The following is a 288,358-nucleotide window of genomic DNA, read 5'->3' as shown; positions in this document are numbered from 1 at the left end:
CTCAATGACTTCCGGTGACGACTGGTACTTATATTTGAATAGAATTGTGGTCAAAAAATAACAAAAATGAAGTCTTTTAAACTTTTTATGGGCAACGGTCGATGAGTGCTTGGTGTTGCCAAGACGCAAATCTGAAGGAATAAAATAATGAGGTGAAGTTGTTCCCAATAACTTGCCCAGCTCTAAATATCATCGCTTCGGCTATGAAATAATCAAAGGTACCAGATATATTCTTTAAGCTAACATTTTATCTTCACCACCTCATTTTTCAACAATGAAATTATAACCTGCATGCATGCTGTATGACAAAAGCTAAACCGGGAAAGATATCCAAGAGTAGAAATAGAGGACATAAAAACTTGAAATGAGAGTGACTAACTACAAGTATAACCAAATTCTAACCATCTTCATTTTCATAAACTAAAAATAGTAGGCTTTTAGGCCGATAACCAATTGGAAACCAAAGAAGAAGTTTAGTGAGAGAAATAATTTAAAGTTTTTAATCTCACCGGTTATAACATAAGACTACTTGAGTAACCAAAGACAAGCTATAAAATTTAGTTTCTAATAAGTTCACGATATCATTTTCTTTACTTTTGAAAAAGTGGAGTTGTCCTCGGACCAAGTGGCTATGCGACTTGCTAAGTATTATCAAAGCAGCCATTTTTCAGCCTGTAATACCAATTACCGTATGAATTTGCATAGCCATTTTTACACACATTGTAGTTGTGCTCTTTCAAAATGAGTGAATTTAATAGTATGCAGCTACTGCAGTTGCTTGTTAGCAGATGCCAACAAATTGAACTTTCTGGCAACATTCCCACTCTTAAATGAATGCAGCAACAGCAACTACCAGGCCATAAAAAGTGTCCACCCAAATGAGGATTGATGGCTTGCATTTCATGGGAAGCTGAACACGAGCAGCTGAAGCAGAGTCAGAAGCCTAAGCGACGATCCGGCGATGCAAGTCACAAACACATTCCAGCGCTATTCAAATGAAATGTTCAATTAATTTGAATAAACCGCCACAAATCCTTCAATGCATCACATCACTCCTCAAACAGCTGAAGACATAGCTGCTACTTGACGATCGTTAGCGGTTTACCTACCCGCGCTAAGTGGTATTCGCTACGAAGCGGGCGGTTGATAGTGCATATCTGGTTGTTGTTGTGCTGGCCAGTTTTTATGGCCGAAATGCATAGAAGGAAGCGAATGCGTGGCTGTGCATAACTGCGCACAGTATTCAATAAATTCGCACAAAACCGCTAACAAACAAGCCGCGACGAATGTGGTGGCAGGCAGCGGTGGCAGTGTACGATCGCACATTGACCGCGCGAAATGCACCGGCCGAAAAATTCTTATCATACCGCTTGCGGTTGCGTAGTGACGACTGGTGCCTTCTTGGTGCACCCCTTCGTCTTGCGACCCAGCGACCAGTCAGCGGTTAGCGAGGTTGCTTGGCTGCATGACTGACTGCCCGAATGACTGGTTGGCTAGCTGGTTTGTCGGTTTATTTGTTGCTTGGTTTGTTTGACTTGGCTGACTGTGTCTAGCGGATGCGCTCACCTGACTGGCGTTTTTCGGGTCTTTTGAAGTGTCGCCGACAGTCGCACTCATCAAAGCGAAATGGTCGCAACTGAACTGAACTGAATTGAACTGCGTCGATTGTGCATAGCGACTGTGACGGCAACTTCGATAGCACCGTTGGAAGGTGGCAGTTGGAAGTTGCTTCGACGACAACATTCTCCCGCGCCATTGCAATTGCGTTTTTCAGGCAGCAAGCATGACTTTGTGAGCTTACACTGTTGGACGGTTGATTGTGGTAGAATACTGTCACCAAAATGACTCTGTTGATGGCTTCCTTTCCTCGGCGCTGCAGATGGTGGTGACCGTACCGCGTCCCCACAATGGCCGCTATACATAGATAGAGACGTACTTACATGGGTGAGTGTAAGCAGCGGCGTTACCGCTGATGCCGGCGGTATGAATGTTACGAAAAACTTTGCATTCCTCAACTAGCAAATGCAACGCCGCAACGACGCACGAACAAATAGCGCAGCACAGCGAACACAGCGGATTAACGAAAAGGAAATTCCCACAATTCCCCACGGTCGGTGTCAGGCAATGTTGCCGCGTAAACGCTAACATTCGGATCGTATGTCAGGCGGACGCACCACATCTGTATGTATGTACATACGCTTATGGCTGCCATGTCGGTCGGAGCTTTGAAGACGTGTTCACAACACACAACTGCACGTGATCTCCTTCAATCCAGCTACCGCCGAATGCAGCGCAGTTTAGAAGCCAAGTGATCGTGTCCCCGTGTTTGATTGCCTTCACTCCAAAAGATGGATGGTTGTTGGTTGAACGAATGCATGTGACTATAAACAATTGATGGTTGCCTCAGTTCGGCACACCAGTAGCTGGCTAAGTTGCGCACAGTAAGCTTTTTGAATGAAGCGTCGACTATTAAATAACTTTGGACATTCGTGAGTACACGACGCTGCTGACGGCGTTATTTCTATACGTTACTCGTATTGTTGTGCTTGCGGTGAACGTAACCGTGATCGTTGTTTGTCCAATGGACATTTCGTTGGTTTTCGTTGTTGCGCTTTTTCTGATGTGCGGCAGTTGGCAACTCAACTAACCAAATTATTTCTGCAATCGTTCGCTCACGCAGCGAAGTTCATTTTATTGGTTGCGATCGTCTAGCTGTCTGTCATGCTCATCGCTTAGCTTGGAATTTGTAAAGCAGCATGTCCCATTCGATCCTTAGCTTTTTAGCCTTGACATAACCAGAGCCAAAGCCTTTGCCTTAGTTCTTAGCAAATTTTGCATTCTTCAAACTCCACTCACGTCTACTTCTTCTGCTTCCCTAGAGCTGTAGTGTACATCTACATTACACGCTGATAGAATTTATTCGAATGCCACGTCGCAACCGCGCTATTAAACTATGTTACGTGACTGTAAATTCATTGAACTGCTCGACGTGGCAAGGCGAGCTGAATCATTCACGCATTTCAAGCGTTGGCCTCTATGAGTATGAGATCGTAGTACTTTCATGCTTCACTCGTAAATATTTGCGTTCGTTGTGCGAAGTTATGCGTGTGAAAACTTTCAACCGGCATTTGCAAGACGTATTTGATTGGTCTGTGTCAGGCAGTTTTTATAATGTGTTATTTTAGAGAAAAGCACATTTTTATCGCGAAATTCGATCTTACTATCTTTCTTTCATAAACTATATGAAAGTCACTGTTGATGAGTTTTGCTTTTCAAGTTAGCCAATGGAATTTTATCCATGCGCTCCGCGAAATATAGATGCAATCCAGTTGGATAATTTTTAAATTAGGCTCCGGTGTAAAATGATGTAGCCGTGTTTCATGTACTGACGCACATTAACACAAAATGTCGAAAATCGTTGTTATGTTTGGTTCATTGGGAGCTCTAGCGGCTCCCACTTTACACAAGCTTTCACATTCCTAAAGTCTGACGAAGGATATATCCAACACCTTCCACTGATACTGTTAGAGTGTCAGTACTCTCAGAACAATTAATTTCACTGTCGTCCGAAATTCGTCAATAGTTTTTATGTTTTCATTTGCAAGAGCCTCTTCTGAACATCTACTTCATTCATCGTCTTCACTGCTCTTAAGACTTCGTTTTTGGATCGATGTTATTAGATTAGACCAAACTGAGTAGGTTTGCCATGTCATAATGAACAGACTTATAATGTTTGCAAATCGTGCAAATTTATTAACAAAATAGTGGTTCGCGAGACGCATCGTGCGCTGCGTCCAATATTCGATCGACGTAATCACCCAACAGAGTCGATAATTCGAGCAACTGGAGCTGTGCCCATCTACTTTATGGAAAATTTTGCGGTAGAATCTTGGTTTGCGAGCTTACAAAATCCCACTCGTGCAAGAAAAGAAGACGCGCGACCTTCAAGCGAGTCGTAGGCATGTTCGGTGAAAGAGCCCAAAACAAGATGGCCACCGAACCCGATTTTTACAAGAAAATTTTGTTCAGCGATGAAGTCCACTTTTGGATGGATTGTAGGAGTGATGATAATCCACAAGCGCTACATCCTCAAAAAGTCGCTGTTTGGCGTGGGCTATGGGCAGAGGGAATCATTGGTCCACATTTCTTTAAAAATGAAGCCAACCATAATGTTACAGTCAATGAGGAACGCTAAAGAGTCATGATTAATGACCTTCTCGTGTCTGAATTGAAGGATGTTGAAGTGGACGACCTTTCGTTCCAACACGACGGCGCTACATGCCATACAGTGCATTATCTCACGTCGTGGGTATGTGACGTGGCCTCTACTATAGGGTGATTTAACACCGATGAGCTATTTTTTGTGGAGTTATGTGAAGTCGCTTATCTAGGCAAGTCCAAGACGATTGACGCCTTGAAAGGGAATCTTTGACGCGTTACCGCTGACATACAGGCATAATTATTGCGCCTCTCGTTTGGAATTTATTCGAGCCAGCCGTGGCGGTCACTTGTCCGAAATCGCTTTATAATAGCAAATCCTTATCTTTATAATAAAGCTAAATTCTTGGTCATAACACTAAATTATATGCATTTTATTTCTCCCGGAAAACCACATGTCTACCTATAAACCACTAAATACTTCCACTTTTAGAATTATATCATTTGAAGATTTCCGAGTACCGTCTTAGTCAAAATCAAAAATATTGATAATAAATATTTGCATACTATACACGAGTATATGGTATACATGTATTCCAAGTATAAAATTCCAAAAACAAAGCGAGCATATCCAAATTAACCATCAACTAATACTCTACAGCCAGTATTCCGTTAATTACCTTATCAATTGTGCTCACTCAAAGTAGATAACACAAAGGTGATTCGCGACAAGTGCAGATACATACATACATATACTTTTTATATATAATATGTAAAATATTTGTACTTGAGAAAATTGCGAATTCATATAATGACGGTGCAAAAGCAGCAGCGCGACAGCAAACACTGGAAAATTGCGCGCAAATTAATTACCGCTAAAGGCATTTGTGTATACGATTTAATTAAAGTGTAAACAAACTGATTCTGACATCTAAATTATAGTTGACAGTTTGACCGTTAAGTCAAGTGCAAAATAGAACTGAAATTAAGTCATTTATATAGTTTGAAAAATTTTGTAATATTTGTTAATCGCATAAATTAGTTAAAAAGCTTTATATATAGTGGTTTGGTGACCCGTTTGATAGGTGTGAGAAAATAATACTAGAGAACATACTATTGTATATTTTACATTATCTGATACTTGGTCAGCCGTCTAAACGAAAATTTTTTGCTGCTGGCGCCATCTAGCGGTTGAGAGCAAAGCCTCTCAAAGGATGTCTGCTGGTAAAGCAGTGCGCTCGTTTGAAGTGGAACTGGCGCGACAGATAGAATACGAATATGCAATTACGTATTGTTATTTCAAAATATATTTATTTATTATTATTTTTAATATTTTATTCATATGTAAATATATAGTGTATATATTATAGAGAGCGCTAAATTCTTGCAGACAACGCTCGACAAGTTTTGTTTATCTAATGGTTTTTGTAACATAGATAGCATAGATAATAGTGTTATAGGTATTTCTGAAGATAACTATTTCATAGATCTGATTTTTGCCCGTCCGAGCAATTAAAAGTCTGCTTAGATGATTTTAGGGGGGTATTCTAGTCTAGAAGCATGCATTCCAAGTAATTTTTGAAGTATCGTAAAAAAGGCAATTAATATTTTAACTATCAATTTTTTTAGATGTTATTTATTAACATTACAAAAATACAGGAAAAAATCAGAAAATAAAAAAGTTAAAGATTTCAAAAATTAGCAGCTGATAAAGTGGGGGGTCTCAAAAAATTGACACGTGACCATAGCCATAATTTCCACCCTCCTAGCAATCTAAAACCAAAAATTAAAAAAACATTATTAATCTAGAATAATGTCGCAATGTCTGGAACTACGGAAAGGTTTGAAAAACATTTTTAGACAAAATTACGGCTGCTTGGAAAATAAACAATTTTTGTACCACGTTTTTTGACTATTTCTACTTTTAAAAAATTGTAAAAATTTCAATATATACAAGTCTATAAGGAAGACTCTTTAAAAATTTCGGGTGAATCGGTCCAGTAGAACCTGAGAAATCGTGGGTATCGTTTTTAAAAGGACAGTTTCGAGAAAAACGTGTTTAAAGTTGTACGAACTGGTCGAACTAGTTTGGATACCGGGGCAGCGCAATATCTATGTCTCTGTAAATATATATATATTTTTGAATAGTTAAGTTTTGAAAAAATACAAAGAAAAAAATCAATTTTTGTTTTTATTTCTAAACTAGAATACCCCCTTAACGATAACTAGCCGATCTTCAGGTGGAGCTGCAAAAAACCGTGTCGGCGGGTGGAATATTTTTATGTTTATTATCTAAAATCCAAAAACCAAAACAAAAAATTATAATTAATATACGAGTAGAAGAAGCACAGGCCATGATCGAGAGACTAAACAAAATTTTGATTTTTGAAAAAATACCGGCTTCCGAAAACAAAGTCGTTTTCGTGCAAAAATTTTCATTTCAGAATGTAATGAAACTATTGTCAAAATCTTAATCCTTTGATCATTACTCTGACATATACATATGTATATCTTAGAAAATCGTGTAAAAAATTCAAGCCGATCGGTCCAGTCGTTTCCGAAATTTTTTTTCTCACCGACACTATTTGACGACCAGCTCTGTTGTCACTTTTTCATACCATATCTAAAATAGACTCTGTCTGACCCATCGGCCCATATTGGACCGTTTTCTTCTGCACATATTTTGGGAACACAAGATAATCACTTAGGCAAAATTTGATGATGTATGTATGTTTAGACTTTTTTAACTCACACTCGAATGATGACAAACTTTGGCATCAAGCGTCAGGGTTTCAGTTCTGTTTTCTGTAGATTGTTTAAAAGTAAATAGTCTGGTCGATCATGCAATGAATGGAGGGGCATAACAACTCATGTAATCAAATAACAGACCCCGCGGTCGCAACTTGGTTTCCACTTTGCATTCCGCAACATTTCATCCAGTCGTTGGTCTCAAGGTGCACTACTTCTAATATAATATTATTTACAGTGGAAAAACACTGCTGATGCAAAATAATGCCTTGATAAGATTTACAGCAAACCTGCCACAAACGACGCGCACCGTTCAGGACGGCAACAAGAGGCAGTAATGTTAAAAAACATTGCTGAAATTTTGTTGAGTGACCTTTGTGCATAATGAATGATGTGTTGCTCTCTCGCCAAGACAACGCTCCGGCTCATTCAGCTTGTGATATGACCAATAAACTTGTTCCTCATTAACCGTATTGCCCAAATTAGGCCGCTAGCGATTATTCTCGCTTTCGCAAACTAAAAAAGTGGCTCGCTGGAAAAGGTTTACACTCAAATTAACAGGTCAAAATAGAGACAAAAGCATACTTCGAAATCCCCGATTAAATTTATTACCCTAGATGGATAAAAGCTATATTTCATTAAAAGAAAACTAAAGCAAAAAAAGTTCTTTCATTTTTACGTTACATACTAAGAAAATTGATATTGAGAAACACATTGAACTGTCAATTACAAACATAGTAACCTAATAGGTCTAGTTAGAAAAAAATCCATTTCATTTAGAATTGTTAGTATGTTTCGATTAAGGTCAAATAAGCTTCGAGAACTTATTGCCATTTTGAAATTAATTTCATAATGCCATTCTCCAGAAACTCTCGTTGCTATTCGTAAAACACTAGAACAGTCGATTTTCACAAGCTTCTCTTAAAGCGAATTTGTAGAAGCATCCAAATACAACCTTACTTAAATATTAAGTAAATATTTGCAGGCATTAAGTTCTTCAAATAAGCCATCAGAATAATGCGAAATTCAAATAAAACCGTTTTTGCAAATTTTAATATTGGTTAATGCGTTATTGCTGTCAAAATACCCACAAGGCGCACAACAGCTGCAAGTACATAGGTATAAACAACTGTATAAAAACCATTACCTGTCAAGTGTGCTGAGCTGGACAACAGAGCTGGTCCTCCAATTGTAACCGGCACTGCGAGTATGCCATCATACTGGACAAGTGTACGACAAATATCAAGCTAACAGACTTGTGTGGCATTTCTCAGTCACGTGACAAGTAATTGTAGGAAGAAGGCAGGCAAAAATAGCATACAACAAACACATGTTATGTAATTCTAAAAGGTGAACAGAAATTATGAAAATATCGAGACACATTACAATAAAAATGAGACGAAGGGAAGACGCCTCAATCACTAACCAACAACAATAAGCAATGGATATTCCTCATACGCAGTGCTGTGCTGCATGCGTGATACTGACGCCAGCACAGGCGCGGTGACAAATGAAATGCAACGGTGAACGGACTAATAACTGGTGGCGGATGTGTCCACCATTTGTTTACGTCAAAAATATGACAATGCAACGCTGTTGCAATCCACTTCAATTATTTAAAATTCACTTTAAACCGCAAAGGACAGTAGAAATAATATGTGAAAATGCGGGGACATAATGTGGAAAAGAATATTTCACAAACGAAAAATTTATAAAAAATGACACATTGCTTAGGCATATAAACTTTGGAGTGATGGTAACTAGTTGAGGACTAGTTCAGAGGTGTTTATTGTTATTGTTATAGAGGTAAAAAGTATTCCCCAAATAGTTTTGTGTAGAGTTAATTTCTGAGCATATGAACTTTACGGTAATGGTAACTAGTTAAGGTCTAGTTCAGAAGGGCACAATAGTGCTAAATTCGCACCAGTTCGAAAAAAGTGTTTATTATTGTTATTGTAGAGGTGCATAGGTAAAAACTATTCCTAAATAGTTTTGTATACAGTTAGTTTCTAAGCATATGAACTTTGGGGCAATGGTAATTATTTGAGTACTAGTTCAGAAGTGGTCCAATATTACTAAATACGTTTTCCAGTTCAAAAATAAATTTTTATTATTATTGTTTTAGAGGTGTAGTGGCATAAAATATTTCACAAATATTGTAGATTTGTGAAACACTACTAAGTTAACAGACTTTGGGCTGATATAAATCGGAGAACGTCGCAACAATAGCATCGATTTGCTTGGAGGCAAGATATAGAATAAGAAGAAGAATTCATACATACCTGGACCTCATATCTATATTCATCACTTATTTAATGCGAAAAAGAATTTAAGTTCGAACTATTACAGATAGTTGTTTGACCACAATAGATGGATTAGATTAGAGGTATGCCGCGCGACCTATGTTCTATTGTGCCCTTCCCTAAGTTGTTTTACCATAAATGGACCACTCCGCTACTAGTTTTTTTCCTACACTGTATTTATGGGTAAATACCAAATTTACAATTTTTCTAATTTCTCATCAATCAGACTTTTTTTCAGCCGCGCCCCTACTTTTGAAATGTTTCCAACGCACATCACGCATGCGACCCAGTTCTCTGGCATTTGTGTCCTTCCCACTAATGCATTATATATGCCGTGTAGCATGTGTGTATGACAATCAGTCAGTCAGTGTTGAAATTACTTGTATGATTGCTGAATGAACGAATATGCACACAAATTCGTATAAATATGAATCGAAAGGATTAATTGGTGTTCCAAGGAATTGAGCGCTTTCTTTTCTACGCAATATTTATTTATTATTTAAATGATTGAGAATTGATTGTATCCGGCCGTAAGTGGAGCTCACACCACTCCGCAGCCTATGGTATTAAGTACACTTTGCGTTCGTTGCTTTGTCAACGCTTCTTGCCCACTTTCTGTTGGCATTCACAATTTGTCATTATTGCCTTGACAAATATTGACGCACAATTACCGTAATTTGTGTAAGTAACTAAAGCCTATTATTAATTTATAAACAGAACTCGAAAGAAGAATGAATTTGGGTATGTGCTAGGGGTATATGTTAGGGTAACATTAGACAGCTTTCCTACATTTACTTATGTATTTGATAGAAAATATCTAGTTAAAACTGTTAAGAATGCTGTAAATTAAAAATGACTAATAAGAGCTTACAAGGTTTCTCAAATCGACAGTTTTTAAAAACTAAAACTCGACAGTCTGAGTTTCGATTACAAATAAAACAATAAAACGTAACTCTTCAGATCGTAAAAAATTATGATGAAACTAAGTTTTAAGCATGACTTGTTGGACCACTGCTCTCTTAAGAAAGAGCCACTAGCCGGGGTAAATTTTATAGTGATGTAAACAAAGTTTCAAATAAAGTTATACGGATCGATGATGTTCAATCAAATTACGAACTTAATTTATGCCAGTTTTAGACTACCAGACGAGACCACAGCATCATCCTAGTCGAAATAGAAGCAATTAACGAAAATGTGCTCGCCAAATTATGTATTTTTTTTACAAAAATAACTGTTCTGATAGCCGAAACTCACTTAAATGAATAGCTTTAATGAAAGTAATTTTGAAATTTCAACCAAAGTTGATTGGAGAGCCTTACATACTAGAGAAAAGAAACTCCTTTTTTAGAAGAGATCATATTAGGAGTATTATAGCTATGTTTTTTTACTCCTTAGGAAATATTTATTGAAGTAATATAACTTTCGAAATTAATTAACGAACCGCTAGGGGTAATTGTATATACATATGTATAGAGGACAACGGCGTAGAATATAGAAGAATAGATCTTCAAAAACTTACCACTCAATGATTTTTTGTTCTTGAAAAAACTGAAGGCGAGTGGGTAAATGAAGAACCCAGAACCTGTTATAAAGGACATCTCTAGAGAAATCCAACATCTTACTCACAATGTTTCTGCATTCACAGCTAGCATTTTTAGTGCTGGAATTTAACTTGCTGAATACTATAAAGTTAAGAAAGGGGTCGAAGAGCAACAATATTCTCAGTAAGCTAAGTAGCATGGGCAGTAAGCGACGAAAATGTAACAGATCATATACAAGTATATTTCATATGAGGATAGAGCATAGAGGATAATAAGGCTGACGAAACATATAGATGCTGAAAAACTCGTGAAGCAGTTTTAGAAAGCTTCACGCTCGGAAGAGTATGGTTTGTTTACAATTTAAAAGCGAAGCTGGAACCAGATGAAATGCTCTCAAAACAATGAAACCAATAATAAAACCATTAAACCATTAAAAACCATTAAAATTTATAAAAAGTCCGTCGATCCTCTGAGCATGTAATGTTTCTGTAAAATTAAAGGGGCGACCGCAAGTTGTCGGCGAATATTTTAACGTGAGAATTTTCGAATGAAACTTAGCGTACTTTTCCCATATTAAGACCAAATAAGGTGGACAAATTTATATTGTAAGTAAAAACAAAAAATACAGTGTGTTCAGCGTATAAAAAGTTAATTCACACCAAATTTCTTTAAAAAATAAAAAACATAATACTCAAACACAAAACAACTCATCGTTCCGATATGTGGAAAAAAATACTCGAGTTCAAAGGTCAAAGGCGCTTTGGTGGAGTAATTTCGCGATTTTCAACAAAACTGTAAGTTATATCACAAAATTACTTCGTTTTTTTCCATAGGACCGGTAGTCTTGGCGGAAAGCTTCAACCACTCTTCCACTTCCCAAGCTCAGATTGCTCTTCCTTAATGTAATGATAAAAAAGAAGGTGTTATGGTTTTCAAAAGTGTTTGAATATGTAAAGAGTTTATCAAATATAACTAGGTCGCATTGCAAGGGGATTAACATTCCTAATAAAAATATATCTACTATTGTAAATTATTGAAGTTTTGCGTTCTATCAATCCTGTGCAGTTTCCACATGAGGAAGTCCCACTTTCCGTAAAAACAACTTTGGCTTCCTACTACTTACACTATAGTCTAATAGTATTATAAGGAAGTGGAAAATACAGGAAAAATGTATCTGAGGATATTGAACAACACTAGTAACATCTCTTTTGAAGTGAGTCAAAAAAATTTCAAACAATTATGTATATTGAAAAAAAAAGAATAGCACAATTTTGTTTTAAATATTTTAACAAGCATTCTTTTGACGCTCGCTTACAAGAAAAGTGGATTACGGTATTTAATACCTTTAATATTGGTTTCCTATGCATTATAGTAGTTTCTTAACATAATACTCAGGAATATCTCATAAAATAAAGAATAGATAATTAATTGGCTACTTTTTTGGAAAGAATCACGTGAGCACACGCAATGCATGGCCAAACAAAACTTTGAAAAAAAAAACTACAAAAATACATACAAAATATAATAAAACGAAAAATAGCATTGCATGCGCTTGCATTGTTGTTGGTAATGACAATCATTTACCAAATTATGTAATTAAGTTGTTAGTTGGTGCGATGTTGTTCAACGTGTACGTTACGTAGCACATATCCGAGCCGGCCCATTGATTTACGAGTGCCTATAAACACGAGTTGGTGCAAGTCGGTGTAAGCGTTGGTGAATTTTTTACAATTTTATACCCTTTTATACTGTCGGAGACCCTATAAAGTAAATATCACATCAGTGTGACGAGCTGAAGCAATTTGGACTTGTACATCTGTCTGTCTGTATATATTTTTCAGTATATCAATCCAAAATTCTGCATACGTTCTTTTCTCCCTAAAAAGTTACTCATTTGCTGGAACCTCCGATATCGGAGAACTATAGCATTAAGCTGTCATACAAACTGATCAATCAAAATCAAGTTCTCGTATGGAAATTTTTGTAGTTATCTTCAGGAAATTTGGCACGGATTATTCTTCAAGACAACACCAAAATCTCCGAACAAATTGTTCCGATCGGACCACTATAGCACATTGCTACAATAAAAACTGAACGATCAAAACCAAGTTCTTGTAAAGAAAACTTTTTTAATTGAGGATATATCATCATGAAATTTGGCATAGATTATTGCCAAAGGCAACGATACCAACTGCTAACAATTTCTTCAGATCGGACAACTATAGCATAAAGCTGCCCTACAAACTGAATGGTCGGAATCAAGTTCTTGTAAGGAACCTTTTTCTTTGTGAAGGGTATTAAAGCTTCAGTGCAACCGAAGTTAACGTTTATTATGTTTTTTTTTTCCTGCTTTTAGACTCTTAGTGGTAATTTGAAATTACCAGTAGGCGCTTTGGTGGAATGCAACAACCACACAGTAAATAAAATAAAATAAAACCTGCAAAGTTAAAGTGGAAATCGAATGATGACAGCGTCGGCGGTGGCTGCTTGGAGCTTAAAGCCAAAAGCGGTTAGCTGATGATAATGATGATTCTTTAACTATATTACAATGTAATCGTGATGCCAATAGCGAGACAATTGCAATTGTTGCTGGTGTACAGCGCCGCTACTGATTAGAGTCACATATGCGCAGTTGAGGCATGAAATTGGCATGACAATCGCGGCAGGCGAACGGTGATAGTAGCATTTGCCAGCAGCAAATATGAAAATTGCATATTCATGCTTCGCGCACACTCACACTCATACACACACAAACGCATGCGCACGCACACAGGTGCTTACTAGCTGGCAAGGGGATGCGTGTAAGTGTGCCACCTAATGCTGTTTTGTATGCGTTTCTAGTGCCACCACTTAAATGTAATCACTTCTCGTGTAAGCCACAACAACAACAACTTAAACCAACAACAACGCTAATCACAGCAACACAGCCTAAACAATAACTAGAGTGCGGTGCTTTATGCCACCACCATTCTCATCGACATTATTCCATGCCACATTCCGGCATGCCACCGTGGTGCAAGCGCTGGTGGCAGCACACATACACATACATACAAAAATGCGGGGGGCGAGTCAACCAACAGATCATGTGCTTCGACACATCGTCAACAGTCGGCCTGGGCATATTTCAACCGCAGCAATTGGCTCATCATTGCTATCATTATACGCATGATTATTGTTGTTATCGACCGTTGTAAGAGCGACAACAACACACTTACACATGTAGATATTACCTACAAAAGAGTTGTCCATATCAACAGCATACTTCAATTGTTATTGTTTTATTGTTGTTGCTATTGTTGTTGGTAATGAAAATTACACCGATCCGGCGGAGTTGAAGTCATCATCGGTTTTATTTACGCTAGCACTCGCCAAGAGTAGCGGTGTTAACAACAACAATCATAATAATCATAACAACAACAACAACAACAACAATGTCAATATGTGCATTAAGAAAAAGCAAAAGTCACTTAAATAAAAACACTGTGGTGGAGAGTTAACAAGCAGAGCAGCAAGCTAAAATTGGTTACTTTAAATGGATTACTTTCATGGTACCTCATAAAGCAACAGAAAATGCGACAAAAACCCTCGATATATAATAAATGTAGCCAACTTGTCAAGGAACATTGAAATTTGTTGTCGACTTCACTAAGCTTGTTTGACTTTTTGGGAGCTTAGGTCTCACAATATAATTTAACAAAGATTGTGGTCTTTGGAACCGAAACATATGACACAAACTCGAAGCTTTTAGCTCAGTTGAGTAGAGTCTCCAATCTTTTACTTATAACCGTTAAAGAAAAAGACTTCTAGATGAAAAAAAAAACTTAATTCTATGGTTTAGCGATCGCTAGTCTAACATAAGATCCTTGAATTCAAGAGAAAATAGGATTATGTACACTACAGCCTTAAAAACAATAAACGAGAGAGCGGAGGAGTTTGGGGACAATTCTTTTCGGACCCGGAATTCTAAGGAGGGGTTTGTGCTCTGCAACAATTTTTTAGTTATTTTTTCTCCAACAATTCACTGCAATCATCCCCGGGCCCCGGTTTTCTATCTACGACCCTGATTAAAATTCCTGTATATACATTAAAAATCCTCTGAATGTTGTCATGATTAATAATACCTCGACTTTACTAATAAATACACAAACCAGCTGCATCTCTCTAGGCGCTAAAATTATGAATAGAGATGTTCTTCGAAAACATAACTGCACTCTCTGCACTTTCTTAACCAGATAATTTTCTTAAGTAGTCATAGCTTAACCGAGTATACCATCTGATCAAACCGGTCTGACAAAAACCAGTATATTCACGTATTTTAATACAAATCTTCATTATAGCCTTCAAAACAGGCTATTTTTGAGCATGCTTGCCAACGCTTAAACCAATTTTTCATTCACATGTTATAAGCCTTGGCTAGGATGGACAACAGAGCCTTCAGCGAATTTTGATGTTTTAGATTTTGAATAATTTTTGGTTTTGAATAAAATCGGTAGATTTACAAACCCTCGTTTCATCATCAGCAATGATGCGTTTTAGAAATATACAGTCATCAGCTACGTTGTCAAGCAGCATCTCTTTTGCGACCTATACTCGACGTTGTTTTTGCATAAATAAAGAACGATATTGATACACTTCATACCCAAAAGCATTAACCAAAATATGTTGAGTCGATCCATAAGATATGTAGAGATCTTCTGCTATCTCTCTAATGCCAATTCCGCGATTTTCAATCACTGGTTCTTTAACTTTTTCGATGTTATCGTCATTAACAGAGGTAGATAGATGACTCGCATGCGGCAAGTTTTCGATGACTTTACGACCTTCACTGAATGTTCTACGGCGCTCAAATACTAGTGTTCGTGATAAAGTGAATTGCCCAAAATAATTCTGCAACATTTTCAACGATTCCGTAGACGTGAAACACAAAATTTTAATCAAACTTCTTGCTCAATTTTTTTCCATAAAAATTGGTTTTAATCATTTAAGTTTAAAAAGCTTCTTCTAAAGGTAAAGATATAACTGTTCAAAAAAATATGGAAAACTGCCTCAAGCAAAATATTATTAAAAACATCCTGTTTTACAAAAACATCAGCACTTCAATACACGAATAACCTTGGGAGTCATTTGCAAAAAAGATTCAGAATACTAAGATTATTATTAAAAGATTATTCTAAACATGCTAAGGACTGAAATTCCAATTAGGAAGTTATCTAATTATAGCACTCGTCATTTACATTTATAAAAAATTTTAATGAAGAACCTTTTAGGATGACTATTGAGATTTTTTTTGGACAGACGTTCTAATCAAAGCTCAAAAGTTCTATTCAGAGCATGACTGCAAATTGTTTGCAACTTAACACAATATAAAAAAGACAAGAACTTTTATGTTCTTGAAATATTTTCATTATTGAAGTTTAAAGCTCTGCAAAATATAATGCATAAATATCCATTCGATTTCTGAATACATAATCATATCTATTTATTTCTCCATAACAAATGCCAGAAAAATATACTTTGAAAAAGTATAATAACCTTGCATAATCATCTACGAGTTAAGAACTTTTGCCAATATCAAAAGTTTTCAGTTTATTGAGTGGAGCTTTAAGAGAACAAATATAGAGTTTCCAACTTAAGCTCTGTTCTTCAATCTAAATCTATATTTTGCCATCTTGTCTGATTGGTTAGCATCAATAACCTCCTCTTGTTACACAAACTATAAAGAGCAAAAACCACTAAAATTAGTAATTGCGCTTTATGTATGTAAAAAAAATAGAAACAACAAACAAATTCAAATAAAACCCTCTGAAATTATAGACACAAAAGTGGTGGCAACCAGAAAACTACATTCGACATTTATTCAAGCGCTCAAAAGCGACAATAAGCCAAGCAAAGCAAAACATAAATAAAAAAAATTAACTGTAGCATAACGACATTTAAATTGCCCCCGCACCGCATAGCAATTTTGGTCAAAAGTGAGTGTTGGTTGTTGTTGCTGTTGTTGGTCAACGACGACGAGACGGCCACTCAAAGCGACGAACAATCAAAATATAACAACAAAACTATGGAGAAAAAGTTTACATTACAAAAAATTAATATGCATAAGGCAAAAGCGCCTAAAAGCCCAACAACAACAGCAACTACAGCAACCGACACCGAAATGTGTGAAGTTTTCACTTTCATTTCAATTGCTATCAATTTGCTGGCCTTTCGTTTATTGCTATAATTTTAAGCCATTCTATACCCTTACATTAATGTGTTTATTTGTTGTTGTTTTTTTTTAAATTTTTTTTTTTTCAACAACACCAAAACTTTTCTCGTGGCTTTAAGTGCTTGACATTGTAATTTACTGTGGGCTTTTCTTCACTTTTCTGTTTTTATTGTCACTTTTACTTTTCATTCGCAGACGTCGAAGTAATCTCTATTTTTCAAGTTGACCATAATTGAGCCATAAAACGGGTCATTTGCGCTAGCACTTTCAGACGAAATAATAGCACGAGCGCATGCTCACATAATTATTTGTGTCGGCTTGTCGATTGTTGAAGTTTGTTGAGTGTTTACTTATTGTTTATAAATATTTAAGTAGATGGATAATGTGTTATTTGATTATTACTATTCATAGACTAATGAGCAGATATTTACTGATAATATATATAGGTATATATATATATATATATATAACCGGGACAACATTAGATAGTCTTATTATAGTTGGTACTGAATTTAATTAAATATAATATAATCAGCACTCAATTACTTTATTAGTATTAATTTACTCACCATAAAAGAAAATCTTACTCGACATATCCAATATAATGTTAACCAAATGATGGAAATATGTCAATTAAGGATATGGAAGCAAGGTGAAGGTATGAATTCATGCCATACATTTTTTACTCAGTTCACTTCATGTCAAGTATACAAAAATATTAAATTATGTGATGCGTAGGCTTTTATATTATATACTATATAGAGTTGCCCGAAATAGCTTGAACCTTTAAGTTCGATATTTTAGACCTAGTAATTTCGACCGATTTTGCCTGTATATGGTAACAACTACTGTTATGTCACCAGGTCGGGCTATCCTAACATGATACTATCACCTAATTCCATCAAAAACTTTCACCTATGCTCGTGTAGTGTTAGGTAATAAGTCGAAGCGATAAAACTAGACCACCTATACTACTATCTCACACAGATATTTGATGAGATATTGGTTGGTTGGCTGAAAAGTGAGCGCAAAGCCGCAGGTGGCCGTTGTTACTAAACCCATTGTGCTACCAAATGACAACAAGATAATAAAAATATATCAAAAAATATTAAAATTAAGCCTTATCCTGCAACTCAGTAAATTTAATAAAAAAAAAAACTGATTTCCACCCCAGCTGTCTCAACCGGCTGAAGACTGGACATTCCCAAATGAATGTCTCAGCGCCTCATCATCCTCTGCATTTTGACGACTCTACTTAGTTCCCGCTTGTTTAAAAGTAGAAGTCCACCATCAATACTAACCTAAACTTCTCTTGTGGTGTGTACTATGTTGTTCGTGTTCGAAGACTTGAAGAGTTCCTCTGGAGTCCATTGCTTTAAGCAAACCTGAAGAATATGAATGTTCTATATATATACAAGTAGTCTCGTAATCTATAAAAAAGCGGAAATATTTTTCTCCTATCAGAACAATTAACCAAGATCACAATGTCCAAAACTCCATGGAAGTTCTCATAGGCGATCAGGCAAACAGACATGACTAATTATATCTGAATGATAAATTTTTTAATAAATTGTTAGCTTAATATAGGTTCTTGTCAACATCAAAAGTTTAACAAAATCAAATCGTGTATACCAAACTACTATTTCCGAGAAAACTTATAAGGCGACTATTCAACTTGCGACGAAGAAGATCGATTGTGCTCAGAGGTTACCTGATGAAAGCATTTATTACTATAAATGCAATCAGTGGATTGAAGGGTCATATGACCTGGATTAAACTTCAGAAAATTGATTCCCAAAAAGCAAAATCGTCTATATCGAACAATTCATTCTCAAATGACTGGCATATAACAGAGGATAAATTTTGCTTTAGACATTATTTAAGTAGTAGTATAAATAAATAGCGAAGAAAATGTATTGAAAATAGTTCTACTTAACCGTGGCTTCCGTTTCTCCTTTCTTTATTAATGTAGTAATAGAGACCTCGTTTTGTTGTTTCCACGCATAATTCTGGCACCACTAGATCTAAAACATTCAAACTGGGTTATTTTAATAAACCGATTCTGCCAACTCTATAAATCTCGTAGCCTGAAACCAAACAGTACAACAAGTTTCATGGAAGAGATAAAGTCAATGGGCACAAAGAAACTGAGATTTCACTATATAAAAGAGCTTTTATGCAATATTCCACCTCTCCAGGTTTTTTTTTTTTTACCCATATGATTTGAAGTGCCTGAGTACAAATTCACATTAAGATATCAAAAATTCAAATTGGCGCATCTAATATGGTGGGCTGAAAACAGATCTAATAAAAATTGGCTTGAAAAGCATTCGTAATTGCTAATTAAGACGATATAGCGTCTCTTTGTCTTCATATTATTTGTATTTCACTTTCTCCAATTTGATCCATTATAGTAACTTTTTATTTATATTACCAATGGTAACTCGAAACTTCAAAACTGAGCAAAACTTATGCATGTTAATTATTTCAAAGTTTTCCTTGCAAACAAAGCAAAACCTTTTGCAAAGAGGCCTAATTGCAGTCACTTTTTGTCTAGCTACTTTGATGTCTTTATAAAACACATCAAATCCTTCCAATTAACTTATAATGGTCAAATATAAAAGCATACATGCGCACCAATAAAAGTTATCCAAATAACGCTTACAAGCATGGAATGATAATAACAGTTTAGCCTCAGTAAATCAACACCTCATCAATTGATCAAAAGCACTAGCTAACGAAGTGACCAACCAACCGGCCAGACCGACCAGGCCGACCAGCCGACCAATTGAATATCGAACGGCTGACGACTGACGGTTGACGGCTAAACGCTCACAAATGGCACATTAGTAAACTAACAACCCCACAAATCAACCTAACAACCGAGTAGGCCGACAGCGCAAGCGGCGACCAAGTTAAGCTGCCGAGGCAATCGCAGGCGGCAAATGATTCCACATCAATTTCTCACGCACTTTAAGTGCGCCACTTAACGCGCATCAAAAATCAATAATCGATTAAATAATTAGAAAATTGTGAAAATTACAGTAATTTTGAAATCAATTCAACAATTTGAGCGCAAGAAGAAGAAAAACGAAAACAAGCCAACTGAGTGAGGGCGAATAATCAACGGCGGTTGAACACCGTCAGCATACATTATTTTATTGCGCATATGCATATGCCTACTCACTTGCATCCCATGGAGTATGTGGAGACATAAGTAGGTTCTTGCAACATTTGACCAGCGTACGTTGCAATGTTGCTTTTGCTGCTGCTGCGGCCGGTCGGCTGTTGGTGTTGTCGTTGAAGATGGCGATGTTGTTCATGTCCATCGGTGGTGTTTGTCTCGACACAGCGACTGTTGTCAGCTTCACTGTTTGTTGTTGTTGTTGCTGCAAAATTCCATGCAACTTATAAATAATCACATTATAATAAAATAATAAACCATAATTCAACGGGCGAAACCAGCTTCAAATGAACTTTTTTTGCATATTATGAATATGTAAAGTGGTGAGAGTCAGCAGCATCGACTTGGTTGTCGCGGTACGAATTGCCGTTAATATTGGAAAATTTTGCTATAATATGATATGACAGACAATGTACCTATATTAGTGCCCACGCCTATATTCATATAACAGTACTCTTCAGAACAGCAAAAAAATAGTTGCTAAAAAATTTAAAGGCAAACATCTTTATTAAGAGTAAAAAATTTGACGCTTAAAATTTATGCGTTGGGCCAGGAAGCGACCAGTTTTTCTTAAAATTTACTGTGTAGCAATTACTAAACAAATCCTTCACGCTCACTTTACACCCTCGAGTAACTTCTTCTTTTAAATAACAGCTTAAGCATCCACAATTAGCTGAATACCAATGAACGCTGGATTATCCCTTTTTACTGCCAGCTGCTATAACACTCAAAAACATCGACATAGCTATACATTTCTTATGAAAACTATCTTAGAACCTTTCTCTCGAATAACTCAAAATCTCACTCAACGAATACTGAACAATTAACTTTCTTATTTCTTTTTTTACCAAAGATTTGAACGAACATGATAAGGGACTAATAACGTGTTAAAGTAATGGACACATTGTTTATTTGGTTACGTAAGATATTATGTCTCGCCCTTGTTCTGAACCAGACCTTTACCTCTTACTGAGTTGAAGGCAAAAACAACATCCTTTTACAAATTTTTTATTTAAGAAACTAAATAATTATATCACCGGCACTGCTGTCGAGAAAAATGTATTGTTTCCTATAAATGGAAGACAGAACGACCTACTGACCGTATAAGACTACAGAAATGCTATTGACCTACCGCTGGTTCAAAAAACTAAATCCTCTCCTCGAACCCATGAAATCAAGCTACTGAGGCGAAAATTACTTTTAGGAGTAATTAAATGCGAAGAGCTTAATATCTGAGAATTAAAGTCACCATGTCATTGCAGATTCAAACAAAATATATTAGTTACTCGCGAAGAAAAAGAGTAAAAAATAAAGCTATTTGTATAAGGAAGTCAGAGACTTTGTTTTTCAATTTAACCAGATGGTTTCTCGTCTAGAGATGTATCGAAAAAGCTACATTTGCTCAGAAATTTGAAGAGCGGAACTCATAGGCATCTCTGGTACACTACACTATCAACAATAGTACTTAATGCCATTTTACACATAGCACCCGGGAACATTGCTGGCCTTGCTGCGAAGTGCGCTTTCGGGGTCAGGAATGCTAGGAATTTGAAGGGGTCCGAACAAGAAGACGTCAACTTCGTTTCGGAAAACTTGGATCACTGCGTCGCAACGGCTACTCGTGGCGGATTTTCTCTGCTTACAAACCGACGAGGGATATGTGGATGGGGAGGAGTCGCTGGAGAAGAAGCACAGTGAGCTTTTCATAGTTGGAGACTATTTAAATTTTGGCTACCGGTCTAGAGTAGAACGCAAGAGATCTGCTGAACTAAGTTTGCCCTTGGCATAGTTCACCTTGCCTTAAGAGTAAGGGTTCTTACTGGACATTGCCCAATTGGCATTCATGCAGTAAGGCTAAAAATCTTAACGGACGTAAGTTTTCAAAGTTGCATGGATGAGGGTGAGGTGGGTGGTGTCTAGCCGGTGCAAGATTGAGAATGTAACATACCGACAGTCTTAACTTCAACGAACCGGAAGGCATACCCGAAACTGACATTGGCCGTTTTAATAAATTTCTGATAAGCTCAAAGCGCTTTGTCGTTTTGAAAGTGCAGTTTGATCTTTTATATAGGAGTTTTAGTTGACACAACGGACCGGTGTTATAAGCTGCCCAAGTGAGATCCCTGTTAGGATCAGCCTCTTAACCTAATATAACCTAACTTAACCAGTTGGTAGGTTTTTAATTGTTTTCCACACTATATCCAAGTGAAGGAAGTAGCTTTCCCAAAATTTGTATAATGCCCGCAAACTGACAAGTAGCGCCCACTAACAACACTTGACTCAATTTAAATGGTAAATACTTTTTTGTAAGCGCAAACACTTTTAACCATACGCGTGTGTGCCTACTTCATACAATAAATAAAATATAACAACAAAATATACTAAGGACGAAACCAGCACTACTAATTAATATTCAACAAAGTTGCCACGATCACCTCCAGCTGATAAAAAGCGACTCATATATTTTGTTATAAATTTAGCAAACGTCAGACAGCTGTGCCACAAGCAACCAAGGTACGAACCAAGCTAACATACCAGCCTCCATCTTTGGAGCTAGCGCTGACATAGCACAACAGACGCTCATCAGTTTACCACGCGTCCAGACAAACCGATAGGCCGATAGGCCGACAGCCCGACACCATTCATCAAATTTTGGTTTCATGAAATTCATGAAGCGTGTGGACTTTGGCAAACACTCGATTAAAATCAACTTCAATTTGTAATAAATCAAAAGCATATCAAAACCTGTGGAAGGTAGCCAGCGAACGCGGCGCAGCGACCCTTACGCAATGAGGTGGCGAAGCGTTGGCGGTGCGAAAGCCTAAATAGCTGCACGAAGCTGGATAGTCATGGCATATTTAATGCTGTTGTTGTTATTGTTGATGGATTTTTTGACTTTGTTGACGATCGATGAAAAAATTTCGCGCGTAGGCTGTACGAGTCTACTCAGCCCTCTCTCTAGCTGCGCATCAGTTGATCCCTTCCATTTCGACTTAGAGACTTCCTGCCAACGCGCTGATATATGACACCATTATTTTGATTTCATGTGAAATTTTGAGAGCCACAAAAGGCGATGTCTACGTAAATCATATAAATGTGAAATTTACTCTGGATTTATAGTTATTTGTTGCGCGTGGAAGTGGAAAATTTGCATGCTAAATAAAAAAATGTATAAAGAAATGTAAATATTTTAAACACTTTTAAGTGAAAAATCATATATATAAAATTCTCTTTTTCGCAAAACTTCATAAGTGGAGGTTTAATGTCTTACAAGCCTCAAGCGAGTAAAAAGCTCACAGAAAGCTTATAAAAGCTCATTGGATAAAAATCGACAATAAAGATATATAAAGAAATTTATTTTGGACAGTACCTTTTTTTTCAACACCAAAAACCTTTAAAAATAAGGTTATGTTGAGTCAAAAAAAAATTATATGAATAGATCTAAAATCTGAATGTTCCGACATATTTTGAGAATAGCTTTAAACGAGATAGGCTTGAAATCTCCGATTTAAAAATCCCCGAAACAAATTCGCCAAATTCAAAACAAACACTTTATATACATATGAAATATATGTTATATATTATTTAATAAATAGATAATTAATAAATAGATAAATAATTAATTCGCGTCGAACGCCTTTCTGCCTGGTCGGTCCAACACCGGGATGACCATAGGTCTTTTTTATCGAACTCCTTTCTGCACGGTTACTTTTTGAGTTTGGTGAATTTTTATTAAATTGGAAATTTTGTGATTGAAGATTGTATGTTGGAAGGTTGCGAGCCTCTCCCTCTTTAGACATGCGGTTTTCGAAAATACGAGTAATTACACCCAACGAAACTCTTCTTACTTCATACCACAGATCAATTTCCGGTCGAAGTAAATCTCGAAAAGTTATTTCAGTCAAAGTTTCGATTGTATTGCTATTATTGTTTAGTCGTTTGAAGGAAGCTTAAAATTTGTAAGAGATGGCGGTACAATAAAGAACTATCTAAAGCAAAAGAAGAATGGAACCCCTTTTGAATATTTTTTTAAGGAGTTAGAGGAGAGTATAAAAATCAAATCTAAGAGTATTTATATGGTTAAGAGAAGAAAACAATAGTAATTATCGTTTTTATATCCCAAACAGTTTGCCACGAATTTTGTACCCCCTTTGTAAAAAGGTAACGCCGACCGTATAAAATATATATGCACATATATGCAAATGATCAGCGTGACGAGCTGAGTCTACTTAGAAATGTCCCTCTGTCTCTAAATACGTGAACTAGTCCCTGTTTTTGAGATTTTGATCTAAACATTTTCGCACGTCCTTTTCAAACCAAAAAGTTGCTCATTGGAAAAATCCTGAAGGCAACTTCTTCTCGTTTTTAGGTTTCGCTAAATAGAAAACCGTGAGCGTTAAATCTGCGATGAATAGCGATAGATAAGTTTCAAGTTTTGATCGAAAATATCCAACACATTCTTTTCTTTGAGTAATTTCGCATATATACAGTCAAACTTCCGTCCATGGAAAGTGAGTTGAACTATTAGGACCGTGTAGTGCTTAAAACTACTGACTAGATGAGAAATACCAAAAAGAACTTCTGAAACTTTTTTATTTTCGCTCAATAGGGCTAAGAGCAATGCAGGGAATTGGCAACGCAATGCCATAGTAAACTAGTCATTCAACAATACCATGCCAAAAAGATTTTGATTTGTATTTAAAAGTACTGACAGAGATATATAAGAAAGATTTTATTTATACATATAATTCCTTAAACGGATATCTGTCAAACCAGCTTCACATAAGGCGCTTACTGAAATTAACGTACTCATCAGTAATTAGGCAGGTTTCTGTTTTTCCTAAAGATACTCTCCAGACTCCCTAGCATCCAGGAAAAGTTACTGTGTATGTTGTTTTGCAAACCTCAGGCCTTGATAGCAAGTGTGATCAAGATAGAGTTAAGTTCATCAACTTCAAATGACTCACATCTTCTTTCGTATGTCTATAACAAGTTGGTAAGTTATAAATGATTACAGCAGAATGGTGGAACAAACCATAATGTAAAACTATAAATTTGTTGGAACGAACCTTTAGTGGCCGAGTCATATCAAGAAATGGCGCTGTCAAGTGGTTCCGAGGACATGCCATTCGACTGCTTTTTATAGCGCAATAATATGTCTATGCTGAAAATAGTGCTGCAAAATAAAAATGCTCAGCTACAAAAACAAAAATTTCAAAAGCTAAAATTTAAAATTACGTTATAATAAGATAAATAAAATGTCCGAAAATTAGTAGTAATATTATAATATATGCGGCGGAAATATTCGTTTGGTTCATAATTCCATATACAAGATTTAAACAGTGATGGTCGATGGTACACTGCCTCGAAAAGCGTTCCGGTATATTATGCATTTAGAAGTTTCACTAAGAATATTATGTCATGCATTTCCTGTGACGAAAAAAATATGGTAATTTCTCAACGGTCTTTACTTATCATAATGAATTTGGTAACTAGAGTTCTATACCACAGAGCCATATTCCAATATAGACCAAACCGCAGTGGTAAAAAGAAGGTCTTTAGACCAACGTTTAACAAAACGAAGAGCAACTTTAGCTTGCAAAAGTCAACAAAGTTAAATATGGTACTTTCTCTAAATTATAGTTTTTTATTGCACAGGAAGAGGAAGGAAGTCAAAATATTGGTATTTGCTTTACTTTTTGTGTGAATTATGGGATAAATATTTGTGGAACTTTTTAAAAAATTATTACAATTTTCAAAGTTGACCTCGAGTTAGTAAGTGTAAAACCTGAAAACTATAAAATTTAGCAAAAAATAAATCGTTATAAAAAAAAATAAAATTCTTTGGAACGAAACCGATTTTCAGCTTTCGCCTTGAAACTTGACACATTGGTAGAATTACGCTGCTTGCTGATCGAGCGTGACAGTTGAATGCTGCAGAATTTGCATGTCCAATGCAAAGTCTAACACAAAACAGGTTGCAAATCTACAAATAAGCATGTCGCGTGAATTTATTGAATTTATATAGGAATATATATATATATATATTAGGGTGGGTAAAAATAAAAGATTTTTTTTTCGCTTCGTACTGTAAAAATCTGGTTGATAGACGCCTTTAAGAAAGGCTCCCTAAGTATGAGTTCTTAAATGTAACGGGAAGGTTCTCCGCAGAAAATTTCCTACAAAACTAGAAGCTTTGTAATTTAAACAAATTTATTTTTGATTGAGTAGTCATTTTTCAAACGTTAATATCTTTTAAAGGGTTAGGATTACGAAAAAATCATGCAGGACCCTTTTTGAAGAGCGTTCAATATCCTACAAAATCCATTAAACGAAATATTTTTTCAGTTGACAGGAAGCGAGATATAAATTTATCTATCCGATAAGAAAAAAATAGAAAACCGTTAGGCGAAGGAACTTCCCGTTACAATCAAGATCTCCTATTTAGAGAGTATTTCTTGAGGTGTCTACCCACCAATTTTTCAGAGTACCAAGCGAAAAAAGAACACATTCGGATTTTTTTTTGATCCACCCTAATATACACATATGTATATTCTCATATATTCATATATTCTCATTTACATATGTGTAAGTGCAAATATTCACAGATATTTTCACATACGAATATGTAATTATATACTTTTTATCGATCTGTGCAGTTGTTGTCTGTGTGTGCATTTGGTCATCCCCATAAAATTATTTCCTATAAAAAGTCTAACTCATGGTTTTTATTTTGTAGAAAATATTCCACTCATGCTGTTAGATTGAGGTCAGTAGTCAGTTTATTGGCAAATCACTGGCTCTTTTTTGTGGAGTCGCTAACAACAAAAACAACTAATAAAATTGAATTTAAATATGTGCCTAGACATATGGTACATATATATATAATTTTGTACATATGTACTTGTATGTATAAATTTTTTATCTCAACTTTATAAAACAACAAGTCAGTATATAGCAACAACAACAATAAGAACCAATGCTATTGCTATCTGTCGAGTATCAGCAGAACCAATCGCATCGCCGATAATTACATAGTCAGCTTTGGCTGTCCAATTGTTAGAAGCGGAACACAATGACACGAAGCATACTCATACACACACACACACGATTGATGGTTGCAATTCAGCTTTGCCAATGGTGATGGCGATGTCGATATTGCTGTTGATGCTGAACGTTTACTGACGAGATGCACGAACAGATTTTGCACGCTGTCGCTGACTAATACACGCCGGCGATAGACCCTGCCAGATATGGCGTCAATTGCATGCGATACGAACGTGCGGCTACTTGCTGGACAGCGATTTCGTCAGGTTTCGCTTGAAGTTCAAGCGTCCTCTGGCTTTTCTATCAGTTATTTCGAGTTATTAAGAAAAATGTTTTTTACTACAATATAAACACCTTTGGTCAAGCGGTGTTTTTTTATTAAATTCTTAAAATTTCATATAAGTCATTAGTTGTTAAAGAGCTTATGAGAAAATTGAAAACAAATTGTTTAGAAAATATTTAGTCAATATAAATATGAAAATTACTTTGCTATGACAGTTTCCGTGAATAAGTTTAAGGTCAGGAACGGTAGGCTGGAAGCCTCATATGTAGATTGAGAACGATTTAACTTAATTTGCAATATTCCCATCCAATATTATTTTGATACCTACATACCTATCACTCAAAAGGATAAATTACGTACGATATAAGGGTCATTCCATGTCAAATCGACAAATAGTTGGACCCCCACCGATTTGGATGAATTTTGGCAGAGAGTTTTGTCTCATCATAAAACGAAGTTCTGCCAAAGGAAAAATTTTCCTAAGAGTTATTCAAAATTGAAATTTTCACTGTTTTTCCGATTTGCTGAGCTTATTTATTCAATATTTCAGAAACTATTGCATATTATGAAAAAACGGTGGTGCGTTCATAGAGGACACTAAGAGGTATAAGAAAAAAAAAGTTTTTAAAATTACCAAAATTAAAAAATTTTCAATTTTTCAAAATTGTAAAAAATACCTGTCGCGGAAAAATTTTGGCCTTTAAATTTTGTATATTATACCTTTAACATATCTAAAGAAATTCTGAAATTTTCAGAGCTGTGTTCTTTTTTGTTTCAAAGATATAAATTTTTGAATTTCGGCGAAATAATTTTTTTTCTATTTTTTTCTATTTTTTCTACATTTAAAAATTCTCTGCCATAATTCATCCAAATCGGTGGGGGTCGCGTCCAACTATTTGTCGAGGGACGGATCTTATTTGAAATAAGAGCTAGGCAAATATGTGAACTGATTTCGAGCATATCAACATAATATATAGTATAATATAACTTAAATTTTATTTTTAAACCTCATAAATAATGTCGAATATAATGTGGGTGTTGTTGTAAAAAAGTTTTGCAAAGATTCAAGCAGTGTCTTTTAAACAAATGTGACAGCAAGATATTAAATGGCAAAATTCCGTTCCCATGACAGTAGAAATCCCAACAAACCGCAAGGACCTATATTTCGATCCAGTTGGGAAATTTTTACTGTCATTAAAATAATAGCAACGACACATGGTATCCTGCGATCATCCCACCAAGTAAATTGTTGTAGCATACTGCACTACATACTTTAACTTTTCTCCAATGCTATACGACATAGTGAGTGGCGATTCTGAATACAAGCTTGACTACCGCTCAGTTGGTCGTGGGTTCGGATATTGTCCAAGGCACACGATCTTATATCCGAATCTATGTATATCTGAGAAAGTTTCTCAGAACCGCTATCAACCATTAGAAGGTACAATTTTTGTGTTTGGGATTGCAAAGTTTTAGATATATTGTACGGATATTGCCTGGGTTAACGATAGGTCAAAATATTTTGATTTTTTTTCTTTGTGATTTTATATCTAAAATTTATTTTTAAATGTAAAAAAGAAGAATAACTCGAACTCACAAAAAGATATGCCTGTTTACAACCGATTTCAATTTTTTTTTTTATTTCACATGTAAAACTGTTTCATTCAGTTCAAAGGTTACAAATTTATTAAACCAATTTTAACTTTTTTAAAAATTGTTCATCAATGCCTACCACATTAATGACCAATTTGCCAAAATTTAGTTTCTAGCAGCATAGTAAAACCCTCAATATCTTTTTTGGCAGAAATAATAGTTAATTATACCCTGAACGCCTTACATCCCGAAGAAAACGTCTGAAATCCTATAAAGTATAATGTATGTATATAAATTATCAGCGGAACGAACTGCGTCGATTTAGCCATGGCCGCCCGTCTGTTTGTATATACTCAAATTAGCCCCTTAGTTTTTGAGATATCGATCTGAAATTTTGCATACGCCCTTTTCTTCTGAAGAAACTGATCATTTGTCGAAACCACCGATATCGGACCTTTATATGTAGCATATAGCTGCCATACAAGCTGAACGATCAAAGTCAAGGCCTTGTATGGAAAACTTATTTATTTGAGAAGTTATCTTCACGAAATTTTACAGGAGTTATTATCCATGGCAACGCTTTAATATCGGAATAAAGTTTTCAGTTGGGACCACTATAGCATATGGCTGCCTTTCAAACTGATCGATCAAAATTGAGATAAAGATCTTTTCATACCCTTTTATGCTATAAGAAAGGCAGCTGTGTAGGGTGTAATAGCTTCGGTGCAAACGAAGTTAACGTTTTTCTTCTGGTTTTTTAAATACAAGTGGGGCATTTTTAAAACACACAGCTTTTAAAAGCGTTTACAATTAAGTTTTTTTATAACTATTCGTGTCCCTAAAATTGTATAGATTTTTTTTAATATAAAAACATGCATGCATCTCAAAATGTTTTTCGAAAACTTTATTTCAAAAAAAATATTGCAAAAATTTTCTTACGCAGTAGCAACAACAACTCTTTTAAAAATCGGAAATCTTAATATATTATATACATATTTATACACGCACATACCTACATATGTCTATAAAGACATATGTGTATGAATGTAGGCATCTATAAACATATGAAAACAAGCAGTTTCATTACATAAAACCACTTTTTCCGTGCAACAAAAATGCGAAGAGAAAATTCCCAAGCAATTGCAGCGCCAGTGACTTCCTCACCGCTGAAGCGAACCCAACGAATAAGTTTTTTTTTAGTAAAGAGGGTCTGTCAGACTACTTTTTAAGCGCACTTGAGCATAAACATACAAACATACATATATGTATATATTTGTGTGGGTCAGTATGTTTGCACATTTGTAGCGCTGTCTAACTGAAACGGAAAACCTCAAGCTGTCCATCAAATTGCGGTTTAACGTTTGCCAGTGCAATCATGCATCACGGCACCGACATAGCAAAAACGAAAACATCAACAACAACAACAGCACCATGGCAATGCGCAAATTCGCCCGAGGTTGTGGCACGCCAAAAACGCTTGCAAAACAACACATACTTGCTACATATATACATGGGTACTACGGCATTTTGTATATGCTTCAAGAACCTCTCTCCACCCATGCATTGGTTGCACCCACAGTCAGCAGTCGAAAATAACAGCGACCACAAAATATCTATAAGTCTAAACATTTGCACTCTAACTTACTATGTTCCCAGTTTCGTTTTTTCTTTTTGCGAATTGCATGTTGCATGTGGCATGTTGCACTCTTTAGCAAAATACTACCGCTTATTTTCGGTTTTATTTATTTCTCGTTTGCTTTGCGAGGGTAGAAAACCCCTAATAAAATTGTCACGCCATGACAAACAACATGGCAGACATGCGGTCTTGACTTTTTTCGCAAACTATTAATTCGCTGTATAGAATGTAAAATCCTGCCGGGGACTGTGTAATTCATTAACCTATTTAAATTTTTTTTTTCTTTTGAAAATCAAACAGAATTTATAGTTTTTTGTGAATATTTTTCAAAATTTTCCAGTTATAACGAAGTGTTACTTTATAGAACGCTAAAAAATGATTTATATACCATCATATCACGCATATCCCGTGACATTTAGGTTATGATTCCGATACTAAGTGGTAATTATTTTAATAAAATCGATAATAAAGCTAAAAACTAGATTTGAAACTAAAACTCAGGGCTTCATATAATTACGTACTGCAATATTTTGTTGAACCTTGAAAATTAAATTATATAGTCTATAGTCATATATCGTGGAATGGTAATTACAGACAAATAGTTAAACTATGAACCATCGCTAAACCAGTTTATAGAAGTCCTTTATCATATGATCTTCTTAAACTAATTCAGCTTTAATTACAAATAAAATGATTAAGACCGTTCAGAATTGGTTTCAGCTTTTAAACTGCCTTTAATAAAGTTTGCTGCCCATTTTTGGAACGAAAATCTGATGACATTCACATCTATGTAAAATTTGGGAATTTTTTGCAATCTGGCTTCGATACAGCCCAATAATTTGGCATAGTCGACCTCTGTTACCGTTTATCCTTTATCCAGATAGTCGATGTACCTTGTAAATAAAAAAAAACGGTGGGCATCTCTTTTTCGATCGTAATCGTCTTCTTCGGAACAGGTTTGATGAGTCTAGTCTACAGTTTCGACTGTTCCTTGATCTATGGTATGTACGAATGGATCAGTGTTTCGTCACACTGCTGATAAGTGGTCTTACTGGTAAGCTTGTTAACCGGAATGAGCAAACATGTCGCCAGCTTATTCTTGCCCAATACTTTACCCAGTGTGAGGTGCGACCACGTTAAAGCACAATCAACTCGTTTCGATTAGCCAACTTACTCGCGAGAACTTTATGTTCCAGAAATTAAAATATTAGCTGCCTAACAGATTCGTATATATATAAGATCTGGTAAAAAGAAATATATTACATTTCAAATAGATAACTTTCGTAATATGTATCTCGCCTTTTGGAAGTGTGATCATATCAGGCTATATGAGGTTAGAGAGAAAATATTTCGTACTAAAAAACTTCTTAGCCAGTTTATGATCACTAGACTCAGTACTGTTTAAGCATACACCATATTTTACAGATTTTCGTCGATAAAGGCGAAAACGCGAGCCAGACAGCTACAAAAGTGAATAGTGTTTAAGCTCTTGATACTGTAAATGCCAATCATGTGCGATTTTGGTTTCGTTGGAACCGTTGGGTAATTTGGCTGTCAAAGATGCAACACGCTATGGAAGGCCAATTTTCGAAATTATCGATAACATAATGAAAAGCATCGAGTCCGACCATCCTGTAAGTGTCCGACCGTAGAAACAAAACATTGCACAAAAAACCGTTTGGAACTATTTAACTAAGCATAATACAAAAAGAAGCTCCTTGTATAAAGTCCACATGATTTAACGCAGAAAATACTTAAGCCCGAATTTGCATCTGCAAATGGATCCATTTTTGAAACGTATTATTACTGGTGATGAAATCGCGGTTATTTGACGCTAACAGTGGCCAAACTAGGATAGACTGTTAGAAAGGTTTTGCTATGTTATTGGTGGGATTGCCAGGAAATCATCTAATAGCATATGAGGTCTTTACCTTCAGCCATAACTCGAAACTGTACTATCAACGATTGGACCATCTGAAAGAAGTTATAGCCCAGAAAAGGCCAGCTTTTGCCAATAGAAGAGACATTGACTCGCCAGAAGCTCCGAGAGCTTGGTTGGCAGATACTTATGAATCCGCCTAATAGTTCGAACCTGGAACCAAGTGATTATGGGTCCTGTCTAAAGCGAATGATTTGATATTATTTAGCTATAGGGAGCAAATTTGACCTAAAGCAGATCAATCTAACTGAGCTACTTAAAACCTTCAATTCAATGCAAAAATATTGGATTTATTTTACTTGACTATTATATTATAAGTATTCCATTATAAATAAATAATTCAGCACTGTTGTGTGAAAATATTAAGAGGTTTAGTCCTTATTTGTTTAGAGAATTATTGTGAAAGTGAAAATTTCGGCCCTAAAATTGACGGGTAATATAATTTAACGAAATGCATGTATATAAATGCATTTAATTCTGAGGCCTCTGTCACTTACTCGATACCAGCGCTCCTCAAAACCAGCCAACACGCCCGCAGACGTCAAGTACAAATAAGATAATGCAACATTGCAATAAACAAATGTGTCAGAAAAATGAACGAATACAAATGGGAGGCATGAAATAAGCGGACAAGACGAAAAGACATACAGACAGACTGACTTGAGAAGCCAAAGGATAGGCAGAACGACAGACAAAAAAAGTGTAAAAAAATATGGCGAAGTTGCACGAGTGAGGGCACAATAACAGAAAAGTGCCATGACACGGACACATTCAACCAACGCCATTGGTAAAATTTATATGCCAAACCATTGGCGAACAGCAACAATGCCACAAGCGGCAAGCAACAACAAGCTCCCACGCCTTCAAATAAGCGGGCAACAATAAATAAAATCAGAGGAGAGACGATAAATAAAATAAGAATGAAGATAAATGAATGCAGGCAAGAAAATAAAAAAAATGAAACAGATAAATAAATGGATGTGCTTACATAACTATATATGTATATTCCAAGATATAGGTATGCATACACATACACATATAGCACATATACAAAAGTGTATAAAGACAACTGACAGACAGTCCGACAGACAGCAAGCCGAATCAAAGCAGGGAACGTGAAGTGCATTGCGGCCATTTGCTGTTGCAGCAACAGCCACAGCAATAACAACACGAAGAGTTAAAGCAACGCCAACACTAGCAACAAAAACAACAACAATATCGAAAGCCTTTGCAAAGGTTGGGCAGTCATCGAGATATGCGAAAACAGCTCAAGGGCCAAATGCAAGACAATGCGAAAACAACAAAAACAACACAACAGAAACACTGAAAAAAGTTGGCAAAAAAGCAAAAGCGAAAAGTTTTTCAAGAAAACAAATGGAAAAAAATAATCAGAATTAACAACTCCACAAACGTGCTAAGATTTGCAGCAACGATAGTGCACCAACGCCGCCAACAGCAATGCGGCACAAACAACAGCAACAACAATGACAAGCAGCAAGCAACGCAACAACAACAATGACAGCAATTTTGAGCATACAGCGACAGCAGGGCAAAGCTAAAACACGAAACCTTGTGGTCGATCAATCGCTGCAGCATCCACGATCCACGGCAGCGGGAAGCAGCATCCGCCGCCAGTCGCCATAGCGCACGACGGCCATTTTTCGCAGCTAACTAAAATAAAGTACGACGTGGAAGTAAACTTGAAAAAGCTTGGGTTGCACTGAAGCTATTATACCCTTTACAAATAAAAAAGTTTTCTATACAAGAACTTGATTTTGATCGGTTCGGTCAGTTTATATGACAGCTATATGCTATAGTGGTCCGATACCGGCCGTTCCGACAAATGAGCAGCTTTTTGGGGAGTAAAGAACTTGCGCAAAATTTCAGAGTGATATCACAAAACCTGAGAGACCAGTCCACGTATATACAGACGGACAGACAGACGGCCACGGCTAAATCGATCCGCTCGACATGCTGATAATTTACATATATAACTGTAAGTATATATATTATAGGGTCTCTAGCATTTTCATCTGAGTATTACAAATTTAATATACCCTGTTCAGGGTATAAAACTGAAGCGAAGTAGAAATTTCGTAGAAAATGAAAATAATAAAACTTAAAAAATATTATTTGTGCAACCTACTTGTATGTAGCGCGTTGCAAATTCTCGAATTTTTCTACCATTTTTTTTATGTTGCATATTTAGCCACTAAGCAACCCTGCATTCTTTTGTTTATGGTTTTAGGCGATATTGAGCGATCGATCACAACAACACGCAGCATTTAAAGCACACTTCGAAGCTGAGAAGCTCAAAAAACATTGGTAACAACAGTAAAAGAAATAAAAAACAATAACAACAACAATACACAAGAAAAACAAAAATAACAACACCGGTAACATTTCCTGCCATTGCAAGCAGCGATTTTTCATTTTGAATGTCGAATTGTCCGGGGGAGGCCTTCAGCGCTGCGCATTTGATCTTGCGGTTTTGTACATTCGTTTCATGTCTACTTCGTTTTTTCATACTTTTTCTGCAGAATTCGCTTTTTACGTTGCAACTTCTTTGGCCTCACGCTTTGTCTTCCATGTCTGCATGACATGCAACAGTGCAACATGGCAACAGTTGGCAGGCGGTTGCCTGATGCCTGCCAGAGATATGTTGTTGTAGAGGTTCATTGGTACGCGTGTGTTCGTGCCTTTGCTGCGAGATGCGAGATGTGTTTGACCAACCAACCAAACGCCGTCTGTCGTTGCCTGCGATCTGTCTACCGCTCGACAATCGCTTGTCAGGATTCGCAAAATGTCTAAATGCCGCACTAGCTCAACTTACCATCCATCGCGCTTGCAATAGTGATATGATCGTTGATGGCTAAGGCATAAGTTATGGGGTGATCAAAGATGCCTTTCAAGGGAAAAACTTTAATTAAGAGCATTGGAGTAATCAAATTGAAGGCTTCAAAACATTAACATTTTTGGTGCATCGGTTCCAAATGCGAAGTATTATGATCCAAGTTTCCCAAATGTTAGCCTCAAACTTGTTAATAATAAATAACTTTCAGATAAATATATTCAAAAAATAACGGTTTAAGATGATCCCACCAAACTTATTCGTGACAACTTCGAGCTTTGCTCACTTATATGAAACAAGGAATCCGCTTATCCAATCATTGGTTCGTGCTTATAGATATTGGGGAGCTCTGGCCAGATCAGTTGATAAAGCAACGACGAGTTCAGCGATGTAAATCTTTTATAGAATGCTTGTGATGCACATTCCTCCTTATAACAACGTATATATCTGCAGTACCAATACTGGATTTGTCTGAAAAAATTATATCAATATGTCAAATCCAGATTTTTAGCCAAAATCTCCGGTACTCCCATAAAAAATACGTACCATACGGTTTAAACTTTTGATTAAGTATAGGCTACAAATGTACGAATAAACACCGAAGTATGTTTTTTGGACCATCGACGTAGTAATATTCATGGGTTTCTTATATTCATTTCACTACCTTGTAACATTTTTTCTACACCGCTCTCCATCTAGCTTTAGAGCCGAAACGAGTTACACTTACTCTTAAAACTTTTGAAGATCCAACAAACTGCCTGTGTCTTGAAACCATGTTGAAAACGGATCGTTCACGAACAACCGGTGTCGCTATTCGATTTTAAATTCGAAAAAATATGCTTTTGGGACAACTGATAGCAGCAACAATTGGAAAGTGTATCAATATTAACGGTGCACCCTTTATTGTTACCTTATATCGAACCACATTTAATGCAAAAAGGATTCGCCGACACAATTTAAATTCAACTTAGCATCACTGCCATATTGTTACAATGCGAGATTTTTTTCCGCAAGTCTTTCTCAAACTTTTGTATTTCTTTGTTTTTTGACATATCGTTGTTCAGCTTTCGTTCGCCTATCTGTCGTTTTTCTGACAAATGTTACTTGTCTGTGCTGACTGGATGTTTGTGTTTTGTTTTTGCCATGTTTTTTGTCGTATTTTTTTCTTTAAGCCTCCAACGGCCATCATGATTATTATATTCGGTTGCATTTCGGTTTTGATAAACGACTTTTAGATTTTTCGCAAACTTTTTTTGCATGAGCAAAAACAATCATTTTAAGCCATATCTTATTTATGGGCTTTGACTTGTCGGAAGTTTGAAATTTATGTGCTTGAGAAAGAGAATATAAGGGTTTCAAAAGAAGACATGCTACATATTTATTTATTTATGTGTGTACTTCAGCGAAGCGTTATTGGCATGTTAGATATATTAGTAGTTTCATAGATAGTTTTGAGGTTAATTTTATTGGATTCTAAAAATGCAAAACGAGCGGTCTAATAGCAATGGGAAATACAAAGTCGAATTAATATGAAAAATGTTGCTATAAAAAATGTATTTTTTTTATATCCTTGTAGGAGAGATCCTGAGAATATCATCATGTGGAGTACATTAAAGTTTCATGAAAGTATAATTCATGCAATATTTTCACTGATCAAGGCGATTGTTCTAATTGAAATAGCCGTACTTCTTCTTCAAATGCGGCCGGTTTTGCAGGGTTCAGTCTCTTAAACGTTCCAATAACGCTATATAATAGTCGCTGTTGCTAGTTTTTATCTTTTTAAGATAGTTGGTGATAGTTTTTGCTAGTGGATCCCAAAATATAGATGCCATAACTTTAAAGCTTGTAGTTGTAACTTTCCACGTTTTGCATTCAATTCATCGATTGGAGTCGTTATTTGACTGTCTATTTAACTTCGTAGCGAACCATTTTTCATTCATTGTCACAAATCTGGACGTGAACTTGTCACTCAGTCTTTGAGATATCAATCTGAAATTTTGACACGTCCTTTTCGCCTCAAGGAACTGTTCCTTTGTGGGAAACGGCGACATCGGACAGGTATAGCATATAGCGGCCATACAAACTGAACGACCAAAATGATGTTCTTGTATGTATGTATCAATATATGGAGGCTATCATAGCTTCGGTGCAACCGCAGTTAACTTTTTTTCTTGTTTCTTAATGCAGGAAAGTGCTTTGTTAACAATTTCAAGGAATTGTCAGACAACTGTGAAATTTATATACGCTTTTTTTGAATGTAAATAGAAATTTTAACAAACATAAAGCTTGCTGACATTTTAAAAAAATCTGATATTTTTACGTAAAAATTTTTGTTTGAAAATTTGGATTTTTTTCGATTTAAAGTTAAAATAAAGTTTAATCCTTAATATTATATTTCTAATGAAAAGTGTGTTAAGCGAAGTGTGTTAGGAACATAAGAAGATAAGTTCTTGTATAGAAAACTTTTTTTGTACCAAATAAAAACTAAAAACCCAAAAACTGGAATATTTGAATTTTTCAAATAAATTTTGAGATTATGTAAAAAAAGTGTTAAGGCAAAAGTTGTAGATCTTTTCATTATCTATAACTTTGCAATACAACTTTTTTCTATAAGACGCGTAGTTTTGTCGGAAATCGAGATAAACCGTTTCTAACCCTTAAAAATTCAAACACGCCGCTCTCGTTTCTCTACACGACCACAGATCGCACGCCAATTATGTGTGCTTTCATTTTTGTTATTTTATCTTTCGTTTTCAATGGGTTTCAAACTGCTATGAATTTCTTTCACTTTTTAACATTTTCAAAGGCATTCTGCACCGGTCTATAAATGATACAAACTTTCAAGCCTGCTTGTTATAACTATATACTATGTATGTACATATATGGTGACTTTCATTAATAATAGTACATGCTTTTATTACGCTCATTTTCCGTTCAATTATACGAATGCCGCCAACTTTGTATTCGATGATTCAATAAATATTTAATAACACTTTTCAACATATCAAACGATTTCGTAACGCATCCTTTGCGTCAATTTGTTGCAAATTACACATAAGCGACCACTTGAAGCAGCTTGGCGCGCTTTTCTTTTCTTAATTCATATTTGTAGAAAAATTGTAGTGCAAAGTGGCATTGCCAGTTTTTCCTTTTCGTGTCAATTAAGGCACAAACATACAGACATATGTATGTGATTAAATCTCACTTTTGTCACAGTTATCTGGTGTATGTGCATATATCATATATGTATATGATATATATGTATGTTTGTATATGTATGAATAGTTGCACTGCTTATGTAACTCACGTTGCATTGACAATTCACTTCTCTTTGGTTTTTCTTCGGTCGCTGACGACTGACCGACCGGCCGACCATGCGCTTTCGGAAACTAAGTTTCAACGCTGATATATCAATTTATTTGCAAACGTGTCAATTTGTGTGCGCCGAACGACAGTGCAAATTACAGAATAGCGGCATCTAATGGCCGGTCGGTCGATAGGTCGGACGGTGGCTCGGTGCAAAACTAGTTACTCGTTTTCCAATTAAATTTGCATTTTATTATTGTTGCTAGCTGAATTTCAACTAACTACCGACGTGTGTACGCGCATGTGTGTGTGTAACTTTATTTGATTTGACTTGGCTTGACTTTTATTAAATTTCCACATAAAACAAAGCGCCTTGTTTTGTTTTTTTCCACATTTACTTGCAGCTAAATAATATATGTAATATTTGTGGAGGGCAGGAAAAAAACTTGATTGACTGTCGGCGTTAAAAGTTTTTGCAACGGTCAACTCTACATCGCCTCAATGCCGCATTACATAAGCAGGCTTATTCACTCACACACATATGAAAAGCCCTCATACTCAGGTTTTTTGTGAGTTTTCTTTGATTGATAGGTATTATTGAGTACTAAAGGAAATTGAAATTAGCTGGCCGATTGAATTTAATAACTTTATTATTTAAAGTTTTTTCTTTGCAATTAATTTTATAATAAATATTAGGTAATGTTAAGGATAAATTAATCATAACCACACCAAGCCATGAAGGGAAATTAATGGCGCTTCCGAAAACATTTTTTTACAACAGCAATTTTAATTACTTTATTACATAGATTATGAAATTTAAATATTTAACAAATTGTTATCTAATTTTTAAAAAATAATTTCCGGCGACGCAAGCATACACAAACCGCTAAAGGAAATTATTAGTACTAAGAGGGTGAGAATTATATATTGTATTTTGGATACATGGGAATATTTGAAAAAACAAACGATATGTATATACATATAGCAAGTAAGGAAAATTAAGATTATGTCGAACCGAATATAAGATCTAATTTCCAATTCCAATTTGTTGAAATATAGAGGCTATCTAGTCGTTGCCGTCCTAATTTTTAACAAACGAACAAAAAGTCGAAATTCCGAAGTTGTGACCAGATTATATATATTTTTGGTACTAATTCTAATTATTTTAAGTTTAATACATCTCCTTTTTCTGATAAGAATATATCACTTTTAGTCCGTGATATCAATTTTAAAGTCAATCAGACAGACGGAAGTCTTTATATTCCTTTTTTCAATAATAATACCCATTTCAGCTATATTTATTATAAAGCTATAATACACTAACAATATTTGTCAAAATTTAAGGTAAAATTCTATACGACATCTCAATTACTGCTTGAAAAGCACTAAAAAATCAAAAACACTTTCGGGTATCATTAAATTCGGTCTATGGGGACTAGTAGGACAAAGATTATTGAGAAGCAAAGAAACTACAAAAAATTAATTTAAACTGAAATACTCTTCACAAATAAACAAGTTTCCATACAAGAACTTAATTTTTTTTTTCAGTTTGTATGACAGCTATATGCTATAATAGTCTGATATCCGCGATTCTGACAAATGACCATATTCTTGGGGAGAAATGGATATGTGCAACATTTCAGAGCAATATTTCAAAAACTTAGGGACTAGTTCGCATAACTCGACACGCTGATCATTTACACATGTACTTGTATATACATATATATTATAGGGTCTTCGACGTTTCCTCCTAGGTCTTACAAACTTCGTGGCAAACTTAATATACGCTGGTCGGGGTATAAATAGTGTTATGTTGCTATATTCAATTTAATTTCACGCCAAAGCAAAAGCAGTATTTTGCAATCAAGTTTTCGCGCAAGAGTAAACAAGAAAAGAATATTCTGCGTGACTCTCGAAAAATGCTGTCTTTACGACGAGATCTAAGATCCCACATAAGAAAAAGGTCGAAGCGCTTTTTGGTAGTGCCTATTCCAAGAACGCAACTTCGACTATAAGTATCATCTCGTCGACTGTGTAAATTTTAAAGCTAGATTCCAGCAGCACTAGAAAACTCAGGGTCGAGCAACAGAAATCGCGACCAAAAACCAGAGTAGTCTACAATTTTCCTATAATTCAGAAATGAAAGCTTCGTGAGAAACGGCTTTGAGGCTTTGAGTACCTTCAAACTGATTGTCTCGCATTACTGCGATTTTTTTAATCCAATGTTGAAGTAAGCGGCAAAGAAATAACAAGGGCTCCTTCGTGGACTCAGGTATATATATATTACGATTAACCGCCAAGTTCCGGAAAATCTCTTGGCAACGAAGGTTTACAAATTCCGTTAATGAAACGTCTGACGGGAGTTATATTTTTGGGTGCTGTATTTAATGAGAACTTGTGTATTTAAAAAATAATATTCGGTTTTTAGCTCCTACTATAATATTTTTCAGATCCTTAGAGAGAACTCGTTAATGTAATATTTCAACATATTATCGAAACACCAACAACTTAAATATATCTATACTACTCGTATATAGGAGTACGGTGCCAAAAGGAAACTGTCTAGCTGCAATCTAACCAACCAACTAACTTCTAGTACGTTTTTATTTTTATAAAAAAGACTCGTCTATTTTTACTTTGTCCAAACAGTTAGTGGCGAAAATGGTTGGCCACCCACAAACACCTATGAGTAATATTTTTGCCGTTAAGTATGACTTACTACGAGTATTTGGGTGAATTTTGTGCAAGTGGCCGGAAATACAAATTTTCTATGCTTCCTAAGCTAACACAACGTTGGCAGACACTTGATTTAGCGTCTAGAATACTAAAAATCCAGACAAATGTGGTTGCAACACACAACTGTACGTGCATCTAGAGGCATGTGTGTACCGTTACATTGTGCCATATGGACAAGTTAAATGAGAAACTGGCAGCGTTGAAAAAGTTTCCTACAATTGGCTGCAATTTATGCTACAAATGTGAGAAAGCAATTTCGGCACTGGCAAGATGAGCACCAAGCACGCAAGCAGCCAGTCGGCTCACCCAAACACCAACAGTCTAAGGCACCAAATCACTTCCTAAGCCAACATTTGCAAGTATTCGAGAAAAAGTGGAAATAAAAAATTGTTCGACGGTTGCTTTGGCAGTTTGTTGCATGTGAAATGTGTGTGGCAAACATACATACATACCTACATAATTACTAATGCAACCGCCTCGGGGTGCAAACATCGGTTTTATGCTGAAAATGCTGATATCAAAGGATATATTCGTACCGAAATCCTGGCAATTAAACTCTCGCAATTGTAGCCAAAACTACAGCAAACAAAATAAAAGTCGAAAAACATAGACAGAAATTGAGGAACCTAAAATTAAAAGTAAAACTTCGTAGAGCCAAATCGTAAATTTTCCAAGTGCCACCAATGCACCAACGTAGTAGAACATAGCTAGTCGTAACGATTTTTAGTTTTGATGCATTTTTTTTCACGTCAAGATAAAGCTACAATAATAACAACCACAAGAGCAACAGCAGCTAGTAATTCGAGAAATCCCAGGCGCAACACGCGCGTACCCACACCTATCATTAGCCGTCAGCCCTATGACAGTGGACGATTGATGGCTGCGTACGTGACGGTGATGTTCGAAAGGCCGCAGTCAGAACCGTTTGGCCAGCGTACCGACTGCGCTGTAGCTAACTGCCTGACTGGCCAACGCATCCGCGCCAGGCACAATGCCGCCATTCCCAAAGTTCAACTGCATCAATAACATACGCTCCATCTCGCTCGCGCTGCCGCTCTTTGCTTTTCGCCACTTCCTCCACTAAAATGTGTTTATTTTTTTTCTAGTTTTTAGTTCTTTATTTTATTCACTACCCATTGATTAAGCTCCGCGATCATGCCGCAATGAATGCGCCAACAAGTATCCATGGGCGCAAAGCGCGGAATCTGTAGCCGTGTCTGCGATGGCACAGGAAATCAGCTTGCCATATATCACAAATCGAATTCCGTCACGTATCAATCTGTAAATTGTGAAAAATGCGTGCGTGCCCGCCGCATTTGCTACGTTACTGCACAGACACCCACTGGCTTGCTCCGTGTTTTGCCAGCCGACGATCGCCATATTGTTACCCTTACTGCCCCCATGTTGGTGCTTGCCTTGTTTTGTTTTTCTTTTTATTTTTTTTTTCTGATTTTTGACTTTTTGCGAGACTGTCAGTGATTTTTTATGGCCGATTCGTGGCATAAATCAAAGTATATTTTGGTTACGCGGCCCGTCGGACGAAGTGCCCGCGGTCACATTGCATATGTCGTGTGAGCAGTTGAGGTTTCGAGAATACACACTGAGATATGTACATTTACATTTATCTTACCGGCATGCACATACACCCAAATATAATTTATTTCCTTTCTCAATCAATCGATATTGTATGTTCCCTGAAAGTGAGTGAAGCATTAGTCATGAGTCATGCCACTCCGAAAAAAAAAAACTTTTAAGAAGGTATAAGAACTTATTTTAATGTTTCTCAAATTGTAGGACAGCTTCAACAGACTAATATATTGTTGTTGTGGCTGTCAGAACTTCAACTTAGATATCCTTCATATTACTTTTTCGGACTTGAAATCACCAGCTGAAATCTACCCCTTTAGCTTTTGATTGGTACATGGCGGAGATATTTGTTCATTTCCTGTACCGGGTTAATAATACCCCTAAACCTTTCTAACAATACGTAAGTTACATAAGAGTTTTCATTGAAGTCGTTTTGATCCACAATCCTCTATTTATATTTCCTTTAAAGCGTCGAAAAAATTAAAAATAAATTTTAACTACTTTATATCTGAGGAATATGAGGAAAATGCTCCAAGTGCGCATTACGTTTTACACTTTATAAATAAGCTTATTACTAAAACCCTTAAGCACCTTTAGAGAGTAAAAATATATATTTTTTATTCCTAGAATTATGTAAGTTTTTAAAAATACGATCATACTTCCCTTCTATATATGTTATACTAATAGCTCACTCATCTTCTGTACTCAAAAATTTCTATCTATATATTGGCCCTTTGGTCTTCCGAATACCAAAAATAGGTTTCCTTTAGTGTAAGATGGACAAAACATAAAAAACGTAAAATTGAGTTGCACCGGAGCTATAATACTCTTCACAAATACAAAAAAGTGATTTTGACTTTGATCGTTCAGTTTATATGATAGATATATACTATAGTGGTCCGATAAAACAGAGGGACTACTTTGCAGACAGACGGATAGGGCTAAATCGCTATAGTTCGTCACGCTGATCTTTTATATATTATACATATATATGCATATATTTTATCGGGTCTCTGCCGTTTCCTTCAGGCAGTTACATACTTGAAAATACTTAATTATCCCACAGGCCTTTAGACTACCGACAGATTGTGTGGTTTCAATAAAGTTGATTCCAGCCAAATGTAGCGCTACGAAAATGATGCATTGAATTATTTGGCAGTCGGAGTTTTCTAAATCGTAATGATTTCAACCATCGTTCTTTTACTAAATTTCCTTGGGCACCGCAGCATTTGGCCGCGCTTCAAAAAATAACCCTGGTCGGTTCAACACCGAGATATCCTTATTTCTTTCTCGTGGAATTCCTTTCTGATTTTTGCTGCGATGGCGATAATAAGTAAGAACCGTTCTTTCTTAATAACTTCATATGAGATAATAGATTGGATTGAAACCAACCTAAATTGCTTGTAAATTTGCTTGATGAATCATTAATATAATGACAAATAATGCAAAAATCAATTATCAGGTGACAAAAAAAGCCTCCACCAAAACTGGACGAATCACATACAAACATATTCGATTATTTGCTATAACAGAGGCAGCACTTTTTAACTAACCTCTAAGCTAAGTTATCATCAAATTCGATAAATATGCGCTACAAAGAGCAACGACTTCTGACATATCGAGTGAATAATGCAGCTGCAAGCGAAGTGCCGAAGTTACACTAAAAAACCGTTCATTCAAGAATTGTACTAATGTTTAACCGTTGGTTTTTGTGTCAAGCTAACAGTCAGTCTACTTTTACCAGCAATAATTAATTAATAGCCGACTCAAAATAAGTGGTTAACAGTTTACTAAAAGAGACAACAAAGATGGAGCAGGAGTTAGACTAAAAAGTTTAGAATGTTTAAGTTAGCAGAAAAATGCGCTAATGAACTGTCAAAGGTGCGACAGCCGAACAGGCGATTAAACGAGAGACTAGTATTATATTTTGCCAGTCATTTGCGCACAAACTTTGTGCAAAATACAGGAATATTAATTAATCATATTTTTTCCGTGTATTTTTTCTTTTTTTTTTTAGTCTATCGATTTTAAACAGTTCCGCTCTGTGCTTCTTGCAACATATGTATGTACATAGTGCAAACATCTACGTATACTACGTAAAAAATTGGCCAGCAGACGCAGTTCATTAAGAATTTTCGGGTTTACTAAAACACTGTTAGTCTACAAAACTACTATAAAACAAAAAACCGGCAAAGCCAGAACAGACGCATACAAGGGCATACATATGTATGATCCATTTACGCTGGAAGGTATTGTATGATTATACTTTTATACTAAGTATAGGGTGGACTATAATTTGTTCTTTTTTTGGTTTTTTTTTGAAAGCTTAAACTCTATTTTTCATTTAAGCACATTTTGGTGGTATCGACAAGCATTAACAAGCAAAAAAGCTTATACATCCGCTGAGGTTTCATGACTTCTCTCTGAAAATATAGCTGAAACAACAAATTTTAGAGATCTTAAAGCGCTACAGGACCCAATTTTTGTTATTAGAAGTCGAACTATGAAGTTGTACGATCTTTAATACGATCATCAACCCCATCCGTTAGCCCTTATTGTGGTGCATTTTAGGAAAGTATTGAGTGGATCGCCAGAAAGATCCTTAAGGTTTCACGTCCATGTCCATGAAAGCTACGAAAACAGAGAACGTTACTACGAACCTAACCGAGGCAGACACATGATAAAATCGTTTGCCGTAAGTAATCGGAAAGTGTTCAACTGAACCAATAATAGATTAGGTTAGATTAGGTTATACTGGCCGGCTGTCACACCAAACATAGACCTACTGGTCCGTAGTAATGCCAGACGGAGTTTCAGTTTAATTTGAGCTGAAATATTCGTCATACAGGGCATCAACACTTTTTGCGATCTTTAAGATATCAAGTCATCTAATTTTGATACTTCATCTAGCCACTTGAACTGCGAAGCTCCTAAATATTTTAAACGAGTTATAGATAAGGCTGGACAAAAGCAAAGGAGGTATTCCAGCATTTCTCTCATGACTTCTTCCGTACACGTTCTGGCATTCCATCTCACGCTGATGCGTCTAACAACCATTTCGGAAATTTGATTGTGTATCGATTTTAGCGACTTATGTATTTCCTATACTTGCTCGATAGACAGACGGGTGGCTCTTTCGACAATCTCATCAGCTACGTCGTTGACGTAATGCGATTTGAGTTTATTGCCTTAATTGTTGCCCGGCTATCGACGTATGTGCATATACCTATATTGATCTTTTCTATGTTGTTTCCTGTGTTGTTATCTATCTCAGCCGTTTTCCCGATTGCAAATACTTCTGCCTGGAAGATACTGCCGTATTCCGGAAGGCTGAAGGTTAGCCTAAGATCCAACTCCTAGCAATAGCTTACTGCGCCCATGCCATAAGCCATTTTGAATCCGTCTGTGTAGATGTTGTAAGTTCCTCTAGCGAGTCACTTACTCATGCGTCAAACAAATCATATGTATAGCCATAATTATTTCTTGAAATTACAAGGAGAATCTTTATATGAACCACCCTGTATTTACATGTATACATGTATTTCCTTATATATATAACGCTCGGAGTGCCTTATATTAACAAATGATTATAAGTGGTAATAGCGATATTAATTAATGTTTAGCGGTTGAGATCATTCATTTGTCAAACGAGCGCGCCAAACAAACGAACTATGAGTAAGTGAGAAAAAGTATGAATGCCAAGCACAAAAACAAACTATCAAAATAAAGTTTTGTTATTGTAATTTTTAGTTACTGGAACTAAAGTTCATTGAAAATTTCAACCTGTGTTCAGACAATTTTTTTGCAATTATTTTTGTCATCTCCAAACAGTTGGTAACTTCGCCAGTTCCTTGGGCAACGCTCGTCCGTTGGCGTCAATGACCGCACTATCAACCGCTGTGTGATAAAAATCAGCCAATGACTATCGCAATACTACAAAGAATGGCAATTTATTTTGCTTTTCTACTCATTGATAAATTGTTTTTAGCCTAAAACGAAAATTCGGATTTCTTCGGAATTTCATTAATGAATTTTTTTGTGCGACTAGACATGGTTTTATACTCAAAAAATTTCCATGCGAACATACATACATATTTACATATATTTAACAGTACTCCAAGCGTTTGAGTTCTTTTATATCGACCTCGCAGCAACTTTTTTCACAAATTATGGGTTCATACTAGTCTGTATTTACAATATGTCGGTTTTGGTCTGGCGGTGAAAGTCAAATTATAATGATTTTGATTGCCACGTATTCGCTAATAACTCGCTTATTCTTTGCGAATCTCAAATGTGTTAAAAGCTTTAATTTTTTCTAAGCAAATTCCATAATTAAACGAGTATATAATTTAAGAAGTGTTGATTGTAGGGCTAAAATTAGCATTGTGCGCCTAATTTGTAGTTTCTGTAATAGTTTCGGCTGCCTTCGTTTGTTAGTCTATAATTTTTTAAAGTTTTTTTATATAATTTCTTGTTAATAATTTTAAGCTATTCTGAAATGAAACTCTGTTTATTTGGTGCAGAAATTTTTAAAGTTTTTAAAAAATATTAGTTATAACTAGTTGTCTTGAAGAAGACACGCGACCGACATTTAATTATGTATAATTTTAAATAGGTAGTCAGTGGTGACTATAAAATTAGTTAGTGATGGTAATCAGGGTTGCAAATAATGCATTAAAAACATAATTGAACTAACATTTGAATTAAAATTTTTGTATTTTTTTATACCAAATACGGGTTTAAAAAAAAAATGTTAATCCCGCATACCAGATCAAAAAAAAAATGTTAATCCCATATTCCGGATTAAAAAATAACAAATAAAAAATATATTAATCTCAACTGCCGGATTGAAAAATAAAAAAAATAAAAATTAAGCATATAAATAAGAATTAAAAATGGAATTTTAGAATTAACATTCAAATCAAAAAGTAATATTTTCAATTTTTATTACTGAACATCTTGAATTATAAAATGAAAATTTAATTTTTAATCGCAACATTAAAATCAAATTTTTAATCCCCCATACCGGATTAAAAAATAAATAACTAATTTTTAATCCCAATATCGGAATTAAAAATTATATTTTAAATTTTTATTTTTTAATCCTAAATTTTTGAATTACAAAATTCGCAACCCTGACGGTATTTTATATTTATATCCTTGAAGTTTTAAATATGTAATTTAATTTTTAAATAAGAAAATCAATAACTTCTATTTTCCAACTCTGTACTATTGAAAATTTTTAGAAGTAATTTTTATACTCTTGCAACATGTTGTTACAGAGGGTTGTAGGTTTGTTCACCTAAAGGTTGTTTATATCACCCAAAACTACTGAATCACATTAGGAAGAGGCGTGGTTTTTTAGGTGGGCGCGGTCCAGCCCTCTAATAGGTTTAATGTGCATATCCCCTACAGCGCTAAATCTATATTAACCAAAGTCAGTCAGGACTAATATTTTCATATCAACAGCGTGAAAATAGGTGAAATCGGGTACCTGCCCAATCCCCATATTACGGTTTTGATTAAAATTACTAAAAGTGCGTTAACTCATTAAATAAACTAGTCAAAAACGTTGAAAATTACGCATAGGAGAACAATTAGGCTTTATAGGAGCCAAAATAAAAATTGGACAAAGGGCGTGGCACCGCCCACCTTTAGAGGAAAAGCCATATCTCGAGACCTGCTTGAGCGATTTCAAGCTGATTTGGTATATAACGTTCTTCTAATATTCCTATGTTACAGTGTAAAAGTGGACGAAATCGGACTACAACCACGCCTACTTTCCATATAACACAATTTTAAATTCCATCTGATTATCTCACTTTCTAGTATCAAATCAAGCAAAAATGGATGTGTCGGAATAAAACTTTACACGAATAATGCCTTTTGAGTATACCACCTTATGACCAAAAATTATCTAAATTTAACCAAAACTGTTCAAGCCCCTAGGTACTGAATATGTGGACCCCAGTGCCTATAGTTACTGAAAATATCGGTCAACATAGAACAAGGCGGCAAGATCCACAAAGAAATCTAAAACGAGTATACCATTTGACTTTGTAAATTTTTTCAAATCGTTTTGTTTTGTTAAAAGCGGGTAAATAATTTGTATCATTTATCCATACATATATATTATTTAAAACAACTAAAAAATAATAATTGTATTTTCTAACCGGCAGCAGGACGAACATAAAGGATGTTTTAATCTGGGATCGAGAATGACTTTCACATTGCTTTCTATTGTTCTATTAAAAAAGATTATTAATAAGCCTACATTTTAAATAAATAATATTATATTATTTTAAGGCATAATGATCTAAGCTAACATTTTATTGGCATTAAGAGCTTCACTAGGTTATTTTAAGACCTATAGGTTCATTTTTCTCAACCTTTATTCTATATACTGAACCGGTTGTTCATAGTAGAGAGAGTGTACATTTTTAGTGGGTATTAGAGTTACTGAAGCTCAATGCATGCTAACTAATAATTTTTGGATTAATCGAAAACAGGACATGAGACATTTGATAATAAAAAAACCTCTCACTACCCAGTCTCTAATTCTCCTGAATCAATACTTTCACTATTTATGAAAATGAAGAAATGTATAAGACTGTAAAACATCTGCCTTTAGGTAGAAAAATAATGCTTCAACCAACAACCATCGGCGAAGAGGTGAGATATACTCGAAGGGGAAAAGTCAAAAGAGCATATTCTTTGAGAACCTGTCGGAGAGCGTCGTAATAACTAAATCTGATTGGGGAGAGGTTAAAATGGTTTTGGCCAATAAACTTCCCTACGTCAAATATAATTGGGTAAGAAGAAATAGGATATGATAAGGTATCATCTATATTTATAGAAAAATAGACTTCCAGATTTGTGAAAAATGACATGTGGCAGAGCACCGGATAACTGATCAGAATTCTTCTGATTTAAAAAATGCTTACTTGTACAAATCCACCAGTTACCGTGTGTATGGTGTGGGAAAGGGATGATCATCATCTCAGCAAAAACTAGCTAAACGCCACGTTAATGAGACATCCGAGCTTCATCCATAAATTGTATCGAATTCTTAAACTAAATTTTACAATGAGTTTATGCTTATATGATTCCACGAATTGATATCAAAACTGGCACAGGGTGTCAATATAGCTTTTAGAAGTTAGTGAAAACTGTGCATCTCTCGGGATTGCTTTTTTTGAAATTTCAAATATGTAAATCCTGGAACACAAAGCTTGTTCGATTCACCATCCACTACAATCGTTTTCTGTTACATTGTGAAAGAAACTTCAATAGTTGGAAGGTATCGTGCTAAATTTGACAATTGGACTTTTAGGATTTAATTTGTGGTAGGTAAATCGGAAGTTTATCACATATCGCCTTGTTAGGGAATAAGTAATTTATTATTCCAAAATCTATTTCGTATCTTAAATTGTCTGCATAGAAAATTAAACTTACCTAAATCAATTCTCTCAATTTTGTGCCACAATACCTTACATTTCAAAACTACAACCACTCCTGATCTGTTGTTTTAGTGCTGAGCGGCAGCAATAGGAATAAAACGCTCAAAACTCGCAAAAACTTAAACCCCTAATTAGTTTTCCTTGTATTTTATATTGAACCGTTATTCGGGCAGCGCTACAAATTCCTTGGAAATAGGAGCTGTCGGCGTGTAAACAAATGAAACTTAAAAATAAAACAAAATGCAAGAATAAAATTCTAACGTGTTTAACACACTTTTGAGGAGGGCTTGCTCGCACTACTTTTGCGGAGCTGAGCCATTTGAAACGCCTCCAGGCAACAGTTAAACTACACACAATGTATGGCAAGCTGTTTAAAGCAGAGAAAGGAATTAGATTGAAATACACAACAAAAAACAAATTTAACAGGCCAAAGCTACTAGGCAGCCAGGGAGGCCTGCGGGCTCTTTCTTACTTCTTACTCGTTTGCCAAATCCGAACTAAGGCGGACACTAGCGCAACGTTAATTTGGATATCACTGAGGCCACAAAATTTCGAAAAACGTATGTTGCAATAAGAAAGGGAGAACATAAAGGGTTTCTATAACTTCGAATTATTAGAAGAGGGTAACTAAAGCTTCAGAGAGGAGCTAGTTCATACATCTATACAAATATATAATTAATATTTAGCTAAAAATTATGTTTAATATCAAACTATTGTTCAAAACTGAGCGTAAAAATCTACAGCAAAACCCATTTGCACCAACAACAAAAACCTCTAAACCTTTTAATTGCCACATACGAGCCAAAAACATTCCCATTCGCGCCAAAACGCACCAGTCTGCGCTAGAGTAGCCTACACCACGGTAATTACGCGCAACGCAACACAGCATCCTCTACATCTTCACTATTAAAGTGGCAAAAGTGCTTTTCTGTCTCGCCGCCGCCACAAAACACTTTGATTGCACAGCGGCAATTCATCATCGAGGCAATCATGGCGTTATGATTACGCCGACAATATTTGGTACATACGAGCAGGTAGCACATTCATATTCGCGAAATACAATAAGTTCAGCGTTAAGCCGACCAAAGACTACAAAAAAAAGGATTAAAGATGTCCGGCTAAAGAGCGTAAGCTAAGCACACCAACGCGACAGCAGTTGCAAGGGGAGTTGACAGTTTGCGTATAAGTATAAAGTCTGCGCAGACGCGTTGCTGCAATGTGTGGTACGTGCGCAGCACGAGCCTAAGTGCCCATCTTGTGGGTATACCGTTGTGTTATGATTTGAACCTTTTCGGGTTTCTGATGCTTGATTGACAGGTAGTGGACACAGACATGTGTTAAGTCTAAGCGGACGAACGATTTTTGGCTCATCAAATGGTAGCACGACATCAATCAATCGGCTTTCCGCCGGCAAGTGATTTATTGACATTTAAGTGAAATGTAATCAATATACCCGCGCATGTGGGCAAATATGACGCGTTCGGTGAGCAAGCTTTTAATTAATATTAAAATTGAGAATATATTACATATTACTAGAAATAATTATTATTCAAATAAGGTCAACGGATTAGTGTTAACATTATTAATGGCACTGGATCAATAATTGTATTTCAAGCCAAGTCTCGAACCAATGTTAGTAGATTATATAAATCGCGCGAAAAATTCTACAATAACAAATGGAATGGAATATACTCCCATACTGCATTTTGAAACTAAGTGTTTCCGCCAGTAGCCAGCAAAACTCGCTATTAGAAGAAGAGGAATATGGTAGTTCTTGCAAACAAACAATACCTTCGATAATGTGCAGAAATAAAGTATAAAAGAAAACGTTTTACTAGTCCTTTTCAGCTATAATCACAACTTTAACAAGAAACAAGAAAAAACATTAACTTCAGTTGCACCGAAGCTATAATACCCTTCAAAAATACAGAATATTTATTACAAGAACTTGATTTTGATCGTTCAGTTTGTATGTAAGCTATATGACGAGTGCAAAATTTCAGACCGATATCTCAAAAGCTATACTTTATAGGGTCCCGACGTTTCCTTTAGGGTGCTACAAAGATCGTGGCAAACTTAATATATCTTATTCAGGGTATAAAAATAAACTCGATAAATGTCCACCAAAGATCCTATTTTGGATTAAACTGAAAATTTAAACCGGGTTTTTGAAATGACCTGGTAATAATTGGATATCCGAATAATTAGACAAACGAAAATTAACCATACATATGTAATTATATATATATATATTTATTTATATATATACTATTCAGTTTTTAGCCACAGTGCAACTCTTTGTCTATATGAATACCTCCATTTTCGGTCGCAGCCCTAATTTTGAACTAAATGGGATCTAAGACACTATATTCCTTAAGCAGAATTTTCTTTAGAAGTTGTTTGCACTACAAACGATCTTTGAACGTAAAAATAAAAGTCTGTAATCAGTTCAAAAGTCATTATTTAAGAAAAGAGAAGTATTAAATAAAGTATAAATTGACAGCAGAAATTGTAGCTCCGTTAGCCAGTGGCCGCCAAACAAATGAGATTGTAGCGTATTGTCACGCTCTTGGTGACCCTACAAGTAGGAAGGCTATTGCTGTTGATAATGAAAGCACATAGAATATCTAATCGTCCGAATCGAAAATAAACTACAAAAACGATTTATAACAATTTTATTGAGTTCATAATATGTTTACCAATACCAAAAAATTAGCGCTTGCCGAAACCCGGGATTGAACCGGGGACCTTTAGATCTTCAGTCTAACGCTCTCCCAACTGAGCTATTTCGGCACATATTTAACACATATGTATAAAGCATACATTTTATTTTGAAATTTTTAATAAAAGTTATTAAAACTGATAAAAATTGAAAAATAAAAACTATTTGGTGCAAAAATCTTCAAACCATTGTCTCTTATCAATACAACCTTGATTTTTTAATAAGTAAGATGATTAAATTGCCCCCCTGCACGCTGCACGCAATTTTTTATCAAAAGTGGAACATTATAAAGTCGTCGTCGCGACGTTCGCCAACAACAACACAAAGCCACTAAAAGCAACAAAAGAAAAGGTCGCAAACTATGAAGTATGAGCAGCATTTCGCCGGAATGCCACGCCCAAAAGCGACATTGAAACCGGCGCGAATTCGCATTTCAGCGGGTACAAACGAAGAAAAAAGCAACGTCAGGGACAGTTAAACTAGCCGAAAAAAGTAAAAGCGTCAAAACAACACAAAGAAATACAACTTACCAAGTTGTTGCTTTATTTATGTTTTTATTATTAAAACCGATTTGGTTAAAGTTTTTGCCACTATTTGTGTTGTTGGCCGAATCAGAATCAGTTGGCGCGACTGCAAACCCATAATTATGAAATTATTACCGAGCGCCAAGTTAAAAGGTACTAAAAACGTAAGAACTTGAAGCATAATTAAAACAAAGCAAAAAACAACTACAATCGTCGCGAGTCTCTGAACAAATACAACAACAAGCGCACGCAGTCAACTTTTCCTGCCATCGTTCATCACCGTCGGTCAGCGCTGGTGCTTAGTGATCATCAATGGCCAGCGACAACGCGCAGCGGCGGCAACTGTCTTCGCGGCATCCGTACCGCCGCCGATCAGCCCGAACGGCCTTTGCATGCCACAAGCGACCGACCAGGCAGCCAACCTTGCGTTCAGCGTACACCCTGCGGGCAGACAGGAAGTTGTGCTATGTTGAAGAAATTTTCGAAACTTTTTAATTTTTTATTCGTTGATTTCCTTGCTTTAAATGTCTATTTTTCTGCTTTCTGCTTCTTACTTTGCTACTCGTTTCGCGCCGAATGTCTCTCTTAATTCTTTGTCTTAAGATTTTTTAGTTTTCGTTATTAATTTTATTCATCAGACCGCGTATTGCGTGCTTTGCGTGCGGTTTTGCTTGTGGTCGACATGAAAATGTGTAGAAAAAATTACAAAAAACATGCGCCGGCGGTTTGCTTTTGCTGCTACAGAAGCCAGCAGGCGCATGCTGCACGCAACCAATCCAAAAAGAATTTGATTTATACCATGATTTTGTTGTTGAAAATCTTCCTATTAGCCATCTAATGGATCTGGTATGTCATCAATATGGATTATAGTTGCTTACACTAGTTAGAAGAAATATTTGAAATAATTGAAAGAAATATATGTATATGTCTGCTCGATATTCTAAACATATGTATATATTTAGACAAAGAACAAGATTTTCAATAAGAGTCTTGTAATGTGCTATATGTCTATATAAGCAATATATGTACATACACATAAGCAAATCCATCTGCTTCACATTTAACATCCCACTTTTTATGGCAGCCGACGGCATGAATATAACTACCATTGCACTTTATATTTCAATTAAAGCTTTTATTGCTGAGAATTTTAATTAGAGCATACTTTGTACATTTATTTATATCTGTACTAAGAAATAATTATAAAACAAACTGAAATATGATATACACTTACATATAGTTTCGATTTCTTAAAAATGATGTATAGAAAACAGAAGCACTGGTTGCGAACCTTCAAATTAGGAAATACAGAAAAAAGATTTAGGAATATTCAAATTTACGCGTACAGGGATACTGGGAGAGACAACTGATCTACGCAAGAGCACTAGAAAATATGCTAGATCAGCTGTTCTACTATTTATGAGCTATAGAACATTCTTAAATGGAGGATTAAAGTGAATAACTTCGTTCGTATGAGGGAATGAGTTCGGTAAAATCCAAAGTAAAATACTAATACTAACAATATATAATTATAGTATATTATCCAAGTGAAGGACACGCACCCCAACATAGATCTTACATAAAGTCGAAATAATCACCTGAACTCTTGACTCCGGTCAAATTCAAGAAATATGGTGTGTGGTGGCATATTTTTGAAGACAAAATAATTTTTTTTTTTTGGATCGTACGCATATAAAAATATTTTGATGAAAAGAAGCTCAAGTGAATAACCTTAAGATTTTCCAAAGCTTCAAAAGGCAGCAGTTAAAATGTCATGACATTCTATTCAATAGTTTCCGAGTTATTGTGCTAAGATTGACGCTACTTTTGTTACTTTAAAAACAATAGATGATAAACAATTTTGTGATTTAATTTTCCACTGCTTCTTGATGGGAAAAAATACCGTTCAAACGAAGCAATGGCTCAAAAAGTATTATGAGGACTCCGCGCCATCAGAAACCACAATAAACTTCAAACGTTGTCGTAGAGATGCCAATGATGCAAAACACAGTGGGCGTCCAAATGAGGCTGTAACAACAGAAAACATAAAAAAAAATCCACAAAATCGTTTTGAATGATCGATAGTGAAATTGCATGATATAGCTGATATCGTAAGGATTTCAAAAAAACGTGTTATCTTTATATTGTATGAGCATTTGTCCATAAAAAAGCTCTGTTCAAAGTTGGTGCCGCGTTTACTGACTAAAGCAACGTGTTGATGATTATGAACAGTGTTTGGCCATGTTTAAACGTAACAAACCGAAAATTTTGGAATTTAAAAGGTGTAATATTCATCGACTATCTTGAGAAAAGAAAAACCATCAATAGTGACTATTATCTAGTGTTATTGGAACGTTTGAAGTTCGAAATTGTAAAAAAGCGACCGTTGTTTCATCAAGAGAACAAGTCAATCAAAACAATGACAAAAATGCATAAATTGCACTTTGAATTAATGCCGCGTCCGCGAATGAAGAGGTTATCACTGAAACTAAGGCTTATTTTGAGGCAAAGGACAAATCGTTCTCTAAAAGTGGTATTGAAATGTAAGAGCGGCGCTGGATTAATTGTGTTGCTCTTAATGGAAATTATACTGATGAACAAAGTAAATTTTGAACGAAAAAGAAGTGGTTTTCTTTGTTAGGCCCGGGACTTTTCTGCCCATGTGTTAATTGAAATTGTCAAAAGTTGGATCCCAATAAAGCATTTTTCATAGGCAATAACAACCTAGAAGCTTGTACTGCATACCAATTACATCAAGGTACGTCAATTCTTAAGCAAACATACTAAAATCATCTCTTATTTCTGAACAATACCATTAAAAATTCAGATTACCTTTCAAATATGTAATGTTGTTTGCCAGACGGCGACAGGTATTGTGTATGAGAAAAGTATCTATATATTTTTGAAGCTTTCTAATGTTAGGATATCACGCTTGATAAAACTTTTTTTCTACACTTTCTTCTGTTTACCCGCAATTAAATTAAGGACTAGTTAAACTAAAAACTCAATATTTCCAAATTAATTTATTCTAGTTAAATATCAGGTATAAATCTCTTCGAATTACAATTGAATTCTGATGGAGTTAAAATTTAAAGATTCAAAAGAGAACTTTTATCAAAAGCTGTCCCAATAACTTAGAAAATAGGTATTAAAATCTCAACAGATCTTTAAAACTGATTAACTGTTCGAAGTAAGCTTAAAATTTGTGGGGTAAAAACAAGTTCTCAAACAATTGACTATATGTATCCGAAATATAAGTCAAAAGCTCTGATTTCATGTAATCTTTCCTCACATATTATCAAAATTTTAACATTTTTTTTTTATATTTTAAAAACTATCTCGAAATTAAAAACAACATGCCGAAATAGCTCAGTTGGGAGAGCGTTAGACTGAAGATCTAAAGGTCCCCGGTTCAATCCCGGGTTTCGGCATAGAGTTATATTTTAGTAAAATTTCTTACTAATTTGAGTATGAGGCTTTGAAAACTTTTAATTTTCATGAATTATATACCATAACTTTATAGAACATTGTATACCATATACGATATATGTACATATATTAGCTATCATTTTGATAATATGTAAAACTTTGTGGGGAAATTTTTATAATTGTTTATTTAACAATTAGTTGGATGTTTTGACATTTTTGTAGAATTCTTCCAAATTTTTAAAAGATTTAATTAGAGAATAATTTCATAGTCATTTTACTGGCCGAAATAGCTCAGTTGGGAGAGCGTTAGACTGAAGATCTAAAGGTCCCCGGTTCAATCCCGGGTTTCGGCAAATTTATATTATATTTTTACTATCACTTATATTATGGAAAAACACTTTCGATTAAAATGTTTGCAATAAGAATATTATTAGATGTAATACATATAATTTATAAATTATACCATATTAATACTCTTTTTAAGCTTAATTTCATACATTATTTTGTAGTTTAGTTTTTGTTATTACTAGAATCGTATAATAAAATAATGTGGGATTTCCAAAGCATACTTATAAAGTATTCGCTTAACGGTAAACTGCTGTAATAACCGTTTGATCGTTTAACGGTTTAATATAGCCGAAATAGCTCAGTTGGGAGAGCGTTAGACTGAAGATCTAAAGGTCCCCGGTTCAATCCCGGGTTTCGGCATTAGACTTTTTAATAAAACAAGAAGATGGAAATTAATTAGTATGAAAAAATATTAAAACTTCGTATATTAGGACGAGAAGGACAAATAATAGTATTTAAAAAGCGAGAGAAGTTTTTCAGAAAAATCTAAAAGGCAAAATAATAAATAGTAGTTGCTTCTTCCTTACTCCTTTATATAGGTAGCGCTTATAAAATATAACAAATAAAAACAAAACATATAAAAAGAATTGTAAAAATTTGTTATTCATAAAAATAGGTATCTTCCAATCGTAAGTACTGCTACACATCATATACATATGTTTTTATTATATTATTTAATTTTTATTATTTTTGTACCACTTTTATAAACACTTTACTGATCGCTTGAACAAATAAAATAACAAAAATATACAAACATATTTAGGGACATACGAAAAAATTAATGTACACGTGACTACACCTTTTAACTTCTACGTATCTGTTACCCGCCTCCTCAACGATCTAGTTTGTTTAATTTCTTATCTACCTTGGAATCTTTGTTTGTTATGTACAAATTTAGATATTCTACTTAATTTAGGTATATAAATGATATAAGTGTATGTGGTACTGAGTCACACTCGTATATTTTTACCTACGTACCGTAAAAGTGCCAATCGCTGCAGGCGAAAAAACGTCAGCAGCAAAACAAATGTTTGAACTTTACACAGTAGCCGACAGTTGTTGTAGTGCTTGTGGTCTGTGTCTACAGGATGCACCTTGTTCGTGCATATTTTATGCAACATTTACGAAGAAAAGGACGTACAAAAAGCGAATAAAAGCAAACTACTTTTGAATATTTATGGAATATGTGCTAAATTTTAATGTATGCAAAAGAGTAATAAACAAAAAAAACCGACGAACCCTTTGTGGATATTTGTAGGTAAAACGATAAACAAACCGTTATGAATTATATCGACTTACAGTAATAACTCATTTTTGGTACAGCTGAGTAGACCTGAAGCAAGCAAAATAGAAAAATTAATTCTCTTACATGTACGTATGTATATATTTTTAAAGCAACATATTAAATTTTTGGCGTGATAAAAAAATATTTAAAAAATAAAATTAACAAAATAATTTCTTATGCCGAAACCCGGGATTGAACCGGGGACCTTTAGATCTTCAGTCTAACGCTCTCCCAACTGAGCTATTTCGGCGCACATCAATAATTTCGCTCGTCGAGCAGCCGATTACGCACCGACATACACGCACATACACTCTCACAAATTTAGTTCATTGAAAATGCGTATCATATTGTATAAATTTGTATAGATTAAGGTATTGTTAGATGTAAATTATATAAACAAGCTGAACAAAAATAAAATATAGTTCGGATATGCTCAGGTGATTAACGAAAATATTCTCCTTATCATTTCTATATTTAGAACCTGTTCAACAAGCGTGTTGTTGGAGTGCACATACAAACGAAATTGGACTGGTTTGTTGTTGTTAATTTTTTTTCTTATCATAAAATCTTTCTTTTTCGGTTAAATATACTCGGAAGCTAATAAAAATATCACAAATTCACAGTTTTTACTATGGAAAAAATGCAATTATTAGAAAACTGCGAATTATGGAAATTGTAAAGGATGTTCCAAAATTAAGGCAACATTCGAATTAAATAGAAGATACAGTTTTTAGTCTTTCGATTTATGGAATAACACAACGGGTAGATGACATCCACGGTTTTCCATACATTTATATATGTGCACTTGTTTGGCTGATTTTCATTAATGCAACGTTGAATCTGCTCCTTTAAAGTACGCGTGGTTGTGGGCTTGTTGCAATGGTCCTGTAATTTTAAAAAACCCCATAAAAAGAAATCTTATGATGCTAAATCACACGTTTTAGGAGGACACTTGTGATCATCAAAACGAAAGAGTACACGACCTGGAAATGTTTCATGGAGTAATTAAAGTGTTTCACAGGCTGTATGACCGCCTTGTTGAAACCACATAATGACCGCATTAAAATCATCCAATTTCGGCAAAGATAACTGGGTTATCATGTCGCGATTTCGAGCACCAGTGACAGTCACTGCTTGACCAGCCTCGTTTTCAAAAAAGTATGGTCCAATTATGGCTCCGCACCAAACAGTGACCCCTTGTGAATGCATATGTTTTTCGACAGTCACATGTGGGTACTCAGAACCGAAAAAGCAATTAACAAACCCATCAAGGTGAAAACGTGCTTCATCGCTTAAGATGATTTTGCTCGAAAAATCAGTATCCAATTGTTTCATTAATTTTGAAATATTGCTCAATAATGAAAACACATTGTTCTATGGCGTAACGCTCCATTTTTAATAAGCCTAAACTGTCAGCTGTCGATTTGTTTTTTGGGTTGCCAACACTTTATGGCAGCTAATTTAAAACTTACGTTAATTTTGGAACACCTTTATAGGAATTTTTAATCGAAGATTGAGCGACATAAAACTCACATAATAGTTTAAAATAAATTAATAAATAAGACTCCGTAAAGTAGGTATTTTCTAGCCGAAGCCGACAGTACCACTACTTAATTAGCAAACTACCAAATAGTTATGTCTGTAAAATGGAGGCGGTAAGTTAAAATCTCGAAATCTCAAAATCTGTTAGGAGTAATATTATATAATTTTAACTTTTTTTAAAACATTGAAATGGGCTCACAATATATCAATATTATTCCACAAATATTTCAAAAGTTATCAAAATATATCTAGAATAAGTGATAATAGGTGTACCGGTATAAAGTGAGCGTTAAGATACAAACAAACATTTTTTGTGAACGAGGCTTAATTTTTTTTCTGTTTGCTTGGTATGACATCTGTCTGACCTTACAGTCATTGAACAAACAAAATCATAATTTATCATTGTGTTGAAAACGTCAAATTTTGTACCGGAAAGTGATGATTTAAGGAAAGCATTAATTTTTTGTTTCTATTTGAATGAAAGACAAAAGGAAAACCAAAAAAGACATGTAAAATTTTGTTTCAAAGACACGAAAGAAAATCAGTTTTGCATCGAATTATCACTGGCGATAAAAAATAGAATTATGGTATTTCAAGAATTCCAAACGTTGATCCTACAAAACCATCAACATCGACAGCAAAAACACATCGCTGCAATAAGAAGACAATGCTCTGTGTTTAGTGGGATCAAAAGGGTGTGGTATATCATGAGCTTCTCAAACCTGGTGAAACTGTTAGTACTAATCGCTACAGACAACGAATGAGCAATTTGAACCATGCATTGATCGAAAAACGACCAGAATGAGCCAGAAGACACGGCAAAATACTTTTGTTACACCACAATGCACCTGCAAACAAAGCAAAATCGGTTCAGGATACAATCAAAGTACTTAGCTGGGAGCTGCTACCCCACCCGGCGTATTCACTAGACTTGATCCCTTCTGATTACTACAAGTATTTGTTTTCATCGATGGCACACGCATTGGCTGAGCAGCACTTCCGATTCCTACGCAGACGACCAACATTGGGTGTTTGATTGGTTTACTTCAAAAGACGAACATTACTATTGGCATGGTATCTACACATTAACAGAAAGGTGGTCAAAATGTGTAAAAAGCAATGGTCAATTAATTGAATAATTTTTTTTTACTTTCTCAATCAAAATTAGTATTTCATTTTCACAAAAAAACCGATACACCTGATAGATAACTTTTTTGGAGATACATCAAACCAATGATCTCGTAGATCGATGTTTTATTGCTAATTAATTTACAAGATAATGTTGGAAAATTTGTTACTGGTAACTGGAGATAGCATTTACACTTTGATAAGAAGAAATCCGGACTGACTGAAGACCTGACTTGAAGACTGAAAAGTTCGTATTATTTCAAAGAATGACAAAACCATAGGTGATACACCGATGATAGTGAGCATCCAAAATTTTAATTTTTGCAGTACGATTTGCCTGTTGCTTCAAATTAGGTCTGGCGATTACCTTTTCAGTGTTGCTTAGTATATTTCCAGCAAGCATTCTCTTGAGCTCTGAGAACTCTGAGACCTGGGGGAATTGTCTCCGATCTCCTTCTCACTCTCCTTCACTGGTAATGGGCAAAACGCTGACCCGCGTCCCGTGCTACTATATTGATCCAGGCCTCTAATTGGGTTTACTACATCCAATGTATCATTTTGTTGCCGGTTTTTGAATATTAAGTTACCGAGTTTTTTCCTTGTTTATAGAATATAAAAAAATAACTCTTTGTCTAAACTTGTTGTTGTTACATAATTACACAAGAAAAAGGATATGGCACTAGCTGTATGTGTATGTGATATCATATATTTTAACACACACGTGCGACTTTTAAACCAAACATTGTGGTTTATGCCTTTATAATGACTTCTTTAAGAGTTAAAACACTACAAAAAATTGCATACATTAAGGGCAACTGAAAATTATCACCTTCACACCATAGCGAAATCAGCTCAACCAAATAAGGAGTGTAGGCCAATCAAATTTTTAAAGCATACAACAGACAAAATGGACGCTTACAAGCATTGGAGGTGGGCAAATATATAGATACACATATGTATATACTTAAGTATTTACGAAAGCGCGCGCGTACCGATTACAAGCGAGAAGGAGTATGAAGTCAGAATTCTATATGTTAAAGCTGATATTTTATGTTTATTTTTGCTGTCGTTGATCTTTAAACTCTGCGCAGCATTTTTTTTTTTTTTTTTGCATACATGTATGTAATCGCTGTGAATATGTATGTGTTCCATGCGCCCGTAACGCCTTAAACTCCGTCAGACATTTGAAGAATTTTTCATCTTTAATGACAGCAATCAATTATTGTAAATTGTAGAGCAGCATTGTACAGCCAGCAACATATTGTCTAAAGAAGCGTTGCCAGCCCAGTACGCAAATGAAACAACAAATACACTGTAAGCGAAAGCCGAAACCAGCAACGTTTCGATTAAAGCTTCGCAAAAGCCAAAGCCTTCCGCTGGCAGCGCGAATGCAAGTGATTAGCGCGCCGCTTTTATTCTTGCAAGGTTGTGCAATGAAATCTCCTTTATATACCGATATATAGGTATGTTAAAATATATTTGTAATATATACTCTTATGTAAGTTAAGTCGAGCACACACACAACAGCGCTTAATAGCTGCACATGCGCAAAGTTCAAATATCACAATTTTCATGCAAAAAGTCAAGCGGAAACTCAAGGTTTTATGCCGTTTCAGTGATTTACGCTGGACTTCATTGATTTGCTGATCAGTTTGTAGCTATATAAAGCACTATTTATACTTATGTCTGTACAAATTTGTCTTCACCTTTACCTGCATTGTAAGTAAGATAAGTCTTTATGCTCGTGTTGCACGAATTTATTCGCGTTGATTTGTTGATTGCGTTGACCCAAAAATTTTCTGACATGCATTTCCGTAGTGTCCGCATAAGCGTGTTGTCGATTATTTGTGCGCGATCAATGAACTAATTTTGATACTTTGCCTCACACATTTGTCGGATGATAAAGTCGCGATCAAAGAGCTATATATGTTCTTTTTGTAATACAACATACTGAGAAAAGCGGTTGAGAATTTTTTTTTTGAAATATCTCTAGAATATTGTTCTAAATGCTTAATTTAATCTGAGTAATTGTTTTGGAGAGTCCACGGTCTTGAAAAGTTGCGCGCTCGAGACGACTACGAGTATAAAGTCACTTAAAACTTTAAAGTCAACGCGGAGGCACCCTTTTTCCGCGGGTCTGCCGGAAGTGAAGTCATAATGGCCGAGTTTTGAATATTTTTCTTTGAAAATTTCACAAAATCTTTGTAAAAAATTTTTAAAAGTTATAATAGAAAGATTGAGTAAAATACTTCATTTTTTATAAAAGAAATGATTGCAAATAGGCTGTTTTCTGCTCGAGGAAACCCATGTAATACTTTAGTTTTAGTAAACTTGATATTTACTTTAATTTTACATATCTCACAAACTAACAAACTATGGCAACAAAGGCAAATGGATAATGGATTAAAAAGCTTTCAAGATAAAGCATAAAACAAACGTAATATCGTATTGCAACAATAAATTTAGTTTTTTATTAGATAATTGAAATATTGCAATCAAACTCCTTGAAACATATAACATTCCTGATATAGAATATCACTCCTAAACGGCCGCAACCAGCCCATATCCATACTCATAAAACTCGTGTTATGACAATAATGCTCTGATTAGTTTATAATATATTTTTCTATTAATTAGACAATTATCTTGAATAAAACACAGAGGAAGTTAGTACCAAATATTGGTAAAACTCAGCGGAATATCCCTAAAAATTTAAGAGATATCAGCCGCAAGAATGATATTATCTTACTGCTGGTACGAGCTAAACAGTTTCTTCTAGTATCTTGGATACTATAATTTCTATATACCAGTCAGTCTAAAAAAGGATACTGTTTCTATAAGTTGGTGTCACTTGAATTAAATGTATATGTTCTGTATTTCTACCTAACCTTGAAAAAATAAAAATAATGTAGTAAATATTTCACATATCCGAATACTCTCTATAAAATGCGCGCGGCGACAGCTTATTAGGCTCATCTCAAAATTCAATGAAAACGATGGCTAAGTTGTTTAAATTGTGTTTTGAAATACTTTTACGTCCACCATAAGCAACGAGTCTGGTCCAGTGATTTTTATTTTCTGCTCTCACACTTCAAGAGTATAGTTGCTGAAAGGAAATTACCGAAACTACTTCCTATTTTTAAGCATAAGGCTACAAAATGGCATATAAAAGTTGGAAGATTACTATAACTGAACGCTATATCAACCCTATATTGAAATGTTAAAATGCAATTTGCCAAAAAATTATTTTCTTTAAAACAATAACCTGCCTTTCATATTAATCTAAATGTTAAAATCATTAGTAAGTGTTGCGAACCTAACAAAAGGGGTCATAAAAAATTTAAGCTATTGCAAACATGATAATTGTAAACTTTTACTCTGAACGTAAAGAGGAATATAAATTTGCACATCAGACTGCCATCGGTATAAAAACTTTGTGCGTTCTACGTTGAGACAAACGCTTTTCATAGGTTACTTTTTTTTAAATTAATTTATTTGTTTTATACTAAACCATTGTCGCTCTTCAAAAAAGTACGAAATCCGTTAGAGCTCTTAGTTAAGTAAAGAAGAGTATACTTAAAAACAATTTATCGAATTTTGACGCCAAGCTATGAAATATGCATCTTATCAAGAAATGATCAAATACTTGTCAATATATAAACCAGGGCCGTCCCGAGACAATTTACCGTCCTAGGCAAATGCCAAATTCTCCGTCCCTTCAAAGCCTGTTTTGCCTTAACAACAAAATTTAACCTATAATTAAGTTATATTATAAATAAAGTAACTTTGTTAATTATTTTATATATTATTTAAATTAAAGTAAATAAATCAGGGCTGGCACTGATAAAAACTCAAAGTTATTATTATCACTATTACTTTAAATTTAATTATTAGAGCCTGAACATAAATAATTAGCTTGACGAACTAAGTCGATTTAGCCATGTCCATCTGTCTGCTCGTCTATTTATCTGTATATATACGAACACACCAAAAGTGATTCGGTACTACAACTATACGGTATTTTCTCCGAAACTTTTTTTTTTAAATAAGCGCTATATGCACAAAGCATAAGAGACAACAAAAAAGTAACGAATTTTCAAAACTTTTAAAACCCCATAATTTTAGGCAAATTAAACTCTTACTGCCTTATTCTCTTAAAGTTATAATAATGTTGCAAATTAAAAGGAAACACGCAATCCTGCAGATATCAAAACAATGTACAATCAAAAATTAAAAAAAAACAAAAAACAGCTTTAAAAAAAACCGCGTGAGCACGCACGCAATTTTCTAACATAACTTTCTCACACGCTGTGGGTCAAGTTCAGTTACGCAGTTCATAAATAAATATAAAAGAACAAGATAACAAATACAAAATGAACAACATTTGCAAAAAAAAATTATAATAATACAAGAGCGCAAGAGTAAAAGTGATGCGTAATTATGTAGCTGCTTGAGCAAGCCAGACGCAGTGCAAATCGGAGCGACAGCATCCCAACTGACAGACAGACAATTCGGGGGGCCACGAGACGCGGATAAATCGTCTATGCACAAAGGTGGATACAATGCCGCTGCATTTGCTTTTGATTGGAGAAAAAAAATTTGCGGCCAACGTTCTTTTTTTTAAATATATAACGAAACTTGAAAAAAAGACGCGTAATTATATGTAATTTTGAATAACATGAATTTCTCAGGACGCCAAAAAACCTCTGTATTTTGTTAGTAGGCTTTGGACAATTCCAGTCACTATGTATTATTTTTATATAATTTTTTTTTTTTATGTATTGAAAATCAAGCTGTGCTTAGTTTTATGTGAAAGATGTTGGTGCATATATGTATATGTTTCAGGAGCCTAGAATACGAAATAAAAATCCGATTTAACGATAGTACAATATAACAATACAAAAATATCTTTTCCTGGAACATTTCTTATAGCGACTATAAGCATAACCAAATCTGACGGCTAAACGGTTGGCATCCCAATGAAAACGTTTTCCTAGCTCTTTCTAGCCACGTTGTTTGATATAAACAACCCTCAAATCGAATTTAAGTTAAGTTACTTAGTAAGAAAATAATATCTTTTAGGATAATCTTTATCTTGATATTTATCGGCAAGTTTGTATGGCGGTTATATGCTATGGTGATCCTATCGGAATAATCTAAAATAAAAAAGTTTCCCATACGAGAACTTTTCGATTGATCAGTTTATATAGCAGCTATATGCTACAGTTGTTCGATATCGACGGTTCCGACAAATGAGCAGCTGCTTGGGGAGAGGAGAACATGTGCAAAATTTCATATCGATATCTCAAAAACTGCTAATCCCTCAGTCGCATATATACAAACGAGCATGGGTAAACTAACTCAGGTCGTCACACTGATAATTCACATGCACTTAATAAGTTCATCTACGTTTTTTTAACTTAAAATACCCTTTTCAGTGTATAATAAACAAATTCAAATGACTTAAAAAATAAATTTTAACTGTAAATGCATTGTTTTTTATATAAATAAACATGTGTTCGCATTATTAATATGACTTATTCTTATGCATAAAATTATTATATATGGATATGTTAATACAGAACCGAGTAGGAGCCGTGAGCAAAGTAATCAGCAGCCACACTCCAGAACATAGCATATGCTCGTATAATATCAGCGATGCATAAAATTCGCATTAAGACACAATTTAGAATTTCCACAATGTTATGAAGTTATTTTGTGTGAAAAATGTAAACTTAGTCTAATAACTGCAATTTTTCTTCCTCGTCTACGAGTCCAAGTGCTAAGGTTACCCACAAGTCGTAGGTAGGTATGTATATTTGTATGTGTGTATGCACACTGGCATACGTAAATAATTAATTTCACTTTTCAGCAGTCGCGATGGTATAATTATTTTCCTAATCAGGCGCGGACGTCGTCGTTCCCTATGCTGAAGTGTCATGTGGATAGTGACGGAATGGATAATGAGATACAAAGGTTTTGATATGAACGAGTAAAAATATATATACATACATATGTACATATACATATATGTATTAATTTTTGTGTATGCTTTTTAAGTAAGTGTTAAATGGGGTTTCGCGCCTATCTACGCGTTGTAGGACTAATGTGAATTTAGTTGATAATATATTATATTATGACATTTACAGTATATACTATACATACATATGATGACTATATATATATATACTACACCAAAACACTAAATATTTATTAAAAAAGTGCAAAAGAAAAGAGTACACGCGTTTAGAAGTAAAAAATTCCAATAGACCAGGGTAGATAATTTTCGAAAACAAAAAAAGCATAGTGGGATGAAACCTATCGGAAACGAGAAATGAAATAACAAACCTTAAAGAAAAAATAATTTTTTTCGATTTCTTTTTTTTTATCATATTCAGAGTCTTCTGCACTACAAAGTCAAAACAAATTGTAAAGTTTAGTCATTTTATTGAGATGATATTTTTTATTTAGAAAACATTAATATATAGAAAATATAAAAATGTAAACACCTAATTTCTAGACAAATCAAAAAGCAAAAAAACTGCTTTACCAAAATACACTGCCATACCGGCGAAAAATTATGGCGAGTCAATCAGTAAGTTTATAGCAATTGCTATAATATGTTTAGTATAAAATCATTAGCAAAAATTATATTGAGCATATATAAACATTATCCACAAAAATTTCCCTCTTGCCATTCAAATGTTACTTTTTTTTAATAAATTTTTCCTTTATATATGTATAAAATACAAGTTAATGCAAGTTTTTCGTAGTAAGGTAATTTATTTTTTCTAATCACTCACCTATTCGTATTCTGGTTCCATCAAAATCTGCAACATAGCCCTTTCGTCGGTTTTCACTGCATACTTCTTATCCATTTCTTCATTTCACATTACACTACAATTGCTGATGCTAGAAACTCTGAACGAACACTAAAACATGCTTAACTAAAACCTCATAGCTTTCTACATCACACGCGCACTACATATTAAAAAGAGCGAATATGACATTATATACACATAAATATAATAATAGCTTTCACTTAAACACTTGGAAAATGTTCATATTTATTATTATTTTTTTACACACATTGACTAATAACTCCAAAAAATTTTTAAAATCAAATAAACCAAAAGTTGTCTTTCGTATATATTTTGACAAAGTATCGGTATCGAAAATATCATGCAGCGACATCTGTTGATGATTTTCAATATTCACCATCAGTAAAGGAATTTGGAACTATTTATGTTGTTTTTCTGTAATATTAATTTTTGAAGAGCATGACATTTGCAAATTTTTAATTTCTATGTCTACAGCTCATACTTTCATCCATTAATACTTATAATTTCATAGTTACATTAATTAAGTTAATAATATTGTGCATTGAATCGCCGGTCATAGGATGGTTGATAACGCAGGTTTTACGTGTTTCCTTTCGATAAATAAATTTTTTTTTGTTATTAACCGGTTTCCGGACAAAGTTGATCATACCGAATTTTGTAATAATGATGAGTTTGTACAGCGGCATCTGCATTTCTGATATTTACAATAAGCACAAAGAATTTTTTATCTAGTCCCGATTGTTATTTTTTTCACTTGTGGATCCATTTCCTGCATTAAAGTTGCATTGCATAATAAAACTGGTGCTAACAACGTTATTTAATGATAAATGCTGTTTTTAGCACTGTAACCGCTATATTTATTCTTCAATACATTTTAAACTGAATACCATAAACCACACATTTCTTTGCTTGAAATAATAAGTTTTCACAAAAGCGTACAGATAACTGTGGTAGGACAAAATATTTTCCGAATAACTTTACAAGAGCAACTTAGCAGTTGTGACGTACTAACAAAATCCCATATAGCGACATCTGTTAATGATTGTTTGCAAAATCCCATGAATTTTTGGTTATGATGCACTTATTCTGATTTTGTTTTTGCACACTTGTGGAGCCCTAGCGTTCCGCTATCCAATTTAGTCTACAGTTCATACTTTCGAAATTGTTAATACTTTTTGAATTCAATTTGACGCCTAATCAAAGTTGACACGGACATTTTTAGAAAGGAAACGGATATTTGTCTAAAAGACCAGATATTTCCAGTTTTCTCCACCGAACTTGCACCGCGCAATAAAGATGCAACTGGAAGTTTTATTTAATCACAAACACATGTATTACCAACAATGTTAACATTCTATCAACGTTTTTACACATTTTTGTTGAGTAAACCGATTAAATTACATTTTTTCCTCCGCGAAACTAAATTCGCACTGAACTTGACGAATAACTGTTTCCGGACAAAATGGTGTACGCCAACGCAACTTTGCAGTTGTTGTTTATAGCGGTAACGCTGTACAGCGACACCTGTAAGTGATTTCTACCATTCACAATAATTCACATTTTTGAAACAGAACGAAAAATACAATTGTTTGGCAATATAAAATATATTAGTACTATAAATATCTTTATATTCATTAAAAATCTCTAAATATTCTTACTAATAAATTATTATTATTCTACTTTAAATGCAGCAACCGTGAATGGCCTATCAAACATCTGATGTGAAGCAAAGAACGTATGATGATATACGTTCTCTGGAAGCAGCCCCAACGTGACATGACAGTTCATCTTCACATCATTCATATTGAACCAGCTAGAAAACAAAGCAAGTCAGCTTAATAGCTTTCAGCGCGCTTTCAATTTTATTGAACATTTTTACTAAATAATTATCTTATAAATAAATAGTTAATAGCAAATAAAATGGATGCTTTTAAAAACTCGCATGAAATACAATTGCAAGTGCGCAATAATGCAGAGGAGATGCGAAATACACTCAATGATCTCTACAGTTGGGAACAGGAAATGAAGGCCAAAGAAAAGGAGTTACATCGATGTCCAACTAACGTTGAAAAAGAAGAGGCAAATTGAAATTATTCAAAATTAATATTATAAGTAAACTAACAATATTTCTCTTTCAAATGAACAGCAAGTAAATTTGCCAATACGAAGTCATATTCTTGCAGAGAAACAACCTGCGCAGAATAACAAACAGCAAAAACAACAACAGCCAAGTTCTAGAACAAACTCCGTTGCCAAGGATAATGATAATTCACCATCGAGTTCTAGCGGTAGTAAGCATAACATTTACTTATAAATTGTACATTTAATTTATTTTTATATTATATGCATGTAATAACTAGCTACAACACCCACGGAAAAATTAGAGAAGCCGCTTGATGCCAACGAGGAAAAACGTAAACAAGCTAATGAAATAAAGGATAGGGGCAATAAGAATGTTAAGCTGGGAGAATATGAAAAAGCTATTAATGAATACTCCACGGCAATTGATATATTTCCAGAGGATCCAGTATATTTTTGCAATCGCGCGTTGTGTTACTTAAAGTTGGAAAGGTTAGACACAAATAAGCAAAGAAATGCTTAAAAACTTACATTGAACTTTTTTTTAGATATAATGAATGCATTGAAGATTGTGAACAAGCCATAGAAATCGACAGTTTATCCGTTAAGGCATACTATCGGCGCATGCAAGCGAATGAGTGTTTGGGCAACGATATGGATGCACTTAAAGATTGTACGACTGTGCTCATGATCGAACCTAAAAATAAAGAAGCAAATAAAAGTTTAGAGCGCATCAATGAAAGGTTACGAAAAAATGGTGAGTACAACGCTATTTTATAAAGACACAAATGCGTAAGCCAAATAATACTAATATTAGTCGCTCTATTTATAGAATTATATTTTAAAAATATTTTTACGACAAATAAGCCGCTGGCTACTTAAAATTTCTGTTATTATATTACTTATGCTTTTCTTTTTTCAGTAAAAAGCGCCAAGGGTCCAAACTTTTGCATGCCACGTGCTGACATGATTGACATACTACCAATCGACAAGCCGCCATATAAACGCTCAAGCAAACCGCTGCGACGTATTCCCATTGCTGATGTGATTGGCCCAAAAGATACGAAAAATTGTGAAAATACTAATTTGAAAATCTCCGATGAAGATATAGATAAATTGTTTAATAGTAATTGTGGTCCATTTGTGGAAGTCAAGAAGTCGAATAATGCTGCCGCTGACAAAACGCCCGTCAAACCTGCTGCAGCTTTGAGTAAAGTATCCACAGTTACGAATAAATTTAATGAAAATCAAAATGCCAAAGATGATCAAAAAACCTCAGTGATCGAAGTAAATAAATCTTGCGCGACGGCTGGCACGGATGTGCAATTACTGAGTGGAAACGTAAGCGCATTTTTTTCCTTTTTCTCCGCGTTAATCGCTATATTTATACGATTTTTTGACGCCATTAAACAGAGTAGCCAAAATTTGTTTAAACGCAGACTGAGGAAATAAGTCAATTATGAATTTATTACTATTTATTTTTCAACTTGTTAGCAAATATTATATGTTGCATTCTATGTGGGAAATCTTATTTATGGTTAATTGTTTAATTTATGGGTAATTGTCATTGAATAATGGTGCCAAATAGCAAAAGTAGCTTATTAGAAATTTAAAATATTTTAGTGCCAATCTATTGAAATGCCAAAAAAAAATTTGCAAGCACAAATTTTATTATATGTTAACAATTTTACAGCCTTATTATTAAAAATTTAAACAAAATATCAAAAAAAAATATAGATTTTTAAAAATCAAAAACAAATTGGTTATAAAAATATTTGTTATAAGTAGTATTATTAAATTAGTTTGTTTACTGGTGATTTGTTTTGTGTTTATATAGTGGCTATAAACTTAATAAATTGTCTCAAAATAAAATATGTGTTTAAATTTAACAAATGCGCATTGTATGTTTGTATGTCACGTTGTTGATTTCAATTGATTTATATTAATAGTTTGATTGAAGATCATGTACTGTTATAATATTTTGTTGTATATTAATTTAATATTATTTTATTATTATTATTATTTTTTCACCTTTTTATTTTATTACATTTTTTATTAATTTTTATATTTAATTACTTTTTTGCATTTAAATTATATATTAACTTCGTTTTAATCACAATTTTTTAATATATTTATTGAAGCAAAATAATTTATCTTTTATTTTAGCGCCCCCTACCACCACCACCCACATCTACAGCGCAATTTTACTCGAATTGGAAAGAATTAACGCCTGCGCAAAAGTACAAGTACTTAAAGGTATGCCAATTGCTGTTTTATTATTTAATTATTTTGCAAATACAATTTTTTCCTGCAAATACTAAATTTTTTGTTATGAACAACTTTTTATGCTAATTACTATGTATATATGCTTTTATTACATTTACAGAGCATTGATGTGTCACATTTACGTAAAGTACTCGGCGCTGGTTTCGATTCGGACACGCTAACGGACCTACTACACACACTGCGCGACTTTTACTTAGTGCAGAAGGATGAAGCCATCGCTAGCACACTATTGGAAATCAGTAAAAATAATCAAGTTGGAATATTATCACTGCTCATGTCAGCTAATGAACGAAAAAGTTAGTGAATAAATATACCAATATTTAGTGTTAAGTATAGCAGCATTTTAGAACTTTTATAATGAAACTTCTAAGTATGGTTCCTTTGAGATTATGTAGACCACTATGTTTTCACTAAAATATTTTTATTTTTTGTATAAACATACATGCGTATATATTTTTATTTTTTTCTACTTCTTCCAGTCATTACCGATATCGTCAGCGCTATCAAGGAGAGCAAAGAAAGTGGCAGCTTAGCTGAGCAAATTCTCAAAAATTTCAACTTACCTTAAACTTAATTTCGTATTATGTATTTGATAATAATATGTGTGCACGAGTATTCATGTTTTAATTAGCACACATATTGTTTAAGAAAATGTTTGTGTCTGCAGTGCAAATGTAAACATCACTACAATAGTTATCCTTACAATAAAATAATTATGGAAATTCACTCTGGAAATTTATTTAATTATCATTGCATTAAAATGAAAAAATTTTAATAGACCAGAAAAGATAATTTTCGAAAGCAAACAAAATTCATAGTAAAAGGTAATCCATTGGAAAAGAAAGATAAAATAACAAAAATGGAAGGAAAAATAGTTTACGGGCGATCAGTGGTGGTGAATAGGTAGGGAAAAGGGGATGTTAAATTTTGAAGGGTTAACAACGTCTTATCTCGATTTGTGGCAAAACTGCGGGTCCTATGGAAACAAGTTATATGGCAAAGTTATAGATAATAAAAAAATCTATAACCTTTGCATTAAAAACTTTTTCACATAATCTCAAAGTTAATGTGAAAAATTCAAAAAAGCAAGTTATTTATTTTTTATTTTCATCTTTTATGAAAATTTTTTTTTAAATAAATTTTAGGTAAAATAACCTTTTTATTACCAAACACACTGTAATTTTTTTTATTTAAAATATTGATTTCTTTTTTTACACTTTATATGTGCTAAGTAATTAATTCTGGAAGCGAAAAAAATACGTTCTGGATTATCTAATATAACTTCAACAGATAGCTATCGGTTAAGCTAGATCTACCGGCAGGTAAACTGTTTCGAGTTATAGAACAAGCATCTCAAATTTTCAATTTAATGAAACGAACTTTTGATGACCATAATTAGATCAAGAAATGTACTTGTCTAAGTTGTTGTTGTAATATGTATCCAGAAACTCTTTAAAAGGCACTAAAAACTAATTATCATCGAATCATTCAACGGAAAACGAGTTATCTCGATGGAGTCGCACCATGGGATGAGGTGGTGAGTTAAATATTAAATACCGTTAGACTACAGTTCCCGAAATTTTCTGCTCTAAAATCCCTGAGGTACGAGGGCTGCTATATATATTTCTGGCCTAATAATGAAAATACGAACATTTATCAACGAAAATGTTTTTTTTTTTCGGTCGATTGCTGTTTTGTTTCAAGCTCATACGCATAGATCCATGATTCGACGATCTTATAAACGTCTTTTGAAGCACCGCGATCGTATTTTTTCAGCATTTCTTTACACCAATCCACACGAGCCTTTTTTTGAGCGATTGTCAAATTGTGCGGGATCTAACGAGGTCCGGCCAGGTGTTCATGCAATATCGAATGTATGCTGGTGGGAGAAATGCATAGGCATGCCTCTATCTGAAGGTATGTTACATGACGGTCTTGCATTATCAGTTCACGTACGGCATAGATGTTTTCTGGCACAACGGCTGTTTTTGGAGGACCTTCACGGAATTCGTCTTTGAGCGAGCGTCGGCCACGATTGAATTCGTTGTACCAGTTTTTCACAGTGCTATAGGATGGTGCTTCATAGCCATACAAAGATTTTAGTTCATCGATGCACTCTTGTCGTGATAATCCACGTCGAAAATTGTGAAAAATGATCGCACGAAAATATTCACGAGTTAATTCCATTTTTTAGCCGAGATGAATTTTTTAATTCCCTGTAAATAAAACAATTCACGATTAAATGACAAAATGTTCTGAGTGATGTTATGCTAAAAAATGTCAAAATTTCCAATGGAAATGTCAGATTGCACCTGGCAACACTTAGTGTTGCCTAGGCCAGCCAGCTATATAGCAGCCCTCGTAATATGAATGCCGTTCCGGTTACATAGAAAACATCCCTTAAGTAATTTCTAGGAATGCTGCCGAGTTGACAGTACTTGGCCGGAAAAAATCCGGTTCCGTTCCGGCTACGTAGACCCGACTGGCATGGGAACGAGAGCCGTATTTATATCCGGTTATGTTAACGTGTTCGGAAGCATTCCATAAAATTATCATGCTTCAACAACAACAACTTCATCAGAATATTTTTTGACTGAACGATCAAAATCAAGTTCTTGAAAACTTATTTAGAGATACTTTCACGAAAATCTGGCATTGATTGTTGTCCAAGTTAGTTTTACAATCTCCGAACAAACTGTACTGATTAGACAACTATAGCATATAACTGCATACAAACTGAACGATCAAACTCAAGAAAATGATCTTTTAACATTCATTTATGCTATAAAATTGCAACTATGAAGGATATTATAGCTTCGGTACAACCGAAGTTAACGGTTTTTCTTGCTTTTCTGTAACCTCAGTTAATTAAAGGTCTATTTCTCTAAAATACCACCTATATACATAAATATTCATATATAAAAACGTTATATATGTAAAACTTTGTCACTCAAACTTCAAAACAACAAACCGGCGCTTACAGCTTCAATCCGAGCTCGTCTCCTAAATTCAATTAAATGCCTGTAAACTCTGTGAAACGAGCACAAAACCTTCTCATGCTGCAATTTCATACAAGTATAAAGATCAAGTCACACGCATGTGTAGACAAATTGTAGACATGGAAAGCAGTTATGTTTGGTGACAGTGTGCGCCACCGCGCTTACAACAACTTCAATGAAGCGATAATCAGTTAAATTATTTATCAGATTAATTTCAACATTTTCATAATGGGGGTGGATATGCTGGGCATATGTATGTATGTAGTGATAGCTGCAGTAGTAGTATGGCTGGTTGACCCAACTATTGTGTAAAGCTGCTGTCAGCAGCAAGTCGGCAAATACAGCACGAGCACGCAAAGCAGCCATGTGTAAACCGAATCGTTCGCCTGAACTTCAATTAAATGCAAATAAACTACTTAAACGAAATACGATTGCGGTACGAAGATCACACAGACGCGAATTACAAGCATTTCAGAGAAGAATATTATGGAGAGAGTGAGAGAGCACTTGTGAAAGCAAATGGTCTAAGCTGAGCATATAGGAATAGTACCCTAAATCTTGTGGATGCCATTGATGACGTTGTTGTTTACGTTGACTCTGTTGACCACTAGCGGGTGGTGTACACTACAGGTTCACTCTTCGCGCTCACCGGAGTGCCAATTACAGCCGTGCATTGAAGTTTACGCCAAGCTCTGTCTCTGGTAGAGCCAGCAAGACCGAACCGTTCTTAATATCGTCACTATTTTACACATGTAGGTATATATATTCATATATTTAGGAGCTGATATGTATGCAGGAAGTCGATCAGCACTTGTTTATCTCAACGCAGCTCAAACTGCGTATGGCGCACAGTCACACTTGCCGCTCCATTGCGCTCGCCACACACTCGTCAACCACGTCGCTGCGTCCAGCTTCAGCGTCAACCTTAGCTCCAAGCTTTGCTTCAACATCAACCACAGCTTCAGCGTCAACCTCAGCTTCAACTCTAACCTCAGCTGCTGCTCCAATCTTAGCTTCTGCTCAAACCTCATCATCAGATGTGTGTGTTATTCCATACAGACAAGACCACTCACTGGCTTAATAGTAGTAGCTTATGCCACCAACTCGACTTTCAGCTGAACGTCAATTGCACAGTTACTGACAGTACGCTGACCGATTTGGATATACACGCAGCATTCGGCTCGGTACTACGTCTATAAGCTCGTCTAGCAACGCTGTTCACAAACGTCGTAGCGCTCGTACATAGCTATAACGCTCAGCGGTTAAGCACAGCAAAATTTCAATCGCAGTCAGAGCGAAGCGTTTATAACGAACAATAGTAGTCGCGTAAATCGAATTTATATTGGAATTTATTTTTGTTGTGTTATTTTTTGCGGATTTCTTTCTTCTGAGCTCCATCATATCCGCCGTCTCGAGCAACGCCGTGCCGTGTTGTGCCGTCCCACACCGCGTCGTTCTGATTGTGCGGCTGTTTTTGTTGTTGTTCATAATTGTTATTAGTTTTGTGTTATTGTTGTTGTTGCATTGTGTAGTAATTGCAGCGTCGAGTGTGTTGTTCCCATGATTTCATACTTGTACTAAAGTCAGCTGAAAAGCGCTGTGAATACGCGCTGGCATATGAAATAGATAACTGCAAAGGCAAAGCGAAAAATTTGCGTATCGCCGCAGTTCGATTGTGCCTAAAAATGTTTTGACGAATTTCAAGCATTTTTTGTTTTAAATTTTGATTACAATTTTATTAAAATTTTTTTTTTTGCTACATATTCCCATCGGTCTGGTATTGTGCGCAAGCGTTCGTTATACCGCCCACACCGCGCAAATAACTTCCACGAGCGCCTTTGTGTTGCTTATATACTAATATCTATATATTTACTAGTGTTCTACAAATATATGTTAACGCCCAGACGTCTGTGATAAGAAAAATTGCGCGTAAAATCCAAATAGTTGCAAATACTGTGAAAATTGTTCAATAAAAATGTTCGAAAGCTGCGTAGTTTGATAAAAGTTTCAACAAAACAAAAAAATGTGTTTATCGGCTGCTGAATTTCATAGTGGATACGTGTAATTTCTGATGCGGATCGGCATGGAAATTCCATAGAAAAGGTGATTAATAAGCGAAAAGCTTTAATTGGTGCTTAATATTTACTTATGTACATACATATGTGCATAGGTATATGCATGGATATATACTTACATATACGTATGTACTTAATCCTGCCATAAATTCTGTTACTGTTCTGTTCTGCCTGTGGTAAAAAAGAAACTATAATAATATTTTTAATAAAGTTAATTTAAGTGATGTACAAACTTTTATTCGAACTGGTCACCTTTCCCATTCACACAAACCCTCAAACGATTCGACCATTGTGCTACTGTTGATCACGCACAGTTCCTATTGGTTTATACGACGCTGCTCTAACCAAAGACTTTTTTGAGACTCTATTTAGTCCAATGGATTGAAATCTTACCTACCAGATGGTCAACCATCTGCAGCGATGAAACCGGCAATATTGCTTTTAAGCCACTGCTGGGTGGTTTTTGCCTTGTGTGTTGGAGCAAAATCATGGTGGCAGATCCAATGATCATTCATCGAAGAGAGTATTGCTTAACTGCTTAACCAAGGCTTCTAAAACATCCTGCTGATACACTTTAACCCATTTTTCGCAGAAGTGAAGCGGTGTGCCGGCTTTACAGGGGACTCCGCACCAATTCATTTACGTAATCGTAAAAAATCGAAATATTTTAAATAATAAGCAGTTTTTGTTTGTTTACAGCCCACTGTGCATGATATTTATGCAGACAGGCAGATATTTGTGGAATTTTCTTTTAAGATTATTTTTCTTGTTGTGTTGCTCTTAATAAGTAATGCTCGTCATAAATATGTTTTGTGGCGGTTCAATTTTATTATTTATCAATCGCAACTATGTGCAGTTCAGTGATACAGCCAGACAAGTTATTGGAACAGTATCGTATCGAGTTTCTGGATATTTTTTTTTGGAATGCATTTTTTTTCAATCTCCGTGTCACTCTAGTGACGTGATGTTGACTGCGGTTTTTGTTTGAATATATTATTTTCCACGCACAGTTTGAAGGAATTACAGAACTTCTGCTGTTGTGACAGCCTTCGTACTATATTAATCCGGATCCACACGTTTTATGTACACTTACCTATCATGAAATCCGTGAAACCGGCTGTTGTGGGAATAGAACGCACGCTTTGTTTGCTATGAGAGCACCTTATGAGGGCTTGAAACTGAATTATAGAAAAAATCTGCAGTAATCACAATATTTACCCTTTATTTATGCCTATACTTTGTTCAAGTTTCCATAGGCCCCTGAGATAACCTTCTGTGTCTTTAGCGCATTTTGATTTTTTCGGTTTCGAACAATTTTTGCAGCGCCATTCACTAGATTGTCGAACAGTTTGGACGCCAGATTCATAAACCCACGTCTCGTCATCAGTTATGATGCTTTGGGTTCTCATCTATGTTCTCAAGCATCTCTTTTACGACCTCAACTCGACGTCATGTTTGCAAAAGTTTCAGGGGTTTTGGTACGAGTCTGGCATTAACACGCTTCATACCGAAAAATATTAACCAAAATGTGTTGAGTGGATCCATAAGAGATGTTGAGATCTTCGGCTATTTCTCTGATGCCAACACGACGACTGAGACTTTACGAACTTCACTCAATACTTTATGCGTCTCAAATACTTGTGTTCGTGATAAAGTAGACTCTCCAAAACACTTCTGCAACATTTTCAACGATTCCGATAACAGTCAGTGAATTCAGGGCCTTCATTTGTATTTTGCAATGCAGAGAACACTTCGCTTGATGTTGTTGCTGTTATTGTATCGAGGATATTTCTAATGGTATTGGCCAAATACAAATCATAGTCCATTCCAGTTACGTAGATCCAACTGTTGTTGGAACGCTCCCCTTCATCTGCTACTAAAGACAAGTAAGATGTGGAATGCCTATAGATTCAATACTCCTTCGGTGAATCTTTGATCAACCCATTAAGAGCTGCCTCATCGAATCTTAACGTTGCCGGCGCTTTAAAGACACATATCAGGTCATATTGACCGACTAAGCAATAACTCTCCTAAACAGAATGTAATCCGAAGTTATTTCCAAGCAAAGAAGGCTAACGGCATTTGCAAACTCCTTTCAAATCCTGACTTAGCTGAGCTATTCTTATCATTTTACATTTGGGCAAACTAAGTTTATAATATAGAGTCATAGAGCTCTTTCTTTTCGTGTCTTCGTAGGCCAAAAAATATATAAAAGAATCTTAAGTTTTAGCAAAACTCGGAAGACAATAACACAGAATACTGTGCTGATAAGGAAACAATATATATAAAAGTACCTAAGCTTTCGGAGGCTGTTAAAAACCGTAAGGTTTTGATCTAGAGTCTCTTTCTGCAGTTACCAAACAAATGGAAGGCTTTGTAGGATTCGAGATGACAAGAAATACCGTACGGTAGGTAGTTCTCTCAATGCAATTGAAAAACGGAAGATCGAAAGATTATTGCTCAGTTATTAACAGTAAAGAAATTATACTTTTCATATACCTATAATATCACCATAGAATCGTACACAGAGATATGTTTAACGAATACTTTATACGATAAATACTTATACACTTCATTTAAATGGCAGATGCTCCACATTATATGTATTGCTTTCCAAAAAAAAAAATAACCATGTATTAAAATAAATTCACGGAATTTTAAACATTCTATTGAAAAACTATAAAATAGTACCTCCACACATACATTTTTATACAATATTAGAGATAAATACTTGCCAACAACAACATTCGATAAGCGTATAGCTGAATATCACGGTTAGTTGTCCACTTTTTTTTTGTCGCCAACACTTACCCACACAGCAACAAACAGTTGGATATGAAAAACACACCGCCATTGTTGCTGGCTGTCCGTCCACTTGTTGGTACTATTGTTGTCTATAATTTAGCTACAGATACATATATCGATAGATGTTATTTACAAGCGCATAATGTTATATTGTAATCGAAATTCTCGTCATTATCATTATTATTATATATTCGTATTGTAGTCAATTGCTGTAGCAGGCGAATAAGTTCGTGTGTGTAGCTGTTCGTTAGGCTGTTCAGACAGAGTTCGCGAACTCGAAATACTTTATTTTGAGTTGAAGTATTTGCCGATGAAAACATCTTGACTTTCGGTATTGGTATGAGGTATGAGCGAGATGAGACATTTAGCGCGAATGTTTTTGACCCTAAAAATTACACTGGAGATCTTGACTATGGAATTACAGTTACGGAAATTTTGAAAATGTTCGTAAAATTAATTTTTGGGAACTACTTTACGCGGTAGACAGATTTTTGAGTAATTTAAGACGTTCGGAAGTGATCTTAAGAGCATGGAACATTTCTGTTAGGAGTGTTTTCCATCTGCGCCGACATCGCATGATCGAAAATTATTTTTATGCTCGCCATGCTATAGTTTAGCATAGGTAGGAATCATCCAAGAACTCTTAGAGTTAGACGAAACGACACATTTTGGTTTCGTAAGCGCGTGCAAAAATTCCCGAAATTTTTGCGAGAACGCCATTCCTCAACAAATTAGTTTTCCAGATTTTGTTTGTTATGAGTTTTTCGGTACGCGAAACATCAAATGTCTGTTCCAAAAATTGCGCCATGTATCGAATGAGACTGCAGTAACGAATGGATAACCCTTCCGGAACCTAAAACTAGTGTATAGAACAAAGACTTATTTTTTGTCATATATTATATTTATGCCCTCAACTGTGTATATATGCAATTCGCCAGGAAGATTGTAACACCCAGAAGGAATCGTCGGAGACACTATAAAATATATTTACATATAATAACAGTGTGACGAGTAGAGTGGATTTAGCTACGTCCGTCTGTCTGCCTGTATATCAGTCTGTCAGTCTTTGAGATATTGATCTAATATTTAACAACAATATGGAACACTATAGAATATAGCTGCTATACAAACTGACCGATCAGAATAAAGTTCTTGCATGGAAAGCATTTTTATTTGCAGGGATTACTATTCTACAATACTATTTAGAACGGACCACCATGACATACCTATTGTAGGTGCCTACACTCTGACCTAACAAACTCAAGTTCTTCTTCACACGACAATATATCTTTCCGAAATTTGGCGTAAATTATTGTCCAAGTGAACAGTACAATCCTAAAAATTTAATTTTTGAGATCGGACCACTACCGACCGGCTGATCAAAATCAAGTTTTTGTATGGAAAATGTTTTTACATGTGAAGGATATTCTAGCTTTGGTGTTACCGAAGTTAACGTTTTTTCTTGTTTGACTTAAAATTAAGTTATTTTAAAAGCAATGTAAAATAGTTTATTCAAGAACCGTGTTAAATTTGGTGTGTTGCTCTAGTTCTATAAAAAATGATGTACTACTACTCCTTCACAACAACACAGAGCAGAAATTTGCCGTCAAACCATAAATTTTAGTTATATATGATGTTGTTATCGTTGCCATAAAATCACTATAGACGTGCTACGGCTAACTCACAATCACCAACTCGATCTCTGATTATTTTATTATATTTATTTATCTTATTATTTTCTTTCTCTGCTTTAATCTACTCATAGTGTTGGCTTTTATTCGCATACAATATAAGTTTTCCGCCATATTTGCTGTTATTGTAAATTAATATTGTTATCGTGTTTATTCTTGTTGCTTCTTCATTTCAATATATCATTGTTTTTGTTTTTTGTTTTCTGTTTTTTTTTTTTATCTAAAAATCTCTGATATTTCTTCTATTTAATTGTTGTGCACAAAAAAAAGCAACAAACATTTTAAAGAGAAAATTTAAAAACAACAAAAATATGCTAAGTCACCGATCACTTGACAAAGTTGCCGACCTACCTACCCAGAGTATCGCCCCTACAACCCACCGACCCGGAACACCCGCGCCGCTGTGTGCCGTGAAGTGATGCTCCAATACAACTCGAACGTGGATTATCTACGTAAACACCAATATATTCATACAAACATATATCGTATATATATACTTGTATAAATATATGTAATTGTTGTTGTACACTTGTAGTCTTCAACATCTTCAACAACTTTGAACGCTAGGTGGCCACTTGGCATCGCAAGAAAAACTTAATAGTACCGTCTTGTACTACACCACCACACACACACACATATACATGTGTATATAAATTTTGCGCATACAAATGGACAAACAAACAAGCAGACAAGCAGCCCTATATTTATGCACACAAATATATTGTATAAATATGTAAAAGCGATCGCATATATGCATGTATGTAGTTGAACAGGTGGATTGTATCGAAAGAGGGACGAGCGTGCTCACCGATTAACTGACTGACTGGCAAGCGGCCCAGTCTGGTTAGCTGCTTGTTGCACGGATTACAAACGTGTCACCAACGCACCAAAACGAATAGCAATGACAGGGTTAGTTACAGGCGAGGAACTTATTTCGGCAGCCTACGTCGTTTGGTCGTTAGAAAGCAGCTGTCAGAAAGTCACTGTAACAAATTGAACAAAATCTTATAACTATCTTTAAAATAATTGTAGAAAGTTGTCAAGCATTTGACTGAGATTTTGAACTTCTTAAAGTTTCCGAAGCACTTATGAATTACTTATATAGTCGTAGCTGAAAAATTTGGAAACTAGTGAGCATCTACTTTTCTTTAATGCGGTATCGATAATTCTCTAAATCTACCTTTGAAGGTCTTAAAAAATTTAACAAATATCTGCTTCTCGTTACCGTTTAAGCTCAGGTTCTACCTCAGACTAAATAAAGTTAATTTTTCTTCCTGTATCTTCGGCATAATCTTGTTCTCCAATATCCTGTGCCAATCCGTTTGGCAGTTGTTATTTATTCTGCTAAGACTTCTGTTAAGAATTGTATGCTTTCAAGAAATGGATTATTTGAATGGATTGGACAATAAGAAAATTACTGTCAGACATATTTTTTGTCAGAGCTTTCAAAGAGATTTTTTGCCATACGGGATATGTGGTATGCTGGTACTGTATGGACGAGTAAGAGTTCAATTTGTTTTATTATCCAAAACGCAATTGTGCAATGATTGATTCCTGGAACAATATTTACGAAAAGCATAGTAATGAAGTTGATTGATTCTCTATGAATGATATGAGAGCTATCGGGTTCCTTTTAACGTTATTAGGGTACAGTCGTGGATCAATCAAGTGCCGGTTCCTTTGTGGCCACCTAGTTCAAAATGGCAATTGTTAGCAACAATAATTTTGTTTCCGAATTTCAATTCGATATTATAACGGTTCATATGTAATGTGGTTATCAACATCATTGAACACCCGACACGCCCTCGTAAATGTAGAAATTTCATTAAAAATAAATTGTAGTAACAGCAGAAATAAAACATTACGAACAAGTAACCGGTTGGATAACTTCGCAGAAGCAACATCTCACAACAACAGCAGCAACAGCAACAGCAATCCAGATATCGGCTAGCAGTCAAGCAACATAAAAGTCCCCATCAGTAGCCTTTAATAAAGGCAGTCAGCCAAAACCGAAGCCACATCTCACAAAATAACTGCAATAACAACAACTACTAACTGTTGCAAAAACAATTAAAACAATACTAATTAAATAGATAGCTAACAACAAATCCAGGTGGCACTGAGAAAAAATCTAAGATCTTCCATTCGAGTTGTTCAACACGAGAGCGCCGCATGCGCGTATTCAATGCGGCTGAGCGACAAAAGCAAAAACAAAAATAACTAAATAAAAAACATAAATAACTAAATATAAAAACAAATTGAAAAAGTCGCCATATATAAAGTATAAAGTGAAATATCTCCAAACAACAAGTTCCAAAATAGTCCGAGAATTCCGCCGGCAAAAACACAAGCACGTACGTAAGTCGCTCTTTAACGCGCCGTGAACGACGAATAGACACGGATATGGTTAGGCTATAACTTTTTGACGTTTGTTTGTAGTGAAGATCGAAAGAAACACGTTCAATTTATGCATATTTATGGTATTTTAATATACATATTTACATACATAACTTCACATACGAACATATACATATGTATGTATGACTGTATTGAGGTGTGTGGGTAAAAATAATACGTGGGTTTGGAATTTCAGCAGTTCGGTCAAGTTCTAAACTCATATAATAATTTTTCAGGTAACTCAAATGACAGCTTCGTTTTAGTTGGTTTGATGAGCAGATATTCTTCAGATTTTATTCAAAAAGGCAAGAGAGTAGATATCCAAAAATGGTCGCAGTTCTTGACACAAACATTCTTAATAGGCTTACGATAATACATAAGCACGTACATATGTACATATGGAAATCTTAAATTTTTTTACGATTCTTAAAGAAATGTTGCAAAACTACTTTTTCTTTTTTTGATAATAGAAACTTTTTTAGCACAGATTTTCAATAATTCCTCTACATGTACCATAGTCTCATACCCTGCTTGGATCGTCCTCATAAACGTACGATATACTTGTAGTCGTTAACTGCAGAGGAAGTACCATATGCTATTTAAACCCTCTAAGGAGAGACATATCATAAATCATAAACGCATATAATTTATTGATATGGCCAAGAATTTAGCTTTATTCTAAAGATACGGGTTTGCCATTATGTTTTAAAAATGAAATCGGGCAAGTGATTGTCACGACTGACTCGAATAAATTCCAACGGAGAAGCCCATTGTTCGACCACTTTTTACAGCAATTGGAGCCGTATGTGCCTTCCAAGGCGTCAATCGTCACAGGCTTTTTTGCGTAGACAAGTAACTTCACATAAACCCACAAAGAATAGTCCAGAGTAATTTATCATGGCTCTATAGTGTTCTCCATTGAAAGCCACATGTCTATTTTAGAGCGGTGAAAGTTATATTTGTATTAGGGTGGAGCGAAAAAAAATATTTTTTTTGCGTAGCCTGAGGGTAAAATTTGTAGATTATAAAAAAAGAAAATTTTTTTAACACCCAGAGGCGGCCCACTCAGTTCTAAAGTAAATTTTCTCGATGAGATTATTGTCCTCTCTCTATCTCTCTTCCTTATCCTAATGAATTGTGGTTCCCTAACCTCTAGTAAATTTGAGCTGTTGCCTTGCACTTTGCTTTGACCTAGATTCTGCACCGTTTGATGCATTCCTTTTCTATAAAGTTTAAATAGTTGGTTAAGTAAAAGAATTTCAAGATAATAACTGTTAATCGCAAGTCCTTCTAGTCATGCTAGCAGCTTTCAATAAGCACCTGTTTAACATGGGTTGAGCCTCTTGTGCAAACTGTCGATTTTGCAATATGGTGCCGGAAACTCCTGAGCACCTGATTCTAGACTGTACAGCAATCTGTAGACGCAGGTTCAAGGCCCTTGGATCAATAACTCCAAGCAGGTTCCTGGAATACATCAGAGTGCAGTGATTATGTGTGATAGATGGGAGAGCACAATAGACCCTAGATCGCAGTACAAGCCGCAATTCATTTCTATTGTATTCTGTATTCTTGTAGCTTCAACGAAAACTTTCAATGGCTATGTTCTTCTTGCCAAGTATTCAAAGAGGAAGCAGACTCAGATTCAGTCTTCTGGCATGCATCCACTAAGTTAAATTTCTTAGGGGTTCTGTCATAGAGAGTGGGTTTCAAAGTTAATGAACCCTCTACTTATCGGCTAAAATCTAAAGGCACAACAAAAACTGAAACGCATAGGCGAGCAAAACCTAATAAAGACGTTGACAATAAATTAATATTACTATTATGATCACAAAAGAAATGCACATGACAAGGTGTATAATTAGGTTTAACACCATTATGTTAAACAGAGTTCAACACAAATTGTACAAACACAACAAAAGCCAACGCGGTAGCCAGTGCAAGACTTTAATATCAAATGGATCATAGAAATAATATTCTTCTTTTTTTCATACACACACTTACAACATTTGATATTTATTACACTTGTAATTTTATACGCCCATTTTGATGTCTGTTTTATAGCTTAAGAATTTTCGAAAGCAAAGCCTTTCGACTTTTTTATGATTTGTTTTGGTGCGATCCCCACCAGCCACCATTAATCACTCTCACCAATATTACATACGTTACAAACGGCTTTTAACCACGAACAGCGCTCTCCTAGACACACATACACAGCAACACATGAGGCGTAAGTTAACAGCGTATAGTTTTTGTAAGAGTGACCAGATCACCAATAGACGCAGGAGAGAGCCAAACAGGAGTATAACTAGTATTTTTTGCAGAAGCTTAATGCTGCAAAGGCACTTGGCAAATACTCGTAGATCAACAATTGCCGTTGTGTGGATGTGAGAGATCACTGATCGCTACACACAAAACGCGGCTCGAAGACAAACGGTTTGCTAGTAGTGGTTCAGTATAGAGCTAGACTTACAAGCTTGAGCGCGACGCGAAGCGAATTTGCAAAACAAGTTACTTTTCTATGAAATTATTGGCGACAACTTGCATTAGCAGCCGAAGTAACATACGCGCAATGATAATGTATTGTAAATAGACCGCAAGCGAGTATATGAAAGAATACGAATATAGTACGAGTATTGGCGGCGAGTACTGATGTCACTAGTTATTTGACATTTTTGACCAGCGTCAAACGCACAGCGACGCGGTAAATATAATGTGCCTGATAGCTGACAAATGTAGCCAATAAATGTGACAAAAGGATAAATAAATTAATAGATAAACAAGTTTGTGTATAAATAGCGCACAATTAACGAGATACATACGCGCTTTAGACGAGAATGTACGAGTGAATTTCGAGGGAAAATGCGTTGCTAAAATGTAGAAAAAGTCAATTCAAGTTTTTAATTATTTGTAAACGGGTTTGGAACGCTCAAAAGTATTGAAATTCAAAAATATTTAAAAACCATTTGGTGTGAAGAAATGTGAAGCGAAATCAAATAAGGTAAATAATTCAAAAAGAGGTGGCAACCACGCAACATTTTTTTTTTTTTTGGAAAAATGTAATGCATTTACAACCACAAGTATGTGTTACAAGTGTAGTCCATATTTTCCAGCAGTATATATATCTGTAACAACCAATCAAACAACTATGCAACAGGTTTTGAAAGCAGATGAAAATATTAATTCCAATGCGATTGCTGGCAAAAAAAAAACTAATGTGATTGGATTTGAAATTTTTATAGGCGACTGTTGACACAGAAAATGTTACGCTAACAGTATTAGTAAGTGTTTCAATAAAGCAGAAAGCAAAAAATAAATAAAATTATAAAAAAATTAAATTAAATAAAAAGATAGAGAAAGAGAATGAACAAAAAAATACAGAAAATAAAATAAAATAGAGAAAAAACAAAAACAAAAAAAAAACAGACAACAAAATAAAATTTGAAAGCTACAGAAAAGGTAAATATTGAAATAAATTGCCACTTTAAGACAACAAGCAAAAATATTTCAACTCCATCCATAGCTTTAACGCTGTATTTACCAACACTAACTCTGACTTTTATGACAGATTGAATTAAATCGTGTTGTAATCTAGGACTATTAACTTACTTGCACGAATTAATTTAAATTACAACAAAATGCGCGCTCACACATACACACATATTTATACACATACTCAAAAAATCTCCAAGTGGTCATGCCCCCATATTTACCCGCATTTTCGTACAACAGCAATATAAACTCACTTAAATATATACACACACATTCACTGGTATATATGTACGTATAAGGATGTATGTTTATTATCTAAGCGCTAATTCAATTATAGGCCGAATCGCATATTCTTAGCGACAATGCTCAACAACTCAGACATAGCGTATACGAGGAAGCTGCTTCAAATTGGTCTCACATTGCAGAGACATCGTACGACAACGATGCCAACAATTGTTGTTGACTTAGCGCAGATCGACGATGAAGATTGCTACAAAGCTTCTGTTGTAGTGAGGGAAAATCAGCGCTAAATCACAGTGCGACATAAACATTGCACAGTGGATATGACTTGTGAAAAAATATAAAGCAGAAAATTTCGATTACTAGATGCCAAGAGCTGGTCCGAAACGTAGCTTTTATGCAACTCAGATGCATTGGGCACAATAAAAATCTTTATCCAAGTCAGGTTAGGTCTCTTATTTTTTGACATATAACCCTTGACCTTAACCTTAAGTTGAAAAAACCCTTTTGAATAGGTTCTAGATCAAGCTTTTGGGAATCTTCGAACTTCTGGTAGAATTGTCGGAAGCTAGAAGGTGCCAATAGTTCTTATACCTTTGTTAATTGCTTGTACAAGATTTTCCTCTTCTCTGTGATGACAACCTTAATATGTTTCGATAAATTGGTGGACCTACAACATTTACACCGCTTCTGAACAGAAGTTAGATTTTATAAGCAGCTTTTGTGATGGGTATAAGCACAATGATTTGTCCTTTTTGAATCGAGAAATTTTTGGTCGGAGGCTAAATACCGTACCCAGGTGCTACGAACAGATACTTCGTAATTGTAACTATAATCCAATGGTGGCCACTCTGTAGTTTTAGATTGCCCGATGATAGCTACACACTTTTGAAAAAATGTCGACTCTCTTCAGCATTTTCCAATAAATTTAGAAAAGTATCCCACACCGAAGATGAGCTCTACTTCTACTATATACCTTGCGATATCAGCACATATTTAAAGTTCACGTTATTTCTCCAGTTTTTCTCGCTCCCACTTGCAACTCTACAACACTTTTCATATACAAACAAAATTATACATATATAAATATACTATATATTGTATTTAAATACATTACAAGTTTTTGCGATCGCATTCACTTTCGAGTCTATCTTTTACTTAACATTCGTGTACACGCTGCTCAGCTCAACCATCGCTCATCACATTCTTTCACTTGTCATCAATCAAAAAGTCTTCTGAACATATTTTTACTTACTTGGTTTGATATTCTTTGGTGGATTTGTGTTTAACTTAATATGTAGAATATGAGGGTAGTTCCAAAGTTGCCCCTTTCAATAACTTTTTCAGGATAGTATGGTTTGATGTTCTTTGTTCAAAAATATTCACTGATCGGGGGATCATACCTAATTTGTCGCAGTTTCAAAAAACTGAAAAGGATACGTTAACAAGAGATTGAAGGAGAAGCTGTCTGAAATAACAATACGAACATTAATGTAAAAATTTGTTTAACGGAATATTCTCACAATAACATACAGATTACCCTTTACAAAATATTTGGTCCATAGAAGATCAATTTAGGTATATCCCAAGATATCAATTGAACTTAAGCATTTCAGGTGAAAGAATATTAAAACAAACTCATTTTTTTACAGAGCTTTTCTATCCCCAAAAAATTACTGAGATCACACCTTTGGTGAATCATATCATTTTATAACCCAGTTAGGATCTTATAAGGACAACCCTCATATCAATATCTTAGAGTTGAATTAATGTAAAACTGTGCATTAATTTTCATTAAGTCATTTGTGGTTAGAGACGCACAGTAACTATGTTTCTTAGCCCCTGTACGATGATGGGGGTGTGGCAATCACTAAGATGTCTTAACGTGCGAGCGACCTCACCTCACCTGGAACCACTTTCTCTTATAAAAAAAAAATTTTAGCTGTTGATTTATTAAAAACATTTAAAATTGCTAATATGCGGTTTAGGGTGGATGGTGTCGGATTGAAACACTCCTTGAGTTTATATACGATATAATCATTTTTGGTCACATTTTTCATATGACTGTATTTTATAGTTGTGTTAAAAGAAGGTAGTTTGGTTGTGAAGGTGTTATGTTCTAGGCAACAACATAGTTTTCATCTGTTTAATGATTTTAAAATTTTAGATTTTGCTTCATAAACCTCTATATAATCTAAAATATGTATATAATATCCAATTATTTAAAGCATGCACGTAACTCGAACATTCAATTCTTTTCTGAATTTCAGGGTTGTTCTCATCCTGGCAGTAGATGTTTTTACCATATACATTAGGGTGGAGCGAAAAAAAATTTTTTTTTGCTTAGCCTGAGGGTAAAATTTGTAGATTATAAAATAGAAAATTTTTGGAAAAAAATTGTCATTTGTGGTTAGATGTGTTACCTATCTAAACTCCATGAAGAATAATCGGTTGCGGGTCTGAGATAAATGAATATACTCTCTTTTGTATACTTTTTATTGTGTAATTTATATATAATATATCGAGGCCTTATGTTCCACCCAGTTACTATAGGGAAAAAATATATAATATTGCGTTGTGTGCTGATCGGATGTTGCATAAAATAAATAAAATCTTTGATGATTAAATTTAAATTTGGTTTACTGTACCTTATCGCTAAGTATTGACATTGCTCCTGACTTAGACAGACCTTCTCAAAAGCACATCAACAAACATATTTTTTCACTTTCAACATTTTCGCTTGTTTGTTTAATATTTATTGAAAAACAATTACGACTCGAAAGGGCAAATTGAATTCCAGTATTATTTAAGAGTAAGTGGGTGTTTATTTCTACTATGTATATATGCATGTACGGAATTTTCACATAATTTCCTGATAAGCAATCATTAATTGTTTACAAGTATTCCTATTTTTCGCTAGTTTTTCGCGTGGCAGTAGTTCTAGGAAATGTTGTTTGATTGTTGATGATAAACAAGTGAATGAATGATTCATTCTCATGGTATAAATTATACCATACAGTAGTATTATACATATATGTAACTGTGAGATGTTCGAATTTTATTTTAAAATAATTTTCAGTTGAAAATCACATACTGAGCAATGTATACGAGTTGGGATCCAGAGAAGAGACAGAAGTCATAATAAAATTCTGTGCATAAAGGCTACAGAAGACATGGACCAAACGATGTAGGAAAGCCTAAACTATTTATTACTTTGTATATATAAAATTGGTCAAGTTTGAATCGTGACAATTTACCTTACATGAGGATGCTATAAATTATAATTTTCCTCTGAAAATTTTTATTGTAGGTGTTATTCACCTTAGCAAATAAGGGCATCAATCTGCCAAGCAAATTTTGTGGATAGATTAAATCTTAGAACATCTCTAGTAATTTTTGGTACTAAAAAGGACTTGTGAGAAGTGCCCAAGTGTATCCATCTCGAGTACCAACACCTAACTTGCTTGACAAAATTATAAACTTTTTTGTATACTTGCGTTTTATGGGCGTGACGGTTTCAGCTAATTCACAATATTATCGTTCTTTTGATATCTATAACTTAATATTGAACGAATACGACTTAAGTTATTGCAAACAATCATGATTATGATCTGTGACATAATCCGCGAACAGATAATAACTTTGTTAATAGTGTTTGTAAACGTTTCGTATAAAATCCAATTTAATTTCTAGGTAAACCAATTTAAAGCAATGTTTTAACCACTCCCATATTTTTAAATGTGTTTTTCAGTATTTTTTGTACAACGCAGAAGACAGAAGGATGCTTCAAAGGCAACACAAAACACCCCTACGACGATTCTATGGACATGGACTTTCTTTCTGATCCAATTTTTTCGGATCTAGGTAAGTGTGCGATGATTCCATACCTACATATATACATATTTGAGCACGTATTTCGGTATGTCAATAGTAATATTTTCTAATAATAAATACAGTATTTATTATATAGGATAGAGTAAATATTAAATCAAATGACAAAGGGAGTTCCATCACAAAAGCAACTAATTTAACTATATTACAATATTATTAAATAAAATAGGTGTGCCTTTAATATTAATAATATAAAGATACTCATATAGAGTGAAATGTTTGTATATAAAAGGCGTTTTCAAAACTACATACACCCAACTATTAAAAAATCAGGTAAATAGTGAATTAATATTCACGTGAAAATCTATACGAATCATATTTACAAAAGTACATACATACATATTTAAATGTGTGTTTGAAACTAATATACACTATTTAGAAACACTGTGCGACAAAGAATTTTCTTATTTGTAATTCTAATAATTATCTTGGTACAATGCGTACTATGTACAAATCGTTGCCGACAATGGCAAACAAAAAATTGAGTATAAACGGAGATGGCAATTTCAACTAAGCACACTTTTTCTTTGGAAATGGTTGAAATAAAGAAATTACTAAAAATCTGTATTTAACTAACTTGACCAACTTACAACAACACCTACTTTCCATAGCACGCCTATTTGGTTTCCAACGGTTTATTTGACTTTAGTATAAATAATTGAAACTTAGGTAAGATGTCGCAATCTAATATAATATAAATTGGTCATTGCTTTAGATCTGTTCCCATAGCCATATATCGAACATGTTGACTTTCGGCCGTGCTGTTGACTTTAAAATAAATGTTACATGGATATCCCATATATGCGTAGAAATATGAATATTTTTGGAAATTTATTCTAAATAAATCATAAGCATTCCACAACAAAGCTTAGTTCCTTATTCAGTTTCCTTTGATACCCATCATCAATGTTAACTGTAGAGTATTTATAACGAAACCTATTAATGTCTGTTCTACCTTACTTAACATTTCCTATAGATATTACAAATGAAGAAAATGATAAACGGTTATACAACCTAAATTTTTATCGACCAAATATAAATATATACTTTTTTAATAACTGCTTTTTTTTAGCAATTACTGAAGGAACTAAATAACTATTTTAATTATATAACTATTCCTTAGTTATTTTTGTAGCGTCAAAAATTATCTCCATAATTTTAAGAACTGCTGATAACTTGACAGTGCTTAAATCTATCAGTAAAAATCTATGTAGATTCGTTCCACTTTCGTAAATCCGACTGCGAAGGAAACGGGATATTTTCCAGGCGAAAGCTTCGTACTCGTTACGAGACTTATGAGGCCAATCAGTGATTGTGGATATATTTGAAAAAAAAAAATATATTTAAATATTTAAAATTAAAAAAAAAGCTGTTCTTATCTCTCATTTGACACCTAGTATATTAGAATTCTCGTGCAGAACTAAACTTTTTTCGATTGGACCAAATTTAGTTAGAAACGCCATTATTATGTAGTTTTTCATGAGTTACAAGTATTATATAATATTATTTCTCTGCCGTTAGAGAGTAGAGAGTGGGACTAGCAGTACTTACAACTTTCTTGCTGGAATAATATTGGAGACAGTCCACATTCATATAATATGATTGGCTTATTTTAGATTCCTTTTTATCTATTAATTATATAATCACTATTTATTAAATAACTAACATTTCAAGGTTATATAATTATAGCCTAAAGCGATCGAAAAAGTTATAAAAATTTTAAGCAGAAAATTAATGTTTCGTATTACAAAACGAATTCCAAGAGAAGTATTTGCTGAAATTATTCTACAATTTACCATACTTTTGACGCACAGTGTATCCCGCTGAAAAATTTTGATTTACTTAAAATTATAGGTCTCATCATAAAGCTCACTTACTACCTTTCTAGCAATTTTGTAAATATTAACACACTAGTAGTAATATATATATATATATATATGATTACTAATATATTTTAAAAAATGATATTAGACCAAAAAAATATTACATACTTACATATATCTATTTGTATAGCTGAATGTACATATGAGTTTATACAGCTATTTCTATCTATAACAATCTTGTGCCTACCATAAAAGCCTTTCTTTATTTTATTGTTTGTAAGTCAGCCGAAAAGCTGTTTGATCAATATTTGTGCACCGCAAGCGTTTAAGAAATAGCATGGCTTAGCGACTATAATTTTCTGCATACAAATTCAGTAGTTGACACAACGTGTTAATGGTAGTGCCATTGGGCATGCGATAGGGTTACAAGAAGTCAGTGCTGTGACGCACAAGTTAAAAGAAAAAAAGTAAAAAAAAACAAACACGCCCGCAATTCATTTTATGCAAAACTATTTTAATAAAATAGCCATAACGGTATAAACAAAAAATTATAAATTAAAAAATGTATATATTTTTGTAGCTATATGGAGCTTGAAGCCGTTACAAACACAGTTAAAATAACAGAAACTTTTGTAAAACTGTTTTTTTGTGCGAAATTACACAATTGCTAAAACAATAATAACAAATGCGTTGACTGTTAATTAAATAATGCGCTAGCAAATAGAAAAATATGTAACAATAAACCAAAGTCAATACTTCGAAAGTATTAAAAACATATTACAAATGTGCTGAAACAATTAAAATACAAATAAAAAACAAAAAGTATTAACATTAATTGCATAGCTGAGTGATTGGTCAGCGCTGCACAAACCAGTAACTATTATATAACTATAAAGTATAAATATAATCTTAAAAACATATATATATTAAAAATATATAAATATATATATTAAAAATATATAAATATATATATTAAAAATATAAAAATATATATATATATATATATATAAATACATATGTTATTCGGAATCGCAAATCATACATGACCTTCCATTCAGCTTGCCACTGCCGTGCCAGCGCTCTATCCATAGCGGAATCGGCTTGTAATCGGAACTTGTTGTTTTACCCAGCGTTCAAAAGAATTCCCATTCACGCCTGCAAGTGTATTATGCTTTTCTAATGACTCCATTTGTAATGCCTGGCGCGACCAGTGAACGTGAACCAGCATTTCGCGTATCGACAGTGAATTGCAACGAATCGGGTTGCAGTTTGGCAAATTAGATTTCGAATTTTCAGTTTCATTTTTGATTCTGTGTATTTATGCGTTTACATATGCACATATGGCATCATTCGTTTTATTCTGATAGTTCTACTTGTCTAATACAGTGTGTGTGTAGGTGAGAATATTGTATTTGTTATGGCGTAAAATTTCACTTCCGAAAAAGCGTTAGGTGTCGCTTTTAAATTCGCACGAGAAACATACATACATACATATGTGCTCATCGATCAAATAGTTTACCAAGAATACCGGTACCGTTAGTTCCTTTAGTTTAACATACCGTAAGGGGACCGTGCTACCAAACCACTATTCTGTGAATCCAACTTGCTTACTTGAAAAATCACTTAGAACACCAGCCGATCGTAGTTTTGACTATGTAGAACTACAAATTTGAGGTCTTGAGGAGTTTTTGTCTGTCCAGGAAGACGGCTATCGGAAGAAACTTTTTTGATGTGACGAGAAAAAACTTTTCAAAATATCCGTACGAGGCAAGTAACAGATTTTGGAAATCCGGAGGATAAATTTGTTGCGTATTATTACATCAAAATCACATTGTGTAGGAAAACTAATAATTCATAATAGGTTGTGACTCTGGAACTATATACAGAAACAATTTTGTTTCAAAGAACTTATGAATCACTTAATTCTGGATATTTTGATACAAGATGAAGGAAATCAAGATCATCGATCTGATGCGAACATTTATCGACCGATCTGAGATGGAAGAGAGATAAGATTCAACGATTGAATGACCAAAAAGTAGAAACTGTATTTCAATGAGCCATTGAGCTCTGTTCTTTGCACCGCGGTCATAAGAGTAGTATATTACTGGACGTATAGCTCAAGCATATTCAAATAGGTTATCAAAACCTTAAACTCCGCGATAAAATACGTACGTTTGCATAACACATAGCAAGATTTGAAAAGAGAGAGATAGAGAGAGTATGATTTATGGAACTTTTTTAGATTTTCACAAATGAAACTTTTAGACTATTTTTGAAGCTTATCTTTTCATCGGAGGATTTTTGTTTATAATTGGTAAAGTAAGTGGTCTTCTTATATAGATAGATAGATATTATATAGACAGATTTACAATTTTGTGCGGAAGCATTTAAAAAGTCTAGTCGGGAAAATGTTCGCAATTCCTTCACCACTTCACCTAACACCTTTCCGATGTTCAATGTACGACGAAAGGAATTCCAAGAATAATTGTAATACTTTTTACGAGCTTTATTTACAAATTATGGGTGGTTATACCCTAAACAGGGTATATTAAGTTTGCCACGATGATTGTAATACCCAGAAGGAAACGTCAAAGACCCTATAATACATATATATACATATATACTTGTATATACATATATATATATAATATTTAAATAATCGGCGTGATGAGCTGAGTCTATTTCCAACGACGACAAACAACTCTACAATCTCTGACGAAATTGTGCAGATCGGACCACTACAGCATATATGTACATAACTGTCACTCAAACTGATCGATAAAAATCAAGATAAAAATCTTCCGTTTATGTTATGGTGCAGCTTCGGCGCAGCTGAAGTTAACGTTTTTTCTTGTTTTTTATTTTCATAAAACAATACATGTAAATAAAAATTTAAGGTTAGATTAGTTTAAAATAGCGAATATTATTTGTCTTAAAAAACTCGGACCACCCACGAACACCCTGTATAAACAAAAATACACCCGCCTCACATTGGCAGTGACCATGACCATGATGTGGCACGTACGTATGTATGTATAAGTCGCATGTGTAGCAAGCACTCAAGAGTGACGTATGACGAATGGGTTGAGCGCATTAACCGAAAGAAGTGCAACATTTTTCTATGATACGTTTTTTGTTTTTGCTTTTTTGCCACCTGCCAGCCATTGATAACTTTAACGCAACAGTAATTATGTGTGCTGTAATGCAGTTGCATGTACCAACATACCTACATATGCATATACTTATACTCACATACATATATACAGATTTACATATGTACATATGTGTGTGTGTGCATGTGTGTCTGTCGCTTTGGCAATCAGTTTCGCATGAGCATTTCATCAGCATTGGCGTTAAATCATTTACTTCTTTACTACAGAAAGCAACAACAACCAATGCATTGTGAACGAAAGCGAAAAACTCAACTAAAACATAGAAGCAAAAAAGAATTGCAAACTATGTAATATAACAGCGCTTTTAATTTTTTTTTAAATATTTTTTTTATTTTCATTTTTTTTTTTGTTGCTCCAACAATAATTACACGCCGGCACGATAATGGCAAATGCAGCTGCTGATGTGTACGCTTACAAATCTACGCTTCATAAAATATAATCTGGTGTTGTTGTTGTTGTTGCACTTGATAGTTTTGCTAGGTGCTTGACGTATGCTGTGATGCGCAGCTTATACTTATTTATGTTTGTTTGTTGATTTGTAAAGTGCCATGCACATGTTTTGTATGTTAGTACGTATGTATGTGTTTATGTGTGTGTGTGTGAGTATGTCTGTTCATCGCTCGTAGTTTTCACTGATGCTCAACGATTTGTGAAGTGCATCAACCGCAGCTCAGCCTAGCGCCACCCAAACCCGCCCCCTGCGGCCTGACACACACGCACACTCATATACAAACATACACACATATATACAGACGCAGAGGTTACACACATGCATACATACAATACATACACGCGTGCGCATACTCTGTGCTGGCGTAAAAGTTTACATTTCTATTTCGCCGCTAATAAGCAAGCGTTTTGCTGCGCTTACAACACATTAGATAATTATTGTATCCAACAGATGCAATTGTGATGCTGTCGCTGCCACTCTTCAATGCATTCTCTTGCGTTTGCTTACACGCTTTATTAATATTTTGCTCATGCGATTTGATTTTATTTGTAAACTTCCATGCAAACACACACACATATCCATATACATACATATGTATGTATGTATATATACAAATACACTTAAAAGCTTGACGAATTACTTTTATTAATTTTTCTTTAATTTTTTTTTTTTCAAAATTTTATCTTCTTTCTGAAGTCATCATTACCGTTGACTCTGAAGCGTTGCCGCCAGGCGCAAGGCACTGCAGCTTTTGCTAAACATCAAATCTCAAATGCCAGTTGAATGGCGAGTGTTAGCATTTAACGGTTGTTTGTGCAAAGCGTTTGCCCTGTGTTACTCATATAATATAAATTGTTCGTATAAGAAACGATGCAAGCCTGTTATAGGCAGAATAACATATTTTAGTAACTAATATTTAATAATAACACCGAAGGCAATATTTTAACAAGTGTTCGAAGACGGTATTGTTGTTGCAAATGTTTGTGCTAAACTATTCAAATAAAATAACAGAAAAGTAAAAAGAAAACAACCGTAATTGTATCTACACAGCAGCACAGTGAGTCCGTTGGCAACATGGAATATCCCAAGAATATGAATGGTAAAATACTGAAAAAATAATATTTTAATTGTTTATTGTGCCTATATGTGTATGTATTTAGTGAGGCCTGTTTTTCGTATTGATTATGTTTGCATATTTCTTTCGAACAGAAATTCAACAAAGTAAGTTTTCCAAATAAAGAGCTATTTCCCAAAATATTACAGAAATGCAATTGAAATGGAAGTCGTCCAAGGATTTTGTTCACCAATAAATTTAATATGAACTACTCATTGAAAATCTTCCAACTAAAAACAAACTCTTCAAAATAGTTTTTGTATAAAGAAAATAACTCGGTAAAATGTACTTAGACCGCAGGTGGCCGCACTTAACCGAGTGGTAACCAATTAAGCCTTATCCAGCAACTCTGTGCATTTACCAAATATCTTTTAAGTTAGAATATTGGGTGGTGCGGAAGATAACCCGTCTTAACTGGCTGAAGGTTCGGCATTCGCAAAATTCCAGCGATTTTGCATACTCCGCGCATGCTCTGCATTTCGCTGAATCCACTTTACCAATATTTCAGATGGCATCTACCACTAACCCAGTGATGACCCCATTCAATGTTACTTAGTTCCTAAAAGTAGAAGCTTTTTGATCTGTCCACCAGCAAAATTACCCCAAAATACATTTAGTTACGCGCTGTGTTGCTAGTATCCCAAAACCTGAGGTGTTCCGCTGGGGTCTATTGCTTCATGCAACCCTTGAAGGAGTTGAATGGGCAGCACACACGAATTGTTATACAAGTATGTTATAGGAGTATTGTATGTACAAACAAATATGTATGGACTAAAAACTATATTTTATGTCAGATTTGCGTACAAAGTTGTTTCATGAAATCGGTTGTGAAACCATAATGCATTAAAGATTAGCTAGACTCCACTACAGAATGACATTTTCAAACTTTTAAAAAATGTGCAATATAAGAAACATTTTAGTGTCAAAACCGGATTAGAGTTCATATGGACGCAATATTAGGTTCCACTAGAAAAGATCTAACAAATTATTTTAAAATTTTTCTAAAGTTAAACATACTTAGAAATGGTAACACATAGGTTAAAGATTAATCGAATTTTACTCCGACTGACCGGCCTTCAAAATAGGCTTCTAAACGAACACAAGCATGCCAATTTTCAGACACTTTAGCGAATTTTGATTTCTCGGTTTGCGCTCATTTTTTGAACGCCATTGACTCGTTTTTGCAAAAAATTCAGGACTTTTGTTACGAGTCTAGCATTAATATGCTTCATACCCGAAGGTAGGTAGGTATGTAGAGTGGCTGTCTGACGACGCACCTAGGCCTATAGGACGCCCATTGTGATACCACCGGGACTAATGTTCCTTCACTCTATTGGCTCCTCTCTGAACCAACCCGTGCTTCTGATGAAGTTCATCAGTATAAATAGTTGTTATGTGAGCAACTTCTGAGACGTCGTCCAGGAACCCTCGACCGATAGTTGCGATTCTTTTCAGTTTTAAGCCTTTTTATACCCGATACATTAACCAAAATGTGTTGAATCGATCCACAAGAGATTTTGAGACCCTCTGCAATCTCTCTAATGCCAACTTTGCTGATTCAAGCTGATTCTTTAATTTTTTCTATTGATGGACTTTTCGATAACTTCCCGACCTTTCTTGAATGCTTTGTGCCTTTCAAATACTTGTGTTCATACTAAAATAGGCTCCCCAAAAACATTCTGCAAATTTTCAACGATTCAGTAATCATGATTCCATTGGAAACACAAACTTTCAAGCAAACTCGTTGTTAAATTTTTTTTTTATAAAAAAACTCACCAGGCAACATTTTTCGCGAACTTCACACGAACATAAAACCACACCAGTTAAATGGACCAGTCCGGGTCAAATTTGATTAGATGGTATTACATGTTTGTTACAATTGGATGTTACTTTTTAATAACTGGTATTTAGATTTGTATATGTACATATTTAGAATATTAAATTATTTTATTTAATAATTTTATTAAATTTTAAAATGTGTCTTACTAAACTTTATTACGTGCAGTAAGTTCAAACACAAGGATTCGTATCTTACCTCTCTTTTTTCGAACAAGGTTACTCATACGCAAGGGTGGTTCGCTGTAACTACATATGTATTTCCAAATCACAAAAATATGTTATATATTCGAACACACATTTTAACTGTGACTATATAAAATGTATAGTACATTTCCAAATATAGATATATGTATGTATGTACTTATATACATAATATTTGTATTGACTCAAACACATACATATACATACATACATATTATTTGCATTTTTTAACTTTTAACTGGAATATATTTTATTTGAGGAGTTTTTAATAGACACCCTATTATATTAATACAATTTTCAACTTAGTTAAGCAACCCTAACCTCACTTCACAACCCTTTAATTTGCTCTTCTAGTCATGGAGAATGTATAACTGTACTGAATTGCGCTAGCCGCTTTATTAAGTTGTTGTTGTACGGGCATAAGATTTATTGATCAAACACAATTATTTTATTTTATTTGCAAATGAATTCCGCAAATCAATTTTCACATTTCAACTAATATAATATGTGACTTACACAAGAAGCCACCCCAATATACTTATATACATTCTAATATACATATGTATGTGCGTGTGTCTAAGAATATGCAAATTTATCAGCATGTTTGTTGTTACTAATTTACATATGATGTTTTTAGCATTGTTTGTGTACATAATAATCTGATATGACAATGAACGCATTTGAATATAATTGACGAATGCAATTTACTTTAGAGTTCAAAAGTCTTTAATATAATTTTGATTATTTCTAATGTTTTCTTTCCTTCTTTACGCAAAAAAATTTAAATATGTCACAATAAAGAAGCAGTTTGGCAATAAGCGCTCATTGTGGCCAAAGTTTTATTTTAAAATCAATGTAATTTCATTCCCAGATCAAAAATAACCACAGATTTTACATCATTAAATTTTGTATTGTATTATATTATTTATATATTGTACAATAGGTCGCATTCAAAATTTCATATTGCTACTCTCACAGAAATTCTCGTCTCTATTAAGACAAATGATTTTCACAATTTTTCTTGTGGTGAATTTTTTTCCAGCAAAATCATTACCTACAGGCAAGAAGAGGTAGTGGTTGCTTAAGAACCCAACCTAATTTATGGAGCTCCTGGCGGAACAATTGGCCAAAGCTGATCGCTTCTGAATAATTTCTTCCTTCAGACGAGCAAGCACTTCCTTACCGTAAATACATGGCATTCGACCACGACCACAAAAAAATTTTCGCATGATATTGTCTTAAGTGACCTTTTAATTGGCAGTAAACATCCACTTCAAAAAGGATCGATTTTGTTGCGATTCACCAGCGATTCGCAGATGGAAATTCGGTTCATGAGGTTTTTTTTTGCATTAGCTCGTGGGTCATCGATTTATGGATGACTTCATTTTGTTTCCAGCCTTATTTGAATGGTTCCAAACGGTTTTTTGTGCAATATTATATTAAACTCCTAGGTAATCGAAACAGTGCTTGAGGGTTGACACTACGACTTCCAATATTTTATCGTTGTATATAATACTTTTGACATCAAAATTAGCGGAACGGAATCGACCAAACCAAGAATCCGCATGCCACATTATCAGGATCATAAACATTTTCAGCCGCCCGGCTTGCGTTTTCGACTTTGTCATAGAAAAACTGTAAATTGTGGCATATTTTTTCTTTGCTGGTGTCCATCTTTGACACGCGCTCAAGTAATACTGAGCCAAGCAATCACAAAACTGTATAAGGACATATGTAGTATGAAACCTTATCTTTCTCACGCTATATTGAAAGCCAATCCCGATTGTACAACGCGAGATACAGATTACCAAAGCCATCTATTGAAAAAAAAATGGATTTTTATACTCTTGCAACATGTTGCTACAGAGTATAATAGTTTTTTCACCTAACGGTTGTTTGCATAACCCAAAACTAATCGAGTTAGATATAGGGTTTCATATATAAAAATGATCAGGATGAAGAGAGCAGTTGATATCCGGGTGATTGTCTATTCCTCCGTCCGTCTGTCTGTGCAATCTGTAACTTGAGTAAAAATGTAAATATATGATGAAACTTGGTACACATGTTCCTTGACAAAAACCTAAGGACGAGATCGTAGATGGTCGTAATCGGACCACTGCCATACCCACAAAATGCTATTAATCGAAAGCGTATAAAGTGCTATAACTAAGTCGTACATTAAAATACAGAACTCAAATTTGGCACAATGAATATATTGGGTTGACAACTAAGTAATTGCGGATTTTTTTTTTTAAATCAAAGACAATTTTTTCTTGGAACTAAATAACTTTATTCTGTAATGTATTGTCCATTTTGATCAATGACCTTTTGCCATCTTTCAAGCAGCATCATAATCCCACATTCATAAAACTTCTGGTTTTTATTAACAAAAAACTGAATCAGGTACGGTTTGACATTATCAACATCATTACTGAAATTTTTACCATTCAAGGAGTTTTGTAAAGATCGAAACAAAAAGTAATCCGATGGTGCAAGGTCAGGACTATATGGTGGATGTGGCAAAACATCCCAACCAAGCTCCATTAATTTTTGCCGAGTGACCAAAGATATGTGTGGCCTTGCATTGTCATGATGGAATACAACACCTTTTCGATTTATCAATTCGGGCCGCTTTTCTTCAACTGCATTGTTTAATTTCGTTAGTTGTTCAATGTAGACAACAGAATTGATCGTTCGGTTGGGTGGTAAGAGTTCAAAGTAGACAGTTCCTTTATAATCCCACCAAACTGATAACCAAACCTTCTTTTGATGAATACCAGCTTTTGATGTTGTTTGAGCTGGTTCCCCTGGCCTGCTCCACGATCTTTTCCACTCGTTATTGTTGTAAACAAACCCATTTTTCATCGCCAGTTATCATTCGTTTTAAAAATGGATAATTTTCATTACGTTTCTTTAGCAAATCGCAGCTGTTAATGCGTTGCGTTAAATGCGTTTCTTTCAATTCGTGAGGAACCCATGTATCGAGTTTTTGAACATAGCCAAGTTGTTTTGAGTGATTTTTAATGCATGTATGTGATACCTGAAACTTCTCTGCAATCTCACGTGTTGTACTGTGACAATCCGAATCGCTTATTGCTTCGATTAGGTCGTCATCAACTTCAACTGGACGACCAGAGCGTTTTTCATCTTTGAGTGAAAAATCACCAGAACGAAATTTGGCAAACCAATTTTGACACTGCCGTTCTTTTACGGCTTCGTCGCCATAAACAACACATAACTTTTTGTGAGCTTGCGATGCGTTTTTGCCTTTGCGAAAATAAAAAAGCAAAATATGACGAAAATGTTCCTTTTGATCTTCCATTTTTCAACGAACGGCAGATGAAAACTACGCAGCCGATCAAAAAACTTTTTTTACTGATTGACAGCTGAATTGCCAACTATCAAATCACAAAATTTGTTTTACATTTGGACTACGCCAGCAAACCTAAAAATTCAACTGAAGCCATCTATGAGTGAGTTAGTTGCCAGCACAATAATTAATTAATTGCTTTGAAAATCTTGAAAAAGTGTGCGCGGCCCCGCCTCCTAATAATTTTAATGTATATATCTCCCAAAAAGCTAAAGCTACATAAATCACCCAAATTTGCGCACAACAATTATTTTCAACCCTTTTTACGATAGTGTGAAAATAGGTGAAATCGAGACAGGCTCGACCGATTTCAACCAAATTCTTTACATAACGTTCTTACAATTTAAGAAAGATTTTCGAACTACCGGCTGACTTTATATCGCATATATCGGCAAATAAGTAAGATACCTTAGCAAAATTTACTGAACGTGCTTGTATAATATTCGATATACTATAGTATTTATATAGTATATATATATACATATATGTATAGCTGAAAATATGTGAAATTGATTCACAAATTACCCAAACTACCTATACTACATAGGTATAATGATTTTCGTTGTTCTAACAAACCTTATGCAAGTATTTCCTTATGAAGGTATTTCCCTGGCTTTGATTCTGGCAAGTTGCAAGAGTATGAAATATTCGGTTACACCGGAACTTAGCTCTTTCTTACTTGTTTATGATTCTTTTAGAATAATATGATAACAAGTTATTACGATATTTTCTCAGTGTTCGCTTACGACTCTGCGACGTGAGTTAAATCGTAACTGAATAGCTCGTACCGTCGGCTATCCACCTGTTTCTAGAAGTGTTCACATTTTTTGTTGAAACGCTTATAATTCCATATTTGTCATAACATATTGTCATAACATTAAACACTAAACGTATAATCTTCACTACTTTTTATCACCCACAGATCGATCCGATTTCATTGGAGGCATCGACAATGAGGCAATCGATTTCGGTAATCTGGAACAGTTCATGCAGGTTGAAGCCGCTGTTGGACAACTAGAAGCGCAAAATAGCTGCATAAATGGAAATAATACGCGCGAAAACACATTGTGTTGCAGCTCTAAGGCCGATGTCAACCAACACCAACAACAGCACCAACAGCAGCAACAGAATCCTCATCACCAACAAATTAACACGCTCGATACAAATTTATCATTAGTGAGCGTGTCGGCGCGTGTAAGCTTAACATCCACACCTATAGCGACACCCATACCGACAACGGTTAGTCACGGCACACCGCATATGCCTGATAGTCCGCCGGATTCCGGTTCCGAGCCACCCTACAGTCCGCTGCAAGATGCACATGGTCTCACACTCACCTCGCGCGATGTCTACAATGGTCTATCCTCTATGCAGCCGGACATGCATCTGCAACCGCAATTTACACCACCGCATCAGACGCAAGCATCAACGACACATCACCATCATCAACAACAACAGCAGCAACAGCAACAGCTGCAGCACAACAACCACCATAGCAATAGCAACGCCACCCAACTCCATTATAATCACAATCATTCGCCAACAGCGCCACCAAATGACACAATGAGCGGCGTGCGAGTGAAACATGAAGCCGGTCTTATCATAGATCCTGCTACACTCACGCACACGCATGCGAACTCTATCGGCACACACACGCATAGCGAACACAATGCCAGTCATGGTCACATGAATTTACCGCCACCACATCAGTTGATGTTCTCGAATCCAAATACCAACAACAATCAACATAATGCAAACAACAGTCACTTGCTGTCTTACGAAAATCTACAAGGTGGCAACTTTCCCTCGGTGAATTATCCCAATGTGACTATCGTAAATGGTCTGGATGTAATGCAAACGCATGCCACATCCTGTGCGCTCACTTCACCGTTGAACGAGGTGCCACGCGTTCAGTTGGTTGGCACGAGCCAAGCGTTACCACCGCAACACAGTCGTTCGTCATTGCCCACAACACCAGTGCATTTGTCTTTATCCCGCAAACGTAAACTCTCCACACAGCTAGATTGTCCGGACTTTGCTAGCATTAAACCTGATCCGGGTTTGCGCATGAGTCCCACGCATGGATTGGCTACAGCAGCTGCGGAGCAACAGCAAAAACTCAGCGCCTCATCACCAATTACCATCACATTACCTGCACATGCGACTGCGAGCGATATGACGAGCACGCCCGCACACTCAGCTGCCTCACTATCGCCCGCGCTGTCAACTATTAACTCGAATGCCGATAACAGTCTGGATGGCAATAATACAGCGGGAAGTGGTAGCGGCGAAAGTGGCGGTGACGGTAATGCTCTAACGCCGTGCATACGTTTTAGCCCATTTCAGCCACAAAATTGGCATAAGCTCTGCGACCAAAGTTTACAGGAGATCGCAGTGGTTTATTATCGCGTCGACGCAGATAAGGGTTTCAATTTCTCGGTATCCGACGATGCGTTCGTTTGCCAGAAGAAGAATCACTTTCAAATAACTTGCCACGCACGTCTGCAAGGCGATGCGAAGTTTGTAAAAACACCGTCCGGTCTAGAAAAGATCAACTCCTTTCATTTGCACTTTTACGGTGTCAAATTGGAAGCGCCAAATCAGACGATACGTGTTGAGCAAAGCCAATCTGATCGTTCGAAGAAACCGTTCTATCCAGTGCCGTAAGTAATATCACACGCTTTCAAATACAATAATAATTTCAACCAAGCTTCTCTTTTAGTATCGATCTGCAGAGTCACATTGTCAGCAAAGTCACAGTCGGTCGTTTGCATTTCTCAGAAACTACTAACAACAACATGCGCAAAAAGGGACGTCCCAATCCAGAGCAGCGTTACTTTCAACTAGTGGTGGGCTTGCATGTCCATACCATATCGGGAAACTTTCCTATCATCAGTCAAGGTAGTGAACGCATTATTGTACGCGCCTCTAATCCCGGTCAATTTGAGTCCGATGTCGATCTTTGCTGGCAACGTGGCATCACGCAAGACTCGATTTTCCATGCCGGACGTGTGGGCATCAATACAGATCGGCCGGATGAGAGTTTGGTCGTACATGGCAACTTGAAGGTATCCGGTCATATAGTGCAGCCCAGTGATAGTCGCGCTAAGCATGAAATCGGCGAGTTGGACACATCGGTGCAACTGCGTAACTTACAAAAAATACGTATTGTACGCTATCGTTATGCGCCCGAATTTGCCGTGCATTCAGGTCTGAAGCGTTCGTGTGAAAGCGACAGCGAAGAGATCGTGGACACGGGCGTGATTGCGCAGGAGGTGCGCGAAGTTATACCAGATGCGGTACAAGAGGCTGGCAGTATCGTGCTGCCGAACGGCAATGTAATCGAGAATTTTCTGCTCGTCAATAAGGTAGAAACTATTAATATTATATTTAGTTTGAAAGATACATAATATATTTTTAAATGCAGGATCGAATTTTAATGGAAAATATTGGTGCGGTGAAAGAGCTGTGCAAAGTCACAGGTTCGCTGGAGACGCGCATTGAAGATTTGGAGCGAAATAATCGTCTAAGCAGACAGAGCGAATTTGAGCAGCGTAGCAAACAATACCGTTTGACGAAAAGCTGTGGTCCACGCGGCGGCTATGAAATCTGTTCGAACAAGTCCCTGCAGATTGTTATATTCTTATTAGTAATCGTTATGGCAGCCTGGTAAGTTAAACGGAACGGAAGTCCCAACATAAAAGGGGGGAAATTTTCAAATCTAACATTTTCTCTTCTCAAATTAAAGTCTGGCAGCCGTATCGACTCTCTATTTCGTCGAGCACAACAAACAGCGTTACAACTACAAGCAACTAGACCGTCTGCAGTTCCACAGCAATGGTCATCTTTTAGGTCATGACTCAGTTTTCATAAATGAACAGGAAGGTTATATCGTACAGGTGCATAACATGCTCAACCGTAATAAATCCGTACAGCATGGTGGCACGTCACGTCCGCCGGGTTATCGAAACTATACACGTCCACGTGGCGAAATAATCTATGATGAAAGCAGTGATCCATACTCACAAAACGGGCGCAACGATGAACTTACGGTCGTTATGGAAAAACCACTTGTAAGCCTACAGCCACTACATCCACGTAAGGATACGTTTAAAGTGACGACAACGGCACCGCTGTTGCGACTCAACAAGACTATCAGCAGTAAAAACAAGTCTAAGTGGCCGCAGGCACAAGTTGTGCCCAAAATAATAGCGTCCTTCCAAAATACACGTGCCACAAGTAGCACACAAACCGAAAATAGCGCAAATCTAACGTTGCACCAAAAACGTCCGGGTACGTTGGGTGCTAATGAGACCTCTTCGGAGAAAGTGGCCGACACTGTGTTGTTGACACACGATTTCGATAACAATTCCATCGATATCGATGCGCAACATTTAACAAAAAAGGCGACGGCGATCAGAGAGTCAGCGGCGCGTTCGATCACTTCACGTGAGGAAACACTGTCGGAAAATGGTGAAGCTATTGCTGACGCCATCGGCGCCATTGTGAGCACATCGAGTAGCAATGTGAATGGCAAAAACAATGTCAACCACAGCGACAACCTAAAGAATACCAACTTGAATGCTAACAACAATGTGCCCGATACCACTGCCCCAGCGTATAGTCATCGTTCACGCAATGTCTACAAAGCGGTTTCGCCGCCATCGGCACTTTTGCCACTTACAACCAACAAGGTGACAATTGAAGGCATACCGGGTAATTACTCGCTAGACGTAGTGCCCGCTTATGCAAACAAGAGTCAAGCAGTACTGGAGAACAAATTGGATAGCACGGATTTATTGGACTTACAGAGCTTGAACAACAATAGTGAGTCGGTGGATAATCCGATAACCGCATTGTTTGGCTTCGATTTTGGCTTGGGACGCGAATCAGTGCTGGGGCGCCGGTCAACTTCTCAGCGTAGTGTCGGGCGAATACAGTGTAAATTTGTGCAAGTGGAAATGTTCGGTGCGCCACCGCAATGCATACAAAAGCCAACCAATGACGAGGTGTCCAACTGTCAGGTGGGTGGTTTCGTTATACATTAGCTTTTTTAATAAATATAAATATGCTAATATTTTCAATGGTCCATTCAAAAGCTCACCACTGAATAATACCCATTCTATTTTATAATTCTATTTTCACCCAGAACTGGAGTTGTAACTCTATTCCGATCAATATCAAACATTATTTTTGAATAGTTTATAACACTGCACAGTTAAGAAACGGGAAAGGTCGAAATTGAAGTCGTACGAAGACATCAAATACAGACATCTGAAAAAAAGTCGGAATTCAGTTCTACCTCGAAAATCCTCGCATAAATGGTGGAATCGAAACGCATTCCCCAAATAAGTTTTGTTCAGATAGAAAAGCGTGTCCATGCCGGTTACGTAGACCCGACTGCTCATATAGTTCGTGATACACCTTTTTAAAGCTTGTGAGACAATTTGATTTTCCTGATCCCAAACTTTGTTGTGATTTCATTCGACGAATATATGTATATAGAGGCTTTGTCCTACCGACGACAATTTGAATACTGAACCTGTGGTACACTTGATAGGTTTCCCCCATATTATCTTCATATTCAACTATTCCCAACTAAATTAGTGTTTTGAGATTAAAATTTTTATTTTTTCTCTATCACTTCAGTCATTTTGCTTCGAGGAAACCAATCAATTGCCGGTAATTCAAGACACCCTAGCAGGCATCACACGTGTGAACGAAAATCCAGCGGTTCCAGCGAAACAGCTAAGCAACGAAAATTTGCCATTATCCGAATCGAATGCAGACAGCGCCGATATCGACACAGATCCAGACACACAACCACGATCACTGGCCACACCCATACTCTCTACCAACGCCACTTTTATTGGAACGGACAAAAAAACACAAGTTGTAGAAGTTTCAAGCGAACAACGTTCAGATCTTTCGGACTCCTCAAAAGACATATCCGGTTCCGATGAACGTCTCGATATTGATGTAAAGATCGCAGCAGATGAAACAGTGGGCGCACCAACAGGTAGTGCAACATCCTCTGAGCTGCAAAGAGCAGCCGCAGCAGCAGCAGCAGCAGCAGCAGCGGCAGCACAAATAGATTGTTGGCAAATCGATAGCTGTTTAATAGCTGAGACAAACAATGAGACATTTGGTATGGAGCATCACTGTCCGCATAGTGGCAAATCGCTGAATATGACTTATATTATACCGTTATCGAGGTTTTTCAAGGAATCAAGCATACAACTGCAATTAAGGTGAGCTTAAGGAAGGAGGAAATGAAATTCAAAATAATTAATTTTATATTATTTTGCTTTCCAGCTCCTCCGTGCCACTATTATGGACCATTTGTAGTAATCGCGAGCTGACTAAACATCAGGGCGCACATTTATTACAATCATCTGCGCATCAACTTAGCGCCAACATCGTACAACGTCAGCCAAATGTGTCGGTTATATACTTTAATATACCGAGTCGAGGTTACTTCATACGAAGTTTGGCGTTACGCGCAACGACGGTGGACTCGAAAAAGGTAACTTTATAAAATTGTATTAACGAGTTTGCTATGAAGTTAGTTTGTAACACCCAAAAGGAAACTTGGGTATATATATTAGGGTGGAGCGAAAAAAAAGATAAAATTTTTTTTTGGTTTAAACTCTTTACAATTACATAAAAATTACCGAATTTGACGGTTTTTGACTCAAAATTTATTTTAACGCTTAAAGAATGCTTGTTGTCGTTTAAGATTTTTTTTAAAACTCCAATAATGACCACAAAAATTTTATTTGAAGCTATTGAAGTATTAATTTAACGCTTTTTCTTATTTTTATTATTATTTACTATTATTTTTTTCAGCAAAATATTTGCCAGGAGACAGCACACGAAGCAAACACTTTACTGCAGTACAACTTTAGCATCGTAAGAGATTGTGATTAGCGATAAAAGAAAGGAATTACTGAACAAATAGCAACAAAAATACATATGCACAACAACAATAATTTGAGCAAATTGAAAAGCCAACTACCAACAAAAACAACCTACTCGTACATTTTACATACATACGCCCAAATATAAGTACATATACAAGTACAAGTATATTGGATTTAAAAATGAACAAATATAATTAAAATTTAATTATTGGCCAAGTGTTTGGGGTAGATTAAAAAAAAATTATAATATTAAATACATGCTTAGTTTAGAATTACTTTACATACTCGTATATATATATATTATATATAAAATGTTAGAAAAATGATAATAAATCGAATTGTAATGTATATATAAATAAAAGGCTTATGTAACAATATAAATACAAAAAACACACAGCGTCTTGAGAAGAAAGCTGCTGAATCAATATTTTATCCACTGCTAAATTAATTAAAAAAGAAATATTTAAATAAAAACTTAAAATATAGAATTACGATATTTTATATGATATTTGGAATTCCAGGTAAGATATACTATATATAGATCGCTATTATACTCAAAATTATAAAATCTCGCAGACCCATGTACAAATGTATGTATGGTAAATATGGCAAGATGCATACACATAACAACTATTAGTTCCTACGACAGTCAGGCCTATAAGGACTGTCAACAACAACAATAAAATAAAAACAATTTTTTTTTAAACAATAAAATTATGATTACTTCGTTTCTATTAGACTCTATTATAGTATTACAAAGGATCCAATATTAAAAAAAAAAACACTCGCATTCTATTTTACTCGTTATTTTTGGACCGTTTTTGTCCAAAGATATCACTTCTTCACATTTTTTTATTATAACTGCACAATTTTCCATTAAAATTATTTTAAGGTTTATTTTATTTTAAATTAAATACACAATCTTTGTTTTTTAATCTTTAATATAGATCATAAAATATATTTTTTCGTAGTTGCAATTATCTTTATTAACAGTTATTTTAAAAATTAATCTAGTAGATCTTTATATGAAACTTTGGGTTTTCGAAGCAACAATTTCAAATTTATTTTCGTTATTGAGCGCAAAAACTTTAACTTTAACATTTACATCCAAATAAATTTTTTACAACATTAGAGAATTTTCAAATTGCAAACAAAACACGATTATTTTTCAATAGAAACAGCTTTATTGACCTTTTTGTATAGAGAATAAGTATTAAATTTAAACTAACAACAAAACTTTATACTACACAGCAAATGGATTATCCTTGCCATCTTCATGGTATTTAATATACGTTTCGCCATGTGTATAATCTCTGGTACCCTCCAGACGTCCGCGCTTCGGTGCTTTCTCATAATCGAACGCTTTTTCGGATTTGCCATACAAACGGTTTGCTTCTTCAATTTCATCGCGGTATTTGCCCACCACAACTTTTTTGCCGGTTATTGGGTCTGTTATGTCACCTAATGGATAAACAATTTTCTCCACAGCATGGGAAATTAAGCGTGTCAAACGTTGTGGCAATTCTCGTATCAACACAATGTCGCCCGTTTTACAAACTTTCTCAGGATCATGAGCAAAGAAGTATTCATCCTTTTTGAAATACTACAAAAGAAATAAAATGATTTAGATTTTTCTTCTGCATAAAACATCATGTTGCTTACCATGTTAAGATTCTTATCCAACTCCATGTGTCGTATGCGTATCTTCGACGCATTTTTCTTAATGCATGGCATGCATTGCCCTAATAATATTGCACCACGTGAAGCCATTCTTTCTTAAATGCAATAATAAAAGTTTTATTTCAAAGTTACCAATAAATTTAAACAAAATAATTAACGAAACACTCCTCACTAACACATGTTATAAAATATGTCAAGGTGGAAACAGCTGTTCACGTACTAAACAACTGTCAGCCGGGGGTTCCAATTGCAAAGTTCTTTCTGATTAGATTTGAAGTAAATTGGATTTAAAAACAATACAAGACGTCATTTTTGACACTTCGAAGTGTCAGCTGTTTTGGTGATTTAAATGCAGTGGTTTTGTTTAAGCATCTAAAAATTGCACAAAAAAGCATCCAAATACAAATTGCGTATGAAAATAAACAAACGTAATATCAATTCACATTAAAGTGCAAGCGATAAGTATATCTAATTAATCAGCTATTGAATGCACTTACAGAGGTAGAGCGTTTTGTTGGAAAACGCAATCAGTAGCGCAACGAAGTCATGGTAAGTGAAATATAAGCTTTATAATAGTTGAAGCCAAATAACTGCGAATATTATTGTTTTTTGTTTTCGCTAACAAAGAGCTACGAGGACGACGAATATCATGTGGACACGTTTCCAAAAGACTTTGGTTACGGTTCATTCGATCAGGATGGCTTGGATGAGCCTGGTATGGGCGGTGGCGAATCTAAACCACGCATACTACTTATGGGTTTACGACGTTCGGGAAAAAGTTCCATACAAAAAGTCGTCTTCCACAAAATGTCACCGAATGAAACACTGTTCCTAGAGTCAACAAGCAAAATTGTTAAGGATGACATTAACAATTCCAGCTTCGTGCAGTTTCAGATTTGGGACTTTCCCGGACAAATCGACTTTATAGATCCCACATTCGATTCAGATATGATATTCGGCGGTTGCGGTGCTTTAGTATTCGTAATCGATGCAAAGGATGATTACAATGAGGCATTGACAAAGTTCAAAAATACCGTTATAAAAGCATATAAAGTAAACCCACGCATAAAGTTCGAAGTCTTCATACACAAGGTATGTAAAATATGTGTAAGAGTTGAATGTGTGCGTAGTGGGTGTTGTCTTTGTGTTATCAGTTTTATTTGTGAGAAAGTACCAGTTGTTCAGAGTATATAATGTAAAAACATGGAAAAGTACAAGCATGTGCCAAATGTTTATTGGATTTAAAAATTAACCCTTTTATAATTTATTATATGGTTTTGCAATTGCGTATTATTTACATACCAAAGTTTATTGTTGTATTGTAGCCCTAGAACTTTTAATTATAATATTTGCTTTTGTGTTTGTGCGATAGGTTGACGGTATTAGTGACGACTCAAAAATGGAATCACAACGGGATATACATCAACGCGCCTCTGACGATCTTAGCGATGCCGGTCTTAACCAGATACATTTGAGTTTTCATTTAACTTCCATATATGATCATTCGATATTCGAAGCTTTCTCCAAAGTAGTGCAAAAATTAATACCGCAATTGCCAACATTGGAGAATCTGCTTAATATTTTTATATCGGTAATTAGACTATATTTTTATTAACTTACTAAATTTAATTGTGCTAATTTACTTTACTGAAGCATTCGGGTATCGAGAAAGCGTTCCTTTTTGATGTTGTTTCAAAGATCTACATCGCCACCGATTGTTCGCCTGTAGATATGCAAAGCTATGAACTTTGTTGTGACATGATCGATGTGGTCATCGATCTCTCGAGCATTTACAGGTAAGAACAAAAATGCATTGTGTTGAATTATTGTATTATATTCCCGACATTTATTTTGCAGCTCGGAGGAAATGGCCTTCGACCATGAAAGCTCTAGTCTCATTAAGCTGAACAACAATACGATTTTGTATTTACGAGAAGTAAACAAATTTCTTGCGCTTGTATGCATATTACGGGAGGAGAATTTCAATCGGCAAGGTGTTATCGACTATAACTTTTTATGCTTCCGCAAAGCTATCAGCGAAGTTTTTGAATTGCGCTTGAAAAGCCAAAAACTAGAAACATTAGACGAACAAATTGAACCAGACGATGATGTTGTGGACGAGGATGAGGATGAGCTTGTTGCACGCGTTAATGAGAATCATTTGAATTAATTTGATCTGTTAATGCGGTTTTTTTTTATATATAAATTTATACGTATGCAAGATGATTTAACGAACAACCATAGTAAGCAGGACGAAACAGTGTACAAGTTGTTTATATTTTGTGTTAGGCAATTATATACGATTTAAACCGCAATGTCACGAAAATAATTTTTTATAACGTGCATATGTATGTGTAATTTACAATCGTTACGGCGCACTTATTAGCTATACATTTTGTCATATAAGTACAGCTTTATAATTTCTTCTTTTTCAAATCACTGTTTTTATATGTTATTGTGCCTTTATTCTAATTCATATTATTTTAATGCTTAACTCTACAACAATTAATTACAAACTAAAAATTATGAGTCGAAACCGCTTTTCAAAATAAGTAAAAAAAAATATATACATATATAATTCAGCTTCAAATCACCGTTACTAGTGCAAACAAAAAATACAAATTGATAAATGCAATAAGTTGAAATGTTCACACTTTTATACTAGCTTAAAATGAATGTACAGCACATGAAAAATGCGGCGAATTAAGTGAAATTTGTAACTGTCTTACTTTTGTTATTCATTGATAAATAAAAATAAAAAACTTTAATTGCAAAAAGACTTTATATAAAAGAAATAAACTCGAGCGAACTTCCATTATTATACTTTACAAATATCGCAAATTATAAATTAAACTACGCCTGGCTTAACTTTTCTTATGTTTGCGATTAATAATTCGTTCAATTTCATAACAAAAACGCGAAAAATAACAACTTATTTTCTTCATCTTTAAGAATTAAGTAAATGTAAATTCATTATTGATTAAGAGTATTATTGCAATGTAGAAAACTTAAAAACAAAAAGAAAATATTTGAACTCCTACACAAAAAACAAACGGAACTGTAACATACTTATTACGTGTGTTTACAGCAGTCACAACCGCGCTCATTGATCTTAACCGAATTGCGTTGTAATGTGTCTAGGCGCGCTTCAAACAAGATATCATCAATTGCCTTTTTGGCAAAAATTTTTTGCGTTTGACTTAAACTACGGTATTGATATGCCCAACTTATGCCTAAAATATCAGCTTCATCATTATATTGTTTAAATTTCTTAAATGGCATGCCTGCCGCTTCATTATGCGCTCTTTCGTTGTGGTTCGGTGAAGGTGAAAGCGAATACTGCCGTTTTGTACTCTCTTTAGTTGTCAGAAACTAAATTGTTTTATAAAACAAACAAACTTACAATAACCATAATTAAGCAAAGCAAGACAAACTTACCTGCACAACTAGATCATGCTCGTCAACATCAAAATCATCATCTTGTAAATTATTATCAGACGTATTATCGTGCATTGAACTATATTCGTTAATTTCACAATCATTCCAATCATCCTCATCCTCGTCTAGTGGATCATTTTGTTCATTTAAGAACGAAAGATAATTAAAGTAAATCAATTGGTACGCCGGTTTCCCAACTAAACGTTCTCCTTTCCGCGTTTTATATAATAATTTTCTATAGATAGAGCGGAGAGTGTTGATTTTTCTTTTAACCATACCAACATTAGCATTTGGATAAATCTCACGCATTTTCTTTACCATCTCTAAATAAGCAGACCGCTTAGCTCTAGCATCATTATAAAGATCGCTGTCACATTTCCATAGTTCGGGCTTTGATCTGTATAGCTTAATGAATTCTATCCAGAATTTTTGTTTTTTTGTTGCATTTAGACTTACGTCGTCAGGCCCGTTACTTTGGTGATTTATCTGATGCGATACAGTTATTTTTTCATGCAACGTTATTTCCGGGCTGGATGGTTGCGAATTATTTTCTGTATTTGTGGAGTTCTTAGATGGATTAAACTATAGGAGAAATGTATTATTTTAATACACATATTTATTATTTTGCAAGCTAACTAACTTACACCCACAACTGCATCTATTTCTTCATCGATAGCAGCGAAATCAGTGTTTTCTATATGATCAGCTGTGTTATAAAGCGGGCCATAATCATCATTATCTTCATCAGCATCGTTCGTAGTATTATCCTCCTCTAAGGGATCTTTAGACTCATGTAGAAAGGAAAAATGATCAAAATATAACCAATTATTTACAGGCTTTCTGCCCAGTCTTATGGCTCGTTTCATTTTGTGCAATTCCTTTCTATAAGACGTCCGCAGAATATTGATTTTTGCTCTCACCATATCAGCTGTAGGATTAGGATGCACTTCACGCAGTTTTGCAACAAGTTCTTTGTAAGCCTGCTTCTTTGCTTTACGATTTTTATACACATCACTATTAACTTTCCATAGTTCGGGTTTTGATCTATATAGTTTAATAAATTCTATCCAAAACGTTTGGTTTTCCTTAGTATTTAGGGTGATATTAAAACATGTATTATTGATATGTTTTGATTGATTAAACGTTTCATCCAGTGAATTGTTTAGCGATCTTGAGGAACTGGTAGAATTCCTATGATATCTGCGACTTGTGCTGCTTTTATGCGGAATATACTGAAAAAAGTAGAATTATATGTACATGTTTGTTATCAGGCACATAATTAACTCCATACTTCCACAACTTCATCTTCGTTCTCCTCGTCATTGTTTTGTTCTGAGTCCTGATCTTCTGTTAACGGATCATAGATTTCGCGTAAAAACTTGAAATGTTTGAAATACACCCATTTAATTTCCGGCTGTTCACCAAGTTTAATTTGTTCCTGGGCATTAAAGCATAGGCGCCTATAGCATGCGCGCAAACTGTTGATTTTCTTCTTTACCATATCAACATCAGGATTTGGTTCAATCTCGCGCATTTTCTCCACCAAATCCCTATAAGCATGCTTCTTTCCTATCCGGTCTTTATACACTTCACTGCCATATTTCCAAAGCACTGGTCGCGATCTGTACAACTTTATGAATTCAATCCAGAATTCTTGTTGTGCTGTTTTTGAATTGTCCATAATAAAAAATTTGTTGGAGCAAACAAAACTTGGCCGATATTTTTCGACAAACAATTTGAATAATTTTTGTACAATCTAAAAATTTGTACAAATTTGTTTTGTGTTGCAAACAATGATTGCCAACATTCTATTATTAACTAATCACATATATGTACGAGTTTTATGATGAAAAAATTTGATATTACTAAAGAATTTAAAGAATATTATTAATTAATAGATGGTTATAAAATATTTTTTTCTTTTCAGTTTTTGCGCTTTGCTTTATGACAATATCATACAAACAATACGAGCTTCAAACATTTTTCAATGTGGCAAGACAGGTGATCCTCAGCTGTTTGTAACAATTGCCAGAGAACGTATATTATAGAGAACGTTCATGGTGTGCCGATTGTCAAAATATACGTTCTCTGCTATTTCATTCGCACAATTTTTCACAATCATTTTGACATTTCTCTTCGACTTTTGACATTTCGGCGGCGAATTTCCGTATCAGCAGCTCTAATGAGAGAACGTCTGTGCTCCATTACTCCAACCAACAACAATGCGTTGCACTTTCACAAAAACAAAACAAAACAACTGTGATAAACTGTGATAAAAGTTCAGCAAAAAACGTGTAAGCAAATAAAAGTCTAAAAAGTGGTAGCAAACTGGATACGTCAATTGATTTAGTTGCTTTCAGAGCGAAGTTGAAGCGAGTCGAGCGAAAGTTTAACTGGTCTGTTGAGTGCATTTTCATTTCTGTATCAAATTTTGCAGTGCTTTTCAGGTGTTCATTATACGGTTTGTGTGTGTTTGGTGTGAAAAAGATTTTACAGAAATAAAATAAGTGAATTAAACAATATTAAAATATCTGACTGACAAGTTGGTGAAAAAGTTGAAGGATTACATAAAAATACTCAATAGGTAATAAAGTGTACAAAGTGCATGATTGTGTCGCAGAAAACCTGTCGTCCAGCAGATTATATTCTATCCAGACTGTGTAGCTGGAATTGTGCATCCAATTATTGGTATTTGTATGTAGATACATACTTTCATATGTGTACATAATAAAGGTTAAATTCGTATGTACTGCACGTATTCGAAGTGCCGTTTGTTCGTAATATCCCACAAAGTGTTTAAGTGTATATTGCTGCTGATGCACATAAAATCCGCTAATCGCCTGCAAACCGGCAGACATATTTGATACATACGCACATACATACATACGTGCCGACGTACATATTGCATACGCGCAAAAGTTTGTACATATTATAAACGGCAAGTGTTTTAATTTGTAGTAAAATTCGTCTAGTGATTCTCAAAAATACAAAAAACGCACAATTATTGGTCGTAAAAGTATTGTTTGTTGAAAGTGTGCAAGTAAAAGGATTTAAATTTGTTGCATTTCCAATTGAACTAAACTCAACTTGAATATTTGTGTTTTCCAACTTGACCTGCGGTAAGTCAAATTTTTCATTACCTACGCCATCTTCCGTAGTTCATCATTTTGTATATATGTATGTATGTTGGCATTTCCTTTTCCTGATTGGCTTTCTCTTGCACAAACAAAGCACATTTCTCACACTATACTGTAAAAATATTGATGTACATACATTCCTTTGTGGTATATTTCTAATTAATACCATTCAGTGGAAATATTCATAAGTAATTTAGTTTTATTTTAGCTGGGAAAAAAGTAATTTTTTATTTGTACAATAGATATATATAATTAAAGTTTTGGAAATCCTATTTATATACATACTAAAACTTTATTTAATAAAAAATTTTATATTACTTATACCGCATAAAGCATATCTCTAGCTTCTGTTAATTTATGTAGGTCTATATATTTATTTGCAGTTTTTGACAGCTTTTTGTTACAATTTTTGCAACAATAAAAAGATATTGGTGATTGTGCAACGCCCGACAACAATAGTACAAATACATCTGTATAAATATATATATAATGGAAACATAGGAATTATCAACACGTTGTAACCGTAAGGGATGTTTCCTTTGATGACAGTGAACATACATTACATTTCTACATATTGTGTGCCTCTCCCGTCTTTTTGCAACTTTTTTGCAAATTTTTACTATTTTATAGGTATGAAGGCATTGCTTTCGTTTGTTATTCCTACCTAGCAGTTGTTAGAAGCGGTTCTATGCGTCAGTCATTTACCTATATTGTTTAAAAGATCACGAGTTTTTCGTTTGTCTTTCTACATTGATTTTTCCTAAAATGGCAAACTTTTTGCATTACCTCTTCACGTTGTAGTTCAAGGCATGACTCATTGTTCAGCAGAAGTATCGACCGCGGTGGTCAACAGTGTATAAAACTTATGTATATAGTATTGCCGGTTCAGTGATTATGTTTCAAAAAGAAAAAAAAAATAGTATTTGGTTCCATTTTTGGGATAATTGGGAATTTCACTTTTTTGGTAAGATTGTTATATTCTAAATAGGAATATACATATGTAGAATGTACACATATTTTTGTCATTGAACTGCTCTTCACATTCTTCTGGGAGGGTCAATAGTTACGTATGTACAACTGTATGTATGTATACTATGAGTATCTAAATTATGAGGATGAACATCAACTGCACTAAAATTCTTTTAGAGAATAACGTCTTAGACTTGGGCCAAAAGCAGTGAAGATTGCATTCAGAAATTGAGCTTTGGCTGTTATATGCTATAATTTGTTCGGAGATTGTATCGTTGCCTTGGACAATAGTCTAAGCGGAATTTCGTGAAGATATTTTGTCAAATAAACAAGTTTTCTGTACAAGGACTTGAGTTTGATCGTTTAGTTAGTATGGCAGCTATATGCTGTAGTGGTCCGATATCGGCGGTTCCGACAAATGAGCAAATTTTTAGGAAGAAAAAGATGTGAGTAAGATTTCAAAATTTCGCGTATATACATAGCTAAATCGACTCAGCTCGTCACCCAAATCATTTATATACGCACATACATACATACAAGGTGCGTTCCAAAGTAAACAGGATTTAAAAAAAAAAAAGACAACAAATGGTTTTATCTCCAAAATCAATTAATTTTATTCAAAATAGTCTCCTTCTGCTTTAATACAGGTGAATACGGGGAGTGGTTGATTGTTAAAATGTGATTTTTGGTCAAATAATCGGTCACAAGCGTCGATCGATGAGACGGCGCATTATCGTGCAACAAACGCCAACTTCCATCTTCGCAATATTCAGGCCGAACACTTCGAATACGGCGCACCAAAGGCTTCAAAACTCCAAGGTAGAATACCGCATTAACGTTTTGGCTGGGTGGAACAAATTCTTTGTGGACAATACTCTTGGAATCATAAAAACAAAACAGCATTGTCTTCACTTTTGACTTCTTCAGGCGCGATGTTTTGGGTTTCGGCTCATTTCTCATTTATGTCCTCACGACCACTTTGAAAACGTTAAAACCACTCGTGCACTCTGCTACGGGATAGGCAATCATCGCCATAAACTTGTTTCATCAATTGAAACGTTTCGGTAAAAGTTTTACCAATTTTAAAACAAAATATAATGTTGGCTATTTGTTCGAAGCTCATTTTCGCACGGATGACAAAACATACTGACACTTAAAACGCAATAACTTCACTTATCCAATAGATGAAATGTCATGAAATCTTTACTGGGAGTAGATGGCGCCACTAGAGTTTACTTTGTTACTTTTTTACTGTTTACTTTGGAACGCACCTTGTATACATGTATATACTTTACAGGGTCGCCGCCGTCTTCTACAGATTGTTACAAACCTGTTTATGGTATAAAAATTTACATTAAAAAATTATGAAATATTATTATATTCATATTCGTCAGCAGAGGAAAGCTTCAAAGGTGATCTTTTGATATCAAGTGATGAAGTTTCTATCAAAATATGTACCTATTTACCTACCGAAATCCCTACTACATATGAACATTCTATAATATTTTCTACTGAATTAAATTACCTGAAGAGAAAGGTGTTAACTAGTTTGCAAAATATACAACTAATTAGCATATTTTTTCATAATTTCTATATGAACTTATACACATACATATGTACCCATGCAGATATGAACTCCACCTAAGAGGAACAGCCTCTAATCTGTATAAACTGCCGTAATCTGAATTTGAATACGCAGAAAATTATTGTATTTTACACACTTTCTTGCACGCTAACCGAAAGTGCTAACAGTGGATACTCAATTAACTAGAATTTGTACAATACATTTTGCTTTTTCTGCTTGTGATACTTCCATCAAACAATAAAAACCGACAGAGCACAAATAGATTTGCCGCTACTTTTTCTTTTCGCTAAAATACACAAATAAAACTGACATGAAAACAAAGTGGTAGCTTTTACCGCCTCTTGTGTCCAACTCTTTGTCTATTTTTCTGCTTTTCATAGAAAATTTATCGCTTGCACGTGTTAAAATATATACCATACATAAGTATGTATGTGCATGCATTCGTAGATATAAATTTTTCAGTCACTGTCTGAATGAAAAATACCTAGCAACAGCAATAATAACAATAAAATTTACATATGTGTACGAATGTATGTATATTTTTATACAGCCAGCTCCAATCTGCGCTCACAATAATTGGGCCATAGACGTGCGCTGTCAATGCTAACATCTTTCTAAACAGAAATAGCCCTAATGTAAATACGAGATATTACCACCAATTTCAACCTAATTTTAACATGCGCGCACATTGCGACTGAAAGTGAGCTGTACACTATTAACAATTAGTATACCTTTGCACAGTAACTCAAAAAATTAATCGAAGACTGTTTGTTGACTATTTTTTTTTCGACTATAGTTATGCTAAAAATGCCATTCCAATTAGAAATCATAATCAAAACAAGATTTTTCATGCATTTGCAGTATTTTCAAGAGCGCTATCCGGTTCAAAAATACTAAAATTTTTGAAAATACTCCAAATACGCAATTTATGAAAAACTTTTTAAACGGAAATTTCAATGCAATCGTTTTACATCGTTCGTCATTTAGTCCTCGCAATATTTCTAATTGGTTGCCATTCCTTCTACCCAAGCCCACTGACACTCGGAACAAATTTGTGATGAATGTCTATATTATTATCTTTAATTTTTTCTCCAGAATCCTCTGGGTCAAAAGGGGTTTTGGTACCTTGTCCCCTACATTCACTTTCAGTTAGTACGTTTCGATTAGTTTAATCGTAGATATTTATGCTTTTTTATCTATACAATTTAATGTATTTAAAAAATCGGCGATTGGTTTTGAAAAATTTTGAATTATCTTGTTCCTGTAGTAGATCTCCAAAAAAAAGTCTCTGGTGAGCGGTGAGGAAGATTTTTAACCTAAAATAAGCTGAAATTCAAAAACCAAAAACAGTTATTATTATTATAGTTGAATAAATGCACTGATCGAAGGAAATGACGTTTTCCCAAAAAAGTAGGTTTTTTTGGAAAAAATTTGCATTTCAGTGTGGAAATCGAAATTATTATCCAAAATCTTATTTTTTCGATTATTACCTGACAAATATATATAATATAACTTAGAACGTCGTCTGAATATCAAGCCGATCGGTTCTGGCGTTTCGGAGAAATTTTTGTCACTGATTCTGAAAACAGCGTTTCGAGAAAAAAACGTTTTATGTTTCGAATTTACTTTCGAACGTCGTACAAATACGTTTTTATATCCAAAACTATTTGCCGGATCCACTTCAAATTTTCGGTAAATGTATGTACATTCAAAATATCCAAAACATGAAAACAGATTTTTTTTTAAATTAACAAGTGGATATAACCCCTTAAGAACTTTTTTATAGCAAAATCAACACTAACTTCAAAGTTAATTAAAAATGTAAAGCGCATTCGATTGTTTTTCTGAGACACTGTATGTGTGTAAATAGTGATGTACACTTAGTGTTACAAAATTTCCATTTTTTCTTTCTTTCAAATTGTTTCATGGCTATTGGCGTGCGTTTTCGAGAGTAAGTGCGAATGTTAATGCCAATACATAATTTACAAGTACATTAAAAAAGCAACGCGCCGTGAAGTCAACGGATTTTATTGTTAAATTTTCGTTTTTGGTTTTTTCATCACGAATTCTTAATTTATTCACCCAGATTATTTCAACATTAAATGATAAAACTCCTAGGAAACTCTCTGAAAAAATATGCATAGACAGCTATTGTTTGTTAGTTGTTATTGTATTTAGTGGCATGAAATTCGAGTCAACAGTTAATGCTTTTTTTCTATTTAGAGATTACTATGTCTAAAGAGAAAAAAATATGTACATATGTATGTATGTGAGCATAAAAAACTAAGCTCTTTACAGCATATCCTCAAGCAATCTAGGGTTTGCCGCATTTCAAAAAGCATACATAGTTCTCTAAAATTTATTTTTCAGTAACGCCACATCTACATATATTACTTTTAAAAAATAAAAAAAAAACGCCTACACCGAAGTTATAAATACCATCTCACATAAAAGAGTTTTACATACAAGAACTTGAGTTTGATCATTCAGTTGTATGACAGCTATATGCTGTAGTAGTCCGATATCGGCAGTTCCGACATATGGCTTCTTGTTGAAAAAAGCACGTGCACAAAATTTCAGACCGATATCTCAAAAACTGAGAGACTAGTTCACGTATCTACAGACAGACGGGCATGGCTAAATCGACTCAGTTCGTCACGCTCATCATTTATGGTATATATAGACTTTATAGTCCTAACACGTTTCATTTCGGATGTTACAAACATCATGAAATACCCTGTTCAGGGTATAATAAAAGATGTCGTTGTTATTATAACTAAAGAGCAATAGCAAAGAAAATAAAAAAATAAAAAATTTTTGTAGGTTCTATGCTTTTAGTAGTCTTCAAACATCTTTCGATATTTTAAAATAAATAACTTTTTTTCGTCAGAGTTTTCCTACATTTATTTATTTTGATAAAAAAAACAAATACCTGGCATCTCTAGTGCATATTAAATCTATAGCTCATAATTTTATGACCACATATGTAAATATAGTATATAAATTCAATATATCTACATATATTTAAATTCATACATACACAGTTATTTATAAATATATGAGCGCATACATACATACTACATGGGCAATAAGCGCCTCATATTACCACTTATTGTGACAGCAATTCTGTTTTCCACTCCATATTCTGTACAAGTGCTTAACAACATATATTTTTTGCCGGACTTAACGGAAGTCATACAATTATTTTAATGCTACCTAGCGTGACAACAACTCACACAGCTGACAAGTGACCACGACAGAGTGACATTAACAGCTCCAGCCTGAAATATAGAAATTATGTTGCATTTTAAATGACTCCGACCTGCATTCTATACATAAAAAACACACAAATATGTGTACGTGAACCTACAATATAAACAGTGATGTGCAAAATAAATGCAACGGTTAGCGGTGTGTGTTGAATATTGTTAAAACTGAATACTAAATGTAGAAAAATTTTCTAAAACAAATATAAAAGTGGAAAATAACCTTCTAAAATCCCTTAACAGTTCAAAGATAGTTTAAAACGAATATTACAAATAGAAGGATAATGCTGAAAAGTCTTTGGTCTGACCGCGAAATGACTACAAGCATACATAATACCGTCAAAGTTTCATGATATTTTATTCGATCGTTCTCAAGTTCTTGGTCTCAAAGACTTCGCTGGAAAAAAATTTTAATTCTTTTTTTGTAGAGGCATTTTATTTAATAAATAAATAAGAAAAATTACATTTACAGATTTTATAGTACATTAATAATCGACGATTCATTTTGAAAAATTTGATTTTGGATTTCTTTGTTTGTTGTGAAAAATTTTACACCACAGAGTTGCTTAAAAAAACGAAATTATTATCAAAAATGTTATTTCTTCTATCAGTATCCAAAAAATACCGGTCGGTCGGAGAAACGCTTCGAGAAAAATGCGTTTAAAGTTTTAGGAGCTGATTACATGGTTGCTAAGTTGAAAAATTCTTACAAACACGCCCATATCTCCGGTAATATTTGTCGGGTAATCTTCAAATTTTCAGTGAATAATTTCAAATATATGTACATTCTATATACTATTTATGTACTTATGGCATACATATGTATTTGAAAAACAAAAACGATTTTGTGAAATTTACAAGATGACCCTTTAAATTAACAAAATTTAAAACATCTTCGTAGACCTAATATACAATATAATGTAACACCTCTATAGGTGCATACTTTGTTTGTTATATATACTTTGTATCCTGGAATAAATAAATAAATAAATAATTAATTTGTAGCAAAAACATATTATAGGTTTGCCATTACAAGAATTTTTTGTTGTTGAAAACTTGGATCCCCTTGTTGTTGATGTTGTTGTCGTTGTAGCGGCACACAACTTTATTCATCTTTTTGAGGAATGGTGCCAAGTTGACAGTTCTTGGCCTTGGTCGAAACTAAAACCGAATCCGTTCCATTTTCGTAGACCCGACAGTGGCGGGAACAGCTTGGATTCGGTCCTGTGTAGTAATTCAACTCTCCTTCTATTTATAACCTGAACAGGATAAATTAAGTTTGTCACGAAGTTTGTAACACCCAGAAGGAGACGTCGTCGACCTTAAAATATATATATTTATTTATATATATATATACTTATATAAAAATGATAAGCGTGACGAGTCGAGTCGATTTAGCCATGTCCGTCTGTCTACACGAATTAGTCTATCCATATTTGAGATATCGCCTTTTCACCCCAATAAGCTGCTCATTTGTCGGAACCGCCCATATCGGACTGCTATAGCATATAACTGCAATACAAACGAACGATCAAAATCAAGTTCTTATATAAAAAACTTTTTTATTTAACGGGATATCTGCACGTAAATTGGCATGAATTATTGTTAAAGTTAACGATACAATCTCTGAATATATTGTTCATATTTATACGGCCCACTATAGCATATAGTTGCCATACAAACCGACCGATCAAAATCAAGTTCTTGTATGTAAACTTTTTTAGTTTTACTTGTTATTATTATCAGCTATTTTTCTGCGCACAGCTGTATGTATACTTAAATTCTTACATATGAGTATGTATGCAACATAACTATATATTTATAATTTAAAATGCAACGTCATGAATTTCAAAATAGGAGCATGTGCTCATATGTACCCCTATGTATACATTTATTATTTTATTTAAAAAGCGCTAATTTCAGCAGGTATTTTTTTGTTATTATTGAAAATAAAAAATATTGAACGAAAGTCAAACTAAGTCCATCAAAATATCTTGATAAAAAAGTTTAATTCACAATAAGCTCTTTTAATTGGGTTAAAAATTTCCAAACACAAATACGAGTATGTACACACCGGTGAGATATTTATTTCCACTTTTTCTCATCAATGCTTACATCTGGTAACACATAAACGGATTTTTCCTTAATAATTCGTTAATTGGCATTTATAAAAAATTCTCCACTGCATTTTTCTATTCCTCTTTCTATGTTATTATGCTTTATATGCACTTCTTTATTGGATTATCGCTCATTAGACGGTTCAAAGTGTTTTGCTGCAATAATAAATAACCAGTTTTTTCTTACCAAATTTCGCTTTTGTTTTGCCAGTTATAGTGATTTCTTTTTAAACACCATTTACAGGGTGTTTCGCCACGTGCGTCCCACGCCCGCTTGTCTATTAAATGTCATTCGCCGTGATGCACAAATCTCATTACACACAAGCACATCCATTCATATATACACACACACACATATACCTATGTACGGCCAATCGCTCACGTTAGGTTCGTTGAACGAAAACGTGAAATCCATTCAGCGGCTACATCGGCATCTGCACCAGCGTTGGCACCAGTTCCACGGCACGGCAAACATGCCGTGTTTGCGCAGCAAGAATGTGTTGTTGTCATCTGTGTTGTGGTCGGTGGCTTTGCCCGCCACCATCGTCGCAAACGCCATCTAAGCGTACACTATCCGCTTTTTTCACTTTGATGTTGTGTATTTGTGTTGTTGTTGTTGTTGTATTTAAATCACGTTTCGCCATTGCGAATCATTTACCGCGTCATGTAAAAGCTACTCGAACCATCAGCCTATCCAATTACTGTTGTTACTTGCACACATACATACAACATTCATACATACAATTATATATATATGTAATGATATGGTCTTATTGCACGCCGTCCAACTATGCAACCAGCCCGCTTGACGATCTGTTGTAATCATAAATAAATGCGAGTATCAGCAATTGTTGTTTGTGCCTCTGCTTATTATTTGCGAAAATGTGATGCTGCTTACTTTGAATATCACCTTCTATCGGTACTTCTTACTCATTTTCCAATATATAGTACATATTTGCATCCATACATAAATATGTATTAATGTATTTATTATGCTCTTGCAACATGTTGCACGGTGAGTATAATAGTTTTGTACACTTAAAAGTTGTTAATTAAAGCTTTACAAACGAAATACATTTGGGGCCCCATATACTATCATAAATTGCAAAAGAACGCTGCAACTCGGTTAACATATTGTTACAGTTATTTAAGGGGTTCCACGACTCTTGAGCGTAATTTCAGTTATAAAAGTATATATGTATATAAATGATCAGCGTGATGAATTAAGACGATTTAAGCATGTCCGTCCTTCTGTATATATACGAACTAGTCCCTCAGTTTTTGAGGTAATGCTCTGACATTCGGCATCCGTCCTTTTCTCATCAACAAGTTGCTCATGCAAACTGAACGATCGGAATAAAGTGCTTGTATGGAAAACGTTTTCATTTAAAGAGATATCTTTGAGTAATTTGGTATGGATTTGCTTAAGGCAATGGTGCAATCTCCAAAGAAATGATTCACATCGGATCACTATAGCATATAGCTACCATATAAACTGACCAATCAAAGTCCTTTAAGGATTTTTTTGTATTTGTGAAGGTTATTTTAGTTTCGGTGCAACCAAAGTTAACGTTTTTTCTTGTTTTTTTTTTTAATGTTCCACCTTATAAATTCTGATGCATTTTTATATCTTGAACATAGTATCTTAGTTTGTTACTATACAATATTTGTTTGAAACACCCAAAAGTAAACGTCGGAGACCACTTAAAGGGTATATTTAAAAGACGTTTATAAGCGAACTAGTCCCTCAGCTTTTGAGATATTGCTCGGAAAAATTTCACACGTCCTTTTCCACCAAGAAGCTGCTCATTTGTCGGAACCGGCGATATCGTAGAACTATAGCATAATGTTGCTATTCACATTAACCGATACAACTCAACTCCTTGTATGGAAAACTTTTTTATTTGATAAGGTATTTTCCCAATTACTACTTTCCTAAAATTATTTGCAGCTCATTAAACAAATTTTTAAAGGTCGTCATCGAAGAAAAAGTGTCGCTTATGTACATACATATGTACAAGTATATAACATCCAAGCGCGTTTAATACCGCATTCGCTTTAAAAAAAGGGATACGAATTATCGACCGATATTACATTTTTTCAAAATTTCTCAAACCCGCAGATACACCCACTTCGATAGGGGGTCAAAACAAATTTACGGCTCTAAATTTTGACGGTAGTCGGCTACGACACGACAGTAAAGTTCTCTTGTTGCGATAGTGGCGCCATCAGGCGTTGAGGCTAACTACAGATTGTCACTTTAGGCACACGAGGCTCGAGTAAAAATTGAGTAATTTCAACTAAATTTCATAAACATGTTCCTCTAGGGGTCGTATTCTCAGTTTAGACTATCGACGTACATAGCAAGCAGATATAATTTACATATAAACCACGAAATTTGTAATACCCAGTAAGAAACGTCGGAGACTATAAAATTTATACATAAATGATCAGCATGATGAGCTGAGTTGATTTAGCCATGTCCGTCCGTCTGTATACACGCGAACTAGACCGTCAGTTTTTAAGCTATTGATCTGTAATTTTGCATTCGTTCTTTTCTCCCCAAGATGCTGCACATTTATCAGAACGGCCAATACCAGACCACTTTAGCATATAGCTGCCATACAAACTGAACAATCGGAATCAAGTACTGGTATGAGATGCAATCTCCGAAGGAATTGTTCAGATCATATCACTATTTAGCTACCTTACAAATTGAATGATCCGAATCAAGTTCTGTGAAGGGTATTATAGCTTCGGTGCAACCGAAGTTAACGTTTTTTCTTTTTATGTTATAAGAAATGCCCCAATGAAGAATGTTATAGCTTTTGTTCATTAGAAGCTAACGTGTTTTCTTGTTTTAAAACGGTTTGCACGGCTACCTTAAGGTCAGATCCATCCGAACTTATCTTCCCCTTAGCTGTTTTACTTTTCTTTTTCCAATATGAGTCGATTTCGCTACATGTGGACCGCTTTTGTTGTAATATGTACATACTTACTGCTTTAAATATTGCTATATTTCATGAATGTACATACATATGTATGTATGTATATGTTTGTGCAACAATGTATGAATAACCAATATTATTTGTTTATTTTGTCTGCACTGTAGCGTCTTTTCGATTTGCATTGTTCACCAAAGACTTTTAGCTGCAATGATGACTAATAAGCTGCGCATAAAATAACTGTAGATTAACAAAGGCAATACTGGGGTGCCCATAAGGTTATTCGAAAGCTGGTAAATGGAAAAGTTATGTACGAGCGTGTGTAGATTTAAGTTATACCTGTTTTTAATCGTTTCTTCTTTAAAGTGACCAAACAAGAATTTATTAACTAACTGTAATTAAGCATATAGCATATTCAGGTTTATATTTTCAATTGCCAGGTCGCTTACAGGCGTGACTGGCGCACTGTTGATGGAAAGCTCAGAACCCAGCTGTAAAAAATCCGATATGATTGGTTTTGTTTTGCTTTGACTGCATTTAAACAGGCTATTCACTTTCTTTCTGTCGAATGGTCGCAGAACTTTCAGTCTGTCTAAAAAGACGCGAAGCCAAGTGATTATATGATTAGGTCTTTTCAATCCTCTCCATCATTTCCAATGTAATTTTTCTTAAGATCCATTTACTGAATTTATAAAAGATTACATCAGAACCCTTGCTAAAATCTTACTCGAAGGTGGTCTTCACCTTTTGATTTGGTTTTTTTGTCAATTCCTGGCCACAGTACTCCTTAAGTCTAATATGTTTGTGACTTTGACTGATTACTCTATCCAACCGAATTATTTCTGGTCCATCAACGATGTTTATCGCGAAATTGCGGGATCTTCAATGAGCGATATGGTCTGAAAGAAGTTTGATTACTGCGAAGAGCAAGCCGTCCGAAACTTTGTTTTAAAGCTAAGCTTTCGAATATTAAAATTTTGAATATTAAAATTTTGATTACATACAATTTGGGTAACTTAGTTACCCCCGTACTATTACAATAAATTAGAGTGTTTGTCCTTACGAATACTTATTCTAAAGATTATATATTATTTTATGTTATGCTAGCAAGATTCGTGTATAGTTTTTTCCAAGCAAAGTAAAAAAATTGATTAAATTATTGCTAAAATTTCGATTTCGTTTCGAATTTTTGTTGAAAATCGACAATATTAGCATATAAAGAATTCTTTCAAGGAAAAATAAGTTGGAAATGTCAGAGTTTTAATATTGTTCAAATATTTTTTTCACGTCTATTCTAATTTGGAAAACAATTTGAGCAATTTCATAGTCCTCCTAGTTAATAATAGAATAATTATTATGTTATCAAATTTAACCCAGACTTACAAAAATAAACTAAAGTTTCACGTATTTGAGGCAATACAAACATGCCATCCAATTTTCAAACAGCTGCCACGAATTGATATATGGCGAAAAATTTTTACACGAACTTAAAAAACACGTTATATCAACTTTGTAGAAACTAGAATTTTTTTTAAAACGATTCGGTTTGCGCGCTCATTTTAAATGGATCAGTCCGGATCAAATTTGATCAGATACAGATACCCTGAAGAATAATATGTATGACAATATTTGATTCTATTTGATTATATCAAATATTAGAGAGTGGCAAATAGAATCAGCAAGTGGTATAAACTGGCATAATCAAATTGAGATAGAGATAATAGTTGCTTACACATCAGATTTTTGACAAGAGAGCAGAGCAATTCAATTCTGATATCATTTATATTGAAATAATTACTCATGGCTTACCTTTTTATATTATTTTTTTCTAAACTTAATTAATTAGTAATATTTATCTCTGCTACGGAATGAACGAATGTATGTACATTCATAGGTTTATTTATTTTCTCTGTGGTCACTAATTCCAGCAAAGTCTCATACTTTATAGTCTGATTCGGATATCAGATGATAATATCACCCGTCATTGTGGTCGGCAAAGCCATAACAGCTGATATGCGATATCGAAAGGCATAAATTCGGTCGAATAAACATAAATACATATGTATGACAGACCGCTAAAGAGGAAATGTACACACAAATATGTATATATAAAGTTTCCATATATGGTAACTACTTATGTATGTAATTGTATATTATGGAGCCGGCATCATACGATCGACCACACAAATGCTACAAAATAATCAACAAATGCCAAAGCTTATTCGTATCTGGATCTTGTGTATTTGTGAGAGAGCTTTTTTCAATGTATAATATAAACAAATCCACAAATTGATCTACTCAAACAAAGTTTAAACTATTTCAATATATAATTTGCAAAAGCTTTGCTCTCTTTACAAAATTACAAGAGCACCGAAAGCTTTGGAGGAACTCTTTACTTTAAAACTACTCTGTATATAATTGTTCAAAGAGTAGTAGATTATCTAAGAGAGTTTTTGACATTTACAAAATAAATAAATAAATATGAAATAAACAAGTTGATGTATACATATTTAAATACAAATATATAGGCCTAAACATTTCTGGCTGCCATAATTACGGCCAGGTACAAGTGCTAGTTGGAAAATAGTTTGATTGTTCGAAAACATAATTTTTACCTACGGCTTTGAATATGACTAATACTGCAAATTTGGAAAAGCGACACAACTCAACACAGCCCAATTTAATATTTTAACTATTTATAGTTTTGGCAATATTGTACTTGTATGTAGGTATTTGGCGATAATTTCATTGGTTTATATAACTTTTAAAATAAAAAAAATACACTAAAGCTTTTGCGGACTCTGCTACCAGGAAATTGAGAAATATTTAAATTAACAAAAAATCGGTAATAAAAAATATGTCAGCAATTAAAACTATTTTTTATTCGGGATAGTTGAAAATATTAACCTAGTTCGATTCGTCTCTGTACTGCTGGCTTTTTTGAGCTCTGCTTTCTTGTCAAGAAATGTTAGATGTATGGTAAAAGCAACAACAAAGTCTTCCATTTGAATTCAATATAAAGGTGTTTATGGATTAAATTGGTATAAAATTAAGTTGATATAACCACTTACTAAATTTGATTATTACCGTTTTATACCAGTTGTTTGTTCCATTATCCAGACTCTAGCAAATGTTAACCAGCTTCTATTTCATTATGCTATTTTATTTCATTTATACCAGTTGGTTCTATTCGGTACTCTCCGCATTCTTTTAGCGCATTCAAAACAATTATTACGATATCGATAACTGTACCATTGTCTGCCACAGGTACTTTTGCTAATATTTTGATTAGTTTACGCATTTCATAAACAAAGCAATAAACTTCTTGCTATCTAGCCCACATCGAAGCACAAATAGTAAATAACTTTAAAACCACAAACAACTCAATATTTTTGTTTTCCTCTATCGATACAAATTTATCAACAACAATAATGTTCATAAACACTAGTGAAAAACAAAAACAAAAAAAAAATTATTTTGCAATGTTATAACATAAGAATGTTTGTATTTATTGTTCTTTTTTGTCAGCTGTCCGGCGACGCAGTTGCAATTACAAATGCACTTTAAGTATTTCATACACATATACATACTTACATACATACATTTGAATGAGTGTACACGCTTGTAATTTAATGATAAAATGCAATTAAAGCGAGATGTTTTTGTTTACGAAAAGCTGTTCAATAGCAAAACAAGAGGCTCACAAATGATAAAAACAAAACAATTTTAACTGGCAAAGTGGAACTTTGATCGGGTGAAATTTTCTATTACATAATCGGCAAGGATTGGATTATAGCGCGTGTTTAGCTTTTAATAAAAACATGTTACGTTTTAATATATAATATGTACATATGTCAGATAGACGATAACAAGTCGATGAAAAATATCGAGTTTGGTAAATTGATCTCGTAAAATGAACTAAATTTCTTTTGACAAAAACGAGTGTAGTTTTATTGAGGTATTTGTTTTGTAAACGAATACTTGGTAAAATAGAACGTGTATTTTTATTGAAATCAACATGAGAACAATGCCTTGGAGAAAAAAAAAAACAAAAGTTAACATAACTTTAAATATTTTTATACCCTGAATAGGATATATTAAGTTTGTCACGAAGTTTGTAATACCCAGAAGAAAACGTCAGAGACCATATACAATTTATACATAAATTATTAGCCTGATTATTAGCATCGACTCAGCCCAATGTCGCCATGTCAGCCTGTCAGTCCGTCCATCTACACGAACTAGTCCCTCAACTTTCGAGATATCGATCTGAAATTGTAAAGCGTCCTTATCTCATCAATAAGTTGCTCATTTGTCGGAACGGCTGATATCCGATATAGCCGCCATTCAATCTTAACGATCAAAACCAAGTGCTTGTATGGAAAACTTTTTTATTTAACAAAATATCTTCACGAAATTCGGCACAGAATATTGCCCAAGGTAATTTTTTTAGCGTAACGATACAAAAATCAAATAGAGAACTCAAAAAATCGAGAGATATCGATTCAGAGAGTTTGGATTAATTGATTTTTGATTTAAGTGATACTGATCCTTAGGAAAAATTATTAACTTGGTTATAGACAGACATCTATAAATCCACTTATCCTCAAATCGATTAACAACCCTCAAGTGAATAACTGCGCACATTGTGATCGGGTATAAATACGTGTTGGATTATAAATTGTGCATATTATATAGTATAGTTCTATAAGTATGTCTATGGTATCTGTGATGTGTATACGACGTGCATTGCAAAGAAAAACAAAACCAGTAGTGACAACGGTCACAACGAAGCAGATGACAAGTACATACATACATATATAGGAAGATATTTACATATATGCATTTTAATTGTTTACGCTAAAGTATATACTTAATTTTTATAGCAAATTTTGTTTACTACTTAAACGTATTGTTAATTATGCAATACGAGCCCAATTGCATACAGACAACTACGTACTTAGTATATCTAAAATGTATAGTACAGGAAAGCTACACGGACAGAAAAGCTTTGAATAGCATAAGAAATTATTATATTTTTTTACTTATCGAATTATTTAAATTTTTTTTTTTTTTTGGTATAATAATATGCTTTTAAGGTTTTTGACCCTAAAGCCATTCGATAAACGAAACTTTTAGTAGATTTAAGTCGCCATTGAACAACTTGAAGAGTTATAAACGTTTCGAAACCGCTTCCGCACAAATTTTCAGTTAATGTACTGTTCGACTTTTTTAAGGTCTCAACTGGCTAGTCTTAATATTAACAATAAAAACGACTTAAAAGAGCAGATTGCTTAAAAACTAGAGGAAGATAGATACTAATAAAGCTTCTTAAGTTGAATGGTTGTTTGCACCTTCTGCCATATACATAATACTACAATCGAATACAAATTGGTATAAATCACATAAATTGGTATAATGGTATATCAAACGTTTATACCACTTTAATTAAGTATGATGCTCTCTCTCTCATCACATGTAAATTGTTTGACATGGGACCAGAGCTCTAACACGAGTATATTTTGAATGTAAGAATTTTTCATATGACAAGTTTCGACAAATTGAATCAGTATTCTCGGCGATCTCACAATACCAATGCGTAGTTACCAGCGGCGCTAATTTATTATATGTATACTCAAAAAACTTTGGTCCAAAACATTTTTTATTTTTATCTTTCTAATTATAATCATATTTTACTCAGTGTATGTACTCGCTCATATGTTCATAATGCTGCTGTGGCGTTCAGCGGCAGCCGGCTGTTGACCACAAGTGTGCCCCTCAGTCAATGCCCCCGCTGTTCGCTGCCCAAGTCAGTGGCGTCAACAACATAGACAGCGAACCCAAAACCAGACGCTGACGGGCCTCCATTGTTTGTAGCCAATAGCGGCGTTCAACGCGGAAATGCCAAAGCGTAATATGTACATAAGAACACATACTTGTACATACAAATTTATACATAAGTAAATAAATTCTTCTGCTACATACATACATATGTACATGCATTAGTGGCAAGTATGTGCCAATGTGAGATTATTGACTTGTTTTAATTGCATTAGCAACGCTTTGTAAACAATATTTTGTTCTGGCACCCACATGCAAACACTTCCATTGGAAGTTGTTTACTTCTTCGATTTGGTCTAGTAAACGAATGCGTACAAGGGGAGTTCAATAAATTTACTTTTATTTTTAAACATACATACATATGTATACAAACAGTTTGTTTATATGGTATATTAATACATAAATTAGTCAGTGGAATTTATGAATGTAAAATAAGTTGAAAGAGAGATTGGAAGACTAATTGATCGACCCTCGTAAGCGCGTGCTTTATCCGTACGCCATGCATGTCACGTTTTTTAAAACAAAGTAAGCCAAATATGTTTTTTTTTGTAACATCAAATAAATATATTTATTATTTTGATATATAATGGGTGGGTATCTTCCGATACAAAACAAAAAAACATTAAATTATTTCGAAGACACCGAAAATCTTAGCTGTCTGAGAATGAAGGACGAATTCAATTTTAGAAGCTCATTTGCAATTATAATCGGTAATTTGATATCGATAAAACAATAAATTTAGTTAGTGCCAATTCACACACGGACTCTTTTGTCGCCCAAACCGGTTTACTGTGGGCGAAGGAACGTCGAGAAAAGACGTGCCGCTCGTGCTCGGTTAGCACGTTTTGTGTTCTTGTTCGTAACGGCTCGCTGCTACCCATTCCTGCTTTCCTTTTCATTTTGAAATTATTTTCATGGTTGCAAGAGCGCTCGGTTTCAAATGAATATACATATACGATTCGTTCAGAAATTTGAATTTTTTTTATAATTTTTTGTATGGATTCTAATATAGAAATATGCATAGAATAATAGAAATATTTTGGTGGTGAAAATGGTGAATAAAGATAAGAAACTCAAAAATATTTAATTGAAATATTTAATAACATATAGCAGTATTAAACGCAATAATATATAATATATATATAAATGAATTTTAATAAGAGTAGAATACTTTTACTTTTTTACATTTACCTTAATATGGTATATCAAGATGTGTTCCTATTTATTTCTTTTAAACGCAACGGAATGAAAATTCGAATATAATTTTATTTAAAACAAGAAATTTTTGTAAAAAAAAGAAAAAATATGGCTTTAAAAAATTACGGGTATATACTTCCCGTCATAAGTTTTTCCTTGAAAATATGAATAGCGGCTATTCTAAATATTGTTCTATCACATTCATGGTAATTCCTTGTAAGCAAAATGTCAAACCACTATCTTGACATAAGGAATAAAAGAAACACTCTACTGGACTCTTTTAGCTCTTGTGAACGACAAAAAAAGGGACAAACAAATGGATTTTTTTTTTCAAAAGCTCATAATTCATCTTTTCTTTTACGTTTTAGATGTTATTTAAGGATGCTAGGACTTCCACTATGTGGACAAGTCGACGTCGCTCTGCCGCCATCATTCTGTACCCTCCCCCATTACTAGGATCACCAAAAAAATTTGTAAAACTTTTCACGACAACTGTGCGAAAATTTCATCTTTTTATCCATTATACGTTCCGCGAAAAAAATTCCAAAAAAAAGCAGCAGATTTTCAGACTATTAAGGTTGAAATCCCGTTTAAAAAAAGTAGGGTACAAAAAAGTTTTAATTTTGAATACTAAATTATACGCTCAATAAGGTACAATATATAAAGTTTGTCATGAAGTTTGTAACACTCAGAAGGAAACGTCGAAGACCCTATAAAATATTATATGTATGGTATACATATAATATGTACATATTTAAATGCTCAGCGTGACGAACTGGGTCAATTTAGCCATATCCGTTCAAGTCTGATGTCGATTGGAAATTTTACACACATCCTTTTCTCCCCAAGAACGCGCCCTTTTTTCGAAATCGCCGATATCGGGCCACTATATAACGTAGGTGCTATACAAATTGATCGATCAAACTCAAATCCCTGTATGGAAAACTTTCTCATTTGAAAATATATCTTCATGAAATTTGTCATGAGTTTTTGTCTAAACCAACGCTACAATCTCCGAACAGATCGGACCATATACATATGTAGCTTATAGCTGCCATATAAACTAACCGAGCAAAATCAAGATAAAGGTCTTTTTAAACCCTTTTATGCTTTAATAAATTCATCTTTTAAGGGTATTATTGTTTCGGTGCAGCCGAAGTTAACGTAGTTTCTTGTTTTATATTCATAATAGTATAAATAATATAGCCCCTACACAACCGATTTGTACTTCTCAAGTTTAGCCTGTTCCAAAGCTTTTCACTTTGTTTCATATTATGTAGAAATACGTACAACGGATTGTGTATCACCCTGCTATGATTTTGATTTTGATTTTTCCATAACACATAATTCCACAATTTATTACGTAATTTTCGAACTCAAGCTGTTCACTGGTTTACGTTTAAATGACGTAACATTTAAATGTCACATACTCTTACATACTTAAGTATAAGTAGATTTGATAGATAAGTTGCTCGTGATTATTCCAATTGCACACATAAATATTCATACGTCATTAGCGATCACGCGATACTGAAAGCTTAACAATTTCTTCAAGAAAATCGGCTTCGAATGAAAAATAAAGCCTTGCTTAGAATTAACATAAAGCGTTCGATTAGACATTTTGATTAAGCGTTCAGTCCGATATTTGATTAAACATTGCCTTTGAATACCTTTTCAATCCCTAATTATAATAATATTTAGGCGCAAACAATGGCTTTCGAATCCAAAATCGGAAGTTGTTATTGAAGCCGTCACAAAAATAATATCCCTTTTTTTATGCAAACCGAAAAAATTTTCACTTAAAAAATTCAAAACGAATGGAATTGTGTTTATAATTCTAAAAAACAAATAAATAACACTAACAAGTCTCGTGAATTGTTATCTCCTCAAAATTGTCATCTCGCTCACAATCCTTAGTACGTTTTTTGTTTTTTCTAAAAAATTTTTTTTTTTTGATATCTCACCACAAACGCATGGAACTCATTAACATGAGTTATAAAATAAAAAAGTCAATTGCTATTTTACATATATATTTGTACTGTAACTATTCAATTCATTCAAAGCACTTTAGTTGACACATTTAGCTCAATTGAGCGCTAAATTAGTCAATTTAAAGCAAATTTTAATACATTAATAGATAGTAAGAATGACGGTTAGTGAGTGGGTTGCGTGTGCCACTACCTTTCGATTAGTCGTGGATTGGAGATACAAAGCTTAGAGAAAGTAGAGAATACAAAGAAGCATTATTAGTCTGAATCTGAATTGACAGGTGTCTCGGAAAATGTCTACCATTAAACTCGCAAACGTCACTTTAATTTCTTAAGATAAAGTCGTTTTTAAGGAGCTTATTCCAAATTCTGCAAAGCACAGAATGGTCTGTGCCAAAGTTTCGATGTTGTCTCCTCACTGAAAAGCATTTGACCCGATCAAGATATCGCGCCCAAACATTCTCAAGTTCTATAAAAAAACGCTTCAACTCTTTCGGCTTGTGATACAACCGATCAACTGAAGAATTGCGCTGTTAAGTAGTCCCCCACCAATCATATTCATCAAATTTGTCCCCTAGCAACATTTTCTATTAATCAGACTCAAAAAGGGGCTCGTTGTAAAAAATTTCACCCAAATGGCAAAGATGAAAAAACTATTTTGAGGGTTTGGAACCTTTACTCGTACCGATATCGAAACTTATAAAATCCTGTTACAACAAATGCATTACGCTGAATGGATACTCTGTCGGGAAATAAAGTCATACTTTTGCAGCCTATGTAGTATGCTTCCTATTTTGTTTTTTGCCGACCTGTTTAGGGGTCTTTGACTATGCAATAAGTGCGTCGATTAAATTGTTTATTTTTTCAACACAGTTATGCAAATACTAGAAAAAGTTTAAAAACATATGAACAATGTTGTTGTTTTTTAATACAAGTCGATACTTCCGCATAACATTGAGCATAGTTGAAAAACCTTTGCTTGCGCAATGCCTAGGTGCCTAATGCAAGTGTTGCTGACGTTCTATAAGCCTGCGCTTTTTATAACATCTACGTATAAACAAATTTACATACATACAAAAGTTATAACGATTTCATTTTAATGAAATTCTACTTCTATTTTCTTGTATTGTGTCGTGCGATGTTTTTTATTATCAAAGGCTACAAAGTAGTTGTATTAATCTAATTTACACACATACACATATACATATACTTATATATATATTTTTGTATATTGCATAATTTATTTACGTTTCTGCTACAATTCGCACCAGTTTTTTTTTCTTTGTTGTTGTTGAACCTTGCGTCAATGTTGTTAATCTTTCAGTAAGTGACCTTGAGGATCTATTTGCTCCAACGCGTGGCTTTAATATTGTTTTTGGTGCGCGGAGGTGTGTGTCAAATATATACATATGTACATATGTATACCTTTGTGTATACGTGTGTATTTATGTACGTTTTATATTTATATGTATTTGTTTTGATCTCGATTGTGGTTTTGTTGTCATAAGCTCATAAAAAAGAGGCTCGTTCTTTTTGAATATATAAATGATATATGCATACACATTCTTACATACATATCTAGATTTTATAATTTATTGCTGCGACAGGTTATGGAATTTTTAAGATATTTATGCTTTTGTTAATTCAATATATTTAGGCACGTACGCCTTAGTTTTTGGCGTAATTAAGAGTAATTAAAATATTTAAACATAAGCAATAATAAACACTAAAATTTTCTCACCATAATATTATATATACAAGTGAAACAAATATACTGGTGAGGAATCATGGGATTATTGTTAAGACGTCGAAACCAAAGCTCAATCATCCCAATGGAAGCTGCCGCATGAGCTAAGACCGAAAAAAGCACGTCAAGTTCGCTCGAATGTGAAGGTTTTGCTCACAATTTCCTTCGATTGCAGAGCGTCTTGGATCATAAGTTCTTCCAAAGAGTCGTACGGTCAACAGAGAATATTATCTGATGCGCCGCAGCCACCGTATTCCCCAGACTTGGCTTCCTATTGACTTATTTTTCTCAAAGTTAAAGAGGACGACGCTGCGCTACGATTGAGGAGATAAAAACTGCATCGAAGAAGGAGCTGAACAAGATCACAAAAAATTACTTTCTTAAGTGCTTTGAGGGTTGGAAAAAAAGTCTCTTTACCGACACATCTTGTCTGGTTTGTAGAATTTGTCTCATGAATTCAGAGTTGATAAAAAATTCTTTAAAATCTCCATGCGTTGTTTCTTAAGAGCCTTCTGTTTCTGGATACACTTTTATCCACGGCGATATTGCAAAGAAAAGAACGTGTCATTTGAGACAAAAGTTTACCTGGAAGTCACAACAACCTCAAATTATGCGTTGAAAAAAATCGTCAAGAGGTTTATAAATTCAACTGACGGAATATCCAGAAGTTATGTAGCTACTCTAAGGAGGTACTTTATAGTTATGTTATGAGAGGTTAGGTTAAAGTTCTGCCGATTCTGTTACAATCGCCAACACGAATCTCACTTGGACAGCCTGAAATGCTGATATATTTCTTATATAATAATCGCAAAGACCCTCATAACCAACCAAACGCTTTGAGTCTCACGCACGCCTTCATTTCCTGATTCGACTTATATCAGTTTCGGCTATCTCTGCTGGTTCGCAGAAAGTATGACTGCGGAGATTTAAACAAAACCTGAACAATGAAGGAGTAAGTGTGTAAGTGTAAGCCTTACCGCATGAATGCCTATTAGTCAAAGTCCAGTAAAAGCTCATACAAAATGAAAAACTGGAGGATTAACTAAGTTTGTTCCAAAAAATTAGTCCCGTTGTATAAAAACAATGACTACTCTTTCTTCATGTTTCGCTTTTTGTGTCTATTCTTATATAATAACAGGGATTAGAATAAAATAAATACAATTTTTTATTGTAATGGATGCTGCGAGAGATCGACCTTCTTCCACGTCGGATCGATTTTGGCATATTCTTCTTGAAAAGTACTAGCAAAAATGAAATCATAATTTGATATTAACTACCATTTTGGGTAGAAAAATCACTTCAATTACTTGAATATTAGTATTTATCATAGAACGATGAAAAGAGAATACCTCTCGATAAACTTACTATAATATATTTAAGTGCTGTTTTCTCTATAAGTTTTCTCAATTTTTCTTTTCATATTTTTACGATTTTGTAATAGCAGTGTTATAATATATTGTATATGTTTCAAAGTGTTTCTTTTATACTACATTACAATTCCTTATCAATTGAATTCGTGATTATATTTTTTATTATGCTAGTACAAGTATGAGTAATCAAAATGATGGCAACTTACCGTTTCTGTCATAATTGTCATAACTGCCACATAAACTCTACATAACAATCTTTATCAAACAATGCGTAATTAATCAATTTCTATGTAAAAACAAATGAGAAAAATAAAAAAAAATGTCAAGTTAGTTGTGAATTTTTTTATTATTGTATGACAATTAAAATTTTTTGTGTTTAAAAAATTAATAAGAAAATAAAAATTAGTTGAAGTATTCACCAAAATATTTATAAGGATTTGTGACGAGCATCTCAAGGATATATAGTACTAAGGTTAACTCATACTCGTGTGTATGCATTTCTTAAAAAAGGTCTTCTATATTGAAAAAAAAGTGTTCTACAAAAATTGTGAAGCAATAGTGAGAAATTGCTGAATATTTGTGATACTAAAAACTGTTATATGTTATAATCAATTGAACTGCTATGCTATTTCTTTGGTTATTCAAATGTTGAATTCTTCTCTGATCACAGCGATAGATTTCGGAATCGTTGGCCTACTATAATACTTTGGAATATCTATATTCGGTGATACAGAAAATTTATTCTAATATCCAACGGGTTGAATAAGAATTCAAGTTTTTGTAGTTGTCATAGCTGTCCACCTATCTCAAATTTCAATTTGTTGTGATAAACATAACCTATCAATGTAATGCTTAGATGTTCCTTGACTATATATGAGCTATAAAATAATGGAAACGGTCTAAAATTTTCATCAGCATAATTCCCAAAAAGTATTCCAGAAACTTTTTACACACATGATTAAAAAATATAAATAATAACTTAAAGTTCTATTGATTTTTCGTAAAGAAATTTTATGATAAGACTCATATCCATGACAAAAATGTATGAGTTTGTTTTACCAAAAGAAATAGAGCGAAAGTAGACGACTTAACAGGCTGAAACTAGCCGAACAAACTTCGTTATTCTTTAAAGTATTTTTAACTTATTTGCTCCACACTTCAGTTCTAAAATAAACCTAAACTGGAAAGTGCAGCGATAATACTATTTTCTACTCATTATTGTTTCTGTTATCGTGATATCACTCTTCAAGTGGGCTCTCTTTCAATTGCTACTCTCAAATTTGGGGTTACCATAAACAATGCTACTACTACCAAAAAATACTAACATATTTGCAGTCTGGTAGTATACCATATATGTATATTAGGGTGGACCAAAACCCAAATGTTTTTTTCTTCGCTTCGTGATTTTAAATTGCAAACCTCTAAGTCTTGAAGGAAATTTTCTATTCTACAAAAATGATATATATATAATTTTTCGATTAAGTTAAGCGTTTACGAGATATTCATCGTCAAACATTAATGCCTACCAAAGGAAAACACAAAAAACAAACATAAAGAAAGACAAAAAAGAGGCAATTTTTGGTAGAGCAGTAAATTTCCTGCAAGACTATGAGCTTTGTAATTTAAAAATAATCTTTTTCTTTGAGTTATAAAATTCAAAAAAAAAAATTTATATTCAATATTCAACCGTTAATATCTTTTAAACGGTTAGGTTTACGAGACCATTTTGAGCATTCAAATTCCTATAAAATCTAAGAAACGAAATATTTTTCAAGTAGTTGGAAGCCAGATATGAATTTTTCTGATAATAAGAAAATTTTATATTAGGCAGCTGACCTTTCCGTTACAATAAAGAGCTCATACTTGGAGAGCCTTTCTTAGAGGTGTATATCAACCAATTTTTTAGAGTATAAAGTGAACAAAACATTCGTTTTTTTTTACCCACCCTAATATTCATATTAATGTTCACATATACATTAATGTATGTACATACTTATATTCGGTACCCCAATGTACACTCCCGGCCGCTGGAAAGGCGTGAGTGTGCTGCATGTCTTGCCGCTTATCTATCACATTGTTCCTTATTGCGCCCGTTCTCTAAGAAGTCTTATCGTCTTTTCACGCAATTCTCGATAAGACATTCATGAAATGCTGGCAAAGCGACGTAGCATTTTCTGTCGTCTCTAAATGCCAGAAGTGCCGTTTTTAGCGAGCCGTACGTATATCTGTCCTCAAATTGTGTATTTAAATTGAATTAATTATATTTAATGCCTAAATTAGATAAAAGAGAAAGTGTGATCAGTGCGTGTTCAAATTAAATTAGTAATTTCTCATTATTAAAATTCAAAGAATTTATGGTGTTTGTATTACATTTAAAACAAGAATTTACACTTGTATTTGTTATAATGAATCATATGTAGCTACTGAGTGATATGATTTAACCTCACTTATTATCATATTATCGCACACGTAGTTATGGTGAAAAAGAAAATGAAAATAAATAAAACAAGAAGTGGCATTATGCGAAAACTAATCATCACCGAGCATATGTTGCAACATTTGTATATATACATGCATACCTACCAATAACATTTACTATGGTTATGGTTTTAACTAATAAAAAGTGATTTAAGATATATTTAACTAAAATATATGGTTTTGGGTAGTTTTATAACTAGTGGCTAATATACAAGAGTGGTTTGTGAACTTATGGAGAGTACTTTGACCAAATGAAATGATCAAACTCTGAATGAATCAGTAGGAGCCTAAGATGTTAATTTATCTCAGAACATTACTACAGCTTGCGCCATATTTAATATCGATTGTAAACAATGTATTAACTCAAATCATCGTATATCGTCGAACATATTGTGAAATTAGTTTGTATTGACTGACCAGCTATATCTCCACAAGAGAAGTTCAACTTGATTCTGATGGTTCTTTGTTATGGAGTTATTAGGAAAGCAAGGTGTATGCTAGCAACCATAGTAACCGGACTATATCGCCCCAGATCCTCATAAAAAGTTATGAAAAATTAGAAAAATAGCTCATTTCAGAAAATACAGAAAATATTATAAATAAATTATAAAAGGTCAAATCAAATAAAAATATTTAAATTATAAAAGGCAAAATTATTAAATTTTTTTATTTACTGGCATAAAAGATATCTTCTGTTTACTGATATATTTTAATGTATGATTATACTATTCTAGACAACTCTGAGTAAGCTGAGTTAAAACTACGAGAACTGAAATATTTCTGAAATAACTTGATTTCTATCAAAATATGAATTATGCTAAATCAATTTCAATTAAGAATTACTCGCTTTGCTTGAGCACAAATTTTCATGTAAGCACTCTAACATTAGGTAGCACGTCATACTTTCATACCTTTGTTTGCGATGATCGGAGATAAACTACAATTCTTATCAGGGCTACAAATTACCACGAGCCACTCCATTAAAGCATAATAGTAATAACTAGAAACTACAATAAAATATCGGTTTCAAAGGAAATTTCCAAGGCGAAAGAATCAAAGTGTGACTCCTTAATTGGCAGGTTCAAAAGAACACACCCGAAATTTTTTATACCCTAAACAGAGAATATTAAGTTTGGCCTAATATCTCTAATACTCAGAAGGAAACCTAATATGTACAAGTATTTATATATAAAGTATATATATAAATTATCAGCGGGACGAACTTAGTCGATTTAGCCATGTCTGTGTCTTTCCGAGTTCACCCTATAGAATATAGCTGCCATACAAACTGATCGATCCAAATCAAGTTTTCCTTATATAGAAAACTTTTTTATTTGAAACGGTTAACGTTTTTTTTTGCACAGCTTAGTTTTGTGTGAAAAAAAAATAAATGGACAAGCCGCGAGTCCACTGTTCGGGATCTTATATTCAAAGATAATTTAAGATCAAATAAGGAAGAAACTAAGGCTTATATATTTCAAGATCGAACCCCAAACTGAACGTGGCGTCTTTGAACTGTCTTTAAATTCGCTTAGGTAAAAATTTAGAAAAATAATATATTATACATATATAATTCGCAAAATTCAGTATAATTTTTACTCTCCATACGTGCAAACCACTATTTTAACAAAAAATACAAGAGTTAACAAAGAAAATTACTAAATCCTAATATATAAAACACATACCCAACACAGGTGATGTTATTAACTAAACTAACCTAACACTAGCAATAAAATACGAAGCAAACTTTTTGTTAAAAACCTCACTTCTCTCCACAAACAGATACAAAAGCCAATCCGTCACAGAGAGAGATAGGGGGAGAAGGAGAGAGAGTAAACTAAGTTCAACATTTTCGGGAACATTTCGCTATGCCGCTGTTTTCAAAAAAGGGTCCAAAATTCGGTAGAACAGATTCCGATCCATCTACAAATGCCGCTTCTACTGCCACGGGAGGCAACACATACAACGACAACAATAACACAACGGCCAATGGTAAAGCCACCACCATGAATGGTAGCAGTAATGCGAATAACCGCAACGACCCATACATTCCCAAACCACAACTAATATTCCACTGTCAACTGGCGCATGGCAGTCCAACTGGTTTGATAACCGGCTTCGCAAGTGTACGAGAGCTCTATAAAAAGATCGCCGAGTGCTACGACATACCTGTCGAGGAGATACTTTTCTGCACTTTGAATTCACACAAAGTAGACATGACAAAACTGCTGGGCGGTCAAATCGGACTGGATGATTTTATATTCGCGCATCGAAAGGGGCGACCGAAAGAGATTGAGATCGTAAAATCGGAGGATGCGCTCGGCTTAACCATAACAGATAATGGCGCGGGTTATGCATTCATTAAGCGCATTAAAGAGGGTTCGGTCATCGATCGCATTGAACACATTAGCGTCGGTGATCATATTGAAAAGTTGAATGATATCACTATGGTGGGTAAGCGACATTACGAAGTCGCACGTCTGCTAAAGGATATACCTACCGGCACCACATTCACGTTACGATTGGTGGAACCGATGAAGAGCGGTTTCCAGGGAATCGGTCCGCGTACACAATCGAGAGCGCCCTCGGGACGTGGCTATGGCAGTGGCAAGGAGACATTACGATTTAAGGCGAACGGTAATGTAGAGATCGAGGACAAATTCGACGAGTCAACGCAATCGGGCATTGAAGCGATCAATAATTTGTTAGAATCGTTTATGGGCATAAATGACACCGAATTGGCGACACAAATTTGGGATTTGGGTGCGAACAAATCGAATTCCATGGACTTTGCGGAGGCTATCGACAATTCCGATTTGGAGTCGTTTGGCTTTACCGATGACTTCATTATCGAACTATGGGGTGCTGTAACGGATGCCAGACGCCGGAAAACGGCGAAGAACTAAAAGTGTGCCTACAATTTTGAAATAATTATATACTAGAGGCCTCTCAGTAGACGAATTAAGTTAGTGACCTTGAAGAGTGTAGACAGGAAAGAGCGAGAGAGTAATGTTAAAAGAATATGCAAATTTAAAGAGTATAGTTTAAAAAAAATTACGGTATTTTTTACTATTTTGAAAGTCGGGTGGCATATCAATGTATTTATTTTAAAGTATTTATAATAAATGCGCATTTTGTTTGTTATACCAATCCATGCTATTATTGATATTTTCTTAATATTAATGATAAATAAAATATGTATTTGAAAGGATAATTGAAAAAAATAAATAAATTTGTACGTAAGCTGTTTTTGCCAATTTATATATATTTACATATATATATACATATGTACGTATGTAAATATATGTATTTATCATATTATATATTCGTTTAAATATACCAGCTAATTAATATATTATATGTATGTAGTTTATAAAAGCGCATATTTCAAACAAGAATTGTCGAAGCAAAAAAAATCTGTTCAAGCGGAGTGTGTAAAAATACAAATAAAACAACAAAAGCAATATTTACATATATTAATTTGCCTACATCTTTTTATTTTTGCACAAATTTATTTGCAAATTTGTGGATATTTATTTGTTTTCACGATTAAGTTGTGCTGGTAAGTTTCTGTTTTTCCTTTCGTTCGTATACCACGTGCTAATCGCACTTTAAACCCACATACTATACTTTATTCATTTTTGCTTAATTTTCAAAGTTTTGTTGTTCTTACATTTGCATAGAGACGGCAAATTGCCTTGTTTTTTGGCTCTTATCCAAATTTTCCGCAAAATTTTCACTCGTAGGCGTTGACATGGCCGGGCATTTCCTCACCAAGTTCAGTTCATTGATGCTCACAAATGTGCAATGTTTTCGCGTGACTAATTTATGTACGTTAAATTTGTGCGATGAATGGAAGAAATACAAACTTTTTTCATTTAGCAGACAAATGTGTACTGTAGAAAAATTCTTTTACAAAGCGTAATGCGAATTCTATATGATTTTGCGCTAGACAAAAGTTAATAAAAAAAATACCCACAAGGTTATTTATTGATGTTTCGAGAACTAATATTTATTTTCTATAAACTTAAATTTCTTCAATATACATATGTAAGTATGTATGATTAAGTAATGTATGGTAAAAGTCCTAGCTGTTGGTAAAGTAATATGTCAAAGTCGAGTTTTGAAAAATTCTATCACTTGATAGATCATGGGCATAAATTACGACTAAAGATTTTGAGCTGTCTAAAAAATCGTATAATAAACAAAAAAAAATATAATTCACAGGGGCATTTCTTATATCATAAAAGGGCATAAAAAGATCTTTATCTTGATTTTGATCGATCAGTTTGTATGGCGGCTATATGCTTCACTGACCCGATCTGAACAATTTGTTCCGAGATTGTAGCGCTGCCTTGGACTATAATCTATGCCAAATTTCGTAAATGATATTTTGGCAAATAAATCAGTTTTCCAATAGAGTCTTGATTTTAAGCGATCAGTTTGTACGGCAGCTACATATGTATATGCTGTATTGGTCCAATCTGAACCGGTTATTCCGAGATTGTATCGCTGCCTTGGACAATAATCCATGCCAAAATTCGTGAATATAATGTATCAAATAATACAGTTTTACATACAAGAACTTGATTTTGATCGGTCAGTTTATATGGCAGATATATGCTATAGTGGTCCGATATTGGCGGTTCCGACAAATGCGCCGCTTCTTGGGGAGAATAGAACGCATGCAAAATTTCAAATTGATATCTAACAGACAAACGGACATAGCTTAATCGACTCAGCTCGTCACGCTGATCATTTATATACCATACTTACATACTTTATTGGATCTCCGACGTGTGTTGCAAACTTCGTGGCAAACTTTCTATACCCTGTTCAGGATATAAAAATCAGAGGACAGATATACATATATTCGTTATGTGGACAATATTGGGGACTCTTCTTCTTGGACACGCTATCGATTGTCGCTTGTTTTCACCCGATTCCGAGCAGCTTGATTTGCTAGAGGGAGGTATTTTGGAGTTTGCTCATTCAGTATCCACTTGTACTTTAGCCTTGTTTGTTATAGAGTATTTAGTGGATACTGACTTCTCTATCGAGAGGACGTCGAGAATGCGGAATTTTGAAGAAAAAAAGAAGAAATCGTTTGTATAAGAGATACCAAAATCCCTTATATATATAAGCCATATCTGCTGTATGGCTATATAACAATTCTGCGCAACAAGGTACACGGATTTATATTAAATTTAGGGTTGGATATTTGTCTAATGTTGAGACCTTCTATAATGGTTAAATGACATTAATTTTTAACCCTTATAAAATAATACTTAGACTTTATGCATTTATACCAAGTACTTGAACCAGGAGTAGTCCACTGTTTCGACTGTTCCTTGGTGTCTGGTATCTACCAGTAAAGAAACTCTCTCGGATTGTGACTGATTCAAACACTGCTGTAAAGTGGTCTCACGGTTGCACTTGTTTTCCGGAGTTTACAAATGTGGCAGCAACATGCAGGTTATAACGCACATGGCCTTTTAAGATACCCACTGTCTCATCACGCGCACCCTCAATCGGCGGTTTCTCAATCGCAGACTGTTGTCACGTTATTCTCCATGGTAGCTGTTATCGGTACGACTGAGCATGTTTCATTAAAAACCGACAAGCGTTCTGGTGAAGATCAATTTTTTTGGCGGTGGTCAGCTAAGGAGAAGAAACACCGTATGCAACCTTAAAGCAATTTTTAATTTCAGTTCCAAAACAAAACTCGAATCACCGAGAGATAATGTTCTTCTTAATTTCCGATTATGTTGAAATTATGACAGTAACCCTTTACAAGATGACAAAAGAAATTTCTTCCAGCACTTCCACTGAGAAATTGGGATGTTAGAATATATTCTAACATGAGTTGCCACGTCGTACATTTGCTCGATTCATGGTCGGTATACAATAATTAGAAAGGGGGTTAACAATTATTTTTTGCGATATTTCTATTTCTAATCATCATTAGTGTTCATGTTGGACCCTTATCTTTCCAACCTTTCTTTTAGATGCATATTGACGTACTCGTAAGCGTTTAGAGAATCAACGCACATAGTTGTTTTTTTTTTATTCTCTATTACGTATTTCGCTGTGACATCAAAATGTAGGGAATATAAAAATGTGGAACTTATAATAAGAGAAAATGGTTTTTCAAAACTCTTTAAAATTTACTGAGTATTTAGCGTACGTCGATCCTCAGAGCATGAAGTGCTCAATAGCAAAAGCTTTGGAACCTTCACTCTTAAAGTTCTCATTTTCACACTAAATATTGCAATAGTTTTTACTTCTGCTGATACCCTTCCAAGTGGTTTGTCTTTCATTTTTTGTGACCATTTGTTTCCCCCCTCCGAATCAAGCCACCACGCAGAAACAAACGCATACCATAACTTAAGCGTTCTCAAAAGCGCTCTCACATGACAGATAAGTAGTTATGTATGCATGGGTTAATTTGATTATCGTTCTCCCTGCTGAGGTGGTGTGCTTGGTTGGCTAGCTGTCAGCGGTTTCGCTCGTTGGCTGCCAGATTATATGACTCGACGCTACTAGACGCAAGCTTCAGTCTACAAATCGCACTTGTCGGAGCAACTACAAAAAAAGAAAGGCCTACAAGGCGGAAAATATAAAAGTTATTGAAAAAAGTATACATAAGAAAACAATAACATTTAAGTAACTTAGTAGAACGGAAATCATGAAATTGTGAAATCAATGTTTCAACAAAGCAACGAAAATATTTAAAGAATCTTTGTAGTGAAATAACTAAAGGCAAAGGTCTAAAGTGTAAAGTAAAAGCAAAATATAAGTAAATTTGTATGTGTATGGAAGACAAGCCAGCCAGCCATACTTGCTAAAGTTGTCTAAATTAATTATTGCTCTGGTGCAATAAGAATATCTAAATGTGAACTAAATGAAATAAGACAAAGTGAAAGAAAGTAAAAGATACAAAGGAACAAAAAGCGAAAGTCAAATTTCCAACCATAAAAAAGGTAAACCACCGTTAATAGATAAAATTGTGTTAAGAAACCATATCCATATTGCATAGACTCTATTAAGAACAAAGGAAGTTTAGTTGGATACAGAAATCGCCAGCCAAAATAAAAATGAAAAGAAATCGCCTTCAAAAGCATATTGGCAAGCAATTTTGTGGAGGCGTTCGAGACATCTCCCGGTAGAAGTGACCAAAAGAGACTGTGCTGGGCATTCGAAGAATCGCCTATCCTCTGACACAATGTTCGGTTCTCGTGCTGTTTTATTAGCGTTGTATTATTATTACTTTTATTATTTTTTTTGCTGCTCGTGTCTTGTGTCTTTTTCTTGGTCTGGCATACGACTCAGCGCCAAATGGACTTTGATACTGCTTGAACGGCTTGCTAGATGGTCGTTAGTGTTGTTTAGTAATATTCATTATTTGTTTATTTGTGCTGGCAAATTGAAGGTTCGTTTGGTACAAACTGCCATAGAAACATATTACCATATAAACATATTTGTTTTCTCTCTCTCTCTCTCATCTCTCCTGTATTCACCTTTGGCTACCAAAAGCAGCGGGAACTATGCATGTCTAATCTAAAAATCCCGGATCACCTTCGAGGGTCATTCATTTAAGTAAAGAAGCAATAAACATAACGTGCTGGTAGTTACTTTTGATAGTGTGTGTAGTTTTTCGTTAGTTCTGTTTGTCGCCACTCTCAATATCTCAATATGATTCGTTGTCATTTTGAGTTTTTGTTTGGCGACTTGTTGGCGCGGCTTTTGTGGGGGAAGAAGCTTAGCTTGTGTGCTGAGGCATACTCACATAACAGAGACTCGTATGTTTGTATGCAACTGTGCCTGCTTGAGCAAACCTTAGCAACAACAATGTTACAATTTTCTTTTTATAGGCTTTGACTCTCTGTGTATTGTTCATTAGCGGCATTTTGTACGTTACGAAACAGATGATTCGGCGGGAAGCAATAAAATTTGTGTGCACACACTTGGATGCAGAAATACATTCACATTTATTATATGTTTATATAACGTTCGTTTTTGAAAATGAAATTAAAAAAAAAAAATTAACAAAACATAAATAAAAAAATTCCCATACAAGAACTTTATATTGTTCGGTCAGTTTGTACGGCAGCTATATGCTATAGTGGTGGTTCCGACAAATGAGCAGCTTCTTGGTAAGAAGAATTAATCACAAATCGGATCAATATCTCAAAAACTGGCGGGACTAGTTCGCGTATATACAGACAGACAGATAGCAGACGGGCATGGCTAAATCAAATCATCTCATCACGCTGATCATCTATATACATACATACATATATATTTTATCGGTCTCTGACGCTTGCTTTTGGGTGTCACAAACTTAATGGCATATACTCTATTTAGGGTATAAAAATGAAAGTTTTTAATGAAAAAAAATGTATAAAATTCGTTAAACAAAATTTTTTAATTAAAGTAAAACAGAAACTAAAATTTTTATTGGGAACAAATAAAAAAAACAATGTTTATGTATTAAAAGTTAAAGTTTTTAATAAAGAACAATATTTCAAATTCATAAAAAAAATTCAAAATTAAATTAAAACAAAACTAAAATTTTTATTGAGAAGAAATGAAAAAAAAAAAGAACTTTTGAAGTAAAAGATAAAAAATTCACTGTTTTAATTTTTTTAATTTAGAAACGTATCTGTTAAAAATCATTCAAATAAGTTTGGGTAGCTTTTAATTAAAATATTTGACCAATAGCGCTGTTTTGTAATAAAATTATTTAAAACGAGTAATCTATAAACATGGTTCTAGCAATTTTTTCTTATATCATTTCTTTTTTGGACATAAAAAATAAGGTCACATTTTAGTTTGCTAATTTTTTTTGCGAATTATTTTATTTTGTTACGTTATTCATTGAAAAGCATAGCAACTAACCATTTTTTTTTTAGAAAAATGGTAATTTTTGCAAATTTAAATTTTTATACGGATTATTTGTCTTTGAAAAATATTCAACTTTTGTAAGAAAGAAAACATAAAGATAAAACCAACCATATTCTAATTAGCTTATCTAAGATTCTACTCAAATGTACGAAATATAATTAATTTTAAATTAACCGAAATTAGCAATTTCACAATAACATAACTGTATATTTTTCACACTATTTAATAACAAATATTATGAATTATTAATTTTAAAGTGTATTCGTAGGCATTTGTCTTTCCATGCCGCAGGCGGAATTCGCGAAACAAAATAACAAAAAACGTTCATAATTATGCCTAGGCACATGCTTATACCTATATACAAATCTTCACACACATTAATACATATTTATTTAGATGTGCTCTTTTTCATTTAATTCGACATGCGAAATAATTCCGCATTCAATTTTGCCGGTTTTAGCTGTCGGTGGAGCGGTGAAAGTTGCCCAAACCGCTACAGATGGCGTGATTTTCTCATGTGCCATACAAACAGAGAGACCGAAATCACACCATAAAGTCTTGTAGTACAAACGAAAAGAGGGCGACGTGATGGGTTAACTCAATTACAAACAGTGCATAACACACTACACGCATCGTGCGATTTAAGCCATGTTCGGTGTTTACATTACAAGCGTGTGGTACCTTACTGCGGTTAATGAAATCGAGCTTGTCGAAAGACAAAGGTTGGACAAAACAAAGAAGTTGTGAATGCCATTAAGAAAATGTTTAACCGAAATTCAGTGGTTGAAATGTTGTCTGTAAAGAAGGTTCAGAGAAAATCGTCTAAAGAGTACGGAAAATAAAAATAATTATGTTTTTATAGGGTGCTTAATTTTAGAGATACTAAATTTTCATTTCAAATAAAAGACAGAAACAATTATGAAAAATAAATTATTTGATTTTATTGGCTCGAAAATTGTATAGCATCTAAGGTTTGAATAGAAAAGGTATTCAAAATAGTTCGAAAAATCTATATTATGTATGTATATGGTGCTTTTTTAGAGATGCAGGACTTTTCATTCAAATAAAACACAGAAATTTATATAAAATAGACAATTTTTTGATTGTGTAACTTGTATGATTTGAATAGAATTGATCTGTGAGTCCGATTTTGCATTACGTTTTTAAGCAAGTTTTTTTTTTGGCTTTATGACAATAATGCGCCGAACTTAGCTTACAGCAACAGAGCATTCGTAGCCCGGTTTATGAAAATGGAACATTGACTTGACATATCCATGCCAAAAACTAGACTAACCGAGTGAAATAATATGACCTAGGTAAGCAATTAACAGGCTCATTTATTGATATACACAATTCGGCTACCAAAAGTTGGTCCCAATAAAGGTTTCATGCGATCTGTGGGTTGTTACAACCTCCGGCTTGAACTGTTCAGCTCTTAAATAATTGATATTGATACAGGGAACAAAAAGTCATGGATCCTTTGTCTCTACCGCTCGTAAATGTCAAAAACATGTGCTTCCTTCGACAGCTGGTTTGACAGCCATATTGCTATTTTCAGAATCTAAAATAAGACCCTGTTTTTGTTAACTGTATTTTTTCAACGCTTACAAAACATCATGACATAACACAAAACAGGCAGAAGAAACTTTCAGTATAATTACCTCTAACCATACTACTCATTAATAGTTATATTTGAGCAAAAAATTTATAAATTTGTACATTGAACTTTTTCGGTAATACGTTCAACAAATACACGCCTGCAAAAATATATGTACATATCTACATCAATTAAGTTACATAACTATCGTATAGCGCTACAAACAAAGATATGAGTATGTGGATAGTAAAAAAAAACCGTTAAATTCCGAACGATAAATCAAATTGAAAACAATTAAACGGTCAAAGATTTGTGGCTGGTAGTTTATGATCTCAATTTCAGAGTTCGAAGTGCCTGAAAGTGTCATTGATGGCCAGTTACATATATAATATATATTAGCAGTTACGAAGAAGAAGTAGGAATGCTAATGCTAAGTTAACATTCAAACGATGTTATTATAGTTTAATCTTCTTTAAATAATAATTAATAAGCATTTTAATCGATTACAAAATATAAAAAAATTACATGAACTAATAAAAATTTATTTTCATTTAACTTTTTAATTTTATATTAAACAAAATTGCATATGACTCAAATATCACAAAAAGGGTTAAACTTAACTACCGAATAGTCGATCATGCCATTTAGTCATACGTTGTTAGTTTTCGCAGTAAAGAAGAAAATATTGCAAGGTTAGTTATAAACGTAAATAAGTATGTACTTATTCATATGAGTATTTGTATTTTTATAACGATATTTGATTACATATGTACATAGGTATATGGTAGGTATGGTGTGTAATGAGTTTTATAACTATAGCTAATTTGCTATTGAAATTTTATTAGGAAATTATATCATGCTTGTACAATTCTGTATACATATTTATCTCGATATATAATATAATTTTTCTTTTACACTCTATAAATACTTTAATTTGCACTTTGAAATTATTTTACAGCTTTGCACAAAAACTCTTCAAATATACTGTATAATGGACTTTAATACTACTTTATTGTATAAGATGCAATTGAATGTAACGAAGCGTATTATAACATTTCACAAGAATTTGCACCTATACATAAACATATGTACGTATGTGTGTTTGTAGGTAGTTTAATAGCTCCTGGTTGAGTAATTTGTCACTTTTTGTCATAAATGTATACACACAGACATGAAAATGAGTCAGCATAATTGGCAAGCTAGTATATGATATTTCTTTGCAGAATGGCTAATAAAATTGGTAACTGCAAAATATTTTTAAGTTAAATGATCGACGTGGATTATTGCATTTTGCTTAATTGCATCATTAAAATGTGTTCAAAATTAATATATGAGGTCTGTTGAACAAATAAGGTGAATTTTCAAATTTCGCGGGCTACCTACATTCGATTATCGATTTTTTTTTTGTTCTGTTGGTACACTCGTCAAAATTTCAGCTACAAAGCATATTTATTTTGTTTGTGTTCAGCATAAAATTTAGATGTGTTGTGCGTGTTCGGCGATATTCTGCTGTCGAAAAAAATAGATCAAAGAATTTGCATTCAATTTTGTGTGAAAAATGGAATTAAGTGCTCAAAAATACTTGAAATGTTGACAGTGGCATACGGTGAATGTACTTTGAGTCAAAAAAAAAATGTTTACAAGTGGTACAAGCTTTTCAAAGAAAGTTGAGAAGATGTGTATGACAACGCTCACCTTGAACGCCCCAGCACATGAACAACCGATGAAAATGTTGAGAAAATGAAGAAAATTCATATGGAGCATCGTCGAATCACTATTAGCGAAGTTGCTGAAGATGTCGGCATATCGATTGAACCATGCCATGTAATTTTTTCGGAAATTTTGGGCATAAAGCGTGTGGCAGCGAAGTTCGTTCCAAAACTGCTGAATTTTGACCAAAAAACCGTCGCAAAAGCATCGCTCAGGTGAATGACGTCAACGGCGATCCAGATTTGCTTATGATACTGAAACCAAAGTCCAATCGTCTCAATGGAAGAGCCCAGGAGTCCTAAGGTTAAAAAAAAATCGAGAAGAAAGATCAAGAGCATACCAAAAAGTGCATATCAGAACTGGTTCGATAATTGGAAAAAACGTTGGCACAAATGTATTATATCTGAAGGAGACAAAATAGATATTGATGAATTAATAAATAAATATTTCTTCAGAAAAATAAAAATTCAAATTATATTTGAACAGACCTCGTACTTTGAATTCTTTTTTAATTTACTCGGCTTAAATAGATTTGGAACTTCAATATGTTGAAATCGGGTTTTCTAATAGGCTCATTTAAAAAGTTGTAAGCTTGTTTCGGACTGTTAATTTTGCAGATACACACTTGTTTATTATTTGATTACACATCTGTTATTACTTCTATAATATTTCCCATAATTAGGTCGCAAATTTTATTATGCCGAATATCCAATTTATCACTGAAATGCTGTTGACATATATGACTACATCTGTATCTGTTGACATTACGCAACCATTTACATACTTAAAAAAGCAAAGCAATTTTCTCTTTAAATACATTTAAATCGATCCATTTTAAACAATATTGTAAATCGATATTTTAGGACTTGATCCTTTCAACAACAGTTTTGCCTAGTTAATTAGTTGAAAATTGCATAAGAAAAAAAAAAACTGCTGTATGATTTGTTTTAAAATTTAAAGGGTATATTTATACATATTTTAAGAATACACAGTAAAAACACAGTAAAGTTTTTTTCGTTAAAAATTGAATATTTTTCGAGTTACACGCGATCTCCAATGACGCTAAAAAATAGGTTCTGCACTGCTTCCGTGATTTCGGTATTCTTTGTGCATGAAAGCAAAAAAAAAAAAATTCTTCTTCTTAATTACCTCAAAAAAATTCTAAAATTTACGAAATGGCAGTGTTTTTATAAAAAGTTAAATTTCATCTCAACACTTTTCACGGTTTTGGCAAAACTCGATTTTGAACAAAGATCAAACAAATAGGTCATTATATAGAAGTATAAACAGAACATGCAGAAAATAGATTTTTTTAATTTCACATTACAAGTAGGTATACCTCTAAACAGTTTGAGATAATAAAACAACCATATGAAGATAGTTTGTTTTATTCAATTTCCGAAATTTCAGCAGGCGACTATTTAGTTTTACCTATTACTCAGTTTCATTTATTCTTTCTTTTTTAATACAATTTTTTTGAAACTTTTTAACAACTTACACAAATATTGACTAAAATGTTCTAACTTTTTCGAATAATCGCTATATGTATATTCTACAAATATACTTATGCATCCATAGACAAATGTTTGCACAATTTTAATATTTACAAATCTTTCGATTTCCAACTAAAAATAATTTGTCGATAATTCTGACATCAACAGGGAATATAGTAGCAACGCTGTACCTATGGAAAATTAGCATTCTAAATAAATATTTATGTATAAACATATCCATACATACATATGTATGTATGACCATAGCAGTTAATTTAAAGGAGAAAGCACGCAATAACAGTATTTTCTATGAATTACAGAAAACACGAGGGTTTGCAAATACAATTGGATTCTTCATTTACATACATTCATACTTATATCACATATTTATCAAGTATATACTTGTATATTTACTTACCGCTAACTCGAACTTATCATCAGTAGTATTTTATTAACGGCAAAGTGTTATAATTTGATAACATTAAATCTTTAATAGCTTTTATATTTACTACAGACCTAAACAATCCATTCACACACACACACTAATACACACGTGAGCGCAATTGATCAAAACAAGAAATGGAAAACAAATAGAAATTCAAATAGTTTCAGCTTAATTAATGCCATAGTTTAAATTATCAAATAACAAATGGAAGGCAAGAAATTGCAAGTGGAAAATAGTATATTTCATTTACGAAGTTAACGGTTTTTATCTTTATCCGCGTGTTTTTGTTATTGCTGCCAAACAACAGCTGACTTTTATTTACCAACTTGTCTTATTCCCAAGTTGTTAGAAACATGAATCATCGACATCTTTTATATGCAACGTTATACACTTAAAGGCCTTGTGGGTTCATTTAAACACTCATACACATACCTGTAAGCATATAAACGTACTATAATAACTTGACTATTGTGTAATAGTGCTGTGTGACGTGTTTATTTGCTTAGTAACTGGTAAGTTTACCGACCCAAAATGCAATCTAAGCCATATCACCTGTTTGGCTTGTTTGTTTGCGAGCGTTGAAAAATGAGCCAAAGCTTCTGTGAATTTGCAGGTGCACATATGTACATATATACTGTATGTGAATTTATAAAACAACTACGCTACCTTGGTTACACATTGAGGTTGTTTAACTTCTTTTTATTGAGCCACAACAACAACCATTTATTTTTAAACATGTTTGGTGTATATTTAACCGCTGAATCGGCAATGCCTTGGGAGTGTTTCAAGCAACTGTGACAAAGTGACAAAGAACCTATTTTACCATGCGTGCTTTGCTTTTACTGAGTTATACATGTCTAGGTATATTATTTTTCATAGAAATATGTTTTACTAATTAGGGAAAACCTTGAAATTTAATGTGATATTAGTTTAAATAAAAAAAAAATGGCAGCTAGTTCCATAGAAGTACAGTGTATTCACCAATATTAGCTTAGAGCGGCCAATAGGTTACGATTAACTCTAATTAAATCGCAAAAATATTTGTGAGTTGCAATTCATTAAGAATGTTCTAAATTTTTGAGGTATAGATAAACCTTTGATTTGGTCAAAAGTGTGAAAGTTTAAGTGGAGTTTCTATATTTGCGGAAAAATTTAAAAAAGAAATAGTTTGAAATACGAAGCCGCCGGGATCAGAAATAAACCTTAGTAGCACTATGATTATTTGCTACTTTTATTTCAACATGATATATTCTCGGATACACACACCACAAAGACGTGTTGTAAGGCTATACCTGAATCCCAAGAGTATAAAATATAGAAGAGAAGAGTAATTGCTACAAATATTTCAAAATAATTAGAATTACGTCTATGAAAATCTGTAACCGTTAACAGGTCAACTGACTATCTTTCTTTAATGGATGGGATTTTTAAGAACAATTTTCTTGCTTTAACTTCTGCCAGAAAGTCTTAAAAAAATATTTTCTACTTTGACAGTACAATTTCTCTCCAATATTTTGTGTATAGAAATATCATATTTTTAGACCTGATTCTGAAACCTTACATTCGATCAGAGTGATATACATACATATGTACATGTTTAGGCGAAATATGTAAGTATATCTCATTTAATTTTCGATTGCAAAATTCGATTTGAAAGTTGTTTAAAAAAATCAAAAATATGCCTTTACTATATAAATAGAAATCGAGCTTTTAGCATGATTATTAACTTTATTTCTAAGTAAGACTAAACACCAATAATTTGAAAACTTTGCACAACTAATAGATATACATACATATATGTATATTGTACAGTTACCTGCATACACCTATTTCAGCGTATATAAAACTAAAATACCGGATCTTTCTTCTTTCAATAAAGCTTCAACAACTTTGAACTCGAGGTCAACTTCTTTTATAAAACGTGCAATAATTGTTTATTTTTAATTCGAGCTTAAAAATATGCCGTTAATTTTTTGTTAAAAATTTTATAGCCGTTAAATTTCCTCGTTAAACTCACTACTTATTGCTAATAACTTATTAAAATGTATAATTTTCTTTACAAACACGCACACATATGCAAAGAATTAACGAAAATTAAATGCCAAATCAGCAAGAGGTGTGGCAGTTGGAGCTAATTTTAAAAAATATAGAAAATATTTTTATTTATGGTGATAATAAATCAAAAGTCTTTGTTAAATCAGCTGATTTCTACCGAGTGCAAGCACAGGTTCTTATCGTAAAAAAACACACACACATGTATTTATATAAATCGTGTATTTTAAGTTATTTTAATGAAAAATTATATATGCGCACATGTTCCGCCGCACTGTGTGTGTATCACGCGTGCCCTTATCATTATAGTATAGTTATTGTATATGCCTGTACATATGTGATGTGATACATTTATTTATACTGTATTAAATAGTAAATAATGATAGATTAAAAATTAGTAGTTTACAAAAATTTCCATTAAAGCTATTTTTGAGAGGCTCCAAATTAGTTTTATTATTGATATAAGATGGGTCATCTGGTAAATCATCGCCCATACTACCAAGCTGTTAAGTGATAATATTTTGTTTATGAAAATGAATGTAAATAATTTCTTAATATAAATATTTAATAATATTTATCTGCTTATGTTATTGAAATAGTCTTCTTGATATTTTTTGTGTTGCCTCTGAAGCACTGTTAACTTTCAATTAGAAATATTATATTTTTAAAAATAAATATATATTAACTTTTCTTGCGGTAACTGTTAAGTAAAATTCTTCCTCGTTACCAAATTTTAACTTTATATCCAGCCTTTCTAACTTCTACATCCAATTCCCTTCGCTGTTTGCCGAGTTTTAGTTTCTGTACAAATTAGTAGCATGCGATTTTTTTTTTTCTAAAAAAACTGCGGAATTCGCCAGTGCACGTTTTCTTAAAAGAAAGGGTTATATGCACATTAATATACTCTGAGCACTGGATTTTTGCTTAAATTCGCAAACATGTTAATAATAACATTATAATATATAATATTATATAACAATAATAACGTTGACTTTTATTTGTTACTTCGAAATTGTCTCTATGTTTACACAATAGGTCAATATTGCTGTAAAAGCAAGGAGTTACGTATACGCAATGTACGCATATAAATAACAAAATAAGATAAAATGCTGCAAAGCTAATTAAATGTTTTTGAAGACAACATTTTTAGAACAAATAAAAATTTTTAATATTTTTATTAATTTTTTAGCAATAAATTTTTTTTTAATTTACTTATTTAGCTTTTAGATGCGTTAGTTCGATTGATAATCATATCAAGGCATACAAAATATTTTATATAAAGATTTTTTATATTGTTAAAGAAAAAAAATTAAAAATAAAGGTTTTTTATATTGTTATAGAAAAAAATATTAAGAATCATGTTTTAATAATTATAATATTTTATTTTATTATATAATATTAATAAATACTTATATGGCTGTTTTGAATAAGTGACAATTAAAGGATTTAACGGATATAGACACTTATTTATAGCTGTTAGCACTCATAAATGCATGTATATAAAAATATACACGTGGTATTATATACATACATATGTATATATGTATTGTTTATCTGTATTTTTGATATTTTATTTTTTCGTTTACAAATTACCAGCTGTGAAATAGGTTTAGCAACCACAGGTGACTTTGTCAGTTTTGGGACAATGCTTGAACTTGCAAATGCACATACTCACACACCTTTAGATACATACATACATCCATACATATGTACATTTTTATTCACAGATGCTTAAAGAGGGACAAACATGAGTATATAATAGCCACACGTTGGCAATACGCCCGAATTTTCAACTGACCGATAAATACAAATGTATGTACAAGTATGTATGTACTTGTATGTATGAATAACAGTATGCGCAAATAAATGTACATTGTACCTTCAATAAACATTTAAGAGGGACTAACGTTCTTCCTTAGCTTTGACGTCAATTAAAAGACGTGTTTTTAATTGTACTTACGTTTTAATTACAATTACGCAAGAGGACGCAGGTGATTACAAGCATTTTCAAGTAATGTAAAAAACAAACCATTACATACATACATGCATACCTAATCAATACATTTACATGCGTCTTCAAGGTAACTTTCTTAAGTTTTACGGATGTACATACAATAAATATGTAAATATCATACAACAATTTCATAAAAATTGGAATTCGGTCGCATTTGTTAGGCAAAAGTTCTGAAAACACAGACCAAATACATATTTTGTCTACTTTGTACTTTTGCCCGCTCTATCCTATGTCTATGTATATGTATGAATAGTATATGCAAATATCAAGTTCAGGTTAAAAAAAAAAATTATTTAGATTGTTTGCTCTTTTGTGGCCGAAAATTTTCCACTGTTTTTTCTAAATTTTGCAAATGTTATTCTATTCTGATTTTGTTGGATATTTATCAACTTTTTTTTATTTTTCGGACACATAAACGACATAAATACATACATACTCCTATATTTAAATGACTAAGTACTAGACTAATTTTAGTGGCCTTGCCTAATTGCGATTTTAGTCAGCGAAATTCGTCAAGACGATATTTTTTCTTTTTTCAAAGAGCTTGTTAAGCCTCAAGAACATAAATGAGCACATGATATATAATATGTAAAAATTTAGTATATACATACCATCCATGTATATCATGTATAGTATACTAATATTCATGCAGATTTTTTTGTATTTTTATTTTTTGTTTTATAAAAATATGAATAATTAAGTAGACTATTTCGCCTATTACAAAGTTCGTACAACATTATGTGTAAAAATGTGCAAGAAGCAAGCTGGTATGGTAGCTATATATCTATAGTTTGCTTTTCATCTTTGTGAATAAAATATCTATGCATTATTTATAGTCATATCCCAAGTATAATGTGAAAGATTAAAGAACGTGGTTTTTAACTCAAAAGCCACTTTCAGTATTAACTTTTCAACTCTCTAAATAATTACCAGAATAGTCTACTTAATTTAATATGCCGATCGTGGGTTTTCTTAAAGTGGGTTCCAGCATTCTTTAAAAAGTTTATATGTACTACTTGTAGCTTAATTAATGATGAGCTCGAAATACGACGATTCAGGGAACTAATGGCGAAATGATCGGTCTCACGAAAATCTTCGAGACTGGAGCGACAGCACTGAACCTAAAATCATTTTTCCCAATAAAATAGACGACATTAATTTTCATATTACTACCTTGAGGCGCACAATTCTGCGACTCATTGTAATCGATCCGTGATATTGAGATGAAATCTTATCACGATTCAGACACGTTTTTGTTCAAAAATTCGTATGTCTAACTGAACCTTGAAATGTTTTTTTTTTATTTATCACAAACTTAATGCAATAACGATTATATTTATTTGCCGTATAATTACACTAAATTTTATTGTTTTTTTTTTCTTTTTTCCACAGATAACGGTATAACGGCTAGAACTGTATAGCCCAACCAAAACATGGCCGAAAAATAAGTATGTGGATATACTAAAAATCAAATGGTCAATCTGTAAATGTGTGTACCTACTAAGTACAATACAAAGTCTAATAAATAACTGACGATTATAAAAGAATACTACGACGAGCGAAAGCAAAGCAGAAGCCAGTTCCACCGTCTACTTTTAGTACGGGGCGTTGCTACCAAGAAAGCAGACGTCTACGCGCAGAAAACTCAACAACTTTTAAACTTAATTACTAACTAACTAACTAGAAGCAGCCGCAACGGCCACAAAATGAATAGCCTAGTAAAGGTGTTCAGTAACTTCAGAGAGTTCTACAATGAAATCAATGGTGCTACACTCACCGGTGCCATCGATGTGATCGTGGTTGAGCAGCCGGATGGTGAATTTCAATGTTCACCCTTCCATGTGCGCTTTGGTAAATTGGGTGTGTTACGGAGTCGCGAGAAAGTGGTGCGTAATAGATGACATAACCAGAAAAAAATTAAAAAAAAAAAAATGAATTGTTAAAATATGAAAATTCAATGTTAAGCATTTTACTAATTAATTGCGCTTTCAGGTTGACATCGAGATCAATGGCGAGCCCGTCGACATACATATGAAGCTGGGCGACTCCGGTGAGGCATTCTTTGTGGAGGAGTGTCCCGAAGAGGATGTGGAAGCATTGCCAGAGAATATGGCTACATCGCCAATACCGAGCAGCTATTTCCCAAACAAATATGACAATGATACATTAATGGGCGATACACTCGAGAGCAAAACAATGTAAGTTTTTGCAATATATTTTGTTACATTTTACGCTAGTTTCGAAATTTTGTTGTTGTAGCATGCACAAATGTTTGTTTTTGGGCGATTTTGTAGTGGATATTTCGAATATATTTGTATATATATTTGCATTCTAATGTTGCATTTGCATATTCTATAAATTCCATTACGCATATGTTTGTGTGTTTGTATATTGACCTTGTTGCATACATTCACATATATTAATTTCATATTATTATATTTTATTTATTTTCCACTTTTAATTTATTTTTAATTATTTATTTTTCATTACTCTATATAGAATTGCTAGCGATGACATACAACTGCCGCTGCCATTGCCGCGTCGTAATTCCATTGACTTTTCAAAAGAGACCGAAAAGGAAGATCAAGTGCCGAAATTTGAGAATCAAGTCTCAGATTTTAGTCACAGAAGGTAGTGTTGTGTTTTGTTTTCTGTTTTAGTTTATAGAAAATTAATGTACCGTTAACATTTTACATTATGTATTATTTTTGAAACCAACAACAGTTATTCAGTGTCATAAAAAATTTTTATATATGAACTTAGGTGTATGTAGACATGCATACAAACATATACTATAGATGTACTATGTATGCGAATTAAATATCGAATTTTCATAAAACTTAGTTATATATAAAATATAGATCTATGATATAACAAAAAATTATATTAGTGCTTTGAAAATCCACAAACAACTTACAAGACGAGTCTTTACTTCATTGCAGACACACCGACAATACATTGGAGCGACGCAATCTTAGTGAAAAACTACAAGAGTACACTACGCAAAAGCTGCGACAAGAGTGGGCCGAACATGAGGAGATTTTTCAATTTGAAGCCGTTGAAAGAGAGAAGGTTAGCAGCAAAATGGCAAATTATTTAAAATTCCCTTTACCAAAAAGCTTATTTTCCAAACAGGAATGGATTAACAGCACACAAACTGAAAGCAAAATTCAACAGAAATCCAACACAGACGTCGCACCCACACCAACGATCAGCGTGCAGCCAGCTTCCAAAGATGAGCTTCCCGCGAAACTGAATAACACGAACAATACAAATAATATAAACAGCAACATCAACACACCCACTACTACAACCGAAGCTATCTCCAACAATACTAGTCCAAAGGATGAATCCAAAGGTGGCAAGAAGAAACGCCGCAAGAAGTCACAAATGAAGAAGAAGAATGCACAACGCAAGTCTTCGTCGAGCAGTTCAATTGGCAGCACCACACCCATGGAGGGCGCCAACGGTAATAACACGAATGCCGATGAGGGTGACGGCATTTCCATTTCGAATAACACCAACTCATCGTCGAATGAGGAGATTGCCACAGCAAAATCAAATAACGATCAACAGTCGGCACCGCTCGTCTCCGCCACGGCTGGTGATGAGAGTCCCATTAGCGAAACATGCCAAACATCACCGATTACGCCTAGCACACGTATACCAGATCTTGATATACACTTTTTCAGCGATACCGAGATAACACCATCGGGTGGTGCTAGCAGTTGTGTGGGACGCGGTTCTGGACGTCCCTCCACACCCATACAAAGCGATAGCGAATTGGAGATTTCGTTGCGTGAGAAAGATGTCGATGCTGAATTGATATCGAATACCGCTTCATGGAAATGGGGTCAATTGCCTACACCCGATGCGAGCGAGAAGGTGGACGGCAGCGGTGACCAGTCGGCACAAACGCAAGCACAACGCAACTCAATGCTGAGTGGCATGTTTAATTTCATGAAGAAAACCAATAAAATGCGTAAACAGGCCACCGATGGTGGTGTATACTTGTCCGATTTGGATGCCGAAGGTATGGATCCAGAAATGGCTGCATTATATTTCCCACAGCCGCGGCTGTCGAAGTCGACAAATAATGCCAGCGCTGATGCTGGCACAACTACCAGCACACTGTTACAATCCGGCGATGATGATCGTGAAAGTGGCAATGGCACCAGTTTGCCGCATTCGCCTAGTTCAATGGAGGGTCAGAAGAGCGTGGACTCGGACTACGATGATGGCAAGCCACAAGATGCAAAGTAAGTAGCTAGTAAAATACTCGTAGTACTCTGTTGCAAAAATAATTTATTTAATATTTATATTGTTATTGTTAATATCCGTAGATACCTCGACTTTGTGGCGATGTCATTGTGTGGTGTCGGTGACAAAGGCGAGCCATCAGATGAAGAGTTCGATCAACACATGATTAAATATTCTGATGTAAGTTAATTGTTTGTTGATTATGCAGCTAAATGCAGTGAGATTTTTAAGGCATTTATTTTCGAAATTAATCCCGCTTCTAGTTATGCTTTGTTTAGTTATAACATAACAAATCTTTTTTTATATACATAATAAACTTTTTGTATGCTAATTATTATTTCATGAGATATTACTTTTTAATACAACTTACATTATGTTGCATATTTTTTTACTAACGTTTTAATAGTACAACTTTAATTTTGAGTTTAAAAATTCACATGAATGAAATTTTACTTATATTTTATTAAAATTAAATTAAATTACAAAATTAACCAAGAGCAACACTTTGCTAGCTACAAAAATATATTAGATTGCCTCTTAGTAGTTATTACACAGAAGCCATTGGTTACTGTAAATAAAAATTATATAAACACCAAAAAAAAATAATGATTACTAATTGCATTACACACCAAAATACCCAGGTTTGCGAAAATCCCAGTTTGTTCTCATCGCCAAATCTAGTTGTACGCCTGAATGGCAAATACTACACCTGGGCAGCTGCATGTCCAATTGTCATGACCATAATAACATTCCAGAAACCACTGACTAACGTAAGTTCGCCAGCACGCCTACTAATGGCATACAAATGCAACGCAAAAATTATGCATATTTAAAAAAAAAAAAAAAAAAAACTATTTAAATTACACCAAATACGATACTAACCACATTTAATTAACTTTTCGAAATATAGGATGCCATTGAACAGCTGATGAGCAATGCCAAACCCGATGAAGCGGTGAACAAGAGCGAACCAGATGGCACCACAGCTGGCGCTGGCGCTCAATCAAAACGTTCCTGGTGGAATTGGAGGCGTTCACAAGTTGGCGCCGTACCAAATTCTAATAAGATTGCCAAACCAGATGATAAGGATGATGAGCGAGGTGAGTAAATAAATAAAGAGTGCTTAAAATAGGATTTTTTTTTTTTTATTTGTGAGTCAAATTTATATAATATTTTACTTGCTGAGCTTGAAAAATTTTTGGAAGTTTTATTTTCAAATGAAGGTATTAGTATCTATAAACACTAGAACAAGACGATCATTTCATAACGTTCTGCGTTTTTTTGTGTTTTGGTAGAATATATTAATTTTTGAATTTAGTTTCAAATTATATTCAACTAAAATTTGATTTAAAAAATCAAATTTCCACGGTAAGAAAGATTTCTTTTTCTAATAGTATGTCTATTTTTTTTTTTTTTGGAGGTTATGCTATGCGAAGAAAGTATTATACAAGCTCGTTTTTCGTCAAATTGAAAATAATTGTTGTTATTAGTGTTTCCTTTTTCTGTTTTTTTTTTTTTTTTTTTTATAAAATTGTTGCCGAAAAACGAAAATTTTCATAATAAATGTACTACATCTCCAGTTTTCCAATATCATTATCATACAGATGCCGACCAAGCTGCCGTGGCCACACAAACAACACGCCCCAACTCCCCAGATATTAGTGAGAATACACTAAGCAAAACCGACTCGACGCTCAATGCTGAAAACACATCAGCGCAAGTTGAAAATCTCGAGGACTTATCGCAAGCCTCCTCGAAAGGTGAAGCAACCAGTAGTAACGGTAACAAAAATGAACGTTACAAGAAGAGCTTGCGCCTTAGTTCGGAAGCAATTGTAAGTAAAAAAAAAATTATATATTTTTTATCTGAAGTAACACTTATTATTTCATTACTTTTCTTATTGTAGAAACAATTGAACTTGAAGGATGGCATGAACGAAATTGAGTTCAGCGTCACCACCGCCTATCAGGGTACCACACGCTGCAAATGCTATCTCTTCCGTTGGAAGCACAACGACAAGGTTGTCATTTCCGATATCGATGGCACGATCACCAAATCGGATGTGCTCGGTCACATTTTGCCAATGGTCGGCAAAGATTGGGCCCAATTGGGTGTGGCACAATTGTTTTCGAAAATCGAACAAAATGGCTATAAGTTATTGTATTTATCCGCACGTGCCATAGGGCAATCACGTGCCACACGTGAATACTTACGTTCCATACGTCAGGGCGATGTTAAGTTACCCGATGGGCCATTGTTGCTCAATCCTACATCACTTATTTCGGCATTCCATCGTGAGGTGATCGAACGCAAGCCGGAACAATTTAAAATCGCTTGCCTCTCCGACATACGCGAGCTCTTCCCCGACAAGGATCCCTTCTATGCCGGCTATGGCAATCGCATCAATGTATGTTCCTGCAATTTGATGCATTTTCGTGTGGGTGTTTCGTATTTATTAATTTTTGTGCTTTACCTCATTATTTTAGGATGTATGGGCCTATCGCGCTGTTGGTATACCAATTATGCGCATTTTCACCATTAACACTAAGGGCGAATTGAAGCATGAGCTAACACAAACATTCCAGTCATCGTAAGTACCCAAAAAATATCCCGTTATTTTTAAATATATATTTATATATATAGTCACATAAATCAACCAAATCGATTTGTAGTAGTGAACAATTAACCATTAAAAACTGTATACAATCGTTTTAAATTGGTGGTGTAAAGCTAAATGTGGTGAATGTCACTAAGTGGTGAATATTGCATACGTATATGTACATACCTATATATATATATGTACGTACCTGCCATGGAATGCGCTTGAGTCTCATAAGCACAAAATAACCACATATAAGTATATATACACAAAATATATCTTCATGGTGGGTGTCGGAAATTAGTATGATTTTGTTGTATGCCAAGTTTCAACATGCTTTAATGAGTCGAGTTTAAGAAGTTTGAAAATCGGTGCGGTGACTTTATGACGTTGGAACATATTATTATAATAGTATATAGCCTTTAGTTGGGAGTAATTAGGCTTCAAAGAAACATGAAGCATTGAACCGATATCCAGGTCAGTATGACAGGAACGGTATATTCTTAATGAATCTACAAACCCAGCAGCATTCAATAAAACTACGTAAAGAACAAATTTTGCTGCTCCAACAAAAAACTGTCACAACAAGACAGTTAAAATGTCCATTTTAGGCAAATAAAGCTTAAAGAAAATTTTTGAAGATAATTTTAAACAGTTTGGAAGAGAATAACATCTATATAGTATGAGCTTGCATTCATTATAGATAAAATTTTGTATTTATAAACGGTTAATGACATTAGTAGAACTATATCGCGTCATATGATATACATATATTATATATAGATATGAATAGAAATTTATTATAATTCGATACTTTTATTTTCGAGGCACTCATAAAAAATAACACTCTAAAATATGTACAATAATTGTTAAGTGTATGCTATATGATCATAAATAAAACATATTCATGTTAATAACAAACCATTATGTAAAATGTAAAATTTCGAAATCTTTATTATATTCTTAAAACTCAAACTCAAAATCATTGCAATTCATGTACCTATAACATAACTGTAAAAAAGAGAAAAAAGAACGCTTAACAGTACAATATTAAAAGCTATCACTCACACTACGGCAAAAGTGTCCACATACGCCCATGCACTTGTATGAACTAAAAAAAAGCATTATGTATTTAAGATTTGTGCATTCATTTGTATAAGTAAAACAAACGACCGATAAAAAAACTTATAACCAATTCGAAAAAGGCACAATTTGCTAAAGTCTATATTTTCCAAACGCTTTGCAAACATTTTTATAGCGGTTACATCAATCAGTCGCTCGAAGTCGATGAGTACTTCCCGCTGTTAGATGTCAACATGTATGAGTATCGCACCGACACCTTTGACGATGACGAGGAGGAGGACGAATTGAAATTCAGTGAATCGGATGACGGCATTGAACTCGATGCCGATGACGTGTATCTCAATGATGATGACAATGAAAAAGCTGGTATTACAGTAGATGCCAAAGAACGTGGTATGCTGATGATGAGACTAGATAATGGCAGAATAACGCAAACGAAAAGTAAATTTGCGCAGGCGCGCAACAATATAGTCACAGGCGTCTCTGCTGTTGGAGCAAGTCACTAAGCTGGGTAACTGCATTATTATCGGTGACTTCTGTATAGACCGTTGAGTCTGCCAACAACATGCGTGCAACTAATTGGGGGATTATAAAATATATTTATTGGTGTAGAAAAAAATATATATTTCACCAACATAAATAGCGTGAAGACGTAAAAGCTGAGCAATCCGTGCTCAAATTGATTTTAATGTGATAATTGTGATCTAGTTTTGCACATACTATGTATGTATGTATGTAAGTGATTCTGCTCACAGTTTTTGACTGCAGAGCTTTTGTGCCTCACAAAACTTTCACAACGCGAACAGTTTTCGTAAGAACTTAATACATAAGACTAGTCTATAGTATGTTAAGCGTATTTAAAACATTGCATTTTGGCAATAAGCAAAACAAATATAGACTATAGATTGTCTAGTTTTTATAATAAATAATAAAAAAGCTTTGAAAGTTATCTAAGCAGGTTAAATGAACAATATTTACACATATTTATAAGCGTTACAGTATGTACCTTAAATACAAAAGTACAGAATAATAAATATTGTTTAATTAATTTGTAATTGTAATTATGAAAATTTGCTAATTAATTAAGCAAACTGTTTTATATAAATTTATATATGCTGATATCATAAATATTTTTAATCCACAAGCTGGACTGGGATTATTATTTATTTTTTATTATTATTCTTTCTTTTTTTTTTTGTTGGTAATATGCACCACTGTTACTGTTATTCATTTGTTTACGCACTTTTATTAATATACTTGAATAGCATTAAGCGAAGCAGTTAGTATTTATGCATTTTTTATATACATACATATAAATATTTACAAATGTGGTACATACATATACATACTCACTTTTATGCATACAAGTGTTAAATATAAATGCTTAAAAAATATGTTTATTGAATAAAATTCGAAAGTAAACATTTGTTTGGCTTGTTTTCTTTGTTTATGTTATTAATAAATGGTAGCGGTAATATTGTATCACCGTTGTTAAAACGAATAATATTGAAAATAGTAAAATAAAACATATATATTTTTTATTATAAGAATTAATATTTAAAAATGTTCATTTCCCCCACTTTTATACATGAAAAATTATTGAAATAATGCTTTTGTGTATTTTTGAAAAGCAAATGAGTTTAGTATTTTTTTGGTCAACGATATTTTTACTAAAGACACTACTCTACTCCAATTTCTTTTCAAAAAAGTATCGAAGGTAAACATAACCTCAAAGTATGTATACCATACAAATCATTTAGCTCAGTAAAACCATTCCAAAACTGTTTATATTTTTTCAATGAAGAAATTTTTAGTAGCGAATATTGGTTAAGGACGCTTTCGAAATGATTTTCGATATGATTTTGGAAACTCATACAAATTTACCTTAGGTCTTAATTTAAACCATTTTTAGTAAAAAGAATATCTACTTAAAGAATAATATTATATAATATATATCTTTCTTTATGCTATTGATTATACTATAAATAATATAAAAAATTCTGCTGCAAATTTAGTTAAGTATACTTTTAAGCGTTTCTATACAAAAATGGTTGAATTTTTCTGAGTTTCCTCAAGTAACATACAATTTATTTCAGCTAAATTAAAGATTCCAGATAAATCAGCATAGGTGTAGCATACTTTCCGGCGTATACACAAATTTATTTATTTAAAATTGATTTTGGAATTTAGTTTTAGCAAATACTGCTACAAAACAGATAAGATATCATCAATGATTTATGGCTATTGATAAGATATCATCTATGGCACGGCATACTTTACGGCGCATACACAAGTTTAGCAATGTTTCGACTGCTGTGAAGCATATTTTCAGGGATACTTTAGCAAACACCATTGCTACTGAGGCATATTTCGAGTAATTTTGTGACTATTCTAAAAAAGCAGTACATACTATAATCTAAATTATGCAAAAATCTGTTGAATATTTTCCAGTGTTAATTACTGACTTAATAATTTCTTTCTTTGCTGTTATATTTTTTTTTAAATTTAAATAAATATTAACAGGCTTCTAAAACTTTTATTTCTCTTACTTTTAAAGATACTGCAGCATGACATACATTGTGGATCAACTATTTCCACCCATACGCGACGATGAGGGCGCTGTAGAATACTCCAATTTTAATTATTGGCGCGATCCCATACCGGAATTGGATTTAGTTTTGGATAATAGTAACACCGAAACCAACAACACCAGCAACAATGTTGAAGTAAATGCATTGCTGCAAAAGGGCTTAGCAACCATTCCAGAAAATTAATAACCAACAACAAAATAAAACTAATATATAAATAAAAATAAATGATAACTGTAAACCATACCAAAAACACGAATGTAGTGTATAACACAGTATAAGTTTTGAATATAAGTACTATTTAGTTGCGCTTACGCTTTGCAATTTTTTAATGGTATATGCTTACGTACTTAGCAACTAGTTTTCCTTGATTTAATTTGCAATAATATTACACGTGTGAAATAACAACTTTAAAATGTATTATGCACACAAAAAGCATATACAAAATAATTGTTTTTAATAGAATTTCTTTTTTCTTTGAATTTTCAAAATATCTTCGAAGTGTTAACAAGCATTCTAAATACTATTATTACAGGATTTTCGAAAAGACTCAGCAAAGTCTCTTGCAAATTTTCAACTTTTTGAGCAAAATTCTAAAAAAAATATATTTTATGAATTTTTCGCTCATTTTTATAATGTTTCGTATGGCTGGTTACATTGAAGATTTCAATATTCTCGCAAATTAAACTCAAAAACCAATAAACAGAAAATTGTTAGTAAGAAATGAATGAGACTACAACAACAATGTGTGAGACTTTTACTAAAAAGTAATGATCTCAGTTTTAGATATTATAAAAATGTTTTCTAAGCTGACCAATCGATAATAGATAACGCTACTTACCCTCCGTAGTTACTCAAATTATTAAAAAAAAAATTTATTGATAATTGCCAAGAAATCGATTTGTCTGTGACGAAATTCGAAATTGTTCTGCAAATTTTTAAGAAAAATAAACAAAACTGTTAAAATAGCATTATTGGCTCAAAAATTAATTAAAGGAGTTTTTAGGTATCGAAACGCATCAGTTAGATTCATAAAGTTTTTGTCCACTTAAAATATTGCTTTACTGAATACAACAAAAAAAATGCATAACATATTCATTTGTATTGACAGCTACTTATAGTTTTTAGAGAAGTTTCAAATTGAATGTTATGACAAAAGCTAAGTGAATTTGAAAATAATCCTTTTGCTTCTATATGAAATGTATAATAAAAACCAGAAACAAGTTTAGTATTTTGGTATAGAAAACAATTATTTCAATAATTATTAATTTATATTATTTAGAGTCACACATCATTCTAAATTGATTTTATATTCCTACTACTTTTAAAGCATTAATTAGAACTGAAATAAATGTGTTTTATAAAGTTTATGCTTCTTCTGTGTTCTAGTTACAAATAACTTATATATAAAACTACTAAGACTATTACAAAAACAAAATATTTCAAAATACTATCATCAATACATGCACCTATACATTCTTAAACAATGGTGTATGCAATAAAAAAATATTTTTTTGGAAAATACTTTAAATAAAACACAAAAGTGGGGTTCTTACTATTTCTACCACTAACTATTACAATTTACATATGTATATTCTCAAAATGTACATATGTATGAATGTACATGACTATGACATGTATGCAGTTGCCAATCGGTGCAGGTTTCTATCTCTAATATTCATATGTTTATTCAAATAATTATAATTCTTATGTTATTATAATTGTGATAAATTTTAAGGTCTCCATTCTATAGCTGTAAGAAATATTCATTAGAAATTGAAAAGCCACAAAAATTATTTTTGTTTTGTAGAATTATAATATTTTATGTTGCTTTGGGTCTTTTTATTAGTTTTATTAGTAATAAATTTTTGTTAATGTGATATATTTCAAAAAAAAGCAACTATTGTAATAAAAAACATTCATCTACTGCATCAGTTGTATTACAAATGTATATGTTCTCGTTTTAAACTATACTTCATATTTTATTTAGCATAAAAAATTTACTTTAAGTTTAAATTTTTTTGAATAATATTTCAATGCATTTATTCCATTTATTATGCCAATTTGCGTCTAAAAATTATAATTTCAAATTGTATGCGTTGCACAATATTAATTTTAGTTTATTTGAAATACATATAAACATACTTAAATGCATGTATATGTACAATAAGTCCCTAGCAACTTCCGGCTTTGTTTATCCGGCTAATAAAGTATGTGGGCCTATAAAACAATATGAATCGCCTAGACGGCAACTCGGGCATTCATAAACAACATCATATACCCGCCTACCACAAACAGGAACGTGGCAATTGGCAAAAAACTTTCAATTTCACAAGTTACCCTTTAGCGTCTAAACAGTGTGACTTAGTAGAATTAAACTATCTGATTGCGGTAAACGTCCCTTATTTCCCCAAGTTGATTTTTTCCTGCAAACGCCCCCTGAAGTGTCAGTTTTTGTCCTAAAAACAAGAATCCAACGTAAACTAACTTTTTATATTAAATTTAAATCATGCCTTAATCATTTTACTTTTTCCATAATATTTTATAAGGTATTTTTCAATCACACACACAACACGCCACAACTTTGAAAAAGTGATATTCTATTACAAAATTTTTCGCTCTACAAAAAAGATTTCAATGAGCTTTTTCATAAGAATATTACTTTTAAAGTCATATGCGGTTAAAGTTATGCATCAAATGTAGTGTATTCATACAGTACACCATGTCGTATGAGCAACACTTGTGTGAATGCTCATTTGATACACACATAACTTCAACTGCCTCTAACTTTTAAATGAACGTTTTTATGGAAAAATCACTAAGATCTTTTTGTAGTGCGAAGAAATATGTTGTATTGGAATATCACTTCTGCAAAATTTAAGATTTACTTGCTTAACGCAAAATATCCAAAACTCTCTATGTTATACATTTGTACATACATAGGTATATTCGGAAAAAGAAATATAATTTAGGTACGTTTTAAATTGAAAATAAGTAGCTTGTTTGTGTTGGATCCTTGTTTTTAGAGCAAACACTGAAACTTCAGGGGGCGTATGCAAAAACACAATCAACTTGTGAAATAACGAACACTATGAAAAGTATATACATAGAAGTTGTACATAGGGCATTTTACGAATAATAATATTCGGTTTGCACTATCCGGATAGTCGTAATTTGTCGTCTATTCGATTAACCGTTCATTTTCGACTGTTCGGTTAACAGTTCGTTGTCGACTATTCGAATAGTAAGCGTTCATTCAAAAACACAAAAAAAAAACAAAAAGGCAAAAATCAAAGGCTGCTTGGATTTCAAACAATCTTCATTTATTAAAATACTCGCAGCAGAGCAACTATTTGAATAGTCACATTCGTATAGTACTTTTTGGTTAACGTTGATATGAACAGTTACAAACCGTATTTTCGAGACCGGAAAAAAATTCATTACATCGTAGAATTGAATCAATAATATTGTGCAACAGATAAGCGTGTACTTATTATGTGTGATAATGCTTTAGCACGTAATTGGCTTACTGTATTTTCTAGAGAAGAATTTAATTTTACCACTTTGCTTAAGCATTCATTATCGCTTCATAAGTAATCGTATATTTAATCGAACCATTTTATAGCACAAAAAACAATTACATATATACAAATATACAATACAACAATACCAAACATTATAAAACATTTTAAATATTCAAAATGAAAAAGAACAGAATTTATCTTCAATTAAATAATTACATATAAGTTACAATAAAAGAACTCATACAAAATATGTCAAAAATTGATGGAAACAATGAATAAATAAAATTCAGATACAGCTTGCGTTCATTTATATTTTTACAATTTGGCGATTTCACATACGTATAAATAGGTATATACGAAATACATCTGAGCAGCATTAATTAATCCAGAAATGAATATCAGGTGAAAATGTAAATGATACACAACGTAACATCCTTTCTCAAATTAAGGTTGAGCTGAACTTGAATCCAAGTATCCAACTATTAGCCAACAATTAACGGATAATAATTTAAGTAATAACAGACATCTCCAGAAAATTCCTGTTCATACAATTAAAGCCTAGCAGCACAGATTCAGTTTGTAAACTAGACATTGAGTAGTCCAAGAATTATGGCGCAGCATTTTGTTGTCAAATGAATCTAAAACAAGAAAAAACGTTAACTTCGGTTGCACCGAAGCTATATTACCCTTCACAAATACAAAGATTACAAGAACTTGATTACGACCTAATTTCGTGAAGATACCTCGTCAAATAAAAAAGTTTTCCATGCAAGCACTTTATTCAGTTCGTTCATTTAATATGGCAGCTATATGCTATAGTGATCTGATCTGAACAATTTCTTCGGAGCAGCTATATGCTATAGCATTATTCCGTTCCGACAAATGAGCAGCTTCTTAGCGGGGAAAGGACAGGTGCAAAATGTCAGATCGATAGCTTAAAAACGGAGGGACTATTTCGTATGTGTACTAGGGTGGAGCGAAAAAAATTTTTTTTTTGCTTAGCCTGAGGGTCAAATTTGTAGATAATAAAAAAGTTATGGAAAAACAAAATTTTTTAACATCTAAAGGCAGCCCCACTCACTTTTAAAGTAAAGTTTCGAGTTAAAATTTATATTTCGTAAAAAATTTTGATAAGTGTTCTAGAAGCTCTTAAGAGTCCTCTTTCTGACTAATTAAAAGTTATCAACTTAAACAAATTTTTTGTGCTCATTATTGGAGTTTTAAAAAAAGTCTTAAACGACAACATGCTTTCCTTAAGCGTTAAAATAAATTTTGAGTAAAAACCCGTCAAATTCGGTAATTTTTATAAAAATATGAAGAGCTTAAACCAAACTAATTTTTTTTTTCTGTTTAAAAAAAATTTAACTCGAAATTTACTTTAAAAGTGAGTGACCACCTCTAGATAACAAAAAATTTTCTTTATACAAATTTTACCCTCAAGCTAAGCAAAAAAAAAATTGTTTCGCTCCACCCTAATGTGTACACACAGACAAACGGACGGGCGCATAACCAGACGGACATGGCTAAATCAACTCGGCTCATTATGCTGATCATTTATTTATACATTTTATAGGGTCTTCGACGTTTCCTTCTGGATATTACAAACTTCGTGGCAAACTTAATATACCCTGTTCAGGGTATAAATTTTCTGTTGAAACAGGTTCTCGTCAGTGCATGAAAACACCGCCCAAAACCGAATTTAATCCAAAACATTGCATAAATACTGTTAAACATGGATTTGTGGAATCCTTGCCAACGCGCAGTGCTGCAGTTTTATTCAACACAGATGGTGCCACACAATATTTTACTCTAATTAATTTTAATTTACTTAATAGATTTTGGCCTAAAACTCTTATATTTAAAAAATAAATCGTTTAAAAAAATTTGTTAATCTTTAAGTTTTGAATATTTTTTTAGGACACTCCTATTATTTTGAGTAAGCCAATTTTATTATAAATTAAATATTATTTTTTTATGAATATGCATATATAACATGAATTTGCTGTTTTTTGTGTATATATTTTTCATTACTAATTATATACGATAAAAAATCCTTTGAAATAATTAAGTCACATTTACAATATTTTTTTTCTACATTATCTATGAAGCCAACTTGCACTATTATTATTTTAATAACAGCTGTATGTATACATATAAATGATCATCGTGAAGAGCTATGTCGACTTTTCCATGTCCATCTATCTGTCTGTATATACGCGGAACTAGAGTTTTTGAGATATCGTCCTTTATTCCCCAAGAAGCTGCTCATTTGTCGAAATCGTCGATATCGGATCTTTATAGCATAGCATAGCTGTCATACAAACTTGCCGATCAAAATCAAGTAAATCAAGTTATTGTATTAAAAACTTTTTATTCGACAAGATATCTTCACGAAATTAAATTAAGTAAACTCTGGCTGTCACCTAATTCTCTACTATATGTCTGATCTTATTTTTTGCTGATTTCTTTATAAAACAAAGTATCCCAAATCAATGCAATTTTACTCCAACACCAACAATATTAACACAATATTGCTGTACCAATTTCCTAGCAATACATAATCTGACCGACCCACAATAACTATTTAGTATGGTTTGAAACAGATGGAAAAGTACCGCTGCAGCACAAATGTGCGTTAATCAAATTAATTGAAACAGTTTATCTCAAGAAATTTTGTGCACATATGCATACAAACTTACATACATACATATATATATACACCTAACATAAAATATACAGTAGCTACAATAAATATGGAATCACTTAACGTAAATTTAATTACCAAAAGTTTAGGTGTAACTTTTTGGGCTTTTATGAACATAAAATGTTAAAATAGCGCTAAAGTAATGAGAAAATCTTATTAAATAACATATGAAAAATATAAAAATAGTAAACCAGTCGATCGTCTGTAGATTTGAAAGGATTTACTACTACTACGATTATATCTGTAACAAATTTCGTCCTTACCGCATACCCTATCTAAACCGATGTGAACAGATATTGTACGCGAACATTTTGCGCGCATTTCATTGAGCTTTCTGTAAGGAGAATATAGATTTCAGTATACTTCCCAACAACATACTCAATTTGAACAATACACGGCCAGACCACCAGTCGTCAATACCCATCACACGCTCATCGCTTTGCTGATATTGAAGCAAGCTCGCTCATCGATAGTTCTTATTTAACCCCGTCGTCTAGAAGATGTCACTTTCAAACCGGCCCAAAATCCCGAAACGCATCCAGTTCAGCCACACGATGCGCTCTATATTTTGTTAACATTTTGGAAGTGCTGTAACTTTAATGTTGAGGTGATTAGTCGAAGAGACCGAAATTCATATCGTCGTCTTCATCTGACTCCGACTCTTCCTTTTTGGCTACTTCTTTCTTTTCGGCAGCAGCAAGCGGCAATTAAGGCAATAATCTCACTTCGCATTACAACAGATAATGTCCTCAGAAGCAAGGAGGCAGTAGATGTAGTGGCTGCTGGAAAGCGGCTGCATATATGCTGGGCTTCAGACCACAAAGGAATTCCGGGAAACGAAACAACCGAACAACAAGAGTGCCGTCCATTTGGCTACCAAACAAGTACGGGAAATACGAAAGTCACTAAAAACGATATACAATGAAATTTCCGAAATGGCTGACACACAGATCAGGGTGAGAAAGAATGTCTTAAGGACATGCAGGATCGCCAAAATCATGTACAAGATCCCCGAAGGAAAACGCGTATTATTTTTACTCACACGGTCTCGAAAGGACTACACGACGGTTGTTGGCCTAATGACAGGTCATAACCTACTGACATTACAAGCTCCTTGTGAGAGATGCAGGAACACCTCCAATGCTTCTGTCCAGCATTATCTAGAACTCGTCTTAGATATCTTAAAGCTTCGCAATTCAAGGAACTAGATGAAGTGGCTTTTAAAGATCGAAGAAAGAAGATTGATTTATTGATTGATTATGACATGGGCATATAGTTTTAGAAATGAAGAAACAGTTTCCCACAAAAACCAAGATGTGTTACAGAAATGAATGGCCGAGCTCGAGCCAATATTTGCTTGAATATTAGTGTCCTATTTTTAGAGGGGTAGATCGTGCCTAATAGACCTAAACCGAAACCGACCAGGATTTATAAAAATATTTGGAAAATTTTTCTTGCTGCTACAACAAATACAATATAAAATAAGAACCCAACAGCAATTTTTTTCGACGATCGAAGTAATCCGGGTGCTGGTGGTTTAAAGTTTAATCGCTTAAAGTATTATTCACATAAACATACATTGATATGTACATATATGTATTTATATAAATCAAAGCCTTGTTACTTGAATTTAACATCCTGTTATAATATTATAGTAATACATACTATCTCGAAAACTGCAAATAAGAAATAATTTCATTTTCTATTTATGCAATCAGTGCAAGGTCTCAGCTTGAAAACAATTATGTATAGCCGCTCTTCCCCCAAATCGCGTGATATTAAAGCATATATGTATGTATATACATGCATATGTATTTTTGAAAGCCTTTAATTATTTAAGTAGATAAAAAAAAAGTATTTTGATTACCTACATATGTATGTACATATATATATGTATGTATAGTAAGTATGTGATAAACAAAATGTCACACGAATTGCCAGAAGACGCTCAAGTCACTTGGGGCATTGTCTGCTCTTTTATTTGACCGGCTCTGACACAAGAATCGTGCTAATTTATACAACGGTGTATGGGCTATGTACTTGGTTGTATATACAATACGAGTACACAATTTGAGCGAATTGAGGAGTGGAAACTTTTCGTCATAAACATTTTAGTACAATTACCTAGCTCCAGAAAGTTCTTCCTATTTATTAATGCAATTTTATATTGTATACTAAACAGTCAGTAGGAAATTCGAAGGCATACGCGAAATTGGCAAAAGTGCCATATTTCTATGTGCTATCGTATGTAGGTAGATAGGGTGGTAATTCGAAGTAACCGCAACGGACCCGGATTTTAATCCGGCCAAGGACTATCAACTCGGCACCATTCCTCGAAATTACTTCAGAAACATTTACTAACGCTACTACTACTACTACTATTGAAGCAGTTCTGGAAAGATAAATTTCGATCCAATGATGTATATATACTGTATATATAAGATGGTCGCACGAATTGTTTGAAAAAAAAATTTCGAATATCAGTATTTGTTTTAAGGAGTTAGGGGTAGTCAGAATTTTCATTTTTTTTTTTGCATTTTCGTTAAGTGTAATATCTTGAAAATATTCTCTGAAATTTTCAAGTTGATCCGATAATTAATTTTTGAGTTATTCGACAAATAACAAAGCACGCTCGGGCACTTGAAAGCGCTCGGGAGCTCCTTCTCTATTCATTTACGTTCTCTGGTTAGGTGAAACTTTAAATTCGTTTTTCTCAAAACTATGTTTTTTCAACTGGTGACAACTGTAACTCGAAAACCGCTACGTAGATTTTAACGAAATTTAAACAGGTTTTATTTTCGATTTTTTAAGACCAATTAACTGTTGATTTTTTCCCAAAAATCTAGAAAAAAATTTCCTGAGGCTATCATTTTGTTAATTTTTGAAAAAACAAAAAAAACTGCGATCAGGCGCAGGATTATCAATTTATAAAACAATTTTTTTTTTATCCGATTGATTTTAGATGGATCTGCAAGGACTTATGATTGTCACCGCAAAGAACGTGCCTCTGACTACCCCGTACCCCTTAAGATGATATTGTGGATCAATATGTAGTATTAAAGTTTTTCTTTTGCTAAGTACAATTGGTCTACCTAGATTCTATTTGGTATAGTATATTCGATATATGGAGGCGAACAGAAAACCCGTGATTGTGGTTACGATACTGTTAAGCTAACAAAATTCCATCAAGCTATATCATGTATTGAACGCAATGTACGATATAAAGTCTGCCGGATCATGATATCTATGTATATTCATTGTACAAGGGCCAGATTCAAACGATTTTCGAGGGAGAGTTGAAAAATATACGAACTACTATAGTAAAGTTATGCTATCGTGAAATTTGATTCGTCAGTTAAAGGCGGGGGAACCAGTTTAGGAGGCCAAAATTCGATTGGTTTTTGTGACTTTTTTTAACTGAGAAAGAATACTTAGAATACGTTTAAACTTGCAGGTTAGTTATTTCTATTTTGAACTACACTTTTAAATTTATCGATGCCATTTCCGCCGGAAGTGGTGGATTTAGAGGGTGGTCTTCATTGACGATCGCCATCTGAGTTGACTGCTGGCGGAACACCTGGAGGACACAGTTTTGATCTGAAATCATTAATTTTGTTTTCTTTAGTTGTTAGTAACCATATTTTCTAAGAATATGAACCAAGCTCTGGCCAAAAGAGTTGAAAATTAAATGTTTTGGAGGTGTTTGAACAAAATGTTATGTTTTTATATAATTTTTTTCACCTTTCTTACATAAAAAAATATAATTTACTTAATATCAATACAGAATTTAGTTCATATTTTTCGGACTTAAATAAAGGATATTCACACAAATTTTCAGAACGATTCGTTAATAACTTTTTGAGCTAGGATTCCAGGTTGAAATAAAGTGCGCTTCGGCACTGAATCGACCGGTATTTACCTTAGTGCTCATATCATCGTAACTAATCGGAATTTCGTTTTCGTATTCTTGAATAGTTGCACTAACAATTTATGCAATGAATAAAATCGATTTTTTTGTATCATCTAAACTGGCTGCCACCCTTAACCATAAATCATCAGGGTAGCTTCCAAAAGTGTGCCTGATACTCAAATCAGCGAACAATGCCTATAGAACTCTAATAAGGACAAATAATTTTCAAAATGATAAACTATTTGATCTTTTAATTTGTGTTGTGTGGCTTGAGGGTTTTTATCGGATTTTTTTCATATCGAAACTGAGCTCTGCAGATTTACATGACCTGTGTTGCGGTAACAACAGATAAAATTAGTTTTGATTGTCCAAATCAATTCGTAGCTCTGTTTCCAATAAAAAGCTCAAAATCAAAGCTCTGATTTTATTGGTTTTGTTAGCAATAACAACGATTTGCAGTATACCAGATTTGTATATCATAAAATTGGACTTACTGCGATTTACAATACTTTATTGAAATTTTTCGAAAACACACGAAGCAAAAGAATAAAATATGGTTATTGTTATGCGTGGCTCGGAATCAGTTTAAGTAACTATTAGCTAATTAGTAAAATGGCATGAAATTGTAAAAGAAAATGAGATAATTTACGTGAGAAAGCATAACAATTTTTACCCCAATGACTATTATTACCCCGTAAGTATTTGGGGCTTCTCGCAGTCAACAACCAATTATATATTCATGTGCATAAATCTAGACTAAGTAGTTTGTAATTAGCGATTTGCTAGGCTTTAACAAACATACATACATATATGTATTAGTATGTGTGTGTGAACAAATAAATGTGTTTATGCGCTTTGCAAATTAAGTCCCATTACGGAGTGAAAATTTTCCAAAATTCGAATATGTGACCCAATCGTCATAATCACGATTGAACGAGATCAACGACTGTCTATCGCCCTGTCTGCCTGCCTGTTGGATACCATACATAAATATATACAAATGTATGTAGGCACTTTAGAGTCCACTAGAATATCAGCTTATTAAATCCAGTACAGTCGAGCTTTATGTGTGGAGCACGATTAAGACGAGTTTATTCTGTACAGTGTGCAGCTAATTGTGTGTGCGGTCCATACTAGTAACTATGCGCATTCTATGTACATAAGTCCAACATGATAATAATATACAAATTGCACTTGAATACCCGCTCCTTCAGCGCAGCCATACCACTTAGTCACCAGATGAACAAACCCACAAATGACCACCTAGGTATATGCATATGTATGTATGTTATATGTATGTACATATATATGTATTTAATAGCACACATACTCAACACATACAAGTACAATTTGCGCGTACATGCAATGCAGAGCACACATGATGGAATTGGCTCCGACATCACCCACTCAGTTGACATGGACGCACTTGTTTTTATCGGACAAACTATATAAGGCAACGTTTTATTTGAAAATTTTATCAGTCAATTTTTGTATTTCTCAGCATTTACAATTGCGATTAGCAGCCAACTGAGACATCCTTAGAGAGAACGAGCCTTTTCAACTGGAATCAAGCATTATTTTAATAAACACAATGAAATACATCATCGCTGTTTTACTCGCCGCATTGGTGGCAATGGTAAGTATTGGCTTTGGGAAAAAATAATGTTAAAAATTTTTTTTTTTTTTTTGGAAATTTTTTTCCAAATTAATATACATTACATTTATAGGCCGCTGCCGAGGAGTACAAGATACGCAATCAGGATGATTTATTGAAGGCGCGCAAAGAATGCATGGAAGCGAAGAAGGTGCCCACCGAACACATTGAGAAATTCAAGAAATTCGAATTTCCCGATGATGAGGTGACGCGCTGCTACATCGAGTGCATCTTCAACAAATTCCAACTATTCAGCCCCACCGAAGGTTTCAAGACACAAAATCTGATTGCACAACTCGGCCAGAATAAGGAGAATAAGGACGCTGTGAAGGCTGATATTGAGAAGTGTGCCGATAAGAATGAACAGAAATCGGATTCATGCACATGGGCATACCGTGGATTCAAGTGTTTCATCAGTAAGAATTTACCGCTGGTGCAGGAAAGCCTCAAGAAGAATTAAATGCATTCACAGATGACGAGAAGTGAGCGTGTAGCCGGTGCCAAAAATGACATAAACCTCCAACACAAACACCACCACCAATAGCAACAGCACCATCAACAATAACAAAAACAACAACTGTAATAAGCTTTTACATAATATTAAAAAAAAAAAAAAAACTTTAGTGCAAGGCAAACCATAGTAGTGAGCAAACAACTGCAACTGCATCAGAACCTTAGTAAAGCCAGGTAAATCACAAGAGCGTAGACGCACCGGCGGCAAACAACTGAAATAAAGTAAACATTCAGGCTCATGTATGTAATAAATAATAAAGATAGAATATACATTTGCAATAGTACGGTTGAATCATCTTGAAACGTCCTGTTATTTTCGCATTTAACTACTACAATTTTTTTTTTGTTCACACATCTATGTATTATGTTTCATTCGTTCGATGTTAATTAACTTTCACGAATAAAATGGAAATGAATTACAATGTGCAAAACAATATTTTATTACTATTATTACTAGTTCGTAGAAACGGCGAGTTAATGAGGTTAGTTGATGAGTTCCCATGACAATCGGGTTTACGTTGACATTCATATAAAAATCACAAAGGCTACAAGATCGGCTGATATAAGTATACAAAAGGAAAATTTAGGAGTAGTCTCAATCTTAATGTAAAAATATAACACAAATTTTAGGAATCCAAAACTTTTACCCCATATTCAAAGAATTTCAATCTTCTCTCGTATAATTGTTTCTGAAAAAATTGTTAATTTCAATATTGTTGGATCACTACGTCAACATATTATTGATTACCTTTTAGGTACCTGTGTCCATGTGTGCCTTTGAAGTTTCCTAGAATAAAACTCGATGCCATTCCACATATTGTTACTTATTTCTTATTTGATCAGATTAACTCTTTGAGCTGAGCTTCTCGTTGTAATGCGGTAAAAAATTATTTAATATTTAACGCACAAAGCACAAAGTGCTTCGATCACAGGATGGCTCCCCAGGATGTCACCTAAACATATGTAGTTTCGCTGCTTTGTGCTGAATACCATTTGGTATTACCCTTCTCTGACTTTATTTCCGCGAACCAACGTACCTTCGTTAATTTTAACAAAGCTATAATTGTCAGAAAACATGAATTTTGCAAGGCAATCGCAGCTTCCTCCCGAATATTCTAGCAGTTTTAGCTAGTGAATGCCTAACGATGCCAGTAAAACACCTACCGAAACCCTTTGGTGCACAAGATTAAAATAGGCCTTGTCCAACGGCTGCGCAAAATACGAAAATACTCTGCGTTACTTACCAGTGAAGAGGTTCAAGATGTTATTAGGAAGCATTTCATTTCGTCTCAACGGTAGTAAGCTACAGAGTGCTGACCACACTTAAAATGCCTGATGTAAGGAGTTGTTGTTGTAACAGTTATCTAGTCCCCGCTTGGGTGGCAAGTTTCAGTTTGGTTGTCACTTAACAGGAGGCCCAGGAAACGAGTTGTTTCGATGAGGTCGGACCATAGGGAAAGCCTTACATATTGTTTGAAAATTCTCCTTTCCCGAATGGTGAAGACATTTTATTCCAATTGAGTTCTCCTAGGAAATTTTCGCAGAACTTATGCAGTCAGAACAAGAACTCGAGTTGACTGATTGCCACATCTAATATTCTTTAACCCAAGCTTTAATATATTTCACATTACAATCGAATAAGTATATAAAATTTAGACACAGTGATATTCAAGTAAAAACACATTTAAATATTTTTTCTTAGTTTTATTTTCATCAATTTTTTTCATCTAAACTAAATTTTATTATAATGTTTTTTTTTATTTATTATATATTTTTAATTTTCGTGCGTTATTTCCTTCATTTTTTAACGCTTTATTATTTTCGTCCGCATTCTTTACTGCCAGCCATTCTTATTTTTTTGTTTCTCTAATTTTTTGGATAATGTTGAAATTTTTTAAGTTGTTTTCTTCTTTTTTATCTTATCTTGCTTTGTTCATCTTGTATGCTTTTTGTGGCCTTTTTTATATTTTCATTTTTTTAATATCTTTTCGCGATATACAGTTTAGTTTTCATCTTTTCGTCTTTTGTTTGTTTTTTGTTTTTTCTATTTCTTGTTTATCTGCTTCTTTTATATATATATGTATATATCTATATATGTATTATATTTTCTTTCTTTTGCCATTTTTGATTTCCTTTTTTATTTCTTTAAGAGCTTCTTGAATTTTTAATTGCTTGGAAAATAAAACTGTTTAGAAACAGGTATGTTGGTGTGTTGCAGTTCAAAAAACATTATAACCAGTTAACCATTATAACGAAAATCCATCTTTTAAATTTTTTTTATATTTCTCGTTGTATTTTTGTCTTCATTATTTAACAGCATCTTCAATATTTTATTTTTATTCGTTTTTCGCTTTAAGCATTTTGGTCCTTCTTTTTAAATCTTTTCTTTTTTATTTTTTCCTTTCTGCTTTCACTTTTTTATTCTGATGCTCTATTCTTTTAATATTTATGACATCATTTTTTAGAAGTTTGGTAACGAACGGCTTTTATATATAATGTTTTTTGAAATCATTTTATATATTGTAAAAAAAAATCTGAAATCAAATTAGTTGGATTATAAAAAGTGTTTAAAATGAACGGGATATCACAGGATATAACAGTTGGTAGGTAATTTTTGCGTTTTTAAGATGATGTTTTAATGGAATAAGGAGAAATTTTATTTTATAAACAGCACATTAAATAAAAACACGTCCTTGATTAAACACATCTATATCCTCAAAATTAAAAAAAAAAAAAAAATAGTTTAAAGTTTATTATTTTACTACTTTATTATATATACTACATTCGAAAAATGACTATGCTCTCTCACCCTGCATTTCTCTTTTCTCTCTCACCTATCAATTATATTATTAAACAAAACTCACTTCGTAAAAAAACAATGAAATCAGTAAAATCAAAACAAATCTTTCAAGTGATAAAAAAATATGTGTCTAGTTTGTTGAAATAAAAAGCAATTTGTGAATAATGATACATAAAGCCAATAACGACTTAAATGTGATTAAGAAAAACATAAATATAATGACTTACCTTAGAAGTAAGAATAAAACATTAATCAGTATGGTGCATAGTAATTTGCTCGTCCGCGATAACCCCTTCTGAAACGAAAGCATAGTTCGAATTAATTGAATGTTTCAAGATAGACAGATTTTTTTACCGTATACTTACATTGGACGACGTGAACCACGGAAGGATGTGTGACAACAAGCGCGTGATATGCGAGCTCCTCGGCCACGGAAACTTCCGCGTGCAAAACGATTTGTCGTAGACAATCCTGGGCGATTAGTGCGCTTAGACATCACCTAATTATAGAAATGTATTTTCATAAAATTTTCGAATATATACTTAAGGTTCATTATAATCATTGTATTTGTGTACAAACCTTAATTTGGCGACCTCTAAAGAGAGTCTCGTTCATAGCCAATGCTGTCTCAACAAATTCCTTGGAACCAAACTCAATATAAGCAAAGCCTTTAGGGTGACCATCAGCTTTATTGCATAGTATAGTCACACGGTTTATGGTTCCACAACCATGAAAATGTGATTCTAACTCCTCAGCGGAAGCGCCATAGTCAACATTGCCAACGTATACTGAACGTGTATCAATTTCTTGTTTTTCTTCTAAAGATAATGGCACTGTGGCCAATCCTGTTGTAGAACCAGCCATTTGTTTGTCCACTTCAGATTGCATTTGTTTAATTTTTTCGGCTTCCTCCTCCATTTCCTTAACTCGCGCCTTTATTGCTTCCAGTTCAGGATCGATTTGCATATTGGCTTCCTCCTTTTTAGAAAAAAAAAAAAAAAACACGTTAATTACAAAAAACAAACACTATACAGATAAAAGTAGCATTAAGAGACTATATGCATCAATTTACTGCGAAACTAAACTGCACTCGTACAAAACAGAAAATGCAAATGCCAAACAACTGACTCTTTATATATGTATATTACTCTATGTAGGCGTTATTTTTCATTTTCAGGTTTCTTTTTGTTTAATCTTCTGCACTACATGAACCAGTTATTGTCGAAAATGCACGTATTAAACCGGAATTCAAAGATATTTGTATACCATAAAGGCTTTTCATTATTTTGCAGGTACTCACCTCGTTTTCGTTCATTAGTTCTGCTTCGTGCTCGCCATTTGCCTCATCAAGATTGTCCAGCAGTTGATCTTCGTTCAACGATAAGTCTTCGTCTGCCATTTTACTAATCGATATTTTAAAGCTGCCACCAAATAAACAACCACCCAGGAAAGCTCAGATATAGTTCTCTTTTAACTTTTGTTGCTCTTCTCCAAGCGTAAACGGTCCACTCTTTTGTCTCCAATACTATTCTATGACGTATGAAATTTATATTAGTTTCCTTTTCTATCTCTTGGCATTTCATAGGCATGCATGCATACAAATACAATGTAAAGTATCTTATGCGCGCGCACAAAACTAAATTCGCTTTACTATAGCCGCAGCCATTTTGAGCGAATTGTGCGAGCAAAAGCCAAGGGAAATTTTTGTGGGAAACCAAAAACAGAGCACTCATTGACAGCGTGACATTTTTGTTTTTCCATATTTACCCGTAATTAACTTCAATACTTACCAAGTACAATTAATATGTTAACAGTAAAAATTCACTAAGTTCACGTAATTTAAATATTAAAAATTGTTATTAAATTCCCGCACAATATTAAAATATTTTATTTTTAATTCCACGAAAGTGAAAACTATACTGATTTCTCTACCACCGGTTGTACGAAAGAAACCTACGCAGCGAAATTAGTTGACATATAATTTTAACAGATAGTGTGCGTAATAGATTTCAATGAACATGCAGGGTTGCATTTCGTAGAAATTGTGAGAAAAATTACTTCTGATAAAAAGAGGATATTGTAAATATTTGAACTTGAAATTTTCACAAAATAATAAATATATATATATATGCATAAATCTTATGAATTATTAGTGATGATAACGAGGAAACCAACATGTAAAATTAATATACCTAATAATAATACTTCTTCATAAATTGTATGTTTTAATACTTATGGCAATATCAAATGTATTCAGTATATTATATACGTACTCGGCCTCCGCTCATAAAAATATTTTGTTTACTACGCAATGTCACACAAGCAGTAAGATAATTATAATATTAAATACGATGAATATTGACGAAGAATCCGATTATGAAGAAGATGAATTTTTAATTTTTGCTGATTTCAAAAATCAACTTGGTTCCCTTGATTTGGAAGAAAACATAGCAGTGAAAATCATTGGACTTGAAAAGGACCCAGTCGCTGAAGTGAATGGAAATATATTTAAAGGTACTTAAAATTCTATACGTTTACATATATGTCCTTAACACGAATATTAATAGGAACTTATGATTACCCAATGGGCACGTGCGTTTTTTTTGAAAAGGACTTGGACGCCGCGCCGTCTGATCCTCTATTCGAAACGAGCTGTCGGCAGAAATATAAATATTTTGCCAAAACCAATAAAGTTATAAATTTTGAACGTATATATGTTGAACAAAAATGCGACGAAACCATCAATAATGTGTCTAATACTATTAGCACAAACATTTTTCCAGAAAAATCCGAAGACGTTGAACAAGAGCAACATAAAATACAGACTGAGGATGATAAACTTCGAATTAATATTTCATATGAAGATGCTATAAAACAATTTCAAACGTGTGATGAAAATAGTTAATGTATTTATGTACATTTCAAAATACAATATAAAATATATATACATCTATATATATATGTATAATATACAAACATATTTAAATATACTATAAATTAACGTGTTCAACTTTCAACACCATTTCTATTCTTTCCAGTGAAATTTCTTTAAAATTGAATCCACAATGGAAGAAATACTAGGTCAAGAAATGCGCACACCGCTGGTACTTCGAAAGTTTTTAAATGAGTGGAAGACTTTTCTCGAATCAATAGTAATGCCAAAAACTGAATGCGATATACAAAATGCTATGAATTTATCAGAAAATCATAAACGTTTTAGCGACGTTGTTGCACAATGTTCATTAGAGAAATTAGAACAAGAAAATGATATTAATATTGTTAAATATGAACCAGGTATTACAAATCCAGCACGTATTCCAATAATTGTCGATGACACGAATTTAAAAACATACAAAGAGCTTGTTAAAGGGAAAAACAATACCAGTCAAAATCGCAATCCTTTTAAGCGTTCTCGGGAAACATATGCCATGGTGCCGTTTCCTCGTCCGCAGCAAATTGAAAAATATGATTTCAGTGACTTTTATAATGATATAATTTTAAAGATACGCATTTACAGACCAGCACGTGCTGTACACACCGGTCAAAGTTTAGAAAAGCCAGTATTTGCGGAGGAATTCGAGTGCCTAGGGTCAAATTATCTTAGCGATTTGCGTGACAAAATTTCCTGTGTCTGTAAAATGAAGCGATTTTTTGATGTTAGCGATAACCCAACAGCTGAACTTCCAGGAAAAACTACAGACCCAGCCTTTTTTTTCATAAATAATATTTTTTACAATGACCGTCGAAATCCGGTCAATCCCGATTATTCAGAAGTTATCCGTACTTGGGCTAAGAAAGCTGTGGGTCTAAAGGATTTACATTTTGAAGTGGCTCAAATGGAAACCACGCGTTTTTTAGACTTAACCGTTAGCATAGGTTTTCCGCAATTATATCAACATCACGGAAACTGCGAACATGTGTTTGTCATCTCCCAGATTGGAGTCGTGGCGCCTAGGTTGCAGTGTGCGCAACGCCATATGTATCCTCGACTCTGTTCATTTGGATATTTTAATAATCGTGTTTGTAACATGTGTGGCACACGTCGTTACACCTTTATCGTAACAAAAAGTGATCGTCAACTACACGATCCAGCATATATATGCAACAAGTGCTTTTTTGATTACCACTATATAGATGGGAATAAAATAGGTAATTTCCAGGCGTTCAAAGTAAATGAGGATAATGAGGAGGAAGAGGTAATAAAATATATAAAAAAATCAAGAGTTGAAGATGAATATAGCACAGATGAAAATGATGAAATGCCTAATATGCAAACATCAATAAACAACACAATGTAAAATAGTATATATATATATTGTATTAAATAAGCTAATTATTAATGCTTAGGAATGTCCTTAAAAAAATACTTTAGTAACAGGTAGTTCTAAATATGTTAAAATAAGTACATACATATGTATGTATATTAATGATTTCGCAATTACAATTAGACACGAACGCGTTTCATTTCTTATAATGAATATAAATAAAATAAAAATATTTATTATTTTATTATTCGTATTTATAATAGGTTTATGTTTATGTCAAAGATGGTATGCATATATGTTACGTTTGCTATTGTGTCGTGTCAATGACAATAATTTTCCCAAATAATTTTGAAGAATGCTGCCGAGTTGACAGTTCTAGGCCGGATAAAAATCAAAGTTCGTTCAGGATACGTAGATCCAACACCTACGGGTACGTTTGCTCGCACTTTTTATTAAATTAAGAAGAAGTATATTATGATATATTGTACGTTCTCTGTTCAATGTACCAAAATTGAATTTGATTACTTCTGTAAAATCGAAATGCAACACTGTTTATTTACAACCAGAGCGGATTTGAGTAATTACTATTGACAGTTGCAGAAGAGAGAAAGTCAAACAAAAACAGTAATTTCTCAAGAATTAATTCTTTGCAATTTCTTATCTGTTTCATTTTACACATTTTCCTTTTGTATTAGTTGCAAAAAACAGTTTAATAAAAAGACAGTGCTCATAATATTTTTCAGTGACAGAAATGTCCGAGGAAAAGATAACATGATGTCATACTTGCCCAAATAATCCGCATATCAAAAAAGATATAGACAACATGATAATGTGTGTAACATAGGTGAGATCCTTCATAATACATATGTATATATATTGTTGGTTTAGAACTTGGAATATTTTATATTAATTGATTGTGTATAAAATAAAACCAGGATTTTAGAGTCATAATGAATGAGCGCATTTACATTAAAAATGTTAATTGTGAGCAGCCGCCAAATATAAGCGGTGGAGATGCTCCTGCTACTAGTCCTACCGCATCCAATCCTACAACTCCCACATCGACACTGAAGGAGAAACGCAACTGGTTCCAATCGCTAACAAGGCGAAAAAAATCTCAATCCCAGGTATCATTGGCTGACATACCATCAACATCTAGACACGTACCACAGATACAAAATAACAACAATGAACCTGTGCAAGTGACATGCACACGGAACGCTACAGCAGTCAAGGATGTAAATATCATTAATGATGCTAATGCCTCTGGGCGGAAGCGCAAAGATGGAAAGAACGTTTTTCAAAGGCTGCGTAAGAGAATGGGATTAAGATTTTCTTCTTTGCGAAATCGAAATGATGAAACTGATAATTCTGAATGTGGTGTCGCCTGTGCTTCAGGTACAATAAATGCTGCCGATGAATTCTCAACCCACTCACCTGTACATGAACCACAGCATTGTGTACAAAACGTAGCAGTTGAAGAAGAAGAAATCGTACCATTTACTACTAGCTATAAACGATTTATTGCGAAAAAATGGTTAGAAAATGAAGAAAGGCCAAACCGAATAATGTATACTGCAAGTTCACAAATGTTAAGGTAAGATGAAAAGTATAACTTGCAATATATGTTTTTCTTTATACAGTTAAATTCCGTGTATTCCAAAGATAAGAATGAAAAAAAAAATAAATAAAATATTATTATTACAATCTTATGTTACATCAGCCAAGTTTGGTACTGGGGCGAGATATCGCGACTAGACGCACAAAAACAACTGAGTGACAAACCAACCGGTTCGTTTCTGGTACGCGACTCGGAAACAAGTGGCTGTCAGTTTACGCTTAGTTTTCGTATTGTGAACGTGACCTTTCATTATCGTTTAGAATACCATGATGGCTATTGGCACTTTGAGGAATTACACTATGAGTCCATAGTAGACATGATAAAGGATATACTTGATCGTTGTACCAATGACAATTTTGTATGCTTCGTAAAAGTTCAAAATGAGTTGCAACCACCTCGTCCGGTCATACTGAAGTATCCACTAAGTCGATATTTCAAAATGCCACAATTACAGGACTTGTGTCGACGCGTAATACAACAACATGCTGCAGCGGAAGAAATCGCAAAGCTGCCGATTCCACCAAAACTTCATGATTATTTAAATGTTAGACGAGAGTTAGTATTTCACAGTTAATTAAAAACTCACTAATTTATAAGAAGAAAGTATAGGCTAACAATCTTTGTTGAATATACTAATTTTGCTATCCTAAGTTAGTAGTTTTATTATTATATATTTAAGTTATTTTAAGAAACGTTAACTAATAATTTAACTTCGACGTATTAGTAATATTAAAAATATGTAAAAGCCAAAGTAAGTATATACATATACAACAAAAATGATTTGTATATTAAATAAATTCAACAAAGCAAATATGTTCGCTATTAGATTTATAGAAACATGCACACATAAGTATAAATAATGTGCCAATGTATATATATTCTAATCAGTTTCCATTTAGTATAGCTCAATTTAAAATGTAAAATAATCATGAAATAATTTAGTAAACTCATAAACAATTCAAGTCCAAAGATATACTTTTGTCACTGTTGAACAAAAAAAAAAGATGTAAAATGCAAGAACATAAGTATATTGAATATGCATTTAAACAGTGAAACTGTAAAGTTACATGATCACAAAATTCATCACTATACTTTAAGTTATGCGCATATAAGTAGCTTAAATACAAAGCGACGTCATTAAGCTTTATCTCATATTGCTATGATTTATTATCTAAAGTGGGATAATAACGATTAGTTGTAAGTTGAACCCTTATCACAAATTGCATAAAAACCTACTGACTATGGAGGGAACCAAACGCAATATATTGCAAACGATACGCACAAATTGTATTTGTCTATTAAACAATAAATTCAATTTTAGATTAACCATAAACGTATGCCTAAGAAAATATATAGAGATGTGTTCAAAAATAAGACCGATTTTCATTTTTATAAAAACATGTGTAGGTTTTGAGAGAAATAAAAATTCACAGCTAAATTCATTGAAAACAACGGCTGAAACATGATTCCGGTGCCGGTTTTGGCCTTAAAATCACCGAAAACCCAAATTAAGTATGTACGTGAGTGGTGATATAAAAGCCCACTCATTTGGACTATTCCACATATGGTTTTTTACAACAACTATTTGGAGTAAATATGAATCATAAATGCCATTTCTGAACGATGCTTTTTCGTTTCGATTGGTCTTCTGATCGAAATGAAACACTTAACAGTTATTTTATTCAAATTATTTCCTTAAAAAATACTCTTGGTTATAAATCGAAAACATTTAAGTATTAAATCAGTAATGTTTTATACTATAGAAAAAAATAATATATGTTAAAAATATATAATTACTAAATTTTTGAGGCATCCAATTATTTTTAATTTTTAAATCAGCATTATTAAAGCATTCGTAAACAACAGTTAAAGCGAACTTTTATTGATGCGGTAGTGAGCCAATTCATAAAAAACATCAAACAATTTATTTTTTAAAAGAATTGCAAATAACTCTCTTTTTGTAAGAAAAAAAAATTATTCTACGTTTTTGTGACTATCAAAAACTTTTCAGATCATCATCGATTCTGGTTTTGTATAAACGATTCTTCAGTAATTAACATTGTATAAATCTACAATACCGTATGCAATGGTAATTAACAACCTATTTTCATTGGTTATCTATTGTGAATGAATGCATTGAGAACGAAAAGGAGAAAACAGGCGCGTATTTTGTGATCATTTGTCGTTATTGTCGTTTGTAATTTGTTTATGAATGTTAAAAATGAAAAAGTTTCCAGTTAAAATTGATCTTTCAACATTTTTCGAAGACGAAAGAAAATATGTCATAATTCTTGTGGATCCACAATGGAAAAACGTGGAGTATTTACAACGTCGAGTGGAAGAAATATTCGATGTGCGGCCGGTCCGGTTTCTGACTATCGATAATCTATTTATACCTCCACAAGAATCTATTGAAGTTGTAGAATTTACGGAATCTCTTAAGTATGAAAAAACAACATTTTTATTTTTTTTAAATACATTAACATAAATTAATATTTATAGAGCTTTCATACCAAAACGTGCACTGGAGGAATCTCGCCGACGCTCAAAGCAATTGAAACTTGAAACTCAAGCAATTGCTAATAATGTAGACGAATCGATTGAGAAGAATTTAGTTAAAAAGAGGAAGTATTATACATTGGGTACCGATATTCAAGGAAGCTCTACACCCAATCAGATGAAGAAATCGAGACGTACTCCAAAAATTGTAAATCAGTCACCACCAGTAGATACAATTAAAACAGTGTCCAATGAATCACAAGAAATCACAAGTACTAATGAGCAAGTTAACATATTGAAAGACTGTGAACATTTCCAACTCAATAAAAGCGTGGAAAAAAATTCCATATGCGGAGGTGCAAAATCCATTTTGGTAGAAAAACAAAGTGTAACAATGAATGCGTCGAAAGAGAATTCAACTAGTAAACATAAACGTAAAAGGTCTCATAAAGATAGCTCTGCACTGTCTTTGGATTTCGAGCAAGAAAGAAGTAACTGTACATGTAAACACAAACATTATATTTAAATTTATTTACATACTTTATATTGCTTCTAATTTTTTGTTTGTATTTTTACAGTAACGTTGCGGCCGGAAGTACCTTCGTCTACATTCCTCAACCATTCTAAACCATCAAATAAATCCTCACATATATACTTTGAAGATTCGACTATCGTAGAAACTACAACCAAGACACAACAAACTACTAATGTCAAAGCTAATACAACCAAAGTATCTTTTAAATGTAAACTAAGTGATGCAGAGTTTGAGAAACCCGTAGTCTTTCCCTTACAATATATTAACAAAAATAATAAACTCCTTAAATCAATCATAGATATACAAGAAAATATACTTCTGCAGCCAGCTAATATCGATATATTGTTCAAAGCGCCGGTTATGAATGATATAGACAAACAGTTGGAAGAAAATGTTTTGTCAACTACTTTTAATGCAACAGAGAATAAAGAAAGTGAAACAATTGATGAAATCACGAATGTAACAGAAACTGAAGATAATTTTGAATCCCCAAATAATGGCAACATTATCAGAAATAGTTTGGACCATATCGATTGCAAGTTAAATAGAGACTCTGGCATAGAAAAAGAAATACACCATAACAACTTTAAAGAAAATTCCAATTCTGAGAGTCGCATTAACGATGAGGATGTAACTATTACGGGCGTTAACTCAAAAGATGACAACGAAAAAAGTGTTACGAACCAATCACAAGCTGAGCTTTCCAACAATGATTATAATTTAAATGAGGAAGTACAAAAAGAGACTGTTTCCTCCAATGACAAGATGAAACAAACAGATATGACAAAATCCGCAGCTACTAATATATTAGAAATGTCCGATAATTCACAGCTAATGGACGAAAGCTCTGTCATAGACTTGGATGACGATGATGAAGATATAATTGATTTAAGTGATGCTGATGACCAACAAAAATCGCTGGCAGCAAGTCGTTCTAAATTGTCTGAAACTTTAAATAAAAGCATAAGCACAATGAGTATCGATGAAATGCTTCCTTTTTGTGTGCCACTGACCGGTACACCTGAATTAGGTGATGTTATCATATTTAAGGTAAATTTCTTGGATTAATGTCATATATGTATATGTAACTATATTCTTTGTACTTTCTATAGTTTAATCGTCGTGTTTCTGGTGCTAAAATAGATGAATCACAATTCATAGCCTGTAGATGTGAACACATCAATAGACGCACTAAAGCTTTAAAGCTCGCTGTGATAAGTAAGTTTCTAGTTTTTGTTATTAAATTCCCATTTTATTTGTTATTACTACAAATATTTACTTTCAGATGCTAGTCTCGAAAACGATGTCCTTCCTCAGAAGTATAAGTACAGTTTAGATGATTCATTTGAAATAAGATTTATGAATATTAAGTTTACGGATATGATCGATCCTAAGTTATTGAAAATTAGCTGTTAGATTAAGAAGAAAACTATTTGTTGTAAGAAATTAAAATGTTTGATTTTTTGTTTAATAAATTTATTATAAATAAGCATTAGTACTAGGAACGTCTCATTGCTAACATAGTATTGATTTCCCAAATAATTATACGAGTGCGATCAATTACTTCGCGTAATTGCCGATTTTTTAATCTAACTGTCTCAATAAGTTCCTGGTTCTCTTGCAACGCTTTTCGGTATTCATCACATTGTGAAGGCTCGTTACGGTGGTCGGGTTGTTCCTCTTTATAAGTTATTAAGCTCTCCACATTTGTATAATCCATGCCATGTGGATAACCATCATTACATTTTTCGTATATAATACGTACGCGCTTAAATAATAGTCGTATTGTTCGAAAATATTCCTGCACTTTTTTTTCTGTACTGTTATCTCGATTTCCTGTTGGCTGAATTACTTTAAGCGCAGTAAATATCTCTTGAAAACGTGAAGTAATATCTTGGACAGTTTCCTGACCCAAGCGAGATAGAGATACAATATTTATTTCTTTATGTGGATTTGGTTGTGATATTGCCAACATATTACTCCCTGTTGCAGATGCCGTTTGTGGCGCAGGCTGTTGTGTATGCATCATTCCTGCTGTATTACCATGTGGCATCTGTCCTTGTTGTTGCTGTTGTACATTCATTGCCATACCTGTAGTCATATGTTGTTGTTGAGGGTGCTGCATTATACTTCCTGAAGCGCTGACACCGATTCCTTGCCCACCGCCTCCGACGCCCATCATACCGACACCTACCGGACCACTACCTCCACCACCACCTTGTACCATTTGCACATGTTGTTGCATTTGTTGTTGTTGTTGCTGCTGTTGCATTTGCATTGGCGTATTCATAAGGTTTCCCGGTCCACTCATACCCATACCACTTGGCAACTGTTGTTGTTGTTGTGGATGATATCCTCCCATTGGCATCATACCGCCGCTACCAACACCTATTTGTGCTCCAGCTGAACCCCCAACCATTGCATTCTGCCCCATTCCACCGGTGCCCATTTGATTCATTGTATTTATCATTTGTGGTGATTGTTGTTGTTGCTGAGGATTAAACTGACCGCGATGACCCCCAAGTGGGCTATTGTAACCACTTGGATATTGTCCTGACATATTGAAGATTGATGCAAAAAAAATAGCTAGTTAATAGAAGAATCGCAAGTTCCGATGTGTAAACAAAAATATTTAATTTACTGCAATGGATGACAATAAAATTCGAAAAATATCGATTTTTATTTTACAACATTTTCAATCGATAACATTTTATTGCACCAATGAACTCATGTCCACATATACTACCTTGCAAGCCAACTATCGGTTAAATCAACGGTTAACTACCAAAGCGCACTTCCAGAGATTTCTGTAAAAGTTTTAATGAGTTTCTTAAAATTGAACTGTCAAACCTCACCGAAACATTAGTGCACGCAGATCATTCATCCTTTTCCTATGCGTTGCACTCTGTGATTGTGTTAGTTTTTAGGCACATTATTTCAATGTTTTAGAGTTTTGGAAATCCTGATTTGCTGGGCACCTGTATTTCCGCATTGCAATATTTCTTACAAATTTCTAAGGCATTGAGTTTCCAAGTACGTAAACAAGCTCTATCTATTGTTATCAGAGACTTAAAGGTAATAATCAATGTGAAATTAAATTCAAGTCATGACAATAAATTAAGAAGTTTTTAATATATTAATAGAGTTTTGAACGTGTAAGGAGTATATATTATTTGAATACGCTATGTTAAACTATGTACCGGAATCTATTAGCTATGCCATGGAATGGGTATTAGCAATAAATAAACAAACTCTGGTATCACTTTCAAAATAATGCACAGCTGATATTGATATTGTGAAAAAATACAAAAGTAGCTGCGATTTTTAACTGCATCGCAGATGCAAATAGCATAATTTGTATCATTTAACAATTTCCTTCAACTATGAATCAACTACCAGACGACCATTTTCGTTATATTTATAGTTCTTCATTACATGAACAAGTGCAAATAAAAGTGTAAGTACGCATATCATTTGACCACTTTCAATTGTAAAGGGTGGATACAACAACAATTTTATTGTATTATTACAGTGGTACATTAGAAGGTAAAAAACGTCAGCCAGATTTTGAAAAACTTTTAGAAGATCCCATTTTACGCTTTTCTGGTCTCTATTCGGAGGAGTGTCCGGCTTTTCAAATTCGTTTACAAGTGTTCAACAAAAATCGGCCCTACTGCCTGCCCGTAACCACCTCTTACAAAGCTTTCACCAAACGTTGGAGCTGGAATGAATGGGTGACACTGCCTTTACAATTTTCCGACTTACCACGAACTGCTATGTTAGTGCTAACAATTCTCGACTGTGCCGGTGCTGGTAAAACCACAGTAATCGGTGGTACAGCAATTTCTTTGTTCGGCAAAAATGGTTTATTCCGCCAAGGTATGTTCGATTTACGTGTGTGGTTGGATGTAGAAGGTGATGGCAGTTATCCATCGAGAACGCCTGGCAAGGGAAAGGAGTCGTCAAAATCACAAATGCAACGCTTAGGAAAACTGGCAAAGAAACATCGTAACGGTCAGATGCATAAAGTCGATTGGTTAGATCGGCTCACATTCCGTGAGATAGAAGTAATAAATGAACGAGAAAAACGCATGTCGGATTACATGTATCTAATGATAGAGTTTCCTACAGCTGTGTTCCAAGAGTATTATAATGTAAGTCCATAGTAGCATGCATTATTTTTTATCAATATATTTACACTTTTACTATTTGCTCTCCAGTATTCCATTGTTTACTTCGAACCTGAAGGAGATAAAAGTCATAAAATACTGACAAAACCCAAATTGGTAACTGTGCCGGATTCAGATATATTGCAGGTATGTTGCATCATTCTTTTGGTCTGACGTTACGTTTTATAAACAACCCTTAAGTTTAAGCGTATATTTTTTTCTTCGGAAAACAAAAATAATCACTTCAATGCCATTAAAAAGTGCGTTATTATGCTCTGAAATGTCACTGCTAAAGCTTTTTTAGCCTAAAACGCTAGCTTATTTGCGGTCGCTCTTTGATGTAAAATTGTGGTTTAAATGGAGACAAACAATCGCACTGTTAATACACTCACACACGTTTTTTCCTAAATTTTTATTTTACCCCTCACAAGGCTAGTAGAATCGATTTTCTTCATTTCACAAATTATTTATGCTAACTTGAATAAGCGCACGCAATCGTCGCAATATCTCGCCAAACAGTTTGGTTTTGCTTTTTAGCTTTCATACGCGTGTTACACTTGATTTCAGTATAAGTTGAGAATTGAAGGAAATTGTCATTTAGCCACGAAACTGTTACGTTTAAAGATTAAAATCTTGAAATTTAAATTAGCATATGATCGGTCATGTAGTATTCCAAAACTTTTTGCTTATCTACGATGGCGTCTTCAAAAGTTTTTTCTGCATTTACAAACTAAATTAATATTTAATAAATGGCATTTTAAATTCAAAGCATGGTTTTGTGCTTTCTGGGTAATTGAAAGCAATCAATCTAAATTAATACGCTTGTCTAAATAAAATATTTACTTAACTTTCAAGGAAAATCTCGTCGAGCGTAAACACCATCGCCTGGCACGTTCCGAACGTTCTCGAATTTCCGATCGCGATGCAAAGCCAACCGCTGTTATTCGCAATCAACTGCACACCATTGTGTACCGTTATCCACCAACATGTGTTCTCAGCAGCGAAGAACAGGATCTTTTGTGGAAGTTTCGATTTTATTTATGTTCACATCGTAAAGCGTTAACGAAATTTCTCAAATGCATCAACTGGGAGACACAACACGAAGTTATGCAAGCGCTCTCGTTAATGGCCAAATGGGAACCGATGGATGTGGAGGATGCCTTAGAGTTACTTAGTCCAGTTTTTACACATCCAGAAGTGCGACGATATGCCATCAGTCGTTTGGCTCAAGCGCCTGATGAAGATTTGCTACTATATCTGCTGCAACTCGTTCAGGCTTTGAAATATGAAAATTTCAATGATATCGTCGACTTACATAAACAACTATTTCCCGATCATGATGTTGTACGTTCATTAGATGGTACTTCCACCATCTTAGATCCAAGTTCGATTTGCTCCGATTCACTTAGTGGTGGCTCGTCAGTGATTGCGGCAAGTAACGTTGGATCACAGCGTGGCATTGTGACGTCTGTTCTTCAGCGGAATGTACAAACAGAAATATCGACACCAAGCACATCCGCGTCTGTAGCGCCAATTGCAATAACAGGCACAAAAGCAGCAGCAGCAGCATCGGACACACCACCAATTTCCATTCCGACAACAACATCAGCTATAACTGCTGCTGTTGGTATTGGCGGTGGTAGTGGGGGTGGTGGTGATGGCGATAACAATTATATAAATACTACTTCTGTAGTTTCTGGTACTTCTGTTGCGACTAATACTCTGTCTGGTGAAAGCAACGCAACTGTTGGTCCATTGAAAAATGATCCCGGTGATCTCTGTACATTCCTGATACAACGTGCTTGCAAGAATCCTACACTCGCCAATTACCTTTACTGGTATTTATCCATAGAAGTGGAGGACCATGAGTCCTTACGTAAGCAGGATGAGCGGGTGCATGATATGTATGTGATGGTGTTGCGTATCTTTCTTAAGGTTCTAGAAACCGGTAAGTATAATAGCATGTATAGCAAAAATTGTAGCTGTAAGGCTTAAAACTGCTTTCAGTTATTAAAATTTGAGCGTAACTTAACCGACTATATTTTTCTATAAAATATATTTTATTATTCCTGTTCGACAGGCAATTTTCAATTGCGAAATATTTGGCATAATTTGAAGAAACAACAGATATTAGTGGATGAGTTGGTAAAGTTGGTGAAGATGGTGGCCAAGGAACCAGGAAATCGCAATAAAAAAACCGAAAAGTTTCAAAAGCTTTTAACCGAAACGGATACGTTTAAAATCAACTTTACTAGCTTCGATCCGCGCCCATTTCCTTTGGATCCAGAGATTTATATAACGAAAATTGTACCATTGAAAACTTCACTTTTCAAAAGTGCTTTAATGCCCGCCAAGTGAGTGATTTTACAGTAAATCTAGAATTTGCCAAAAATATACCGGCATTTTTCTTTATGTAGACTTACGTTCGTCACAACTATTGGCAAACACGAATATGTAGCGATCTTTAAGCATGGCGATGATCTACGTCAAGATCAACTTATACTTCAAATGATAACCCTAATGGATAAATTGTTGCGGCGTGAGAATCTCGACCTGAAATTAACACCCTACAAGGTGCTGGCCACCAGTTCGAAACATGGCCTCTTACAGTATATCGATTCATTTACTGTAGCCGATGTTTTAGCGCGCGAAGGCAGCATACATAACTTTTTCCGCAAGCATAATCCATGCGAAAATGGACCATATGGCATTGCGGCAGAGACTATGGACACATATATAAAAAGCTGTGCCGGCTACTGTGTGATAACATATCTTCTAGGTAATGCATTTTGTGTATATGTATATAAATATATTTCAGCTATGTATATGTTATTTTATGCTTAGGTGTTGGCGATCGTCACTTGGACAACTTACTACTCACAACCAACGGTAAGTTGTTTCACATCGATTTCGGTTATATACTGGGGCGTGATCCGAAACCAATGCCGCCGCCAATGAAACTGAGCAAAGAAATGGTTGAGGCCATGGGCGGCGTTAGCTCCGATCATCATCATGAATTTCGTAAACAATGTTATACTGCATATTTGCATTTGCGGCGTCACGCTAATGTTATGCTGAATCTATTTTCACTGATGGTGGATGCCTCAGTGCCCGATATAGCGCTCGAACCGGATAAAGCTGTGAAAAAGGTCGAAGAGAATTTGCAGTTAGGACTCACAGATGAGGAGGCGGTACAGCATTTACAAGCGCTACTCGATGTCTCGATTACAGCTGTAATGCCAGCATTGGTCGAACAGATTCATAAATTAGCTCAGTATTGGCGAAAGTAAACGCGTAATTATTATTAATAATGAATTGTTATATAAGTACGCTCTTTATTTGCCAACCTCATCATTTGCATGCATGTTTTTTTAAGAGTAAATTTATTAAGTTCCAGAGCAGACATGTTGAAAGTATCATAAGCAAATGTTATCAAAGAATTTTAAGTATGATTTTAGTATATCGTATGCATAAACATCTATCTTAGCGAGTAAAATGTTTAATTTAGAAAAATTTATAAACACCCAACTTCATTAATCACATACATTTATGAATATTAACAAAAAAAAAAAAAAAAAAAAGATTTACTGACTACTATTACAATATAAACATAGTTTACTCTTTTTATAACAAAAAAAAAAAAAAACAGAAAAACGTTAAAACTATCGCACCGCAGTCTAAATACCCTACACAAATTATAAAAAAAAGTCTCCAAACAAGAACTTGATTTTGTTTGGTCAGTTTGTATTGCAGCTATATGCTATGGTGGTCCGATAACGGCGTTTCCGATAAATGAGCAGCTTCTTAGAGAGAAAAGACGTGTGCTAAATTTCCGCTTAAAATTTTAAAAACAGACTAGTTCGCGTCTATATAGACGACAGACGGGCATGGCTAAATCGAAACAGCTAATCACGCTGATCAATTATATATGTCTTCGTAGCAAAGAACTCGTGGAACAGGGTATAGTTCAGGATATAAGTAGTATGACAACGGCGCGTAGTTATTGTAATTCTAAGGCTATCTCGCTTACCATTCTCACTGCTATTTTCACATTTTTTTTTTTATTTATGAGTAAAACACAACCTATTTTAGATTGAAAAGTCTTTATTCAATTTCGTTCATTCGTTTACTGGGCCGTATTGGAAGATATCTAGCAATAAAAAGTCTTAAGTAACATATGTAATTTGGGAAGTATGTATTAGAAACAACACAGCTATGCCGCCAAACCATTTTTGAAATGGTGCATTTTTGACGTATATTTAAACCGTTTGCTTTCCGCAATTCAGAGCTACATACATACTACATATGTATGGATGTATTTTGTATGAAATTAATTACACACCGCAACGGCAAGTATATTTATGTATATGCTAGCATACATACACATGTATGTATGTATGAGTACAGATTGCTTTTCCTAATACGGCATTATACCGAAAGCGATAAACGAAATATTAAGTATTATGTGAAATCATCATGAACTCTTTGTTGTGTCTTTACACGCATATATTAGAAACATTGCAAATTCTCCTAATTATTACTTATAACTAATTAATAATTCACGACTGTCTAATCATTTTGAAAATTACCACTAAAACACTATCAGTGGTGGCATTTGTTAGATATTCCACAAAAGACCACAATTTAACTAAGGGTTTTACAGATAATGATGCTGGTGAGTGGAGTAGCGAATGCTAGAGTAACTGTGTAGGAGTAATTAATTATCGAAACTTATCTGTCGCTTCACTTTTGTTGAGCCTGAATGTAACAAATTGGCTTCCGAGGACATGCTTTTGCTCGTTTGCAATTGTGATTTTCCCATGGAAGCTGAACACAACACTGATGCGATTGGTATACTATTATTGCTTGCTATCAGATGGATGCTGTTGCTGCTGTTATTATAATGATTATTAGCATTTGCATATGGACTGACATTGCGTTGATCTTTGCCTGTGAAATTCTTTTGTGCAGAACGTCGTTGTTGTTCGATTTCAAAATTGACATTTTCACGCAAGGCTAAGCCACACATATTATTTTTGGAAGAACTATTTTGTAGCGAGGCATTCGGTTGTATCGGCAATTTTTTAAGTGATGACTGTTTTGAGTTGCTATCTATAAGTTCTGTTTGCGACAGGGAGTTAAAAGTCGATACTGTTATTGTATTGGAGGCGGGTATTGTCTCGTAACTACTCGTCATGCAGTAGGAGTCCATTGATTTGTCCGACGAAAATAGGTTCGAAATTGAGGCTGAGTGAGTGATACTTTGACTAAATGAGCTATTTTGTTCCTCTTGCTGCTGTTGTTGTTTTTGTGAGTCTTTAAGACGACGATACTCCTCTGGTCCAATATAACCGCTAAGACGACTGTTGGATTCGTTTCTCTCGCGTGCAATTTTCGCTTTCGCATGTAGATAAATATCGTCTGCATTGCGACCGCCCATCACATTGTGCACATACCGTTTGGCCAAACTGTAATAAATAGATGATATGAATTTGAAAATATTTTCTTCAAAATATATGCAATTTATTGACATCACACCAGGCTTGCGAATTTTTTTTGTTAAAAAATTTTGAATCTAAAATAAAATTTTAAATTTTCCGATAATGAAAATTAAAATATAGTTTTGAATTTTCCCAAAATTAAAATTAAAAATTGAAAATTGTATTTTTGTTTGCATAAGTCCAAGGTGTTATGACTTTAAAAATTTAAAAAACAAATATTTGATTACGAATTTAAAATTTATTTTTAATTCAAAATTTTTTAAATAAAAGTTCGCAACCGAAAAATTTGTTTGGGATTAAAAACTGTAAATTTTATCTTTATTTACATACTAAAAATTGAAAATTTTAATTTTAATCCCAAAATCGGAATTAAAAATTGTCAAAATATAAATCGTTTGAATGTGTAAGTTTGCCGATCACTGCTTTACAGTATTAAAAATCAAAAATGTAAATTCTAAAACAACTTCGTTTTTTAATTTTTAACTATATGCTTTCGATTAAATATTTGGGATTAAAAATAAATTTTTAATAAGGTTTGTGGGATTGACTTCTTTTCAATACCATATTAAAAATTTTAAAATTATTATTAATTAAGATTTTCGTGATTATACAAAAAATTTCATAAATGTCAATTCAATAATTTTTAAATGCATTATTTTTAATGCCCTACAAATAAACTTACCGCAACAACGTTTCACTGTTACTTGTGCTGCTCTTTTGGAAAAATTCCTGAAAGATACGCCGCACAACTCTAGCCAATACTGCTGCATACTGTTTGAAGCTTTCATGTTTCATGGTGATTTTCTTCTCCTGCAGCGCTTGCGACACTGCCCACAAAAGTTTCTACAATCAATCATAATTCAAATATAATTTGTTTTTTGTTTTTCTTTAAATGCATTTTACGGTGTACCTTCCGTTGATTCTCCGTTAAATTGGTTGTTTGTGCAACCATTTCCGAATGCGAACGTTGTATTTTACCAGTGGTATTCATGGCCGATGAACCAGACGAAAAAGTGCTTGTACTGCCAAACAAAGTGCCACTACTGCCGAGACCCGAACTTCTACTTGACATTAAATTGTGAGTTTCAACACCAGCAATGCAAGTTAAACCTGACTTCGCTGTGGCATTAGGCAGTGTTGACGAGGAACCAGTCCCAATACAAAAGCTTTGACTTTTAATTTTTAATGCACGTGGTGTTAAATTCTCAGCACCGCCTCGAAACAGTTTACTACTTTGTGATGGTAAATCAGCGGAGTCGTCGTCGTCGATAGCTGAACGTTTGCGCTTAAAGATCGAATCAAATTGTTGTTTATTTAAACGACTCTGCTGTGCGGTACTCAACTTTGGGGTGTTTGTCTTTGCGTTTTCTGTTTGTTTATCTGGTGAGAAAAGTGCACGTTTTGATTTCTCAACACGATTTGCTATTTCGGGCTTAATGCTGGGCATGAGCCTTTGGACGGGTTGTTTCTGTTCCATTTGTTTAGCTGGGCTTTGAAACAGTGCACGTTTCGAAGATTCTCGGGACGGGCCGGGTTTGCTGAGATCACAACGGAAAAGTCGTTTACGTGCCGATGATGAGGGCGTTTTACGTGCTAAACGAAAAAAGACATCGAATGTTATAATATTGCTAACAAAAAAAAAAACAAAATACAAAAAAAAAAAAACAAAATACAAAAAAAACAAAATACAAAAAAAAAAAAACAAAATACAAAAAAAACAAAATACAAAATAAAAAAAATTCAAAAAAAAAAACAAAATACAAAAAAAACAAAATACAAAATAAAAAAAATCCAAAATAAAAATAATGTAATAGATAATTACTTTTCTTTTTGCTGCCTGGAGTCATACGTTTTGGTGTATTTTTACGGCGATTTTTATTCTTCCTAAAGAGAGATAAATTAATGTTGGAATCACATTGAGATAAGGATTATTGTATATACTTTTGAATATCCACCAATATTTGTGGACCACGCAAACTATTAGATTTCTGAGTGGCCAACTGCGCTGAAGAAAAAGTGGCACGACGTCTAGCCAAATGGCTTAAACGATTTCCAGGGGATTGTGTCAGTAATCTGAAAAATAAAACGATTATAAGAATATATATACACAGTGTAATTGAGGTTAAAAGATTCAGCTATTTTTTTATTATGTGCACTCACTTCATACGAGCATTACGCTTTTTTGCGCTAGATGGTGAATTACGATATGAAGACGCCGTTTCGGCACCAATGAAACGTTCAATTACCGACAAGCCCAAATATTCATTATTTTCAGACGCTTTGCACAGGTTAAAACTTTAAAACAAAGAATAGGTAAATTTACATTTAAACACTGTATGTATATCACGCGTATTACATACCTAAGACCATGTTGTCTAACACCAAGCACCTGTCGCCAACTCATTTCCTTCGTCTCATCAATCGGATGTGTGGGCTTGAGGATGCTGGTACAAGTGTTTGAAGAACTACACGCACCTAAACTATTAGTGGAGTTGATATCGACAGTAAAATCCAATATATCCTGTTTTCGACTTATCACGGCGCTGAACATGTCCAACTGTGGTATAGTTACCGATGGAGGTGGTGGTATACCGGCCAAACATTTTCGTATACGCCGTAAGAGTTCTCTTTCTCGACGACAGTTCTCGCGATATAAACTGTAATTATCTGTGCGTGGCTGATCTGTCTGTTGTGAGTTCAATTCACATGTTTGCTCGTCAGCGAAACTGGACTCATTTGGACAGTTTACTGATTTATTTACACATGTGTCCACAGATGCTTCAACAGTATTTTGAGTATTAATTGAATTGTCAATAGCAATGGCAACTGGTGAAGCGATTTCCAACCGATTTTCATTTTCTATGACCTCCGTTGCTTCTTCATCAACAGCGGATTCAGCGGTCCCAACAAACTCAATTAATTCTTCAGCTGTGAAGCGATCTTCATATTTGCTTGTGTCCAAGTCTTCTTCATTTTCATTATCATCGTCATCATCATCGTCATCGCCAAACAAGTCTGGTGATTTTTCATTACTATATTTTTTGAGAGTAAAGGATTGATTCAGTTGACTTTGCATTTCAATATTAGATGCTTTCTCTTTCTCATGAGCTGTTGTTGGAGTCAGGCTCTTTATTTTTCCGTTAAAAGATAGTTCGACCTCGGCCAATGGCTCATATTGAAGATTTGGTGCAACAGGTTCCAATTCTTTGCTAAATGAAAGCAAATAATCAACGCCATTTTCTTGAGAGACTTTATCAATTTCCGTAGGTGAGGTCTTTTCGTTCAGCAACTGAATGTCAACTGCATTACAACTATTTTCTTCGACAATCATATCATAGAATCTTGAAAATACGGTGCTGCCTTTTGGGGGTAGTGACTTTTCAAACGTTTCAGGTAGGTGAGCAGAGATGGAAGTAGTTGGAAAGAATTGTCTTTGCAATTTGCCATAAGGACTTTCTGTAAAGCCTTTAAATGCTGACTCTAAGCTTATTGGTCGACTTGCTGCAGTTTCATTGCTTCTGCTTGGTGATGGTTCTTCATATATTCCTGGCAACGAATTGGACATTGCTGATATGAGTGGAATTTTATTTTCTTGACTTGATATAAAATAATTGCCGTCTGCTTGGATTATAACTTCAGTTTCATACGATGGTGGTTTTAGCATATATGGTAAATGCATACTTGCGTCATAAACTGAGTTGTACTCCAGTGGCTCGGTGAGAGACGACTATAAATTCAAAAAATATAAATATATGTTATGCCCCAGATAATATAAACTTAGCAAGTAAGATGTAGATGTTAATATAATGATAAAATAGAGCATGCATATTAAGTAATGAAGCTATACAGTATCTAGGTGAAGAATTAAGAAAATTGGGCAACCACTTACACCACTAGACGGTTCAGATTCATAGCTATTATTAATTTTGATGCGTTTTTCGGCGCTCATACTTCAAAAAATTGCACTCCCTGTCCCAGCTTTTGAAATCACCTGCAGTAAGGAAAGCATTTTTAACTCTACACCAAATACAAGACCTATACTACATACATTAGGATAGTTAATACTGTATACATAACATTCAACGTACTTTATCAAATTTAATATCTATTTTATAAAAACTAGTTAGATACAAAACTAAATACATATTTATTTATATTATTTACCAATCTTAAAAAATTCTTTAACTATGTATATGTAGGTTTGTAGAAGCAGTTTACAGCCAGATGTTCACATATATAATATAAAAAAAAAATCACTCAAAGCGTAGTGAAAAGCGCGCGCCTGATATTGTTACCGCTGATTTTCCTTTACACATATGTATGCTATTATTCAACACCAACTAATCAATTCAATAGATATAATGCAATACGTTTTATTTATTTAAACGCATATCGAATATATTGTTATTTATAAACTTTTATCACGAAATCTAATTAAAATATCCTAAAAGAACTATACAAAATTCTGCTGCGGTGGGCTAAATATCTGCAATTGGTGAAGTTACATTGCCACTGGGCAATGAAACTGTCAAAGTTTGTGGTACCACCCTTGCCATCGATTCAAGACTATCGATTATTACGATTATTTATTTAAAAATAATACAAATAAGGAGTGGACTTAATAACATATATGTTTTCTAGTTGAAAAATGTTTCACATAGATTAATAAAATAATTTTATTGAGGAGAATGGTTTATATATAATATATGTTCGGGTGTCTGGTGTTAAGATTAATATAATTAATTAATATTATCATGAAATGAATTTATACAACTGACAAGCATTGGATTCATATATATTTAAAAAAAATACCAAATTTAAATTTAAAGGTTTTGCAAGGTTAACACACAGAAAACAGAATATAATTGATAAAATTATGTAAAAGAGTATGCTTTTATTTCATTTGTGAGATAGTCAAAATATATCGATAATATAATTTCATCTTTTTTTGTTTACATTTATTACAAACTTAAGATACTTTCCCAATTGTATATAATTTATCCGAAATTGATAAGTAAAAAATAGTGACAAGAGGAACAATTGCAACCTATAAATAAGCAAAGTACTTAATATAAAGAACACAAAGATGCCATTAACTGCTGAAAATGCTGCTCTACAAATTCAGGTATTTATACATACATATTTAATATTAAATTTTCATTATAAACATTTACAACATTTACAACACAAGGACCGGTTAAAAGATTTGCAGCGGCTCATTCATCAAATCGATGACGAACGTAGACGTTCTGAGGCGAATGTGAATAGTATACTTCGCGCACAACAATCAAATTTTCCACCGCAAAAATTGAAAACATTATACAAAACTGGACTTCAAGATGCTTCTCATGAAGAAGCGACTATACGTGGAGCTTTAGACAAAATACAGGAAATTCGGAATATACGAAATGAACGTCGCGTTGCTGCCCGCAATGCTGGTAATAAGGAAGCCATTCGACGAGGAGCCCTTATGAAAATGGTTCAAATTTCTGCCCAGACCTTACCTCTTTTTGTAAGCAAGCCGGGTGAAAAGGTGCCTCCTTTATGTGGCGCTACGCCAGCAGAAAGCAACTACATTGCAAAAGTTGGTGATAACGTAGCAGCTTTAGTTAAAGGTGTAGAAGATGATGAGAATTGGATTTTAGCAGAAGTTGTGCAATTCTTGCATCGCCAAAATAAATACGATGTGATCGATATAGATGAAGAGCAAAAGGATCGACATGTATTAAGTAAGCGTAAGATTATACCACTGCCGTTGATGAGAGCTAATCCAGAAACTGATGGTCATGCCTTGTTTCCAAAAGACACAGTTGGTATGTCAATAGAAAAAAAGTATCAATTTATACATATTGATATTCATGTTATTTTTAGTCATGGCGTTGTATCCACAAACAACATGTTTTTACAAAGCTATTATACATCGTTTGCCACAGACAGCTACAGAGGATTATTTAGTGCTATTTGAGGACTCTTCTTGTACAAACGGATACGCTGATCCATTACCAGTGGCTCAACGGTATGTCATTGCTTACAAACCAACAAAGAAGAGTGGAGGAGGTGGAAGTGGAAGTGTTTCTTCAGCATAAGGAAATAAAAACAACAATTATATTCAGTTAATATATCTTATAAAATAAAATCTAATAATTAAATCTATATTTACAATTAAATTACTCTACATCATCATCTTTTTCATTGCCTGACTCATCCTGATCCATTTCTTCATCTTCAACTTCATCGCCTTGACCACTGTCTGTTTTATCCTCCTCGTCATTAATATCATCTTCAACATGCAATTCAAAACCGCTGTCCTTTGTCCAGGAACATTTCATTGTTAATTGAAATTTGGCCATGGGTTTCGCAATCAGTTTTAATATTCTCGCTTGCTCTGGTGTCAACACTTTACCCTCTTCGCACACTGTGTAATCACTAAACAATGTTACAACACCCTTTTGAAGTTTTGTTGGCATTCCCAGAGATCTTAAATGTGGTTCTATGGAATGTGTGAATTCCTCGAGTGGACCTGCCGGCAACACAACAGTTTCTGTTACTTTAAAACCACTGCGAGCGTATTCCACAGCCCAGTACTTTTTTGCCCACTCCAAAACTTCCTTCTTTGATTTTTCTGTGAATAGTAGACCAACTTGTCCTGTCAATCGTTTAGAAAGCTAAAGTGATACCATTAGAGAAATTCATTTAAATGAACTAAATATATATATATTTACCTTGTAAAGGTCTATTTCTATTTCCTCAGCTTTGCTACGTCCTAAACCAATTTGCATTATGCGATTTTTACCAAAGAAGAATCGAGAGTTTGTTTTCCATTCTTGGCGAAGATCTTTTAAAAGATTGTTACGCATATTTTGAGCTTGAAAAACGAAAATATTTGGGTATTTCTCAACACAGTGGCGTATATCTTCAATAATTTTTTGTTTCCATGCTAGCCCTTTGCGATCAGTCTTGGTCAACGAAACTGTTAAATACGTATAAACAAATCAGTTATGAAATCTAACAAAACGTTATTGAAATTGAAGTAATATACACTTACTTTTCTTATCTCTTTTTGAACGTGGCATTTTTAAATTATTTTTTTGGGAAACGAATTGATTTCTTTCTCGATTTACGCCAAAATTTACTATGTGAAATCAACACGTGCAGTATTTAAAATGGTTAAATATTATCGAAATATATTTTTACAACACAAAATGTATATCGACACTGCGATACATTCTTTAAAAACGATTAATTAGATCGACATTATCGAAACAAACCAATAATAAAGTAGTGGTTTTATGCATTACTTGAAAAAGTCCATATCCCCGTAAGGTTTTCTATCTTATGACCCCAATAATTGATACACCGATCTTAAACGACAGTGTTTTTTATTTCAAATGCTTAGAAATGCAAATAACATATTCAAAAAATTTTGTGTGAATGTAAGTTCAATCAGAGAACTTAAAACTTGTTCTAAGTTCTCTGGTTCAATATTATTATTGTAATAGATTGTATATATCAGGGAAGCTTTTAATAGTATTAAGTATGAGAAAAGTGCTTAGCAAAATATTGTACCTTTTTTATATTTAATAATTATAAAACCATTTAAATATTCTAAATACTGTTATATACAGTGACAGCGTTATATAATATAGTTTGTTTAAAAATATATTTTTAATTTGATGTTAGAAGTGCAGCCTTTAAATTTGTTTGCCGAAGTGCGCAACCCTGTTTTCCCATCCCTGCTTCAGATTTGTCATCGATTCGTCAACGCGTGGGAAAAGAAATCGGTTTGTCTGTCGCAATTGTGAAAATTAAAATAAATTTTAAATTAAATTGTTGGTGAATTTGCAAATTGAGTGGTAAGTATTAAATATATTGAATGCGCAATGAATTGTTATGAAATTTTGTTATGCGCCTTACAAATGTGTATTAAGTGTTTAGAGAATGTGAAAAGTGCGGTTGTGTAGGTAACAAAAAAAATGAGCAGGTGAAACAGGCAGGTATATATGCCGTTAATATAATACGAAAAGGTCATTAATATAATGACAAAAACAATTAATTTAATATAAGTCGAAGTGTATTGTATCTACTAAGGAACTGAGCGCCTTGGAACATGTTTGTCATTATTGTAGGATGGACTATTCTTCATAGTGCATAGATTAATTAAAAGTGAATTTTAATTGAGTCAACTTATCTGATTTGCATCACAAATTTTTACTTCTGGAAAATCGTAATTTGGCGGTACTATAGTTGCCCCGGCTGCGACGCAGCTAACCATGTAGTCATGATGACGTAATGCGCTAAATCAGCTCGGCACAGAGTGGTCATACCGCAAAAATACTGCAGTGATAATTGGGGAAACAGAGTTGCTTAGTTATCCTATGCCACAATAAGCAATCGTTCATATTTCTATATACATCGTATTATATGTTTCTAATGGTTAATATTAGTAAATAATACACCGTCATTTGCTGTCAGAAATGTCACTCATCTTTAATTTTTTGGTTGCTTTTTACCCATATATGTAACACGAATGGTGTTTAAAAGTTCTGAAATATTCATACATACAAACATATGTATTTGAGCGCAAAGTTTAAGTAAATTTCCCACGCTTTGCGTATAAATTCGTAGAATATTTATACCCTAAAGAGGGTACGAGTATATTAAGCTTGTCACAAAGTTCCCTAGAAGGAAACACCCGAGACCCTAAAAAATATACATATATGTACATACATACATATATAAATGATCAGCATGATGAGCTGACTCGAATTAGACATGTTCGTCTGTCTGTATGTACTCGAACTAGTTCCTCAGTTTTTTAGATATCGATATGAAGTTTTGCTTTCGGCCTTTTCTCCTCAATAAGCTGCTCATATGTCGGGATCGCTCGAATACTTTTTTGGACAAGGTGTCTTCCCAAAATTTAGCATAAATTATTATCCAAGGCAACGCTACAATATCTGAAAAAAAAATTTCAAATCGAACCAGTAAATCATATAGCAGCCATACAAACCGTACGATTAAAATAAAGTTGTATGGAAACTTCTTTATTTGTGAAGGGTATTTTAGATTCGGTTCAACCGAATGTTAATTCTTGTTTCGAATAATTTTAATATAAGATGAGAATGATTCCATATGACATTAGTTCGTTAGAATGAACAGCATGTAAATATGTACATACCATATAATGTTGAAACTTTTTTTCCAAGCTTTAACAATTGAAATGTAATTATCAACAATTGAACGGTCTCTGTATGTTATGTATCATCAGTTCAGTTGAGCGATGCATTATTCAGAAGGCAGATGAATAAGCCGGTTGCATATTTTATTTCAATCCCTTGTCGCCCCGTTTCAAAACAGTGTGACTACTGCCACAATTACTCATATATATAAATACATATTTATACGCATACGTAAATTTGTATTTATAAAAGTTATTGCACTTATGTATATGTTTGCCAGTCAGTGCAGCACGTGATGTGTTGATATTGCAAATGAAATTTTGGTAAATAAAATACTATACTATACTACATATGCCAATCGGCATATACATATGTAAATTTAGATGAATGTAAGAATTTTTTGTACTTTTGTATAGAAATGATGAGTAGTAAATATAAAGTTTCTTTAATTTGGTGAAGTATATGCCGCAACGTGGTTTCAAAATGCTATTGACTTCATATTGTTATCGTTCACATCTTATTCACTTTGATAAGGCACATTGTGATTTTAAGCAATTGTTGTATGTTATTGTGTATACAAAGGGCATTTAAATATAGTATCTCAGAGTTGCCAACACTATTGCAGAGCGACCTTGCTGTGAGCATGTGCTAGTACTGGAATGAATAGAAGTGAGAATTTAATCCATGCTCATAATTGTGAATGTTGTAGAAGCAAAAGAACTGGCGGTATTACGGGCCAGTTGGTTATGCATTTTAAGGCTTGTGTATCTTTGAATAGTATCATTCATACTTTCTATGTAATTTTATTTGCTAATTTCTTTATCGTGGATTTTTTCGCTCCAAATGTGTTCGCAAATGTACATTATTGCGGATTTTCTCAGATACCTGCTCTCTTTTTGGAGGGCATTGTATGAGCACTAATAGAAAAGTGCTTGATTATTTGTGGCGTAGAGATGCCACCTAAATATTTATAGATTTGAATATTTTAGTTTACATATACATATATTTTTTGTACGTACATATATGTATGTATGTATATACATAAATGATAATAGTTATTTTGGTGAAATTTTACTCTATATAAAATAGCAGTTCTTATAGTAGTATAAAGCTTTCCGGAAATTGTTCAGAAGAATAATGCTGCGTTGACAGTCCTTGAACGGATATATTGTAAATTCGGTTCCGCTCCGGTTAAGGAAACTAAAATTTGTAAAATTATAGCAGCATGCTTTTAGGGGCTTCCTGATATCCTCAAATACAAGTGTATATACATATGTGTTTTTTCCAGATTTCAGAATCGACAGAATTCGGCAGAAGTTTGTATTTAAAAATGCCCAAATGTTTTATAATCTACCACAAATTACAGGCATGAACAAACCTGTCTGTAAATTCTTTTAGCGTGTATAGAGTGTGTTTCATTTATTACAAAACTCAATGTACTTTTTGAGTATCTAGTGTAATTTTAATGAAATATATTTTAATAAAGTATAAATTTTTGGACTGCTGACCATATTATGTTGGTTAAAGCCAGGTAGAAACATCTGGCAATTCTACTGCACTGACTCAGTTTCGCTCTGCACACGCGCACTATGTTCTCTATTCTCTCGAGAAGCACAAGTTCTATAGTTTTCTTTTTGGTCGTAGCCTCAGTATAGTGGTTTTCATCGTCTGTATGTCGTTGTCGTCGCTTTCAGTCGTTCGTTCTCGTCGTCGTCGTTGTAGTCGTTGTCGTCATTTCAATTGAAGCAAAAGTAAGTAAAATATAATTTTTACCTACTTCTTAATGCAAATGAAAATTAATGGAGAAAAGTGAAAAATAATAAAACGAAGTGATAAAACGTTGTATAATTAAAGACATAGTATGTGCATAGAAGAAACGAATTTGTTGAAATTTGTATCGTATGCATGTGTATGTATGTAACTCAAAGTGACGAAAGGCACACTTTTAAATCATTAACCATTTTACTTAACTAGTGGACTTTGCTGTGATCTACTATGTGTAAATATATGTCCATAATTGTAAAACCAATGGCATTAACTGCTTTTTTTTACCTTTCGCGATGTCATGGTTTTTCTAGTATAATATATGTGGTGTGGTGTGGTGTGGCTACTTATATGCATGTACGTTTAACTCGATCGATAAAAATACTACGCAAAAAGTCGAGCGCGGCGGCGAGTAGAGCAACAGCAACAGCATGTAAAGTAAAAAAGCAACAACAACACCGCCTCAGTGGCAGAACCCATAATAGTAGGCAACTTAAATAATAAGAGTGTGTATATGTGTGTGTGTGTTTATGTGCGTGTATATGTTAAATTCCTCGTTCGTTTGTTCACTCGTCGTTATCCACAATCCGCCAAGTTGGGGGGGCAACACACATTTGGCAATCAAGGCGGTGGCGACAGGCGACTAGCGGTTGGCTGTTGTTGTTGATTATGATGGCCTGACTTGCGCTTGTAGTCGCTACCACATTTTCTTTACCTTACCAACTTGGATTCGCTATCGTGTTAACCATGTTTGCAGACGGTTTTCCGTTTTTATATTGCCAACTAATTACGGATAAAGAATGCCGACAATGTTTTTGTGTGCAGCGAGTCTTAAATGAAATGTTTCCAAATACAACAACCACTTGATATAACTATGGTTCTAAACCCTACACATTAAGTACCAAATCTGATCTATGCGTAATATTTGCGGAGACTTTTGAATATCAATTATGTACGTTCATACACACACATACATACAACTGTATAAATATATATATATATGTATATACGCTGGTGCAGTAACTTGAAGCGTATACAAATGAGTCAACAAAAAGTGACGCAGACGTCGGCGCAAGCGTTGTCACAGATGGAATTTCTAAACAGTTTTTCCCTCCAAGACTGTCTAACAATATTTCTATCTGGTTGATGGAGCATATTTTTATTATAATACATCTTTTTCTATAATAACTTTTAATTTAACATAGACATAGTTTTTTGAGCTTTTTTTTTATTTCTAATATTATCCATAGCGGCACGTACTATACCTCGTGTACAATGCCTGTGTTCATACATAGATACATACATATGTATATACATTCACAATCTTCTTAAAGCAAACAAACTTATAAATGCGTTTATAAGTATGTGTAAAAATTCATATCTACATGTACTACATACATTGAAATATGCGGCAAAATGCGTATGTGCAGAAAACCGTTCGCTTGTGAATGTGGTTCTTTGCCTTTGCTACCAAGTCGTTATTCGGTTATTTCTTCTTGCATATAAGAACGCTATAGAAATTTATTGAGTTCTCCACCTTGTCGATGGGCTGAAGTCGTTGAGTTGCCTTGTCGTCGCCGACGTTCTGATAAAATTTCATTGTATCCCCACATACATTTTTTAGTTTGCATTCGCCCAAACTATAAATCCGCCCATTCATGCTCGTATTTAAGTATATGTGTATGCATGTATATATGTATAAATGTAGGTCTCTCTTCCCTGGCGTTGGTGGTGTTGGTGTTGGCACTACCTTTGGCGCTTCGTTAACCGTTGCTGCTGCTATTGCTATGTCGTTGACGCTCTCGTTCTTGTATATATGAAATATATTAGTATTTCATGACTCTCGCTTAAATTTGCCTTTGTTGTTGCTATTACTGTAGAGCATCGGTATCCCCCCAAAGTAGACTTCACTGCACATGCCAGACCTGTATCGTACTATTTGTTTCGCTCCTTATAATGACTAACGTTCTTGGCACTCTCTCGCTCGGCTGTTTTTTCATCGCAGTAACTCGTTTCATCCATGTATTTCTTATAACAATGCTCACTGCTTTTTAACATGTGATTTTCGAATCATGGTAAGAAAAATACATTTTGTGGTTTTGTTGAATTTTTGCTTGAATATTTTTATTATTATTATTTAGTTGTATTTACTCTATGCAGCTAATACTAACATAAATAACTTGAAGCAAATAATTCAGCATACTCGTAGTACGACATGATTTTTCGTTTATGATTATCTGTATACCTCAACCCTCCTGTTGCTCATCAAACAGTCATTAAGATTTGCTTTTTGTGTATTTTCGTTAGCATTTCATTGCAGGCATTGTGCGACAATAGCTCATTGACTTTCCGCTCAGGCGCTCTCTTTGCCGTCATTCAATGGTCGCACGTACTAAATTTATTATAAATATAGTATCTCAACTGATATAATGCGCATGGCTTTTCACACTAGGGTGTAGTAGCGAGTTCACGTTATTTTAAATTTTATGTTTGCTGCTTTCATTTTGATTTATTTTCTATATAATTTACTCGCCAAAATTTTAGTTTAAATTCTCATTATTACGATTAGCGAACGAAAAACACGAGGCGTATGCATCTCTCAATATATTTGCATACCCATACATATGATACATTGCTTGAGAAACGCTCTCTTTTTTCCTCAACTATTCACTTCTAATGATTTACTAATTTTTTCTGACGAAAAGTTACATATTTATCGAAATTAGGGATCGAATATATTATTATGTATTCTCAAGTGCCTAATATCGGAGGATTGGTTCTTATGATATATTGGTTGTATTATAAGAAGCCTGCTTCGGGGCTATCTTTTTGGTTGCATAAGTTTCGTTTTAATACTGTTCTAAATCATACTTGAAAATTTCTCTTGGTTGGATAGCTGCAATCGTTGTTAACGTTTTGGAAAGTTTTCAATACATTTCCATTTTACCGCTGCCATGATAGATGATTCGGCGATCCATAGTGTGACAGTGTAACCCACTGGAAACCATGAATTAGTACATACTAACTAGAAATCATTTATTAATTTCTGTAAACCTCTTGCCTGCCATTCGCTACAAAACAGCACAACTATTTTTGTGTTTGTTTTCATTAAATTAATGTTCGCCGGTAGTTTTTCGTCGGCTAGTCAAAGAGACAATTCAAAAATATTCTTTGCCGACACTTTACATTCTCTAAGCGCTTGTTATTTTGTCTGCTATAGATTTTAGTCTTTTATACGAAAAGCTGAAAGAAGAAATGACGCAGAAACGTAATACGAAAACTATTCGTGTATGCTCTCACAATTATCTTTAGTTTCGTTTCTCCTTTTGTATGATTTCGTAAAGTTTAGAAGTGTATGCTTTCGGTAGTCGTTTGTTTAAATATAACTATATGCATGACACTATATGTATATACGCTCAAGCATACTTATAGATGTACTATGTAAATACATACCTACATATATTCTTTTCATACATAGATCATTTCATTGCGGCTAGAAACCATTTATTTTTAGCTTTGCTGTCAATATTTTATACTTTTGTTGTTCGCTATTGAACACTTCTTTTTTTTACTGTTTGTTTGTTTGTTTGTAATTTTTTATTCTGTTCTGAACGCGTTCTTAACGAGATGAAAATTTTTAAATGATTTGGTTTTATTTGCAATTTTAACTGCTTTGCAACAATATTTCTTAGAAAATGCTTTCACTTTACTGTGTACTTGCGATCTGTTACCTTTTTTCTAACATACTTTCATATTTAAATACATATGAATTCTTGCGAAGTTTGGAACCAATCTTTACAAAAAATTAGAAAATGCCCAAAATCTGCCGAGCTGTGTATTTCTAAACCTGTTTTGCTTTCCACACAACAAAGAAGAATGAAACTGCGATCATATGATCTTTTCGAGTGCCCCATTACAACAAAATACTTTTATTTAATACACGTGCCCGGCGTAATTCAAAAGGCTCACTTACATACATACTTGAGCACACTTCGCATGTTCAAAGTTTTTTCACATACATATTCAGGCATTTATACTAATTTTCTTAAAAAAATTATGTTGCAATTCAATAAAGAATATATACAATTTTAAATGTAACTAATTTTTATAAAGAATGTTAAAATTTCGCGTAAGAAATGTAATGCCAAAAAGTGACAGAAAATCAGCTGTTGTGTAACGTATTTATTATTACCGTTGATAGACTTGCCATCTTGTTGCTAGTATCTATTTAGTTAAACAAATTTTTCTAAATTGCAGGTGAAATGTCAAAGAATTAGCATACTGTAAATACTTAATAATAATTAATTTAAAAAACTTAATAATAATTCTCATATATTGTATATGTGTTCTCTTAAATTATATCTATCAACATATTAAGTACTGAAATTAATTTCCCATTGCGTTTTCGAAAAAAGAAATTAATTCACACCAAACAATAGACCAAATTGCCTATCAAATACATACAAATTGTATAAAAGTAATATATCGTATAAATGATGTTATAATTCTATCTACATATTCGATCTTGACTTTGAAAAATGTAATATCTACACATATATACCCTCTGATTGACATAAAAATATATACATAATCAGAAAATGGGGAGGTGGTATCAATTAGGAACTCGTAGTAGTTGAAAGTTGACCGTTTGATTCTGTTTCTATGTATGCATTTACTTCCTGGACACTAATTGCTCGACAATAAGTTGCAAATTAGCGCACAAAATGACGATTTCCTCCACTCTAGCCGTTCAGTTATTGTTCGATTTTCCTTTCCGTGTCTATGCACATAAATGATGTTTACATATAACTTTTAATTTGCATTTCTGCTTTTGCCTTCTGTTTGTTTGGGAATTATTGCAGTGACGCAAGCATATACGTAATTACTTCTTGTCCTCCAAATATACTGTGGCGCAGCACATTGTGTTTACCCAGCAATTCTCATAGTTTTCATGTACTCATGTACCTTATATATATTTAAATACATTGTTATGTGAGTGTGTAATATATAAAGGACTGGTCCACTTAAACTGCGTGCAAACCGAAACGATAAAAATTGTTTTCTAATATTGATATAACCTTTTTCTATATTCGCGTGAAGTTTGATGTCCATATGTAAATAAGTGTGTGTTTGGCAGTTGTTTGTTTACGACACGAAAAGTTTGTTGGGCGATTTTTACATGGAAAAAAATTGAACAACAAGTTTCCTAAAATTGTGTGCTTACAATGGAACCACGGCTACGAAATCGTTAAAAATCTTGCAAAAGTGTTTTAGGAATCTACTTTAACACGAACACAAGTGTTTGCGTGGCACAAAGCATGTAGTGAAGGTCGTGAAGTCAACGAAAACTTAACTTTTTCGATTTTATCGAGTCTTCCATCCACCTCTGTTAATGACGATAACATCGAAAAAAATAAAGAAACAGTACTTGAAAATCGTACATAGCGATAACAGAGTATCGCAATATCTCTTATCATCTTGAGTCGATCCTCAACACATATTGGTTAATGTTTTGGGTATGAAACGTTTCAATGCTAGACTCGTACCAAAATACCTAATACCTAAGAGATGCTTGACAACGTAGCTGATGACTATATTCATTAAGCGCTTCATTCAATGGCGCTCCATAAATGAGTAGAAACCGAAAATTCGCTGAAGGCACAGAAAGTCATTCCAGCCGAGGCTTATAACAAATGTATGGAAAATTGGTATATTTTGAAGGCGGTAATAAAATTTTATTATAAAATACGTGATTTTTTTTGTCAGTCCGGGCCAATTTTGATCAGATGGTATATTATACCATACTATGTTAAATAGCTTATGTGTATAAATTGCAATCGTCAGTTAATTTATTCGGTAATAGTCATTTATTATACTCGCTGTAATGATTACTTCATTAATAATCAAGTGTATTTTCTTTCATCAGTGTGACCAGTGCAGTTGCCGTTGCATCGCTTGTGTTATCAATAACAGCTATTTACCTCATTTACTCATTTAGTTCGTAATATTATTTATTAACTCAAACTGTGTTTCAAAATATTGACGATTTGGATAAATACGGATAGATGTTGTAGTGGTAGAAAACAAGCTGTGAATGAGGAAAGAAAGGAAATATTTTGCTATTGAAAGGATCGAAACATGATTCAAATATCCGTTAGGTATCCGCCTTGTCCAATTTTTAGTTATTGCCGGTCTGCTGAATAGGTTGCTATTATAGTGCCAGAAAAAATTCGCCAAACAATTTTAACAATTTTGATTATCTTTGGCCGAATAAAAATCCGGTTCCGGACGGACGTTACTATGAAATGCTTGAATCCTAACCATAAGTTAATTTGAGTAACTTTGATAGCAGAAGACGTTTTTAACTTTTAGACCGGGTCCTAAGCTTAGTGAGTCTTATAGACAAATATTTGATTAAAAAAAAGGAGAGATTTTTGTGTCATCAATTAATCCATTATGAAGCAAGTAGCGCCGTTCTGCAATGCCGTATGTCCTAATTTAGACAAAAAAAAATTTGACCAATAACACCATTTTCTGAAATCTGTGCTCAAAACAGCACGGTCAGCACGAGTCATCACAATATCCAAAACATTTATATTTAACATACATATTACCTTCATTTTGACACGTACGCCTTGTAAATCCTTTCATAAGCGAAATATTTGCCAGTTATCTGTTATTGAAGTTCATTTTATGGCACTGAAGTGATGACTGAATATTTCATTGCTGCATACATTTTCAATGTCGCCTATTGAAATCACGCAAACGCCTTAAAGCTTACAGCGAAATTCACCATATGACCAACATACTCAATAGCTTGGTAAAGAGAAGACGGCGTCAACCTGTCTAACGATTGGCCTATTGAATATTTATCCACCCCTACGTGGAAGAAAGTGGTGGAAAAGGATGGTGGTATTGTATCCTTCAATGTGGCATGCAATATTTATGTGCAGGCGCTCAACCATTGTATTACACATTTATGAGATTTCTATATTTATTTATAAGCTTTGCTGGTAATAAGTTTGCAATATTGAACTATTACAGCTTATAGCTGCTTGCTTTCAGTTAGCTGTGTATATTGTGGTGTCACATGATATGGAAAACTGCTTTTTTATACTCTTGCAGCATGTTGCTACAGAGTATAATAGTTTTGTTCACCTAATCGTTGATTGTATCTGCTAAAAATAATCGAGATAGATATAAGGTTATATATATGGTATATAAATGATCAGGATGACGAGACGCATTGAAATCCGGATGTCTGTATGTGCAAGCTGTAATTTGAGTAAAAACTTAGATATTTTGATGAAACTTGGTACGCATGTTTCTTGGCACCATAAGACGGTTGGTATTGTAGATGGGTGTAATCGGACCACTGCCACACCCACAAAACGCCATCAATCGAAAATCAATAAATTGCTATAACTAAGCGCCATAATAAGATAGAATACTGTTATTTGGTACAATGAATCGCATTAGGGAGGGGCATCTTCGGTTTAACAATTTTTTTTAAATCTTATAATAGGTTAAATGTGCATATCTCCTAAACCACCAAAGATATATTAACCAAATTTACTCGGAATATTTTTAGAACCCCTATCGACAGTGTGAAAATGGGAGAAATCGGGTAATAACCCATATAACGGTTTTGTTAAAAACTACTTAAAGTGAGTTAACTCATTAAATAAACGAGTCAGAGACTTTCAATGTTACTTGTAGGATGGTTCATATAAGCTTTATAGGAAGCATTATAAATATTGGACGATGGGCGTGACACCGCCCTCCTTTAGGTGAAAACGGATCTACTTGACCGATTTCAACCAAATAATAAAACATTCCCTTGCCAACTCTATGTTACCGTGCGAAAATGGGCAAAATCGGACAGTTACCACGCCTACTTCCCATATAACACAATACACAGTACACAAATCAAGCACTAGTAATATAACCAAAACTGTTCAAGCCCCTAGGTACCGAATATGTGGACCCTAGTATCTATAGTTGACATTTTAATGATATCGGTCAATGTGTGATATATGTATATAATTGAATGGGTTGAATCGGGTCAATATTTCCCTTAGCCCCCATATACCTAATAGAAAGATTTTCGAACTTTCGGCTGACTCTACACGCATATATCGGCCAATATGTGAGTTAAATGAATGAAAATGAGAGAATAACTAATATCAGAATTTTCGAACATTAGGCTGATTTTACTCCATATAGATTGGTGATGGTATGTGAGGTACCTTAAACCCTCCAACTCCCATAAACTACATATTAGGTTTAGTTAAAAGAAATTCATTATTTTTCCAATGGATATTGTTATTTATCTGTATCTCGCGTTGTAAAAGTCCGTGCGGGTTCGGCAGGATAGCATTAGAAAGATGACATTTCGTACTAAAAAAGCTTTTCTGACAGTTTTGTGATTGGTTGATTCAGTTTTGTTTGAGCGCGCGTCAAAGATGGACACTAGCAAAGAGAAAATAGCTATATTTTACAGTTTTTCTTCGTTAAGGGCGAATACCCAAGCCTGATACTGTAATAGCCAATCATGCGCAATTGACGATGCCGTTTCGATAATTTCGATGTCAAAGATCGATCACCACGTTCTGGACGACTAATTATCGAAAAAGTCGATCAAATAATGGAAATCGCGGAGTCCAAACATCGATAACGATTGCCCAGGACTTAAACTTTTCATAAAAAACCGTTTGAAACCATTTGAATAAGGCTGGATACGAAAAGTTATAATTAAAGCATTCAATTTCATGCAAAAATAATGGATTTATTTTTACTACGCCTAATATACTTTTTATATAATGATTTTCGGTTTTCTAACAAGTTTTATGGCGAATATGTCGTTTTCTTAACAATTATGTGGTTTGGCGATAAGTTAGAATATATACCTTGGTCTACACCTCATATCTCTAATACAATGAATTCTGGTTGACGTTTTCCATATACCATAAACTCAATATATCAAATTTAGCCTCTTCGATCGAGTTAATATCACATACATATATCTCATTTGAAGGTGTTTTTAATATAATTTTAGCCGACGCAAACTAAAATATATCAATAAAACTGAGTCTAAGTTTATGGCCTTCAATATATGTAAGTCAAGAAGATAGCAAATTTGATTGTAATTTATTCACGATTTCATCGACTAATGTATGTTTAATTCTTTTGCAACATTTTGTAATATAAAGTTTTGCCAGCACCGGAAGGAATTTCCCGAGCTTTGATACTTGCAAGTTCCAAGATTATAAAATGGTCGGTTACACCCGAACTTAGCCCTTGATTGTTGTTGTGAAACTGAAATATGTTTTCGGTTGCTATGCTGTTGCGGTTTCCACACGAATTCTTCAATTTTTTTTTTGCGTTAGTTAAGCATTTTCCATAAATGGATCTCTTTTATTGTTGTTTAATAAGAAAATCATCGAGAAGCTGAATTGCGCAAGGACATCTTATTGATTTTATGCCACGCAAACATACATACATATGTACATACAGGTGTGTGTGTATATATATAATATATATATGCAACTCTCACACCCACTGTGAGAACAAGACTGCTTAACATCAGCTGGGTAACGATGGCCGATGAGAGTAGCGCCAGTATGCCACAGCGCAGGCAGAGTGGTGATTCAGCGCGAAAAGAAGAGTCCAAATAGCCAGCAAGCATGTATTTCATTTCATTCCATTTGATTTTGTTTGCACTCCCCTTTTGCGTTTTGCAGCCTTGCGGCTAAACTTGGCGTAGGTTGAGTTTTAATGCGGCACACAGAGCTAAGCTCCTATATGCATATTCATAAGCAACATGCGTGCTTAGGAAACCACAGTATTTATAAACGTTTTCAAAACAGTCGAGGAAGGGGAACATAAAAACAGTTTTTTATTTTGTTTTGTATGCGAGTTAAGCTGGACAAATATAATATTTAAAGCATAATTTTAATTTTCGATTAAATATCGAAATTCGTTAACTAAAATCTATATACTAGAAGAAATCAGCAACTTTTTGAGACTCGTATTGTGATATTACAACAACATCAACACAGTTTAAAACTTTAAAATGACGAAAAAATCCAAACTATTTATATAATATAATTTAACTTTTGTGTATGAAAACAAAAAATACTTTATAGTCTATATGCCTAACAAGCCCTTTCAAAAAGCCTAAATCTAATCAACCACAAACTTAAGTGTCATCAATCACATGACAAACCCACTAAAAATGTGCTTAGATATTCATGACTATATTTGGCATAAATTTTTTGAAACTCTTCATGCCAGCTTTTTAGTTCTTTGGCTCCACCTGTTTGAGCTTTTGTCAACATTCGCGCTCCGGTATGAAATACAATTTATTTTTGGTCGTACTGCCCTTTATATTGTTCATATACAAACATACATACATATGTACACACAAACTGTTATGGTTTGTAATATTTAAGTATGCGTGTATGTATCAATCAAGGGTTGCGCACACCTAAAAAATATTTTGTTCCAGAACGTCGCGCATGAGTTAAATACACCAAACAAACCTTTTTTCTAAATGTATATGCATATATATATATACATATATATTGCAGATACATAAATACATATGTACATATACACATACAAATGTATGTAGTTATGTATTTATATTTGCCCAGAGGTAACCATGTGTTTAGTCCACAGTTGAGTGCGCAATACGGATTATTGGTAAATGTGGGTCTTTAGAAAATGTCGTAATTTAAGTAGACTGCTTCGGCACACGTCGACTTCCCTTCACTTGGCTGGCTCACTTTCCATTTCACTTTGACAGCGCCGTTGACAGGCTCTTTATTTTAAACATTCAAACATATTTATATGTAGGGTGTTGCCACTTTGTGTTTATGCCGCTTGTTATAAATTTACTTTACTTGATGAATTCGGTCCTTTTTTGTACTCCAGCTCACCTGGTGAGATTTATTTTTTATTTTTTAAGTCTGTTCCAAAGGAAGTGTGTGGGTTTGTATGCTTGTATTTTGTATCGTTTTCAGCATTTTGTATTTTTATTATTTTTTCTACTTTCTTATGCACGTGTACGTCTCTATTTACTCGCATGCCATACATCTTCGCTTGAGTGATTTTTCGGGCTTCTGTTTTAAAGCAAAATTCTCACATATCCCTTAAAATATTCTGTAATATTACTTGAAGCATAAAAGTATACGTAATTAAAAAAATATATAAATATTGCTATTGATCTTATGAATTGTATTCTTAATGTATGGTACATACAACAGTGGCTCAATAAAGTAGTGTGACAAACAGAATTTAAAAGTTTAAGTAAAATTAATAACTTCATGGCATAGGTTCGACATAACAACATACATATATTAAATAAAATTATAAAAAAAGTGTTGCGAATTCTGATTTAACCCGAACTCTTCTCAAAAAAGTACGCAAGCTGAAATTTTTACGACAAGAGTGTGATCGTCTAACATTTTGTGACCATATAGTAGTTTTCGCCAGTGTTTTAAGTTTTTTGATATCGATTCTACTAGTTTTCTATTTATTATTGTGCCTATATCCTCGCTTTATTCGTAGAAGTTGTCTCCAAATCGCTTTTAGTCCGTCGGTATACTCGTATACGCGAACCTAGTCCCTCAATTTTTGAGATATCGATTTGAAATTTCGCCAACGTCATTTCTTACCCAAGAAGCTGCTCATTTGTCGGAACCGTCGATATCGGACCTCTATAGGATATAGCTGCCATACAAACTGAACGATCCAAATCAAGTTTTTTTATTTGACAAGATATCTTCACAAAATTTTACATGGAATATTTCCCAAGACAATACTACGATCTCCGAATAAATTGTTCTGATCGGACCACTATAGCATATATGTACCATTTAACTGATCAGTCAAACTTAAGTCCTTGTATGAAATTTTTTTTTATTTGACGAAATATTTTCACGAAATTCGGCATGGATTATTGTCCAAGACAATGCTACTATCTCCGTAAAAACTATTCAGAACGGACCACTATAGCATATAGCTTCCATGCAAACTAACCGATCAAAATCAAGTACTTGAATGAAAACTTCATCACTTGTGAAGGGTATTATTGCTTGTTTTTGTAGCAATTAGCGTTCTTGTTAGCAATTAGAAATTTTTTCGCTCAACTGCTTTTTCTTCACCCCTTTTACTTCCGCACACATTTTATATAATCGGCAGAAGCATTTAAACCGTTATTACCAAGCTGATTGCAGGCAATTCACGCCAAGTACATACTAATACTGGAACATTTCACTGTTTTCCTTGGATTAAGACCACCAACACCGATTAATATTGTATATAGGATACAGCTTTAAAACTATACACACATACTTACATACATATACAAACACACATGCATATACTACATATTTGATAATAGACTTTTTTGCATTTCACAGTTTTTCCTTTGTTCTATTGTCATGTGAATTTCTCCTACTGCTGCTATTTAACCAGTGAGCATATGGTAACTGTTACAAAGCGCCTGTCTACATACATATAAATCAATTAATGCACATACTAACTGCTCAGTTGTCATTTATACATACATACATATGTACAAACATATTTATGCATAATATTGTCCCCACAGCAGTTCATTTGCCAGTTCTATGTATGTATATGCTTTGTGTCGGCATTTCTGGTGAAATTACTCTCTCACTTTTCGGTCGTTGGATGTCGTTTATGACGAATGCCGGGGACCTTGTCCTTTAAATCAATGTTTCTGCCGCTGAGCTATACATTTCAACTCATTGGGCTGTTGTTTGGTTGTTTCATTGGTTGAGCGACAAACTGACTTAACTGCACTTGTCATTCAATATTTCGCTTAATATGTGATTTTTGTTGTTGTTGCACGCACACACACACACGCAATCAATTGTTGACTGGACGTGTGTGTGCGCTTGACAATGAATGTGATGTGCCCTTTTACTTTCCAATTCTACACACGTGTCGAGCAGCAATTATAATGCCGTCATTAAAAATGTAACAGAAATTTTCTTTGTGTTTACAAAATGTTGAACAAAACACATTTAACATATTTGCGCTAGTTGTGACCCCAATTTTTTTTTTGCGTTTAGGGTGTTAACATGCATGTTGAACTGTAGATAGGCGCAATGGTTTGATATAATTCTGGGGTACCTGGGTTAACATGTTAATTATAATAATTTAATGATAGTGAAACATTTAAAAAATCGATTTTTTAAGTAAGAATTCCATTGCTTACAACGCTAAGTTAACTTTAATGCTGTTTTTATACACTGAACAGGGTGTTTATAATCGACCGTCTGTCTGTCTGTATATACGCGATTGATCTGACATTTTGCATACATTATTTTCTCCCTAAGAAGCTACTTATTTGTCGGAACCGCCCTTATCGGACCACTATAGCATAAACATGTACATACATAGCTGTCATACAACCTAACCGATCAAAATCAAGTTCTTGTATGGAAAACCTCTTTAATGCTATAAGATAAGCAAACGGTGGAGGGTATTATAGCTTCAGTACAGCCGAAGTTTTATTTCTTGTTTATGGCTAATCTCTACTCGCTTGGTCACAAAAATCTGGTAATCACAAAATAACTCGCAAAATTTACTGTGAATGTTATTTAGGACATATATAAGCCAGAACATAGAAATGCTGACAAATTATATGAAAATTCGATGTCACTTTATTTTTCACTTCCAGTTTCTAAAATGTATTTCGTCTGACTTTAGCTTTAATATAACGCATTGTTTAGTTTGAACTATCTGGTTACAATTAATATAATCATCATTGTTTACTTTTTTTATTTCTAAAACATGTAGTTATGCATTGTGCTTACGCAGGTCGAACTGCGCTTTGTGTGCAGATGACTCACATATTTGAAATTGGCTATTGATATTACTCATACGCCATGTCATACGGCATTGATCAGTTGCTGATCATTAGTTCACTAATTAAATACAACAACAAAAATAGATAAAGTATCTAGCAAGTGATTACCTTCAGTTTATAACAAATTATGCCACATTGTACAACAACATATAGCAATAACTGTTTTTTTTTAACAGCGGCGTGGAATAAATTGTGTTAAGCCCAAGATCAAATATAATCGAAGCAAAAAATAATGCGTATATATAATGAATTTATATATACTACTAAACATTTACATATATGCTTTTTATACGTGAGTATATAGCGTTTGCCATTTATAACATATCCACATAAAAATATATATGTATTTAGGGAGTTTAAAAATTAGCTTCAAAATGTGTCAACAATGCTAAAAATATTTGACCCACACATATATATGCACAAAACTCATTTCAAAAATTAAACTACCGTTACATGTTGCCGCCTGAGGCAATATTTTGCAAAGCGGACGGTTGTTCTCAGGTCAGTAGTTTGTATGTATGTATGTACATACTCGGTATGTTTGTTGGTACGATGCTCAGGTCATCGTATTGATGTCAACTTGAAATAAACAAATTAGTCAATCGACCCATATGATGGCCATTATGTAAAGGGCTGGCCTATTAGGCTATACGTACTACCTAGTTTCCTGTTATTTATGTAATACAACACGGCACGTTACGCTCTAACGCCTGAATGTATACTATGATTTTTTTTAGTTGAGCACAATTTGTATATCCGCATTTGTGGATCGGATGAGTGGGTGTACAAGCAGCAGGGCAGCAAGCTCAGCTGTGGTATTTTTAAACCTATGAGTTAGTGGTGCTTTCGCTCAGATGCTCCAGCTTGTTTCTATGTAATGTTGCAGCTTTTGCTTCGGGTGGTATGTGTGCTTATGAATATGTGAGTGTAGCTGTAAGCATTTGTTAGGTATTTTGCTACTTCTTTAATTAGGGTTTAGTACAGGAAATGACCAAAGTTGTAAAACAAAACGGAAAATGTATTACCTGACCCGCTATCGCCCACTTCTCTAGCTTTGATTTAATTAAGTACATTGTATGTATGACATAAAGTGTGCAACAGTGAGATTCGAAATACAAAGTGGCTACTTGAAATCAGCATTGAAGAAGTTTTTAAGTCTTACGCTTGCTATTTTGTTTATTTTGAGATTTTTGAGGAATTTTTTTTAAAAGTTTGCGGGGATCAATATGCGTTCAAAGAAAGTTTAAGCGCATTCATGTAAGTGTAATAAGATGTTTTCGGACCAGGGTTCGATGTATGATCCTTCTTGCACATAGTTATAGCACAAAAAGTTCTTAATAGCACTCGTTTTGGTAGAAAATTTTCGCTGTATAATTTTTCCCCTGTAAAAATTTTCTTAAAATAAACTGCCCTTAAAATTGTTACAAAATTATTTGTGTATTTCTGCTAAAAAAGTTCGCTTAAAATCTAATAATTTTTCGTGGTTGACCGAAATTTCGTAGACCCTACCATTTGTTATTATAATTTTGAAATTTTATTTTTTACTTATATTTTTTCTCATATATAATATCTAGTAATTTATACTTCATTCTCCTTAATTCTACCGTTAATAACGTTCATAGGAATCTACACGCCGTCAAGTGTAACCAATCTGTAAATGCTGCACATAACCTCCAATATTGCATACATTTTTCGATTAGCTATTTATTGGCGCTGCAAACGTTGCCTGCTACACTTGAACGATTTTTTGATTTTGCTACTACACAAGCACTTCCTTAGTTTGAGTGTGTGGTTTAGCTTTTCAACTATTTCAAACTTTTCTTATTTTTCGTTTTCGTTTTATTTTTCATTTTCATTTTCTCTTATTTTTCAATTTCTTAACCACAATCATTGTTAGTTTTTCAATTAAATTCTAGCCTTTTGTTCCTTCCATCGTTTTATTTTTCTAACAGTTTCTGACATTCATGCATTTATGACTTTTAATAAGTAACGGTACCTACTATGTGTCTGTTCAAATAGTTTACTATTGTTTGTGCAATACTTTACTTTTATATATATACTTTTTTCATTTATATTTTCTATGCTTTCAACTTGCATGATTTTTCTGATTTAATTTTCATAAGACTTTTTGAATAGAATGAAGTAGAGTGTGTCTGGCTGGTAATTGACACATTGACCTCGGAAATTGTGTAGCGAAAGAGCAACAGAATGCACTGCCTGACTGCTTTTCTACAACCGTTTGCTAGCTACACATCTATTGGTATGTTTGTGTATATGCGTATATGTGTATGTGTGATGTCTGAGTACGTTTTAAGCTACCGCTTTCGTGCAAATGACAATTGAAAATTAAATTAATTCACCAAATCTCTTGCTATCAACAATTATCACACAAACCTGACACACAAACGCTATTTCGAATTCATCTGTATATGTGCTTCACTTTAATAAGCCAGCTATATGTCTGCCCGCTTGTGTATTTTCATTTATGTAAACCTATAAATACCATATGCGTGGGTGAAATTGCCGTACGGAATCGTTTTGGCGGCAGAACTACAAGTAATACATGCGGCTATGCATGCACAAACATATTCAACATACACACATCCATAAATACCTGGCTGTACATAGTAATGGCTGCAGCCAAAAGACCAATGCGTCGCCTCGTGTATAACTCTTTTTCAGGTCAATAAATGCATGTGAAACTTATACGTGAATGCATCTCTGCACACGAATTTCATTTGCTTGCACTTAGGAGTATTTATGTCATTCAACACTAGTTCCTTGTGTTTTGGTCTATTGTTTAGTCAAAATATCAATGCGTATGTAAGCCAATTTAACTTATGTATAGGCAAGTGAATTTGCAAGTTTTCATCGGTGAATCATTTACAGAATAATATTGCACTGTATTCTCCAGATGCCGTTATATATGCATATATGCTTACATGCATACATATGTATATATATTTGATATTTCTAAATTTAATTTAAATGAAATCTAATGTTATATAAAAATATTACGTGGTTTTATGGTAATTATAATTAAATGGAATTAAAAACAAGAAAAAACGTTAACTTTGGGTGCTGCGAAGCTATAATAACGTTTACAGATGCATGTCTTTTAGCATAAAATGGAATAAAAAGATCTTTACTTGATTGTGATCGATCAGATTGTATGACAGCTACATGTTATAGTGGTTCAATCTAAATAATCTCTCTTCGGCCAATTTTCGTGACGATATCTTAACAAACAAAAAAGTTTTCCATACAAGACCTTGATTTTGATCGATATGTTTGTATGGCAGCTATATGCTATACTGGTCCTATAACGGCGGTTCCTACAAATGAGCAGTTTTTTGGCGAAAAAAGAACAAGTACGAAATTTCAGATGGATATCTAAAAATCTGAGGGACTAGTTCGCGTGTATAATGAATTAATCGGTTCACCATATCAGGGGTGACCCAAATATTGAACTATGGAGCCTCACAACAACAACAGCAATAAAAATTACAACAATACATTTCTCAGTATAACAAAAAATACTTCGACCCAAAACTATATTTCTAGTGAACTAAGAAGTGATTAAATAATCATAAATTATAGCTTCAAAACTTTTATCATTACTACTGCCTAACCGCAGCCTTGACATGATCAAATACTCACATAATTTCTTACGTATATGCATTCGTAATTGGCTGAATTATAATTTTTTCAGAGACAATTACGAACGGTTAGCTGATTGCAACGCTGCCACAGACTCTGCAACATTGTTTTCTTCCAATTTCAATTGCGCAAGATGACGCTGCACAGTAGCAGCATAATTTTCAAAATTAATGACTGCTCTGCAACAATAACAACAACAACGACCACAACACTATTTGCCTCACTCCATTTTCAATTGCCGCATATTACTCATTGTTTTCTAAATTTTTTATTGCTACTGTAAAGCAATCTAGTGCTGTTGGTGACCCATAGCAACGCGCATAGTTTAGTGCACACGAAGTTGCATTAAGTACATGCCACGCCATTGCGTTGGGAACTCGAAAATCGAGTTATACGCATGCATGTGCAAACACACATGCATATATGTATGTTCATACGCATTCACTGAATTCCAATGCTATGGAAAAATGTAATCATCATGCACTCGATACCTAATCGGACACCAACTTGTCTCACTCGCTGCAGTCGGCTTTTCGACTTTTTCTCCATTGCCGCTTTGCCACTACAGTTTTACCGTCTCTTCACACTACTGTACTTGCTTGCCGCTTGCCGCTTGGTATGCAGTTGTTGTCGTAACATAAAAGTGGCCAGCGGTATGGACTAGCTAACATTGGCCTCTGTGCTGCAGCTTTTGGCTGCCACATGCGTTTATATTGGGCCACAGCTAAGCTTCTATGTTGCCAGTGCAATTGATATGCCATTGTCTACATATAGCTATATACCTAAATATATATGTGTGTGTGTACTATGTTGTATATAAAGTAGTCTTGAAATCTCACTTGCGTTTCGTCAAGCTGCAGCTTATCGAGTCGTGGTGCCCAGTCAGAGTACGTCGACGTTGACGGTTTCAGTGCTGCAAAGTAACCGTTGCCATCGGCGCTTTACACTCCGCACCTTCATGCGCCGCGCACAAGCTCCCTAGCTATATATGTGTATAATGTGTGTGTGATGGATGTAGCTTTTTTGCCCGGTCGGTTCCAAATACGTTCCAGCGAGTACCACAAACAGCATATACATAATTGTTGCTAGCTTATTTTCCTGGCAATCCTCTCACTAACTCGCTCGCCCATTTGTGGTTGCGGCGCTCATGCGTCATCTCGCTGATTTGCAGCTACTCGCAGTCGCACTCGTTATTTTGTCTTCAATTGCCGACGTTCATTCGGCGTTTGCGTTTTTGATGCTCAACTCCAATTTGGCCAATTGGCATGTTGGTAGTTAAGTTGCGGTGAGAAGCGTGTTAGCATGTTTCTTGTTGGTGTTGCGTGAACGCAAAATAGCAAATTATAAAGAAAAAGTCAGTACCATTAGACTTATTCTGCAAACAAAGAAAAAAAAATAGAAAAGAATAATCAAACACTCACATATATACACACAGAGACACATATTCGATTTGGTTGCAGTGCGAAATTTTTCACATTTGCGAAGTGTGAACAATTGGCTAAAGCAAGCACTAAAGGAGAAAACACTACTGGCAAAGTAGAAAAAACTACATATTGATTTGTGAAAAGACGTGAAAACGTGTAAATTATTTAAACGCGTCGTTCGTAGTAGCCACTAAGTCGGCGGCAGTGTCTCGCAATTTTTTTTGCCGCAGAATCTGCAACATCTGTGTTGGCTCGTTCTGCAGCTAAATTCGTAATTGGATTTGTTAGGCGTTGCATTTTTGCTTAGATTAGGAGCAGTAGAAATATTGGAGAAAAGCATACGTTTATACAACTATAAGTTACTTAAGGTAAAAAGAAAATAATTAAAAAGTATCATACATACTTAGCTTAAAGAAGTATCTTTATTAATATAATTGTTTTGGCACATCTACTTTTTGAAGCTTGTGAAAGTAAAATAATTGCGACGTATTGCCAGGTTGAAGTTTTCGATTAAATGTGAATCTTCTATGTGATTAACAAGTGAATTAAAGCAGGTGTTAGTTAGAGTTCGAATTGTGGTTTCAAGTTTTAATATAATTCCATAAATGTTTCTACGGCTGTCAGAAATGTCCGCTAACATGTTTAATATTTTGAATTTTACTATATTTTAGGTTATGTTTAAGAATTTATTTGTTTATAATTTATGTTTTGTCAACATATTATAAACATAATAAAAGCATGCATAACAATAAATTAAATATTTTCAGGAAAAAAGTTTGCAACATAGCTGAAATTTATATGCAATACTTTCTTCTTTGACAAAACGCACCCACTTTTGCGAAAACTCCAGTATTTTCTTGTTTGCTACGCAGCTATGCGTTCAGTTAACCAGTCAGTCGAATCAGCAAACATTGCTGCCACTCCTTTGCATTTCATTAGCATGACGCCAGTTAACTTTTTTATTTTACTTTTTAGTTTTATAAATTTTCGCTTGTTTGTCACATGCCATGGAGGTCAAGGGTGTGTTGCCATATGCGTAAGCATAAAAAGCATTCCAAATTAGTACAATAAAGGTTTTTAGATTACTAATTTAATATTTACTATGTACTCGTATATATTGTTAGTAATTTTATGTCTTTGCCCGAGATACTTCTAAATAGTTACTTCCCGTTATTTGCATTAATTAATTTTTCATATTACGCTAGTTTTTATATCTCCAATTAATTTTTTACTTGCTCTTGTATTTTCACTGTTGACGCTCACATCTAAATAAATATGCTTTTCTTCTCCAAAGCACCACCACGCAGCATTTGCGAACACTTCTCTCATCTTATGATATTATACTTTTGCGTTATTAATAAACTTTTTATTAGAACCATTTGCTTCGCTCGTTATAATGCGCTTTTATATTCTGTTGCATTTAGTTTTAATTATAAATTTATGATATATGCACAAAGAATGCGCTGTGCGTTATGATGCATCACTGCATATAGTGCATATATACAGACACTTGCACATGCTATATATATGTACAGTAGTAGATGATAGTGCTGCAATGCGCTTCTCTGGCGTCATGGAGAAACAAACTGAGCAAAAGAGCATGAAATAAATATAAAAAACTCAGATACACCAGAAATATAATTAAATTAAATTTTTTATTTTAAATAAATTATGAATAATACTCAAATAATTGCTACATTTTTGAATACAAATCTATATATTTTTTTATTAGTTGAGGCTTCTAAGCATAATTTACTAATGGCAACTCTAAAGAATTTGACAGCATATCCTTTTGTGATTTCTTTGTGAAATATTTCGTTGTCACTTTTCATTTTAGTAATTGCTTTAATTTTATTGTACATAGTACATACATGTGTTTAAAAACCTTTTACATTTGTCATAATTGAAGGTAGCGACCAATCTTTTCAACCTGCAGCATCTAAATCGCCATATTTATAATGTCATTACTATTTGCTGTGTATTCCCAGACGTTGGCTCCTTTGTTCTTCGCTGGCAACGTGCCTTTTGAACTTGTAATGAGATTTCGACAACCTTTTTCCACAGAGTTCACCAATTCGAAAATATCAGAGAAACGAAAATGAAGAAAGTCAACGAATCGCTATGCTGTATCACCATCCTCCATTTCACAAACACGCACACACAAATCCTTCAACGCCCAACTTTTCTGCTAACCACGCATTTTCTGTATTTCATGTTGTTAAAAGCCCGATCAGTAGGTGGGTGTAATTTTCTTCTGACTACTTATACTTTTCACATGTGCAAATTCAGTGCTGATGTTCAACAAACTTCTTAATTACCTGCGCATTTCCGTTCGGTGCGTGCCGAAATTAGTTAGACGAGCTTACACCTTAGTGTGTAGGTGGCACATGTCGGTTTTGTCAGGAGAAGTTGGGTGTATTCTTGATTGGCTTCTACATATCCTCAATTTTCAGCTTATTTCCTTTGTCGGGTTTATTTGAATATATTTTATATGCTGTGATATACAAATATATTCGTATGTGTAAATTATATCTTATATTTATCGCTGATTTTGTCTTGTCGCTTGATTTATATTTTATTGGCATACATAGAGTTGTCCACAAAATAATAGGAATGCCAATATGAAAAATATATTTGGGTACATAACGTTTCTGGATCGCATGTAAATGACCAGGCACAATAGCAGTACACATAACGGTATATTCACATTAAAACATAAAACAAAATTTCAATTTGATGATTGTTTTTCTCGTTCAGTTTTGCCAGTTCTCGGAGACCCCTGAAATTGTTTTCCACAAAAAAAAAAATAGAAGAGTTAGACATTTCTTTACTAAAATAATCTTTAACCTAAAAAATACAGGCAAAATTAGAAAAGTAAGTAGAGTTCCATAATCTAGCAGCATTTATTTAGATATGGTAAATTGAAACATAGGATTTTTCTTCGGTGGGTAGAGGAAAGCATTCTACAGAGAAAAAGTGGGAAATGATAAAAAAAAATTCGAAGACTAGGAAAAACATATAAGGAGATCCAAGAAATTAATGCTTTTATGTCAGTCAGGAGCATCAGCGATGAACTAAATTTATCAGTTAATACTGAAACACTCTATACGCGATTGTCACAGAACAAAAAGTCCACGAAAGGTACCGCTATTTGCAAAAAAGAATGTCTCCAGGCTCGTGTTTAAATGACGCAATATATTGTGATCAGATAAATCCAAAACTTAATTATTTGTTAATAAAAGTTCTAGAAATTTTGTCCGTCGTTTCTCTAACATGTCATCTTCAAATAATCACAGATAAAATCATGGTAGAGGGTAGCTTTTCACATACTGGAGTTGGTATATTTTTCTTGAGTGAAGGTCACGTGCATCAAATGACATTTGTTAAAACATTAGATGAGGTAATATTATCATATGCCTGATGAAGTCTAGCATTTTTATGGGTATACCAACAAGATAATGACCATAAACAGATCAGCAAGTGTGCAAAGAAATGATGTAGAGTCAACTCAGTTGAAGTTATGTCTCAGTCTGTTCAATCTCCTGACCTCAACTCCATAAAAATCCTCAGAACTGATAAGAAAAATAGTGTTATTGAACGAAAACTAACCAATTCGAGTAATTTCTGGCAGTTAGTAAAAGAGATTTGAGAAATGTTACCATTTTAACACTGCCAGGATCTCATAGATTCTATTTCAGGAAGTGTGATGTTCTATTAAAAAAACGAACAAAGCTATTTAAAGTTATATGAATTATTTTAATATTCAGTAAAGTTTTGATATCATTTTGATTTAAAACTTTTTGAATTTTCCGTACTACATAGAATACTCCTATTTTTATGTGGAACTAATTTTTAATTTATTTAACATAAACTGTGAATTAAAATTTTCTTTACGTTCAATTGAAACATATGGAAATATTAATATATAATCAGTGATAGGCTTGTGCAAAAATTTTGAGACTTAAAATATGTTTTTTATTAATTAAAAGATTCGTTTTGTTAATGATGTCACACCTATTTTTTGTGGGCAACAGTATGTACATACCTTAAATATATTTACGTACATATGTATGAGCATACTCGTATAAGTATGAGTAAGTGGGTGTATTGAGTTTTAAGTTTACTCACCCATTTCACTCAATTTATGGGAAGTCTTCGCCGTCGCCAGATTAATATCTGCATATGTATGTATGTATCAATGCGTGTCTTTGCACAATGTCCTCGCCGTCCTTTCGGCGCCTTAAAACTTTTTTAATTCAGTTACTTTATTTTTCGACATTATTTGTTTTACCGAATTCAGTCGCGTTACGCCACCCTGTTCTTGCCATGCTCTTGCCTATATGCGCCATTATATAGTATGTCCGACTGCTAAAAGCGCCTTTGCCTTCACCTAAATTTTTAAAAAGTTTTGCTTAGCAACGTCAAACTCATTTTCATCCTTATTTTTTCTTTTTACTGCTTGCTCTTTCTTTCTATCTGCTTATTTTCTTTTGATATTTGCTTTTGCATTCAAAACGAAAATTTGGCAAAACATTTTCATAGACGCTATGTCGCGTGTGCTATAAAGGCGACATTTGTTTGTTGAACTTACAGACAAACCTACAAAGGTATATATGTACATATATATTATGTGTAGTATTTTTTCACTTGTAGACTTCTTAAGAGGCCTTAAGGTTTCTTATCAGCCATTTTAGTACGGTTGGGTGATGCAAATTTGCTGCCAAGTAAATAATATTGAGCCGTGTAGGCGCCATGACAATTAATTTAATTGGAAAGTAATCTTTTACGGGTGGAAAAAACTTTACAAGCAAGTTTAAAAAACATATTGTTATTATACATTTTATATTTTAAATTTTTTTGATATTTTTAATATATTTTGTTTTATTTAATATTAATTTTTTTATTTAATTTAATATTAATTTTTTAATTTAATTTAATTTTTTTTATTTAATTTAATTTTTTTTATTTAATATAATTTTTTTTATTTAATTTGATTTTGGTATTTTATTTAAATTATTTTATTTATTTTTGTTTTATTTGAATATATATTTTTTATGTCATTGAGATTTAACTATTTTTTATTGGGTGTATGCATTAAAACGACATTAACTTCCTTTCTTACTTGCAGTGTGTTACGTAGGTACATATTCACTTTCACTTTCAATTTCATTTTCATTACTTACTGGTTTTTGTTATTTTCTCAGCGAATATAAAAGTAAATGAGCCCTTCCATTATTATGCTTTAATATTTTATTTCGCATTGTATACAATGTCATTCACTAGGCCGATGCCATTAGAGGCGCGGATTTTAGAATGTGCTGTGTGTTGCTATAAACCCATAACCGTCGGTTTCTTATAGCATTACTCGTTCGTCGGGCATACATTTTCATTTTTTACGCTCGCTTTTAAAGTATTAAGCAAAAATTTAGAACATCGAAGCAGTTTTATATGCGCAAAAAATAAATACTGTAACGTGGTAATAAAAACTTGACGTTTTTTTTATATTTTCCTTGGTTGATGTGCTTTTATTACAAGTCCACCGGCATTTATGCCTATCAGCATGTTATTTCTTCCACATTTTTGTGGCTGTTTTATTATTACATTATTTTGTTTGTCGCCGTCGATTTTTTGAATGTCAAGTGCGCAATATTTTAAGCAACTACACACAGTTTCTCATACACTGTGATACGTACAAACATACAATTATTGTACGTATAAAAATATTCGTTGCATATTTGGGTTCTTCAATTACTACTGCCATATATTGTTCACTTGCTGTTTAAGCACATTGGATTTTTTTTACTCAGTTATTCATTTACTTATTTCCACTTGCCTTAATTTTAAACAAAAAATATATATGTATAAAAATATGCACATTACGTCAGCAATCGTTAATAAATATATTACGCCTTTGTTTGCTTTTGTGTACACATGTTTATCGGAAACACAACGCAATTATTTGTTTGTTCGTCGGGAAATCTAATTACAGTTGTTGAAAATGGACTGTATTTATCTTATTTAGTTTTATGTGGAAAGTTTTAGAGTAATCGAATGGACGAATATAATGTGTTTTCATGCTTTTTAATTACTTTTTATTTTTTATTGCTCGAAAATGCTGCTCATTGGTCGGAAGTGCCGATATCGGATTACTATAGCATATAGCTGCCATACAATCTGAACAATAAAAATCAAGTTCTTGTATGGAAAGTTTATTGTTTGTGAAGTGTATTATAGCCGCAGTGTCAAGCGAATTCAACGTATTTTCTTGTTTTTTTTTTTTACCAATATTCGGTTTTAAATGTGTAAATTAAAAATTAAATTAAAATCACGATGAAATTGCGTAGTAAGTTTACTTAATTGAATATTATAATATAATATTTATATTGCTAATTTTCTCAATTATTCAGACAACCCTACAAATATAAATTATTTATGCATATATTCAGCAAGTTTATGCTTCAACGCATTTGAATTGTACACGGTAATTAAAAGGCGAAGAGGAATCGCTTTGCCAAAATTAACTGACAGCTAACAGCATTAATATTCTGTACATTTATTTCACACACACACACTAAGCAGACAACAAATAACAGCAAAAAATCGAAGACTACACAATAAAATGTTGATGGGCGGGAAAAGGGGATGTGAGGTGAAGTAGCTAGTGAGAGATAATTTGAGGCAATATAACAGCCACCCACACGCAGGCGCACATATTTATTAGAAATGAAAAATTACTAATGCATAAATTTGTATATACAAATATATTATATGTACATACAAATATTTACTTATACGTATGTATGAGTGATTTTTTCTTAGAAATATGTTTGTATGCTAATACACACATCCCACAGGCATGCATACACTTAATCGCATATTTCTGTCAGCAGCGTAGCACCGCATACAAATTAACGCATTTTCAATTATTTATTATGAGCGATAAAAGAAAATTTGGCGGTTGGTTTTATGTAAAACTTATTAGATAATGCTTATTAACATATTTATATGTGCAAACGTATAGGTCTTATGGACTGTTTGTATCTAAATATATGGTATACATATTGTATGTACATATATATTTTTGTACTAATAAGTATGCTTATTATGTGCTTCTGTCTTTGGGGCTATAAAAGTAGTAATTTCATGAATGACACCAATGTCTACGAAGAATGTATAATCGAAATAGCGCGCCGATCGTGCATAGCCTACAATAGTGTTAATCATTATCATTGGATCGAACGAGTAGGACGGAGCGTTAATGTTTGCTACTTTGCTACGAGCGCTGTTGTTGTATAAAAATATGTATTTTGGTTCTCCCATTAAATGTGCTGTGCTCTTTTGTGTGGCTCCCTCAATATAGAACATAACTTGCCGGCCGGCTGGTCTACCGTTTAGTCAAATGTATGTAATTGTCTGAATGACCGCACTGACTTTGCTAGAAATACTACTGTCGAAAAATATGTAGCGCCTCGTGCTTGAACTTACTGCCTGTGAAGGCAATGAACCCGTTTTTGTGTTTTTGTGCGTACACAATTATTATTTGATTGATTTGCGTTTCTTTGAAGAAATTGCTCTATTTTACCTATGCAAAATTATATATTATTTAAGTCACATTATATGCTCATTTGTAGCGATATTTTTAAGGCATAACCGATAACATAAAATTACAGTAATTTTAGCGGATTACTGTTGGAAACGCATTACAAAATATACCATTTGCTACTACAACAACGATAGAGGTTTTTTTAATAACGACCACTAATTGCCTACGTTCGAAATTGAGAGCAAGAGCAAAATAAAAGCCATAAGGCTATGTGCCAAATTCTTTGCGAAATTTCCCTAAACTGCCCAATTAGCTAAAGTGCAAAAACATTTCATTTGTGTATGCACGTGCTCGCTATTTGGTTGTTAATATTTTTTTTTTTTTTTGCAATTCATCGTGAATTGAACATTCATACAGTACGTATACCATGTCGTATGAGCAACACAGAGTGTATACGAGTAAATCACTTGCATGAATGCTCAGCACATTTGCTGCATAAATTTAACTGCTTTTAACTCTTAAAGAAACATTTTTATGGAAAAAATCAAAAAGCCTTTTTTTAGAGCGGAAAATTTTATATTAGAATATCACTTATTTAATGCAAAAAATCAAAAAAGAAGAAGATATATTTGATTAAGTACGGTTGGTTTAAATTGGAAAAAAAGAGCTTGTTTACGTTGGAACCGTTTTTGGATCAAAAGCTGAAACTTCAGGGGATGTTTGCATAAAAAAGAAAAAAATCAACTTGGGAACTAACGGTCACCCTAACAATCAATGTGTGGCGCAAACACATAGATACTGTATACTGAATTTCAACAACTTTCGAAACCTAAATTACATTTTTCGCATTTTTATGATAATCAAGTTGACTAATTCTATGACAGCTTCACCGAATACTGTTAGCTGTACAAAACTCTTACGAAAATAAACAAGTTGAAAATTTGCTCGCTATTTTTGATTGAATTCGGTTTCTGTTAAAAATTGCATGTTGTTATATCGTAAATATGTACCACTTACACACATGTACTCGTTTATTCATACTTCCTGTTTGCGGTATGACTTATATTTGCTAGCTTTATTCGACTTTTGTTTTTTTTTTTGCACAACCGCCCACCGAAAGTGATCATGCAGCCGATTGCTGTTGTGTGTCTCTCATTGCTCAATTCAATTTAAAATGAATTCGCACATACTTATAATGGCAAAATATATATATATACAATCAAATATATATAAGTACATATGTATGTTTGTAAATTTATATTAAGCAGAGCAATAACCGACAACTGACTAACTGAGCGACTGCTGCTGGATGACTCAACTACAGTGAATTCCGTGGTTGTGTTCACTGAAATACTGTTTGTGGAAATTACGTTGCCCCAATGGCACTCAGACTTTTGCTGCTTTATGCCTTAATGCTCTGCTTCATTGAGTTAATGCAATTTCCGATCTCCATTTTTGATAGCCTTCACATACTACATATGCTTGTAGAATGTGTTATATTTTGTGGGTATGTGTCATTTGATCTTGCAATGAAGTGCGAAATATGTCTGAGAAACGAAAAAAATAAATACTTGAAAAAGTATATATTGCATAGACAACTAATAATAATGCTTATTTTCTTGTATTCTTTATAATAAATTTTTTAAGCTTAGCAACACGACTTCACTCGTTACTGTTGTCGAACATATTTATATCCTGCACATAAAGTTTGCCACGAAGTTTGTAAAACTTAGAAGAAAACGTCAGAGGCCTTATAAAAATATATATATAAATGATCACCGTGTCGAGCTGAGTCGCATTAACCATGTCGGTCGGTCCATCTGTATATCCGCCCAGTTCTCTTTTTTTGGTATATCGATCTGAAATTTTGCACACGTCCATTGGTCTCTAAGGAGCTGCCGATATCCGACAACTATAGCATATATGTAGCTTCCATTCAAACTTACCGATCATAAAATCGTGTTCTTGTATGGAAAACTTTTTTATTTGACAAAATATCTTTACAAAATTTTTCACAGATTAGATATACACAAAGACAACGCTACAATCTCCGCACCTATTGTTCAGATCGAACGCATGTAGCATACATATAGCTGCCATACAAATTGATCGATCAAAATAAAGATAAAGATAATTTTTAGCTTCGGTGTAACCAAAGTTAGCATTTTTTTTCAATTTTTTTTTTAGTATTTCATATATTTTTTATATTCTATAATTATTTCTAATTATCAACTCACCTTTTACAATTACAATTTCCGCAATATTATTCACTGTTAAATATTCAGTTGCTTCGCACCACTCCTCCCATGGTATGCCTCGATTTCACTGCATTGTCCTTTATTTGATTTTACAATTTCGCCATTCCAATTCGATTCGTATCAGTTTTTCTGCTGCGCACCTATAACATTACATTGTTTTTCGCTTGCCAGCAACAACATCTACAATTACAACGACAACTAGGGTAAATGCTACACACAATACAGTATTCATTACTTTTGCACAAAAGTGTACGCCATATACATACATACCATGCAACTTGGCTGCACTATTCGTTCGTTTACTCGTTAGCCGGTAAAATAGTTGGCTGTTTCGCCGGCTCGCTAAGTGGTGCTGTCTGAACAGAGCGAAGTTGGTTTGGGTGGTTCCCTTGTGAAAACTGCTAACAACGCTGTTAACTAGTAAAAGTTGCATTCATTAGTATACACATTTTTGTCTGCTGCATTCTATATAAATATGTTATATGTATTTGTATTTGTATTTGCGCTTTGTTTTCCATGTTGCGGTATTCTTTCGTTTTTAGCTTCACCACGACTCGTTGCATATTGCCGTTGCTGTAGCTTTTATTGCGTTGTATTTGTGGTTGGTTGGAAGTGGTCGCACCACCAACAGTGTGAGTCATCCAATGCCATAGCCAACGCCATCTGGGGATAAGTGTGCCACCAGTGTGGCGTCACGTCACCTCGCCAGCATTGCAGTGTTGGCTGCGATGCCACAATTTTTCTTGTGTTAGCCTTATTTGTTTTTGTTGGTGGTTTTTGTACCTGCATCACCCTAACCATCTATTCAACTGACAGTCAGTTAGTTGCTATGCGCGCACACAAGCATACAAGCTGTCCAGCAAAATTTTCTCATTTACCCTCTACTCCTATCGCATGCGGCCATCGTTATGTTGGCGACTCCACTGTCACTTACATAAAAGTATATACCATACAAACACGAACTTTTTTTTTTTAGATACTCGACTTCTAATTCGTTCTGCAATGCATTTGTTGTTGTTTGCAAAGTGGTCTGTATGTGTGCATGGTTATTTTCGTATTTTCTATTTCTATTTGTACTACTGCAGCTGTAAATAACAAATCAACGCATAGTTAAATAAAATAACGCCACGGCCCTAATGGCCCTAATAGGTGCTGGGCTATTGGAGTGCTTCGTGCAGAGTGGAGTTCTGTGTGCCAACTGAGTGTCGTTTTTGTGCACATAAGTTGGAGTTTCTTTCTCTTTCTCTCACTTTGACTGTCGCCGTATAATGTATGCGGTCATATTTTTTATTACTCCTTTTTTTCCATTTTTTTAATTTTATTATATTTTTCAATTAATGCTCTAGTAGTAAATTTTAAGAGAACTAGCTGGCTTTATGCAAGCGTATGTATTCCATAATAATATAGTGGGTTTTATGTGTTTTAATAATTAAATTAAAGCGCTCTGAACGTAAACCAAGAGAAACAAAATCAATGTCTTAAGCTTTTCTAAAGTTAAAATTAATTTTGTTAAGCATATCATACCAACTTTTAAATTAATTTTAGGACTGTACGGTCATTATGACATAGTATAATCAACGTTGTGTTACGTTGAGTTATCTTGATTTAACCTACACTTTATCGGCTCCTTTCTTAGCAGCTATGGCAAAGAGTAACCAAAACTTAAGTGAGACGTAAACAAATGAAAAACTGTATTGTTGATTCACCTAAAAGCTTTGCATACAGTTAATTTTGAAAATATAGATTTTTTTTTCTAAATATTCGATTAAGCTAAATTTTCTCTCTACTACGCATTTCATTTATGCTTTTAAGCATTACGTTGTTTTACCTCCATTATTATTATTTGTATTGCAAGGTATGAGTATGGATGCATATTCGTTCGTAGTTTGCGCCAAATTGATCAATTATGCGTAGCTGTGTCAACACAAATAAATTAAACGTTGGAGCGATTCGGTAAATGTTTTACTGTTTATTTTTCTGGCCTTGCGACCCATTCAAATTGAAATCGAATGGTTGCCCAAATATTATATTGGTAAATATGAGACAACACGCGCGTTGTAGACTGCGTACGCTGTGAGAAATTGTGCAAATTTGATTATCGAGATATATTTTTTTCGTGATTTTGTTTTTGTTTTTGTATAAAATAACAACGAAATTTCAATACTGCTACTCTTGACAGCAATTATATGATGACTGTGGATTTAAACAGTTTAATTAAGATTAGATAATAAATTCACATTTGCTTAGATGCAATTGCGCAAGCGAGCTTTCATCAATCAAAATGCAGTCATAAAATTATTTAATCACTTACGCTGATATCTGCTTTAACTGATTTAATATCTCACTTAAAACTAATTGCCAAGTGTTAACAATCAATCAAATCGCGTGCATACATATAGTGTGTTAAAATTAGTTGCGAATAACATGAATTTGTATTTATGACACTATACCTATTTTGACCACTTAATATATGTATGTGTATGTAAGTTCTTCTGCTTTATCTATAAAAACATCTATTTTTTCACCTTTACTATTTGTTTCATGCTCATTAGCCCATCAGTCATATGTGCATGCATCCACACGTCTAATATATTTGTGTACATATGTCATTTAATATTGCTATTATTGGATTATTGGTGCTAATTGCTCACCACACCTTGTTACGTCACAGCCATAGGTGGTAGACATAAAAAAAAGTTAGAAATCTTTAAATTCTTCAAAAAGCACTTTATATTATTCAACATTTAATGTTTTTTTTTTTTTTTTGCAAACTCTAGTGATGCGAAAAATATATATTTTTTTCGCTTAACTGTACTAAATTGCAGTATTTGTTATTTTTATACCCTGAACAGTGTATATTAAGTTTGCCACGAAGTAACACATACAAAGTGATCGATCAAAATCGAGTCCTTGTATGAAAAACTTTTTTATTTGATGAGATATCTTCACGAAATTTGACATGGATTATTGTCTAAGGCTACGGTACAATCTCCGAACAAATTGTTCAGATCGGGCGACTATAGCATATAGCTGTTATACAAACTGAACGTTCAAAATCAAGTTCTTGTCTGGAAACTTTTTTTTTGTACTTCGGTACAAGAGAAGTTGACGTTTTTTCTTGATTTAGACTGACTTGTTCCTATTGCTTCTAATAGATATCGTTTCACTACCGTATATTTTTACTGCTACACTACACATTTTCTCACTTTGTTTTATGACCCAGTCACACTGACTTGACTACAAGCTAAATAACTCAACTACGCAGTTATTTAAAATAGTTGTTTGGTTGCACAAATTTCTACATACATTCATACATACAATGTACTTATCAGCTACGTCAGTTCCGTTGTTTAGATTACATACTGCTGATTACGCTTGTACATATTAGCATTAACTACCCTATCAGGTGTCGCCAATATTAAAGTTTACAATTCCCATTCGTGGAAATGTGTTTGGCCAACTAAATATGCTAAGCTTTAACAGTGACTAGTATTGTTTTTTTTTTAATTTTCGCCAAAAAGCTTAAATTTGTTTAAATTGACATTAAAATTGCCATTTAACTTTATTACATTATCAACTTTCAGAGTTGTTAAATTTTCCTCATCTGCTTTTTGTTTATCACACATTTACGCCTGCAATGCTTTGAAATTTTACTTTTTCTGCATTTACGTAAACTGCAATTAGCGTTGATGTCGCCACATCCACAAGCTTTTCGTCTGCTTCTTCTTATTCATTCTGTCTGTTTCGTTGTTAAATACTATTTTTTTTTAATTGGGGCAACTTTTTGCAACCATTGCAAAACTTAATTATGTTAAAATGCTTGTTGCCGCTGCATTGCTTGGTTGCCGCCCCCGTTGCGGTCCAACCCAACAACAACACACATGTTTCAGGATCCAGCAACGCCTACGCAACTACTCAGGCATAATTGTTTTTGCTTTTTTTGTTGCATTAATGAAATTTTCACTTAAAATGCATTTCTCCTGGCGCTGCGTATAACTGTATGTGTGTGTATGTATGTGAAATTGTTTATAATATTTAAAGGTCAACTGGACTTGGGGCGGCAGCATAACTACACCCTTAACGCAGCAGCATTAAACCTTTTTGATGTAAATTAAAAAAAAAACCGCTGCGTTGTAAGGATACATGAAAGTAAAAGTAGTGTTGATGCTGCTTTAATTAAGGTCACCGAGCTAATAATGTTGCATTGCATTGTGCTGCTGTATTTTTATATGTTGTTTTTTCTTGCTATCAGATCAACAACGGTTTCAATGTCGACTTTTTCACAGCTACCTATCGTTCTCGTATGCAAATATGTTTGTTAGCTAGTTTACGCTCTATTAATTTTGGACGCACCCAGCCGACCAAGCTTCTACGGCTGTTGCTGCTGCGCCCCCAGCGCTTATCAAGCCTTGGTTACAAATATCAAAAGAAAAGAAAAATAAGATAACAAACAGCGTAGCACTTGTAATCTGCTCTTGACGTCGCGTTATTATGCAATCGTGTTCGCATGTCGTCGTTATGTATATAGATGAAAATGTGTGTGTGTGAAATTAAAAATTTTGCTGATAAGCTTTTAGGCTTGCAAGCTTGCTTGCCGACCAGCTAGCGTGTAGTCCGCCCTAAATTCATTTCTTGTAGGCCACGGTATTCCAGCGGTGAGTGTTGTCAAGTCTTGCTCTCCTAGCGTTTGAAGTGTTTGAAATGTTTGTGAAATACACGAAAAGAAAAATGTGAAAGAAAAAGAGTTGATAATAGCGTGTGCTTGTTAAAATGTTCGTCAACGACTTATAGTTTCTAATTTAAAAGTAAAGAAGTGTTACACTCTTGAGTCTGCATTGCTTAGTAGCAGCAAAAATATATATTTTTTTGAAATAAATATTTGAAGTATTGGTAAAAAAAATTAAAGTGCATACTTTTTCTAAACTGTTTCGTTTCCTAATTCTGATTCACTTGCTCGCAATAAATATTTAAACACAAAAATTGCAATATTTAACTAAACGGTTTTTCACTTCAACTTGATTTATTTGCTTGCAAAACACAAAAAAAAAAGAAATAATAATTTGGCATCCAAAAAATTTCCTTCATGGCATTTAACTACATTATTAAAAATTTCTCTTGCCTCAACATTGCCCATTACAAACCATTTTAAGCTAATAAAAGCTCAAATACTTTGAAGTTACACAAATTTCGGTCTCGCCATACCGGTTAAATAATTGCTAACGCGGCACGGCACGCACGTCAGCACAGTCTTTGACATTGCGCTAATGATCTTTATGCGCTTCAAGGCCAAGCGTACTAACTAATGTTTGTCAGCCGCTATATATACTAGTGTAAATACATAGGTATGACTGGCGTTAGCGTATTTACTTTGGCCTTATGAACTCTTTACCCAGCGGCTACTGACGCAGAAAATTCGTCGACTTTACTTACGGCTCTCATCGCCCTCGGTGCTTGTCAACACAGCGCAAATGCCGCGTATTCACTGCGGCGTAATTTGTTTCATTGCTTCGGGGATTTGTGCGCTTTTAATTATGAATTTCTAATTAGTTTTATTTAAATTAATATCGTCGCTTCTATGTATGTATGTATGGAAATGTTTGTGTATTTTGAGCGGGTCGCAAAAATTTGCCGAATCTGTTGTTATTTGCGAAATTTAGGCAATTTCGCTTCGTCACTACTAGTAACGGCTATTAAAATGTAAAAGCTTTTTAGTCTAAACATTAATTGAGAAACAAAAAAAAGTTAACGGTTTTATAATTAGTAGGTTTCGTGCATTTTGTTTTAAGCAAAATATTTTAAGTTAAAGGTATAACTACATTTTGTACTAATTAATTTGTATTCTCTTCTAAATTTCTTGCAGATAGTCATACTGTGAGCGGCGCATTCAGTTTTAGAAACCCTGCGTTGTAATCTCTCTTGGCGGTTTGATAAGGAAAACCCAGCTTCAGTTATTTTCTTTAAGCTCTTGTTAAGCAAGCAAAAAAACAACACATCAAAATGTCAACAGTCGACAAAGAGGAATTGGTTCAAAAGGCAAAATTGGCCGAACAATCTGAAAGGTTGGTAACTCTAAAAATTTCATAGAAATTTTGTAAAGTTTTTATTTATAAATATTTTTTATATTTACAGATACGATGACATGGCCCAGGCTATGAAATCAGTCACAGAAACAGGCGTTGAACTGTCAAATGAAGAAAGAAATTTACTCTCCGTTGCATACAAAAATGTTGTTGGTGCCCGCCGGTATGTAATTTTTGCCTAACTGTTGTGTATGATAAGATAAACTAACAAAAGTCTGTATGCACATGTTTATTTATATTATATATAGCAAGTGACTACAAATAACTTATAAAGAAAAGAGTAGCATTTGCAATGCCTAAATTTAATTGATTTCAAAAACATAGAGCTACAGCATGTTAAATTAAAACAAGTAAAGAAGAGCTAAGTTCGGGTGTAATCGAACATTTCATACTCTTGCAACTTGCCAGGAGCACAGCCAAGGAAATACCTTCAGGTGTGGCAAAACTCTATTAAAATGTTGCAAAAGAATTCAACATTCATTATTCGACGACTTATGTATATTATAGGTCAACGACTAAAATAGTTTTATAATTATATTTTACTTTCAGAAAAATATGCTCTGTGAGTTTCATTAAGGTACGTCCCATACCAATAACAATATATGGTATAACGAGTAAAGCCAACTAGATGTTTAAAATTCCTGATATTGGTTATATGTGGTCTATAGCAAGTTTTCACCCAATTTGATCCATTTTAGGCACCGTTAATAGAAAAACAGGCTCTCTCAATTTTATTAAGATTACTCACATATTGGCCGATATATATACGGGTAGAGTCAGCCGAAAGTTCGAAAATCTTTCTATTAGGTATATGGGGACTAAGGGAATTATTGATCCGATTCAACCCATTCTTGACAGACTGGCATACCATTATCAGAAAACGATTCGTTCCAATATTATACAATATATCTCACAGATTGACCGATATTTTCGATAAACAGTTCGCAATTGGTACTGGGGTCCACATATTCTGTATTTGGGGACTTTAATAGTTTTGGTACGGTTTTGACAATTTTTGAGTTGTACAACGCATACTTATAATTTCTCAAATTAATACAAATATGCATTAAAAGTTAAAATAATTAAAATATAGAAAAAAATTTAGAAAATTGCTGCTACTCTATAAGTATGTGTGTAAGTATTTAATAGAAATTACCGCTTTATATTATTAACGGTTAATTTCTTAAAAATAATATGTACCATATTACTTAAAAAGATTATAAATAATTAATTATTATATCATATTTCAGATCATCATGGAGAGTTATTTCATCGATCGAACAAAAAACTGAATCCTCCGCCAGAAAACAACAGCTCGCCCGCGAGTACAGAGAGCGCGTGGAGAAGGAACTGAGGGAAATTTGTTACGAAGTTTTGGTAAGTTTACGGTGCCATAACATATTTCCAAAGCAGTATTTTTAAGACTAATATTAACGACATATAAGACAAACAATTTAATTGACACTTGAAGAAATTTCAAATAAGTCATTGTTAGTGATAATTTTAAAGCAGTATACCAATTGTTTAGAAAAGCATTAAATTTATGTTTAAATTTGATAGTAAAACATTGTAGTACACAGCAAGCGAGCTATCATTAAACGGAGTTGCTATAATATATAAAGCTCGTTGTTGACATTAACAATAAGTCGATTAAATTGGAGATGAATGTAAATGCTAGGCGGTAATAATTGAAATAGCAATACGCGCGCATACCACTATTCTTCGATTTGCACGAGTAAAACATAAAACAACGATATAAAATGCCGGAGCAAATGGCGCATTTGGCTAGTGCCTAACAACGGACGGTCCTCGAGTAAATGTCATGACCACTCAATGGTAGCAATATACCGTACTTAAGTGTAAAAATAAAGGCATTTTTCTCTTCGTATTTGCCTTTGAAGACTCCCATTCGCACAGCTGTGTGTCGCTGTGTATTGGTTTAGGTGGCATTGTGACATGTACAATGATTGTAGAGGGGTATTATTAAAAACATCGATAGTAAAATTTGTGATATATTTGTATGTATGTATGTATGTGAGCAATGTCACGTTCGTACAGAACTCTTGTCGCTTTGCCGCAGTCCGCTTCTAAATATTCAAGTGCAATATTCTTTGTTTACTCTTACTCTGCTGTGTCTAATGCAATAATGTCCATTAGAATTTGCTTTCGATTTCGTTATTTAATGTGGCTATAATGCCTTTGCCTGCCTAGCGGCCACCTTGCCTGTTCTGCATGTCGCGCACAATGCTTAGGTGTTTCGTGTTTGGTGTGTTATAAGTGCTCGTGCTTGACGCCATATTTCCAACGCCTCTGCAGCAGCGCTTTTAATAGCACAAATTGAAATTCAATCGATACCGAGAGCACAACGGCTATTTTAAGTGCTTTTCTGCGCATTTAATTTTCCTGACTCTCCTGTCTAACAGTTTTCCTTTTTTTTTTTGTTTTTATATTTCTCTTTCTACTTTGCACTGTCACTAACATTATATATGTTTGACGTTTTTATTGCCCTTTTAGTGGAGCTTTGGCTTATCGTAAATGAAACGTACACCACGCATATGTGTGATCATTTTTTTCTTGTCCAAGAAATTTGTTTAACAAATAGCCAAGTTTATGTATTCCTGCTTAGTCGTTATTATGATATCGACAGCAATTACTTTTTTATCATAAGCTGTCATTGTTTTTATGCTTGTGTGTGTGTGTTGTTTGTTGCTCTCAATAATCCAAAAGCATATTTATAACATATACTTAATAGATAATCAATTTTACGCCTTTGAAAGTTAATCAGCTGTGAAATAGGTCATTGGGTGTGCTCTAGCAAAGAAAACGAAAGTGTAATTGCGCTGGGAAATGGTGAGCAGGTGACCTGAAAGCATGCTTTATACCACACCTAACTCTTTTTAATAAACATGCATACATAAATTTATTTTATTGAAAAACTTAAAATTTATTTATGTATTCATAAATTGTATTATGTATATGTACGAGTATATAAAAATTTATTTATGTATTTGTATATATTTGTTAAGCTGCTGTTAATGCTCGAGCATGCGTGAAGCGGAACCCTTTATTGCCAAGCTCTGTGCTTTGTCTTATGTTTGCTGTGTCGCTTACTCGCCTACCCACCATTTCTGCGGTAAATTGTTGCTCTTCACTCCCGCTTTTTGCTCACAATAATTTTCAATTTTACCGGCGCTGCTGCAAGGGCACATTATGATCGATATGATGACAATTAATCACGCGTACACATTTCGGGGTTAAGGGAATTCAATTACATACTTTCACATATATACATATGTGTGTATCGGTATTTTTTGATTGCCACGAGGATGCTGCCCATATGATGCTATTTTGCTCATTAAGGCTACATCAACTCGATACGTTACGCCCATCAACTTGTGTGCTATAATGACAGGCGCGTGTCAAATTTAAGTCGTTAAAATTTTAAAGGACAAACTTGCTTACTCAGCAGCATAGTGTAACATTTTGTTGGCAGTTCAGCATGTTAAATATCTATGGAAAAATATAGAACGAAATTTCAAATGTAAGCTTTATATGTCTCTCATTGAAAATGAAAGTAGGTGAGAGATAAAAAAGAAATAACTAAAGCTGTTACTAGCTTTATAATATATAAGATATATTTTTCTTTGATGAAACTTTTTCGAAAATGCTAAAAATTGCGTTTTTGCTGTACATCCCGATTGGTTTCTTTTTCAAGAAATTCTCTCTTTCCTATTTTAAACTTTCTATATTTCTTGTAAGATAACATTTAAAGATAAGGGAAGCACTTAGAGTTGGTTCAATTGGTATGTTCGATTCGCCATTTCTCTGTTCGCTATCCTTGTATGTAAATATGTATATATGTAAAAGCAATAAGTCGTATAACCGCTATTTTCCATTCTTCTTCAAATTTCGTTTTGCATATCTTAGATTAGTTTTATTATTGTAAATGACAAATGAAAAAAAGAAAACACGTTAACTTAGGCTGCACCTTCACAGTTGCATTTTTTTTTAGCATAACGAGTATAATAAATCTTTATCTTGATTCTGACCGGGTTGTTTGTATCACAGCTATGTTATATGTTTTGGTTGTCCGATCTGAACAATTTGTTCGAAGCTTGAAACGATGCCTTGGATAATAATTCGTGCTGATATCTTGTCAAATAAAAAAGTTTTCCAAACAAGAACTTTATATTGATTGTTCAGTTTGTATGGCAGCTATATGCTATAGTAGTTCGATAGCATCGGTGGACGTGCGCAAAATTTCAGATCGGTATCTAAAAACTGATTGTTTGTTCGCGTATATACAAACGGACATGGCTAAATCGACTCAGCTCGCCATGCTGATCGTTCATATATATGTATCTATAGTCTCCGATGTTTCCTTCTGGGTTGCACTATAACGGCGCGTTTGCTTGAACATCTGGTATAGTTTGTTCGATTCGCTACTCTCTAACGCTTCGCGAATTGAAGACAGCTAATTTATGGAAATAATAATTAATTAAGCCTAGCCTACTGTAAAGGGGTTTGTGTATTTTTGCGTACAATATAAGCATGAAACCCGTTTAGTTGTTTAGTTGTGATATCTGTTCCACATGGCAATTAGATTGTAAGTAATTAGATCGTTTAGAAAATATACACGTGATTGTTATACTATAGCAGCTAAATGCCGATAGTAAAGAAAATAGCTTGAAGAGCATGTCGTGCTACCTTTTCTCGTCAAGTAGCTTCTTTCTTAATATACTTAATATTGCTTTCGAAGTATAGGTGCCAATTAGTCTTTTACAACTGTAGTCTCTTTCGTTTGTGCTGATATAATTCCATCGAAAACGACTCATTTGATTTAATTAATATGTCATAAGAAAATATATATAGAATTAAGTACATCGAAGTTCTATAATTCTAATATTTTTGTTAAATTTAATTTACAGGGTCTTCTCGACAAACACCTTATTCCAAAAGCCAGCAATCCAGAAAGCAAGGTTTTCTACCTGAAAATGAAGGGAGATTATTACAGGTATTTAGCTGAGGTGGCCACAGGAGACGCACGCAACAGTAAGTATTCGATTCTGGTTTATATTGCATTTCGGTTATGCGGTATTGTAATACTGTTCAAACACATTCCTCTGCCATACAACCAACACATGTCATCAGGCCCCAAAATATCACTATCAAACCAACAAATCCACATCCTCCGCTCTTAACCTCGACATTATACCGGCCATTTACAATACTTAAATTATAAAAAAAATCATCTAATTTTACAAATGAAACCATTGGAAAATACTAATATTAATTTAATTTTTTATCCCTCCAAACAAAAAAAAAACAAAATTTTAACCATAAAACAAAAAAAATATATATAATTTGAAACGCTGCGTCGTGTTAACAGCCGTTGTAGACGACTCCCAAACCGCCTACCAGGATGCATTTGAAATTAGCAAGGGAAAAATGCAGCCAACACATCCAATCCGGTTGGGTCTCGCACTAAACTTTTCAGTCTTCTATTATGAGATTCTGAATTCTCCAGACAAAGCTTGCCAACTGGCCAAACAGGTTAATATATGCACAAATATAGTTTGAAATAAAACGAAAAAAGGAAAATTCAAGCATTTCAAACAAACAAAAAATAATTATGTTCACTAAACGTGTTGTAAGAACCCAGTGTGTGGTTGCTCTAGCTCATCGATAAAATATGAAAAATAAAAAAGATATATGATAAACATGACACATCATCAATCGCTCCAAAAACAAATCTTATGCGTTAAACTGTCTACATATGTATATTGTAATAATTTTGACTCCTCAAATTATTAGAAATATATAGCTGGATCATAGACAAAAATTAGGCTGCAAATGGTTGCTAATACGTACCTATGGTTATTGAACCCTGAAAATAGTTTTTTTTTTTTATTTTATGTATAATTTTAATTTTTTTCTTTACAAATTTACAAAAAAATATTTCTTTTTGCTTTTTCAACAAATTTTTGCCGCTTATTATTTTTTTTTTTTAATCGTAAGTGAAATTTTCTTGCACATTGTTTTTTAATAAGTAATTTTCATCTATTTTTTCTTTTCATTACCTACTCATCTGCTCATCAATTTTCTGCTCTCAATTACTCCTTCCGTTCGTGTGCTACTATACAACTTCACACCTACAAATGCACGCACAAATCAATCAATATTATGAAAACCTGAAAACAACGCGTTTCACTTTCCACCATAAAAAAAATTTTTGCGTGACAACTCTAATTTGTTGTGACTTGGCTCTTTACCAGGCGTGGTTGAGGATTCGAAAAAGGCCTATCAGGAGGCATTCGATATTGCTAAAGGCAAAATGCAGCCAACACATCCGATACGTTTAGGCCTCGCCCTCAACTTTTCCGTATTCTATTATGAAATTATCAATTCGCCGGCGCGGGCTTGCCATTTGGCCAAACAGGTTGAACTGAAGATTGTTTTTTTATATTTCTTGAACGTGAATTATTAACATATTAATAACTTTTCTGCTAGCCTTGTCGATTTTTTGATTAATTCATAACAAAATATATTTTTGTATGTATGTATTACCTTATTCTATTTACAAAGGCTTTTGATGTTCGCTCGACTCTACCACGCAACCCGCTCCTAAATGCCAAAATTAAACATACATACCTATTAAGAAGTATAGGCTTTTAAGCATACTAATTGTTTTTTTTTTTCTTCAACGTAACCTATAAATATTTTATTTTGAAAGTGGAAGTTTGCACATGTTTAAGCATAATTTATATTTATTGTGTGCTGTTTTTTTTTATTAAATGCAGGGTTGTGAAATTTTGAATTAAAAAATTTGATTTGAAAATCTCTATATTAGAATTTCAATTTTTAATCTCAACATCTGGGATTAAAAATCTTTAATTTTAAATTTAACTTAGGTTTTAAATTTTCAATTCTCATTTGGAGATCAAAAATGTTGGGATTAGAAATTAAATTTTTAATCACAAAATCAGAATTAAGACTTTAAAGTCGGTTTTTAATCGAAAATTTTATTTCTTAATTAAATAGCAAAAATTTAAAGTTTAATTTTGAATCCCAAAATCATAATTAAAAATTGATAAGATATAAATCGTTTGAATGTGTACATTTTTTGTATGTTTTAATCCAGTATTTGGGATGCGATTTTCTTTTAAACCGGTTTTTGAAATTGAAAATTAAAAATTTTTAAATTATTTTTAATTAACATTTCGTGGAACCATATTATTTGAAATGTTAATTAAATTTTTAATATTGTACATTATTTGCAACCCTGATTAAGCGCTTTTTTCAGCTGCTCATGTATGTTAAAAGCTGATTGCGTTTGTGATTTTTGCCATTTTACCATTTTTGTGAGCAGCCAAAGACAATTTTAACACCTATTCGAGCTCCATCCCGTGTTTAAAAATGGAAATTATTTACCATAACATAAAAATAAAACTATAAACTAATATATTTTTGCCGGTATGGAGTTTTGAAGTAGTAATACTTCGTGTTTTTGTTCGTTATACCATAGTTATTTAGGTCCTTCAGAATACATTTTCATTGAGATATATACAGATCATAATATGTATGTACTATATACAAATATATATGTATATATTATGTACTTTTAATTGTTCATTTTATCAGCTTTTCTTGTTGTGGTATCGAAAAAAATCCCTTGTGTCTAAAAAAGTTTTCTTTAAAGTCCAAAATGCCCGCTATGACAGTCGAATTCTGCACTTGCACGTGTGTCCATTCTTACTTGCATACCGCTTTTAGGCTCCAAAAACCTGACAAGGGAAATTCTTGCATATTTGACTTGATGATTGATGATGTAACGTGTTTAAAACTATATATTTTTTAAATTTTTAGTTAGCTAAACACAGCTGGCGAGTTTGTGAGATTAAGAGAAAAGAAAAAACTTATATTTTTACTAATAGAAATGCATAAAGATATATACATACAACTTATAAAAATTTCTATAATTGGTTGCTTTTGAATTGAAATGCTTCGAATTTTCTGTTGAAAATGTGATTTTCGTAATTATATAATCAATTTGCTTGCTTTAAACGAATTGATATATACTTTTATTATATATTATACTAAAATATATATTTTTATTTGTTTCTGGTATTTCTACAATCGTGTCTTACCGATGTTTCAGGCGTTCGATGACGCGATAGCCGAACTGGATACACTCAACGAGGACTCATACAAAGACTCAACGCTGATTATGCAATTGTTGAGAGACAACTTGACCCTCTGGACGTCGGATACGCAAGGGGATGGCGATGAACCACAGGAGGGTGGTGACAACTAACCAAACTAAATTGTTTCCTTTTGACTATGCAAATATTAATTAAAAAATAAAAAACAAAAACAAAATACAACAACAGCAAGAGAGAAGTACATAAACATAATAACAGGAACAACAACAGAACAGCAAGCAAAATTTAAAGCAAAACCAAAACAAAATCTTCAAATAGTGTGAAACAGAGGCAGAAGCTACATAAAAATACAAACTAAATTTGAACAACAACAACAACAGCAAGAAACACCTAATTTCAAATGTAAGAGCGGTGAATCTACTAGAAACCACAACAACAACCACCACAAGCAATAAGAACAACAGTTACAGTCAGTAATAGCAGAACACCATTTGAATGCAACTTTCGAGAAGAAACCAAATCAACTTCAAGTTAAATGAATAGCAATATTTTTTGACTCAGTCATGAATAAACGAAAAGAAACGCAAAAATTTCAAATGTCATTTCCACAACAACACTCAACCGTGTTGAGTCGACAAGCAACGAAATGAATGAAAGCAACAAGTTAGCAATTATAGCGATTCTCGCAGCAAGTCTTATGCTAATTTTGAAATTCGTTTGCATTTGTTGTACATCATTGCATACATATAAAGCAATTGTACATATGTACCATAAGTAATTACATAGCTAAAATGTGTATTATATTATGTATGCTATATGCACAAGGAGTACAGTGCGGCGTGGGGAGTTGTGCGAAAAACGCCAATATGTTTGCTTGTTGCCACTAAAATCACTTGTGGTTTGTGAATTGCTTAATTTCGACTGCAGCAAATGTGTTTTTCTTTCTCCATTTACAGTTGAACACCGCACTGTACTCGTCGTGAGTAACGCCGGCCGTTTGTTGGTTATTGCAACGCCAAACACAAAGCACGTAGCAAGCGAAGCGCAGAAAGCCAAACGTTTTGGAAAACTTTGGAATTTTTAAAATTTCTTTTTGTTGCAAAATGTGCGCGAAGTAGTATACAAAATTCAAAGTGTGTTTTGCCATTCAACAGAACAGTTCACCAACAACAACACTACGTATAAGTGCAAACAGTTTTTGTAAGAGAAACTGTGAAACAAAGACCGTTTCAACAACAGCAGCAACAAACAACCAGCCGTAAAAACAACCAAAAAGCAAGAAGAGCAAACTTCGCAAAAACTGCAATAATCATGATCGATATGCATACATATATTTAAATGAAACTATATCATCAAAGCTACAAAAGCGTAAATTTTGTTAGGCAGAGCATTATATATTATTTATTATTTTTTTTAAATAAATAATTTGATTTTGTTTTTTTATATTAACCAAAAGTCATTCTCGTTTCGTTTTCCAAATTTTGTACGTACCTTAAAAAAAAACAAATACAACAAAATAGAAAAAGGTGCACTTGAGCATGAAATGCATGTGTCAACGCGAAACGAAAGTAAACGAGTGTCAAAGCAATTTGCCGTGGCGAATTGCTGCACCACACACTTTTTTTTTATTGTGAGACAATTGCAATTCTGTTTGAATGCACGTTTTCTGCCAATATTTTTTTTTTTTTTTGAAATCATTACAAAACTAAACGGCTGGAATGAAAACAGTACCAATACAAACAAAAATTGTAGTAAAACTTTTACACAAAAAAAAAAAACTAAAAACAAAAACACGCGCGTCAAGCGTGCTTTTATTGTGTACGCGTTTGTGCGGTCTAAGTTGTATGGCGTAATCCCGTTAGATGCTTCCTCGAACAATTTTTACGGCATGCCAATTCGTTTTTATTCCCTTCCAAAATTGTTTTGTCAAAGAAAAGTATAAACGATGATTTCTATAATTTTTAAATAAAACAACGTTATTACGTTATATATATCCCCATTGTTTTTATTGCTTTCATTATTATTACTATTACATAAATACATACCTATAAGTATAAATTATTTCTATTGTGCGCTGATTATTGCTAAACAGTCGAAAATATATGAAAAAAAAACTATAAAGGCAGTGCAATCGTTAAATTAAAGTACCAACTTTTTTAGGTTATTTTTGTTTGCTATAGACTTGTTTGTTGTATGCGCACTCATAGTCGTAAGCGTATAAGTGGCGAAAGCGCAAAATGTCCAACAGCTATTTGCATGTTGACATTTAAATGGTTATTCTAACGGTTGGTTACGAAGTGCTGAAATGCTTTTTCTCAAAACGATTTTCACAAATTGTCAAATGCATTAACTCGATACGCGAGAGTCAGCGTTATTTAAACAAATGAAATGCTCTATCTACATACATTCGCGTAATTCCAAAAGATTTTATGCAGATTTTAGAGTGAACAATAAGCTATAAATAGTAAAACAACAACAACTAAGCCCAAAAACCCATGTTCACTCCCTTCATACGCTTCAGTTTTCACACTTTGCATTGAAGTTGTTTGTATGTGCGTTTGAATGGGATTCTGTGTTTTTTTGTACTATTCAAATATATATCAATCAAATTTTTACCGTTATTCAAATTTATATTGTGTTTGTTAATTGTAATCTGTTGTGTTTTAATTTTTCGAAATTTCAAATATTTGCAATAATTCGCAGCATTAAGCATTCGATGTATGTATGTAATTGATATTAAAGTTTAATGAAATCAGCAATTTGATGCCAATTTTTGTGTGTGTACCGAGTACCTTTTACAACTAAAACAGAAGAAATTCAAAAATAATTAAAATAAAATTAACGGCTAAATAAAATTTTTTTCTCACTCATCAATCATTACTTACTGTATGGTATTCTCGTATTCATATTCGTAAACGTATTCGTATTTGTCTCATCAGCTTGTGCATTATAACATTACAACAACATAAGTATATGCAAGATAATTTAAATATGGAAGATTTGAGGAAAAAAATATATATAGTATATATTTACTATAAAATACGATATTTAAATGTGAAAAGTCATAAAATAATAAAAATATACCGAATTAAAAACAAACGTAAACAAAGTTCACATAATAATTTTATGTATATTTCATATTCCAACTGCAGCGGCGACAACGCTCAAGTCAGTCAAAATTGCATACACTGCAGTACGAAGGCGAGTCATACTCGTATATATGGCAAGCATAATAAAAATGCATATGTGTGTGCATATGTTTGTCTGTTAGATGGGAAAGGTTTATTTTAGTATTTATATACATACATTTGTAGGTGTTGGCAACTGCTTTGTGCATAACAGACTTGTTCAGCTCGCTATACGGGTTTCAAAAATTATGCCAAGTAGAGTTACTATCATGTAGTAACATTGAACGAAAGTGTAGTCTACCTATTAGGCTGCGCACTTAATTGAGCTTCCGGTTTAGAGAAATTGTAGCAGTGTTTAGCTAAAGTTTGAAGTAATTTTTTTTTAGTTTTGGGAATATTAATCTTGAATATTTCATGTGTACATACATAAATTACTTAGATATGCTAAATAAATATTAAAAACAAAAAACACTACGGTGTGAGCTTGAGCGGCTGAAACTTTTTTATCCTAGTGTGAAGACATTATCTAAGTTTTTACGCAAATACCACAATTTTCGTGTATATGTATGTATGTATGTGACATCTTAAAATTTTCAACCAAAACAATCTGTGTGGTTTTTTAAATATCTACATTAATAACTAATATATTTATAATACGAATATATATATGTATGTATGTTGTGATATGGAAAATTATATATGAAAGCCATAAACATTTAAAGCATGTAATTACATACATATACATAACTGTACTTTCTACGCAAGCAAATAATGAATAATGTAATTGAAGTCGAAAGTTATAAAGAAATTCAAGTTCAGTTTAATTAAAACACAAACTTCATTAAACGAAAGTTGAAAGTTTTGAAAGTTTTCATATTCAAATTTTTTTTTTTTTTTTTTTTAAGTAGGAGAAAGCATCGAAAGCCGAAGTGCGGAACTTTAATCCGCTAAACCTAATCTACTCCTAACTCATGTCGCTCCCACGGAACCACCAGATTAAGTATTACTTCATGGGAGAGAAAATGACATTTAGGTCTCCTCTACGGCACGGACTGACTGACCTCTAATTTGTTGTAAGTATCTCAGTTTTGTCATAGTTAGAGCTGCCGCTTCGCTGACTGCTTTCCATTTATCAGAGGACTGACACATACGTACTGTCAAAGTTTCCACCGTTAGACTACCGCCGAGTGTAGATTTTTACTTTTCCCTAATATTTAAAAAACGGGGCACTGAAAAAATACGTGTTCAGAATGAATTTTGAAGAGATACTTTCTAAAGCATCCATGCCCACTCAGTATTTGTGTTAGGTGGAAATTCAGATCCCCATGTTGTCTGTCTATACATGAATGAATGTCCGAAATCAGTCTGTGGGTCCATCGTCCTCTAGATGAGGTTTGCCACCGCTGCTGCCACATTGTTAGGCTCTTGGTTCTCCTCTTTTTTTACTTTTGAAGACCGCACTGAAACCACGGAACTCATTGCTTTTGCTATTAAAAGCCGCCGGCTGGAACGCAAGCAGCCTTTATTGGCATCATTCTCGATAGAGCGTTATAAATTTTGTTTGCTTTACCAGAAATATATGCCAGGTGTTTCTTAAATTTTAATTTGGAGTCTAGTATTACTTCCAGATACTTCAGCTGCATCTGTGAAGTAATCTCACACTCTCCTATGGTGAGTGTTAACCTTTCTTCCACTTTCCATGTGCTTATGAGCAAGACTTCCGTTTTCTGCTCTGCCAGCTCTAAACTCATGGTAGCAAACCATTGGCGTAGACCATTTATGCAATCGTTGCATTTGAGCCCGAGGTCATCTGCAACAAACTGGGTTTTATAGTCATGGCTTCCTTTAGGGCTCTGTTGGGTATACCATCTATTTCGGGCGCTTTGTTGTTTCTTGTTCTTTTAGCTATGGTCAATATTTCATCTTCGGTGACCAACAATGGTGGCTCTGCAGCATCGTTTCGTGGCTTAGCGTATGAGATAGGGTGGTGTGTCGGAAATAATGACCCGACTACTTTTTTCATAAAGGATGCGCTATTAGGCTGCTGAGACTTTTTAAATTTTGACCTGCAAATTTTGTACGCAGTTCCCCATGGGTCTATGTTCGCTTCATCACAGAGCTTTTCGAAACAGTTTCTTTTGCTGCGGGTAATCGCTGACTTCAGGATATATTCATATGGATATGTTTGTATGTGTATGTACATTTATTGTTATGTATTTATACATATGTTCTAGATGTGCAGTTAATGTATATATATATATTTGGGCAATGATAGTGTAATGTCACTAAATTATTTACAGTTATATAGTTGTTAATTAGCTAATGGTTTCCTATGCCAAGTTTGAGGTTATGACTTTGCGATGAATGATTTTTCGGTGGTAATTGCGCCGCTTAGCTATGCTATTGAACGATGAATAACGAATACGTGGATCGTAAAGACTAAATAATATTGCTTTATTAGCGATATGCCGTTTTTTATTCAATTTGCGCGCGAGTTAGTTAGAATTTAGCACTGTCGACATAAACTTTGAAAATTGGTATTTTTTAATACAGGCGAAAAATCGTCAGCAATAAAGTAGAGATAAACTAAAAGCAAAAGAAAAATAAAACTTGAATAAATTAAAGTAAAGCATAATTTTTCCAGGTGTTCATACAAATTTGTATGTCTTTAGCAAGGCAAATGTGTGAGGCTGCTGTTTAGCGGCGTTATTTGTAAGTCTTTAAAACTATCACTTTCACTTAATACTTACAAGTTTAGTAGCTATGCAAATACCCTTAATCAGATGTTATTAAATAATTAATGTTTCAACAATTTGACAACTCTACATATACACTATATATGTATGTTTAAATCCATGCGTGTGTGAATGTCTTCTCAACATATTTTGTGTAAGAAAATTGATTCATTATACAATTAGATATTCATTGGTAAGTAAGTACACACGATATGTTCTATAAAATATGTATGAATGTACGCACATATATATACAACTTCATACACATGCATATACCATGTTATACACATACATACAAACAAAGAAATAAAAAAATTAATTCGTTGCAATCTTGATGTTGCACATAATGATCTAATAATGGCGATATCTAGCTCCCTTAAAATATTCCCTAAATGTTTTAGCATGTACGAATGCGTGCACCACCAGTTGGTATAACTGTGCTGTAAATCGCTTTGATGTCTTATTCAAACCGCTACACACCTCTTCAGCATGTGCATTTCACAATTTGTTCGCGCCACTCTGTTGCAGCGCACATTTGAAGAAAGCGTAAATAGAGTATATTTCACTACAACAACAACTACTAATTGGCTACAATACAATCGGGATTCAGTTTTTCATTACTCATATGCATACATAACTAGAAAAAATGACAATGTCCCGCAACCAGCCAACCAATGTCTAATTCGAAATAGCTCTTAAATACACACACACACACAGAATATTGTACTACAACCTAAACTAAACCTATTAACTAAAGAGAAAATGAAACAAAAAAAAAAACACAAAATCAAAAATATAAATACATACATATATTGCTTCCCAATCTTCAGCGTATGCAGATTATACATAATAATAATAATAAAAATTAAAATAATACAAAATAAATAAATTTTTGCATAATGGAACAACATACATACCGAACTCAAGCAAATAAAATCCAAAAATGTATGTACTAAATTTTAAGAACCCTTTTTTATTCCAAAATGTCCCCGAAAGTGTAAGGTGGTAAATATATATAGGCGAGGCAAGTGCAACAAATAGTAGTATGTATGTATCCAATAAGCATTCACTGCAATAATATGCCGTGAGACGCGAATGCGGATACTTAAATAATACACACACACACACAGAGTAAATTTACCGTGAAATCAAAACTAAAATGCGCTAATTATTCAAATTTTTAATTCAATGCATAACTTCTTTCATATGAAATACATATAAAATAAATGCAAACAAATTATATTATTATAATAAATGAAATATTGTCCAGCAGTTATGATGTATGACATGCAAAAAGCGTATCGTATATATGCATACATGTTGTTGTATACATGCAAATACAACAACAACAAAAAAGGAGGAAAAGTAAAATTTTGGAAATGAGCGCATATTTATATTTCATATGCCTACATAAATATGTACATACTTACATATATTATATATGCATATGTTTGTGCGTGTATTCGCATATGAACTATAAATGCATAATTTTTCAAACATAACGCTAAAAGCAAGAGAAAATCGTAAAAACAAGCAAGCGTAAATAAATAAACAAAACACAACCAGAACTAAAATTGAAAATAACAAAACATAAAAAAATTAAAACAAAAACACATGGAGGCGAAGATTGAAATATTTAAGTTTATTGAAATTACAGTTTCTTAATTATAAAAAAAAAACAATAAAAGATAATTTAAAACACAAGCTATACTGTGCGTTTCTCTTTCGTGGTGGTAAATCGTAAATATTATATAAATTAATGGTAAATATTAGCATTTTATAATTTTCTTCAAAAGTTCCTCATTAACAACGAGCATCATATCAAAAACAAATTATATCATGAATGGTGAGTTACAGGTTAAATGCAGCATTGAGGCCACGTTTAGATATTTTAGTTCCACCATACACTAGTAACATAATTGGCAAGTAGACCAAAGGAATATTTCGAAATATGTTTTTTTCTTTCAAACACATACGACCGCCGCGGTGTAGTGCTTAGGGGTATTTACATTACCCAGTTTTGATTGTTTAATAGTTGGCGCCAACGGTAGGTAACGCTAACCTTTTAGTGCATTTCTGTTAAGAAAAGGATTCGCTTGAAAAATATTAGTCGTTCTGAGCCGGTTTGAAACTTATAAGATCCACCTTGCATCTAATAACATTCAGGCATAGTTGCATATTTACTAGCGGAGCTATACATGTTTTTATCAAAATATTTCACTTACATACTGATTTCCCATTTAAAGATAAAGTGTTATATATGTACGATAAAATCACAAAAGAAATGCATATCAGATGGAGGCAAGTTGCACGGAAGTTGTTATGAAAATGCTTTACAATTCGAAGATGACACCCATACCATAGTTGTTAGTTTTTAACCTACTAATCTATTATGATTACTCGTGCCACACTTGCTGTTACTTATATGTCATTACATTTTTAATAAATTTGCAAACGCCATATGCTATAATGGGTCTCGTTACCGTAAAGGCTGTTACATACTGATCTATTACGTTAAAAACAAAAAAAATTGAAAATAGCAGCAAATTTAGTAAGCATTTACATGCATATATCCTTCCGTCATTCCAGCGGCTTGTTTTTAGAAGAGTAGGCAAAACCCGGCATATGGCTTACTAAATGTTCTAACTAACAAAAAAGTATTTTATCTGCTATATAAGCTATTTATAAGTAATTTTTCATTCTGCCACGATACAATTGTACGAATACAAAACTAATATAATATACAACAAAAGAATTCGCAAAAACAAACAAAGCGAATTCAGAGCGCTTACTATGTCAAATTAGAAATTGTTTACAAGGCGAATTCAATCTGTTTACTTTTCAAAGTTTTCAGTGCCGGTTGTTGTGCATATTGAGTGAATTTCGTCAAATAATTGTGAATTTATAATTAATAATTATAAGCTAGTTAACAAGAATGGCGCAGTGCTGAACTAATTTAAAAAAAGAGGAGTCCGTAAGAGGCCACCTTTGCAGAATTAAAAATAATGAGAGGCGGAAGGTATTGTGCATCTATGGCTACTTCAATTCTCGAGCCGCTTTCAAGCCGTTAAAGTGGATATAATGGATTTAGGCTATGCGCACACGAGTAAGTTGTATATTAAGTTACATTCTTATACAGCGATTCTATAGATATCAGCTTAACGCAATGTTGGACCGATAATCATGCGCAATGCAAATTTTAGTGAAGGTAGGACAATATCTTTAAAGTAGGTAATTTTTTTAGTAGCTATTGTAATTGTAAAACATCATCTACGTAAAACATACATATGTTTATAATTGGAAATAATATTCCTCTATATATTCTAAAATTCGTAAATTATATAGATAAGCAATTAGGTGAAATAAGTTACATATGTGATTTGTGGTACCTTATCTAAAGAACTGAATTGATTAGTTCTGTGGTCTGTAGCGACAGCAGCTGTGCAACAGCTGATTGTCAACAGCTCAAATAGGGTAAGTTTGTGCTTTGCTGTTGAATAATGTGTATTTAAATTTTTTTTATAATAAGTCTAAATATCATTTAAAAACATATATATGGTCGAAATATACATAGCTTATTTCTCTAATGATTTTTCCGTAGAAATTATGAAAAATATTTTAAATTGTAATTCTATTTCATGCAATTAACCACATTTAGTATTTATCTTAGGTTGTTTACCCTATTTGTTGTGTTTACGCTAAACGCAATTGTCAACTATGCAGCGCTCCAATCGATAAAGGTCACCTTGAAACGTCAAATTGTGTCACCTTGGTTGCTGCTGAGCGGGCATACAAAACGAGAATTTACCCTTTTCTTCGCTAAATTTCGCAAATTTTGGATAACTTTTCGTAATTGTTGTATCGAGTGACTCAAAGCGAAGCAGTTCCAGTGAGTGCTAAAAGGCATAAGCCAACGTACGTGCCTCCAAATCTCAATACTTCGGTGTGTGCTAAACGGTTATAAGCGGCGAATGCAATCTGTGTACCAGAGAGTAATAAAGAGTTGATGAGCAGTCTTAAATCTGGACTCTTTCGCTATACTCCAGTGTAATAAATAGACCGTTGAAATTGAAATATAGTTTAAAATACTCATAGTATAAAACGCGCTTTACAATATAACTGAAATTCGTGTACGAATTCAGAGCATAAATTATTTAATATTGTTTATTCAATTTAATTGAAAGCAAAGGAGTAAGCGAAAAAATGCCAAACGAACGTTTCATTGAGCGTGGCTCACATAAGGGCAAGGGACTTGCCGTTTTTACCAGTGGTGGCGACTCACAAGGCATGAATGCCGCTGTGCGTGCGTGTGTGCGCATGGCAATCTACTTGGGATGCAAGGTATGTATTTTTTTTACTACTCATATTTGCAAGTTAGGTAAGAAGAGGCTGGGTTGTGGGTGTGTGCTTAAGGCATGCTTATCGGTTGTGGTTAATTGACTTATATAAATACTTATGTGTATTTCGCTATCAAAATATTTTATCAGAATAATTTAATATTAAATCTTAAGTGGTTATTTAAAACTGTTGCGTGGTATTAATGCATAACCATGGCAATGGATTTATTTTTAGTAAATGTGTTTTTGAGAAATACGTACAAATATGTATATTTTTCTTTACACATTTGTATACCATCAAAGATGTTTGTTTGCAGATAGGTGCATATATGCATATATACATATGCAGTTGTATGATTTAATTGCTTGTAATGCACAAAAGATCGTCTCTCGCTCGTCGTTTTCTCATTACACTGATCTGTCCCGCTACATAATAAATATCTGCAGCTGTCTAATCGCCATTTAAATTACCTCAAATAAAAGTGAAATTACAATTATTGTTTTCTGCTAAAAATAACGGAAATTCATGCTTATATGTAGTAATAGAAAAACACGGTTGCAAAATGTTAATATTTTTGACGCCATCTTTTTTTTTATTTATTTAAATTAATTAAATATATGCATATATGAATTTGTAGCATATTTGCATATACACTTTTAAATTGGTTATTTAGTATTTTTATTATTAAATTATTTTTGAGCGTGTGTAATTTAGTTAAATTTAATGGTTAATTTAAAATCGCTTATTTTTAGTTTGTTTACTGTAATACTATTCATGGTATAGCATGCACACATGAAATGATAAAGCATATAACAAAAATATGTATGCGTGCATTTATGACGAAATGGAAAAATTTTAATTTTTATAGTTTTGACTTTGCTGTGCCCTTTTAAAATACGCTGCCGAAAAATTATTGATTGTCAATAGAAATTATGAACTTTGGTATTACATACATATATCACAAATTGTTTATTATATTTTTTTTTCAATTGTTTACTGCATGTATTTATTTCGGAGTGGTTCCAACCGGTTGTAGTTAGTAATTTTTGTTTGTATTCTAAACATTTTTCGGGTTTATTTTAATTGGTTTATATTGGATTAAGTTGACTATTGTTTAAATAATTCATGATGTTTTTATTTTATGTCTCTTGCGTGAATCATAACTGATCAACTAAACAGGTGGTTTTAAAAGTTTGATTTTAGTCATGCGAATCTTATCTCTGTGTTTTTATTTTCATATGTAAATATTTTGATATCTTACACTAGCACGTCGCAATGTTATTAAAAAATAATAAAGTTTTATTTTGTAATGTTTTAGTCAAAAGATTAAATTTTATTGTAAACTATAAACGAAAACGTAAGCTTTTTTCCCATTGCTTTTTTAGGTTTTTAAAAAATTATTTGGTATTATTATTTAAATTCTAAATAATGGCATTATCTATTTTATTCTTTATAGGCCTACTTCATTCGAGAAGGCTACCAGGGCATGGTTGATGGTGGGGACAATATTGTCGAAGCTAACTGGTCATCTGTGTCTTCGATTATTCATCGTGGTGGTACCGTTATTGGTTCAGCACGTTGCGCTGAATTCCGCGAACGTGCCGGTCGTCTAAAGGCCGCATTTAATTTGATTCAAAAAGGTATGTACATACATTCTACATACGTACATTTAGTGGTGTAAATAATTAATTTGTAAAATTTTGACTAGGAATCTCCAACTTGGTTGTCATTGGGGGCGATGGTTCACTTACTGGTGCTAATTGCTTCCGTAACGAGTGGTCCGGTTTGTTGGATGAGCTGCTCGAGTCCAAAAAAATTACACCCGAGCAACGCAAGAAGTTCGACGTGTTACATATTGTCGGCATGGTGAGCATAAATATGATTGAAAAGAGGAAGGGAAAGTTTGTAGAAATTATTAAAGAGTGTCTTAAAGAATTTGTATATAGAAAATGAGCTTAGTTACAGGGATATGTATACCATGTGGTTATTAGTTGTTATTAGGGGTGCGTTCAACATTTATTTTTGCTCTTCTTGTGTTCTAACCCAAAAAGTTTTTTTTTATTATTTTAGGTCGGTTCCATTGATAATGACTTTTGCGGCACCGATATGACTATTGGTACCGATTCGGCTCTACATCGTATCATTGAGGCTATCGACGCCATTGTCAGCACCGCCTACTCACATCAACGTACATTCATTATGGAAGTCATGGGCCGTCATTGTGGGTAAGTTGCACGTGTTTTCTTTTTATTGTTATAATAAAAGTCAGTTGAAATAACAAAAAGTGCAAAGCCTAACATGCTTTAATACAGACTATAACAAATTGGCAAAAATCCAAAAATCCCCGAAATCACAAAAATAGAACAATAATATAAACTAGGCCGGATAGAATTATCTAAATTTTCTAAACACTATTAACTTGATGCCTTTAACTGACATGCGATTTCCTTCTAAACACAGTTATTTGCCTGTAGTTACTGGTATTATTTCCGAGGCTGATTATGTATTTTGTCCTGAATCGCCGCCACCACAAGACTGGCCCGAACGTCTATGCAATAAGCTAATACAGGCAAGCGAAATAAGACATACTTCACACATGCCATTTAATTTTCGAGATCAATTGATCTTTCACACTCACTTTATGCTGACAATTTTTGATTTGCGTATGAAGAACAAGAAAAGATCAAAATTTACTGACCTAACTCAACTGAGTCAATTGGTTCAGCATGGCCTCAAACAAAAATTAGTATAATAATTTTGTATATAAGTATATATACCATACATACATATATTTTATAGTCTTGCATTGGAGAATGTTATATGATAAATGAAAATAGTTTTAGTTTAGTTGACTGCTTTTTGTTCTGCGGCTTGAAATGCTGAGCCAAGACGAGTTTCAAAGAGAGCGTTAAAATATAATGTTAGTTACACACACATACATATATTTTTGTACATGCATTGATATGCTCAAACTTTAAACAATTCAATTGGAATTAAGAATTGGCTACAAATAGTGTTAATTTAAAAACTATAAAGTGAATGTGTTAATTGAATAACTACAAAGTGAATGTGTACATACAAACATACATACATATGTACATATATTATAACTTGAAATAACTTCTCTAAAGTGTTGCTGTGTCCATGTGATCTGATCATAAACCGTTTTTGTTCAATTAATCCGTTAAACGGCAGTGACTTTGTATCTCATAAGTGTAGCATACTTTTAGGTAACTAGCTGGAGTAAATGCAGTTTTTGGCAAGTCAAATGCTTGCGTACGCATTATTAACAGGTTCAACGTTTATATTTATATTTAAAAAAATACATATATTCACATATATATATATCTTGAAAGAACTAATTGGCATACCTCCGAAATGTTCAAATGAACGGTGATGCTGTGTTATGTTATGTATTTGTTGTGGTTTTGTTTCAAATGGTGCGTTCATCTATCTTTTACAGCTATTTGGCACTTGTAGCCGGTCTTTCCTGTGAGGCTGATTATATATTTATACCTGAAAATCCTCCCCGCGCAGATTGGCCCACTAGATTATGTCAGCAATTGTCGCAGGCAAGAAAAATGCAAAAAAAAAATGGCTTTGTTAAATCAACACTGTAAAAATATGAATGTACACAAATAGTTAGAAGACATACATTCAGTTATTATAGCGACAGTCATCGTAGCTGCTATAACAAAAACAAAATTTTATATTTTTTCGAAATATATTTTTTTGAATTGGTTTTATAATTATAAGCCTAATGCATCTTTTTCGATGTTTAAAGATAAATATTTGGAATTTTACATTTTTAAAATTTATAGTTAAAATTAAATGTATATTCAACATACTATATTGGCTTAATATTTTATTTTTAAAAAGTTCAATGTAAAATTGGCAGTTTAAATATATTTTAACCAATTGGTTTTGAAGAACATTTGCATTAAGTGTATGAACATACACACATTTAAATTGTTTTTTGTTTTTAAATAACGAAAGTGTTTTTAAACTACTACTTTTGTGTGTAAAATATAAAAAAATTTTTTTTTGATAATATTAAATTATTTCTTTAAATTTTTTATATTCCACATAATTCAATATTAATATAATATTACCAAATATATTACCTAATTTATTATATTATATTATATCATAATTAATTCTGTGGAAACAATATTTTTTAAAATTAAATTTGTTAAAAACAACCAAAACCGAAAAAGGTGCTGTGCTTTAGCTGATCTCTTTTAGCTCATATTACACATATAATTATTTGAATTGATTTGGTTTTTAATAAACTTAGACGTCTTCATCCATAAAGCCATTTAATATTAGTTTTGCACACATCGCGAGCATTCGCACCCATTTAACGGTTGCTAATATCCTCTGGAATCGTATATAATTGATAATTGTGTGTTATTTCTGACTCCCTGCCGCTCCGTTAGCGCGCTTTTGTTCCTTTGCGGGCGCAGTTGTTGTGTTTGTTGCTAATTTTTATATAGACATACATACATCTGTATATCTAATGTTTTAATCTGTACACCCCCTCCTACCGTAGCACTTCCCACTTTTATTTTATTTTTATTGCTAATCTATATCCCTTTTCTGGTTAGTTTTAAAACCCACTGTGTTATATAATATAAAATTAAGTGAACTTTTTTTCAAATATTTTTGTTAACAATTATTTTATGTTACACGGCGTTTTACTTTCTTAAGCTCGGTTCACATTTAATTTGTAATTTGTATAAATTGTAAAATGTCTCAAAATTCATTAAATATATTGTCAACTGCAATTTTTAACTCTAAATTTAAAGCGAAACTAATTGTGAACCGAACATTTTTCTTTCGGCGCTTTATATTACGCTTTTCAGTTGCTTTAAGTACCTATGTATGTGCATATATATGACACCGTTATTACGTATTATTTGCATTTGCTCGCTCAACTTTTCATAATGTGTTTTTATGATTCTATTTAGTTATTTAGCCATATCGGCGGCTTTAGCTAGCGAGGCTGATTTCATATTTATACCCGAGGAGCCGGTCCCTGTTAACTGGCCCGATAAATTGTGCAAAAAAATACTGCAGGTCAGAGTGCAGTTTCAATTTGGAAAACTTTATATACATTTTTTTAAATTTATAAATAATTTTGCGGTTACTTGTTTCTAATTGTTTATAAGCTTTTGTAAATTAATTTAATTTTTAATTTTGCTTGTCACGAAGTTTGCTGGGGCTTGAACTGAATTCTGCTGCAATATCAATATGTTTTAGTTACCTTTAATGTTCGTATATGCCGTTTTTTATGTTTGCTATTATTATTAAGCTAATATTTGTGCGTTTTAAATAATGCTATCGAAGCGAAATTTTACTGGTATGGTAAACAGTTTTGGTGTCGCCGTCTTCGTATACTAAGTTGTTTGTTCAAAATGTGGGTTTTGGGTAATTTTTATGTTATTTACTGTTTTTATTTTGTGCGTGGTATTTAGTAAACTTGAAAATTAAACCAAATTCTAAATTATTCTACATGGTATATCAGTCAATGCTATCTTCGTACATACTTTCACATACGCTCTCATACTTGTTGTTGCTTATATCGCATATCTCTCTATTGTGCCATTCTTCGCATACACTAGAAATATTCGTTATTCTCATTTTGTATATATACTCATGTATTTTATATGTAATTTTTTGTATACTCATATATGGTATATCTTATTTCAATTTCATCTGCTTGTCAAAAGCCATTCTCGTCTTCAACGCATTTCATAGTTGTAGTTTCTTGTAATTTTCTGTTATTTTTTTCATTTATTTATTGAGTTTGTATATACTATCTATACATATGACACATACACTTTTATATTAATTAATAATAATGAACAGCAATTTTGGTATACAAATAATTGTCCTTTAAAAGTTATCGATTTATGTAAACCAGGGTTGCGAATTTTTTTGTTGAACAATTTTGGATTAAAAATTTAATTTTCTGTTTTTATTTCCGAATGTTTGGATTAAAAATTTAATTTAAACTTTTTAATTCCACATGTTTGGGATTTGAAATTGAAAATATTATTTTTTGATTAAATAAACGCGAAAAAACATTTAATCTAAAATAAATTCTTTTTATAATTCTTAATTATATGCTTGAGATTACAATTTTTTTCTTTCTATTTTTCAATCCGGTGTTGGGATTAAAATTTATTTATTATTCTTTAATCCGGTATGTGAGATTAAAATTAAAAAGAAAATAAGTTTAACTAAACTCAATTATTTTTTTAAAGCATTATTTGCAACCCTGATGTGAACATATAAAAATTATACCGTTAAATATTTTCCCATGTAATGTATTTTTATTTGCATAATTAAAAACGTAAATAGTGAGTGTAAAGTGGTGTAGCGGTTTAAATAGTGAACATTTTATTTATCAAAAAAAAAAATTATATTTATACTATTATTTATTTTATATTACATATAATGTACATACAATGATTTATATGTGCATTCAATTTATTGCCAAAATATTTTTAATTAATTATACACAAGCATTTTATTTAATTTTATATATTTTTCGAGTGACAAAGCATTTGATAATAAAAAATAATATTTTATTTGTATTTTTTGATTCTTTAAGAAACTATTTGAAAACATTTTTTTTTATCAATTAATGCCCTATTAAAGAAAAATAATTTATTCTTAAAAATTACAAATGTTTTTATTTTTCTATGAACAATTATTAAAATTAAAAAATAATATTAATAATATAATGTGCCCTATTAAAGAAAAATAACTTAATTTTTAAAAATTAAAAAATGTTATTATTTTTTTATGAACAATTATTAAAAAATTATATATTTTTTTCAATAAATAAAAAAAGAAAAGTACAATATAATACGTAATAAATAAAATAGTACCATAGCTTGGTGCGAAATTAAAAAAAAAATTAAAAAATTTACAATTTCAAAAGACATTATTTTTAAGAAACTGTTAGTAAGTTAATCATCAATAATTTCTAAAAATTGTATCTAAATAAAAGCTTTTTTTAATGAATAATAAGAAATTAAATTGTTAGTGCCAATTATTTCAATAATTGTTTCGAAATTTTGAACTTATTTTTTATTGAAATACATTTGTATACAAGTTTTGAAACACCTATTTCGAGTTGTTACTAAATTACAGGCAAAAATAGTCGGTGCTGCCATGTTAGTTTCATATCTTACTGAGATAAATATAACAAAGCCTTTGTTATAAACTACAAATGTTCAAGTTACTAAATTCGAAATAAGTCCTTTTATAATTATACCTTTTTAATTATAAAATCTTATTTATAAAAAAATTAAATTATGAAAGATTATTCCTAAAATATGTAGTTAAAAATATATTTAGTCATTTTATACTGTTACAACTTTTAAATTCGAAATTAAATTTATTTAATTACAAAATTTTATTTATAAAAAAGATTTATATCAAATTTTATTTAACACAAATTATTGTTTATTTAAAAATAATTTTAAGATCTCTGTTTGAAAAATTAAAAAAAAAAAATTGTATCTTACTATAATTATATTTTGTTTATCTATTATTGAAGTTATCAAATTCGAAATTTTTTGTTTTCATTTTTTCATAGTAAAATAAAATTAAAATTATAATTATATTAAAATAAAATCAATTAAATATTAAAATTATAAAAAATCAAATTATAAAATTTTTTTCATAAACATTTATTTAACAAAATTATTAATACTATAGTGTTATATTTTCGAAACTCGAATACTTTTTTTATAATTATTTTATCTGTTTTAATTATACAATTTTACTTATAAAAAACAAAATTTAAAATTTTAGTTAAAAAAATTAATTTAAAATAATATAAACCCTTTTTTATTTTCAGAAACTTAAATTTAAAAAAATTCGAATGTGGTAATTATCACTTTGATAATTTGTTATAAAAAATAAATTATAAAAACTTTCTTTATTTTAAACTTAGCTTTTGAAAGTCACTCATAAATCAATAAACGAAAAATTTCGAGCTCCAGTAATTTCAGTTGCTGAAAAATTATAGTAAACCGTTAGCATCATTCTTACACTAAAAATGCGAATTTATTGTAATCATTACGCGTATTTATGTACATAAATCAACCAAAAAGGACAATTATTCTCTCATATATTAACTTGTACACGTATCGCACACTAAATGTTCGCAAACATAACGGTATAATTTTGCGAAATCTTTACTAATTGAGACCTTTTTTCGCAACGCGTAATTTCTACGCGCCAATCTCAAACCAACAGGAGCGTAATGCTGGTCAACGCTTGAACATCATTATCGTCGCCGAGGGTGCTATCGATCGTGAAGGCAATCCCATCACCGCTGAGGATGTGAAAAAAGTGGTTGTTGACAAGCTGCAGCAGGATACGCGCATCACTGTGCTCGGTCACGTGCAACGCGGTGGCAATCCCAGCGCTTTTGATCGTGTGTTGGTGAGTACATGTTAAAAATAACAACAAAAATGCATTTTAATTCTCAAACTCTTTTTCCCGCAGGGTTGCCGTATGGGCGCCGAAGCTACGCTGGCACTTATGGAGGCCACTTCCGACTCGGTGCCATGTGTTGTCTCGTTGGATGGCAATCAGGCGGTACGCGTGCCGCTGATGGAGTGCGTGGAACGCACAAAGGAAGTTGCACAAGCAATGGCGGAGAAGAACTGGGAGTTGGCAGTGAAATTGCGCGGACGCTCGTTCGAACGCAATTTGGAGACCTACAAGATGTTGACGCGCTTGAAGCCACCAAAAGAGTTGGGCGAAGGCGGGCGGGTGAGTTGTGACCGCATGCCATTTTAAATGTCAACTTTTATTATTGTTGTTGCGAATATGGCAGGGTTACCGTTTGGCGGTTATGCACATTGGCGCACCCGCCTGCGGCATGAATGCTGCTGTACGCAGTTTTGTGCGTAACTGCATTTATCGCGGCGACACCGTTTTCGGGGTACATGACGGCATTGAGGGTCTCATTGCTGGCAATATCAAGGAAATGGGCTGGTGAGTAACAGTTAGCGCAATGCATCGCTCAATGATTTCTATTGTATTTTTTGCTTTGCTTTAGGTCTGATGTAACCGGTTGGGTGGGTCAAGGTGGTGCTTTCCTCGGTACTAAGCGCACGCTGCCCGAAGGCAAGTTCAAGGAGATTGCTGCACGTCTTAAGGAGTTCAAAATCCAAGGTTTACTGGTGATTGGCGGTTTTGAGGCCTACCATGCTTGCGGTCAGATTTCCGATCAACGACCCAACTATCCCGAATTCTGTATCCCACTGGTTGTTGTGCCATCGACTATTTCGAATAATGTTCCTGGCACCGAATTCTCACTCGGCTGCGACACGGGTCTTAATGAGATCACTGAAATTTGCGATCGCATACGTCAGTCGGCGCAGGGCACAAAACGTCGTGTTTTCGTCATTGAAACAATGGGCGGCTATTGCGGTTATCTCGCCACTTTGGCGGGTTTAGCTGGTGGCGCTGATGCAGCCTACATTTATGAGGAGAAATTCTCCATTAAAGATCTGCAACAGGACGTCTATCACATGGCATCCAAAATGGCTGAGGGTGTGCAGCGTGGTTTGATTTTGCGCAATGAAAAGGCATCTGAAAACTATAACACCGATTTCATACATCGTCTTTACTCGGAGGAAGGAAAAGGGCTGTTCTCCTGCCGCATGAATATTTTAGGTAAGTGCGGAAATATTGTACAATGTTATGAAGATGTTATACAACTTCGTTTCAAATCATAGGTCACATGCAACAGGGTGGTTCACCAACACCATTTGATCGTAATATGGGCACCAAAATGGCGGCCAAATGCGTCGAATGGTTGAATGATCAAATCAAGCAAAATACTAAACCAGATGGCACTGTACGTTGTGAGAGCACCGATTCAGCCTGTTTGCTTGGCATTGTACGTCGCCAGTACCGTTTCACACCGTTGGCCGATTTAATTGCCGAAACCAACTTCGAGTGCGTAAAGTTTACTGTGTGACTTTTATAATTTCGTATTTGCTGTTATTATATAATTATACCCTGTATAGGGTATATTAAGTTTGCTACGAAGTTTTTAATACCCAGAAGGAAACATCGAAAAGCCTATAAAGGATCAGCGTGACGAGCTGAGTCGATTTGGCTATATTCATCTGCCTGTCCGTCTGTCATTCTGTCTGACTGTATACACGCAAACTAGTCGCTCAGTTTTTGAGATAGCGTTCTGAAACTTTACACACGTCCTTTTCTCACCAAGCTGCTCATTTGTCAGTCCCGCCGATATATAGCTACCATACCAACTGAACGATCAAAATCAAGTTCTTGTATAGAAAACGTTTTTATTTTACGAGATACCTTTCCGAAATTCAACATGGATTGTTGCCCAAGGCTCTCCAAATAAATTGTTTAGATTGGACAACTATAGCATATAGCAACTATACAAAACTTTTTTATTTGATAAGCTATCTTCACAAAAAGGCACAGGTTATTGTTCAAGGCAACGTTACAATCTCCGAAAAAATTGTTCAGATCTAACCTCTAAAGGATATAGTAGCCATACAAACTTCGCCGTCAAAATCAAGTTCTTGTATGAAACATTTTGTATTTGTGAAGGGTATTATAGCTTCAGTGAAACCATAGTTAAATGTTTTTCTTCTTTACTCTCAACTATGCTGTTATTATATAATATTTGACTTTTTTCTTTACAGACAACGCATCCCGAAGACACAGTGGTGGCTGAAATTGCGTCCACTCTTGAGAATTCTAGCTAAACATGACTCTGCCTACGAAGAAGAGGGTATGTACATTACTGTCGAAGAGGAGTGTGCTACCGATGCCGTTGCTTAAGTATTGGCTACAGTACCAAATAGTCGTGTAGCAAGTGACCAACACACACATACTAAAGTATATGTTACTCGTATTAAAACATCGCCAGTTGCAATAAAGTATAAGCTACCGAATACGTCAAAGTTTGAAAGAAAAAAGCAAAACCAAACATAATCATGAACAAATAAATACAAAAGTAAATAGTAAACATACATACATATAAATATATTTATCTCATCACATGGTGCTTTGTTAGTTTAGCAAAGTTCGTTATTATTTTATTTAAATAACTATTATGTTAAATACATTTAAAAACTATATACATACACACACACAAATACACTCAAATATGTCTCATAATATGAAAAAAAAACATTACACTTGAAAGTTGTTAACAAAAACTCAGGTTCTAGCACAATTCTACACAAACTTTGTTTAATGTTGAGTAACAGTAGGAGCAACCGAAATTGTATATTTTATGTTCATCAAAAAAATATCGCTTTTTGGCATTAATATTTCCATGATTTTTTTTGTTTTTAATTTTTTAAATTTCATTTTATATGTTTGCCTTAATTTATATTTAATTTTTAACTTTCGTTTTGCCACGCCCCTTGCTTGGGTAGCTGCCTCTTATTATAGTATTATTATAATTTTTTTTTGCTGTCACGTTTAAGTTTGTCGTAGCGTTTTAAACGGAAGCAAACATGATATTAATTTGTAGTTCCATTACTTGAAAAGTATAAAAAATGTTGTAGTGCAATACTAAGAGCAAAATATACAACAATTTAAACATCGAGCTATAACTGTTTCATTAAATAACGCTAGCGTTTGAAAAAAATAAAAATAAAAATCTTCAATAAATATGTATGTATTCTTCTGCACATACATATGTATACTTACAATACAAACCAATTGAATTCAATAACTTTTTGTTGTTGTAATTGTCATGTATGTACTTTCTGTGTAGACTCTACGAAAGGGCTTTGAGGTGCAAACCCACCCACCGCTGCGACCAAATATGCAGAAATCAACTACACAACAACACAAAACCTTACAACGGTACACATATAACGGTACATTGTTATTAAATGGCGTAATATCTATGTTGTGTGCTTATTTTACCCAAAAATATCTGTATATTACACATACATATAAATCTAACAGTTTTATTGGTAAACACGAGCACATTTACATAATTATCTATCTAAACTCAAATAAATTTAATTACAAAATTAAAACTTTCGAAATAAACCTAAAACAAGTGAAAGAATAACCCAGAATCAAGTCTCGGTGCATTCTTAGTGAGTTGTTAGTTGAAATTTTAATTGAAAAACAACTAAAATAGTAAAGAGATTGCATGCACCTGCCTCCAAACTTATACATGCATACAAAAATACCGTAAAACTAATTACAACATACAAAATGGAAACTATTAATATTACTTAGTATTTTAACCGTTGTTATCATTCTGCGGTTGCGCAAAAAAACTACGGTACATATACAAAAATGCAAAGCATATATTATGACGTGAATAAAAAAAAAAAAGAAAACGAAAACAAAAAAATTTTTTTACTTTGCTTAATTATTTAAGGGGTGGCTTATATACTAGCACTGGGTTGAAAAGCAGTGAAGTAAAAGCAGTTCAGAAAATATAAAAAAACGTTAACTTTGGCCGCACCGAACCTATAAAAATAATCGCCATTAATTGGTATTTCTTATAGCAAAAAAGATATAAAAAAGATCTTTATCTTGATTTTGATAGTACAATTTGTATGGCATCGTGGTCCGACCTTAACAATTCGTTTGGATATTGTAGCGTTGCCTTGGTCAATAACACATGCCAAACTACCTGAGGATATCACCTCAAATAGGAAAGTATAGTGGTCCAATATCAGCGGTTCCGTTAAATGAGCATTTTCTTGGAGAGGAAAGGACGCGTAGAAAAATTTCAAATTTAATTCGCTATCGGAATATTATTTAAATAGTTCGTGAGTAGTCGACAACACCGACGCTACCGAATAAAGTAACAGTAACCGATAATAAAAAAAATAACTTATACATATGTATATTATTTACAGGTTTTCGAATTAAGGATATAACTTTTTCGATTTTTACGAACGTACGTTTTTCATGATTTCTTTATGAATTTTTCGGTATTTCAATATTAGTCCTTGATTTAAAAAACTAAATTAATGCCTTGAATTGCGGTGGCTCTTAGCTGTCTCCTGTCTTGGTTGGAGTATCCTTTTTAAAGCCCCCAGATACTGAATATGAGGACCTCAGTGCCTTTGACTGACTTTATCTCAAAAATATTGCTAAATTTATAAGATATCCTAATAAAAATAAGTGACTGGTTGTTAAAAATGGGAAAAATCGATTCAATACTTCCTTTCACCCCCCTGTACCCAATGAAGTGATTTTCGATATTCTGGTTGACTTTATACCTGATATCTTAATAAAATTAAGTGCTAGAATTATTTTCGATATACTATAGTTTAGTGCTGAAAACGATTTAAATTGGTTCATGGCCGATTACGCAGTATCCATATACAAAATATAATTATTTTCGTAATTCAATGATTGTTTGTCGAATAAAGTAGTTCATATGTTCCTTCAGTCCCAATATACCCTATACTTGTATAGTGATTTCGACCTTCCGTTTAACTTTGTACCAATAAAGCGTTTAACTTGTGAAATATTGCATTTATATCAGTCATAGACATAATGTGGTTTCCATAATTCCTTGTATCCAATATAACGTTTTAAGCCGTACTGATGACAACCCCGCCCACTCCCCATATAACGGTACTGTTAAAAACTACTAAAAGCGCGATAAATCAAGCATTAAACAAGCCAGAGACATTAATTTTTATCTCTGGGAAAATAATAATAATAATAAACCCAACGATTACCCTCCTCCCGCCCAACCGACGCGAAGGGCGCAATCCGCATACGTGCGGAATTAGAGAGGAGTTTTTTAAGTGTTGAGATCTAAAACTGCTCAGCTACAGAAACAAAAATTTCAACAGCTAAGATCTAAAGTTACAATATAATAAATTGTTACATTTTCATTTATTAAGAGAAAACAATAAAGTCTTTTTAATTTTGAAAACTGAGTCAGATAAGTCAAATATGCTGGAATGAGAATTAAAATAATGACATAGGTATACGGCGGAATGGCTCGTATAGTTCAAAATTTGATCTACAGGATTTTAGCAGTAAAGGTCTAAACTGCCTCGAAAGGCGAACCGGGATATTAAATTTAATTTCAGACAGGAGAAAAGAACTGCAAACAGTTCCATTCAAAAGTATCACTAAGAATATTATGCCAAGCATTTCCCTACGACTAGAAAGTGTAGGTAGATTAATAAGTTTTAAACGACTAGTGTATGGAGGTAGACTTACCCTAGCATCCCATCGGAAATGCGCTAAGGCGAAAAGTAAAAATTGTTTTCGAACCGACTCTAACTTGTCAGAATGGATTTGGTAGCTAGGGTTCCATACCACAGAGCCATATTTCAATATAGGTCTAACCAAAGTTGTATAAAGTGTTTTAGTAATATACGGATCTCTAAATTCTTTAGACCAACGTTTAACAAAACTGAGGACAGCTTTTGCTTTCAAGACCATGGTATCAATATGAAGACTGAAATTATGCTTAGGGTCCATATTGACTCCCAAATCAACATAGTTAAAAACTTGCTCTAGAATATGGTGTTTTATTACGTAAGAAGAGGGGTGCACAGATCTACGAGAAAAGCACATCGTCTTACATTTATTGAGATTCAATGGCAAATCATTTCTATCACACCATGCAACTAAATTGTTTAAGTCTGTTTGCAACAGACACCTTTCCTCAGTTGAAGTGTATGATTTAAAAAGCTTTACGTCGTCAGCGATGATGATTTATAGGAACCACCTTTAAAATTATATAGTGGGCATGGCACCAATAACTTTTAGGTGAAAACCCATATCTTGGGATCTGCTTAGGCATCAGGTAAATTTTTTTCGTCGGGTTATTATAACTCTAGGTCTAATTCGATTACTGCAAAAAAACCCTTAGGTAAACAAAACTATTACACTTTGTGCGACAAGCCAATAGGGTGTAAAAATCTGAAAATATCGTACCGAATAAATTGGATTTAATAGCTATACTTGTACTATCTAAATTACTCAATCTATAGAATTAAGCATAGTATATTTAATTTATCGCTGAGTAATGTTTTAACAAATGTACAATTGGTTTTATTGCAAATTGCGAAATAATTAAATTTGGCAATGACAAATGAAATAACGATTTATTTTTAATGTAAGTAAATTATACGAGTTTGGGTGGATACTATAATAGATACAACAGATTATTGTTGCCGGAAACAACACAAAATATAGGGAGTTGTAAAAAATTATAGGCTGTCTTCGATGCCATTGAATGTAATAACCAGAAAAGGAGATATTTCGACGATTTTCGACTATAGGGGAGGGGAGGGAAAGAGTGGATTTAAGAGATGTGCTTGCTTCGAGCTTTTTGGTAACATAGGGGAATGACGTGAATTCAGGATACACACTTTATATGTCAGGGTCAAATTTGGTTAAGTAGAAGTTTACCAGGTGTACCGGTATGAAGATTTGTCGTGAACGAGCCTTAATTTTTTGTCCGTTTGGTTGGCATGACATCTGCCAAACGTATTCAATAACCTTACAGTCATTAAACAAACAACATCATATTTTTTTATTGCGTTGAAAATGTCAAACTGATATGTGTATGTGATGAATTGCGGAGAGCATTAATTTTTTGTTTCCATTTGAAGAAAAGTGCTGTAGAGTCGCTTGCCGAGGCATATGATAATCATGCTCTATCAGAAGCAACATGCAAAAGATGGTTTCAACGGTTTAGAGATAAATATTTCGATGTGAGAAATGAAGAACCTGGAAGACCACCAAAAAAGTTTGAAGTTTAAAGACGCCGGCACTGCAAACAATATTGGAGGAAGATGATACTTTGAGTCAAAAGCATCTATGTCAGCCATCTTAAATGTTGCACAACAAACAATTTCAGACCGTTTGAAAGCTATGGGAAAGATCCAAAAGTGTGGAAAATGGGTGCCACATAAATTGAATGAAAGACAAATGAAAAGCCGAAAAATCACTTGTGAAATTTTGCTTCAAAGACACTCAACATCGACTTGGCTGGGAGCTGCTTCCCCACCCGCCGCATTCACCAAACTTGGCCCCCTCCGATTACCATTTGTTTTCATCGATGCGAAACACATTGGCTGAGCTGCACTTCGTTTCCTATGCAGAACTCGAAAATTGGGTGTCTAAATGGTTTGCTTCAAAAGACGAACATTTCTATTGGCATGGTATCCACAAATTGCGCTACAAAAAGGCGCTCATTTTATATCGGTACACCTGATATACTAGAACAGTACTCGTATACATATAGAACGTTATTCGAGGCCACTCTGATTTTCGAGGCAATTACAACTCTGCGTTATATTTTGATTTTTGTTATACGTCTAAGCAGACAGCATATATGTATGTACGTAGGTCTCGTTATGAATATGATATTCAGGAGACATCAAGGATCACACTATTATAGTCGAAAGTGTTTCTCTCTGACAGGTTTGGTGCTTCGTCATCTTCGTCTTATTGGTTCGTGCATATCTTACAAATATTGTCTAATTAATGACCATTCGGCCGATTTCATATAATGTTTTAAACAACAGCTTTTTGTCTCTACCCCAAATGTTCAGGTAGTGTGATTAGATAATTATTGCGATTTTGTAATTTGATCATAATGGAGGTTTTATGTAGACTGAAATAAATAAGTAGTTTTGAGTTATCGATCGACAGAATTTTGGAGTCATCAATTTTTTTGTTTCGATCGAGTCG

The 288,358-nt window shown here is 33.7% G+C and overlaps 20 protein-coding genes, 2 long non-coding RNA genes and 5 other non-coding genes across 56 annotated transcripts; 17 read left to right on the top strand and 10 right to left on the bottom strand.

The window, feature by feature from the left end:
- Window positions 1-53,300: 53,300 nt before the first annotated feature.
- TRNAF-GAA (transfer RNA phenylalanine (anticodon GAA)) lies at window positions 53,301-53,373 on the bottom strand. The gene has a single exon. It is a non-coding gene; the product is annotated as a tRNA-Phe (tRNA).
- A 3,811-nt stretch (window positions 53,374-57,184) lies between these two features.
- TRNAF-GAA (transfer RNA phenylalanine (anticodon GAA)) lies at window positions 57,185-57,257 on the top strand. Its single transcript has one exon. It is a non-coding gene; the product is annotated as a tRNA-Phe (tRNA).
- A 278-nt stretch (window positions 57,258-57,535) lies between these two features.
- On the top strand, window positions 57,536-57,608 carry TRNAF-GAA (transfer RNA phenylalanine (anticodon GAA)). The gene has a single exon. It is a non-coding gene; the product is annotated as a tRNA-Phe (tRNA).
- Window positions 57,609-57,890: 282 nt separating this feature from the next.
- On the top strand, window positions 57,891-57,963 carry TRNAF-GAA (transfer RNA phenylalanine (anticodon GAA)). Its single transcript has one exon. It is a non-coding gene; the product is annotated as a tRNA-Phe (tRNA).
- A 1,102-nt stretch (window positions 57,964-59,065) lies between these two features.
- Window positions 59,066-59,138, bottom strand: TRNAF-GAA (transfer RNA phenylalanine (anticodon GAA)). The gene has a single exon. It is a non-coding gene; the product is annotated as a tRNA-Phe (tRNA).
- Window positions 59,139-70,182: 11,044 nt separating this feature from the next.
- spag (RNA polymerase II-associated protein spaghetti) lies at window positions 70,183-73,500 on the top strand. 2 transcript variants are annotated; one of them, XM_036363418.2, is made up of 8 exons: window positions 70,183-70,479; window positions 70,547-70,688; window positions 70,761-70,971; window positions 71,028-71,236; window positions 71,402-71,820; window positions 72,646-72,735; window positions 72,866-73,061; window positions 73,245-73,500. In XM_036363418.2, exons 1-8 carry the CDS (start codon window positions 70,321-70,323, stop codon window positions 73,331-73,333), a joined length of 1,515 nt encoding a protein of 504 aa, XP_036219311.2. In that variant the 5' UTR covers window positions 70,183-70,320; the 3' UTR covers window positions 73,334-73,500. The 2 variants fall into 2 exon arrangements, with proteins under 2 accessions (XP_036219311.2, XP_069964254.1); XM_070108153.1 differs by having other exon boundaries at window positions 70,184-70,479; window positions 70,547-70,691.
- Window positions 73,501-76,853: 3,353 nt separating this feature from the next.
- Window positions 76,854-111,737, top strand: LOC106620789 (uncharacterized). Of its 5 annotated transcripts, none has more exons than XM_070107679.1 (9): window positions 76,854-77,867; window positions 92,213-92,325; window positions 105,249-106,989; window positions 107,049-107,694; window positions 107,754-107,995; window positions 108,075-109,350; window positions 109,976-110,577; window positions 110,642-110,852; window positions 111,176-111,737. In XM_070107679.1, the coding sequence occupies exons 2-9, from the start codon at window positions 92,283-92,285 to the stop codon at window positions 111,254-111,256; spliced, it is 4,842 nt and encodes a 1,613-aa protein (XP_069963780.1). In that variant the 5' UTR covers window positions 76,854-77,867; window positions 92,213-92,282; the 3' UTR covers window positions 111,257-111,737. The 5 variants fall into 5 exon arrangements, with proteins under 5 accessions (XP_069963780.1, XP_069963782.1, XP_069963781.1 ...); XM_070107681.1 differs by lacking the exon at window positions 76,854-77,867 and adding an exon at window positions 87,190-87,730; XM_070107680.1 differs by lacking the exon at window positions 76,854-77,867 and adding an exon at window positions 88,058-88,188.
- A 673-nt stretch (window positions 111,738-112,410) lies between these two features.
- On the bottom strand, window positions 112,411-113,169 carry mRpS17 (mitochondrial ribosomal protein S17). The gene is made up of 2 exons (XM_014239419.3): window positions 112,912-113,169; window positions 112,411-112,852 (listed from the first exon to the last, which is right to left on the bottom strand). The coding sequence occupies exons 1-2, from the start codon at window positions 113,017-113,019 to the stop codon at window positions 112,493-112,495; spliced, it is 468 nt and encodes a 155-aa protein (XP_014094894.1). The 5' UTR covers window positions 113,020-113,169; the 3' UTR covers window positions 112,411-112,492.
- Window positions 113,170-113,235: 66 nt separating this feature from the next.
- Window positions 113,236-115,697, top strand: RagC-D (Ras-related GTP binding C/D). Of its 2 annotated transcripts, XM_014239418.3 has the most exons (6): window positions 113,236-113,357; window positions 113,429-113,478; window positions 113,557-114,021; window positions 114,302-114,520; window positions 114,583-114,725; window positions 114,787-115,697. In XM_014239418.3, exons 2-6 carry the CDS (start codon window positions 113,476-113,478, stop codon window positions 115,097-115,099), a joined length of 1,143 nt encoding a protein of 380 aa, XP_014094893.1. In that variant the 5' UTR covers window positions 113,236-113,357; window positions 113,429-113,475; the 3' UTR covers window positions 115,100-115,697. The 2 variants fall into 2 exon arrangements, with proteins under 2 accessions (XP_014094893.1, XP_014094892.1); XM_014239417.3 differs by having other exon boundaries at window positions 113,247-113,478.
- LOC106620780 (uncharacterized) lies at window positions 115,633-118,206 on the bottom strand. The gene is made up of 4 exons (XM_014239401.3): window positions 117,659-118,206; window positions 117,012-117,599; window positions 116,368-116,949; window positions 115,633-116,301 (listed from the first exon to the last, which is right to left on the bottom strand). Exons 1-4 carry the CDS (start codon window positions 118,046-118,048, stop codon window positions 116,002-116,004), a joined length of 1,860 nt encoding a protein of 619 aa, XP_014094876.2. The 5' UTR covers window positions 118,049-118,206; the 3' UTR covers window positions 115,633-116,001.
- A 342-nt stretch (window positions 118,207-118,548) lies between these two features.
- On the top strand, window positions 118,549-174,069 carry Lpin (phosphatidate phosphatase LPIN). 6 transcript variants are annotated; one of them, XM_036363390.2, is made up of 13 exons: window positions 118,549-119,486; window positions 164,618-165,111; window positions 165,218-165,423; window positions 165,725-165,856; window positions 166,168-166,297; window positions 166,361-167,484; window positions 167,569-167,665; window positions 168,127-168,255; window positions 168,396-168,585; window positions 169,090-169,319; window positions 169,392-169,892; window positions 169,972-170,075; window positions 171,343-172,595. In XM_036363390.2, exons 2-13 carry the CDS (start codon window positions 164,932-164,934, stop codon window positions 171,671-171,673), a joined length of 3,354 nt encoding a protein of 1,117 aa, XP_036219283.2. In that variant the 5' UTR covers window positions 118,549-119,486; window positions 164,618-164,931; the 3' UTR covers window positions 171,674-172,595. The 6 variants fall into 6 exon arrangements, with proteins under 6 accessions (XP_036219283.2, XP_036219284.2, XP_036219282.2 ...); XM_036363391.2 differs by lacking the exons at window positions 118,549-119,486; window positions 171,343-172,595 and adding exons at window positions 151,558-151,990; window positions 173,725-174,069; XM_036363389.2 differs by lacking the exon at window positions 118,549-119,486 and adding an exon at window positions 151,558-151,990.
- Window positions 142,883-148,487, top strand: kermit (PDZ domain-containing protein GIPC-like protein kermit). Of its 4 annotated transcripts, none has more exons than XM_014239394.3 (2): window positions 142,883-143,001; window positions 146,790-148,487. In XM_014239394.3, the coding sequence occupies exon 2, from the start codon at window positions 146,876-146,878 to the stop codon at window positions 147,911-147,913; it is 1,038 nt and encodes a 345-aa protein (XP_014094869.1). In that variant the 5' UTR covers window positions 142,883-143,001; window positions 146,790-146,875; the 3' UTR covers window positions 147,914-148,487. The 4 variants fall into 4 exon arrangements, with proteins under 4 accessions (XP_014094869.1, XP_014094870.1, XP_014094875.1 ...); XM_014239395.3 differs by lacking the exon at window positions 142,883-143,001 and adding an exon at window positions 144,607-144,744; XM_014239400.3 differs by lacking the exon at window positions 142,883-143,001 and adding an exon at window positions 144,708-144,830.
- A 3,235-nt stretch (window positions 174,070-177,304) lies between the features above and the next one.
- On the bottom strand, window positions 177,305-180,509 carry LOC118681016 (uncharacterized). The gene is made up of 2 exons (XR_004976651.2): window positions 179,703-180,509; window positions 177,305-177,917 (listed from the first exon to the last, which is right to left on the bottom strand). It is a non-coding gene; the product is annotated as an uncharacterized lncRNA (long non-coding RNA).
- Window positions 180,510-185,353: 4,844 nt separating this feature from the next.
- Window positions 185,354-186,363, top strand: Obp44a (Odorant-binding protein 44a). Its single transcript, XM_014239407.3, has 2 exons — window positions 185,354-185,529; window positions 185,621-186,363. Exons 1-2 carry the CDS (start codon window positions 185,485-185,487, stop codon window positions 186,005-186,007), a joined length of 432 nt encoding a protein of 143 aa, XP_014094882.1. The 5' UTR covers window positions 185,354-185,484; the 3' UTR covers window positions 186,008-186,363.
- Pabp2 (poly(A) binding protein nuclear 1) lies at window positions 186,156-190,792 on the bottom strand. 3 transcript variants are annotated; one of them, XM_036363402.2, is made up of 6 exons: window positions 190,651-190,792; window positions 190,161-190,390; window positions 189,440-189,838; window positions 189,226-189,359; window positions 189,088-189,152; window positions 186,156-188,594 (listed from the first exon to the last, which is right to left on the bottom strand). In XM_036363402.2, the coding sequence occupies exons 2-5, from the start codon at window positions 190,257-190,259 to the stop codon at window positions 189,113-189,115; spliced, it is 672 nt and encodes a 223-aa protein (XP_036219295.1). In that variant the 5' UTR covers window positions 190,260-190,390; window positions 190,651-190,792; the 3' UTR covers window positions 186,156-188,594; window positions 189,088-189,112. The 3 variants fall into 3 exon arrangements, with proteins under 3 accessions (XP_036219295.1, XP_014094880.1, XP_036219294.1); XM_014239405.3 differs by having other exon boundaries at window positions 189,088-189,155; window positions 190,651-190,791; XM_036363401.2 differs by having other exon boundaries at window positions 189,088-189,155; window positions 190,161-190,385; window positions 190,651-190,791.
- A 302-nt stretch (window positions 190,793-191,094) lies between these two features.
- Window positions 191,095-191,877, top strand: LOC106620784 (uncharacterized). Its single transcript, XM_014239406.3, has 2 exons — window positions 191,095-191,374; window positions 191,428-191,877. The coding sequence occupies exons 1-2, from the start codon at window positions 191,095-191,097 to the stop codon at window positions 191,763-191,765; spliced, it is 618 nt and encodes a 205-aa protein (XP_014094881.2). The 3' UTR covers window positions 191,766-191,877.
- Pbp49 (proximal sequence element A Pbp49) lies at window positions 191,205-193,378 on the top strand. Its single transcript, XM_014239402.3, has 2 exons — window positions 191,205-191,374; window positions 191,899-193,378. Exon 2 carries the CDS (start codon window positions 191,926-191,928, stop codon window positions 193,156-193,158), a length of 1,233 nt encoding a protein of 410 aa, XP_014094877.2. The 5' UTR covers window positions 191,205-191,374; window positions 191,899-191,925; the 3' UTR covers window positions 193,159-193,378.
- A 253-nt stretch (window positions 193,379-193,631) lies between these two features.
- On the top strand, window positions 193,632-196,120 carry Socs44A (Suppressor of Cytokine Signaling at 44A). Of its 2 annotated transcripts, none has more exons than XM_014239404.3 (3): window positions 193,632-193,969; window positions 194,069-194,722; window positions 194,849-196,120. In XM_014239404.3, the coding sequence occupies exons 2-3, from the start codon at window positions 194,076-194,078 to the stop codon at window positions 195,318-195,320; spliced, it is 1,119 nt and encodes a 372-aa protein (XP_014094879.3). In that variant the 5' UTR covers window positions 193,632-193,969; window positions 194,069-194,075; the 3' UTR covers window positions 195,321-196,120. The 2 variants fall into 2 exon arrangements, with proteins under 2 accessions (XP_014094879.3, XP_014094878.3); XM_014239403.3 differs by having other exon boundaries at window positions 193,635-193,969; window positions 194,061-194,722.
- Window positions 196,121-196,873: 753 nt separating this feature from the next.
- On the top strand, window positions 196,874-199,275 carry coil (coilin). Of its 3 annotated transcripts, none has more exons than XM_014239415.3 (5): window positions 196,874-197,188; window positions 197,249-197,742; window positions 197,824-198,830; window positions 198,893-198,998; window positions 199,066-199,275. In XM_014239415.3, exons 1-5 carry the CDS (start codon window positions 196,959-196,961, stop codon window positions 199,194-199,196), a joined length of 1,968 nt encoding a protein of 655 aa, XP_014094890.3. In that variant the 5' UTR covers window positions 196,874-196,958; the 3' UTR covers window positions 199,197-199,275. The 3 variants fall into 3 exon arrangements, with proteins under 3 accessions (XP_014094890.3, XP_014094891.3, XP_014094889.3); XM_014239416.3 differs by having other exon boundaries at window positions 196,875-197,188; window positions 197,249-197,736; XM_014239414.3 differs by having other exon boundaries at window positions 196,876-197,188; window positions 197,249-197,748.
- On the bottom strand, window positions 199,235-200,450 carry LOC106620774 (Mediator complex subunit 30). Its single transcript, XM_014239391.3, has one exon. The coding sequence runs from the start codon at window positions 200,338-200,340 to the stop codon at window positions 199,279-199,281; it is 1,062 nt and encodes a 353-aa protein (XP_014094866.3). The 5' UTR covers window positions 200,341-200,450; the 3' UTR covers window positions 199,235-199,278.
- A 517-nt stretch (window positions 200,451-200,967) lies between these two features.
- Window positions 200,968-206,132, top strand: Pi3K59F (phosphatidylinositol 3-kinase 59F). Its single transcript, XM_014239412.3, has 7 exons — window positions 200,968-201,237; window positions 201,313-201,934; window positions 202,001-202,096; window positions 202,805-203,897; window positions 204,030-204,303; window positions 204,367-204,728; window positions 204,794-206,132. Exons 1-7 carry the CDS (start codon window positions 201,164-201,166, stop codon window positions 205,237-205,239), a joined length of 2,967 nt encoding a protein of 988 aa, XP_014094887.3. The 5' UTR covers window positions 200,968-201,163; the 3' UTR covers window positions 205,240-206,132.
- mi (minus) lies at window positions 206,036-211,966 on the bottom strand. 3 transcript variants are annotated; one of them, XM_014239413.3, is made up of 9 exons: window positions 211,615-211,966; window positions 211,340-211,441; window positions 209,811-211,177; window positions 209,611-209,745; window positions 209,392-209,523; window positions 209,273-209,334; window positions 208,361-209,043; window positions 208,133-208,293; window positions 206,036-207,417 (listed from the first exon to the last, which is right to left on the bottom strand). In XM_014239413.3, the coding sequence occupies exons 2-9, from the start codon at window positions 211,397-211,399 to the stop codon at window positions 206,667-206,669; spliced, it is 3,351 nt and encodes a 1,116-aa protein (XP_014094888.3). In that variant the 5' UTR covers window positions 211,400-211,441; window positions 211,615-211,966; the 3' UTR covers window positions 206,036-206,666. The 3 variants fall into 3 exon arrangements, with proteins under 3 accessions (XP_014094888.3, XP_036219265.2, XP_036219266.2); XM_036363372.2 differs by lacking the exon at window positions 211,615-211,966 and adding an exon at window positions 211,499-211,517; XM_036363373.2 differs by lacking the exon at window positions 211,340-211,441.
- Window positions 211,967-212,387: 421 nt separating this feature from the next.
- On the top strand, window positions 212,388-213,625 carry Sgf29 (SAGA-associated factor 29). The gene is made up of 3 exons (XM_014239392.3): window positions 212,388-212,575; window positions 212,642-213,263; window positions 213,322-213,625. Exons 1-3 carry the CDS (start codon window positions 212,537-212,539, stop codon window positions 213,534-213,536), a joined length of 876 nt encoding a protein of 291 aa, XP_014094867.1. The 5' UTR covers window positions 212,388-212,536; the 3' UTR covers window positions 213,537-213,625.
- Window positions 213,554-214,652, bottom strand: RpLP0-like (ribosomal protein LP0-like). Its single transcript, XM_014239393.3, has 3 exons — window positions 214,496-214,652; window positions 214,173-214,420; window positions 213,554-214,115 (listed from the first exon to the last, which is right to left on the bottom strand). The coding sequence occupies exons 1-3, from the start codon at window positions 214,521-214,523 to the stop codon at window positions 213,618-213,620; spliced, it is 774 nt and encodes a 257-aa protein (XP_014094868.2). The 5' UTR covers window positions 214,524-214,652; the 3' UTR covers window positions 213,554-213,617.
- Window positions 214,653-215,151: 499 nt separating this feature from the next.
- On the top strand, window positions 215,152-263,417 carry 14-3-3zeta (tyrosine 3-monooxygenase/tryptophan 5-monooxygenase activation protein zeta). 6 transcript variants are annotated; one of them, XM_036363380.2, is made up of 7 exons: window positions 215,152-215,303; window positions 253,045-253,243; window positions 253,314-253,427; window positions 254,515-254,641; window positions 258,193-258,316; window positions 258,654-258,817; window positions 261,423-263,417. In XM_036363380.2, the coding sequence occupies exons 2-7, from the start codon at window positions 253,182-253,184 to the stop codon at window positions 261,576-261,578; spliced, it is 747 nt and encodes a 248-aa protein (XP_036219273.1). In that variant the 5' UTR covers window positions 215,152-215,303; window positions 253,045-253,181; the 3' UTR covers window positions 261,579-263,417. The 6 variants fall into 6 exon arrangements, with proteins under 6 accessions (XP_036219273.1, XP_036219280.1, XP_036219274.1 ...); XM_036363387.2 differs by lacking the exons at window positions 215,152-215,303; window positions 258,654-258,817 and adding exons at window positions 218,223-218,380; window positions 259,540-259,703; XM_036363381.2 differs by lacking the exon at window positions 215,152-215,303 and adding an exon at window positions 218,224-218,380.
- Window positions 239,084-251,652, bottom strand: LOC138856858 (uncharacterized). Of its 2 annotated transcripts, none has more exons than XR_011395825.1 (3): window positions 247,455-251,652; window positions 247,164-247,364; window positions 239,084-240,162 (listed from the first exon to the last, which is right to left on the bottom strand). It is a non-coding gene; the product is annotated as an uncharacterized lncRNA (long non-coding RNA). The 2 variants fall into 2 exon arrangements; XR_011395824.1 differs by lacking the exon at window positions 239,084-240,162 and adding an exon at window positions 245,547-246,473.
- A 7,605-nt stretch (window positions 263,418-271,022) lies between the features above and the next one.
- On the top strand, window positions 271,023-283,262 carry Pfk (ATP-dependent 6-phosphofructokinase). 3 transcript variants are annotated; one of them, XM_070107678.1, is made up of 11 exons: window positions 271,023-271,630; window positions 273,084-273,267; window positions 273,336-273,493; window positions 273,698-273,852; window positions 276,598-276,706; window positions 279,905-280,093; window positions 280,157-280,426; window positions 280,491-280,651; window positions 280,716-281,335; window positions 281,398-281,620; window positions 282,349-283,262. In XM_070107678.1, exons 1-11 carry the CDS (start codon window positions 271,493-271,495, stop codon window positions 282,485-282,487), a joined length of 2,346 nt encoding a protein of 781 aa, XP_069963779.1. In that variant the 5' UTR covers window positions 271,023-271,492; the 3' UTR covers window positions 282,488-283,262. The 3 variants fall into 3 exon arrangements, with proteins under 3 accessions (XP_069963779.1, XP_036219269.1, XP_069963778.1); XM_036363376.2 differs by lacking the exon at window positions 276,598-276,706 and adding an exon at window positions 275,091-275,199; XM_070107677.1 differs by lacking the exon at window positions 276,598-276,706 and adding an exon at window positions 274,088-274,196 and having other exon boundaries at window positions 271,024-271,630.
- Window positions 283,263-288,358: the final 5,096 nt, after the last annotated feature.

This window comes from Bactrocera oleae, chromosome 4 (genome assembly GCF_042242935.1).
Source record: "Bactrocera oleae isolate idBacOlea1 chromosome 4, idBacOlea1, whole genome shotgun sequence".
Lineage (NCBI taxonomy): Eukaryota > Metazoa > Arthropoda > Insecta > Diptera > Tephritidae > Bactrocera > Bactrocera oleae.
Note: the sequence above shows the minus strand (reverse complement) of the source record. Positions and strands in the feature narration are given on the sequence as shown.

What these genes read in the sequence shown, in the direction of transcription:
- spag (XM_070108153.1), top strand. Translation starts at nt 70,321, where the DNA reads ATGGATGCTTTTAAAAACTCGCATGAAATACAATTGCAAGTGCGCAAT. An exon ending in ACCATCGAGTTCTAGCGGTA is followed by an intron (nt 70,692 to 70,760) that starts GTAAGCATAACA and finishes TGTAATAACTAG; the next exon opens with CTACAACACCCACGGAAAAA. An exon ending in TGAAAGGTTACGAAAAAATG is followed by an intron (nt 71,237 to 71,401) that starts GTGAGTACAACG and finishes TTCTTTTTTCAG; the next exon opens with TAAAAAGCGCCAAGGGTCCA.
- LOC106620789 (XM_036363414.2), top strand. An exon ending in TCCAATTTTTTCGGATCTAG is followed by an intron (nt 92,326 to 105,248) that starts GTAAGTGTGCGA and finishes TATCACCCACAG; the next exon opens with ATCGATCCGATTTCATTGGA. An exon ending in ATTTTCTGCTCGTCAATAAG is followed by an intron (nt 107,695 to 107,753) that starts GTAGAAACTATT and finishes TTTTAAATGCAG; the next exon opens with GATCGAATTTTAATGGAAAA.
- mRpS17 (XM_014239419.3), bottom strand. Translation starts at nt 113,019, where the DNA reads ATGGCTTCACGTGGTGCAATATTATTAGGGCAATGCATGCCATGCATT. An exon ending in TGGATAAGAATCTTAACATG is followed by an intron (nt 112,853 to 112,911) that starts GTAAGCAACATG and finishes TTTCTTTTGTAG; the next exon opens with TATTTCAAAAAGGATGAATA.
- RagC-D (XM_014239418.3), top strand. An exon ending in TGCTTAATATTTTTATATCG is followed by an intron (nt 114,521 to 114,582) that starts GTAATTAGACTA and finishes ACTTTACTGAAG; the next exon opens with CATTCGGGTATCGAGAAAGC. An exon ending in GATCTCTCGAGCATTTACAG is followed by an intron (nt 114,726 to 114,786) that starts GTAAGAACAAAA and finishes TTTATTTTGCAG; the next exon opens with CTCGGAGGAAATGGCCTTCG.
- LOC106620780 (XM_014239401.3), bottom strand. Translation starts at nt 118,048, where the DNA reads ATGGACAATTCAAAAACAGCACAACAAGAATTCTGGATTGAATTCATA. An exon ending in ACGAAGATGAAGTTGTGGAA is followed by an intron (nt 117,600 to 117,658) that starts GTATGGAGTTAA and finishes TACTTTTTTCAG; the next exon opens with TATATTCCGCATAAAAGCAG. An exon ending in AAATAGATGCAGTTGTGGGT is followed by an intron (nt 116,950 to 117,011) that starts GTAAGTTAGTTA and finishes TTTCTCCTATAG; the next exon opens with TTTAATCCATCTAAGAACTC.
- kermit (XM_014239394.3), top strand. Translation starts at nt 146,876, where the DNA reads ATGCCGCTGTTTTCAAAAAAGGGTCCAAAATTCGGTAGAACAGATTCC.
- Lpin (XM_036363390.2), top strand. Translation starts at nt 164,932, where the DNA reads ATGAATAGCCTAGTAAAGGTGTTCAGTAACTTCAGAGAGTTCTACAAT. An exon ending in TACGGAGTCGCGAGAAAGTG is followed by an intron (nt 165,112 to 165,217) that starts GTGCGTAATAGA and finishes TTGCGCTTTCAG; the next exon opens with GTTGACATCGAGATCAATGG. An exon ending in GCCTTAGTTCGGAAGCAATT is followed by an intron (nt 169,320 to 169,391) that starts GTAAGTAAAAAA and finishes TTCTTATTGTAG; the next exon opens with AAACAATTGAACTTGAAGGA.
- Obp44a (XM_014239407.3), top strand. Translation starts at nt 185,485, where the DNA reads ATGAAATACATCATCGCTGTTTTACTCGCCGCATTGGTGGCAATG. An exon ending in TCGCCGCATTGGTGGCAATG is followed by an intron (nt 185,530 to 185,620) that starts GTAAGTATTGGC and finishes TTACATTTATAG; the next exon opens with GCCGCTGCCGAGGAGTACAA.
- Pabp2 (XM_014239405.3), bottom strand. Translation starts at nt 190,259, where the DNA reads ATGGCAGACGAAGACTTATCGTTGAACGAAGATCAACTGCTGGACAAT. An exon ending in TTAGAGGTCGCCAAATTAAG is followed by an intron (nt 189,360 to 189,439) that starts GTTTGTACACAA and finishes TTCTATAATTAG; the next exon opens with GTGATGTCTAAGCGCACTAA. An exon ending in CGTGGTTCACGTCGTCCAAT is followed by an intron (nt 189,156 to 189,225) that starts GTAAGTATACGG and finishes CTTTCGTTTCAG; the next exon opens with AAGGGGTTATCGCGGACGAG.
- LOC106620784 (XM_014239406.3), top strand. Translation starts at nt 191,095, where the DNA reads ATGGCAATATCAAATGTATTCAGTATATTATATACGTACTCGGCCTCC. An exon ending in GAATGGAAATATATTTAAAG is followed by an intron (nt 191,375 to 191,427) that starts GTACTTAAAATT and finishes GAATATTAATAG; the next exon opens with GAACTTATGATTACCCAATG.
- Pbp49 (XM_014239402.3), top strand. Translation starts at nt 191,926, where the DNA reads ATGGAAGAAATACTAGGTCAAGAAATGCGCACACCGCTGGTACTTCGA.
- Socs44A (XM_014239404.3), top strand. Translation starts at nt 194,076, where the DNA reads ATGAATGAGCGCATTTACATTAAAAATGTTAATTGTGAGCAGCCGCCA. An exon ending in GCAAGTTCACAAATGTTAAG is followed by an intron (nt 194,723 to 194,848) that starts GTAAGATGAAAA and finishes ATGTTACATCAG; the next exon opens with CCAAGTTTGGTACTGGGGCG.
- coil (XM_014239414.3), top strand. Translation starts at nt 196,959, where the DNA reads ATGTTAAAAATGAAAAAGTTTCCAGTTAAAATTGATCTTTCAACATTT. An exon ending in GTGATGTTATCATATTTAAG is followed by an intron (nt 198,831 to 198,892) that starts GTAAATTTCTTG and finishes TACTTTCTATAG; the next exon opens with TTTAATCGTCGTGTTTCTGG. An exon ending in TTTAAAGCTCGCTGTGATAA is followed by an intron (nt 198,999 to 199,065) that starts GTAAGTTTCTAG and finishes ATTTACTTTCAG; the next exon opens with ATGCTAGTCTCGAAAACGAT.
- LOC106620774 (XM_014239391.3), bottom strand. Translation starts at nt 200,340, where the DNA reads ATGTCAGGACAATATCCAAGTGGTTACAATAGCCCACTTGGGGGTCAT.
- Pi3K59F (XM_014239412.3), top strand. Translation starts at nt 201,164, where the DNA reads ATGAATCAACTACCAGACGACCATTTTCGTTATATTTATAGTTCTTCA. An exon ending in GAACAAGTGCAAATAAAAGT is followed by an intron (nt 201,238 to 201,312) that starts GTAAGTACGCAT and finishes GTATTATTACAG; the next exon opens with TGGTACATTAGAAGGTAAAA. An exon ending in TGTGATAACATATCTTCTAG is followed by an intron (nt 204,729 to 204,793) that starts GTAATGCATTTT and finishes TTTTATGCTTAG; the next exon opens with GTGTTGGCGATCGTCACTTG.
- mi (XM_014239413.3), bottom strand. Translation starts at nt 211,399, where the DNA reads ATGAGCGCCGAAAAACGCATCAAAATTAATAATAGCTATGAATCTGAA. An exon ending in ATATTGGTGGATATTCAAAA is followed by an intron (nt 209,335 to 209,391) that starts GTATATACAATA and finishes ATCTCTCTTTAG; the next exon opens with GAAGAATAAAAATCGCCGTA. An exon ending in TAACGGAGAATCAACGGAAG is followed by an intron (nt 208,294 to 208,360) that starts GTACACCGTAAA and finishes GATTGATTGTAG; the next exon opens with AAACTTTTGTGGGCAGTGTC.
- Sgf29 (XM_014239392.3), top strand. Translation starts at nt 212,537, where the DNA reads ATGCCATTAACTGCTGAAAATGCTGCTCTACAAATTCAG. An exon ending in ATGCTGCTCTACAAATTCAG is followed by an intron (nt 212,576 to 212,641) that starts GTATTTATACAT and finishes TTACAACACAAG; the next exon opens with GACCGGTTAAAAGATTTGCA. An exon ending in GTTTCCAAAAGACACAGTTG is followed by an intron (nt 213,264 to 213,321) that starts GTATGTCAATAG and finishes TGTTATTTTTAG; the next exon opens with TCATGGCGTTGTATCCACAA.
- RpLP0-like (XM_014239393.3), bottom strand. Translation starts at nt 214,523, where the DNA reads ATGCCACGTTCAAAAAGAGATAAGAAAA. An exon ending in TTCAAAAAGAGATAAGAAAA is followed by an intron (nt 214,421 to 214,495) that starts GTAAGTGTATAT and finishes CGTATTTAACAG; the next exon opens with TTTCGTTGACCAAGACTGAT. An exon ending in TAGAAATAGACCTTTACAAG is followed by an intron (nt 214,116 to 214,172) that starts GTAAATATATAT and finishes GTATCACTTTAG; the next exon opens with CTTTCTAAACGATTGACAGG.
- 14-3-3zeta (XM_036363380.2), top strand. Translation starts at nt 253,182, where the DNA reads ATGTCAACAGTCGACAAAGAGGAATTGGTTCAAAAGGCAAAATTGGCC. An exon ending in AATGTTGTTGGTGCCCGCCG is followed by an intron (nt 253,428 to 254,514) that starts GTATGTAATTTT and finishes ATCATATTTCAG; the next exon opens with ATCATCATGGAGAGTTATTT. An exon ending in AAATTTGTTACGAAGTTTTG is followed by an intron (nt 254,642 to 258,192) that starts GTAAGTTTACGG and finishes TTTAATTTACAG; the next exon opens with GGTCTTCTCGACAAACACCT.
- Pfk (XM_070107678.1), top strand. Translation starts at nt 271,493, where the DNA reads ATGCCAAACGAACGTTTCATTGAGCGTGGCTCACATAAGGGCAAGGGA. An exon ending in GCGCTTTTGATCGTGTGTTG is followed by an intron (nt 280,094 to 280,156) that starts GTGAGTACATGT and finishes TTTTTCCCGCAG; the next exon opens with GGTTGCCGTATGGGCGCCGA. An exon ending in AATATCAAGGAAATGGGCTG is followed by an intron (nt 280,652 to 280,715) that starts GTGAGTAACAGT and finishes GCTTTGCTTTAG; the next exon opens with GTCTGATGTAACCGGTTGGG.